This window comes from Crocodylus siamensis, chromosome 4 (assembly GCF_052110815.1).
Source record: "Crocodylus siamensis isolate JL-2025a chromosome 4, ASM5211081v1, whole genome shotgun sequence".
Taxonomy (NCBI): Eukaryota; Metazoa; Chordata; order Crocodylia; family Crocodylidae; genus Crocodylus; species Crocodylus siamensis.
Genome location: NC_143398.1, coordinates 244,623,600 through 244,888,280, shown reverse-complemented (window position 1 = coordinate 244,888,280; position 264,681 = coordinate 244,623,600). Strand labels below are relative to the sequence as shown.

The 264,681-nt window shown below is 50.1% G+C and overlaps 1 protein-coding gene across 11 annotated transcripts; it reads left to right on the top strand.

Annotated features, from left to right (window-relative positions):
- The first annotated feature begins 21,776 nt into the window (after positions 1 to 21,776).
- Positions 21,777 to 150,722, top strand: BIN1 (bridging integrator 1). Of its 11 annotated transcripts, XR_016442127.1 has the most exons (19): positions 21,777 to 21,997; positions 74,801 to 74,881; positions 82,052 to 82,106; positions 82,583 to 82,677; positions 92,229 to 92,324; positions 97,654 to 97,761; positions 100,800 to 100,892; positions 105,706 to 105,791; positions 106,289 to 106,364; positions 107,838 to 107,920; positions 110,838 to 110,882; positions 116,754 to 116,904; positions 121,391 to 121,519; positions 132,562 to 132,663; positions 133,477 to 133,587; positions 136,921 to 137,022; positions 138,547 to 138,597; positions 143,559 to 143,792; positions 143,924 to 150,722. XR_016442127.1 is itself a non-coding variant. In XM_090046074.1 (18 exons), the coding sequence occupies exons 1-18, from the start codon at positions 21,917 to 21,919 to the stop codon at positions 143,664 to 143,666; spliced, it is 1,689 nt and encodes a 562-aa protein (XP_089902200.1). In that variant the 5' UTR covers positions 21,777 to 21,916; the 3' UTR covers positions 143,667 to 150,722. The 11 variants fall into 11 exon arrangements, 10 of the variants coding, with proteins under 10 accessions (XP_089902200.1, XP_089902191.1, XP_089902195.1 ...); XM_090046074.1 differs by lacking the exons at positions 110,838 to 110,882; positions 138,547 to 138,597 and adding exons at positions 125,127 to 125,234; positions 126,458 to 126,481 and having other exon boundaries at positions 143,559 to 150,722; XM_090046065.1 differs by having other exon boundaries at positions 143,559 to 150,722.
- Positions 150,723 to 264,681: the final 113,959 nt, after the last annotated feature.

Here is a 264,681-nt window from a genome sequence, read left to right as displayed (position 1 = left end):
ACATGATACAGCTGGTGTTGACAGCACAGTTCTAGTGTCTCCAACCATTCCCCTCTGCTTGCCTGTAAAATGCCACCTGTTATATATATTCCCCTTCACTTCAGTCTCTGTAACAGAGAGGTAGAGACATCCCAGGCTCTGCTGCCGGTGACACCAAAGCTGCCATCAACAAGCCTGGATTAGGATAATCCACTTTTGTCTGGAGCAATTCAGAGACTTCAGTTCAAATGCTATGTGGCTGACTATTACCTAGGGAAAATGGCCATTGGGAGGCATGTCACTCCTTGCTGCACAAAGGACTTGCAGTGAAGCTAGTGGAGGATGCTTCCCTCGGAGTGGAATGAATATCCTCCCAGCTCCCATATTTTGTCTACATTTGTCCTTCCCAAGCTTTTTAGACCCACCAACTACAGTCAACCCTCAGAATTTCTCATGTGCCACCAGGCCTTATTATCATCAAATGATTCACTGAAAACACTACGGGTTTCTCTACCCCATCTCGGGACAGTGTAACCAGCCTGCCTGCTCTACGCACTGCTCCTTCTCCCACCAAAATGCGACACCGCCACCCTTATGATGGTGTTGGGCTGCTCACTAATAGCTACGCCTAAAATAGAGAGTTTAGCAACCCTCCGAAAGGCAGTGACATGTTTTCAGGGTATAGCATGTGCAAAGTGGGCATGCTCTGCTTCATTTCAGTGCACCCAACGGCTATCAGGAGGATGTGTACACAGGGCCTGGTGTTGTGATCCGTGGACCAGCTGCAGACCACTTTGTATTCCCTCATTGATCACCGGTAGTCCACGGATCACCACGTCAGAAGGCGCTATCCCTTTTTCAGAGGCTACAAATAGGACCATCAGTTAAAATTCAGGCCTAAAATGGAGAACCAGATATCACTAAAAAGCTGACGCTTCCTTGACTGCTGTGAATTTACTTAGGGCTTGTCTACACGGGGAACTTAATATGATGTGTGAAGTGGGGTGTGCTTAGTGAAGTAGAGTGCTAGTTACTTCATGCTTTTAGCCTGCAGGAATGCACTTATTCTAATGAAAGCATCCATGTGAGGACTTTGTGTGCAGAAGCCAGTAAACTTTAAATTCGTAACCTGGATTACGTCTCAGTAACTTCTCCATGTGGACAAAACCTCAAGGAATGGAAAATGCATAGAAGTTGCATGCTCTTCATTCTAGGATCCCAGACATGAATGGATGTGGGGAGAGCACATTTCATCTAGGTTCTGAAACACAATGAACATTTCTTCCAACTATTTGAGAAGCTAATGAGGCATGTGACTGATACTGCATTATTCTTTGGAGGAATGCAGCTGGCGGCTGAGGAATAGCCTCTAGAGAGATAAGGGGTAAAAACATAATCAAAGACTACATTCCCCACACTCAGGAGACCCTTTCTGAGCCAGACTGTTGTTGAGCCAAATTGGAGTCCTCTCTGAAATGAACTGGGAGGAGTGGTGCCCAGTTTGCTGCAAATGGGGGTTACTCTTGTGCATCTCCCAAGTCTTCCAAGAAGGAAGTAAAACTATTACATATAATGATAAAACATTTGGGGGTTGTGGAACAGCACAGCTTCTGAGAGTAAATCTTCCACTGTTTCACCCTTTTCCTTGTTTGAAAGGAGAGAGAAAATACCAGATAATGCTGACTTCTTATCTACTGTGGTTAATGCAGAGGGCCAATGCTTCTCCTGCCACCTTTCTTTTGGAGAGCAAAGGTCGGAGAGAAATGTCAGCAGGAGAAGGCAGGCAATGGGAAAGGAATGTTAAGTTAAAACAAACCAGATAAGGGTATAGCTGACACCCATTTTGCCTGCAATAAATAACCTTGTAAAAGCTGAAGGGAAAGATAGGAGCTGATTTGCCCAATTCTGGTTACTGTCCGGATTTATGGTCTGGGGAGGGTTGTCTTTGACCAGGAGAAACCATAAAAGCTGCAGGAGTCTTTATGAAGACACACGTGGAATCAGAACTTAATTTGGCCTGAATATTTAATGTATGATACAGACTTTGTGATGTACAGTGTACAGACTCTGTGCTGTGTGCTGTTTTGAAGATGTTGGCCTTCTTGACTCAAATTAATTGCCGGTGTAACATCAGTAAGTCAGTGGAGTTAAACCAGAGACAGGTGACTTAGTGGTATGGGAAAAGAAACAGAATTCCTATGTGAACACCCCTAAGCTTTGGCTTGGTTTTGGGCCAGCACCCTGTATCTGCCATTCAGCAGGAGGACAAGTTCCAAATATTACGGTGTAAGCTCATCTCTAATTTTAACACATCAGACCTTGTTTGTGCTTGATGTCTTTTACTTTACGACTGATTTTTAGAGCTGGATAGATAGTTCACTGCAAACAATATTTATCATGAATCTTGACATTTTAAAAACCTAATTATCATATTTGATTAAACAGTCCCTTTATTTTACCATGTCTGTTTAAAAATAAAACAATAAGTATATATCTAAAAACAAAACTGGGATTCTTTGTTTAGTGACAAAATATAGAAATTTCTACACTGCTGTGTGTTAATTTTGTATGGAATTAGTGCTGGAAATATAACCATTCCCAGTGTATGAACGTTAGTAACTACTACCCTTGTCTTTTTGCTTCTTTCTTTGAATAAAAGGATTATATGTTAAGGCTTTCGCCCTCCACAGGGGTAAACATGCTACATTTCCATTATCACAGCTTGGAGCTTTCAATGTGGCAAGTTGTAATCAAAACCTTTGAGTCAGAAAAAGTAAATAATAGGTCACTGGGCATGTCGCTGTGGTTCCTCTGTTAAAAATAAAATGGGCTGAACCAATTTAAATGAGAAATTATGAAAGCAACAGCCTCTTCCCAGAAGGGCAAAACTTTACAGACATCAAAAATGAAAATGCAGCAGCAATTTGTAGAATGGAGGTGATAATGTTATTTCTGGAGTGCAAAATTTAGACCCCTATACAGCACAGCACTTAAGTGCTCTTCCTGGATGAAGTGATATAAAATAGCAGATATAAAATGCAGGTGAATGCACAGAATAAACACACAGAAATGCATGTGCACACATGAACACACACAGGTATGTATGTCTATATATAGATACATATGTATGTATAATATATGTATTAGATGCGTATATAAATAAATACATGCATATACATACATATTTATGCAGTTTATATATAATGAATATATTTATACAATTTATATATTTACGTATTTATTTATGCAGTTTATATCCCGTCCTTCCCAGCAAAAGCTCAGGGAGGCTTACAGCAAGAGAACAGAATAACTTATGAAATAGGGGGGCACCGACAGAAAAGTGAGTGATAAGAGAAAAAATATATTTCCTTACTATCAGTTCTAGACATTTTTAGGTGCTACTTACCATAAGAGCAGACAAAACATGTTCAATGAGAAGTGTGATTTTAAGTCAGTACTGTCCCTTTAAACCCTGGTTTTTTTCCATCTTAAAAACAAATAAAACCTATAAAAGGAACCACATTTTTAATGCCCATTCTGCCTACCTTAAGACAACCTGTTATAGATCACTGGTCCTTCAAAAAATACTGTGCAGTCTACAGTGTTAGTTAAAATCATTGTGGCACCTTTCTTTTTGTGCATGGCACGATTTTGAATCATAACTGTAGGATGTGGTATTTATAAAAATAGGCCATTTTTCCCCATCAATCACAGCAGAGCTAATTCATGTCCTCAATGGAGCAGCACTGGCAAAACTCAGTGAAGTTGGCATGAAGTATTTAAATGTGTTTGAATTTATTCATTTATTATTTTAAACCTGCATTTTATTGTGGTACCTAGAAGCCTCAAGTAGTGTAGGTCCATGGGACCAGTTATCTATTAGCGCAAGCCTCAGTCCTGCAAGCTCTTCTACAAGTACAGGCATACCTCGTTTTATTGTGCTTCACTTTATTGCGCTTCGCAGATATTGCGCTTTTTACAAATTGAAGGTTTGTGGCAACCCTGCGTCAAGCAAGTCTATCGGCGCCATTTTTCCAACAGCATTTGCTCACTTCGTGTCTCTGTGTCACATTTTGGTAATTATCGCAGTATTGCAAACTTCAGCAACCACCACCCTGATCAGTCAGCAGCCATCAACATCAAGGCAAGACCCTCCACCAGCAAAAAGATTACGACTCGCTGAAGGCTCAGATGATGGTTAGCATTTTTTAGCAATAAAGTTGGTTTTTTAGACATACTGCTATTGCACCCTTAATAGACTACAGTATAGTGTAAACATAACTTTTATATGCACTGGGAAACCAAAAAATTTGTGTGACTCGCTTTATTGCAATATTCGCTTTATTGCGGTGGTCTGGAACCGAACCCGCAATATCTCCGAGGTATGCCTGTATTTACCTTTACATTGAAATCAGTGAAACAGCACAGGCACACACATTTGTAAGGTCTGAGTACAAGTGATGACAGTCTCCAAGTAGATCTGAGACTGGAAACTTCTTTCATTGCAGAGCAGGAACCCGAATGATGCACCCATCTTGCTAAGACGGTTTTGTCTAGGTGCATCTAAATGGACAGCACATCATCATGATGTGTCACACAGATTGGCTGTATTAGGGAAATATGTGCTGCTGCCACACCCTGGGGTAAGGGAGTCTGAGTAACTTTTATGCTGATTAAAGTACGCACAAAAATAAACATGGAAATGACTCATGTGGGAGAGAAGTGCTCCCTGCTAAAATCACCTTTTAAAGTGACCACTGGGCCCGAAACGTTTGCTGTCATTTTCCATTATGGCAAGTGTAGCTTTCTGACCATCTTTGTTTTGCACACTCATAACTTTTGCTTTTTTCTTTACATATACTCACCTGCTTTAATCTCATCATGTTATTTATCCTAAAGCCCCACATCAAACACAGGTCCCTTAGAAACCGATTCTGCTTGAGGAAGCACCTAAGCAAGAGAAGCAAATGAATGGATATACGCGGTAACATGCTGATAAATGTGTTTGGTTCCTACATATCTACAGGAACAAGATTACAACTCAGAATACAGACCCAAAGGTATTACTGACCTTATACACTTCATCCTCACACAACAATTTAACTTTCAATAATTAACATGTCCTCCAGATGATGGGAACAGCTATGGGCACCAAAGTGGCCCCACAGTATGCCAACCTTTTTATGAGCCACCTGGAAGAAGACTTCCTCAAGAACTGCAACATCAAACCCTTGTTATACTTAAGATATATCGATGAGATCTTCATCATTTGGACTGAAAACCTACAATCCCTGATTGAGTTCCATCAGAAATTCAACAACCGCCATCCCTCCATCCAACTTTCTCTAGAATACTCCAGCACCAACATCTCCTTTTTAGACATGATGATCAGCATCCAGAATGATAAAATACAGACCACGTTATACAAGAAACCCACAGACCAGCATCCATATCTGCACAGAACCAGCAATCACGCTAAATACACCCAAAAAGCTGTGATATGCAGCCAAGCCCTCAGATGCCACTGAATTTGCACTGAAGAGAACACCCGGGATTGCCACCTCACCAATCTTTAAGGTTTTCACCCAACAAGGGCACTCCTCCGGAGAGATAGGTTGCACGTTTGAAAGAGCCACCCGGATACCACGTGAAGAACTGTTGCAGTACAGAAGAAAACCCCCCACAAATCGCACACTGCTGGTTTTATGGCACATTATAACCTGCCTGACATCCGACTCCCCAGGTATCTCTCCACTTTTCATCCCCCTTCTCTCTCCCCCTCCCACCCCCACCACCTGTGTCTCTCGCCCAGTGACTCCTCAATCTACATTTTCACTGACTACCTGTCTTGCATGCAGACCAGTTCAGCCCTCCGGCTTCTTTACTTTTCACTCCATCCAGGAAGAGCACACACCAACTGCTAAAACTTCCTTAGCCTGATGAAGGGTTTTTGAACCCGAAAGCTTGCTTAATAATTGTTTTCTGACTATTTAAGTTGGTCTAATAAAAGATATCAGATTCATGCAAAGAACCGTCTGCTTTGGTCCCTAGAACATCCGTTATTTTTTTTTACTTGTTGCAAATACCTAAGTATATGAATGCCTCTTATTCTTAAAGATCAACGCAGCAGGGAGAGAAAGAGAGATAAAATGACATATTAATTATAGAGAGGGAGTTAGCTGTCTTAGTCTGAAATCAGGCAGATGTGCACCTTATAGAATAATCAGAGATGTATAGCATGACATTTCTTGAACCTGAGCTCACTTTATCAGATGCTGTGAAGGGACTATCACTACAGCGTATCAGAGAGAGTGATTTGAATACAAAAGACAAGGAAGGCAGCGATGGAGGGGGGAGAAGGGCAGTGCTGGGAGACACAAACAAGTAATAAATCCATAGAGAAAAAACGGTCACAAAAACAAATCCAGGTAAGGGGATAAGGTTCTGTAGTCGCTGTTCAGACCATACTTAACACAGTCCAGTCTATAGATGATTTCTTGTTCCATCATTTCACATTCAAGTTCATTGTTTTTTTCTTTTCTAAAAACAGCTGCTCTGCAGTCAGTGCTGGCATGTCCAGTGTGGTTAAAGTGCTCTGCCAGAGGGCTGTGTGTCAGGTCAGAGTTCGTTCATTCTTACAAGTAGGTATCGCCCCCTTTGTCCAATGTAAATAGCAGAGAAGCACAGTAAGCAGATGATGGCATATATGATGTTGGTAGAGGTGCAGATGTTCTGATCTGTGTTATTTGGCCGAATGATGATCTGGTGTGTATTGATGAGAGGACATAGCTCTGTCTGGGTCTGTAGCGAGGCCTGGTGCCTGGGTGAAAATAGTCATGGCTTGAGAGACAGTATTTGAAGTTTGGGGGGCTGTCTGTAAGGTAGGACAGGTTTGCCTCCTGTGGCTGCCTTTGGACGGTTGTCCTTTCCCAGGAGGGATTGGAGGTCAGTAATAATGTGCCCAAGAAGTTCGAGCTGAAGGTGACAACCAGAATGATTCTGTTTCTGGGGATCAGTATTCTCTGGCAGGTTGGAGTGTGGTCTGAGTCTGGCTTTGTTGATTTGAGTGGCTACAGGTTCGGGATTGTATTGTAACTGTAGGAATCTCTGCTCCAGATCTTGAAGGTGTTCATCCTGGTTGGTGGCATCAGAGGAGATACTACTGTAATGGAGAGCTTGGCTGTAGGTGATGGAGCTAGTGGTGTGATTAAGCTGACAGCTAGTGGTGTGAAGGTAGCTGTGGTGGTCAGTGGATTTCTAATATAATATGGTAGTGATGTGGCCATTGCAAACTTTCCCTTTAGTGTCTAGAAACGAATGTGTTGGGTGGAGTATTCCAGAGTTAGTCTGATGGAGGGATGGGAGTTGTTAAAGTCCCGGTGAAATTTCTCTAGAGATTCCTTCCCATGTGCCCATATGATGATGTCATCGGTGTACCTTACGTATATCTGGGGGGGGGAGGGCAGCTGCAGGGGAAATGGATGTCAAGGTCTGTCATAAATCTATCAGCATATTGGGGGGCCATACTTCTGCCCATGGCAATGGTATTTATTTGTAGGCATAGGGAGTCCCTAAATCTGAATTAGTTGTGTGTGAAGACAAAGCTGGAGAGTGTAATAGAAACAAAACTTAGACAACAAAACTGTAAAAACAAACTTGAAGGTGAAATTGTGGAACAAAAAATCATCCATAGACTGGATTGTGTTAAGTGTGGTCTAAACAGGGACTACAGATTCTTATCCCCTTACTTGGATTAGCTTTTGCGATCCCTTTGTCCCTACGGATTTTTTACCTATTTGCCTTTTTTAGCACTGCTTACATTCCCCGCCTCTGGGCTATGCGTGGCTCCAACCGCCCCTGTACCACACCCCAAGCCTCACGGATGGACCGGATGTTGTTTGGTCGATTTCACTCTCCTGCGCCCCACCAGCACTTCCGGCTTGCCTCGCAACTGTGCTCCCCGGCACTCGTCAATCTCTGTCCCCCTCTCTGGGGCGTCGTGGAGCAACAGGGCCATGTGGAAGGACAAGTGTCACTGGAAGTGATCTTCTTGCCCAGCTATAGTCTAAGTACAGTTAGTCATGGAAGTTTTGCAACCCCCACCTGCCCTTCCGATGCTGAACAATATAGCAGTGAACTTGAGGGCATTCATACAAAGGTTTGAATGACACCTAGCAGCCACAGAGGGAGAAGAGAAAAATAACATAGTGAAATCCTCAATCTTGTTGAATATTGCGGGGGAGGAAGCTTCAGCTTTTTATAACACCCTTACCATTGAAAAAGATCAAAATATGAAATTAAGTGAAATTAAGTTGAAGAGTACACCAAATTTAAAAATCACACTGAGTAAGAATGAGACCCTTCAAAGACACAGATTGTTATGTTCAAACAAACAACAGGACAAAGTATGTTACTAAGCTAAAGAGACTGAGTAAGAACCGTGCTTCTGGGACCTGGACAGAATCTCTGATACGAGGTCGAATTCTTTGTGGAAGGCAATGTTGGCCTCAAACCTTATGCTGCATTTGGAAAGCTCTGTTTTAAATTGTAACAGGAGGATCCATTTTGCCAGGTGCTTCAGATCCCAAATAAACACCTCAAGTACATACCGGGTATGTCTACACATTCCTTAATGCCTTGTAGTTCCTTTATTGTGGTACCTAGGAGGGTGACGCTGGTTTTAGATCTGACAGCTTGTGAGAGTCTCGTTAAGTGTGTACAAGAAGACATGACACGAACGATTCCTGATGATCCTCTTTGCTATCGCAGCCCAAATCAGGACAATCTTCTTAGGAAGAAACCAGCTGTTTCAGAACACAAGCAGCGACTGTGTCCTCCGGCAGTGGTTTTCAACCTTTTTAGACTCGAGACATCCTTTGGAAAATGTCCGCTCTTCTTTTTTCTCATTTATTTTTTGACTATGGAAAAATAATAGAGCAGTTTTTTCTGTTGCAGAGAACCCAGGAAGACCACAACAGGTCCGAATGCTTTTACACTATGGACATGAACAATGTGTACCCCTCCCCTGGAGGCTGTGGGGGCATGGTGACTGCCCGCAAGCAGTGTTGGCAGCACTTCCATCAGGAGGTGCACTGCCAATCTCAGGGGGTGCACATGCACCCGCGTGCACCCCCTACACGTCACCAATGACTATGCATTCCTACCTGAAATCTCTGGCTTTATCTTGTGAATCATGTTTCACACATCTAATAATGCTAACGTGTGTGCTGCGGCACCCTGGTTGCGAATCACTGCCTTATGAGAAGAAATACACCTACCAACACACATGCAGGTACCATCATGCAGAAAGAGGAAATCAGCTTCAGTGATCTGTGGCTAATGAATTCTGCACTATGTGCAAAAGCACAGATGTCAAAATTGCCAGTCTGATCCCAGGACTCAAGCCTATCAAGATTTGGAGGAAAAGTTTCCCACCAAAAACAAATCAGAAACTGGATCTGATGCTTCAGAGATCTGAGAAAAAACTGAATCCTCCTGAAAGACTTACAGAGGCTTGTTACAAGAGCTGTAGAAAAGGAATAGAAAAGTGAGTGGTAAATACTCACTCCAGAGTGACATGTTAATAAGCTCTTCTCTGTAGATGGATGCTAGTTGATTTTTGTAGTTATTATTTAGAAAGAAGATGTAGTGATAGATGCTATAATTTAGAGATTCCTGTGTTTTTTAACACACTGCTCTATGGAAGTGATCTTGGGCTCATGCAAGCTCCTGCTAACGATATTTATAGATGATACCAAGCTGCATAGTACTGCAAAGTTGCAGATGGTTTTGAATACAGGGAAATATTATAAAGGGTCCTAAAAAGACTAGAAACGAGGGCAGGAAATGGCAAAATAAGATGTATCTTGAATGACTTCAGGATCATACATCTAGGGAAAAAATAATTGGAAATCCAGATGTTCAAGGCAAAGCTGCAAAGCACTTTTTCTGAAAGAAGACCTAGGTATGATAGTTGGTTAAAATTGCAACAGAATCTACCATACAGTGTGGCCCTGATTCAACAAAGCACTTATAAATATGCTTAAGTTTAAATATGTGCTTAATTGTCATATCACAATGTGTCATTTAGCTGTAGAAATAGAACACGATTATTTTATGGATTAGGAATAGGGTTATTACTAACATGTTTCAAGTTAAGGAAGTGTTTTAGCTCTTTGCTGACTCAAGATCTAAGTTGTCAAAAAAAAGCTATCGCAGTTATGGTCAATGAATGCAGAGGCATCGCAACTCAGAGCAGAGAAGTGCTGACAGCTTTCCTGTTGACAGCTTCCTGGGACTATAAATAGCATTATGTTGCAGTTACTGAATTAACAGAAATTACACGACAAGTTGGAGCAGAAAAGGGAAACAAAATGTATTAAATGTATATAACGAAAGAATGGGAATAGTCCTTCCGGTAATCACCCTTTAAAGTTTTCACCTGCCATATGTGCTGAATATGTATTGCATTTGCAGCACTCCTGGGATGACTGAGCGACACACACCTCATCCATCTCATTCTGCATTTGGCAAACCTGGACACAAGACATAAGAAGACAAGGATGGCCGTACTGGGTCCAATGCAATGTCGTGTCTCTGATCATGGCAAGTAGTGGACTCCGTACAAGAAGAAAATTAGAGATAGAGTATATGTAGTGTGATTCCCTCCCTGTCCTATTATCCCAGTAACCAGCAGTTAGGTGATACCGGTGCTTGTGGTTTAACAGCTGCCAATGCACCTGTCGTCCATAAATTTGTCCAATCCCTTTTTGAAGTGGGTTATGCTATTGGTGTCCACAACATCCTGTGGCAAGGAGTTCCCTATGCTCATTACATACCGTGTAATGAAAAAAAAGAAGACAAAAAAGTCTTTTATTTTATTTGTTTTAAACCTGCTGCATGGTGTCTTCTCATTCTTGTACACATGAGCCAAGTAGAGGGTATTGAAACTATGAGGCACGTGTTGCCGTCCACAATGGAAGGCAAATGCAAGGCTGCTCTGAAATTCGGATGCTCTGGATTGACAAGCTGCAGCTGGATATTGTTTTGAGAAGGGGTGTACAAGGGTGGATGAACAACAGCTTAGCTGGAGGAGGAGTGAGACGACACAGAAAGTGAAGGAAGCTCTCACACCGACTGAACAAGTACTGGTGTGAAGTGCAGAAAGGGCTTTTTGGTAGGGGGCTGGCTGAAAGTGGAGATTGGAGAAATTGCCCTAAGCTCTTTGATTCCTCCTGTGTTTTGCAAATAAGCAGAATTGCATCGAAGTGTAGGTCTACACTGCAGATTGCTTTCTATGGTAAAAGAGCTGTGATGGAGCCCTGTGCAAGCTAACTTTGTGACTGCTTCTGGAGCCTAGCTAATGTTAAATAAGCTAGGATAAACTAGTCCCAGCTCAGCATGGTAAATTAGCCTATACCGAGCTTTGTGCTACAGGGCATGTGCTACATCTGGCAGAATTTATTTACACAGGGCACATCTACATGAGACCTTTACGATGGAGTTGACTAATTAGCTCCACAGTAAATATGTCACATCTACAAGTGTGTCCTATTAGTTCGAAGGAAACTAATTAACTCTGCAGCAGGGTAGTACTTGTAAATAGAAGTACTATCCTGCTGTGGTGTTTTTTACTCTGCCGCAACACCCGTGTAGATGCTGACGTGACCTGCCGGCAAGCCCCACATTGGAGCACCCACATTGAGCCAGGTTGGAGCAGCAAGCTGGCCCCCCCCCATTCCCTTCCTACCTAGGGCTGTTCCAGCCTGGCACAACATGCTGTGATCACAGACACACATTTAAACAGCATGCCTGGGAGCAATAAACTTCGGTGCAATAAGCACCAGAGTTGATTACTTTGAAGTAATTGCATGTGTAGATGTGCCCAGAGGGAGGTAGGTAGTTGTGTTAGTCAGGCAGAAGGTAGGATAGAGTTGTACCTTACGGACTCTGAATCAGATGTGCATAAGCTTTCACAAACAACCTCTGAGGAAGTGAGCTGTTGCTTATGAACACTTAGGCATCTCTGATTCAGTTAGTCTGTAAGGTGCAACTGTACCCTGCTTTCTGCCTAATGTGTTTTCAGCTAGCTCAGGAATCTCTACACTATGCTGCTGTTTGCAGTGTTGACATACAACGATTCATGCATTATAAAGCTAAAAAGGACTACAGTGCTTATCTAGTCTGACTTCTGGTCTGACTCAGGCCATAGGATTTCCCTATAGTTCCTATTATAACTAGATACCAAAAAGAAGTGCTCCAGTTTAGATCTGATCATTGATGGAGAAGCCATACTGACCCTGGTAAGCTGCTTCATTGTTGTTATTCTTACTGGTAAGGTTTTCCCACTTTTATCTAATCTAAATTGGTCTAACTGACTTCACCATCAATTTCTCTTCTTTCCTGGGAAGATCCGTCAGACACCAAACTTTTGGTTCAATGCTCATGGATAACAAAGACAACTACCATAGCATGTTCAAAATATATACGAATAGTCAGTAATGAAACTTTCTACACCCCCATAACACAGGTTAATTTCATTATTTTACTTAGTTTTTAGGTGAAGAAGATGAGGTGAAGGGTTTTAGCTGTGGTCCCACTACAAGTCCGTAGCCAAGCCAGCCAGAAATAGATTTCAGAAATCAAATGATATTGAAATCAAAGTGAGTTTTGCCATTAATTGTAATGGAGCCAGAAGTTCAATCCTGGACTTTCTTACTCCCTGTCCCATGGTGATGCCCTGAAACCACACTCCTCATTTACTAAAAGAGCTAGCTGGGCATTAGATGGCCAAATGATGCTAAAAGGCTTGATCCTGCTCTTTGTATGTCAGTGCAAATTTTGCCATTGATAGCACAGGAAATAAGGATCAAGCCCATAGAGACTGACTCGCACCCTACTGACAGACATGCTTTCAACCGGAAAGGAGTAGGCATTATGCGCAGCAGTGAACTCCATGCTTCATATTGAGTGTTTGCGAGTCAGGTGCTAAGTGGGGAATATGATAACCAGTTCTTACTAATGCAGGAGAAGAAGACTGCAGTATGGTCCAAGGAGGGCATATTTAGGAGCAATGGTTTGAAAGTAAGAAAAGGGAATTCACATTAAGTCCAAATTTCTCTCATAATCTTGAAGAGATGCCAAAAAGAACAACAAAAATACTTCAAGAACGAGAAAAAACATATGGTTAGAAACATAAGTTGCTCATTTGGTTTAATGTGTCAAAAAGAGGTTCAAGAGTTGGCTTGACTGTGGTGTGTGAGCACCTTCATAGGCAGTAAATACTGGGTAGTGAAGGGCTGTTCAAATTACCAGAGAAAAGCATTCCAAAAATCAGTGGCTGGAAACTATACTCAAAAGTTGGTCTAACATCTCCCCCAGCTATATCTCCCCTGACTAAACCATCCTAGCCAAGTATCTGTCCAATCTGGTCTTGATCCAGGTCCTTAACATCTAGGGCTTTAATACTTTTTAAAGGTTTTCCAGGATTCCCATACCAGACATGTCACTGATTGTTGTTCATCTAGTGCCAAAGGTATGCTAGGTTCTTCTACTGAAATGAGAAAACAAGCACTGTACCCCAAAGAGTTTACAGTCTAAGGACCCAATCTGGTAGACTTTTACTGTTATGTGTAGTGCTGACTACCGTGAGTAGTCCCACTGGACTCCATGTAGTTGGATTTCTGGATAGGGTCTGAGCTAGGCAAAGGATGGAAAGTGGCAAATACAATAGTAAGAAACTAATAACTGAGTGGGAAGTTCAGTTGTGCCTTATTACTTGCTTATTTTTTAAGTTGTACAAGGCACAGACTAGCTTTATATGTCTCCTGGGAGATGCATGTTTTGAGATGACACTTGAAGGTGGAACAGTTCAAGTGATAACATCTCTTACAAGCTGGGTCAGTTTGATTTATAGCAGAACTGATTAACTGATAGAGCTGATTTCATTTACTGCCTTCTTCCTGGGGCTCTTATCATCTTTCTCTTTGTCTAACGCAGAGTATAAATCCTTCAGAGTCAATGTCTGGCCTTTGTAATTTGTGTGGAGTGCCACACACAATTATTGCACTCTGTACATGTTTAATAACAATACAGGCAGTAATAATTAATAGTGAAGCCAAAGATTAGACGCTTTGCTGGAGGCACCTGAACCAACCCCATCTTCCCAAACACCAATGGGATTCATGCTACTTTATATTTAAAACTGAACTCTGATATGTGGATGAAGTATGAGTTGTTTCCTCCGTTAATGGTAGTACCAATTTCCACTGTCACCAGTGCCTAATCAGGCAATGGTCTTTCCTTTTGGATATAATCTTTCTGCTTTTGTACTGCTGCATTAGGAAGTTTAATCCAGTCACTAAGAAGATCCGCTCAGTGATGTGATAATACTGCATGTGGTCTCACTGAAATGTTTTGTGAAAGTCCTTTTTGCTGTCACGACCTTTCCAGTTACCACAGACCAGTGATCTGGTTTCCATAAATGGGAAGCATAATACCACAGACTCAGAGGGTGTCGATGGCCCAGGAAGCCGTCCAGTCTTGTGTTTCTATGAGTAAAGATAGGTCATTAGCTGTGTTAGTTTAAAGTTAAGGAAGAAGACAGGGTATGATGGCACTTCGGACACTGACTTGTTCAGAGAGATACAAGGTTTTGTAGGTGACAGCCTACTTCATTTGCTGCTATGAATGGACTTGCAGAAAAAAATTGCAGCCTGTCTTGCCTTCTGCCTGTGTTTCCATGTTAAGCTGACCAGTTACTTGCATGGGTGAGTCTACATGTGCACTTTAATGTGCATTAAAGCATCATTAAAAACCATGCTATTTAGTTAATGTGCATTAAAATAGGCTAATGAGCATTAAGCATCACTTAAAAACCCTGCTCTTTAGTTAATGCACATTAATACAGGGTATTGTGCATGCTCCTAGTACCTCACAATGGTGGGTGCCTGTACACATGCAGCAAGGCTGCTCCAACACGCTGTAATTATAGTGCGTTGGAGCAGAATTGATTAATCGAGTCTGTTGGAACGTGGTAATTACTGTGCTCCAGCAGACTCCAATGTCACATATATCAGTGTCCCTGTACTGAAAAAAGCTCATTTAATGGGCTTTAGTTAAAGCGCCCCTGCTGCCATTTTTGTGTGGAAACGCTGATACATGTGATGCTCCCGGTGCTTTAATTAGAGTGGCTCTCAGAGCCCCCCTGCACTCCTGAAGCACATGTATAAATGCATGGAGGTACTAGATTTAGTGCACATTAACTAATGCGCATTAATGCACATATAGATGCACTCGGTAGCTGGATAATTTATTCCTTTTTTAGGCATTTCTACTATACAAATGAGCAACCTAAAGAGAAAATGAAAAAGGTCTGTGATACTCAATGCTAAACTCAAGAGATTTTGAGGCTGGAAGGGATCAATACATAATCTGATCTGAAATCCTGCATAATACAAGCCAGGGAGTTTCATCCAGTCACTGTTGTATTGAACCTGATAGCTTGCATTTGACTACATACATTCCAAAAAGTCTTAGCCTGAAGCTACCAGGAGGTGAGGAATCCACCACTTCCCCCAAGGGGTTTGTTCCAATGTTAATTACTTTCACTTAATTATTTGTGCCAATTTTTTTTTATTTTAATCTGCCCAGTGTTAACGTCCAGGTGTTGGGTCCTATCAGGCTTTTCCCTTTAATACTGGCATTTTCTCACTATGTGGTTTTTTTATAAACTGGAATTATGTCAGTTTTAAAAATTTCAGTTTTATTTTGGGTTCGTTTATATTCAGTTTTCTATCGTATTTTGCTTTCTAGTGCTGGGTGTCAAGCAGTAATTTGCAAAGCAGATGCATATTTGATGTATGAGTATTAACAATCAGGATTGCATAACCCTTTGAAAATTAATTAGACTGACAAAGTTCATTGCAAGCTGAGAGAGATGTGCAAAACTGAATCACCAATGGTGTCTACGCATGAGTGTTTGTTGGTTGTTCTAGTTTTTAGTCTACAAAAACCGTAAATCGCTTCCCAAGTGAATTTAAAGTGAGCAGTCAGCCACAGGAGTCTGTAGGTAACACTTGACTTGCTACTGAGTTGCTTTATTGGTGGTTTGCCAGCGTGGTCTTTGGGGTGAACGTTTCATTTCCAGGAGGGACTCTGGGTGACAGACCTGCGCTGTGTTACTCCAGCATGTTTTGGTCTATGGTTACCAACAGACAGCACACGAACTAGATTAACAACCTTTCAGTTCATTTGATAATAAAACCTGTTTGACATTTGCCAACCTGTGGGCCCATTTCTCTTTCTTTTTGCTCTTTAATCTCTTTAATTTCAATGGAGGATCTTGTGTATTATTCCGGATTGAACAATGGCCTTTCATCTTTCTTGGCTCATCCTGTCGACCCGCCTCATGCTCTCTTGCTGTAAATAACAACCCCATCCTCTTTTGCAAACAAGAACATAGCCTTGGGGGTCTTTGGCTGCCCTCTTTCTCCCTCCCACCCTGGTTGTGATGAAATCCCATCACTTCTTTCTCCATATTTCCAAAACTTGGCCCTTCCTCTCCTTCCTGATGGCAACATCACCTGCATGTGTGAAGTCTTCTGCCTCCAGGATTAACCTCCTTTCACTCCAGGCTACAAGATACGTGACTCCTCACCTGCTAAGGTAGATATATGTATGTCCCCATGTCACTTCTGAGTCCTGTCTATCAATTGGACTGTAATCCCTTGGGCCAAGGACTTGGTTTTTATGTGTTACCTAAGAGTGATTGTTAATTGTGTCAGTCTGAAGTCAGGCAGAAGGCAGGGCAGGGTAACACCAAGGCAGGGTTCCTGTACGTGTGCAGGGAGCCTGCTCCGACGCGCTGTAATTCTAGCACATTGGAGCAGACTCAGTTAATTGAGTCTGCGGGAGTGTGGTAATTAATGTGCTACAGCAGCCTCCAGCATCACGTGTACCATCATCCCCGCACTGAAAAATGGTGGCAGGGCACTTTGAACTACAGCTCATTCAACAAACTTTAATTTAAAACGCTGTGCCACCATTTTTCAGGACAGGGACGCTGATATACGTGATGCTTTGGGCACTTTTAATTAGCATGGCTCTCAAATTAGAACCCCCCCCCACACCTCCTGGAGCACCCTTAGAGACTAACTGGTTCAGAGATGCATAAGCTTTCATAGGCAACAGCCTACTTTGTCAGATACAGGTTTCCCTCACTATAGTCCCATCAGCCTGACTTCTGTCCTGGGGAAGATCTTAGAAAAGCTTATTAAAGAGGCCATCCTTAATGGACTGGCAGACGCCAACATCCTGAGGGATAGCCAGCATGGGTTTGTTGTGGGTAGGTCTTGCTTGACCAATCTTATTTCCTTCTACGACCAGGTGACCTATCACCTGGACAAGGGAGAAGAGATTGTTGTCGTATATCTTGACTTCAAAAAAGCCTTTGATCTGGTATCCCATGATCACCTCTTGGCGAAACTGGCCAGTTGTGGCCTTGGGTCCACCATGATCTGCTGGCTGGGAAATTGGCTCTGTGGTCAGACCCACAGGGTTGTGATTGATGGCAGCCACTCGTCATGGTGCTCTGTGACCAGTGGGGTCTCCCAAGGCTCTGTCCTTGGACCCATATTGTTCAACATCTTCATTAATGTGGACATTGGAGTCAGAAGCGGACTGGCCAAATTCACCGATGACACCAAACTTTGGGGCAAAGCATCCACGCCAGAAGATAGGCGGGTGATCCAGGCTGACCTGGACAGGCTCAGCAAATGGGCGGACGAGAACTTGATGGTGTTTAACACCGAAAAATGCAACGTTCTCCACCTTGGGAAGAAAAACTTGCAGCATCCTTATAGGCTCGGCAGTGCTATGCTGGCTAGCACTATGGAAGAAAGAGACTTGGGGGCCATCACTGACCACAAGATGAACATGAGCCTGCAATGCGATGCTGCGGCTACTAAAGCGACCAAAACGCTGGCTTGCATCCGTAGATGCTTCTCAAGCAAATCCTGGGACATCATTCTCCCCTTGTACTCAGCCTTGGTGAGGCTGCAGCTGGAGTACTGCGTCCAGTTTTGGGCTCCACAATTCAAAAAGGATGTGGAGAAGCTTGAGAGAGTCCAGAGAAGAGCCACGCGCATGATCAGAGGTCAGGAAAACAGATCTTACGATGACAGGCTGAGAGCCATGGGGCTCTTTAGCCTGGAAAAGCGCAGGCTCAGGGGTGATCTGATGGCCACCTATAAGTTTATTGGGGTGACCACCAGGATCTGGGGGAACGTTTGTTCACCAGAGCACCCCAAGGGACGATGAGGTCGAACGGTCATAAACTACTGTGAGACCATTTCAGGCTGGACATAAGGAAGAATTTCTTTACTGTCCGAGCCCCCAAGGTCTGGAACAGCCTGCCATCGGAGGTGGTTCAAGCACCTACATTGAACACCTTCAAGAGTAAATTGGATGCTTATCTTGGTGGGATCCTATGACCCCAGCTGACTTCCTGCCCCTGGGGCAGGGGGCTGGACTCGATGATCTTCTGAGGTCCCTTCCAGCCCTAATGTCTATGAAATCTATGCAGGTTCTGTATGTACAAATTTGCTCTTATGCGATGACCCTTTTTATGTTAAATTTTGTTAAATGCAAGGTAAATTCACCCTTATGCGATCGGTGTGGTAGAAGCCTGAAGTCAGTTGCTTTGTGCGGTGTATTGTGGGAGTGATGTGCACCAAAATATAGTCTCCTGTGTTGATCTGTGCTCCTCGCTCGTTGTCTGCAATGTGTTTCTGTAGTTGTTGATTCTCCTGTGGATGTTACCCTGCCTGTACCTCTTACCGGTGATGTGGAGTCTGGCACTGAAGACCCTTCACCACCCTCTCTTCACACCAAACATTCACCAGTACCCTGTACTTGTGTGTACTGTCTGCTGTTGGGGAGTACCAAAATTGTCTTGTAAAAGTGGTAGAAATGGGTCTGGGGGTCAGTACAGTTGAGGTCTTGGAACATATCCCTATTTATTATCTTGTAAAGTTGGTTCCCTTTATGCGAATTTGAGTTATGCGCCGTTTTCCAGGAATGCATGTACCGCATAAGGCGAGGGAATGGACTTGCAGAAAGAAGTGGTCCTAAACAGAAAGCAATTTAAAAACAGTCGATAGGAAGAGGGGGCATTGCTGAGAGAGGCAAAGATGGGTTGAATATGTCAATAGGGATGAACCAGCCAATGAATCCGTTGAGGAGCACAGGGGTTGCACAAGCTAGTCCAGGTAATGGGACAGGAATCCAGCATCTCTGCTGAGATTGTGCTTAATAAGGCAGCTCGTGGGTGATTTCTTGTTCTGCAGTTTTGCTTTCAGGTCAGTTTTTAAAGTTTTGTTCTTTAAGAACAGCTACCCTGAGGTCAGGGGTGGACTGTCCAGGGAGTTTAAAGTGTTGTCCTGGGCTTTTATGTCTTTCTGGAGCTCCTTCTTTCCCATAGGGATCACCCTGTCTTTCAAGTGTAGACAGCAGGTGGGCACTGTAAGCAGATGACAGCATATGTGACCCCGGTAGAGGAACAGGTGGATGTTTTAATCCATGTTGTTTGGTGCAGTGATGATGTGATCTGTCTTGATGAGGGAGCAGAGCTGGCATCTGGGTCTGTGGCATGGCCTGGTGGTGTGGTGAGTACTGGGGGTACCTGAAGAAATGTCATTTGAGGTTATATTCAGGTAGCTAGCATACTTGTAGTCAGGTGGCGCGCTCAGGCTATTGCCTACAAGGCTGACCATTACCCACTCATTTTGCTTGCGCTTCCTCCCACATCTGTCAATATTCACCTGTTTGCTCTTGGTCCTATATTTACATGGCCCAAGTTCTTTGGGGCAAGGACCATATTTCTGTTCTATACACGTACAGCATCTGGCACAATGGGGCTCTGCTTCCTGACAAGGGCTCCCACCACACAAACAAATAACCATTATGGAGAAATAGGGCCGGCAGGGACCTCCAGACGTAATATCTAGTCTGACCCCCCCTGAAGCGGGATCACCCCTATCCAAACCATCCTATACAATCCATAATCCAAACTCTGCATAAGACTCCCGTCAACCCTGGCACAGCACAGACCCAACACCCGAACCCGCCACAGGGAAATCAGGAGAACCGCGGCAGCCAGTGCCCTGCTCCTATGAAACGTTGTCAGTATATGCTCAAGAGATCCCGGTAGGAGCAAAGATGGAACGACAAATGGTATAGTTATAGGGTGTGTCTACACATCCATTTACTGTGTGGTAAGTAGTTTTTAAGCTGGCATCTAAATGTGCAAGAAACTGAGAGTCAAGTTAGTCCCAAGTCAGTCCACACACGCAGCATTACTGTGCAGTAATATATCTACATGCGTGTTACTGTGCAGTAACTACTCGGGTGTAAATTGGCTACCTGCATCAGGCAGGTAGCAAATTTATGCCCAAGTCAGAGTAAGTCACCATAGTTACTGCACAGTACAGGTACGCATGTGTAGACATGCACCTGTATTGCACAGCCATTTTCGTTTACCCAAATTACTGCACAGTAAGTGTGCACGTGTAGACGTGCCCATAGAGAAGTAGGGCAAGAAGGGACCTCCAGAGGTCACATCCAGTCCACCCCCTGCCTGAGGCAGGATGACCCCTATCCAAACCCTCCCCATCAACCATCATCTAAACTCCACCTAAGGGCTGGCGGCTGGAGGCTTTCAGGGGTGGCTGCATGGGCATCTGCCTTGGCTGGTTTTGGAGCAGCACACCATGCAGGGGATTGGACCAGATGTCCCTGAAGAGCTCCGGTTGAATTGATCATTCTGCTTAAAATGGCTGGTGCACAGGTGTCCCGTCTGCCCTCTGCTGGCCAGCCTCCGGACCATTCAACTGTGTATCAAAGGCCCCATACTGCTGTGTACCAGAGAGTCCCTCTCAGCCCCAGCGGGTGGTGGCAACGCTTTCCCAGGGCTTCATTGGTAGCCCTGTCCCCTGCCCCTGCCGGGCAGCGCCGTGCCTCGACTCCTGGCGAACTTTTAGCATCAGGCAGTGCTGGATTTAGGCTTAAGCTACTTAAACTACAGCTCAGGGCCTCACAATATGAGGGGCCTGACCATCACCCCCTCATTTTGCTTGCGCTTCCTCCCACATCTGTCAATATTCACCTGTTTGCTCTTGGTCCTATATTTAGATGGCCCAAGTTCTTTGGGGCAAGGGCCATATTTCTGTTCTACACATGTACAGTATCGGGCACAATGGGGGCGACATAAATAAGAAACCCACCCCGTTTTACAGTGTGTGTGTATATATCTATAGAGACATATATATATCTCTATAGAAAGATATAGGTATCTATAGAGATATATTATATATCTCAAGTTTTATAATGATCAGTTGGTAAATAAAGGAGATACGGGGGAATGACTCTCTAAATACGGACATTTTCATTCAAACATGACAAAAATATACATACGCTTTGGGTTACTTTTTATGGACACAGCTTAGGGCCTCAGCGTCCGGCTCCCCCTCGCCAGGGATAACGGCGACGACAACAATAAGCGGGCAGCGGGGAAACACCCGCCCCTCCCCAGGCCCGCGCGGGGCGCGGGGCAGGCCACGACACGACACGACACGACACGACACGACCGCCCGCTCCCTCAGGCGGCGCCGGCGCCGGCGCGCGCCCCGCTGCCCGCGAGAGGCGGGGCCAGGCCGCGCGGGGGCGCCGCGGAGCGGGGTCGGGGCGGCGCGCGGCCCCTTTAAGGCGCTTCCTCGCCTTTGCTGCACTGTGTCTTTAAAAGGCTGTATCCAGCGCCGGGCCGGGCCGGGCCGGGAGGCGGCGATGGCCATTGTTTGCCTGCGGGTGTTTTTCCCCCTTCCTCCCGCTCCGGTTCCTTGCACCGCACAGTTATAAAAGCAAAAGCGGGGCCGGCGAAGACATGGCCGAGCTGGGCAAGGGGGTCACCGCGGGCAAGATCGCCAGCAACGTGCAGAAGAAGCTGACCCGGGCGCAGGAGAAGGTACCTGGCAGGGGCAGGGGCAGGGGCAGGGGCAGGGGGTCCCCGGGGTCTTCCCCCTCCCCGTGTATGGGGCGGTGGCCCTTGGCCCTGCGGCGGGCCTTGCCTCGGCCCCGGGGTGTCGTGCAGCACAGCCCCTGGCTGCGGGACCCGGAGCCGGAGGATTAGAGGGTGACATCGCGCCCTTGCTCATCTTCTCCCGGGGCTTGGGCCTGCCCGCGTCCCCGCAGGCTGCTGGGGCTCATCTCCTGGCGTCCAGCTGCTGCTAAGGGGGAGGTTTTGAATCGTCTTTTTATTCCCCCCCCCCATAATCCCGCTTGGTGCCAGGGCAACACGCAGCGGGCAGTGTGCGCGCTCCTCTGCTGCCCGCGCTGCGCCGGGATTATCTGACATGTTATGCGGCTTGCATCTCCAGCCTGCCGTCGAGGCAGTGTCATCGCTGTCTCTCCCGCCGCGCGGATCTGCCATGGCTGTTCCTAGGCCCCGGGAGTTATCTTTAGACCGGCTCTAATCTGGGAGACGGCGGGTCAGATTTAGCGGTGCCTGCACTATGTTCAGCCTGCTCTACCGGAGCAAAGTACGTGTGAAACGCTAGCAGGTGGACTGGTTATTTGAGCCCCCAGCGCCCACCGAGTTGCACTCGTCAAGTGAGTCTGGAGCTGGGCCCGTTGGTTTGCCCGCCCGGGTGAGGCTCGTCACGGTGCCGGGAACAGCACTTGGATTCCCTGCTTTCTGCCCCAGACAAATGTCCTCCAGGCCTGGGGAGGTTACTTGATTCTTAACACCTAAATCTGTGGCCTTTTTGCCAAGAGGAACGTCAGCTTGGGCCAACTGGCAGGATGCTTCTCGCATGACTCCTCTCTAAACTCGCCACCGACTGAATTCATTCTGTATTAGCCATCAGATGGCAACCATATTTTTAGCCGGTCTCCGCGTGGGTGATTTCAGCGGATGACCTACAGGTGCAAGACTTGGTGCCAGCTCTTTGCTATGGTTAAAGGGGTGACCAAGAATAGAGATTGGCCTTTTATGTCTTTCCTCCACCTCGGACCCGAATATACAGACAGCGCTATCCTGGGGCGACAGCTCTGCAGATTTGTCCTGAAAGTTTAGCTAGCCCAGGCTCAGATTTTTCTCGCCTCTTAATGGTGATAACTCGGGGTGGGAGGTACCATAGAAAGCTTAACTGAGCCTCTGGTGTAATGGCAGGATAAGGGACGATAAATATATATAGTGTCAAAATGCCTGATTGCTGCCTCGAAGGAAAAAGAAACCAGCATGTTTTTACAAAAAATAGTAACAGAAACTCAACAACGAAAGAACTAAACTCCAAATGCAAGCGCAATGAGAGCGGTAGAGAGGTAACATCTGCTGGGCTGTGCACGAAGTAGACAGGCTTTATAATGTGGTGCATCCTGTAGCTGGCTTGGTCCAACCTCTTCGATGGAGACTGTCTCGTTATGGAAAAGGAGACTGCCTCGTCCTTTTCTCTGGAGGAATGGCTTACAGAAGTGAGCGACCCCATTCAGTTAGAAAACGGGGAAGAAACCTACAGGGGTACTGCTGTAGTTGCAGCATTTCTTTAGCTCTATATATACAGCACAGTAATGTGGGAAAGCCAAGTTAGTGGTTTTTATGCTACAAGCCTGATAAACTGATGGACTCTATTCATTGACTCCTTTCAAATAATATACCTCGCTGAGTGTCCGATGAGAGCGTGCAGTGCCACTTTGTGCCCTGAAATAAGAATTGGGTCATTTTAAAGCCAGAGGGTGAGCAAAAGTTTGCTGAGGCTAACTTGTGTACACAGCCACCCAAACATAAAACAAAAATTAGGGTTGGGCATCTGACCCGTCAAATACAGTTCAGTTATTTGACCGGTCAAATATTGGTTAAAAATTGCAGAAAAAATTGCCAGTAGGTCCAAGTAATACACAGGAAAAGGACAATTTTTCCATTAAGAAATATGTCAACAATAAAAAATCCTATTTCTGTAAAAAAACAAAACCCCCCCGCCCCCAAAATCAATGTAGTTGTTTTTGTAAAATTGCTATAATCTTTGGCCGGTTAAAAAATAGGCGGTCAATTGACTGGCTAATTGACAATATTTAACCAGCCCCTTGTCAACCCTAAAAAATTATCCTAAATGGACGTGGCTTGGGATTTTGCTTTCCTTTCCTTTCAAGGTCTGTTTTCTGCTGCATAAACAAGTTGACGGTGTCTCTGTTAAGCATCCTCTTCAGGTTTTGTATTTACAATAAGGATTCCTCTCTTCAGAATGATTTTTTTTTCCCTCTTTTTTTTTTTTCCCCTCCTTCAGCCTCAGTTCCTAGACTTTATGATCTCAGCAATTTTCTTCATGGTGAATTTGAGCCTTGTATTGAACAAAGAATGGTATCTTGTTCTTGAGGACAGAATTCACACTGGGACACTGTACACATCCCCTTGTGAGATGGCTATTATGTATAGTACGAAAGATGTCCCTTCAGATGGGGGGTTTGTATCTACTTATTGTCAAAGCTGTTGGTTTATTTCTGGAAGATGCTTTCTTAGGTCAGTTGGAAATAGCCAACCATCTTGTTGCACGTGTGATTTAGGAATGGGACGTGAAACCTCCCTCTCACTCAGTGATTCAAATTCATCTGGGAATTATAGTGAATAAAAACCATTTCCATCTGCTTTTTCATTAGTCTGCAAACAGTGAATCTCATGTGTCAGCCTGGTTACTGGTGGACAGGTATCCACATGGCAAAAACGACCATTAAATCACTCCCTTCTTTGCAGTCTTAACTGAGAAACTAGTGATTAACAGGCCTTAGAGCTAGTCGTAGTACAGTGTTTTTGTTGGTAGGACTCCAGTTTTGCTGCAAGACTGGGCTTGTCTACATGTGGCCCTTTTAAGTGGGATTAATCTGAAATTGCCATTTTTAAGGCTCATTGGGGCACGTATTCACGCGTGCATGCCCTTAATGCAACTTAACATTGTGATTTTTAGGCTAATCCCACCTAAATTTGATACCTGCTTAAAGCAAGTACCAAATTTAGGCTGGCATAGCTAAGTCTCATTAGCCCACATGTAGACGCTTAGTGTGCATTAATGTGGCGTGCATCAATGGATGCACACCATGTTAATGCACATTAGTGCGGCTATGCGTGGTCTAATGCGACTTGGCTATGCCAGCCTAACTTTGGTGTGCCTTAATGTGCCCCTAAATCTCTGCCTTAAAGGCGCGTTAAGTTTACATGTGTAGTTACACGTGCCTAGACGCACCTTGTGAGTATGTTCACACTCATACTACTTCTTGTATGTGCACACTTGGCTCTGCCTGCACAGTTATACCACCTCTGCTAGGCGGAGTAAGGCTGGTGCCCTCCAGCAGCTGGCAGAAGGTCCGTATCGGCATGCTTGTGCCTTTTGCCAGCTGCCAGGGCTCCTTCAGCCGGTAGTGTCAGGGTGTACCTTGTACTCTGGTGGCACAACAGCTGAGCAGAGCCACAGACAGCTACCAGAAGCGCTTGACTGCTCACTGGTCTTGGATGCGCAGAGCTTTTGGCAGCCGAGCGAGCTGTATCTGCAGGCTATGAGCTACTTCTCAACTATTGAAGTGGTCCTTTGTAGCTAAGTGTGAGGCATCTTGGGGTTACAGGTGTGGGAGAAGTGTTTATTGCTACTATCCATCTTGAAAATAACTGAAGGATCTTCTATTTTTGAGATTTGAAATACTGTACCTTTCATGGATTTTTCTCAGTTTGCTTTGAAGGAAGCTGTTGTCCCGTGAACGTTATGCAAGTTTAAGAAGCAGCCTAGTGCTTGTGTACTTATGTCATGGAATAAGCACACTACAATCTATTTTTCTTTCTTCTTTTAGCCTATAATAATCTAGTGGCTCAACTAGGGTTTAAATATTTCCGTTCTCTATTCAACGAGGTCACTTTTTATGGCACTTTTTTTTAAAATGCCATTTTATGTTCTGATTTGTGGGATCCTAACTTTGTCCCAGGCATTTGCTGTTTATTGACCATTGGTCTGCCTGAAGCCACAGATTCACTCAAATATTATTTTAAAAAAAAGTTTGAATGGTTTTAATGAATCATGGAGTTGCAGCTCTTCCAGGCCGAGGCTGAATTAAGGGCCACAAAAATGATGACCAGCTGCTTGTTGCTCAGCTGGTCATAACTGGACAGGTCACACAGACAACTGGCTTAGTCCTAACTGCACTGGCTGGTGAGAGCAGGGTATTAGAAATGATATTTGCTGTGGAGAGTAGTTTGGCATTTAAGATGTCTGGAGGTAAGCTGACAGGGTGAGGAGAGAAACAGTGTGGTGCATTTAAGGGATACAAAATGAAGAGGTTTTGCTTCTTCATAGGAGGGGTAATAGGTTATTTTCTTCCTTGCTGTCCCTGCTGTGTGGGTGTGGATGATCTGGGGGACTTGGTGGTCTAACAAAAACATAAGCCCCTTTTTACTCTCTGTTCATATATTACACGAAAAGACCTCTGCATCCAGATCAATCTTTCGTATCTTCACGGGAAAGCATTCTTCTAGAGTTACGACATAACATAGGGTGCACTCATTTGGTTTAAGCTGACACGCCAACGCCCACTCTATCTTTTCTCTCCTGTCTCCAGTCCCAGTCTAAAGAAGATAAAACCTGGAGGCATTCCTCCTAGGTCCAGCTGAGTTTCAGTCATGATTTATACTGTGCAAGGAGGGAGTAGTTTAGGCCACAGGACTGGAGGGCAGGATTCTGCCACTGACTTGCTGTGTTACCTCGGGCACATTACTTCAACTCACCCCCCCCCCCATGTAAACTGGGGGTCATTTCATACATCCATTTCTGTGCAGATTCTGTGATGTCCTAAAAATAAAATGTTCTGGAAGAGCGGAAGAGCAAAGGGTTGTCTCTCAGTTCCTCATGGGCTTTACATACTAAGTACCCCTCAAATGGATTTTCAGTGGACATAAAAGACCTGGGGAAAGGATGGTCAGTGCTGAGGGGGCAGTGCTGAGGGTCTCGGGCAATGTGGGCCCTGTTAGGTGAAGTTAGTGCGAGTCGTCCAGTGTGTAGAAGGAGGAGGGAAGGGCCCGTGCATTAGTCACTGCCCAGGTCTTTCATGAGTCTCGTGTTGGCTCTGCCCAGGGGTTGGAGGTTGGCTTGGGAGGAGAGGAAGAAAACAGAAAACAAGAATTAGAAGAGAATTATGATGCAACTAATCCTGCTCAAGGAGGTCCTGCACCTTCCCTTGGATCTCAAACTCTATTCCTGCCCTTTCTTTAGAGGGGGATGTTGCTGTGTGGGAAGGATTTAGCAGACGGGCAGGCCTTGCATTTTGGTCATACTTGGGCTCTGACTGCTCCCTTCTGGGATGGCCCATGGGTGGGACCCAACAGCTGAGGACTCCCTGGGTAAGACACTTGCCCATTCAGCTCAATGGGACTATTACCCCCGCCTTGAGTGGGGTCACAATTTTGTGCCCTGTTCCACAGCACCAAGCAAGCCCAAGCCAGTTGTCTTCATCTCCAAAGTCCCCTTTGAGCATTGCTGTCTGTGGCCAGCCTCTGAGCCACCCAGGTCTTACCCCACCGAGGACACTGGAGACGAGTCCCCAGGCCCAGATCTGCTTGGTATTTTGGTACCCAACTTCCAGTGGGAACCGGGACCTTGTGGGTGTGGGCCCAAGTCTTTTTAATGTGTGGGACCAGTGGCTTTTTAGTGGAGAGGAAAGGTCTGAAGGATTAGGCCTCCCTATTCTGTTAAACATGGTGGGGCTCATCTTTATTTTGCCAGAGATTCCTCCTGGTTGTTCAGAGCCTTTCATTCCTGCTTTTGCTTGGCATCCTCGTAGGGCCAGGCTGCAAGCCCTCTGCATAATGTCCGGCAGAGGCTCTTTTTGGGGCAGTGATCTCTCTCAGAGCTTCTTTGCCTGTCGTTCTGCGATCCAGTCCTTATGCCTTCAGCAGCCATGATCTGGGACTGCTGAAAACAGATCACTTTGGAGTTAATGCATTTTCCTGTAAGAAATGCAAAGCCTTGGGCCTCTTTCTGGTGCAGCTGGCACTCTTGCTCCATGATGTAATTTGACTGTTCTAGCGAGTCCTCTCTGAAGCTGTGCCTTGGGGGCTGGAGGGGTCAGAGGTTTGCACGGCCTGAGGTAGTACTTGCAAGAGGAGCGTTGATGGAAGAGTGGATCTGGACTTGGATTTACAATCGCCCCATAGTGGGTGGTATTCTCACAAAAGTGCAGTTGAGCATTATTATTATTATTCTTTTTTGTCCCTTCCTCCTTTGAGTCGCCCTAATTGTTTAATAGAGTAAAACCGTGTCATTTAATTTTTTTTCCAGCACCAGAAGGCTGCACAGCCCTTTGCAGACAAATAAGCCCACGATGGGTAGATTTGTACCTTTTAGACTACATTCGAGAGAGAGAGCGTAAGCTTTTGTGAGCCGAAGCTCGCGTCATCAGTTGCGGTGAAAGGGCGTGAGGAGGGACATGATGACTGAAGTGAGCTCAGGCAAGCTTACGCTGCAGATCTCTGATTTAGTCGGCCTAGAAGGTGCAAATTACCCTGTCTTCTGTCTGATTTAAGACTTAAATACCTCTCCGCTCGGATAAGACCAAGTCATTACCCTGAGGTGTTTTACTGTCTGGCTGGGTCAGGATCCCAAGTCAAATGATGCTGGTAACAAATCCCATTCTCTTTTCCCCCCTTATCGTTGCTCCCATCCTACGGCAGATCTCAGGTTTGCTTTGTGTGGACTCGACTTTGTCTTGGAGCTGCCACAGATTTTCGTGGAGGGAAGATGAAGGCTTAATGGGCTGATATGTGAATATGTATTTTCTCTTCCAGACATCTCCCCAGCTCCATCCCAGGGTGTGAGCTTTGCCGTTTCACGTGGGCTGTCTTGATAAAACATACTTGCCATATAAAGCCACAGACCTTGTCTGTGCGCACCTGATCCCACGGCGTCTACAGAGCACCCGTGGGTGTGGGGTACTCCCAAGTTACGCCAGCAAAGCCAGTGACAACCAGACTTTGCTTCTACCAAGTGCGTTGGCAGCTCACTGGTATCCTCAAGTGCGTGTGATTTGTAGCCGTAGAGGAGGTTGCAGCCCCCTTCTTCAGGGAGGTGCGGCTGATGGCCCCCGCGTACGGTGCACCCTGTCGATACCGCTCATGCTGGGAGCTCTGGCCCTGCCACTTTCTCGCAGGAAGTTGATGCAACTGTGAGATGCATTTCGCCAGTGGGCTATGCATTATCTCCCCTAGGACAAACTGGCCTTTTCTACACATGCGATGACAAGAACAAGAATTAAATTGATCGCTGATGGTTTCAGACCCTGCCCACACAAGGTGCTTGAGTCCCTGGACCGTTCAGTGATGTCTGCAGTTGACGGCAGTGCTGCAATGGGCAGTTTACTTTTTGACCTTCTGTCTCGGGGATGGTTTATTTGCCACGTTGGGCTTGCTAAGGAATAATCTGAGCATTTCAAATTGGGAGATGAAGGGGAAATTATAATAGTCTTATGTTATTGGCTGCTGATCTACGAGGAACTGAAATTTGGGTTTGTTTTCTTTTGTTGTTGGGGGTTTTTTTTTTTTAATGGCATTTTTGGGAAGAAGAAGGTGATCCACTTTGCACTGGAAATTCTGGAAGTAGAGTTGCATTTAAATAAAACATTCTGGGCCATAAGCAAAATCCTCTGCAGAAAAATGTGAGTTTCTGGCATTAGAGACTAGATAAATGTAATCCCTGACATGAGATGATGTTTGGACTTCAGGAAGCTCAGGCCAGCACTCTGTATTTTGGCTACCTTTGGAAAATGTTTCAACCTCTTAGACATTCATAAATTGGCTGCTGTTTTGGGAGGAATTCAGTCCCTCTGTTTCTAGCCAGGATCTATAAATAGTTTAGTACACAGTGGCCACATCTACACGAGATGTTTACTGTGGAGCTGACTAATTAACTCTGCTATAAAGCATCGCTGTCTACACGTGTGCCCCTATTAGGGCACAATAAAATAATACACACCGCCGTAGGCTAGTACCGCCCGACACAAGTACTATTCTACGGCAGTGTTTTTTAGCGTACCCCAATTCACGCGTAGTTGGTGACCGGGGCTGGCAAGGGGGCACAAGGGTGCTTCAGTGTGGCAGCTGCCTGCTAGGTTGGCTCCACACTGCAGCACCCGCATGCCCCTGCCAGCCCCTCCGCAGCACGTTGAGCCGGGTGAGAGCAGCCCCAGGCTGACCCCCTAGGCACTCTGCCGCTGGGTCTGCTCCGCCCCGACTCGATATGCTGTGGTCCTGGGCACATGTGCAAACGTGGTGGCTGGGAGCAATAAACTCTGGTGTGAACTGCGTTGGAGTTTATTCAGCCTCATTAATTGCATGTGCAGCTGTGTCCAGTAAATAGGAAGATGACTCTAGGGTCAGCAAGGAGCAAGCCAAACTTTTTGCCTTTTACAATGAGGAGTTTAATATTGAGTTGCATGGTTGCTTACGTGAGCAGATGAGGCGCTTTGGAAGTGTATTCACTTAACCTGCACGTACACTTACTTGATTTGAATGCACTGTTATGGTAAATGTCCACTCACAATCACAGTAAAGCGTGTGTGTACATTTAAAGGCTTCAATCATTGGAAAATCTTGGGAAAGTTTTTAATTGGGAGAAGATCTGGCGGTAACACAAAAAACCCAGGTCAAACAAAAATGCATTTTACGTAGAATCCCTTTTGCCTCTTTTGTATAAACTTCATTGGGAGTTCTTGGAAGATTATGACAGGTTTCCTTTATGTGGAGGAAAAACTTGGAAGCTAGAAGCCAATGCAGTGTTTTTGCCACTGCAATATGCATCATGCAGATAAGGCCTGAGAGCCAGCCAGGGTCACGCTGGAGAAGGGAGAGCTGCAGGCAGGAGGTGTGGGGTGTGTGTGCACACACAAGTGCACATGTGTACTGCAGAAGCCCTGTATAACTCTGCATTAATTAAGGTCTGCGGACTCCTTTTCCAGGAGAGCTTCTGCTCAGGTCTTTGACCTGTGGTTTATCTGCTTAATTGGCTTTCACATAATCTTTCCTGCTTTGGCTTCACTTCTATGCATTTGCATGAACGGCTCCCGAGTTCAGATAGTTTTTGCCTCTCTTTTTAGAAGGACGGAGAAGTCTAGGTGGCAGCTGTTCCATATGGGCTGGAGGGCAGGGCAGAGAGCACTAAGCGTTTTACTCTTTCAGAGTAAAGCATTACTCAGGAGTGACCAATCCAGTAGTAAACGTGTGCCTTGCTCACTTGATCGTGCACTGGTAAGAAATAAAAGCAGACTCCAGTGCTATTTGGAAATGTTTGCCTTTTCAGCAAAGGGAAATGATTACCTGCTCTGAAATGATTCATTAACTAGGTCATTCTTGATCAAGCATTTTTTTTTTTTAGGGTTTTTTTTAGGGTTTTTGTTTTTTTTTTAAAGTAAAAGAGTAACACAGAATTGAAACAACTAACCCAGCATATTTTCAGCAGAGGTGTTACCTTGTGATGAGGCCTGGAGTCCTGCAGGACTGCTGTAGAAAGATGGGGACTGAATCCAAAGGTTTGCACTTGTTCTTTCAGGCTCTCTCTCCTTCCTTCCATTTAATTAGTAATATAGGGCAGGGTTTTATTCAGTTGCTCTGGCAAAGAGCTGCATGAGGATGGGTAGTTTAGGGATCCTTTGCCTGATTTCTTCTGTACCTACTCTTCTGCTGATCTACAGGCTGCTATTCTTCATTTTTTTTCCCTGAGGGGGTGACTTGAGTTTTAATAAGCTCAAGCTCAAGCTCTAGTAGAAAAAGGTCATGTCTACACGTGCAGTTAATATGGTTGAATATACTCTGGCTCAATTTGAGCTGGAGTAAATTAATCCTGATATCACCATCTACACGTGTGTTTAAGCACAGTAATTTACTGTACTGCCGGATACCACTTGTATTTGATGGGATTTTCCAGTAGCCTAGTAAATTAGTCTACTGCAGCCCTAATTGCTGTGCACATGTAGATGGTGACACTTTACTGTGCAGCAAGTTAGTCTACTGCACAGTAAACTATCTTGTGTAGATGTGCTCACAAAGTAGGATGATACTCTGTGGGTGCGTCTATACATGCATTTTAATGCACTTTTGCCTATTTAAATGTGCATTAAAACGTCACTCAAAAACCCATGCTATTTAGCTAACACGCATTTAAAATAGGCTAATGCGCATTAAGCATCACTTAAAATCATGCCCTTTAGCTGATGTGCATTAAGACAGGCTAATGTGCATTTTTCTAGTACCTCACAAGGGAGGGCATTTTTACATGTGCTCCAGGAGGCATGGGGAGCACTTTAATTAGCAAGCCAAGCCAATTAAAAGTGCCCAAGCATCATGTGTATCAGTGTTCCCCACGTTGAAATATGGCAGCAGGGGCTCTGAATTAAAGCTCATCAAATGAGCCTTAGGTCAAAGTACCCTGCTGCCATTTTTCAGCACAGGGGCACTGATGCACGTGATGCTAGAGTCTGCTGGAGCACATTAATTTCCGTGCTCTGCTCCAACGCGCTGGAAATCCAGTATGTTGGAGCCAACTCCCTGCACGTCTATAGGAGCCTGGAGGTACTAGATTTAACTAAAGCACGTTAATGCACGTGTAGATGTGCCTAGTGACTTGGAAATACCTCACTGAGTTGCTCACATCTCTCTGCTGCATGTGTAGATCACTGCCAGCAGGTCACCTATCTGTGTCCTTATATTGCCATATGGCACTGAATAGGGTTGACAGCAATACGGTTCTTTCTGTAAAAATGAACCTTAACATTCAAAGACTATACCCTAAAATCCTCTAGACGCAATTCATTGGCAGAGCTGCGTTCCCCAAAGCAGACTCATGTTCGTGCATGGGGGTGGGGGTCTGTGCAATTCTTCTTTCCTACACCCCATTTCTGCACCATCCACAGGAGTTAGAGGTTACTCCTAGCTTAAGCTGGAGCAAGTGAAAGGAAGGATAACTGGGTCCCGTGCTTCAGACTTAAATTCGAAGTTCTTGACTTGGAACAAAGGATTCAGAAAGTGGTGCAGTGACATTGAAGCCTAAAAGGAAACAAAATTTGAGAGAAGCTTTGATGTGGCTTGGTTAGGACTTCAGGGTCCGGGCTTACATGGCTGGCTTTCACTGCATAACACGGTGGTTGTTGCACTCCAGCTCAAACCTATGCTCTGGGCGCTGTCCTTCTTTCTTCTTGGGTCTCCCCAGACCTGCCCTGCAGCATTGCCGCAACGCTTGTGTTCTCAGCACCTCCTGCTTCACACCTGCCCTGCAGCAAATGGGTCCTGGTCCCACAGCTTCTTCACACCCAAACTCAAGGGCCGCCGTGCAGCTGAACTGGGATTTCCCGTGGCTTCCCAGCTTCCTGGTTTTCTTTGTTCCCCAGCAATGCACGAGAGGAGCTCTCCAGCTCAGACCCGTCTTTGAATTCATGCTTCCTTTTTAATTTTCACTTGATTGGGGTGCTTTAGTTTTGCATTCGTCTGCATCAGAATAAAAATAGTTCTTGCAGATGGGTCAGCATTTATATGGCACCTCACAGGGCAGGAGGAGGAGAAGAGATTGGAAGGGGGATTTGTACAACTGGCTCTATTTATGTTGTCTGTCCCCTTTACTAGTGTTACAGCCAGCTATAGATAGGGTTTAACTAAGCCATGGTAAATGCCCGTCCAGATAACATGGATGTAAGTTGTTGTGAAGTCCCCTTGCCTAGAATGTGACATTGATGCAAAGCCAATTAAGCCATGCCTTTTTGGCTCAATTGGTTACACTGTTACTAAGTAGCTAAAGCCCTGATCCAGAGACAAGTGTCTACAGTTTTTTTTTAATCTCTAATTTAATGATCTGTTCAAGGCTGAGATGAGATGAGCAGAATTCCTCTGCAAATTTACCTAATTTCTTGGAGATCTTTTCAGGTTGTCCAAGTGTGGACTTTTTTTTTCCAAGCATAATACTAGGTGATGAGTCCGTCATTTCCTCTCTCTCCAGGATGCCACTTCTTCATAGATTCAGAGCTGGATTTTTTTTTAAAATTAGGCACATACAATGATATGCTGGTGTGGGCAATTATTTTGGCTGGAGGGCTGCTTAATGAGTTTTGGTGAGCTGTCGAGGGCTGCAAGGGTTGCCTCGCCTCCTGGTTGCTATCTTGGGACCGGAAGTCCTGCGCTAACCTTTTCTACCTGAAGTCCCTCCCTGTGCTCTGGAAAGACAGCTTTGGGGAGGGGGTAGGAGGGAGTTGCCATCTTGGAACTGGGAAGAAAAAAACTTGTACTAAAAAAAGCAAATATTAGTATACCATATTTTAATTTTATTTAAAAAAAAAAAATTTGTCCTGATTTATGTGCGTTTGCATAGTGTATATAGAGGTAATTGCATGATAGCTCAAATAGTCTTATTCTTGTATATTGTGTGTTTGTGGGGGAGGAGGAGCTATCTGTGGTTGGAGAGCGGGTTGGAGTATTTGGGGGTGGTATGTGGGGTGTGAGTGTGGGGGTATATGTGGGAGGGTATGAGTGTTTGTATGGTGGGGTGGGAGGTGTAAGGGGGTGTAGGGGGTATGGTGGGGGTGGGGTGTGTGGGATGTGTGTAATGGAGGGGTCCTCGGAGTGTGCATGTCCCCAGAGCTGCATGTGGTGGCAGCGAGTGGGACCAGCCCCACCTGGCCCCACAGTGCGCTGCTTCCACATGCCCTCCCAAGTCTCCGGCTGCCAGCCTGACCCACCCCCATAGCACACGGCTCCCTGTGCTGCTGGCCCCCTTACTCCCAGTGGGACTCCCCGGCCCGCCTCAATTTCCACTCTCCCAGGGAAACAGGTATGAGGTCGCCAGGCAAAAGCCTTTGCCGGGAAGAAGTTTCTTGTCTCTGGCACCCTCGACCTTGGGGCTGGGGTGGGGGGTGGTTGCAACCAGAGCTGCACCCCCTGCACGGAGGTGCCGACTTTCAGAGGGGCAGACGAGGGCCCGGGCCTGTGATAATTCTTCTGGCTTATGGAGGGGCCCCGTGGATGGAATCACCTGGCCAGCAAAACTTTGGTTTGCATCCTTAAATTTCTTGGTCTTTGTGGATTTTGAGATCAAGCTGTCATCTTCTTTTGAGTCTGATTTTAAACTGCCTCCTTAATGTATAGATGTATAATTCATCACGGGTGTCAAACTCATTTGGCCCCCACATTGGATCTAGACTGTGGGGCTCGTTGGGGGCTAGATCTGGATGTGGCAGTGGGACAAAGTGTCAAGGACCATGGGTGGTTAGCATGACCATTGCTCACCCCCTGCCACTGAAACTCCTTGCCAACAGGGCTCTGTACCCCAGGCTGCAACAGCAGGCTCTGGCCCCTAATGCCCAGCTGCGCAGGGACCCCGGCAGGCGAGGTGGCATGGCTCCACCGGCTGGGGCTGGCCCGTGAGCCATATGGTTGACACGACTGCATTAGATGATCCGAGCTAAAACAACATTGTGAATAACTTGTGTGCTTTGCCAAGGCTTTGGTTTGGGGCATTTTCTGCCTCAGGTGGAAGAACGGGCACCGACTCTTTCTGGTAGCATGGCGACTGCCTCGCTGCGCACGAGCGGCCAGCACTGCAGGATCTAGCAACATGGTCTTAAATGGAAAAAATAGTTCCTGTTTTCCTCTTAAATTGTTTAAATCTTTCAGACAAAATTAAAATCAACGTACGATAGCTTTTTGGCATGCAGAACAAGGATTTAATATGTTTGCCCACAAAGCAAGGATCTAATTTGTTTTCCCAATATATTTACTCAAAACAAGACAAGAGCATATATTTACACAGCAAAATCTGCCACCAGTGCATTCAGCTTGTATTTAGGAGACTTTGATTGATTAGTTAAAAAAAATCTGGGTAGAGATAGCTCTGTGTGTGTGTGTGTGTGAGTGTGTGTGTGTGTGTACGTACATACATATGTGTATATGTATGTATATATAAATAAAATAGAGACCTATATAGATATATGTGGAGAGGAAATGGAAGCATAATAATAATGGTAGAAATTCAAAAGTGAATGGTTTCTATTTTATTCAGTCAAGCAAACGGTGGCATTTTTTGCATGTGGTGTGAACTGAGGTGCAGGCTGTGGTCAGACATTGCTGACATCATTCAGGACAAGCCTAATGCAGACAGACCTGAAGAGACGGTGCACGTGCAAGCATTGTTAGATTAAACCTGAACTAGTGCTTTGGGAGGGAAAGTCTCCCCTTGGCAGTCAGTGGACCTGGGGACCTGCTGTGTTGACGGCCATCGGGGATGACAGCGGACAATGCAGTAGCGGTGAGTGGTGTTCCCGTGTCGCTACTGAAAACTGAGCGACATAGACCAAAGTGTCGGGGGGCGGGGAACAAATCTTTCTACCCTATGTAACTGGGGAGTGGTATTGTGGAATACCAGGTTCTGTTTTGATATTGCAGTTTTAAAAACAAGAAGGATTTGAGGACGAGGAAGCACTAAAGGGCTGAGGAGGCTATTGGGGGACTAGACCTGAATAGGCTGAGTCTTCAGGTTGGCCTCCTTGAGCTGCACCCAAAATCCTGCATTTCCATTTGTAAATTGGGGCCCATGCCCAGTTGCACATGCTGGTAGGAATTTATATGTGGTTTCAGTGGCCAGAAACAATGCTAGGCTTCTTAAGCCACTGTGAAAAAGAGGAGTTCGTATAGCTAGCGTCCCAGTATCACACAGCAAATGTAGTGCTCACCTGTGTGAGCAAAGAATCCAGCAATCTTGTAAGTCTTGCATATGAGGCATGTATGCTGGCTGTGCTGTGTACTTCCTCCATTTTTCATTTTTTGGATTGCTTGAGAAACCGTCAGCGCTCTAAATACTGGCTGAAAGCCCTATAGGCCTGAATTTTAAAACCAACATCTGCTCCCAGGCTGTGGACTGTAACCTCTAGACTGCTGATAACATCACTTATATTCATGGATAGGCTCTTTTGCTGTGCTACCTGTATTATGTCTCCTTCCTTTACTGCCTTGAATATATATTGCTATTGCAGGGCAGTTGCAGCCGTGGTCAGCATATGACTGGTGTGTGGCTTCATCTTTAAAAGTTATGTGTCAGGTGTCTACTTCATTCTGTTGAAAAACCACATCCTTCACTTACCCCACAGTCAGTCAGCCTGCGTATTTGAGCCGGAATAACCAAGGGACTTTCGGTTTCATTGAATCATTAAAATGCCAGTAGCAGAGGCATTTGTAACTCTGTTGTAACTCTTTGGACTTTCTCCAAGTCATTGTAGGACTGTAGGCAACGCTGTCCCAGAAGGTGTGAACCGCTCCGTGAAATCAGGTATTGCAAACTTGGATGCAATGTGTCGAGGATTTTAGTTTTCTCCCTGACCCGCCGTGAGTGCTAAGCTGCTGGCTGCTCAATGCAGCTCTGTTTGGCAGACAAAAAGAAATTATTTCCACATTCTCACCTATGGAGCTCATTGGTAAATTGATTGCCGTAGCTACTAGGAAAAAATACATAGGGGAGAAGACTGAACTCTGGCTGCCGTTTCTTCACTGACCTCAGTCACTTCATGTTTCTATGTCTTGCCATTTTCTGTAAGTGTCAGGAGATGTTTGGGATTCGGTTTCCTTCAAGCCCCAGCTCATGGAGCCACGTGATTGCATGAGAACTCAGCTTTCACTAAGACAAATTGGACAGGTTTCCTGATTTTTATAGTTGCAGAGGAAAGCATGGGGTTGTACCTCCTAAAAGCTGAAAACCCGGAAGGAAAATGAAAAGATCATGAGATTTATTATTGTTGTTGTTATAATTGTTATTATATTATTTATTATTATATTATAAGTGTTACGTTTTTTTAAGTAAAAATATTTTGATTTGAAGCCTATCTCATGATTTTTGAACATCCAGGGTCAGAAATAATGTAAATTCCACTCTAGCTACTGGTGAGGATACTCCTTCAGTCATATAAGGACAGTTAATGCCTGTGTTTTTTTTTTTTTTTTGCTTTATTGAATATATAAATATTAAAATTATTTTTATGGGTCAGATAAATGTATTCATATTTCCTGTTGGCTTTCCTGACATCTGCAGTAAATTGGGAAATAAGAGGTGATGGAATTGGAAGCTGCTTTTTAACAAGTGTAAAAAGCCCTGATGGCTCTAATTTTCAGATTAAATATGGAGGGCAGCAAGCTCTTCCTTAATCCTGTATGTGTAGCTGGTGTGTCCTTGGTTTGAAAGACTGGGATGAAGACAGTGGCACTCTTTGTTTTCCATTAGTGTGTATAAAAGTACCAGTTTAGCAACTGGAGCAAGATGGGATAACTATTGAAAGAATCTCTTCTTGTCAAACTATTCAGGAGCCAAACACAGTAACTGTGTTTTTTCTTTGCTTTGCTGGTTTGTGCCTTATTGCAGGAGAAAGCCAAGTTACTGTGTCTCAAATTCTAATCTCCCTAGCCCCTTTGTGACTACTTGCCAATGAGCCAGACTCTCTGCATGTGCATTTTTTTTAGGATATATGATATTGGTATACAGTCCTACTGCCCATTCACGTTTGGTGGAGACATGTGATACCAGTTTGTCTGGGTCTAGCCCTTTTGGATATGAGGCAAACCTCAGAAAGGACAAAGGTTGACTAAAATGGATAACCAGGGCACTTGGAACATTACCAGGCACCGTTTGGATGCTTTCCTCATCCAGTATCCAGAACTATTCATTTAGTTTGACACCTTGTGTGACTGTACACGTCATGGGGTTTAATCCTCATTACAAAATTAAATAGGTTTATAAAACCTACATTAAAGAGGTTATGAAACTCTAACAAAATTCAATAGGTTTATAAAATTTAAACGTTTATTTTGGAATGTCGTGTCAGTGTTTGCACATGCTGGGCTTTCGAACACGCGAACAGTCATGCTGTTGGAGTACAAGAAAGGGCAAAAAACGTGACGTGTACAAACGCCCCTTCAGTTGAGCAGTATCAGATGAGATTAATAGCAACTACCAGAGAAGAGGAGGATAAAAATGGGAAACTGCGCAAACGTATTTTTGTTAGGCACTAGCAGTCCAAGACCCAAAAGGATCAAGCGTCCTTTCCAGAGACATTACAGCCTGAATTGTGGGAATGGAGAAATACAGAAAGGGGCACAGAACAGAATAAGAACACAAGGGTTGGAAGTAAGGACTAGTACAGCTGACAGTGCTACCATGAAACCATGCTCTTTGTGCTCCATTGTTGTCCTATTTTATCAGGTTGCTTCCATAAATGGGCTCTTCAGCACGCTAAGGCAGCTTTGTAATGGCGTTTTCCAGCTTCATTACCTGCGGGGTCACTCTGCCCTCTAACAGAGCTCCCAGTCAGCCAGAGTTGCTCTGTTCCATCCTGCTTAATGAACATTACTCTGGTGATGTTACTGAGACAATAGAGTAATGGCTGATGACAGATGGTGAGAGCTGTGGGTGGAGAGGCGAGTTTGGTTTGGCAGAGTGCCTCAGCAGAACTTTGCAGTCCCCTTTGGACAAAGCTGAACTAAATGTTAAGTACAACACATGGGATCATCCTTTCCAGAGAAGTTTGCAGAAGTGCAGAGCCAGAGGCTTATTCTACAGTAAAGAAAGGTCATTCAAACCGAGGTGACAGCTGTGATGGCAGGTTGTGTCTTGTAGGAAACTCAAGTGCAATAAAACATTTACAATAAAATAGGATATTGGAACAGAATCATAGAAAATGAGGGTTGGAAGAGACATCGGGGGGTCATGTCTAGTCCAACCCCCTGCCTAAAGCAAGACCAGCCCCAACTACATCATCCCAGCCAAGGCTTTATGTAAAACCTTCCAGGATGGAGACTCCACCACCTCTTTGGATAACCTGTTCCAGTGCTTCACCACCATCCTCGTGAGAGAGGTTTTCCTAATATCCAATCTCAACTTCCCCTGCTGCAGCTTGAGCCCATTGCTCCTTGTCCTGTCAACTGCCCCTGTTGAGAACAGTCCAGCTCCGTCCTCTTAGCAACCCCCCTGCAGGGAGTTGAAGGCTGCTCTTCAATCCCCCTCTTCTCTAGGTTGAGAGTCCTACAGTGAACTCCCAGACCCTTGCTCCCTAACCTCTGGGACGGCTCTGAGGAATCTTCATTTTCCAGTTCCATCCTCTTTCAGGGTTTAATAGTGTCAGGACGACGTGTTCCCCGCCGGCAACCCCTGAACACCTTCTGTGGAAGGGATAACTGTGTCTCTGTGGGCAGATCCAAGGGGGTGCGGCACACCACCCCTCAGACTATGGGAGCTGGGGATGAGGCATGGTTGGAGCTTGTGCACTAGTAGGGGAGACTGGGTAGCCAGGCAGGGAGCAGATGCACAAAGGGAGGGGAGGACCTGCTGGCCTCCTCTGCTGCCTTTAGCTAACAGACACCGGGGGAGCCCCAGAGCCGCTCTGCCCTGCTCCAGCTGCGGGGAGCAGCTGTGTGGCTCCTGGGCTTTGCCTGGAGCAACAGTGGTGGTGACACGGGATCCTCCTTCCTGCATGCCTGCTCCCTGCTGTTTCCCTCTTCCCTCTCCCCTTGCCCATGGGAGCAAGCACTGGAGGGAGGAGCTGCCTCTGTCCCCAGCAGAGCCCAGCACCCATGCAGCTGCTCGCTGCAACCCATGGCTGGAGCGGGGCTCTGGGGCTCCCCCCACGCCTGCAGCAGGGGGTGAGTTCCTCCTTCCGACACCTACCTTCTGATCAGCGGGGAAGCAGGTTCAGGTGGGGGAAACCCATCCGCTGCCGCCACTGTCCTCTGCTGAGCCTGGCTCCCTGTACAGCTGCAGCACCTGGGTATATCCAGTTTATTTGTCTGATTGGCTGCATGGCCGTCTGAATTGGGAGTAACTGTGTACAGCTTGGTGCAGCGGCAGGGGTGTCTCATTCAGGGGATATCAGGGGAAGCATCAAGCTGTGGGAAAGAGCAGTGTTTGGCCATGTTCAGAACTGTTTTCTGAGATATGGCTGGAAGCATCACGGGAGTGTGTTGGTACGTGAGAAGCAGACATAACTGGGGAAAATGGGCCCAGAGCTAGCAAGGGTACAGAAGGAGAGAGCTGAGATCACAATGGGAATCGTGTCTGTGTGGCCCCAGGTGAGCGGGAAGCTGGACATCCCAGGGAGTGTGCAGATGTACGTTCGCACTAACGCTTCTCTGAGGTCCCTGCTGAGACGAGCAACTGAAGCAGGGCAGAAAGGGGAGGCAGTGTGGAACTGGGATGAATGCATGCTAGACATCTGCCAGAAGCAAGGGCTTTTCATGTCTTTCCTGAGCACGCATTTGTGAGCATCCGGTTCTGCCCTTGACATGGCCTGTGCATGCCCAGCTGGGTTGGCAGGGGCGGTGTACATGCATCTGGATATAACGTCAAAGCAGAGAGCAAACATTTTAACCAATCCATTCTCACCCAGTAGTAGCAGCAGCAGCAGCAGTATCCCAGTCTTACAGATGGGGGAAATTTGAGGCATTTTTATCCTGCAATATTTTTCCTTTCAGTTGAGTTCATGTCTCATCAGGGGCTGGTCATTTTCTCCCATATAAAGCCCCTTACTTACTTGTCTGCAAGGCAAACGAGCCAATTACCTATCACATTTGAGTTTCACACTTAGCTTCCTTGGTCACATCATCTCCCTAACCTTCTCTTTGACCAAAAAGGACTGATTTGAGCCCAGAAACAAGAGGCAAAATGTTATCAGTGAGGGTGCCTGATCTGAAATCTAGATGGGATCTCAGTGATCCCCCTCTGGCCTTCTCTCTAAATCTATTTTTTGCAGAAGTCAGTGGGAAATACGGGCACTTGGCTTCCTGTCAGATGTGGGGAGGAGATCATTCGCACCCAAATACCAAATATGCATCCCATTTGGGGGGTTCCTGGTGCACCCTCTCTTTTCTCTAGGTGCTACAGCTTCTGCGGTGTGTCAATCGTGAGGCCAGGCTTGGTGCTGTATGTTAACAGGCAGATCTTTGCCTCTAAGTTTATGTATCTTCCTCCCTTTGTGGTTGACTAGATGCTCGCTATTGTGAACAGGTTGCCCGTTGTGTTTCCCAGCTCTCCATATTTCTGTGGCCTCTTTCACATTGCCTGCGTCTTTAAAATTATCCGGAGAGCGTGTGGCGCTTGATTCCCAGCGCTGGCGGGTTGACGTGGGCGTGGTCATGAGTGCGGGGCACCAGGCACTTGCAATCACAATCTGAGAAAAGGAGGGTTGAAGGGACCTCGGGAGGTCACGTCTAATCCAACCCCCTTCTCCAAGCAGGACTTCTCCCAAACCTTCCTGGTTTCTTCCTTTCTTCTTTTTTTTTTTCTCTAGCAAAAAGAGCATTTTGCAGACTTCTCTGGCATTGAGGCAGCCGCAAGCGTGTGGGAGGGAGAACCAAATGAGAACAGGGTTTGAGTGGGATGTGAGCGATGTGTCGGTTTGGGGCTGGTCTTCCACAAATGTCACCCAGCAAGTATTTATAGTGGCTTTAAAAAAAGAGGGAGAAAGTGTGAAGGTAAGAGGCTTTGGTACCCCCATCTAAATCAATTATTTAACTTTCATAACAACACTAAGCAAACAGAGGTAACTATAATAATCCATTGGATACTATCCATGTCATCCTTAGGCAGACACACTGGCCTAAACAGCCCTTTATTCAACAAGTTCATTGTGTCACCCTGGCAAGAATGACCACTGGCGATAACACGCAATGACTTTGCAGGCTTGAAAATCTGAGGAAGTTGGCTGTAAATTGTATATTTTTTTCCTGGCAGTATGATGTGCTCTCTGGAGGGTGGAAATACTTGTTGAACAGTTTCTCCTACCTTTGCTGACTAGTTCTGCTGTTTCCTTACTCCCTTCCTTTGATTCTTTAAAAAATGCAAAAAAAAGATTTAAAAAAAATAAATTGCAGCCTCTCTGTGTTTGTCTCAACTCCTTACGAACTCGGGGCGTCGGGGCCGTTGCAGCCATCCTGCAGTTGTGTAAACAGGTGGAAGTCAAGCGTGGTCTTGCTTTTCTTAAGGCAGATGTTCGATCACCAGCAGTCCCCCCTCTCTATTTGTCTGTAAAGCCCTCTGGACATTTGTGGTGAATTTAGTTCTCATTAAGAGCCGATAATTCAATGCTCACCGAGTCAATGAATGGGCTCCCATTAACTTCAGTGGGCTTTGGACCAAGTCCTAATTGAGTGATTAACAGAAATAGCCAGAGGAAGGGAGAGTCTGTATGGTGTGGGCCAGCTTTCCTTTATTTCTCTGCCAATTTACCACTGGTGTGACCCCGTTGTACTTGCTCTCTGTCTCATCCTGGGTCTTTCGTACGAGTCCCGATTCGTCCGAAACACTGCACATGTTCTGCAAAAAAATATTCTGAGGCCACCACATAGACTTTCACTTAAGGAGTGGAAGCAAATGGGATGGTACCAGCTGGCGGAGCCGACTTCAGCTAGCAACATAAGCTACTTTTTTTTTTTCCATCATTCAACCCAATTCTGATACTAGAAATCAGGAAGCAGAAGGAGGCCGGAGCAGAGCCAACCCCAGGAGAGAGAACAGGGTTTGCCCCTGACTCTGAAACCTTACCGTGCATGTGCAGGCTAATAACATGATTGCTTGATAATACTGAGGCTTCGCGCGTTCAGAACAAACACTGCACCGACGATCTCGGGAAATACTCACTGCACACCTTGGGAGATGGGTGGAGAGGCGCTGTTAGTGCCCATTTGCAGAAGAGGAGACTGAGGCAGACTTGTCCGAAGTGGCAGAGGCAGGTTTGGACTCCAGGCTTCCCCGAGTCCTCGCCTTGTGGTTATTTCTCTGGTATGAAGGAGAGCTGGTGGAGGAGTGGAAGGGGAGGGGAGGGTGTGCTGTAATGGCAAGCATCAAATCTGGAGTCCCTACAGCCTCTGCCACAGACTCCTTGCATTGCCTTGGGCAAGATACTTAATCACTGCGTCTCACCTTTGACATTTGGAAAACAGGGAATATAAATAAAGGTGAGAAATCTCTTGGACTCTACAACATGTATATGCAACATCTTGCCTGGGGCCTGGCAGCGTGCTACTTACTGTGAAACAAATAGCAAGATGCTGCCGCCATCCTGAACAGGAATGAGCTGAAGCTATCTGTAACCTTTTGCATTGCTAAAGGCACGCTGCGTGCCTGGCCGTTCGCTAAGTGTTTCGTTGCTGCATTTCCTTTCCTTTCCCAATGTGCAGGAGAAGAAGGCATCTGTTTTGTGTACAGCCTGCAAGGCCTTGCGGCACCTGCTCCGCTGTTGTATGCTGCGCTTTATTTCTGACTCGTCTCCTTTGCTTCCTTTGCCCTACCGGGATTTGGAGAAAAGCACACGTGAGAGTGGGAGCAAGCAGCTCCGTGAGCTGTTCCTCTTTTCGAGCTCTGACGTCTCACCTACAGCTCGTACTTGCAAAGAACTTTCTTCCTCGGCTTGGCAGAAATGCAAATCCTCACACCCTACCTCCTTGCTTGTATCCAGAGGCAGTGCTTTTTAATGTTTTTTTTTCCCTTCAGGTCCTTCCTTCCTCCTTTCCACTACAATCTCCAGCTGTCCTGATGTTTGGCAGGAGGAGATGGAGGTCGGGCCTGACCATGCAGGTATCAGCAGGATCTGTGGGGAGCCCACTGCGCTCCCAGGCTGTGCTTGCTGGGGAGGTGGGAGCCGGCCTGGATCCTGTTCTTCAGCTGCCACTTCTCCTCTCTTTCTGGAGAGACTCTCCTTCCTCGTCCCCCTCTTCCAGCTGCCTCTGTCCTGCTTTTCCCACCAGCTCAGCACGTGGGAGGTTGCTCGCTGGCCTCCTGGCTCTGTTCAGTGCTGGCTTTCCCTTTTCTTCCTACCTTTCTGCCCATGCTGGTTTTGCAAACTGCAGCCAAATTCAAAAGGAGTTGTCTTGATGGCTGCTTCCGTGCCAGGGTGCTCTGATTACCGGTAAGGAAATAACATGTTGGTCCCACTCGGCTCCTCTGACCGCAGTGTGTCATTAGACCCGTGGGTGATGTGGCAGGGTTTATGAGCGTGGGGGTGATGAGATGGTGGCCAGAATTTGCAGGTAAGTTGACTGATGTGTTGTCTTTTCTGCCTTGGTGCATAGCAGAAAGGGACCTAGTTGACTTTTTCAGCTTAGTTATCAGCTTGGCATTTCCATTCGGGTGTTTTCTGGCTCTGTGGCTGTGGCCCCGAGGCCAGCACTCTCTAGCTCAGTGTTGGATCTGCGGTTTTGGGGCAGAAAGTGTCCTGATACGATCTTAGAAGGAATTCAGCCCTCTTTCCGGCCTGTCTGACTTCTGTGGAGAATCCCAAATAGTTGCAGCCTGGGTTGGGCCCAGGCAAGTTTCTGCCACATTCCCCAGCTCATCAGAGGAGATCTTCACCCCTGCAGTTGCTTGCGGACAGGCTTACAGCACTGGTGACCTTTGCGGCGGGCGTCTGTTGATAAGAGAGACCAGACCAGGGGTAGGCAACCCCCCGCACGGGTGCCAGCGTGGCACGCCAAGGCATTTTGCTTGGCACATGCACCTTGGGGTGGACGGCAGGGAAGAGGCCAGGGCTGCACTGCCACGACAAGGATTGATCCCCTTGCAGCTCCCCTGCCATCTGCTCCTGGCATGCCAGCATCTTACAAGCTGAGCTGGTGGGTGTTTTTGGCACTCGTTCCAAAAATGCTGCCGACCCCTGGACCAGACTGAGGTTCCCCGAGTTAGCTGTCAGGTGGTAATGTCATGAAGCCAGGAGTGAGGTTTTTTTGGAAAAACTGAGTTCCCCTGTAGAGAACAATTCAGGGTTTTGAAGAGCCTTTGAGAAATATGGATGCGAGGATCACCAGGGCGGCTGCTCCGTGCTTGGGTCTTTTGGCGTTCTGGCCCCATTGCAGGACCTGAGCCCCCGGAGACCTGAGCTCATTTAATGTCGGGTCTGTGCAGTGGGTGGCTGGGAGACCCATTAACAATACCTTGAACTTCTGAATGCCTTTCCCTGTCACAAGGTGCCGGCAACATGTTTTAAAGCAAAAGGCTTCTAGAGCAGAGGACTGTAATCTCATGTCATGTTTTTTAGTGTCTGTATGGACCATCTCCTCCTCTCTGTTATGAAGGAAAGTTTGCTCTGGATAGTAAATACTGAAGTCTGTGGATGGACAGTGCTCTGTTCAGTGTCTTTTTAGGCTTAAAAAACTGTTCTGTGGTTTTTTTTAAAGGTTTTTCTTTTTTTTTTTTTATAGCTTTGGTTTAATTAAATTGAAGAAACTGTGTCTCTTAATGAGACTGCGGGAGAGGTCGATTAAACTAGCAGGATGTGCAGAAATTCTCCAGACGGGAATGTCTGTCTGTCTCCTTAGCAAGCAGTTGTGGGGCTCTGGTATTTGCATTCAGCTGAGGTGCCCAAGACGACAAACGTGGTGTCATCTCCACCAGCTGCTGCTGCTGGAGAATGGTAATGAATTCATCTGTGCTGGAGGAGATGTAAACCCAATCTCCTGACTTCTGACCTCACCGCTCCCTTCGCAAGGGTGTTCTGGCCAAATTCCTACGTGGGTTAACCATCTTCTGCCCGGCTCAGCTTTCCTGCTGCAGTTTCAGTTGATTTAAGGTACTTGCTTCCTTTCCCAGGTGGTCTTTGGCTGCTGAGACTCACTGCATTAAATGGAAAGAGGTGAGGAAAGGTATGGGAGGTGGAGCACTTCGAGTTTGCAGCGCCTGTAAAACATCTAGTATCTCTGCATGCCTATTGCTGCTAAAGGCTGGAGGAAAAAGCAATCAAGGCTCGTCGTAGAGGTGATATTTTGTATTATTAGACCAACTAGATTTTTGCAAAAAATTAAAGACTTTTTTTGCAAAAACCTAGTTGGTCTAATAAAAGATATATCCTCTACCACAAGTCCCAATTGCTGCTGCTGCTAAAAGGATTCATTAGCACCACTACATCGCAACATCTGGGAGCAAGTCCTCAGCTGGCATGGCTCACGGCGCATGAGGGTGGGCACTTCCAAAACTGGCAAAAGCACTGGGCACTCACTCTTAAGGTGGGCACTTGCAAATTCCCAGAATGCACCTGCCCCAGGACAAGTTGAAGGTGTGTTGAATTGCAAGAACAATTCTACCGATTTTATTAAGGGGTTTGCAGGATAGATAGCACAGAGTATTTGAAAAGTCAGGGACTACTGCAGTAGCTTCCTTCCAGCAACCGTGCGCTGGCAGAAATGACCTCTCTTGGTGGAGATCCGGCCAAGATGAAACCCTCTATGCGGTCTAGCCGGTCTGCGGGGGTCCTGGGCTGGAAGGCACCATGTTAATGCAGGTCGTGATCAGAATGACGCACACGTTGCTGTGCTCACCAACGCAGGATGCTCCTCGCGGTGTGTAATTCTGCTTGTTATCCAAACACCGGCGGTAATAAGAGCTTGTGTCTGAGTGGGAGAAAGACAGACAGGATAATCTTCAGTGTCGCCGATTTGGATGCAACCCTTTTACTTCAGTTTGTTGTGCGTGCTGCTCAAAATGTGAGACTCCTATGAGAAAATTCAGATATCTAGGACACCTGCAGGATAGCAGGGCCACAAGATTGGGGCTGTGCTGAATAATGTATTCGCTGAAGAATATAGGATCTGATGTCACAAAACGGCCTGTGAAATTAGGTTACTTTTTGCTGAATAATTCATCTGATTTTATTTTTTCCCCACCTCCCCTTGGAGCAGGGTACGGTGCCCCTTCTATACCAACAGCCCAACGGTGCAAGGCACTCATCTGGGATGCCTGGGTCCTGTTCCCTTCTTTGCCTGTATCAGGCTAGGGATTGAACCAGGGTCTCCTGTCTCATGGGAGCTTTCTGACTACCAGAATAGAGCAGGGATTGGTGTACACATTCATTCATGAGCCGTAGATACTGCGCATTTAGTTTAGTACTCGCTTAATCAAATACTGCCTAAATGCACAGTACCTAAAGTTACTGCGCAGTAGCACTGGTGCACGGTTATTCAGTGCTGCTTACTGCGCATTAGCCTAATAACACTGCGCAGTCGGCTGTTAGCACGGTTTGTGCCGTGACGCGGTACTGCGCAGTGTTATTACACTAATTTGAATAAGGGTGGGGTGAAACCAAGTCCCCTTCGGCGGAGAAGGGAATTGAACTGGTTTCTGCTACGTGGTGGGTGAATCCCTTTACCACCAGATAAGCGAAGTGAAAAGGGAATCGCCCCCACCTCTGTTGTTCTGCAGATGGGGCTAAAGTTGATTCCTTCATTTTTTTGTCCCCGTGCTTGGGTTCAAAAAACCCAAAAAGGAAAAGCAGCAAAAAAAAAGAAGCTTGTTTCAGTTCAGTTGTCACCAACATCTTTTTGACTCTTCTTTCAGATTGTCCCCTGAACTGAAAAAATCAATTATTCACAGAGCTCAGTGTGCTACTTGTTTTGCTTTCTCTGGAAGAAAACATGGCAGACTTGCCGTAGCCCCCCGAGTGAAAGCCATGCACCTGTACGCGGCACCAGACGGTGTGCGTTCGGGGCAGCAAAGTGTTTTTACAAAACCTGGGAGGGAGCGCCATTCACCGGGCGGCGTTTTGAGTATACAAGGATTGAGCTGTGATTCCACCTCCTTTACGAATGTCAGTGAATTTTAGCGTAGAGGAAATATATGTGCCTTGCACACCCAGACACTGAAGCCTTGCAGGAGCCCCCAGAGCAGGGGCGTAGACAGGTCCCCCGTACGGTCCTACCAGTGCGTCTTCTCATAGTCCACCCCAGCCGTGGAGAAGTAACAGTCTCCATCCGTCCTTGGTACCCCGCTGCTGGGGCAGGTCTGCGATGTGGGGTCCTCCACCACTGGCCCTGGATTGAGGTTGTCGCATCTCTTCTTCGTCAAAAGTCATTTAATTGCTTATTGCTGCATTATGTGAATGAGCAATCTAGAGAAGATAGGCTCCACATCTCCTTAGCTGGTGTCTTGAGCACCTGGGTCCTCCTTTCGCGTCGAATGCGCAGCCCCCGTTGCACGGGTGAGAGATGCGTGTCTGCACATCCGCTGCACTCCCTCCCCGCTCCCCATGCTCAGCTTTCCAAATTGGATCCTTGTCACACTAACCTCATTGTGCTGCAAGCCAGCCGGGGACAAAGGCTCTTTGTCAAAGCACACGAACGTCCTTCTCTGCCCAGTGCTTCTGAATGCCTGCCCGGTCCCAGGGCACCCTCTGGGAGTGAGCCTCTCCATCTCCGACATGGCGTTGCTAGCCAGTGGGCATTTCTGAGTCAGCTACATAATGGAAGTGACACTTGGGAGGACGGGTGATTTATTCATTTATTTTTGCTTTCCCCATTGAACCATGGGGTTCACGCCAGAATGATGTGTGGATAACAGACCCCAGATGTGGATGAGCAGACCTCGCACCCACTCCTCCTTATATTTACTACTAGGAATTCTTCCATCTGTACAGCCACATTGCTGACTCAGTTTTATCCACGACTTGGCTCTGGCCAAGCTCCCACTGGAGCCTTTTGTGCCTTGCAGGCTGTACCCAGCTGCTGCTGAATTGCAGCCATTGCTGGGGTGAGCAGCATACTCCTGCTGAGGAGCAGAGGCACAAGCGGAGGGAAGCTGCAGATGTTCGCTGTTCTGGTTCTGCTTTCCAGTGTGGCTGAGGGACTGTTATGTTCCCATTTCTGGTCTGGGGAACTTCTGTCTTGTGGCTGCATTGTTACTTGAAAGGGAGATGTGAAATACTCTGGGGCACCAGAGGGAGGTTGAAGAGATTGCCCAGCCCTGCCTTTCCCTGCCAGTGAGATGTTAAATGGTCACATTTGATCTCTTGCAACAGACTCCACGCTGCCAAACACGTCTTCGGCATAAGTTGCAGGGAGAGCGCGAAACGGGCAGCTGCTGCTCCAGTTGCGTTTCTCCTCCATTGCTTCTAGCTGTTGCCTGTGCCTCTGTCTTGCTTCCTATGCCCAAAGGGCATCTTCTGCACGCCAGAGCCGGCGTGGGGAGCAGTATGCAGGATTGCATGCATGCACCGCCCTCTCTTCTCTGAGCGATTGTGTGATATAGGCAGCAGCAGCAGAGCTTTTCCTGGTCACCATCATGACTCATTTTTATGAAAGCACTGCCAGGCCCGAATTAATATTTATAGGAACTGATGTGACACTATCGGAAAAGTCAGCTACGTGGATTAGCATGCACTTCGCTAACTGTGCAGGACGGTGGGTTTGTCTCTGCCTGACTGCTGCTGTCTTAGTGCAGTCCAAATCCGTATCGCTGAGAGACTAGGTTGGTTGCTCTCACCCTGGAAAGGATCAGCGGGCGAGGGGGCACTTCCCCTTCCTCCTCCCCACCTCCCTTTCCTCTAAGGCAATAAAACCTACTGGGTTTTAAACTCTAATAAAGATTAGAATTAGTCGGAGACTTAATACAGAGCAGATTATTCCACAGCTGCTTAATGTGAGGTTGCTCCACTTTCCTCTGAAGTTAGGAGGCTGGTCACTTGGAGAAGGCTCGCTGCCAGGGTTACCATAGGTCCGGGTTTTCCCAGGCATGTCCTCTTTTTAGATCCTCCCATCTCATTCCGGGTGGTTTTTAAAAAATATGATCAAACGTCCAGGATTTTGGTCAGCTTTGCTTCGGCTGCTCTGGATCTGACTCAGTACAGCATTGCCTTTCATCTTCCTTGCAGCATAACCGGTTTTGGATGCGGAGTAGTAGAAACTGTTTGAAAACTGGGATGCACAGTCTCATTCGGGGAGCGGTCCTTCCCTGGCTGCTGAGAGAGGGACGTGGATCTCTTCCACATCCATTACCTTGTGGTTTTCCTGGGAGATATTTGTTTGAGGAAGCTCCCTGGCTTTCCTCCTGGTTTCTAGTGCTTCTGAGACATGCTAAAATTTTTTTTGGAGGCATTCAGGATGAAACCCCCAAAGGCTTTGTATTTCTCCTTGTCACCTGTAGCAAAGTGCCTACGCATCATCTCCATCCCCCACTTCAAGCCTCAGGCTCATGACCCATGCGTCACTCTCCAGGAATGCTCTTTAAATACCCCGAGGGGGGCTGGCGCACACGAACCGTCCTTTCCTTTCCTCTCCTCGGGTGCCCTGTTCCGATTTCCACCCCGTCTCCCTCAGGAGAGCTCATTTGCCTTGGAGGGCAGTAACCCAACGCCCTGTGGCTTGCAATAGAAATGATGGTTTGAATGTTATCAGATGGTGAGCTGCAGCTCTGAATGGCTCCCAGAGCATATGCAGGATACTGTTACTTTATATTATGCATGGGGTTTGCCCAGCTCAGCCAGATGCCTCCTCCTGCTCCTCCTTTCTACCAGTCCCATCACCCATTTGAGGGTGGTTTGGCCAACTTCTTATCTCCCCAGTGTCGGTGTTTTCTTCCTCCTTTCCAACTGCAAGTCGGGGGCACTGGCACTGAGCGAGAACGGCCGTGGTGTATTTTCCCAGATGAGACCTTAGTCTGAAAGCTGCCATGTGGGTCTTGCTGGACATGGCCAAGACCTTTGCAGGTGTAGGTGATCCAAATGCTGCATGTAAAACTCTTAAGACAATGATGCTTCTTTTGCACTTGTCTCTGAATAAGGCTCTCTAGGACCTATTGGTCCAAATGCATGTGTATTAAGGGCCAGGTGCAGAGTTTGACCCTAGATCCAAGCTTCTGCAAAGTGCTGGTTTGCAGGGCTTTGTCTCTGTTTTTTGGGCTAACTTCATAAAGTGTGAGGAAACACAGGATGGGGAAGAACTGGTTCAACAGGGTTGCTCCCTCTCAGAGGATTTTTTTCCTCTTACTAACTGGTTTAGGGAGGGAAGGAAATATTTTTCCCCTGGTGCATCTTGGGTTTCCTTGCCTAAAGAAAGTTTAAGCCAGAGCTGCCCCTGGAGAGATCATAATGTTTTGGACCATCGCCCCGGCCTGTCCTATTAGTGTGAAGTGTTGAGAGCCTGTGAGACTGCTCTTTTGGGTCCATCTTTCCCTCTTCCTATGAACTTTGTTCAGGCAGGCTTATATTTTAAAACGTACCGTGCATGTCCCCCACATAGCAAGGCAGCATGGAAGAGGATTTTTGACTTTCTAGATCAACTGAAAACCTGAGCTTGCTCTGCAGCAAAAACATCCCCGATAGAGATGGTCTTCTCCATGTTGCTCAGCTCATGCCTCTGCTTTTTCTTCCTCTCTGGTTAAAGCTTGCAGCTGCTCGATGCCTCCGTACTTCTTGTTCCTCTCCTCCTTGCAGGTTCACCACTGATATCACATAATGATGTTTCTCCTTTTTTCGCTCTGGGTTTGTCTTTTGGGATTTTGCTTATTGAACAGCTGAACAAAATCCGCTGACAAACTTTCTTTACCTAGCTAAAACCTAAGCTCTCCTCTCCTGGTTCCTCCCCTTTCTTAACCTCTGGAACATGCTGAGAATGGGAATCACAGAGGTTACCACTGTATATCTTGTACAAATGACCTGGAAAAGGAGGCCTTGAGTCATTGGCCAGGTCCCGAGTGGTAGACTTATTATACTAAGTGCAAGAGCTGAGCAGCCTGCTGATAAAGCTCGTTTTTTTTATGCTGCGTTTAGAGCATAGAGTACTTTATTCTACTCTAATAAGAGTAAAGCAGTAAGCAATTTAAACAAGTCAATTTTAGCAGCAACCATACACGTTTAAAATGCCTAAACCTAATTAAGGCAGGATTCTTTCCACAACCCCCCAAACTGCCTTGGAAACATGCTTCCTTTAAAAGGCTCTTTTTCCAAAGAGTTAATATTTGGTACTTAAGGCATGGGTGGTTAATACTTAAACGAGCTGAGTTAGGTACCACCAGGGAGTCTGTTTTGTAATAGATAACCTGCATACTTAACTGGAATGAAGGGCGCTCTTAAATTAATCCTGAAAGATCCTCCAAAAAAAAAAATCTTGATGACTTTGAAAAAGGCACAGAAGCTTGTCTGTTGCCGCCTTGCCTTTCGGACTCAGTGTAAATCCTTTTAGCTTGTTCTCAGAAACCCCCACGCACTGGAGAGCTGAAGCACACCTGGGTAAACTGGAAACCACTGCGGGGACTGACATGCTCAGCGAGCCCCCAGCAGCTTTGCGTTGTGGCCATAGCTCTTTCATCCGTCCTTTCCCTGTAGTTGTAGCTGTAGCCCAGTGGCTTTTCTCATGCAGTTTAGAAGATGGGCTGGGTGGCCCGGACAACCCCAGTGGTTAGTATGCATCTGATCAAGGACAAAAGATCACACAACATTAAGGCTTGTTAAAATTTCAATCAGTGATTGCATTTTTACCTCCCTGTATTTTCCTTCAGGTTTTGTGAAGCAATGCACATGCCTTAGGGTGTTTTCCTACTTTGATTTCACCTTTTTATCTTTCACCTTTTAGCTTTTTTAATGAGAGGAGAGAGGGCGAGCTTTCTGTGGCTACTCCTGTTGTGTTGCACAAAGGTGGAAGGTACAATTTGTTATCAGCCCAGAATTGATGCCTTCCTATCCTGTGCCCTATGTATAGTAGCCTTTGTGAGGGGAAACTTCTCTTGGAGGAGGAGGAAGGAGGAAAGCATTGTTTAATTCTGGGTTTAGTTTTTCAAGTGTGCAAAGCTGCTCAAGTAATCTCAAAGGACATGTCTACACAAGGTGCTTTAAGATGCATTAGCCTGAATTTAAGGTGCATTAAGCCGTGTCTACACGTGCGCGTGTGTAATGTGTTTTAAAAATAGTGACTTAGGGTTAATTGTGTTTACATTTGATACCTAAAAATGCAGGTATCAAACTTAGGCACAAATAGTTTAAAGCACATTAATGCACATGTAGATGCATTAAAGTGCTTTAACACTGTGTGTGTGGACTGACTTGGGACTGAAGTTAGTCCCAAGTCAGTCCACGCACACAGTGTTAATGTGCTTTAAGGCCTGTCCATGTAAATGCCTGCCTAAACCCACTTAATGGGCACTGAGCTAATGCGCCTTCAGTTTAGGTGCACTTAGATGCACATGTCGACACTCCCAATGGGGAGGAATTTAGTGGGCAGGCTATCCATGAGTCTGCCGACGTTCATGATAGATAAAGTTTTGGCCTCAGCTTGCTAGGTCTGGATGTTGTGTCCACCTCTGGTGGCATCTGGATGCCCCCAACCCTCCTATTTCATAGGGATATCGCTGTATGTTGGGTGTGTAGCTTCTGGTTGTCTAGGGGAAACTCAGCAAGCAAGATGAGCTGTAGATGTGGTTGAGGAAGGAAAGGGTCCTCTGGCTCATGCACTTGTAGCCCTGTATCGGGGCGCGCACGCTAAGGACTCTGGGGTCTGCTTCTGTTGATGACCCTTGTTGGGAGATTCTTTTCTGGATCTGACCCCAAATCCATTTCAGTAGTCTTCCTGCAGTCTGCATGGCATATCTCCTCGCAGTGCTATGTCGGGTGAGAGAGCCTGCTGTGCATTGGCATACTTAAAACCAAGCCTTGCCTTGAACATAAGTGCATGCTTGCTATGTCTGCATAATTCGACCCTTGCTGGTGTGGCTGTGCAGATCGTTGTGGCAAAGCCCTCTCTTACGGCAGCCGTAAGAGCCTACAATGGTGCTCACAAAATCCTGAATGTTTCCTTGCAGATGGAAGATATTTCTGATTTTAGCCACTGGAAGAGTCACGTATGCATCCCTCCAGGAGCACTGTTGCTTTCTCCCTCCTGCTTCGAGTTCCCTGTGGTACTCATTCAGCTGACGCTAGTTGAGAAAAGCTCTCCATTGGCTGGTAGGATGACGAGTGATGGGAGTACGTGGACATAGAGACTACAGCCAAAAAATAACTAGGAGCAAAGAGCCAGCTCTTCTTTGTCCGGAGTTAGCACGCGTCTGATTTTTACCCCTTGACGTTGCTAACACGCGTCACTTTGCAAATGTAAAAAAGCAGCCTTGTGTCTCCTCTATGCAAACTATGCATCCCAGGTTTATCACTGCTGTAACCCAGGTATTACTGTTACCATGTGAAAATACACACGTTCAAAATCTTAGCACATCAACTGCAGGGTGTGCATGTGAAGACGAAAATCCCTATTCGTTGGGGCTTTCTGTCAAAACTGCTTTTGGACCAAAAAGCCAGGCTTTGTGCTCAGTGAGTCTCACAGAAAACATTTGCTTTGTGGCACATTCATCTTTTTGTCTAAACCGACGCTGAAACCACTTCTCGGTTTTGGACAAAAAGTTTCTGCAGAAGACTTTAATGGAAACTGTTTTTTCTTGTGACTGAACTTTGCTGGGGGAGATGTCTGGCCCTCTCTGCATGAACACGGTGCGCTGGGGGATGTGGCAGCTTCCCAGCTCTCGACACAGCGAGGCACCCGGCCTGACGGCTCAATTTGGAAACTTTACCAAATTAGGCTTCCCTCGGATCTGGATTTTCTCTCTCCCTCCTGGGTGCTCCTTCTCTGGGTTTGTTTATAGGGGTCAGGCTATACAGGCCCTGCCATAGCATACGATGGATTTGTGTATTTACTATATTAGGTAATAAGTAGGGGAAGCACCATACTCGGTGAAATCCCTGCTAAAAGCCACATGTTGCAACAGAAACCTTCCCTTTCCCCAGCTGATCACGTGCTTTACCAGATGCCAGAAGTTTGCAGTGCTCAGCAGAGTTCCCCCCCCCGCCCCATGCTACAGCTAGAAGAGCAGCTTTCATTTTTCTTTCATTTCAAATGTCGGGGAAGCGGTGCAGCTGGATGCTCCGAGCTTGCTCAAGGCAACAGTGGGACAAAGACGAAAACCGTGCACACTCTGATACTCAGCGTGAGACTATCAGGGGGCTTTTCCTTGTGGAGATATGAAGGGCCTTCTGTTTTTTACTTGATGGTATGGGTTAACAGGTGTACCGTATGGCACACTGAACAGCATGATGTGGGGGTGGGAGAAAACTGCATGTTCTGAGGTGGACGGACCTGACTCGGTAACGATGTGCAGAGGGATAAAATTACACGATGGGATTTAAGGACAAAGAATTAAGCTTTATTTGTAACACGCACCTTTCCTTTTTTTTCTTCTTTGACCATCCTGCCAGGGTTTGCAGTCCCTCTGCTTCAGCGATCATTATCCCAAATATCACCTTGCTTCTTGACTCGCCTGCGTTTGGCACAGAAGGTCTGGTGGGGCAGTGGGAGCCTCTAGGAGTTCGGAGGGCTGGCAGGGGCCAGGGCACGCTCATAGCCAAGAGGTGTTAGTTGTAGCCGTGTTGGTCTAAGGACATGGGCAGAAAAGGTTTTGGGGTCAGTAAGGCATTTTGGGTACTTCTGGTCCCAAAGTCCCCTCTGGGAGGGTGTCAGCTGCAGAATGGGCCATGGTTGCAGGGTGCGGGTGCCTTGCGCTGGCTGCCAGAGGCAGAAGCCTTGCTTGATGGTTTCCCATTTGACCCATTTCAATCGTTTTTGCCCCAGGACCCATTTGGCTAGTCCTGACCCGGTCCCCCTCACTCCTGACCCACTGCCCCCAGCAACCTCCAAGCAACCTCTCGCAGGCTGCAACTTTGCAAACCTACAAGGGAAAAGCCAGTTTCCTTTGTTTTGTTTTTTTCCTTTAAAGGAGAATCCATTTTTAAAGTTTGTTGATCCATTTTTAAAAAACGTTCGTGACCCTTTCATATACTCTTGCAACCCACTTTTGGGTCGTGACTCACGGGTTGAGAAAAGTTGACCAAGAGCATGTGTTTTAGGAATCCAGCCTAGATTTGAGCATTTCCAGAGGTGGAGAATCCACTGCAAGGCTTGGGAAACTTGTTTCAGTGTTTAGCTATCCTGGCTGTTAAAATGTTACTCGGTCCTATTCTAATTATATCAAATACTGTTGGAGAGGAGGTTAAGGGGTGGCCGGATTGTGGTCTCCTAAATGCTTATGGGGGAGAGGAGTTTGATAATGGAGGGGTATTGAGTGTGGCAGAGAAAGGGGTAACAAAATCCAAATAGATAGGGCTCGTCTATATGGGGGAAACATGATTCGAGTTGCTATGGAGGCAGCAGACCCGCCACCCTGTTTTCACCTATCCAGTGGTTCTCAAAAACCCACGTGGATCTTGTGATCCATTAGGTCTGTTCCTCTACTGTTTGTGTAGTGCAAATCCAGGGGAAAAAATATGTTAATGGGCTGGGCAGGGCCATCCCATGCCCTGGCTCTTGTGATGGTTGTATGAACTCCATAGGGGGACCGTGGATAGCTGGGCTCAAGGTAACCTGGCTGGGGCTTGTGGTGTCTCACAGCGACTTGAAGATCAGAAGACAAGCACAAGTCTCCTTTTCTTCCAGCTGTGCCAGGCTGCCCCTCTGAGCAGGAATATATTGGGCCCTAAACCTGCAAGCACCCCTTCATCTCCTCCTCCCCGGCTCTGTCTGAATGCACCATTGAGAGTTACCCCTTCCCTCTGGTTCCCACGTCTAACAAAGGGGCGGGCCCTGGAAAGTAGCTGGGTGTCTTGGCTCGGTAAAGTAGAGCGAAGCATAAACCCTCTCTTTTTTTTTTTTAATACTTAACAGAAATGGCTGGGCCAGATTCTGCTGTCATTTACACCTTTGTCAAACTGAGGTTCATTCTGTGCAGTGACCCTGTGTCATGGCTCAGAGACCAGCCCTGTGCGTCTTACAAAGGATCTGTTTTATTCTTGATGTCCTTGGGGCTTTTTGCAAGACGGAGGGGTCCTGGTTCAGTATTCCTGTTCTTCCAGTCGGTACATCCTTGGAGGTTTTGAAGACCCGGCTAGACAAAGCCTTGTCTGGGATGATGCAATTGGGGCTGGTCCTGCTTAGAGAAGGGGGATGGACTAGATGTGACCTCCTGAGGTCCCTTCCACATGCATTTTCTGTGATTTTTGTGACAAGAATGCTCTGGCTCTGTGCATACTAGTTCTTTGTGATTCATCTGTAACCAAGATGAAATGGCCAAGCTCATGCTTTTATTCAACAGTCTCGTTCTTAGGCTGAGTACAGACGGTCAAAAAGCCCGAGGCTGAATCGATTCAATCTTTGCAGGTTAGTCTCAGCTTCAGAGATTGAACCGATAAGCAAGTGAACAGACATTCACTCTCGATGCCAGAAATGCAGCCACCTGCCTGCAATGGTCCAGGGCAGAAGCTGGAGGGAGCTAGAGCATGCCTCCCTAGTCGGCTGGAGCAGACAGCATGGGCCAAGTTAGCCTGCGCACTCTGCAAGGGGCAGGTGGTTGCAGGGGAGGTGCAAAGCATCCTGGGATGCTGGGGGACTGTGAGTTAACGTGAATCTGGAGGGTAACCGGGACAGAAGTTCACTAAACCCATTTAACCTAAATCAGTTAAATCTGATACTATCTCCATCCAGGTTTAACTTAAACCGGTTTCGGCCATTTTGAAAATGTTTATGTGCACTGAACTTCTGTTGTGTTACAGATTTGAGCCGGTTTCCGATCACTTATACCGGTTTGTATGTAACTTCTGTCCCTATTCTTAAGGGTGCCGGTGTTGCTGTGCTGGGCCCACCCCAAGGAAACACGGCGGTTTCCCGTCATTTTCCTGTGTCGTGTCCCGGTACCATTGGTCTGCTTCTTATTTTAAGCAGCTCCGCACTGGGCTGTAACATGAGGCGCTGGTGCTTGGGAGCAGAGGTGAGGAGGGGGAGGCTGCAGGTTGCTGACAGCAGCCTCTGGTTATTAATGGCTGCAGGTCTGAGAATAGACTCCACATTTGCTTTCAAGGAGACAGCTGACAATGGTGTTTGATACAGCGATACTTCTCGGCCTGACATTTGACTGACGGTAACACACATCCACCGTCCTTTCTGCAGCAGCTTAAACCCTGTGCCATTTACGAGCTGAGCTACCTTCTCCAGCCTAATTTTAGATGGGGATTGTGCATGCATTTAACCAGAGCTGTAAAGACTGGAGGAAACTTGCAAACGGAGATGGTGTTTAGCATGTGAAAGAGGACGAGAATCTGCAGGAGGATTTTGTCCCTCTCATTTTTGGGAAATCTTGTTAACCTTCGGGGTTGTGCTTACTTTCTGGCTCTGTGCATCTTGCTCCTATGAAAATGGCAGTATCTGTCTATCTATCTATCTATCTATCTGTAAAGGACAGAGGCACACTCGTTTGTCTGTCTATCTGTATCTATAGATAGATCTATATTTAGATAGATATAATTCTGTAAAATGCCCTGCCCTGGGCTCATTTCTGACAGTTTTGCAGCTCTGTGAATTGCTGGCCGTGGGTTTTGCACCAGGATAAGGGGAGAAGCTCTTTGGAAAAAAAGCAGGTGGTCTTTGCTGATGCATTTAACTTTCTTTCCTGATCCCCGTATACTTCCAAATGATTCTCCAGCTGGATGACAGCCTGGGGGAGTTCGTTCTCGTCCTGGCAGTGCCTGGATGAGTAGGGCCAGCCCCGTGATCCAACCCTGACCTGGAGGATCAGTCTCTGGCCCGTTTGGCCCATTTAATCCTGGTTGCCTCTGCTGGGTGCCACCAGCAGTACTTGTTTGTCTGTGCGATGTGGGTATGGGTTCACCTGGTGCTAGATAGAAACCAGCTAACTCATTGCATGCATGTTAGGCCACCAGGCAGATACCGGTCGGGAATGCCTTTCAGTCCCAAACAAACTAGGGCCAATTTCAGATCAGTGACCTCGAAGCGCAGGGCTTAGCATCCCATACCACGAGGTGTCTCGGCCCCGCGCTCCCCACCGAGCGGTCGTTCAGTCTGCGTCTCAGCAGCAAACGTGTCTGTGTGCCGACCCTCCCAGGACTGCCTGGGAACGGGTCCTATAACCGAAATAGAAATTCGCCTCGTCCAGTCCTACCGTACGGACGAGTGTGCCCCTAAGGGGCGGACACTGTATAGTCTCCTCTGGATGCTTTGAAGATTTACGTGTCTCCTCCTGACCCCATGATGAGCGTGTACTCTGAAGGGTGCCCAAACTTAATCCTGGAGAAACATTGTGAACATATTGGTCATCTGTTTCTAGAGATCTGACCTGTGACTTTAAATGGGATGAGAGGGGCAGCATATCACCAGGGTTTGCAGCGGCGAGTGGTATCTGGAGCTGCTATTTGTGTCGGCGAGATGCGCCCCGTCCAGAGCGGTTCTGGCCGTGGGGAGCATGTGGAGGGGAAAGCTCCCTTTTGGTGTCCCACGTGGAGGGACAAAGAGCCCTGGCAAACTCCCTTTGGGGTTGCACCTTCTAGAGTAGCAGCCAATTTGTTTGCAAGCGTGGGAGAACATTTTAGTATCTTGATTTTTAGTATCGTTTAACCGTTTCCAGGCTGCAGCAGGTGGAGAAGAGCAAGCTTGAAAGTGTTGCCCTTTTATTTTTATCCACCCCAGTTCAAACAGGCAAGGTCTTTCTTATCGAAGCAGAACAAGAGGCATTTTGTATCATCCATCAAGTGAAGTAGCGTCTTTTGATGGATGCGAGAGTCGGGAATTTCAGCGCTGTTTACTGCAACCTCCCAACCCTTTCCTAAGCCCACCAGCCCCGGGGGCCACATTTACAGGGGTGGTCTTTAGCATCATTTACTTGTAGTGCCCAGGGGCATCCTTCATAATCCGGCTCCCGTTGCATGAACTTCTGCAGCTGTGCGAACAGATAACAAACATGGGGCCCGTGCCCAAAGAGCGCTTTGCCGACGCAGCGCGGCTACGGTCCTCCTCGAAATGGGCTGATGAACCTGCCCCAGAAACGGTAGTCCTGTGACCCAGATTTGGGGCTTTCTGGGGAGTTGTGGGGGGGTGGAAACGAGGAGGTGAGCTACGAGGAGGCTGCTGATCTGACGGGCATGTCTCTTCCTGCTCCCGCCGGCTGATAACAGGATGGCAGCAGAAGCTGCAGCCACTTCGGAGAGGGGTCTAGGCAAGGGCTTTTTAATCCGAGGGGAAACTTTTCTCCAAGCCCTCCTCAGATTAGACAGATTTCTTGCGTCACCTTAAAGCATCTGTGAGCCTCTGGCTCTTTTATTGCTGCCTGCTATGCCACTGGTTTAAATCATCACCTCTGTATTGTTTGCTGCTCTGCTTTAGCCCTGATGAACGTGCACAGTGCCACCGCCAGCAGCGACCGCTCGTGTCCGCTTGCATGCAGCGCGTCCAGCATCTGTTGCCACTCGTCCAGCCCCGAACCGAGCAAAGAGCCGTCCTCTCCAAGCCCGGTAACCGAACCCTTTGAGTACTGTCAAAAATAAAACCTGCTGAGCTTGAATTGGATCCGGTTATCCGAGACCTGGAAACATCATGAAGGACAGGAGCGAGTGAGTGGGCAATTGGCTGCGTTGACCACCCACTCCAAGCTTTTACATTTCATATGAAGATAAAACATCTTGGTGTCTGAAGGCACAAGGTGGAAGGGATGGGAAAAGGGACTTGCCTTTTCTTTTAAAGTGCTGGGACTCTGCCTTGCTCCCAGATCCCAAAGGAAAAGGGGAAGACTGCGGACGCCTCCGTGTGCGTGTTTCTCATGCCTTTGTATGGAGGGGCTGCTTTGGTACCGCAGGGTCTCTGCGAGTTTCCCCGAGGTTTTAGCAAACATCAGCACTCTGGTGCCAGCTTGCCCCAGTGAAAAACTAGTACTATTTTGGTGTCTGATCTTGTGGTAGCCTCTCATTTTAGGGGGAGGTGATGCTTTGCTTGCTGAACTTACAGCAGGTGCTTTCGGTTGGATCTCGAAAGCAAAGTTCATTATTGATACGGAAGCAAATCAGGGTCCACTAAGGACTTCGCAGCAGTTTTCTAGCAAACCGTCATCCCCTGGAGCCCTGTGGCAATGGTGGGGATAAATTCAGAGCCCCCTCTTCCAAAAAAACGCAAGGCCCTGAGACTTGAGCTCGGGGGGGAAATCTTCATTAGCGTTTAGCATCATAAGCTGCATTTTATGCAATCTTTCCGTGAGGCACAGGGGTTAACCTGCGAGTGCCTTGGTTTCTCCACCTGTTAAATGGGCTGCCCAAAATTGTACAGCACGTCCGTGTCAGAGCTGGCATGAGGACCCCACTGTGCCCGTGATGATCAGATAGCCGTCATTCGCCGCTGCATCGCTACGTGTTGTATGTTGTGTAATGCAAACCTCCGCACAACGCAACAACTGGCTCCACTCGGCTCTTGGGGGAGAGCCTCTTAAAGTTACTGTTCCCCGTGTGAACCGGGAGTGTGTTGGTCCATGTTGCATCCGCCCTCAGTAGCGTGGGGATATGGTCTTGGGAGATGGTCCTACTTGTGTGTGAAGTGACGCGAGCACAAGTATTTACGAAGGTGGTACCCCGCATAACTCCATCTTGCAGACGAGAGGCACCTGGGATCTGGTCTTTCTGCATATTCAAAGCTTGTGGAAGGCTTCCCATGTGGGTCTGAGATTTGGAAAGATTTGAAGCCCTGCCTTTGAAAAGTTTCCTTGATGCCGATGGTATTGAGATGATGCTGTTATGATAGTCTGGGAGATGCCCGAGAAGCAAGAAATCTTGTAGGCGGTGTCTTTTATCGGACCAACTCCACGGTTGGTATAGACATCGGCAAGCTTTCTGCCTCCTGGAAGAAGGGTGCTGTAGTGCCACAAAGCTTTCCGGTGTCGATGCCAGCCATAGAGTTGGTCCAATACAGGATATCGCCCACAAGGACTCTTGCCTCTTAACTCGCAGTGTTACCTCTCGGTGGAGTCCTTCAAGAACGTGCCCCAGGTCTTGCTGAAGTAAGAAACAGAGGACAAACCCTTAGGAAGATTTGCCGTCCGTGCGTACGTGTGTGATGAGGGAGGAATTCCCATCTTCTTGCAGGCGGGCAGGGCAGCGAAGTAGGTGGGATTCCTGCTTTCTGGACCTCCCTGCAGGGAACCGGCTTCCTGCATTGCAGGGAAACCCCCGCTATTGAAACGGGCAGTGTGCATGGATGGGCCCCCCGTCTTGCATGCTTGGCCCGTAACGCAGGGCATCCTCGGGCACGAGCAGCGAGGCCCGCGGTTTGGAGCAGGGCGATCCGAGTCCTAGCCCATGAATCTCCAACCAGCTGTGACAGCCAGGGAGCCCTGGATTTGTGACGCTACTACTTTACACGTCCAAATACCTGCCGGCTGTGGCTCTCCCAGCCCTGGAGCTTGCCCGTTCACGGGAGCAGAGCTTCTCGAGCTCTCTGCCAGCCTTTGAGACTGCCTTGGAGGATGAGCCAATTTGTGTTCGAATTGTGTTTTAAAAAATGCAGGGACAAATTAGAGAAGATACCCTTCCTAATTAGAGTGGAAGAACCCTTTCTAACCCTTGAAAGACTGGCTATGTAAAACCATTGCCAAGAGCAACAAATACATTTAACCCATGAATCTCATAGTGCAAATATTGCATCGTCAGAATCTTTTTCTATGGGCTGCTCTGTGCTTCTTCCTCCCTCCCTCCCAAACATACCTTTGTAGGTGATGCACAAGAGGATGTTAATAGAGGGTCACCTGGAAAGAAAGTCCTTAATGTTCCCAGTTTCGAAACACTCTGTGTAAGGGTCTCATGCACTTTTTTTTTCCCCAAGGCACTTAATAAAGCTGCAGCTCCTCCCGTTGCTTGGAGTTATGCTTTTGCTCTGCTGCATGTTCCCTTTCTAAGCTGTTTTTCCTCAACTATACCAAATCCTTTTCATTTCTGGTAAAGAAAGATTTAAGTTAGGGCTCAGTGTGGAAGAGATTTGAAATGGAAACATTTATTCAGTGCCTCTTGGGAGATGCTTCTCTTGACCTTTTGCCTTGGCTCAAACTTGAATTTATCTTTGAAAACTTTTGGCCCATTTTTGTCTTGTTCTAAGGCACCATCTGGAATACAAGAAATGTGGTGTTTGTAGAACTTGCCCAGTCCCCAAAGAGAAGGCAATTTTCCTGGCTTTTTGGCAGGCGCTCCAGCTGATGTTGCACACAATCGACTGGGCCCCTGGGCTCCGCTCCCGCAAAGACCTCATCTCCATCTCTTTCCAAAAGAGTCAGCGAGGCTGGGATTGGTGGAGTCGTGCCACAGAGCACTTCCCATGCTTTCCGTTTCAGAGCTGTCTCGTGGTTCTCTCATCTCCAGGAAATTGTTTCCAATGTCATCCGACCGGTCAAGATGTAGGTGGTGCATCCCGGTTTCTTGGTAGCTCCTTGGAGCCTCGGTGGAGATATTTATAGCCATCAGCTTTGCAAACCAGGTCTGTGCTTTAGGGATCCCTCGACCTCCCCAGGCTGCAATCTGCAGTATCAAAACTGGGAGGGGGTCTTGGCTCCAAAGTCCTGTTCAGAGCCTTGCCTAGGATGTCCTCAGGTCCTTGGGGAATGGGGAGGGACAGGACAGTGACTTACTTCTCCCTTTCGGTGTTTTATTTCTTCAAACATTACTGTTGTCGGATAGAAGGCACTGCTGAAGTTGTAAGGAAAAGGAAGATAGAAAGGAGCTCCGGTGAAAAAGAAGTGCCGTGTATGTGTAGGGCTGTGGTTTTCAAGCTTCCTAAAATCGTGGCCATTCGTATTGCTTCTGCTACTGTGGACCCTGTACCTTATGCTAAAGATGGATGCAGAGCCAGGCAACTAGGCCCCACAATGGTGGCGCGCGGTCTCCCCGGGCCGCTCCGTCATTACCCCCGGTCTCTTTGCAGACCCCCTCTTGCAAAATCCCCCGGCCCCATGAAACCCACAGTGATGGGGAAGGGCAGGGGTTGGAGGTCTGTTTGGAGGTTTATAAGAGTCTCTCCCATCCCTGGGGAGGTGGTGGATGGATAAAATATATAATGGCAATTTATTTATTTATTTTTAAATGGCTTTTCTGTACTCCGTGGTGATGGGCATTTACGGTTTTGTGGGTCGTCACGACATTTCTGCACAACCCCATCGTGGTTTGAGCACCATATTATTCAACCGCCGTCTCCAACGTATGGTGATTAAACCCTCTTGTAGAGAACAGGAATCGTACTTCTACAGGGAGAAAAGTGTTGCCGGCATGCACATCGCATCTATCCCAGCATCTTCTTTCAAGCAACCATCCAATAATACAAATCTCCACACACTCCCTCTTCCAAGAGGCCAGTGTAGTGCTGAAATGTGTAAGGCCGTGTAGGTGGGATGTCCCAGCACCATCCTGTGCTCTCCTTTTTCCTTCCCCTTCTACAGTCTCCCTTCATTTACTTGCACAGCAATCACTATAATTAGACCCAGCGCGAGCAGCCCTGGTAACTGAGGCTTCCCAAAGGGAGGGATGTTGGTGCAGGGAAATGTCAGTGCCCAGTTTAGAAAAGCAATCTGATACGAGGTTGGGATGTGAAAGCGCTGTGCTTTTGGCCCCCCTGTCTGTGTGCAGAGATCATAGGAGCAGCAATTGCAGGGAAAACAGCAGTGAAGGGGCTTTGTTCTCCCTGGTCCATCACTGGGTGGGACTGGAGGCGAGAGTGGGAGCCAGTTGGACCAGTGGGCTTCATTGCAGGTGCTGAGGCCAGAGCCCCTCTTCCCGAGAAATTGAATGCCAGATTTATGGTGGGAGGGAAGTTGCGTATATGGGCATGAGCAGGCCCGGTAAGGGGAATATTCGTTTCATTAGATACAAAAGAGGCCTTGAATTCTAATGGCAGAAGTATAATTGTTATCTTGGTGCAAGGGGTGGACTAGATCAGTGGGGGCCAGTCATTTGGACGGGCTTGCCACAAATTAGCCTGATGCCCTCCCTGAGTGCCACGTTGATCCCCTTCTGCTGCCTGTTTTGCTGCTCTGCTTTCTGCTCCCTTGCCTGATCTTTTCCTCTGCTTTTTGCTTCATGCCGTATCAGCTGCCGTGCTGCCTGTCCCCTCCCCGAGCTGCTGGATGCCAGGCACAGAAGCTGCCTGTGCCACTTGTCGCATGCCACAGGCTGGCGCCCCTGGACTAAATTACCTCTTGAGGTCCCTTCCAGTCCTACATTTCTACGATTTTATGAATGGTGGAATTACCTGCCACGTCCTGTCCCGGGTAGCTGCAGGCTGGTTGGCCTTGGCATCTGTCCACGGAAATATAATGCAAAAGCTAATACAGGATTCAACTGATAAAGAACAGAGATATCATTAGTATTAGTCGATCTGGCTTTATGGAAAATGGATCTTGCCAATCAAACTTAATTTCATTTTTTAGACTTTTTTTTCAGCATTGGGGACTGCATCCTGGTGAGCAGTGACTGTAAAGGATTTAGAGGTCCTGGGTGGCTCAAGATGGAGAGGTGTCAAGAGGCAAATCCTTGGATGTGTAAACAGGAATGTAGGAAGAGGGAGGTTTTCTTTAATGATGTCTTTGACATTGGAGAAGCCTGATATTGGGATGCTGTGTCCCATGCTGGTGTCACGAATTTTAAAAAGAAGGCTGGAAAGCTGGAGATGGTACAGAAAAGACTTTTTCTCAGGCCTGAAGAAAATACTTTACAGTGAGTGTAGTTAAATAAGTGTTTCTGAGTCGTCCTGGGGATGTGGTGATACCCAGCGATGGGATCTCTACAGTCACTCGTCTCTGTGAAACCTTAAATGCCTTCACAGAAGAAGGGACAGAGGATCTGCTAACACTTTGGTGTCTTGATATCTACCCCTGGATTGCTTCTGCAGAGCTTTGCAGATGTCAGGTCTCTTGAAAAGAGAGAGAGATGCAAAATGCCAAGCCCCAGAGACAACCGTTGACTACCTTCTTGGAAAAGCTTAGTATCTGGAAGTCCGTGAGCTGGGAATGTTGTACCCAACTCGGTGTAAGGTGCAAAACTGTGACGCACACGGTCTTCCCAGAGGCCCTTGTTCTTCATTGCATCTCGTTTCAAAGGGCACCAAGCAGTTGTGGGGACGGGGCGTTCTCCAAGGATCAAGGAGGTGCGGTGCTGGGAGCGCATCCAGTGCGAAGGAAGAGCTTTGTTTCCTGCAGAGCGGCCTCGGCTTCATTTGCAGAATGCAAAACTGCATTTGCTAAGCAAGTGAGCGGGACCATTTTCATATGAACCCGAGACTGAACACGGAGCACTTGCTCTTCCTTGTTGGTGAATGGAAGCAACTTGCATAATGCCCTGGAGCTCTGTTTGGATTGCATGCTCTCCTGGGCAGGAACAGGATCTCCCTATATATCTCAATATCAAAAATAAACTCCAGAGGGCTGAGCGCTAGGCAGGTGACCTGACCACGTGCAGTGCCAAACAATAGCTCAGAGTTGGCATACTGTTTTTTTGCATGGGCAGAAGGGCAGGAGCGTTGATTGATCAAGGAACATCTTGGCTGCAGTAGAGGTGGCAGCGTGTCCAAGTCCCAAAGGCAGGGAGAGATGAGATGTCACTTGTACAGGGGTTGGGACCAGCTCATCTCAAAGTGCGCCCTTTATTGTTTGGGATGGCAGCCTTTCTGCTTAATGGGTCAGAGTTTGGCTCCGGGATCTCCAAGCAGTAGGAAAAAAAGAACAAAGCTCAGGTAGCGCCTGAAGGAAAATTACCAGGAAAAAGCTATCGGGTCCTGACCACGTTCCCATGCTGGTGGGTGTTGGTAGGGAAAAGCACCTCCTTGTAATCCTGGAGATCTCAGTTGAGTAGGGTGTGCACATGAAGGGAGTCATCCATGTAAGGCAAGATCTCTAGTCTCCTTTCAAAATGAGCTAAGCCCATCAACAGCTGATCTAGAGATTTGGCATTTTGCCCTTCCCTTTTTCAAGCCACCTAAAATCTCTGAAGCTCAGTGGGAGTATATTATTATTATTAGTAGTAGTAGTAGTAGTAGTAGTATTGGTATTATTAGTAGTATTGGTGGTGATGATGATCGTCCTTTATCCTGCAGGAAAGGTGCAGTCCCAAATTGGGGGCTTCTGCTTGTTTTATAGGCCCAGACAACCAGGAAAGTGGAAATTGTTGTTCAAGTGCATGTCCTTTCCTATCCCATCTAATGCCTATTTGCACATGCAGATCTGAGCAGACCCACGGTTTTTGTGCTGGCTCTCAGATATATCGCCCCGTTATCTGCCACTCTCACGGTGGCTTCCCATCCTACCGTGAAAGTATTTTCTAGAGAGCACTGCAGAGAAAGGCAATGTGGAGCGAAACCTAGGAGGGACTGAAATGCAGGGACGTCCATACATCATGCAGCTGGAAGTTGCAGGTGCATCTCTGGCAGCGGGAAGGACGGCTTTGCGGCGAGCTGCCCCGGGAACGCGTCCCCTGCCCGTGCGGCAGCAGTGAGGGGCACAACCCTGTGTCGCCCCCCCCCACTACTGCTATACGGACAGGGGATGCATCCAGGGCAGCGCTCCTTGCAGGCGTGCAGAAAGCTCGTTGCAAAACTGCAAAAAACCCGCGGGATTTCTCTGTTTAAAATGAGAAAGCTGCGTTTTCCTCCACAAAAGGGTAGAATCGGGTTTTCTCCATAAACAGAAAACCCGGATCCCTGCTCGTGAGAGTGCTACAAGGATGAAACCCTTGACTTGTCCCAGTAGTCTGTACAATTTTGGAGCTGTAGAAAATTGGATCTGACTTAGCGACTGGATCCAGTGAAACTCCTAGATGCAGCTGGAAGTTGAACGTTTTTTTTGTTATGGTGTTGGATAACCTGGTGATACCATCCGTTGGGCAGTTTCAGTGCCCAGAGAAGCCAGAATGGGCTCCCAGAAGAGTGACAATTGCAAATATCTGCATTTAAGGGACCTGGGAGTGGCCTGGCACGTCGGGGCAGATGCCTCCCATCGGAGGCCAAGGGGCATGAATGGTCCCAGCCTGTGTAACGACATCGGAAGATCTCTCAACCTGTAATGTATTTGTCATTATAACCCTCCCCCCCACCCCCACCCCCACGGAGGTACAGAGAGATTAAGCGATTTGCCTTTGGCCCCAAAGGAAGTGGAGCCGAGCATTTCACCCTGAGTGTGTGATTCACTGGAGCGTCCTTCCTCCCATCGCGCTTGCCCGGGGCTTTGCTCTGGACTCGAATGGACCTTGGCTACAAATAGGAAGCTGTAGGAAATGCTTTGTCTCTGCCAAGCTCGACATTGCCTTTCCTCCTCCCGATGAAAGACTCTCTCTGATTGCATAGCCCTGGGAATAAATTCTGGGCTTAAAATGCAGCGTTGGAGGCACTGAAATCCGCCCCCCTCCCTGACATCCATGTGCCTTTGTTCCATTGTTTCACTGAAAGACTTCACTGTGTTGGGCTCAGATGCAGAAAATCGAGCTGTTCTCTAAACAGATGATCAGGGGAACGAGGGGGCGATTTTTCCGAGGTGCAGAGGGCAACATTTGATGCCCCTGTCCTTGTGGAAGTCCAACGAGGGTTTAGGTGTGTGTGTTTCTTGCCCCAAGCCCACGTTCAAAACGCGGACGGGAGTTTGCACCAATCTAGATGTGGTGCAAGTCGGATATCAGATGTGGGATTTAAGCTGTTTTTTGAGAACTGTACTAGCGGTGTCCTGATCTGGTACAAATGCACCCTGTATTGTGGGTGTTATCTTCTTGGGAAAGATCGCAGGCCTGCAGCAGGGTTTTTAATCTTTTCCAGGTCACTGACAAAGGGAGATGTGCAAAGGACTTGCCAGTGCATTCATCTCAGGGTCTTAATACTTTACTTTTAACACATCAGCACCAGAAATAGAGATCCTCTAAGCCAAATGATGTCTTATGTAGTTGCCACTGGGGCTTTGGGCAAAAAAAAAATCATGTAGGTATCCTTCTGGGCGTCGTTTTGGTATGCAAGGCTTGTATTGTGGTGCTGATGGCACAGTGGGGAGCGTGTGAGTGCTCAGTGGCTCCCAGAACTCAAGAGTTTGTCGGCTGGAAAGCAAAATTTGTTTCCCTTACCTAAGAAAAGATGACTTGGACCCATGAAAAGGAGATAAAGAGGCATTTTACTGCAAATAATCCCGCCGGGGAGTCTGACACACTCATTCATGTAATTAAAGAAACCTTTGCTCTTCTCTCCTCTTGCATCTGAGGGGCTGAACGTGCTTCTGAAACATCAGTCGAGCCCCGTGAAGGGGAAGGCAGTCTGTTGCTCCCGTTCCACAGCAGAGAAAACTAAGGCACGGAGAGTGACTTTGGGTTTTGTTTTTAAATCTGAGAATGGTCAAGTTGGACATGACCGTCTCGGCCTTTTCTGAAATCCTTCTGCTGTTGGTGGGAGTTGAAGATTGGACTGGTCTGGGGTTTTTTTGGGTGCGTGGCTGTCTGGCCTCCCTTCTGGGTCTGTTGGGATCCTAACTCTTAGGGTTTCTGCAGTAGCAAAATGGCTCCTTTAATAGCTATAAAGGGCCTGAAATTTCCATTCTAACTTGATCGGGCTTTGCGGTGAGCCAAGGTATTAATGCTGGCCTTCAGGGGAGGGTGGGGAGCTGGCACTGGTGGCTGACCAGGAATAGCCTGCCCTATGACAGCACCCGTGTCCCCTGGGGAGGGGAGTCGTGCTATGAACTCACGGGTTATTAATGGCCGGCTTGGACACATGTTGCTGGCTTCCTACACCCATAGCTATGTGCTTGCTGTGGCCACAGTCATTCTGAATTTGGGCTGGGCAATGTGCAGGGAGCTGATTAATTGGGAGTGTTCATGTGGGAAGGTCAAACAAACTACCCCACCCTGGGGGGGTTTCCTCTCCACGCTCGGGGCACTCCCTTCTGCTCGTGGCCGACGTCTCCCCTCGTTTTGTTGGCATCTGTGCAATATTTCTTCCCTGAATATGGGGGGCTCTAGAGAACAGTTCATGGTGTCCTTCCTTTTTGTGGTCCCCCTTGCAGGGTTGGCTTCTTGCAATTAAGCTTCAACACCCTTTTTTGACCCCATTTCCTTCTCTAGGTTTTCCTGAGTAGATTCCTCTCCTCTGCCTGTCATGCCTTGCAGAGGAGGTGACCCTTGATCGCTGCTGGGCAGCACCAAACACTTCCTGCCCTCGACCTGGCACCAAGGCGCTGGTGAGGAAGAGCCTGGGAAATGAGCCGGAGCGATCAAGAGCGCAGGATTTCTAGCAGCACCTGAAAAGGGGCCTCTGGGAAGAGGGGGCAGGAACTTGCTGCTGTCTGGGGAAACCAGAGGGACTTGGTATTCGATTAGCGGCTTCTGCATGAGAAGCGTTGCATGTTGGAAATGCCCGGTGTGCGGGTGCAAGGTCACTCCGTCGCTGCTCCTTATGTCTCCCCGAGACGAGTATGTGGAGTGTTTTGCATGTGGGAACATCTGTTTTAAACCTTTGAAACTTTGCAGCGGCCTCTGCTCCTCTTGCAGTCCCACAAGCACCATGGCTCTGTTCACCGTAACCCACCTGGGGCCTCGGTATCAGCGACCCTTCTCTTAATTTTTTTTTTTTCTTTTTTCCCTCCCTCTTTCCAGGGATTTGGATTCCCTGTCGGCAGGTACAGAATGAAATAGTACAGTGTGGGGTAACCTTGCTGGCAGGTGTGCCACAAATGGTGTCCTTCCTGCCTGCCTCTTTGATCCCCTTCCCCTGCCTGATCTACTACTCTGCTTTCTGCTCCCTGCCCTGCCTGATTATCTGCTCTGCTTTCAGAGCTCTATCTCCGCAAGATTGGGCCTCTTGCTGACAGGTTGAAGCGGTTCCCTTTGGTCCATACACCATCCCTTTTCTTGCTGTTGCTCCCCCAGCTTTTGCTAGCCTCTTGGCTTGGGCAGTTGAGAGTTTCTGGTTCACGTTCCTCTGTGATGCGACAGCTTTGGATAACAACCAGAGATGGATTTGTCCATCTCTCTGGTTGAAATATGTAGAAAGGGAGAGGTCCAGACTGCCCTACCCTCATTCTTTAGAGCAAAATGCTCTTGGCAGAGCACCCTGGAGAGCCATGCTGTCTGCTGCCCTGCGACTGAGTTAGATCCTTAGAGAAAATCCTTTTTTGCAGGCACATTTTTCAGGACTGCTGTAATGGGAAGATTAGCCCATGGACCTGATATTGTGTCCTACAGCATCAGGATAGTCTGATGCAGAGATGGGGACTAGACTCCTGGGTTTGGTTGTTAGATCTGGGGAGGGTGGGAAGGGAGCCATACCCTTGGCCCTCTATCCTCAGCACCACAGTTTGCCTCCAGTAGCCCATTTTAAGCTCACTGCACGTCCTCCTGCACATCCAGTCTGCAGAACATGCCGGGGCTTCTTGTTCTTGTGCAGGGGTGGGCAAAATACGGCCCAGGGGCCAGATCCGGCCCTCCAGGCCATTCTGTCTGGCCTGCGGGGCCCCTAAAAATTTAGAAAAGTAATATTTATTTGCTCCTAGCTGCCTGTCAAAGATGACAGGACGCAGGGGCAGTAGGGCCCAGAGGAAACTGGTGGCAGGACCCAGCAGCAAGGCCTGCCCAGCTCTGCCTCACCAACCAGAAACCCCTGCCTAGCAGAGGCTTCTGGCCTGGGACCATGAGGCTGTTCCTGCTTCCCGGTACCAGGAAACGTGGCCCTCAACAGCTTGCCAAAACTCAATAAGTGGCCCTGGCCCAAAATAATTGCCCGCCCTGGTCTAGTGACTCCCGTGGCTCCAGCCATATGAGCTCGTGCTTCTACCTTTTTGGCGGTCCTTGGCTGAATCCATGGTCATTAAGCAAGATGTTGTTGAGTCGTGTGTGGGGGGTTTTTTTGGGGTATTTTTTTTTCTCCCTCTTGCTTTTGCATGAACACCCCTGAGATTCCCACGTGGGAAGGTTTATGAGCAGCTGGAGAGCAAAATGCCACGACTCTGACCTAGATAATCTTGGCACAGCTTGAAGAGGGGAGAAGGCGGACCAGGTGCTAAATGACTAAGCAGATTTGTCGCGCGCTTCTCCCGTCCGAGTTACCGTACCTGCCTGCTGCCTGTGACCTTGGGGAGATGAAGGTTACAGGCCATTGCAACGGGCTGTGTCAGCAGAGGGCTAATTTAATCCACCTGGCTGTTAAGGAGATGGGCCAGCCAGAGAGCGCGCAAAGGATTGCTGCACTAGACGTTGTGCTAAAAACAAAGATGCCTCCTGGGATTTGTCTGCCCCGCTCATGCAGCACCGAAGTCGTCTTAGCCCTGCTGCAGGAAACAGCAGCTGCACCCCCGCCCCACCTTCTCAGTATTATCCTTCGGGGAATTATTCCAGTTCCCTGCTCCATCCATGTCAGCTTACCCACAACAGGTTGGGTCTTTCCCTGCTCACCTGTTTTTGAGGCTGTGTGGACTCCGGTGTTGTTCCCTGTATGGACTGGGAAACCTCGGCCTGTCCTGGAGTCGGGGAGAGGCAGAGGCAGTCTGTGCTTCTACCTCTTAGCACTCAAGCTGGGCTGGCATGCCAGCGGTAGGATGCAGCAAGGTGTGCAGCCCAGGCAGCTGGATAGATCCAAGACTGCTGCTTTTTTGCTCGGTCCTGGAAGCAGCTTTCCTGGAGGCTGAGGAGTACCAGCCCTGGCCCAAGGGATCCAGAAGTCAAGCATATGGATGGATGAAGGGCCACGCGATACTGCTGGTGGTCTGGTCGATCCTTCCCCAGCAAAGGTGCATAGCTTAATAGCACTCTTTGGGCCGGGAGGTTTTCCTCCCTGCCTTGCTCATCCTGAGCAGTTTTTACTACAGGTGGGAGAGATTGGTGGGTTGATCCTGAAGCAGACGGTGCCGTTTGGCAATGTGCGTGTTGTGGCCGTGGCCAGCCACTGCCTCCTGCCGTGGAGTCGTATGCGCAGGGAACGAGCGTCCTTGGAGGGCCACGTGTGTCGATCTTTTTGCAGACACCATATTTTTGCTTAACAAAGAGATACTGTTTAATGGACTGGGGCTGGCTGAATTCATGCCCCCTTTACCCCTGCCAAGGACCTTTGACCTGCCCTGCGACTGGTGCTGAACCAGTTCTGGTCTTCCCCGCAGCTGAAATCTGTGCGTGTGGCACACTCTTTATCGGGGTCTCCCTTCCTTTCCTGCCGGATGTGGCTTGTTCAGAGCCCCAAGGCAACCCTTGCCTGTGCAGAGAGCCTGTTAAAAGGAAACCCTTGATAAGACAAGTGTCCAGATAAGGGCTCACTCAGCCCGGGCAGAGCTGCATTGCTCGTGTCTGGAAAAAGCAGGCGGTTGCTGGTGTCGGTAATGATTGTGGGTGGGTGTTCGTAGAGTGGTGAAGGCCTGGCAGGCCGCCTCGTACCTCTGGCCCCACATTAAGGTGTGGATAGGAGCCTCCTTGCCGGTGATGATCAGCCAAGTTGATGGAGGCTGGACATGCCCCTTGCTGGGATCATCTGATCTCGGCAGCATCCCTGCCCAGAGCAGGGGGGTTGAACTTGATCTTTCAAGGTCCCTTCCAGACCTTCAGTTCTGATTTCTAAAATGTCTATGATTAATTGCTTGCAAGCTTAGTTTTCCCTTCGTGTCCTTCCTTTTCCTTGTATAGGATTCAGATTTGCCTTCCCTTTTGGGGGATAAGCACAGTCCTGGGAAGAGGAAAAAAAGAGTCTCCCTGGGCTGGACTGGATTGTGTGCACCGTGCCGCCTTGCACAGTCATTTGGACTTGTGCAAAGTGAGTGCAAAAGCCTGTTTGCTCACGTGACACACTCAGTAACTTTGCAACCTGGGGGTTAGCATTCTCAGTCCTCCCGCTTTCGCCAGCTCTGCCTTAATAAAGAGGAAGCCTGTTTCTATTGACTCATTCTCCCTCCTTCCTGAAACGGGAAGGTGAATCCCAGGCCGCTCGCTCTCTGCTACAGCTTTCCCAGCTGAGTGAGTTCATCCTGACTCAGTTTTTTGTCTCGTGTCCAACCACGAAATGCTGAGCAATAAAAGCAAGAGAAATGATTTTCTCTTCTCTGTTCCTGTCTGGTTGCAACGGTTGGCACCTGCCTCTTAACCCTCTTGTTGTGGTCATGTGAGCGCCGTGTTTAAGCCCTGTCTTGTTCCTTTCCCGCAGGTCCTCCAGAAGCTCGGGAAAGCAGACGAAACAAAAGATGAGCAATTCGAACAGTGCGTGCAGAACTTCAACAAACAGCTGGTAAGCACAATTGTGCACGGGGCCCTTGCGTTGCAGGGGGCTGTTGGAAGCACACAGGCAATTAAGGCCCACACACCTGGATCCAGAGTCCTATACAAGTCACCCACCCACCCCGATCCACTTGCTGCTCGTATACATCACATCGCCATCGCACTTCTCTCTTTCGGTTTCCTAGCTGATAACCACATATGAACCAGGTCAGCCCCAAAATTTAGGTTTCATAAAATCGACTGCGATGAGAAATATTCCTATCGGAAAACTTTTCTTAGTACGTTTCAATTAAAAACCGGTTTGCTGTACGAGTCTGTGTCCTGCTGGAAACCAGGTTACAGCAGGAGCGTTACTACAGTGCAAGTGGAAGAGACTTGGACACCAAAAGGAAAACTGAGCAGTGGGTAGTTTCACTTACCAAAGCTGGGTGACGTGCAACCAAAAATAGCATAAAAGGGGAAAATGGAAATATGCTGGCAAGGCTGATCAAGCCCAGTGCATGGCTTCCTTTCTCTTCCTTGTATAGTATTTGTGTGCCAAGTACAAATAACTGTGTGTGTGTGTGTGTGTGTGTGTCTGTAGTTCATTGTTGTGTTTCAAAAAAGTAAAGTTATTTGTGCCACACAGTAGAAAAAACTTTGATATTTAAGCTGCTTACAGAGGCATCCCCTCCCAAACCAGGTGCATCCTTGACCTAGAACTTTTCTTTTGTATTTTAGACTGGAGGGATGTTGGAGGACTTCTAGCCCAAAGCGAGTGGCTTATGGGGAAGGGCTGATCGAGTTGAGTGCGACGCCCAAGCCTCCTCCCACAGTAATTGAGGGGGCCGGTGAACTGCAGCGAGGGTCATAGGGGCCTGGGCCTGACAGCAGTGGGTGTACCTGGAGGAGGGGAAAGCTTGCATGAAGGCCTCCTGCTAGGCTGGAGGATGGTGTCCCAGGCCAGTGGTGAAGGGCTGTCAATTCACACCTTCAAGTCCAGGCTGGGATGGGACAAGTCTGCAGCTGGGGTTTTCGCAAACATCAGAAAGGCTTTAATTTATCCTGGGGACAGAAGGGCCAGACAGTAGTTCTAGCATCTCTTTGCTTTTTCTGACCAAGCCCTGCTGCCGCCCCCCATCAGCCGCTCTGTCTGGCCCCCTTTCTTGGGTCCACAGGGCTTTCTTCTACCACTCCACCTCCGTCCCTGGATCCCTGGGAGGAGGGGGCCCATCTCCATATACAGCTGCCCTTGCTGCCAGCACATGCGTGTATTCCCCACTCTGGAAACCCGTTCTGCGTCTCACCTTGTCAGCATAGGGGCTACCTTTCTGCAGCCAGTCTCCCAGGCCCAGATCCATTGAAATGAGCAAGAGAAAAATCTAATAGGATGTGCAAGGCAACTGGTCCCTGAACGTATCCGGGGCCGACTATTGCTGCCTTGTACCCGGCGCGCAGCGAGATGCAGAGTTGCGATCCCATCACATCCATGAATGTCACAGGCCTTTCCAGCTGAAATGCATCCCTTTTTTACTGCTGGTTACTCAAGTCTGGCGAGGTGTTAGGACTTGGCTTACAAAATCAAGATTTGATCCCTGGAGACCCCTGTCCTTTCCTGGGCAGTGGCCATAGCTGATACTCTGGAAGGAAGTACAAAATCCACTTTCACTGACTGAGGCAAAGGGGCAAAGTGTATGGGGTAGAGCTGTTTCTCTCTGAGTCCCTCCTGCTCGCACAACATCCTGAGGTGTGACTTATCCCTGCTTTTGTTTTCTATAGCTAGACCAGCCATAAGCGGTCATGGAGTTATTCAGCCTTCCTAGAAGAAGTGCCAAGACCACCTCAGACCTGTAAATAGGGTTGCAGTGGGACTTTTCAATCTCCCGAAGCAGGGTGCATCAAAGACGAGCAGAGAAGCATTTACCTTTCAGCATCAGTCTCACCGCAGATGAGAGCATCTCGGCTCTCCACTCGTGGGGGCAGGACCACATGAATTGTGCCATTTAGTTGAATGTTTGGATACCAGGGACTGCCACTGACTTACTATACAGCCTCTGGAGAGTTGCTCTTTCATCTCTTTGCCCCTTCGTTTCCCCAACTGTAAAGCCAAGCGGGGCGATGGCTGTTTCACGGGGAGTGCTGTAGTAATAATTGTGCTCAATTTGCCAGCATTTTGGAAAATGTCTGGGGCTGAGTAATTCATATTCTGCTGGCTCAGCCAGGGTTGGAAACGGACTCTTCCTCTTGTGCATATTGTGAGATTTCTGTGGCCTTTCCTTGCAAATAAGCTTATTGCACATCGCAACTCAGGCCTCTGATGTCTTGCAGAAGATCGGTGTCCAGGCTGGCACTCCCTGAGGCTGGAATTGGCTTGGGTGTGTCCAGAATAGTCTTGAAGCAGGTGGCAGGAGAGGGGACCGCCAAAGATAACTTGACGGCACTTGTGTCTCTTGATTGCACGTGGTGCCCACGAGAGGGGTCACATCAGTTGCCGTGCTATGCACAGGCTATTTGTGGATATAGGATAAGTGTAAAACGAGCTCTCTCCTTCACTGGAGGCATCCTGTGGTTTCCCCAGATGGCAGCTGGGTGGGCACGGGGAAGGGTACCGTGCTTTGTATACCTCCTGTGTCCATTCAGAGCGGTACAAGAATATCTCCCTGCGGTCTGTGAATGGTAACAGCCCCTCTCCTTCAACAGATGGGTTCTGCTACGTGACACATGAGCTGAACACAGCTCTGCTTCTGTGGGGCTACAGATGTCCTCACAGACCGGGCCTGCGAGGGCCTGACAGGCAGCATGGCTGGTCAGTTTTACCTTCTCCTTGCGATGGGCTAAAATTGGCCTTGACCCACTGAACGAGTCCCTTGGAGCCTTCCATCCTCTCCTAGATGTTGCATCAGTGCTGGGCTCGAGCTAACTCTTGCCGTTCGTGCACAGTCAGTTAGATGGGTACTCTGGCTGGGAATCTCCTGCAAAAGGCCTCAAAAGTTCTGAGAAGTGACTTTTAGGACCAAATTTTCAGTGGACCTCCATAGTGACATCCTCCAGAACTGGGGGACATATTGTTTTATACGCACAAAGCTGAGACTCTTGCTGGTTTTGCAGGCCCAACTAAGGGAACGCGCCGGAGACGAGGCTGTCACAGTTGCAGAACTAGCTGCACCTCTTTTTCTCTGGTTGGTCTGAGTTCACCCCCTCTAATGTCAGGTCTTGCACCTTTTCCCTCTGCAATTTTTCTGCTCTTAGATCAGCCCAAGTTTCCTGTGGATCAATGGCTCTTACTTTACAGGTCCAGCTTGGTTCACCACCTGCAGCTCTTCCTTTAGAGTCTTTGCATGGGTTCATTAATGTGCTTTTCTTAATGTGCATTAAATTGAGTACCTCCACTATGAAGTACTAGAAAAAGGTGCAGTAGCTTATTTTAATGTGCATTAGCAAAACTGCATGGTTGTTTTGTGATGCTTTAATATGCATTAAAATAGGCTAATGCTCGTTAAAGTGCACGCGTAGATGTGTCCGGTGGGTAGGGAAGAGTAGCATGACCAGCCAGGTTTCTTAAATCAAACTGTGCTTATCATTTGGAGTAGGAAACGGACAATTAGCGAACAAGGTTTTCGAAGGAGCAGACACGCTGCATGCCTATCTATTACTGCTAGGCCAGTGATTTTCAACTGGGGTGCTGCAAAATCCCTTTCCGGGGGTTGCCCAGCCCCCTTGAGAGCTGTCAGTGCACTGTCCTGTCCGGACAGATGTGAAGGGGAGACATTATTGCTACCTGCAGAAAGCAGGTAACGTATATAGCCAAGAAAGGCAGTCACCAAACGTCTTTGGCAAACTGCTAGTGCTAATAATAAACACCGGCACCTTTTCCATATGTGCGAGTGAGCTGCTTTTTAAATACAAGAAACCACTTCTGTGTGGAACCAGCGATGGATATGGGACAAATGAAGGAAATACCAGCGGTGAGGCTGGATTGGAGCCTCCGATTCCCAAAGTCTTGAAAGTTCAGGGAAGTTTGGGGAGCGTGGAGCACTCTGGGGAAACTACAGCATGCGGTGTAGTGATATTGAGTCTGCTAGCGCAGCTAGGTACTTTCAGAGGGTGTGGATAAGAGTAACCATGCGTTGCAAGTGTAGGTCTGTCTGTCTGCTAAGAGGGATGGCAGGAGCTGTGGAAGGGCCTGCAGGCCACTCCTACCTGTATCCTGCGTTGCTCGGTTGGTCACATGCATTAGACAGTATAGGAGAGGGCCTTACTAGGAAGCGTGGGGCATTGATGGATGAAAGACGGTGGGGATATTTTCCCATTGCCATTTGTTAATACTTTGGCATGCGGTGGTGTGTCTTCATGTGCACATGTAACAGATATAATCATATGCACTAGTAGTTGCGCAGTTTTCCTGAATCCTTTCCCATGACGCACTTGCTAAGTATTTCCCTCTGGTTGTAAATTTATTGTGAGCAACTTCTCAGAGCTTCCCCATATTCATGCTTGACTTCGGGGATGTTGGAACTGGGTGATGAAACCTGCACCCGATAGGATTTGTGTCCTACCTGTTGTGGTCGTGGTAGGCCTTGCTCAGACATGGCTGTATTTTCAAGTGCAGCCTCTCGTTTTGGGAACCCCTGTTTTATAGCTCTGCAGCTTGAGATGTTATGACGCCTGAGCACGGTGACTGGGGCAGAATTATCCCCAAGGACGTTCTGCTGGTTCTTGGGGCCTGAAATTGGACCGCCAAAATTTGGAGGTGCCCAAATTTGAGATGACTTTTGAAAAGGCAGTCGCTGGGGATCCCGTGCCCACAGCCAAAGTCTGGGATCCACTGAACAGGGGCTTGGGAAAGATTTTTTTTTGCTTTTTCAGTGCAGTCTCTCATGGCACAAGTCTCTCTTGAATCTGGCAGTGCCGAGACGAATACGGCAGTCTAACTTTATCTAAAGAGCCTGTTTTGTAGGGGAGCGGGGCGCCTCTGAAATCCCTCATCACGGGGTCACGGGGCTGGAAGGGATGTCAGGAGGTCACGTACTCCCACGTAAGGCAGAAAGGTGCCCGTCTAAAACACCCTAGGTTTGTCTGCCCTTTCTCCGGTGGCAGATTTGACGGCCTCTTTCCTTGTTTATGGACCTCCTCCAGCTCCAGTCCAGCAAAAGGATGAAAGCAAAGACCTTAAGCCAAGCTGCGTATGTTTTTAAGTTCTCCCTTTTAAGTTCTCTCTTTTGCAATAGCAGTGGCCGCTCGTCCCCTTCTGCTGGTTTCACTTCCTTGCTGTCCTGCTCCCGGCTCAGTCAGACGGTCAGTCCTTCCCCTCCTCTTGCACAGCAAGTTGGGAGAAGGAGGATGACGTGCAGACTTGCCCCAGTCTGTCCCTTTGGGAGGCCTGGCGAGCACAGGCAGATGCAGTGTCCGCAGCTGAAGAAGTCCTTAGCACAGATGTGCTCAGTTTGGCCACATCAACATCTGGAAGTGAGACATCTATACCAGATGCAAGCTCAGCTCGCTGCATGCTGCAGCTTGATGCGAGAGAAGGGCCGGAGCTGTCTTTACAGGGGGCAAGTCCAGGCCAAGAAGTAAGCACCTGAACAATGGAGGAGATGGATGGAAAAGAGTTGCTTTGACGTTAGAAGCAGCTGTCAGAGGTGCCCTATGAGCTCCATGAGCACAGAGTGGGAGTCAGGCTATGTTAACTTGGGGCCTCCATGTGGGAAGTGTAAACTGGGAGGAAGAAAGGAAATTAAATGCAACAAAGTGCATGATGACAGTGCAAGGAATAGCAGCCTCCCTCCAGCACTGCCCTTTGAAGTGTCACAGCTGCACCCCGGGGTAGGAAAGATCAAAAGCAGGCATTTGATACAGGGATCCCAAGGGCCTTCTCTCTCTTTTCCTCTTGCAACAAAGGTCTCTGTCTCTCTCCACCACCTCGTCCTTCCTTCTGTATTGATTTCTGATGTTGTCTTGATAAATGCTCCCATCCCTGCAAAGAAAACATCCTCGGCTCCCCATCTCACATCGCCGCACTGCCTCTGCTACGCTGGACCTGCCTCTCTGCTGCCTAGTGTTCGTGCTGACATTTGCACCAGATGGTATAAAGTGCCACCGGTCTGATTTGATTGTATTTTTAGGCCTCCACAGTATAAATGCAGATGACACATTGGTAGGAAGAGAATAAGTGAGCACGTAACTGTCAGGAAAAAATCATGTCGCTCTGCATGATTATTGATCTTTTCCTAAGTAGTCAAGCTGCGTGTGTGTGTGTGTGCGTGCGTGCGCGTGTCTGCATGCCTGTGTTCATGTCTGTGTTCACATGTTTAAATTTGGTCTAAATTTCAGCCTAAAAGGTTCTGAGACCTCGGTCTTATCTCAGTTCCCATACTGCATCCAGGCTGTGATACCCCCAAAATCAAGCCAGAAAGCTGGTTGTTTCTTAGCTTCTGAACACATTAAAACACGGGTTTAACAAGGGAATACAATTTTAAAGAAAAGCGATCAATTTTTCCCATTGTTTTGCTTCCCGGTCGCTTCGCTGCTTTGGGAAAGTGAATTTGGGACTGCTCAGCGTCCTCAACGCTGCCGTGTTTAGGGTGTCCATCATCAGCACGTCAAAACTTGAGCTGTTCCCAACAAACCCTAAAACAAGGGATGTGCTTTGGGAATGGACAGCCGTGCCCTTTAACTGCTTCGAAGGGGAGGAGCAGCTGCCGCTTGCTCGGGAGCGTGCGCCAGCTGTTGCGATGCAGCTGTTAGTCGGCCTGATCCCGTAGTGACACAAGTGAGCTCAACTTCTCTTTGAGCCTGGGTGAGGCAGAGGGAAGGTTGCCGTGGCTCTGCTGCACGGCATCGCTCCCGAGCCGCGCGGACGTAACAGCAGTATCGTAACAGCTTATCAGAAACCTGACGTCAGTATATCAGCTCTATATGCTAGGTCCCCTGCAACCTACGTTTTGGACTTCCTGTAATAACCTGACAGCATTTCTTCCTCTTTGGGGATTGGGGCCCATTGCACTCGCGTGTCTTGCCGTAGCTTGAATGGACCATTTCTTGGTCCTAAACTGGTTCCTCTGCCATCGTGCTGTATGGGGCAGCTTGGCGGGGGGGTTGTGTTCCCCTCCCCTCCTCCTCAGCCCCCCAGCGCAGGCGAGTCCTGCACGAATCCTTCCTTTGCGCCACGCAGTAACCAGCTCTCTTGTCTTTGCCGTCACAGTCAGAAGGCAGCAGGCTGCAGAAAGACCTTCGAACTTACCTGACTTCCGTCAAAGGTAACGTCTGTGCAAATGGAAATGTTTCTCTTTCCCCGTTTGGTGCCCAAAGTAGAGCTCTCCCAGCTCCGTCTCTGCCTGCCTTGTGCTCCCCGCTTTCCTAAATGGGTTTTCTGGTGCAGGGGGCTTGGTTTCTCCTGTCTTGCTCCCTTGAGTGGCAAGGGGTGTCTGTAATGAGACCGGCTTGATGAGAAAACAGCCAGTTGGCAGGGTGTCTTGCATGCTGCTGGGTGAGGGTGAGTGGCAGACTTGTGGGGGTGGGTGACTGCAGCATGGGCATCCTCTCCCTTTTGTTTCTTACCTGAGATAGCTGTCATCCAGGCTGTACTAGCAAGGGTCGTTCTTGTGAGTATTTTGCCTGAGGCAGGGAGCAGGGTAGCATTACTTATCCCATGCCGACGAGTACGGGTTGCTGAGGAGGGAGGGCCTCCCACTCTGTCCCCTTCTGTGTCTAATGGCCTTCTCCTCTTTCGTAGCAATGCACGAGGCCTCCAAGAAGCTGACAGAGTGTCTGCAGGAAGTGTACGAGCCCGAGTGGCCCGGCAGAGATGACACGAACAAAATAGCAGAGGTGAGACGCGGTATGAGGCAGTCCTTGGGAGTTAGAGGATGGGCAGGGTTGAGGTCTGTACCAGCTCTGGTCCCCTTGGGAGTCTCATAGTGATCCGTCCTTATGGGGAGAAGAAGAGGTGGCTTCGCCATGGGCTCAGCTTTCTCTTGCACCTTCTGATGCCCAGGTCTAACCCTGCCTGCCCTGCTTATGAAATGGGCTTGTATCTCTTTCCTCCCCTTAGTACTTTGACTCTTTCCTTTGAGTTTTTTTTAGGATTATGTTAGTATCAAGTATTGCTCATAACTTTAATATTGCACACTGTCACTGGAGATCAACTTCCTATGCTCCCCTCCCACAGCCGACCTCCTTTGTCTCCATTTCAGATGTTTTACAGCTAGATTGCTTTATTGAAGGGAGTGGGGAACTGCTTTTGGCTGGTAACTAGCTAGCTGCTAATGATCAGCTAATGACCCATGCAAATGCTAATGACCCATACAGATGATAAATGCCTTCTCTTTCCTACCCTTGATGCATACTGGGACTTGCAGCCATGTCCCTCAGTTTTCTTCCACTGTTCATAAAATAGGCCTTTGGTTACCATGCTAGGGGTGTTTCTTAAGGTCCAGGGTTCAGCTCAGAGCTTTCCTTGTTCTGCTTCCAGATGGATGCAAGTCTATGGGATAGTACTGGTCTTTCATCGTGGACTTGCATACTGCTTAAATGTTTGGAGCTGCTGGGTCCTACCACTAATAAATGGTGCATTGAAGCCTCGTTCTTCCCTGAAATGATGGTCTCTCGTTTTGGCAGGTTGCAAGGTCTAAAGCACCACATGAAACATGTGCTGCCTTGGATACATTGGATATTTCCTACCAGCAGATGGTAGGGGATGTGATGTTGGTGTTACAGATTGTGGGAGAAGCTGCCTGTTTCTCTCTCTTTATTTATTTATTTTTTAATGGAAACATTTTCCTGTCCCAGGTCAAATTAGCTAAATCAGGTCCAAATCCATTTAAATCATCCAAGAACTTCATGTGGCCCAACTACCAGCAAGCATCCTTCATCCCAGCTTGGGGCTTTAGATACTTCCAAATCCTGTGGCAGGCATCCTACATGCAGGCCCAAGCCTGGAGACTTGGGGTTCAGATGCCCCCGAGTTTCACTCGACCTCCTCCAGTGGTTGCAGGAGCAAGCTAGGGAGGAGTCTCTGATTTCCATAAAGTTGGCGTGTAGCCGAGATACTCCTGCTGGAAGCTGGCCAGTGGGAAGCTAACTGTGAGGCTCCTGTAGGGAGTCCTGTCCGCAAGCAAACAAGGGTGCAACCCTCCATTAAACAGTGCCATTTTAATTGCATTACCTGTCAGGGTACTTCCCCTGCCACCGTTGTGGTCATGGTATTTCTCTTGCACCCACTATGCATGAAACTGGTCCAAAAGGCTCATAAAGCTGTCACTTATAGATCCTGCTGGCAGAACCACACCAGCTCGCTGAAAGATAGAAGATGATAGATGGGGTATGTGGCATACCCATACCTTCTGCCCTCTGTCACGTGCCCATGGTGCAATGCCAGCCCCCCGGCAGAAGGGAGTCATGCAGAAGTTCTGCAAAGCCGCCTGGAGCCAAATGGTTGTATGCATGTAGACCTACTGTTTACAGGGTCACAGCATGGGTCCCTTTAGTCCCGTGCCCTGTGTTTCAGGGAGGCAGAGAGGCGTTGCTGAGGGGGAGGGTTAACAGGACACAAGCAGAGTTTTCCACTCCTGCTTCTCTCCCGTTGCAGCTTCCATCATTTGGAGGTTTAGGAAGTTTTGGTGCAGAGGCTTCATACTCGTCTACCATGATCAATACCTGCTGCGAGACTTTTCCTTCATAAACTTTATTAAAGAGTTATTCTCCCAACCCCCTTGTTTTCAGAGTACCCCCCACAGCCCTGAGTTTCTCCCTCCTGGCCTGCTGCTTGTCCCAAGGACGAGACCAGGTCTTTTATCTTATCAGCTCCGCTGCCCTTGCGCAGCTGCAATGGGGGAATCTCTGCCAGCTCCAGGTGGCTTTCTTTCGGGTTGTGAAAGAAATGTCGGGTCTCTCTTCCGTAGAGTGCATTATCCTGCAATTTCACTTGCTGAGAAATCACTTTTCACCCAAGGCAATCAGTAAGGCAACGAACTCAGTGCACAAGCTAAGTCTATTCCATCTCAGAGGAAAGGCAGCAAGAGGACACAGCAGCCCCCATGACTTTCCAGGGACCTAGCAGACCTTCTGAGGCTAAAAAGAAAGGCCTACGAAGGATGGAGGACGGGATTCACCTCCAAGGAGGATTATTCTGCGCTGGTCCAGTCCTGCAGGGAGCAAACCAGGAAAGCCAAGACTGCAACTGAACTCCAACTAGCTTCCAGCATCAAGGACAATAAACAGTCCTTTTTCAGATATGTGGGGAGCCGGAGGAAAAGCAAGGGCAACATTGGACCCCGGCTGAACCAGATGGGGCAACTGACAACTGACTCCCAGGAAAAAGCTGACCTATTAAATGGGTACTTTGCACCTGTCTTTCATCAGTCCCATGGGACGCCCATGCCTGCTACGGGACAGGGAGATCTGGGTGAGGGGGATCCCCTACCCTCCATAAATGCTGACCTTTGAAGGCACACCTTGAGAAGCTGGATACCTTCACGTCAGCCGGCCCTGACAACCTGCACCCCAGGGCACTCAAGGAGCTGGCGAGTGTCATAGCCCAGCCCCTGGCACGGGTCTTTGAGAGCTCCTGGCTCTCTGGTGTAGTGCCCGAAGACTGGAAGAAGGCCAATGTGGTGCCGACCTTCAAGAAAGGGAGGAGAGTGGATCTGGCTAACTATAGGCCCATCAGCCCGATGTCTATCCCAGGGAAGATCTTAGAAAAGTTTATTAAAGAGGCCATCCTTAATGGACTGGCCGAGACCAACATCCTAAGGGACAGCCAGCACGGGTTTGTTGCGGGTAGGTCTTGCTTGACCAATCTCATTTCCTTTTACGACCAGGTGACCCATCACCTGGATGAGGGAGAAGAGATTGATGTTATATATCTTGACTTCAAAAAAGCCTTCGATCTGGTATCCCATGATCACGTCTTGGCCAAACTGGCCAGTTGTGGCCTTGGCTCCACCACGATCCGCTGGCTGGGAAACTGGCTCCGTGGTCAGACCCAGAGGGTTGTAATCGATGGCAGTCACTCATCGTGGTGCCCTGTGACCAGTGGGGTCCCTCAAGGCTCTGTCCTGGGACCCATCCTGTTCAACATCTTCATTAACGATGTGGACATTGGAGTCAGGAGTGGACTGGCCAAGTTTGCCGATGACACCAAACTTCGGGGCAAAGTATCCACGCCAGAAGATAGGCGGGTGATCCAGGCTGACCTGGACAGGCTCAGCAAATGGGCGGACGAGAACCTGATGGTGTTTAACACCGAAAAATGCAAGGTTCTCCACCTTGGGAGGAAAAACCTGCAGCACCCTTATAGGCTCGGCAGTGCTACGTTGGATAGCACTACAGAAGAGAGAGACTTGGGGGTCATCATTGACCACAAGATGAACATGAGCCTCCAATGCGATGCTGCGGCTAGTAAAGCGACCAAAACGCTGGCGTGCATCCATAGGTGCTTCTCGAGCAAATCCCGGGACGTCATTCTCCCCTTGTACTCGGCCTTGGTGAGGCCGCAGCTGGAGTACTGCGTCCAGTTTTGGGCTCCACAATTCAAAAAGGATGTGGAGAAGCTTGAGAGAGTCCAGAGGAGAGCCACGCGCATGATCAGAGGTCAGGAAAACAGAGCCGACGATGACAGGCTGAGAGCCGTGGGGCTCTTTAGCCTGGAAAAGCGCAGGCTCGGGGTGATCTGATGGCCACCTATAAGTTTATCAGGGGTGACCACCAGGATCTGGGGGAACGTCTGTTCACCAGAGCGTCCCAAGGGATGACGAGGTCGAACGGTCACAAACTCCTGCGAGACCGTTTCAGGCTGGACATAAGGAAGAATTTCTTTACTGTCCGAGCCCCCAAGGTCTGGAGCAGTCTGCCGGTGGAGGTGGTTCAAGCACCTACATTGAACACCTTCAAGAGCAAATTGGATGCTTATCTTGTGGGATCCTATGACCCCAGCTGACTTCCTGCCCTTTGGGCAGGGGGCTGCACTTGATGATCTTCTGAGGTCCCTTCCAGCCCAAATGTCTATGAAATCTGTGAAATCTATGAACAAAAAGATTTATTATGTCGGAGAAAATCATCCGGATAAACTGACCTCCTAGAAGTTTGATAACAGCATAAAAAGGCAAGTAAAGGCTCTTACCCTCTCAGCTGGCTACCACCCAGCCCCCCACGAGTACTGCTGCTATTTCCAGTAATCGGCTTTCGGGCTTTCTGCCAACCCTGGATGCGGGGGACTTGGACTCCCCAAAGGCAGGGATCCAAAGCCCCAGGCCACATTAGACACCTCTTATAATACCTATGGCTCAGCACCCCCCATCGGTCCTGTCCCGGTTCCTCACAAATCTCCACACTGCCCCAGAAGCTTCTCCCCCAGGGCACCTGGCATTTTGAGGGTAATGGGCCATTTCTCATAGATACCTTTGCTGTAGAGGAGTTGATTTCCCCATTACGAAAGGAGACAATAACTCCTTTTGCCACGGTCTGGGAGTGGAAATTCTCGTTGCACTAGTGACACGATGGCAAGAGATATTTAGCAGAGATATTCTGTCCACTCCCTTAAGTATGCATCCCTCAGCTCTTTGCGTAAACCGTATCCAAAATTGCAAATGTGAATACAGATGACGTAACATGATCTGCGCAGTATTAACAGTGATGTAAATGGACACAGCATAACGTGAGTGTTTCAATGAGACCACACATGCTGCATCAGTGAAATGAATACAAGAAAATATTCATGAGCCCCAGATCCTGGTGGGGTTTCTAACACCCTTAATGTAAAATGTCAACCTAAATTACAGGGTGGGGAAGTGTAGGTTTTCTGTGAAGTGCTTTTGTAGCTGAACTGAAGTCTTGGTCTTGGAATAACAGAGCTCAGCTGAGGCTGAAGAGAAAGCCTTGCAAGGCATGTTAATCTGGAGCGATTGTTGAGTCTCTGACGGTTTGGGAAGGGGCAGAGAGGAAGCAAGTTTTTCTCTAGGTGGGAATTGGTCTGAAATGATCTTAGTAGCACTGGCAATGATATCTGCAAAATCATGGAAGACAGACAAAATCCCAGAGGACAAGAGAGAGGCTAGCAGAGCCCCCTTCTTTGAAAAGGGGGGAAAACAAGGACCTAGGGAAGTAGACTCCAATACTTTGGAAGTTATTACAGCAAATTATAATACTGTTTGTCGGCACCTAAAAGGAGGGCAAGGTGATTGCTAGCGGCCAGCGTGGATATGTTAAGAACAGATCATGGCAAACGAACATGTTCAAAGTAGACAAGGTATCTAGTTTGGTGATGCAGAAAATGCTCTGGACCTAATATACCTGGACTTTAATGGAGCTTTTGACCTAGGTTCCTATGGCTTTCTTGAGAAATGTAACATAAATAAAATTACTATTATATGGCTAACTAATAAATGGGTATGTGTCAAGCTGGCAGGTCTCAAGTAGGTTGCTACATGGGTTAAGGCTGTCTGTTCTGTTCAACTTCTTTTTATTTATCATGTGTATGAGGGAATAGAGAGCTTCCTGGTTGCGTTTGCAAATGGCACAGAGCCAGGTGGGGTTACAAAGGTGTTTTGAGGACAGAAGTAGATTTACAAGAACCTGGGTAAATTAGAGATTGAGAGAGGAAATTATGAACGAAATTAAATTCAACAAAGACCAGTGAAAGGTGCTGCATCTAGGGAGGAAGTATCCAAAGAACAAATGCAAAATGGTAGATAATTGGCTACGTTGTAGCATTGTTGCGAGGTAGCTGAGGACTATGGTAAATCTTAGGGGCGGAAATGACACACAAACTGGTATAAGTGATAGGAAACTGGTTCAAATTTGTAACAGAAGTTCAGTGCACTGGTTTAAGATAAACCTGGATGGATGTAGTATCAGACCTAACTGATTTGGGCCTAACTCTATTTAGGCTCTCTATTCCCACATTAAATTAAATCAGTTTATTGAACTTTTGTCCCAGTTCCCTTCCAGATTCAGGTTAATTTTTAGTCCCCCATCATCCCAGGATACTTTGTGGATCCCTGGAATACTGCCCCGCCCACTTCCAGGGTGGGTGGGCTAACCTTGGCCCAAGCTATATAATCCAGCCAAGCAGGGAGGTGTGCTCTATGGCCCCCCCTGCCTTCTGGCCTGGACCAGTGCAGGCAGGTAGCTGCATTTCCAGAATCAAAAGTGAATGTCTGTTCACTTGCTAATCCGTTCAGTCTGTGCAGCATAGACTAACCTGCGAAGATTGACTCGATTAGCCTCGGGCTTTTTGACTGTCCGTACATAGCCAGCGTGAGGCAGCAATGTGATGAGGTTGCAAAGGCGAAAAAAAGCCAGTGCAATTTTGGGTTGTATTAACAGGAGGGCTGTATGCAAGGCATGGGGTGACAGCACCACTCCACTCAGCGCTGGTTAGGCTTCTGCTGGGGCAGTGTGTGCAGTTTTGGGCTCTTCACTTCAAGAAGGATACAGGGAAACTGGATTGGATCCAGAGGCGAGTGATGACAAAGGTTTTGGAATGCAAGCCATTCAAGGAAAGGCCGAGGGAAATGGGCATGCTTAGCTTGGAGAAAATATTTGAAAAGCTGCCATAAAGAAGAGAGAGAACAACTTTTTCCCTCTTGCAAGAGAGGATGAGATAGGAAGCAATGGCTTTAACTTGTAGTAAAGTGGATTTAGATTAAATCTTCTTAATTCTAAGATAAATTGGACAATAGAACAAGGTGCCCAAGGGAGTTGTGATTTTTTTTTTTTTATTGGAGCTGGTCATAGCAGTCCATGATTCTTGGTAGTGTCTCAGTTGTTCGGCAGCTGCCACTGCTTATTCCTCACTGGCAGTTCTACTCCTCTGCTCATGATATCATAATTGGTTTTTGGTATTCAAGGCTTTGTTCTGCTGCCCATCACATTCAGATCTGAGCTTCAGGGAGAACTGTCATGCTACAAAGGCAAATCTGAGCAAAGTGAAGAAGCAACAGCTGGAGACTCTTAAATTAGTCTTTGAGGTGCCACCCTGCTCTGCCCCCTTCTTGTGGCAGTTCAGGTGGGAGCCAGTGGCTATCAAAACTGATGTTCCTTGGCCTTGGAGGCTCCTGGGCTTGGGCAACCTTGATTTATATCAGTGGCTTCTCATGTTTATCTAACCAACTCCCCATGGCTTAATCCTAACTTCAGCAAGAGTGCTTTGTGCCTGATTGGATGTGTGCACACTACTCAGCTGCATTTGTATAAGCAGACTTTTTTGTGGAGTATCCAGAGAGGGTGGGAGTTCAATGCATCTTAGCCCACAGGCAGACACCCAAGGGAAGAGCCACAGAAAGGTATATTGTTTGCATATATTTGGGTGTGTGGCTTAAATGCAGAAGTACCCAAGTGGGCTGGATATGCTGGTGATCCGGGAATGAAGATCTTTAACAATAGGCAGACAAGGTTCTTTGGGTGAATCTGATATCTTTTCTTAGACCAACTTAAATAGTTGGAAAACAATTATTTAAGCAAACTTTTGGGTTCAAAAACCCATCGTCAGGCTAAGGAAGTTTTTGCAGTTGGTGTGTGCTCTTCCTGGATGGAATGAAAAGTTAAGAAGTAAAGTTTTTCTTTCTAACTGTTGCAACAAAGATGTGCAACAATGTTTTGCAATTAGGGCTCTCAATTAATCATTTACGTGCAATTAACATATTAAAAAAATAATGAAAGAACCAATTTCACATGTTAATTGTGCATGTGGCCTTGGAGCCTGCACTTGGGCTCTGCTCTGCTGCTGTCACTGCTGCCTCTGGGCCACTCAGTGGGGCAGCAGTGGCAGTGCAGAGGACCCCAGGGCAGGCTGGATGTGGGCTCCAGGCGGCTGCAGCAGGAAGGTGGGGTGAAGGGAGAGCATGCGCACAGACACACATGAGCAGCCACAGCCTGCACGCAGCCATGAACACAGCCTGGTGGTGCGTAGAGCAGTGCCCAGCAGATGTGTTTGAGGAGAAGGAGAAGGGACCGGGGGTGGGGGCAGATCAAAGCCCCCTTGGGGAGGGATGGAGTGGGGCTCGGGTGAATGGGGCCTTGGGGCCAGGTGTGGGATGGAGCCATGGGTGGCTTGTCTGGGGGTGTGGCTTCCTGACACTGCATGCACCCCTGGGGGAGGCATGGGGAGCATGTGCGTGGGGCAGGGGCGAATTGCCCACCGTGGGCTGTTGCTCTGTGTCCTGCTGCCTTTGCCGCAGGAGCCACTGCCCACCCAGCGGTGGGAGGCACAACATGGCATTGTGCAACTCCCGGGCAAAGGCAGTAGGACGCAGAGTCCCAGCCCACACTGGGCAGTCTGCTTTTGCCCAGCACACAAATCCGGGGGGGGCACGTGCCCCCCATGCCTGCCCCAATGGCGCGCACAGTGGCAGGGAGCCGTGCCCCCTGCCCATGTCCCTGGATGAGCTGTCCATGGTTCCACGACACACCTGGGCCCTGGGGTCACATTCAACCAGCCCTGCCCCATACCCTCTCTCACCATGGGGGCCTCAATCTAACCCCTGCCCCTTCCCCTCCACAGACTGCTGGGCACTGTTTGCATGCCTGCCCCTCACTCCCAAGCCACAGCCCCCCCCAGCCCTGCTGCTGCCCCTTACTCCAGATGCACAGTAGCCCGCATCCTGCCAGGGCATGCAGGGCCCTCCCCCACACACTTACCTCCCAACCATACAAAATACCTGCATAATTTTGAGTTTTTAGCTGTGGAATTAAATCGCGATGAATTGTGACTAATTTTTTTAATCACACAACTAATTGCGCTCACATTTTTTAATAGCTTGATAGCCCTATTTGCAGTGTAACATACCAACAGGACTGGTGAGTGCTGGTGCCAAGAAAGAAAGATCTTCCTTTGGTCCTGTTCTTCAGGCTGTCCCTTGGGAAGGGATCATCAGCTTTGGCTTGGGGTAAAGCAGCCTGATTTTCATTTCCATCCCACTTGCGTGGGCTGTGCTCTCAGCATCTTGATCATTGAAGTTGGTGGGAATTTTGGAAGCAAGTTCACTGAGAGCATGAGCGAGTGTATACTGCAGTCTCAGCTTATGCTCCAGCTGTAAGCACTGTCATTTAGGACCCTTTGGTGCTACTGGTAAAGTTCCCTCCTAGGAAAGGAGAGAAAATGTTGTGGGGAAGGCACACAACCAGGCACCCAGTTGGGAGCGTGGCCTAGTAGATGGAGGGAAGTAGCAGAATCAGGACTCCTGGGTTCCCTTTCTGTGTTTCATACACGAACGTGGGCAGGTCAGTTTAATCTCTGCATGCCTCCTTTCCTCCAGAAGGGAAGAGGTAAGTGTCTCATTGGGGCTCTGGGGGTCTTAACAAATTTATTGGAAAGTGCTTGGTGGCTGTGGAAATATATAACGTTGTCATTACTGATTGGGATGCTCCTTTTTGTCTTGCAGAACAATGATCTCCTCTGGACAGATTTCCATCAGAAGCTTGTGGATCAGGCGCTCTTAACCATGGACACTTACCTTGGCCAATTCCCGGACATCAAAGTAGGGAGCTCCCCTCACTCCTCTTCCACTGTTCGGTAGAGTTGCGGGGACCCTGCGGGTTGCAAATGTAGCTCTGCAAGAGCCTTCATCTTAACATGCCATCATCTCTTATCATGGGTGTGGGGAAAAGGAAGTGGTACAGGATTGCCTTTCGGGGAATTAATTCTGGCCTTAGCTGGCTGAACAGTGGAGATGGTTCAACTGCAATCTCCTCTTCTCTTTTGCTTGGAGGATAGTTGCATTAGCAGCTGGGGGGCTAGTATCCATGGCAGTGCATTAAAGAAGGAAAAGGGGGGAGCCTGCTGTGCTGGAGAGACCCATGCCCATGGTGATGATACCCTGAGTGTTGGCATCACGACTGGGTTAACAGGCCCAGCAGTGGGATGGGCTGTGATGACCCAGGCTGTTAGGATAGTTGGCTAGACACAGCATGATAAATATTTACTGGTTTCTTCAGCCCCCAACTCCCGTCCTTTGGAGGGTGTGGAAAGCAACGGGCTGGGATAGCTGGTGTTAGCTTAGCACTTTATAATCCACATGCTTTCAGCAGTTCCTTGTTAGCAGAGCATATCTGTGGCAGAAGACCTGTTGTGTGTCTGTGTCCTAAGAAGAGAGGGCTTCCAGGTCTACCTGCCGCGTAAGGGAAATGAAACCAAGTCGGACAAGCCATTGTTCTTGCCCTTCTGCTACCTCCACTCCTTTTGTCCCAGAGATGCATTGACTTAATTGAAAGGCTTTTTGGTGGTGCACCAGGGTGTGGGGAGGTTAGCCTGATTTTTTTGCTTTGTGCAGCATAAGAAGTATCTGGATCTGTGCGCCTGTGCGTGCAATTCCTTTCCCAAGCCAGCACCATGCCATCATCAGTTCACTGATGACCACCAGTAGTCTTGATTCTCTTGTATAAGCAAAAACAGCATGGGGCACGCACGGCCCAGCCGCATGCAGCCTGCTGAGCCGATGGGCTCTAGTGGAAAACACGACCCGTGACAGTGACTGCAAGCAGGAAGTCGGCGTCAAAGAGGCACTCTCCAAACACTCCTTGTCTTGCACGTCCACCCAGCACAGCCTCCAGGATTGCGCCGAACGGTGGAATGACCCTCTTGTGAAAATGTGGCTGGGACGGGCCAAACTTCCTGAAAGGCTGCAGCTCTGAGTTGCTTTTTACGATGCTGAATTTCATAGGGCCTGCAATTGTTCAGAGAGCAGAGCCCACGGGAAGATGAAAAACCAGAATATTCAGTAAAGTACAGCCCGTCATCCCAATGATCACGCTTCATCTTAGGCATTTTTTAATGCATTTTGGCTAATGTTCATGATTGGAGGAAGAGGGCTTCTGGGTGATGGCTCAGGATCAGTGTCAACCCTTCGATTGTCTGACTTTTTAGCCCTGTTGATATCTTCCCTGGAAGTGCAGAGCAGCCAGCAAACTGGCTAGTGCTGCTGGCCAACGTGCTTCAAAGGATAAGGCTGGTATGGCAGGGAGATTACTGAACCAGTCCCCAGCAAGCCGCTTCATGCCGGGGGGAGGAACTGATGGGGGGACGTCTCTATTCCCAGCACAGGATCTTAGCATATCCTGTGAGTTTCCCTCCTCCTAGTCCCGTGATCTCCAGCACCCGTTCATGTTTGGGAAGGCCGCACAGGAAATGTCTTTGCCATGTGGAAGCACTTGTACAATGTCTCTATTTGGGAGGCATTGACTTGGCTCCTTCCCAGTGAAAACAACACTTCCCCTCCCTTGCTCCCTTGTTGTTTTACCTTAAATCATTGTATTTGGCATTGTTGTTTCTGGAGGAAAGTACCGTTTCGGAGGTACTTACAGAACAAGCCTTGGTCATGGAAAGCCCCATGGGGCTCGGCTTCCTGGAGCTTCTTATCCCCCATGTGCTCTTACAGCCTGCCCCACACCGCACCATAGAGGTTGAACAAATGGAAAGTCAAGTCCTCCTCCAAGCTGCCTCCGCCTGGGGCTGCGATAGCAGCAGTCCCCTATTCAATGCTCCTGTGTGTTGTGACTAGCAGCGTGGATGCTCTCGCATTGCTCTCGTTAGACTTCAGTGTCTGCGGAGATGCAGAAGGGCAGCGTGCACCTTCTTAAAGTTACTGTTTCAGGCTTTCTGCAGGCTTATTATTAGAGCTTTTTGAATCCCGTAACTCTAATGGGACAGCATTAAGGTGTGAGGTTGGAAACGTCAAAGGAAAATGATGGCATTTAGGAACCTAAATCCCACCATGTTACATGGGATCAGGCACCTAACTCCCTTCTGCATCTTTCAACGTCCAGATGTAGCTGCAAGTGTTGCATTATTGATGTCCTCCCCAGTCCCCGAGTAGTGTTGCAACAGAGAGAAACAAAACCAATTGCAGGCTTCGTTAAGGTCCTTTTCTCATCAAAACGATGCCCACGTCTTGCTCCTTTCCTACAACTCGCCTCGTGCTGGGACCCATGACATCATGTTTATTCTAGCCAGCAGACCACTTCTTTGAAAATGTAAACCTTACGGCAGTTCTGCCTTTACGTCCTGTTCAGTTGGGATATGCCGCTGTCCTCTTCCACAGCCCTAAGAAGTGACTTCCATCAAGTTTGTTTTGCTTGAGGGCTAGAAACCATTATAAAAGATATTGCAAATCCCACATCCATGTGACTGAATGGTTCCCCTTTGCACAGGTATTTAGAGGTGCCTCAAAGGTGACTTGCAAAAGGGAACAAAAAGTGAGTGATATGACATAACAAAAGCCAAAGAAATGGGAAGTGCTTTGTAACAAGGAAAGAACCATTTAGCTGGATACCTGCCAAACAGTTGGGAAGAAAGTTCTTTTTAAAATATTGAACAGCCAGTTGGACATGTCTACACGTTCATTAATGCACTTTATGTAATGCACTTTAAATCTAGTACTTCCATTGTGAGGTACTAGAAAAATGCACGTTAGCCTATTTAAATGTGCGTTAGCTAAAGATCACGGTTTTTGTGATGCTTTAATGCGCATTAAAATAGGTTAATGCGCATTAAAGCACACATGTAGACATGCCCAGATACCTTCTCTTAAGTGCAGAGGATCTGCTTTCTGGACATCTGAGACTCCCAGACACAGGAAAACCAAAGCTTGATATTCCCATTCTTTTTAAAGCTTAAAAGGAAGCCAATTACAAAACTTCAAAAACCTTCCAATACTCTTCCACCCATCGTAAAAAACAAACAAACAAACCCAAAACCACCACAAGAGAGGACAGAAAAAATCCCCACTTCTTTCCTCCTCTAGCAGGTCACTGGTTCTGGTTTCCTTTAATAGAAATGTTGCTTAATCATCATTTGAGTTTTCCAACTGGGGTTTTTTGTCTGATTTCCTGACGACACAGACCTCTGAAGGATGCAGCGGGTGAAAGGGGAATGAGCCACTTCTGGGTACCGCTGCATTCAGGGAAGCTTTGATCAAAGCAGCCTCTGGATCTGTCAGTGCTGAGGTTCTTTTTAAGCAATTTAAAAGTTGACTCAAAAATGCCAGGCTGCCTTTGTGCGACCAGGAACCTCTGTGTGTCTCCTTGTGTGATTTTGCTGACCCATCAGGTGCTCATCAGGAGCTGGGCCTGTCCTGCAAGAGGGCCAAATGTTGAACAGATGTCCGGCAGCTGCACTCAGAGTTGTATCAGACATTTAATTGAAAGAAGAAAAGAGGGTGGTGAAATGGAAGGACAGAGTACAGCTGTCTGGCAGACGGGGATTGTGGAGAGCAGCCTGTCTGCAGCCGATACCCACTGGAGGACGAGCCGGGGAGGAGACTGCATCTCTCCCCAAGCGCAGGGCAGAGCCGCCACTTGCAAAGCTAAGCCCAAACGTTGTTCCTCTTCTCGCACTTTCGCTTTCCTTGACGCAAGGGGATAAAAGCCCCCTAAATGCTTAGTTTCTTGGCATCTTGGCTCGCTTTCTCCAGCCCTCTACCCCCGCCATGCTGTGTTAGCCCACAGAAAGTCCTCTCACCAGCAGATCATCCTGACCTGGGATCAAATCCCTGCTCCTCCACAGACTTCCTTGGGTCCGCTCGGACACGTCAGGAAGGGCTGGATGTAGGTGGCTTCGGCAGAGCAGAGCCCAACCCTCGGTGGCCGTCTCAGTCATTTTCCAGCCCCGCGTGGAGGCAGTTCAGGGCAGACGACGTGCTCCTGTTGGGAGAGTTAAATGCCTAAGGAGGTTATTTCTAGAAGCTGCCATCTGAATAGGGAGCTGCTGGACATGCTGGGGAGGCGAGAGGGGCTCACGGGGCTGACCCGATTCATGGGCCGGAGACCAATGCTTCCCCTTGCTTGGCATCCTCAGCTGCAAACCCTCCCCAGGAGTTAGGACAGCTGCTTAGGAAGTTGGTTCCCTACCTGCTGAAAGCATCCTGCTCGAGTTTTGTCCCCCCACTTAGTCTTATGGGCGATGGGCAGCACCTGTGGTTTTGAAAAGATCAGTGCCTATAGGGTGGATGTGGGTGCCATCTGCTTGGGAGAATCCCTTTCACACTCGCTTCTCCTTGCTCCCTTCCCCATGTGTAAAACATGGACGAGCGCTGCTCCAGGGAAGCTGTGGGGGCAAATGCATTGAAGACATGGGGGTGCTAAGATGGGGCGGTAAGGGTCACCTTGCAGGTACCTAAGGTCGAAAGAGTTCTGCAATAAACCCGCACGGCTCTGCAAGGGTTCGGGCCTCGGTGCCAACAAACCTGATTCCAGGATCAGACCATATGCGTATGCACTTTGGGGCAGGCACCGTGTCCCAGCCATGCCTGGGTGCTCCAGCAGTGACAGCGGAGGTGAAGGACGATATGCCAGTGTTTCCACAGTGTATGTAACTGCTGGCATCGACCTCCCAAAGGGAGTGAGGCTGAATCCTGGAAGCCAGGGGTGTTGCGCTCAGCCTGCCCACGGGGCCAAATGGGGCGTGCAGGGCCAGTCTGCAGGCTGAATCAGGCCCACAGACCGGATCCGTGTTTTGGATGCAGGTGCCCTGGAGCGCTTCACAGACCCGCGCTCCAAGCGCTGGAGTAGCCGCTACCTGCAATTCAATCCTGGAGCAGTGTAGCGGCCGCTGCATGCAGCTCGCTGGGCTATCCGGCGTGCCCTGCACACTGCCTTTGAAACCCACTGGCCCCGCTGGGGCTGGATAATAGGGCTCCACGAGCCGGATCTGGCCATATCTTTGACAGCCGTGCTGTAAACAGCTGGAAAACGCTGTACGTAATTCTGCCCAAACCTTAGACTGGCGGGGTAGACTGCTGCGGCGTGGGCAGGGCAGGGGTGTAAATGCGGAGGGCTTCAGCTGATGTGCTCTGGTCTTCCTCTCTCCCTCAGTCTCGCATCGCCAAGCGCGGAAGGAAGCTTGTGGATTACGACAGTGCCAGACACCATTTTGAAGCCCTACAAACCGCAAAGAAGAAGGATGAAACCAAAATCGCCAAGGTAAAGCCCAGTTCCTCGGGGACGAGGCTCGGGCATCTTGTCATTTCTTGCAGTCTGCGATAACTTTGGGAGGATGTTTTTCAATGCATTTTGCAAAATGTCCCCGGATGCCGTTTTTGTTTAAAGAAATGGTGGGCAAGGACAGAGCCACCAGGCAGGGTCCTGCCCATCGGCTCCTCCTTCCTCTCCTTTGGAGAAGGCTCTGAAGTGTTTAGTGGGCGTCTTCTCTGCAGGGTGCAAAGTGAAGCTGTCCAGGACACACGGCTGGGTGATGGTGACCGCAGAAGGCCAAATGGGAAAAGGAAGGGAGGGTTTTCTGGGGACTGCCCAGACCTCGGAGGAGGAAAGCTGGATTCCAGCTCCTGCTCTGACATGGGATACTGGTGTGCCTCAGTCATCCCAGCTTTAAAACAGGGATGAGACTTGCAGCTTGGGTGCTGCGCGTTGGAGTCCGTGACGATTTGCCTAGTGCTGTGGGATGCCCTGGTTAAGAAACTCACGGCAGTGCAAGCGGGAGTACTATAGCAGAACTCAGATGGGTTTTGTAGCCCAGTGAAGACGAGGGTTTGCAAACCAGCTGGGGTGTCGCATACAGCCAGACACGGGAAACGGCTGTGTGGGACCGCTGAGGACCTCCGCCACATTCAGCACCCCGCTGTCAATGCAGTGGGCTGCGAACCATCTGGACCCAAATGATCTGAATTTTTTGGATTTGCCCTTGATCAGAGTGGGCACAGCGCAGTTACGGTTCGTTCGGAGCCTGTGTACTTTTTGCTGCTGGCCACACTTCCTCTGGTGAATGGTGCTGCTCTTTCCGACTGGGGGGTGATGCAGCCAGCTCCGGAAAATAAAACCAGGTTTATCCTCCATCCCCACGCCTCCCTTTCACCTCTCTGAGACTAGTGTTTTAGACACGTCATTAGCATGTGTTAGCTCGGGTGTTTGGCCAGCCCAGTGTGTTTGAGGCAGCATAGATTTGGATGTGCTAAGGTTTTTGAGTTGAATGCTAGGTTGCCCCTTGCAATTGGCTTAAGTGTTGTAAAGGCAGCTGGAGAAACCCCGATTCCACAGGTCTCAAAGGGGAATTTGGCCACGAGCCTTGTCTACACTAGACTTCTTGGACATTTAACTGATGCATTTTGCAGCCTCGTCCAGGTGAGGACCTAGGGGAGGGACGGGCTATATGAGGGCTATTTGGTTCTATGTCGGGGTGGACAAAATGCGGTCCGGGGGCCGGTTGTGGCCCGCCAGGCCATTCTGGGCCCACAGGGCCCCTAAAAAATTTAGAAAATTAATATTTATCTGCCCGTGGCTGCTTGTCTTGCCACCCTTGATGGCTTGCCAAAACTCAGTAAGCGGCCCTCCGCCCGAAATAATTGCCCATCCCTGTTCTATGTGGACTTAGTGGGAACGGAAAGAGGGTGTGAGAGTGATATGGAGGACTGGATTGACAGTTGTTGGAGGCTTCTGGTTCACACCTAAATGTTTTTCCCACATACCTGGCCCATGTGATTGCTCAGACAAACCTTGGAGCAGTAAGAAATAATCTGCGGGCACGTCTACATGCGCATTAATGAGCCCTAATTACAGCGCATTAAACTTAATACCTGTTATAACAGATACTAAGTTAATGCACTGTAATCGGCGCTACTGTGTATTGGTGCAAATGAACGCTTTTTTTGTGACGCTTAACGCTTATTGGACTAATCTACTGGACGTTAGCTCATTAGCACATTTTTTGCCAGCTGTGCTAGTGTGCACTAGAATGAGCCCAATGGGCATTAAGCATCCCGTATAGCGCACCCGGCGTGTCTGGGGACTGCCAGGCTGATTTCCATCCAGGCTGCAGTTTTGTGCTTAGGTGATTGGTTGGCAGCTCTTTGTTTTAAACAGTTGGTCTTCAGTCTTCTGGGGTTTTTTTGTCATGCAGTGAGGATAACTTGACAGCAACAGGGTGAAAGCAGCTGAACTGTGGATGCTCCCGAATCCTTGCATCATGCAGAAAGCCAGTGACCCTTATCCCACACGCAAGGAGTTTTTAGTCGAGTGGCTCCAAGGACTGAACGTTCCTCCACGCCTCCTAATGAGAGAGAGCCTGGAGCGTGCACATTAATATCTCAATATTCATGTTAATATTGCTTGTTAATATGCAAGCTGATAAGGAATATGATATAAAGACTGAAGTTAGTAGCCAGGAGAGCAGGTTCTGTTCCAGGCTCTAGTGTTGGGTGACCTTTGACAGATCCCTGCGAAAGGACCGCAGTGCCTTTCCAATGATCACCATGCTGTGCCTCAGTTACCCTATCTGGAAAATGGGGATGAGGCTACTTGCCTGCCCTTGCAAAGTGCTCTGTGATCTCTGGGTGGAAGGAACCATAGAAACTCAAAGGGCTGTTATTAAATGGAGAAGGTGTATTGCCATTTAATGTCTTCTGAACATCCCAGGGAAGGAAGGGCCCTGGCGGGTCATGCAGTCCTACCCCCATGCACGGAGGCAGATGCCATTTTAGGACGGCATAAATCCTTCTGCCGGCGGGCGGCTCCTTTTCCCCTTTGCACAACCCGGGTGCAGCTGCCTCTTCCCCTTTAGGAAACCTGCCAGTTACTGCTGAACTGACAACACACCATTAAAAGAAAGTGCCATGGCCTGTCCGTCGTTGCATGCGGATAATAACGGTGTTTAATTAATCCTGGCCTCTCTTTAAGCAGCTTCACAGCAAGCCCTCAGACCAGGGTATTTGTGCGCTGAAGTCACTAACACTTCGTGCCTGTTGCTCTTTGCAGCTGGACGGCTGGTAAATGGTATCCCAGCCCCCGCACCCTCTCTCACCCGGTCGGATCATTAATTACCGCTAAACTTGGCATGCCCGGAGGGGTTTATAACTGATTGCCCCCTTGAGGTTTTGTTCCTCGCTGGCCTTGGTGACGTCGGGCTGACCCAGATCATAATGCTCTCCCTGTTGTGATTTTTATTTTCTAACCAAGATGTCTGTCTCTCTCGTTTCTTTGTTTTTCTCTTTCCCACTCCCTCCCCCCAGCCTGTTTCGCTGCTTGAGAAAGCTGCGCCTCAGTGGTGCCAAGGGAAACTACAGGCTCATCTCGTTGCTCAAACTAATCTGCTCCGAAATCAGGTGATTGCCACCCTACCTGGCGCTAACCCTGCACGTGCTCCTCTCGGCTCTAATCCCGTACCGTGCAGCTGATCGGCAGGCAGCGTTCACTCTAGCTCCCCTTCAAAGCTTGTTTCGATCATCCAGGAGCCGATCTCCTCCAGCTGGTCGAACACCACGGACATGTGAAGTTGCCTCCGAGGCTGGGCCGGTGTTTTTAACAGGCTGTAAAGTTATTCTGTAAAGTAAAGCAATGGGGAAAAGAGTATGTGGGGTAAGATCAGGGCAGATCATCTCGCGTCTTCTCACTGTCTTATTCAGAAACCTTAGGAGGATGGGTCGTGGCTGTCGGCTGTTCAACAAAGCCATGCATGGGTATCCCCATGAAAGTGGCTTATATGTTTGTGCAACTTAGATGCAAAACTTTTCCAGGGGGAAATCCAAATGTCCAGATTTTTTTTGCTGGGAAAATCTCCAGCGATTTCAGAGACCCCATTTGGGCTGGATGAGTGAGGGGCCGGTGCTGCAGAATTTGCGTCCGGCACAAGCTTTCCGAGAGGGCTCGGAGCAAAGTGCTCTCAGGTGTCTCGTTATGGACCTAGAGATGGGTTTGTGGTTGTAGCCACGCGGGTCTAAGGACATAGGCGGATGTGATTTCCACACCCCCTCATGGCCACCCTGATTGTAAATGGGCACGTTTGTTAACTGAACTGGGGGGTCGCACCACCCCCTTGTGCACAAGTGGCGGCAGAAACTGGTGTGCCTGTCTGTGCCAGGCGACTCCGATGGGACCACGGGACTTGGGGTTGGGGAACCTTTGACTTTTTTTGTAATTAGACTTCAAGTAGAAATCTAGGGGATTGCCCAAGCGTACCTGGATTTGGAGAAATGCGTTTTCATGATGCAATCTCCCTTGGCGCTTGCTTTCTTGGCAGGTCTTTGGTGAAGAACAGCAGGCACTGACAGGCAGGGTTAGGGGTAGGGCTAGGTAGGAAGGAAAACAAATAGTGGTGATGGGAAGAGGCAGGGAGTCATTACCTGGACTGGAAGGAACTCAGCTAGCTACGTATTGGTTCTAGGAGGTCTTATCTGCTCACCTGCAAAAGCTCACACGTCCTCAAATGCCTGGTCAATGAATCATAGTTTACCAGCAACCGCTCTTACCTTTAAAGGACCTGGGGTTTCCACAGCCCTATTTTGACTTGACAGGGGCCAATACAACACTGGATGGCGTCATAAACTGTGCATCTGCTGATGCTGTTTGCAGTCTCGAATGCTGAACTGCAAGGGAGGAAAGGCATACAGTTCCTATGGAGAAGGCCTGCAGGGGTTGCTTGATTTTTTTTTTTTTTTTTTTTTCCTTTTTTTCCTTCTTTTCTTTTCTTTTTTTTTCTCGTTAAGGGCTGTTTTTTACCTTAGAAATATTTGTAATATTCTGCTGGGGTTTTTTTTTCATTTGTTATTTACTTATTTTATTTTTTGGCTGGAAGCCTTTTTCTTGGGGACTAGAGAACTGGAGAGGGGACATTTCTTAGCCCCAGGTCAAAACTCGTTAGAGATTTTCTTTAAGAGTCGGAATTAGATAGCAGTTTCATCAGTCCCAGCTGATGGAAAATATCATGATCGGTTTAAACATCTCATGCAAAGTTACAGATCCATTTTATTTGTCCTGAGCATGTATGGTATTCTGCGTTTTCTTCACTAACAGAGGTGCTAGAAATTTACTTTGACTTACCCCCCCCCCCCCCCCCCCCCCCAAAACCACAAAACCCCACAAAATGAATTTTCATGTTCAGCTGGCTTAAAAAAAAAAAAAGGCAAGGTCATATATGTGATAAAAATCAGATTCATGATAAGATCAGGGGGCCTAGCAATGCAGAAATTGGCTAAAAAAATAAATCAGAACCTTTATCAAATGCTCTGCTTTCAGCTTCTCGTTAAATCATAGTCTCATTAGTCTTCCAAGGTCTCCCAGTGAAAGAAGGGATAAAAACGATCAGCTCTCTTTCAAGCAAAAAAAAAAAAAAGCCCTGAAACAAGCAGCCTTTCAGACCTCTTCTAGCGAGCCGAGCGGGAGCTCTGCGGAGCCTGGGAGAGGTCCGCTTGCGGGGGTGTGATCAAGCTGCCCGGTCACTGTTTTGGTGATGGTGTTTTTTTGCAACAAAGAGGAAAACAGCTGAGAACGGCAAATTCCTGCCCCTTCTGAGCAGGCTGGCTCCTGTCTGAGCAGCTGCATCCCTCCCTAGCAGAGCTCAGGGTTTCTGCCCCTGAGTCCCAGAAGCCAGTGGCCCCCAGGCCCCGAGCACCGCAGCCGCCTGGCTTCCTGGAGGGTCGGGAGAGCTTGGTGGTTAGCAGGCTATATGCTCTCTCTTCTTTTTTCTCCCTGTCTGGCCGTGTGTTGTCCCTTGGACCTGGAGGCTAACGTATGCAGGTGTCCGGTGTCTTGGACTTCACTTGAGCAGCTCACTTTTTGGGGGTTAGCAGAAAATGACGGGAGTTTCGTCCTTGGAGGGTCTCAGCTTCTCATCTGTAATAACACTTGTCTTAAGAATCATTGCTATTAAGACAGATTTCACATATACAGCAACGGGGGCCATGTGAGTCTCTAAAAGAAGCCGATTTTTTTTTTTTCTTTGTTTTCCCCACCGGCTGCATTTGAACCCTGCGTGGGCTGCTCCGGCTCCTCTTCTCAGTGTGCCTGATGACTGAGCCCGGGGCATTTGGGGTTCAGGGCAGCTGTGTTGGAGGCCCCCAGCCCTGCCTAGGAGGAAGCTTGCTGCATCCAACCAAAATAAGACCCCCTCGCACAGAAGCCCCGTAATAATGCGCTGCTGAAAGAAGTGAATTCAGCTCCGTTGCTGGGCACATCGAAGGGATTTGGGATAAACACCACATTGCTGCGGCAGCGCGGAGCTGCGTGCGCCCCACGACCCCTCGCTCCCCGTTGCATTTCTAGAGTGAACGCTGCCTCTGATTTCTTTGCTCTTTGTTTCAGGATGTCACAGTATGTGTGGGGCTGGCTACAGCCCCTTGCTGGGTTTCGTGAATGGAGGAAGGCGGGGGGTATTTGGTTTTCCTCTGAATTCAGCTGGTTTACTGAAAAATAACAGCAGTTCTTGCTACATTAGTCCCTATGTAGTCTGACCCCTGGATTTAATCCTGATTCAGTCCTAGCTTAGAAGTAAAATGAGACCCGTTTAAACATGAATGTCTTTCTCTCTTTCTACTCCTTCTTTCTCTCTGTCTGCCTCTCTTTCTTTCTTGGCAAGTGGATTAGAAAAAGTCATTCATGGACAGATTTTCAGGTCAGCTGGGCCCACGTACCCTCATACCCTCTGGCCTTGAGTGTACGTAGCCGTGTGTCTGCCTAAGCAGGGCTTTGCTCGGTGGGGCTGGTCAGTGGCGTGGACTCGGCAGGGCTGCCCGGCTGCTGCACGCGTGGCCTTCAGGAAGGACTCGGTTAATGGAAGTGAAATGACCACACCTTCGACTCTCCTATGAAACAAACTTTCATTATTACCCAGGAGAACTTTTACAATCTTTTCTCCTATGTGTGAAGAAGGGTGCTTGTGCCCAAAAGCTTGCAATTAAAGAATTTTTTTTTTTTTTTTTGGCAAAAATCCAGGTCTAATAAAAGGTATCGCCTCCACCACGGGCTCCAGTATGCTTGTCTCCCACCTGCCCCTGCTCCATGTCGCTTTTGGAGACCCGCTGTTTAACACAGCCCAGACAGGAGGGCCTTGCAGGTGCCTCTGGAGTGACCAGAGCGCTCCTGCTCTGACCCTCATCCCTGCGGGCGCCATTTCCAGCTTGTAGATAGCGGGTAACTTCTGAAGGATGGGTGAGCTAAAGGGAGAGACGCCTTGTCTGGTTCCTGATGGCCAGGAGGAGACCAAACCCAGCCTGGGTGCCCCCACAGCCCTGCCCCACCCCAGCCTTGCAGTCCTCTGACTCCTGTTCATCTGAGTTTTGCACAGGCCTGTCTCTGAGCGCCCAACAGCGCTAAGCAGGATTTCCTTAATGAACCTAGTGCAGAGTAGATAGGATCTCCCCTCTCCTTGTCCCTGGGAAGGGGCAGGAAGCCAGCATCCATCTCTGAAGGTTCACGCGATGGCTCAAACCTGGAGCTGTCCGGCCCCAGGGGAGCTGCATGGGCACGCGGCCCGGTGACACGCCTGCTCCGGTTGTGAACGGACGCCGGTCCTCGTGCTGGTCTTCCTTTTACGGCGTGCGGCTGAACCGTTCACGCTGGGAAGTCACTGTGCCTCGTGCACCGTGGCAAGGAAGAGGGTGGGACTGTTTTCCTTGCAATGTTTTTCTTTCTTTTTGTTTTAAATACGGGGCTTTGAAAAGAAGAGGCACCACACTGGAGTGGAAGGAAACACGTCGGTGCCGATTTGCAGCGTGTCGTAGGAGCTGCAGGGCACCCTCAATCTCTGCAGCGTGCTAAGCTTGCACTGGTGTCAAGCCCTTGTTTAGAAATAAAATGAGATTAATCATGGCAGCAGGGTAGGCCCCTTCCCTGTCTGCTGCCACTTAAAATGTCAGCAGACCCCGTTCGGTAGGTGCGACCACCCTGTTGCAAGGGATTGTCCTGGTTTTAAATGCAGTCCTCTGGACAGCAGCAGATGTGACAGAAGGGCTGTGCACCTGCTGACCTTGAACCCCGCAGCTCGCAGGTCTCCTGTCGGGCTGGTTTGGGTTTGCCAGTGTCCCTTGATAGTCTGGTGCTCTTACCTGGCCTCTTAAGAAAGCCAGGGAGCAGCAAATGCCCTGGACTTGCTGGGGTCTTGGCTGTGCTGATATTAACTCTTTCCCTGTCTCCGTACTTAAGGCTGAAGAAGAGCTGGTAAAAGCTCAGAAGGTGTTTGAGGAGATGAACGTCGATCTGCAGGAAGAGCTGCCTTCGCTATGGAATAGGTGGGTGCGGCAGATATTTCGATGGGCATGGTTCGCACGGCCGTCTCTGGACAGAGGTCGCTCGCGGACCGGCTGCTGCTTTTGCATGCGATGGGGAGGAAGGAAGTGCCCCGGGGGGGAAGCAGGCTTCGCTTACCAGGGCACCTCCTTGCAGCGAGGAAGGCTGCATCGGTCCATGAGCAGCGCCTCTGCTGCGGGGCAGCTGTAGGCAGCTTCTCCATGAGAAGCTTTGTACCAGGCCTGCATCTTCGTCTCTGGTTCGTCTCCAGATCTCCTTATCCGGCCTCCTACTTTTATTCCTTAACGAGTGTGTCCTGCACAGCAGCTGTCCCAGCCTCCTGAGCCATCTGCGGGCTTCCCGAACCCTCTGTACCTGCTGTTGCAACCGTGCGGAAACGCGATGGCGCTGCGAAGCGTGGGTGGGTGCCAGCGGGAGCCAGATATCCACCGAGCCGTGCATGGCCATTTAACTCCTGCTATTTGTCTTCCTTTGGCAGTCGTGTTGGTTTCTATGTCAACACATTCCAGAGTATAGCGGGCCTGGAGGAAAACTTCCACAAAGAAATGAGCAAGGTAAGTTTTGCCGGCTGCGTCCATCGCTCCTCACGCGCTGCCGGGTGGCAAATGCCCCCGGTTCTGTACAGGAGGCTGGGACTGAAGGAGTGAGTCGTAACGTGGATGATTAAACAGTCACGAGGTCACTTCAGGGTTTTGGCTGGTGGCACCAATGGTCGTGCATCCCTTTAATGTAGGGGATCCCCTACACCAATGAAGCCTACCTGAGTCGAACTTTGGGTGGGAGGGTTTAAGCGACTAACATGAATCTAAGTCTCATAGTGGCAGATTTTTGATAGAGTAATCTTGCAAGGGGCAGGAGACTCTGCACTTGCACAGGAGACATTTGTGGTAGTCACCGGGAAGGCCCGTGGGGCTGAGTCTCTCCTCTAGAGATGGTTTTTTTTTAAATTTCCATTTATCTTTAAATAACTTGCAAATCCTCCAGATCCTTGAATTATCCACCTGGTTTATACGCTCACCATATACAACCCGCTAATCTTTTATGAGGGGGCCTGGGGCTGAAGTGACAGCAGACATCTATTTTTTTTCCCCCAGCTGTAGTCCTGGCAACAATACAGCAGCTAAGCAACAAGCAGTGTTACGCTCATTAAATCCCCAGCATTAACTACTTGCAGTCGGGAGATCATGGACAGGGTCAAAACATCAGCGTTGAGTCCCGCTAACCCTTATGAGGACCCTTCCCAAACCAGCCTTCTGCAGTAATGACCTGTACTCGCACACTTTGGCGGGCAGTGGGTCTGTTTTTGATGGATGCTCCAGCATTTTACAAGGGAAAAACATGCAGACCTCCACATTTGGAGTGAATCCCCTTATGTCATATGTTTCATATTTCTCTTTCCTAGCTTTTTTTTGGGTCTTTGTTATGATTGAAGATAGCTGTACGAAACCAGGACCTTTTGTTTGAAAAGCATCTGCTTCCGATTAGTGCTATAACGTCATGTCAATGGCTGCAGTAGCGGGCGCCATGCCAGTGACACGGAGTCGTAGCCCGTAGTGCCGGTGCTGGGTTTGGCTCATCCTTTTGTTTGCGGCACAGCCTTTTCACAATAGCAACCGCTGGGGCAGACGCAGAGGAGCGTCGTGGTGTTAGTTGGAAATGAGCAACCAAACTCCTCCTCAGGATCACTGAACTGGTGTCTCCGGGTTTCTGGGACTGCAAGCGAGGGAGGAGGGACACGGGGAGTAGAAAAGCCCTCAGCAGGGTTATCTGCAAAGATGCTCGGTGTTGCCTTGTGGTGTCATTGGTGTTACATTTTTTGGACTCTTTCAAAAGATGGACAGATGATTTTTTTGCTTACATTATATTCTTGTTAGAACAGTAGAGCCGAAGGGGAGTTGGCATGAATGGGAGCCCAGGTTCGCCAGCCTAATGCATGTGCCTGTGTCCTGAAGCTGGGCCGGCACTGCTGCTAGCCTCACCCAAGCTCTGCCTCTTTGTTAGCATTTCTCTCTCTCTCATTTCTGCAGTTGAACCAAAACCTCCATGATGTCCTGTTGAGTCTAGACAAGCAGTGCTCCAGCAATGCCTTCCCTATCAAAGCTCAGCCAAGGTTAGTGGTCCTTGGAGTGGGGCCTTTCCTCTGCAGGGAACAAAGGGACAGGGAGGTGGGAATGTATCCGTCATGGGTAACAACAGTGATATTTTTTTTTTCTCCTCCCTCTTTCATACTTTCATACCTAGCATGCAAACGTATTTAATGGTTCTGCCATTTATCCCACCAGCCTGAGGTGCAGCGTGGACTGTCGTTTTGGATTGGGTCACTCAATGGGACAAGCCCACCTCTAGGTCACGGGTCTCACCCTTATGAAAGTGCATTGAAGAGTGAAGCTTCCCTGAACCCAAGATACAAGAGCCCCTCATCCCGTCTCCCCCCAGTCTGCATCCCCAGGTTACCAGACCCAAATCTCCAGTTTGCAGGCTCTTGTGCACTACACGTGCAAATGCTACGGGAGTGGCTGGAGTCTGACCATTGCTCCCTAAGCTTGTCAGAATCCAGTTATATCCCCAGAGCCTTGCAGAGGGCTAGTGTCCACATCAGCTCTCTTTCTCAGCAGTCAACCTTTTGCTGGTTAACTGCAAATCTGCACGGCCTCTGGCTCTTCCAGTCAGAAGGGAGGGAGAGCTTGGGCTCTGGATGAGGCTGTGCCTGGCCCCCATCCATATGCATGAGTGATGAAGCAAGGCAGGATGCTGGCTCCCAGCTGCTGCCGGTCCCACATGCTGGGTGAGCAGTAACGCAGCGCACATCCAAATCTGTACACTGATGGATCACAGGGGGAATTTAAGGCGAGGTAAGAGAGAACTTCAGTCTGGGGCACTGGCTTAGGAAAGCAGTTGAAAGGTTAGATCATTTGTGGGTGGACTCTTTTTATTCCCCCTCCCAATATAACCCTTTGTGGTAAGCATATGTGCAGACCCGTATGTGCACGCGCATGCATGCATGTGTGCATACATATGCACACACACTTCTAGAGGATTTACCAAAGTCACCCACTTTACAGCGGATCCTGTTAGGTAAAAGTTATCCTCCGCTTCTGGATGTGCGGGCACAAGTTTCCATCAAACCTCAGGCCAGGAGAGGTTTCCAGTGGAAACCACGATTCTCTCCTTTCACTTCCTAGCCAACAACTTTCCCTATAACATTTGGAGCCCAAGCACTGCGCTAGTGAATGAGAAGCTGAAGCTGGTTTTTCTGGCTTCTGCCAAATGATGATCTAACACAATCAGGCCCCAACCAGGCATTTCCTAACGCAGGGTAGATAGGACCTTTGCTATGCTTTCTGGCATCTCTGCCCCTCTAAAAAGAGCACCTATTCCCTGATCCACAGCAGCGATAGCGAGAGGTGCTTCGAGGCAGGAGCTGGCTCAGAAAGGCAGAATCCGCGATTGCCCGCAATGCAAAAGAGCCCAATGACCTTGCAAAACCTCAGTTGCCTCGTGGCTTTTTGGAGGGGTTCCTGGCACACTGGTTTTTCTAGCTGGTTACAGCAATCAGGTGAATTCCCTTTACCTACGGGCACCGGGGTGAAATCCTGGTCCCACTGCCGTCAAGGGGACTTCAGCGAGGCCGTGGTTTCATTCCAGGGGCGTGTCCCCCTTCTCCTGGCAGCCGTCGCCATCCTGCCAAGACCCCTGGAAATGGGGTCATGCAGCACAGTCATGAATGCAAGAGCTCTGGTGCCTTCAGCAATGTGGTTTATTGAAGGGAGCCAGCCCCTCCAAACTCTCCTCAGGTGAAACTGTCCCGAAGATTCAATCCGTGGGGGACGGGGAGGAGGAGGAAGAAGCAGGAAGGATGAAAGCTGCGGCCAGTTCCCTCCTGCAAAGCTTTGGTCCAGCTGTTCACCATAACAACAACTCAGCGGAGGTTTTATTTATCGTTGTTACTGCTTGCCATTTCTGGCCAGCTGTGAGGCCCAGCTCCTTCGTAAAAAGTACTTCCAAGATGATCAAATCCTCATTGTCCCAAACTCAGCTCACATCAGCTTCCTCCGTAGGGCATGAGGCCTCCAAACTCTCCCAGCTGCAGCTTGGAGCGCTTGGCCTGGCGGGGTGACCACCTCTCCACCTATAGAAAGCAGAAAACGCCATGTGCGTAGGAGCTCGCTGCCTTGCTTCGTCGCCTGTCTCCATGGAGGGTCTTGGCCAGGCCTGCGAGAGACCCGTTCCACACAGGCGCTCTGGAAGAGGCTGGTTTGCATCAGACATTTGACATGATGAGAGGTGTTTCCATCTCTCTTCCCCATCTTGCCTGAATGTGTGAAGTGGGAGATGCCTCTTGCTCCCGGGGGGCAGGGGTTTACTGTGCTCTGGCAGGAAACACCCCTTGCCTTTCACACTGCAGATTAGAGCAGATGCTTCCTCTCATTCATGAAGGCTGGGGGGGTGGGGCAGGTGGATACAATGAAAGGAAATGGGTCTGGAGGGAAGAAAACAGCCACCCCACTGCATCCCTGCACTGTCCTTTTGGAAGGACCACAGAGACCGGTCATCTATGGGGAGCAGCTCACTCCTGCCTATAGCACCATGTGGTTGATGGCGTGAACGAAGTGGGGAGCTGGTCTTCTGGGCGGTGGAGGTGGGCACACTTTTCTCAGTGGAGGTATATAGTGGAGAGAGCGGGGCTCTAATCCCAGTCGACCACCACCTTGCTGTACAACCACGACTTTGGTTCAGGTGTCAAATGAGGGGGTGTTTTTTTTTTGCAGTCTGCAAATTGCTGTGCCCTGGTGTATTGCAGTGTTCAAGGTAAAGCTCATGCCACGTACCTCACCAAAAGCACCTTGCCCAGACAGCACGATCCTGTCATCTGTGCTGTAGCGCACAGAGCAGACCCCTTTGTGAACGGAGGGGCTAGAGAAAGGCTGAGTTTTCCATCACCGATTACAACGAGATGCGGAATTAGCTTTACTTTTCCTCTCCGGGCCATCCAGTAATGGAAATCATTTGTGTGCCATCCTTAACAGAAAGAAAGCTAAGCTGTTCTCGAGGCTGAGGAAAAAGATGAGCAGGTACCAGTGCGGAGAGCAGCGTTTTGAGACGTGTCTGGTTAGAATGACAAGCCTGTGTCCTAACCGCCTGGTGTGGTAGCGCGGTGCCTGGAGTGGTTCCTCGCATGATGCCGTGTGCTTCTTGTCCCTCGGACCTGGTTGCGCCATTGATTCGGTGTGCTTCTCCTCCCTTGCAGCTGGTTGCGCCATCCATCGTGTGCCCGGAGATGCTTGTGAATTAACCACTTGCGTTTCTTGTTTGGACCCTTGCTCCCTTCCCTGACCAAGCAGGTGCATTCAAAACCTTGGGCTCTGTGTGCGTTCAGGTGCAACTGAGGTTAGGAACAGACATTGCATTTGTCCCAGGACAAGTTGTGCCTGTGTTTGTTCTGGTGCAGAAATGTCCCGGGATTGGCATGTGCATGCGTCACCCTTCCGGTCGGGATTTAGTGGGTGGCTGAATGCAGTGCCACTTTTTCTGCCGTTGATTCAGTGACGCAGCCCGAGGACAACCGTTCAGGTGAACTTCGCAGTGTCCCGAGACAAACTGCTAGCACTTATCCTGTGACTCTTTCTAGGGTTTGTCCCGTCGCAACGGGCATGGATGTCCAAGCAATTGCACTTTGCCCCGGATAAAATGGCTTCTCCTGGGACAAGTGCAACGTCTGTTTGTACCCTAAATGTGCGATGCCATCTGGACTATTAACAGGGCCTTGGCTTCCTCAAGATGAATCTCAGGTTGAGAACAGCACGCTCCTATTTGCTATCACCGGGGAAGTGAGTTGGCAAGGGCTCTGCTGCTGGCGGGTCCTGGATCCCACTGCTTTGCCCTGCCTCTGTGCAAAGCGGATGAAAAAAGCCACCACTTGGCCCAGATGTGGGGGAGGAGACTCCAGCTTCTCGCTGTTGCCGGTGTCCGTACGGAGGCTGGCCTGACCTCCAGGAGCCGCAGCCAGCCGCTCCGATGCACGTCGTACCTGCCGCAGGATACTCCCGAAAAATGCACGGGAGCAGAGCAGGGCTGAGTGTACAGGGGCACTGGAGCAGATGGAGGAGCATTTCCTGGGAATCTCTGCTTTCTCCCAAGGCCGCTTGGAAAAACCTCATATTAATGCCATCTGCCTTGTGAGAGGGAGTGCTATGTAGTGGTTAGCGGTGGGAGTGGAAGCCAGACCCCCTAGACTCTGTTCCCAGCTCTTGTCAAGGACCTGCTCTGTGCCTTTAGACTGGTTTGTCATCTTCTCTGCCCCTATCCTACCCTCCTGTAAAATGGGAGTGACAGCAGTAATTCTCGTGGGGAGGCCCAGGGAATCGATTCCTCTTCATGGCAGCCTCAAAGCAGCAAATGTCATTGTCCTATTAAGTCTTTTATATGGGAGTTGAAGGATGGAGATTCATGCAGGTATATGTGTTTCTACTTCTGGCCCGTAACCCTCAGACTTCACTGACCAGAAACTCCTATAGCTTTTATATCGGCTTTATCCCCATTTCTCTACAACTGTGCCTACAGTGGGCATAGCCTTTCCCTTCAGGTGGTAACATTGCAGCAGCCCTGCCAAGGTCAGCAAGGAGACCTGTAACATCTCCGCCGGTGGAGTTCAAGCTACCATGTCACCTTGCTCTGTTCTGAGCCCGTCTGGATGTTACAGCCTTTAAAGTGCCAGAGTCTTGACTACACCAGGGCAGAGTTAGTGTGATGCTGGAAATGCGTGAGCCCCGGCCCCAAAGGGGACGGTGCATCGGGACTGGACTATTCTGCCCTTGATCCGGTCCTCACCGTTAATAATTACGTTATCGTTTTGGTTGAGTGTCTGGATGGGTTTGTGCAGCCTCCCATAAAATTCTCCTGAGCTCAATGTAATTTAGTGCTGAAGAATGAATTACTTGTGGCTGAAAGGCCCCATTTGAGCCTGCCCTCCCCCCCCCGAGCTGAGAGGTTGGAGTCTTATTTAATGTAGGACTTTGCAGGATAGAGACTGGGCTGCCTTAGCTTGTGGGAAACAAATGGGGGACAGCAGGGTGACAACCTGGCACAGGTGCTAGCAGACCCTCCCCACTACACTATTAATCTAACTGCATGAGATCAAGCCCCTAGTTCAGAAAAATGAAGGCAAGTTGCCCCCAAGCTTGCCCCCATTCCCGCTGTCGCATCGGAGGAGAGCAGGAGGAAAGCATGGTGCAGGTGCCCCTGTAAAGCATGACAGAGGAGCCCTTTAGGTGAGCAGGGAAAATCCCCTTTCTCTTCTCAGCTTCCAAACGGGGCACCTACCTACTTCCTCCATCTGCAGCGGAGCACGCAATTCAGAGGCCTGTTTTGTTCAGGGAGGGTCTTGGAAATGCTTCCTGGACCGTGCGCGCTACCTCGGGCAACCTGTGCACCGCAGAGTCCCTCGAGCGGGTTGACTCGGTGGCTGTCGGACAGGATTTAATGTGCATTGCATCTAATGCAGTAAACGCTGGACTAAAGATGCCATCCTGGGTGTTGGACAAGGCCCAGGCTCAGTCAAAATTAGCGCTGGCATTTTCCTACTGGAGCAGCCAAGGCAGACGTGAAAGCTGAAGCTGGCTGTGAATAGCAGTGACCTTGGTAGGAGGCCTGGCAGGGGCTGTGGAAGGAACTGGGGGGGATGTCAAGGAGCGGGAGGTGGGATGTATCACCTCCGGGCCTGGCTGCAAACTGCAGTCCGAGGCAGCTCGGCGGTCCCTGGAGGGACAGGTGTTTGCACCGCAACTGGTGGCCGTGTCACCAAATTGGTGATTCGTGTCACCTGAATGTCTCTGTTCCCTCTTGGCGCCGGTTTGGGAGCTGGCGCACAGCCGCCGGGCAGTGCAGGCTCTCACTCGCGGTGGGAGCTGGGTAGGGCGAGAAGAGCTGTCTTCAGGCAAACGGCCCCCCTTGCACCCACAGGAGTGCTTGTCATGCCGGGGAGCTGACACGGGACTTCCTTGCTCTGCTCCTTCCTAGCACAGCCTAGGAGAAGAGTTTGTCCCAAGACATGGGCCAGGTAGACCCATGGGAGAACGTGTGCACCGGGGGCCACATTTGTCTCTAGGGATTGTGCGTGTAATAGGAGGAGCAAGGTAGAAGAAGGGGTGCGGTGCTGTATCTCTGACCTGTGTTTGCACTGTGTTTCCCTTCCTTTCTGAGCATGGAGCATTACTCATTTATACCCCCTCAGGGTCTGGCTTGTAATTTAACCCTCTGCCCACTTCGCTCTCCAGCATGGAAATATCCAGTGTAGCTGCCTGATCGGGCTTTATGGATATTTCTGGGTTTCCGCATTTGCCCTTGGAAGTCTCCTTAGCATTGCTACCCCGTCCAAAGGGCTGGATCAGTGATTTGAACCTTTTTGTCATTTGCGGACCCCTCAAAAATTTCAAATGGAGGTGCAGACCCCTTTTGAATTGCAAGGGGGAGTATATTCACAGACTTTTAATTGATCATCGCCCTCTTTCACGGACCCCTTAGATGTAGCATGTGGACCACCGGTCTAGGTGAAGCCCTGAGCATTTGGGCCCATTAGAACTGAACTAAGGAAACGTTTCTCCTGCAGCGACGAGGTGTTGCTTAATTAGACCCCTGGGAGCATCATTGTATCCCCAGGAGTAGGGAATAGCGGTGCCCATTGGATCCCAAATTTCCCCCCGCAGTTCAGTCCTCCTTTTTACGTCCTTCTGGGCCACTGGCCTCTACTGACCATATTGTAGACCTAGGCAGAAATTTGTGCCTGAGGGCGGCAGGCCAGGTTTCATACCTGGGTTTCTGAGGCAGTTAGATTATGCCCTCGGTCGCTGGGTCGTCCTGAGCGGTGGTGCTCTGGCCCCATCACTGGGAAGGAGGTGGGGGACTGGGATGGGAGGGGAGGGTCTGGAGGGGAAGAGAGCCAGGCTTATTCCCTTCTTCGTGCCCCCAGGAATGAAGTTCAAAGCCGAGGGGCGGGGGGTGATGCCGTCCTACTTGCTGCTGACCAGGCAGGGTACTAACTGGCTTGCTGCACACCAGTTGCATGGCTGCTCCCATCTAGAGCCTCTTCCTTCCCACGCTGCCTCGGTTAGCCCCCGGCGTCTCCTCGGGGTGTCCCAGGTCCTTTGCAGACCAGCTCCACAGCAGTCGCTCGCGAGGCAGCCGAGGAAGGCCCAGTCCGGTGAGCAAACCGAGTCTGACCGAAGAGCCAGGGTGCTCTTGACCACCCCAGTGTCTTCCGGTCACCCCCCACCGATTTTTTTCCCCCCCCCACCCGCCAAATTCATGCAACCTCCAGGTTGAGAGCTGCTGCTGGGACGTTTCTTGCATCTTGTTGTCGTGCTGCTGTCCCGGCGCTGTTGGAAACTTCTGATGTGTTCAATTCAAATGCCTGCGACCCCTGCTTCAGCCTGGCCCTGAGACCTCCTCTGCTGGCAGGAGAGCCAAAACGCTAGCGTGGGGATGTGCAGCACCAGAGTTTTGCAGAGTACATAGACATTCGGGCTGGAAGGGACCTCGGGAGATCATCGAGTCCAGCCCCCTGCTCCAGGGGCAGGAAGTCAGCTGGGGTCATAGGATCTCAGCAAGATAAGGATCCAATTTGCTCCTGAAGGTGTTCAGCGTAGGTGCTTGAACCACCTCCGACGGCAGGCTGTTCGGACCCCTTTCAAGCGTGTACAAATACCGGGCAGGTTGCATGTGTATGAAGAGGAAGAAACTCCTCCGGAGGAGCAAGTCCTGGGTATCATCAGGACCAGCTGATCCAGATTGTGCATCATGCTGAGGGGGATGTTGCTTTATGGCCCATGCAGGGGTCTTCAGGGTATAGTGTTTTATACCGCAGCAAAGCGGTCATTTCCCTGCAGTCCTGCCCAAGGACAGGGTCTTCATTGTGCCAGATATGAGCTTCATATGAACCGTTGCCTCTCGTATAAGAAGGTCTGGTAACGTTGCCTATTAGTTAGGCTGGCTAGAACTTCTCATTATAAGCCCTTTTAATCAGTTGCTTATCATTTTCGACCGCTTTGGCCAAAATTAAAAAAAAAAGAAAAAGATTCAGCTCAAATAGAAACAAACCATTTCCAAGTACAAGGCAAGAAAGCGTGCATCATTTTGCCCCTGCGTGCATCATTTTGCCCCTGTTGAAAGTCATCACCCGCTCTAGGAGGAGCTCTAACGAGCCTTAGTCTAGAGACGCGGAGGGCTTAAATTGGCAGGGGATTGCCTGTTTGTGCCTTTTAACATGCTCTATAAAATCTGCCCGTGTCTGGCCAAGTTACAAGCCTTTTTTGGGGCCTGGGGGGAGTCCAGGTTGCACATCATCATGCTCAGTGGAGCCAAGAGGGAAAAGGGGAATTGAGAGCCAGTGGGTGAAGCAAGGGGAATATCTAACCCCTGCTAACATATGCATCCCCAGCCTTTCTATCGCCAGTCCACTTGGAAGATACCCTGTCAGTGCTATCAGCTACTGCACCGCTCGGGGTTAAAGCCCTGTGCAGTGGCTCTGTAGGCCCCCTGCCAGCTGATGGTCTGTGAGGGATCGGTGCCAGGGAAATCCTGGGCTTTTCAGTTAGTTTTGTGTGTGCAGTTTCCTAGATGTTCTTTTAACATGGCTAAAAAATATTAGTTTGCAACGTCGCAGTGACTGGCGGAGTTTGGGCTGCCTGCACGGTGGCATAGAGATAGGCCTGCCTCAAATGCACCCGCGAGCTTACAAACCAGCCTGGGTGCACTAGGACAAGGCACTGGGCTGTGAGTGATTCAGCAAGCGTCTAAGCCTCAGCTGATTTTTGGCTTCGCATTTCTGATCCCATGTCTGGGCAGTGAATAGAGAGGGCGTTGAAACTGGCTTGTCCGGGTAAATCTGTCTGACCGGCCGCGTCCTTTCTGCCCCCGGCTCAGACTCTCCTGTCCTTTCTTTCCTCCAGCGACAGTGCCCCTGCAAAAGCAAACAAAAGCCCTTCGCCTCCACCGGACGGGTCCCCGATCACCAGCCCTGAGACCAAGACTGTCAACCACGAGCCGGAGCCGTCCTCCTTGGAGACACCTGGGGCAGGCATCCCAAAGTCGCCATCTCAGGTAGTATCCTCGGGGGCTAAACTTGGCCCGGCAGTGTGATTCTGCTGCCGCGGGCTTGGTGGTCACACAAGGCCACCCCTTTCCTAGTCGAATCGCGTGTCGCTGAGAACACGCCAGGCGGCCTGCTTTCCATCCGGTGCGATGGGCCAGACCCCTGCAGGGGCAGGCACCCCGCTCCTGTTATTTTCTCCATTGTAAGGACAATGCTAAGTGTTCCCTAAAAATGCCTTTTCACTTGAGTAACACGCATACCTCGTACAGAAGCATGTACTTCCAGTTTTCTAACTGGGGCTGTAGGGCCTGTCTGAAAGGGTGAGTTGTAAGACACGACGTGACATTTGTCACAGCTCATAATGAAGCGGGAGAACTCCTCGTCAGAGGATGCCACTGAAGTCGATTGGGCCAAAGAGGGAGCCAGCACTGACATGGATGCAGAAACCGTTCACATTGACATGAGCTGGGATTTTAGAAATAACAACGGCGAACCCTTGCGCTTCCATGAATACAACATCTCTATAAACCCCTGGCCTGTTACGGGGGAAACTCGTCCTGTCCACTGAAACATCCGAGACTGACCGGTCTTGGAGACAAAATCCGGGGCGAGATGAACCATGGGCCTGATCTTATGCAAGTAGAAATGCTGCTAAGGGCTTATGTTAAGGTCCCTGCACTGTAATGAACTGCAGCACAATGCTCACGTACCTAGCTGATTTACGTGGATGCTTTTTTATTCATTAGCCCTTTCTTCATGTGTGAATCGCCAAGTGGCAGTCCAGTACCTATCAGCATCACTGATGGGAGACTTTTTGAGGTGGGGAGCACGCAGAGTTCATTCATGTCTGGAGCAAGTCCTGGGATTTTGTTGGTGGTTGCACTGGGGATGAGCATCCCAAACCGAATGAAAGCTGCATGGGCGAGAAAACATCCGGTCACTTCTAACCCGAGGTGGATACAGACTGGGCCTTTCCCCGCCTTTAAGTGAAGCAGCGTGCCCTGGCCACAGTTTGGCTCTGTACCTCGTTCTGCCTTGCACAACATTTTTGTCCTTGGTAGGAAGTGGGGATGGCAGGGAGGAGCTGTGCACTTGCTTGTGAAAGAGTCTGTCTGAGAGATGAACGTGCTTGGTAGCACTCTTCATTGCTCAGACCCTGCTGTTGCTAGTGTTGGATTTAGTTTCTTTTACTTGCAGTGACCTATTCCCTCTTGCCCCCACCGTCCATCTATGCGTAACTGCCAGCCAGAGATTTAGCCACAGTCCCTGGACCGCGTGTGACCTCAGCGGTATCCACCTTGAAGGAGATGTGAAATCTGAAGGCCCTGGGCTCTCTCACTTTGGGGAAAGCATAGCTGGAGATAGGGTAGGATGAGAGAGATTTTCAAGCAAAACCAGTGCCTTTGGCTGTGGCGAATGCCTTGGCTGTGGGTAGCGAATGGTTGCAGCCCTGAAGCATCAATATGATATGTATAAATGGGGAGAGTTGCATTGAGCATGTGCTTCTGGATGCCAGCATCCAGACGGTGCTTGTCCTGGGACAGGACTGTGGTTGCTCCTCTATGGCCATTGCTGCGGAGCATCTACCCGTGAGACTCGCAGGACCTGCCCGGCTGCCGTGGGTCACTCGGGCAGCACTGACTTTAGGTCGTGGCTGAACTTCAGAGTGGGGCTGGGGGGAGAGAGGCACTGAGCATGCGTCCAGGCTTTACAGCTCATGCTCATTGTGGAGTAACCACCTCCATGCTCTCTGCTCGCCCCGCAAGCCCACACTCTACCTGGCCTTCTCTGACTGGGGATCTTCACGCATAGAAATCCTATAAAATGAGGGTCAAAGGGACCTCAGGAGGCCACATCTAGTCCAGCCCCCTGATCCAAGCAGCCCCAACTACATCACCCCAGGCAGGGCTTCGTCCAGCTGGGATCTCGCTGCCCTTCCTCCAGCCGTTCGCCTCAAAAATTCAGTGTCTGCAATCTGCAAGGTTTGCTTAGCTGCTGTGCAGACCCGTCCTGCTGAGACAGACGTTTTCCACTCCTCCTTCCCTTTCCCTTGACTAGCACGTATTATCCATCCTCTCACCACGCCGTGGGCGTTTGCTCGCTCGCTCGCTCGCAGGCTGGCGTGGGCGGATCAGACCCCGCTAAGCAAGCAGACTATTGAGGCAGTCCTGGCCGTGACTTCTGCCAGCAGGAGCCAAGACCCAGCCTGACGTGCAATGTGCAGCTAATGCTGCCACCTGCGGGCAGTTATTTTCCATTGCACGCCCAGTCGGAGTCGGTTAACTTGACCGTCTCAGCTAGTGCATCAAGCCTGAGAAGTGGGGCTGGATCTGGGAAGATGGATGCTAATGAAAGGTTTTGCCAGCACCCAGCAGGTGGGATGACACACAAGTGGGCTCTGTCTTCTCCCGTCCCCAGATCTAACCGGGGGTAAGACAACATCAAATACTAGAAATGCTGTGCTTAGCTCCTCGCTCCATCCCGCAGGCCGATGCTAACAGTAAGACTCCTGTGGGAATATTTTGTGGAAAAAGAGTGGAGTAAAAATGGAGACTCATCCCACTGAGGTCTCAGCTAGTTGCTGTTCCCATGCACCAGCTGTTTTGCTCCCGATTTTTGTTCTTTCTTTTGAAAAGTTGCCTCCTCCCATTTTGGGACTGCAGCGTGCTTCCACCCTGGATAATTAGTCCATGGTGATGGCAGATCTTCATAAACAGTGGATCCTGTGAGCCTTCGGGGCCAGAATTGTGCTCTCAGTTACACCACGGTCTGCCCGGGATGACACCGCTGCAGTCAACGGAGCCACGGTGGCAGTTTTGTTGCAATGACCGAGTGCGCTGCAGGATCTGCAGGAACGGGTTGGTGTAATTTTAGGCAGCCAAATCCCTTCTCAGGCCGTGTGCATTTTGAGCAAGGTTTTTATCTGCCCCCCGTACTCCCAGAGTAGCAGAAACTGGTGATGCAGTTTTGGCTGGAGCCAGAAGCTGGGCTGGGGGGTATTTCATTTCCTTCTGTGCACAGGCAGAGTCCTAAGCGCTTTCTTTCCATTTATTGTTGGGACACAGCGGTAGGGTTACACGCAGGTAAAGTGCAGTATGGATGAGCACGACTCACTGGGACAGCTGCTGCCAATTTCTGCCAACCACACAAGTGCCTAGGAGGACACCTGCTCCGTAGAGAGGGGCAGGCTTCAAAAGGGTCTGCTTTGGTTTTGGATTCACAGCCCCCGGTGTCTGCACCGACTGGCTTCACTCTGCTGAGATTTCACCCTCCCGGGAGGCTTCAGCAATCAGCATCTGGTTGGGGACAATGCCAGAGAGGCTTTCTGGGCACGTCTGCTTCTAGAGCCGCCTGAAAACTGGAAGTGAAAGTGCCACTTCTGTTATTACGTGCAGCCTCGGCAAGGGTCTCCAGCCAGCTGCGCCTCGGGAGACGCATCTGAAATCTGGCTGGAGTCTCGGCCGTGGCTGGCTGGATTAGCGGTTTAGAAAGCGGTTTGCTAGCTCAGCAGAGCGCATGCCTACGCAGCATGGAGAAGCGATGCAGTCTAGGGGAGCGAGCACAGGCCTGAGAGCCAGGAATCACCGTGTGCTGACCCTGGGCCTGATGCTGATACGGCCTCCGTCAGTCCACCTTGGGACCCCTAGTCTGAGGGGAATAACGATGATCCATTTTCCTGGGTGAGAGGGATGCCTGCAACCCAGGGAAACGCGGCGCTGGGTTGCATGTCCCTAGTGAGCGTTCCCACAGCACCTAGCAATGAATCCAGGTCTCGTGGTGAAGCGAGGCGTTACCATGCGGGAGCCTCGCAGTTGAAACTCTCAGCCTCGTTTCCTGGGCATATGCGAGGGGAACCCTGATTCCAGTGGTGTCCTTAGTCTTGGACGCTGGTGAAACGGAGAGCAGAATCAGGCCCGCAGTTATCGCTTCCCAGGTGGTTTGGTGGTTCTGGACCCAGGACTGAGCCCTGGCCATGTTCCTCGCCCAAGGGGCCCCCTCTGATCTCACTTGTGCTGGAGTAAATCCACTGATGCCCATAGACTGGAGCAGTGTCCTCGAGATCCGAATCCGGCCCGCTGGCTGTTCAGGATCCACTCTGGTGTCTAACCCTGCCCCCAGGGGCCTACATCAGGCAGGTAGGTATTGAGCCAGGTGGCAAATGCACTGGGTTTCTCTACCAGACCGTGCCAATTAACCGACGTGTGCCTCCCGGCGGTGTTTCTGGAAGGTTGCACATGTTCACTGCGTATGCATGCCCAGTTGATGCATATTAATTGTGTTACGCTTCTCCTCCGCAGCGGGAGACGGCCCACGGCTGAAGTGTAACTAATGATGCCAAACCTTCTTGGAGGCCTGTGATTTGTTTTCCCTCCCTCCCCTCGACCCTTCCCCGTGTCCCTTCCCCCATGGTTTTATTTTGCTAACCTGGTTCCTGTCTCTGGTTTTTCTGGGTGTCGCCATCTGTGCTGTCGCCGTGTGCTCGCTTGCATGCAGTTGAGGAAAGGTCCTCCCGTGCCACCACCTCCAAAACTCACCCCGTCCAAGGACATCAAGCACGAGAACATCATCAGTCTGTTTGATGACAATTTTGTCCCCGAGATAAGCGTGACCACCCCCTCGCAGGTCAGCCGCTACGCCCTGCCTTATCTCCGTCTGTCCGCCTCTCACCTCCTCGCTGTCCCCTTCCCCGTTAGAGGTGTCACGGCAAGAAACCTGGTCAGGAGGGCAGGGCAGGGCACGGAGGGATGCAGCCCTGAGATTGCAGCAGTGGTTTTTTGGTGTTAGCTAATTCCAGAGTCCTCCTAATTCAGTGTCACCAGACCATGATAAAAAAAGCCATTGGATATCCACAAATTAAGGTTATTCCAAGCCAAGGCTTGCGTCTAACCAGCTGATCTCCAGAGGCTGAAATCAGCAGGATCTGCATCAAGCAAACAGGCCAAAGAGTGGGTGGGCCAAGTTCCCCAGACACTCCTGTACAGGGTTGCCTCCAGTCTGGATGCCTTCAAGCCCTGTTTCTCCTGCCATCCGGCAGCGCGTCACTGATGTCAGTTCAGCGGATTTGCTGTTTGGAGCGGCGAGGACTCGGTATTCTCAAATTCTTCGTCCATCAGGCTCCTCCGGCTGGCTGCTTTTGCCAGCAAGCAGCTCTGTTTAACAGGGTTAGTTCTCCTCAAATGCCTCTGGAGTCCTGAAAGTCAGACACAGCCGCGAAGGGACAACGTCCCTCTTCCCTCTCATGTTAATAGCTTGCTGCTGGAGCTAGGAACAGGGTACAGAGAGAACGATTTAATGTCCAGCCTGTCTGGGTAACCCCTAGGCAGGAAGGAGCCTGACCAGTTTTCTGGCTGCATCGTAAGACTCATTTTTCTTTTGTTTAATTGTTTTGAATGATCCCTTTGAACAAGTGACACCTCTAACAAGGCTCGGTGCGACTCACTTCCCCTTTCTTCCATCTGTAACTCAGACCAGTGACCTGTGGCTTCCTACCTCCCACCCGGCTGTGGAGAAATGGTCAGAAGAAAAGAAAGTTGTCCTTCCCATTTCATGCAGATGGCAAGGATTGGGGCAGGTTTATCGAAGGGAGAGCTCACTTAGATTGCAAAGATGCATGCGGCAAAGAAAAAAGCAGGGGTGGTCTTAGATTAGAAGTAGTCTGCAGAGGAGAATTGCTTTTTATTTTTGGTTCTAGTAATTGGGTGTAAATATGAGCCTAACGGTGGGTATTTATGCCCAAAAGCTTGCAAAGAAGAATTTTTCCAACTCTTTGAGTTGGTCTACTAAAAGATATCAGATTTACCCACAGAACCGTGTCTGCCAACTCTGAAGCCATGTTTCTAGGCTCATAGCTAACCCCAGAGCAGTCCAAATCCAAAGGGACATGGGAAAATTTTTCCTTTGGTGCCAGGATTCAAGCTTCACCACCCGGGCTGAGCAGCAGCGAGGAGGGCTGGGTAGTTAGCAGAGCCTTGGAAGTGCATGCCGCTCTCCACACAGACAAGGTCTTTGCTACAAGGAGATTAAAGAAATGCAGCTGTGACACGTGGGCTCATGGAGACAGTGCATGGAAGTGCGAGGACCTTGTTTATCGGGAGATCCCCAAATTGCTGAGACGCTTCCAGGAGAAAGCGGGGATTGCAGAACCGTAGGAAATGAGGGGCAGGAGGGAAGGGAAGAGAGCCGCTGCAAGGCAGATCTTTGCAGAGCAGGGAAAAGGGAGCACTTAGCCAAGGACTTTGGAGGACGCCGGCAGCATCTCAGAGCAGTCGATGGTACCGAGTGGTCCTCCGGCTCCAGTTGGATTCACCTCTGGACAGCCAGACACCTGCTCTGTGTGTGTGTGTACGCAACCAAAGCAAGCCACAGGTCACTGGGCAATGTCTGTCCCCCCGTGTAGGTTGTAGCATGTGTTTCTAAGTGACCTCCATGTCTGCTCCATCATTGGTCTCGTGTTTCTGTGTGAATGCCTACATGTCACCGGAGACTCCAGTCTGCATCTGCTCAGTGCACATGGCCCTGGATGGATCTACTGCGCCATCCCCCGGACGTGATCTCTGAGGGATAATCTGGCTTCTCCACTGGAGCACCTGGTGGCTGTTGCTGTTTGGTGCCTTCTCCAAGGCCACATTAGTTTGATACTGGAGTCTGAGTTAAGCTAATGATCTGGGGGAGAGAGGCACAGGGTGCAGATCTGCTGCAGGTATACGTGCACATAACTCTTGAACAGCAGGTAAGATGCCGGAGGTATAGCTGGCGCTTTCTATCTTGGTGCACTAAGGGAAGGTGTAAGGTCTGGGATCTGGAAGCTCGTTAAAGACTTTACTGGAGAAACATTATGGGAATACAATGGGTTTTAGACTCTGAGGCCTTGGGTTCATGCTCGTCACTTGGGCTTCAAGGGCCAAAAGTCTGCAGCTCCTTTCCCTGTTTCAGCTGACTAAGCTCATTCCTGTGGGTGTTAAACAACACAAGAGAAGGTAAAAAATGGGCCGAAATTACACCGAGGTGGAACGTGATGGGAACATGGATCTTGTGTGCGGCCCTCTTTCCATAGGTCTGCGGATCGCTGCGTTGGTTTTGCTGCACTGCTAAATGTCGTGGCCTTCTTCACCCGTGAATTCACATCCTAACGTGATGTGAAGCTTGTCTCTAGATAACCTGGTGTGTGTTAGGAAGTCCCAGGAGCAGTTTCAGTATTGGGTCTTGGTGGAACTGGGGAAGGAAAACAGAGCACAAACCATGGGTATTCCTGAAAGGGGTTTGAAGCGAGAGGTCCAGCGAGGCTGAGGAAATCTGCTTGATAGCACAGGCCTTGGGGGACTCTGGGCAGGATTGTTCCTTTAAAGGAGGAGCTAGACAGAAAGGGAGAGGCGCACAATGGTGAAATGTCACGGGTCGGTACGGAAAGTTAATGATTAATTCCCTGTAGGCAACTGTGGTGCTGGGTCTGCTGCATTCAAGGCTGGGGGTGAACATGCTGATAATGCCTCTAGCTAGCCAGTTAACCAGACATAAAGGGACTTACTTTGCTCGTGCATCTGTGCACGTCCTGGAAAATTAGCTGTTCTGTGTTTCCGACTGCCCATGCGGAGAGCGCTGGAGCCTGCGCTAACCGGACCGGGATTCGGGTGCGTTGATTAACGCCGGTTACAGGCGAACGGTCACATATGGCACGTCTGACCATAGGCGGTGTGTGGGATTCAGCAAAGAGGGAAGGCAGGTTAGCTGCTGCGGGGGTTAGTGCTGAGACTGCCGTCAGGCATGCGTTCCCATGCACGGCTCGAGGCCCTGAGGATGGCCGGTCTAGACTCTGGGAGTGAAACGATTGCCGTTGCTCAGTCCTGAAGGTGATGGCTTCTGTTGAGGAGGCTGGGACTGATAACCTTGAGTGCAGTGTATCTGGTTCTGGTGCAAGAGAGCCCCAAAGGATAGTTGGGAAGAGAAGAGGACCTCTTCCAAGCTGGCACTTTTGCCCTAATAGGCCCTGCTATCTTGAGTTGGCCATGCCAGCTGTTAAGACATGTAGAGTGTGTTAGGGTGGAGTTTTTTTATGTGAAAGGGTCAGGTTTGTTTGCACGAGTGCCTTGCCCACACTTGTAGGTGGTAAGGAGGTTGGAGGGAGCAGGCAATACGCCATGTGCAACCCAAGTCTTGGTTATCAGCTGCCACACAGTCTGTCTCCAGCGCTTGTCTAATGCTCACACTGCTTTTCTTCCTTACTGCTGCCAAGTTTGATGCCCCTGGGCCCTTCCAGGAGGGAGCCAGCCTGTTGGATCTGGATTTTGATCCCCTTAAACCAGATGCCGGTGTGGGGAAGGCACCCACTCCCGTCTCCCAGGTTTGTTCATGTCACCGTTCCCTCTTTCTTGCCTGAATGAACTGTTGACAACTGGGGGCAGCCTGTGCCCACCTTGTATAGTCTTGCGTTGGCTGAACTTTCAGAGGCACGCAGCAGGCACGAGTACCTGCCCGCCGGCACATTTGTGTGCTTCGCTGGGCACTTGTGCATCTGAGTCGGGTAATTGTGCCCCTGGCTTTGCACTTACAGCAATCTGATCTGCACCCTCATACACGGATGTTCGGGGGCGCACCCAGCGGACCCTCTTCTCGAGGCCTGAAAGCTCAGCCAGCGTGTGCATCCTTAGCACTTTCCACCTGCCCTCTGGAGATTTCCCTGGTTGTGTGGATGGGAATTGCACCCTCGCTGCTACGTGCTTTCCATAAGTGACTGTCAGTTCAGCGAGCAGCAGGGAGTTCTAGCAATTTGCCATCGTCTTGGACAGGAAGGACTTTGGAAGGGAAATGGCATCCTTTGCCAACCTCCACTTGGGGCTAAAGAGAAACTTCCTCCAACAGTGTAAGTCACTGTCCTGGAGGTGTTACGCTTTCCTGAGGACGGCTGGTCCTGGCCTCTCGTAGAAACAGGAGGCTGGCCTGGGCGGACCGTCACGGGGGAGCAGCCTGGAGCTTCCTACCTTCTGCATGAACATGCGACTCCCAGTTAAGAAATGGGGTCGAGGCTTATTGTGCAGAGAGGAAGGATTGGGAAATATGGCTGTTCCTAAAGACACAAGATTAGCATGTGTCCTGCCCTCCGTGTAATGCAAATTTGGCACCAGCCCTGGTTTATACTCTTGCTAAATTGAGTGTTTGAAGCCATTCTTGGGCTCAGACAGTGCCCTCTGCCTAGGCCTTCTGCTTCCAATATGAAGGAAAGGGAAGTTTTCCCTAATCTCGGCCTGCTCTCTTGGACAGCAGCTGCCGGTATAATCCACAACTGGGATATTTCCAATATTCTTGTGATGTTATCACATTAATTAGGCCAGTTGTCCACACAGCTTTTGGGTTGGCAGAGCTCCTTGGCATAAAGGTCCTGGTCCAGCTAACCACTCTTCTGTATGAGACTGAGTTTCATGTCTCAAACAATTAAGGAAAACAGAAAGATGCAGAGGTAAGTGCCGTTGAATGTGTATGTCTGCCTCGTGCTGAACGACATTTGTACTGCTGCAATAATTGAGTCTCAACCTGTTTTTTGTTCTTGTTGCTCTTTGACATGCTTAGTCTATCCCCTGGGATTTATGGGAGGTAAGACTCATCCCCCGTTCTCCTCTCAGTGAACTCCTGCCATCTCCCCTGGCATGTGCGGGTGCCACCTTCTTGCGCGCTGCCCCCCCCATCACTCCCACCGCACGATGTCTCGAACCCGCTTCTGCCTTCTGTGTCGTGGATCGGCCTCGACGGCGGCCATGCACTCAGGCCTCGCGCCTGGCGTTCCCAGAAGAGCACCCCGTCGCCTGTGCCGCGAACTTTCCCATCATCTCCATGGTGTTTGGCATCGCTGTCTGTGTCCCTAATCCTGCCATTGCTGTATAGCCACGTCTGCGCTTCTCCATACCCCCGCTGGCCTCTTATTCCCTTCCTGCCGTCTCTTGCCTAACGCGATGCACCTGCCTCTCAGCTGCCCTCAGTTTACCCCCCTCCCCGTGTAAATTGGAGGTCATTAGCCAGGCTTGCTGCTTGTAGCAGCAAGTCTGCACTCAGAGAGATGGGTGGTAAATTCACCCTCCCGGGGGCAGCCCCGTCGCACAAGCTTCTGCGCTCCAGGCGGGCAGTGCAAATGCCCCTGCACACTGCCCCGGGGGGTAGTGCAGGCTCATTAGAGTGACTGCTAATTAGCTAGCCCCCAAGTGAAGGAGCCTGTCCCCTGCTGTGGCTGGGTTTAGGAGACCGTCCAGTTGGAGCAGCGTGGTGTGCTTGAAGGCCCTGCCCCTGGGGACGCTGAGTTTTTATCATCGAGATGTGGCCCTGAACCTCAAAACATCCCTGTGAGCCCCTGATTGGTGTCAGACCTTGGTTTATACCAGGTGAAAAGCTGGCCCAAGGTTTTGGTGTGGCTCGCGATCTGTGCACGCCTGGGGCATGTTGAGAAGGCGGCTCCCCCTGCTTTCTGTTAGCTGGTCGCGTTCATCCATGTCATTCCCCATGTTGTGCTCTATCTCTTTTTTCCTCTTCTTTAAAAAAAAAAAAAAAAAAAGTCATGCCTTTACAGGGTAATGGTTCCTGCCTTAAAAGCAGAGCCCCTTGGGTTACTTCGGTCCATCTCCACAATTGCTCCTTTGAGAAGCATTCGGTCACGTGGCCCAACCTCAGTTTTCGTGAATCAGCCGAATTGTTCCTTCCCCAAAACAGTCCAGGGCTGGTTTGTTTGCTGAAGTCGTGGTTTCTTTGCTATTTTTGGGTATTGCTCTTGTATCGTGGGAAGGACTGATGCATGTTCTTCCTCTTCCATGTCCTTGCAGCCGGTGCAACAACAGCGGGGCTTCAGAAGGTGGAAACCCCTTTCCCCATCTGCGTGTCGAGGAGGCTGCTGCGGAAGGAAATGTGTGTTCTTGCTACACACTTGAAAATCCACCGAGCAATGCCTTTGCTTATTTATGAGATGTCTGTGTTGCCCTCCCCCAAAGGGCTCAGGACTAAGCTGGTGGTAGACAGTTTTGTCAACCCATCCCTTGATCCTGACCCACCCTGCTGTTGGAGGCTCCCGGAGAAAGGGCAGTTTGGAGCCAGCTGTAGCATTTGGCATCACACAGGAATCACCAGGGGAAGCATCTCTCTGTCATTTTTGTTTTGCTCCTAACTTGGAAAACGATGGCAGTCAGACGTCCCCTCAGAGCCTGTGCTTCCCACCCGCGTGGGACTTCATCGTGCACATCCAAGGTGCAATCTGGTACCCTTGCACCTGGGATATGTAAAGCTGCTGACTTACTAAAACAAGGCAGAAAAGCAAGGCTTTCTGATCCAGGAAAAACAAGTGTTTTCCCCCAGCTCCCTACGGATGTGGAGTAGTGCCCAGACACTGGGATGTGGATGTGGCGTGATGTCCAGAAACTGGGATGTGCATGTGGAGTAGTGTCCAGACACCGGGATGCTGTGCAGTAGCTAAAATAGAGTAAGTGGATGACACCAACATGCTTTTTGCTGAAATCCGGGAGAGTCACTGGATTGTACCTCTCACTTATTAAAATGCAGTTTCTGTAAATGAGCTGCCTTGCTCAACGCAGCTTCTTTCCATTTACCCAAATACAAGCACACGTGGCCAAACGCATGTCGGTTGGCATCGAGCCCAGTTCCAAGCTCATTCAGTCCAAATAATAAGCAACCTGGGAGTGCATCTGATTAAACAGGAGAGACCTGTGTAGTATTGAACGCGGTGCTCCCCAGGGCTGCTGTGGGAATCGGCAGCGGGATGGTGGTAGCGCGAGATATTCAGAATATCCATGGGCCCCGTAAGCCCTGGATATGGTGAGTTTGAGAGATGAGGAGGGAAGTGAAAGGGTGTAAAGTGCATGTTAAATGGCAGCAGGGGGGGTAAGCAATGATTGTCGACCTGGGGTATTCATCTCCGTGTTACTGCTACTGTTGTTAGCAGACTTCTTGCAGGAGCCTGTTAGTTTAAACCTGGCCACCAGCCGGGCTTGCAGTTGCATTGCTGTTTCGTTGTAGAAAGCTGTCTGCATTGGAGCTTGGCTTATAAATGAATTCAGAGTGCATCAGGAGAGGGACAGGGCCAGCTTGGTGGCTTGGGTCTGCTTCAGTATGGAGGCTGCTTGTGACCTGAGGGGGGGGGGCCTTGTCCTGCCATACCTGGATGAGGGAGTCTGTGGGTGCATCTCAACCCTGGTCCAGCTCTGTCCCCTTCCCTTGTTGGTGGAGACTTCTGCCACGTGCTTTACTTGGTGTATACTTTGAATTCACTACCCATCTAGGTAGGACTGAGGATGGGCTTAGGGGTGGTAACAATATGGGAGGTCTTGCAAGGAAGCAAAACATAACCATGCCTTGCTTCCACCTAGCAGAGTAGTGAACAAAGTGGGATGCTGCGGGAGAAGCTACCTGGCGTGGGCATACGGTCGTTAGCCCTGGAGACCCGAGTTCAAATCCTGCCCCATCTATTCTGTTTTCATTTGTGTTGGAAGTGGTATAGGCTTGCCCTCAGTGTGCAGCGCTGGTAGTTTCTGCTGAAGAAAGGTGTGTGGCTGTGACGATGGACAGTGCTTGCATTTGCTGAGCTGTGACGTCCCGGGACTGGGACAGGGGAGCATGTTGCGGCAGGAGGGTGCTGCGGGCTAGAAGCAAGGCGCATTGATCAGGACAAGGAAAGGGACCACCTTGCAGTTAGTCACTGGTTTTCATGAGCGCCGGATGTCGTCCCTGCAGACTAAATCATTTGTTTCAAAGCCGTGAGGAGGTTCCTTGCAACAGATGCATCCTGCCTATCTGCAGACCCCAAGGAGACAGCCCGTGCGTTCCTCACATCTGCTTTTGAATGTAGCTGCTTCTCATATTCACCATGACATGAACATAAAAATACCCCAAACCCAAATTGCTCCTCTGCGCAGTCAGATGTCCTCTCTCTCCGCCCCAGGCTCACCATCGTTGCCCTAAACTGCCTGAAAGTAATGTTTGTAAACCAACCCACCATTTGGTGTGCTTGATTTTTTTTTTTTTTTTTTTTTCCTCCGAGTAATGGCACTGGTTACCACGACATATTCATGCGTTTGCAGAAGAATTGCAGATGTCCTCCCAGAATATCTGTACCTCTGTGTGCGTCTCATTTTTCTACTCTTTCCCCCTCCCCATTTACCCCACACCTCTCATTTTTATCTTCTCACATTCCCATCCGCTGCCATCTTCCTCCTTCCCTGTCCCTCGTTCCCAATTCCACCCACCAGCCTGAAAAGACTTCGTCTAGCAGCATGCAGTCTGTGGATCAGTGCGATAGCGCCTTTGCTGTGGACTGGCCCAGCCAGCCCACTGAGACCGAGCCTGCCCAAGTAAGTGTAATTCAAGTCCCAGTCTATCCCAAACACAATGTTCACCGGAATAGATGGCATCTGATGCCCGCAGGCTGGCTCTTATGGCCATAGACACCTGGGTTCTCTTTTATTGATTTTTTTTATTTAGTTATTTTTGCATGATGATAACAGTCCTGGCCCAGGCCCCCATTGCACAAGGTGCTGCACATGCACTGGGTAACAAAGCGGTTCCTGCCCCAGAGAGCTGCCAGTCTCTGTGGACTTGGCATGCGACTGAACAGATTCGAACGGTTGCACCCGATGCCTGACTCGGTTCACGGAGAGCGGGTTCCCGTTAAGCTTTTTCGTAGCTGACTGGGCACATCTCCGGAGCTAACGTGTGGAGACACAGAGGTATTGGCCCCTCTCTCTGGGAGGTCTAGTACTAGGGTCAGATGGGAGGTGGTGCAGAGTGGTTAGCAAATCAGCTTGCCGTTTTGGAGAGTGTTTGGGGCAGCATTGTCTGGTTGAGGAGAGCCGCTAAGAAAGCCTGAGTTCTCCGTCTGGCGGAGAGCGAGTGACTCGCTGTCTAACCTTTGACCAAGCCCTCGCCTGCCGGCTTGGTGACTGCTCCTGCAGAATGGGCACAATGTGCCAGGCAGCAGAGGGGCCGGTGGCTTCTGTGCTCTGCCAAAGTGACAGGATGGGGGGGAGGGGAGACCAGACTGGTCCTTAAATGCCTGGGCAATTTATGTCAGTATTAAAGACCAGTGTCCCGAATCCCACACTGCTGTGCTGGGATCGAGTCAGGCCTCCTATGCGCAGCGAAGTCGGAGCTGGAAGCCCGACGGGTCTTGAACCGCCTTTCTTTCAATGCTAAATGGCATTCAGAGAGAGCCTTGTGGCTGTTGGCTGGAGCAGCCTTTCCTGAATGGCAGTGCCTGGGAATGGCAATGCCCAGTGCAAAACCAGCCCCTGCCAGGGCCCTGATCCCATGGTGACCCTTCAGGACTTTGCCCTGTTTCCTGAAGCCCCCGCAAGGGTCTGTCTACAGGGAGCACAGGCAGGATCGGGGCCTGAGAGACTCGACACCGCTCGGCCTTCTGGACAGCGATGCAAGTTTCTCCGCCGCGTTATGAAAATGCCTGTGTTTTTTAGTAGGGGTTATATTAGTCAGTATAGAGACTATACAGATGCAGCGTGCCAGTCGGTGAACCCAGGAGTGTACATTCATATACACGTCCTCTGTGTATACAGATATGTGGGATGTCGTGTGCGGGTGGTGCAGATGTATGTACACATATCTTACCTTGCCTGCTGCATAGCCGTGTGCTGTCCGTAACGACTATCTGCCGACGGTGTTTTCCTCGTGCCTGTCCTGTTTGCATGCTCCTGGGCCGTGGCACTCAAGATCCTTCTTCATCCACGGCAATTTCGTGTATTAAGAGGCCTCGCCTTGATGTAGACCCGAGCCGCGCGCTGGGAAGCACGGCTGAGCGGGTCTCCGTTCTCACGGTTTCTCTCTCTCTCTAGCAGCACGGAGGGCCAGACAGTGGCCCGATGGCTGTGGTTTTTAAGGGGCAGGGGGTGTGGGAGTGGAGAGTGGAGAAACGCTGTCTGGGAGGTTTCTAGGTCAGCAGGACCCGGGTGTAGTTGAGGTGGCTTGCAAGGAGCATGCTCGTCAGGTTTCAAAGTGGCATTTTTTGAGTGCACGAGCCAGTCATGGCAATCCTCGGGAACCGCTGTCAGTAGGCGATACCCTTCGGAGAAAACTCCTTCTTTCAGAAGTTACAACCCAAGCAAACCTTCTTTCTTGGCCCAGCTGCAAACTGAATAGGCTCTTGTTGAATCAGGGGCTTCCCTGGTAGTTTTTCCATTCCTCTTCCCTATCTGGAAGGTTAAACAGGAGTCTCATTCCTCCTGGGCCAGCCAGGAGCTGGTGTAAATCAGCCTAGATCTGAGGAAGGCCCGATAGCTGTGTCCGTCCATACCAGCTAGCTGAGCCCCTAGCCCAGCGCTCCCTTGGGCCCTGAGCTTTTATAACATCTTAGCAGTCTGTGGCTCCTGTACAATCAACCAAATTTTGCCGAAGGCTTGTTTGCTCCCACGGACTTCCCCAGGGCGTCCGCCTGGGAGCAGAGGGAAGGCGAGCGGGGATTTATCTCAGCGCAACCTGGACTAGGGAGCTCCAGGAAAAGGAGGAGCAGCAGTCGAGGTGCCTGACCATGATTTCTGTCTGAGAGGGTAGCTGGTATCGGGGGCAGCTTTTCTCCCATCTCTGGACATGCCCATGCGCATGCAAAGGTGTGTGCACGCGCTCCTGCCCCTGTGCTCTCTAACTCTCCGCCCGGGGCGGCTCTTGTGTTGCAGCCTGCAGATGCCGCTTCCGGCGGATCCGAAGCAGCTGGGACAGCAGGAGCGGCAGCGGGAGCCGAAGCACCTAAAACTGAAGCTGACTCAGGATCTGGCTCTGTAAGAACCCAGGGGAGGCAGGGTCCCCTCCCCCAGGGCCCCTCTCCTGGGCAAAGTGATCAGGCCTGGCCCCTCTGCACGCAGACGGTGTCTGTGGCGGTCCCCATCCCCGAAGGAGTTATGCAGGGTTGCCCTGTGCGTGCTTTGCACACTCAAGCCAAGACTCTGATGATCCTCAGGGAGTCCTAGAGAAGAGGGCTGGAAGGGACCTCCAGACCCCCCGTCTTGGTGAGAAGATCCAGACAAGAAAACATCCTGCTCCTTTGACCCGCTCCCTCATGCCTGGGGGAGTCACGCTCAGCTTTAATTTAGGGTCGAATGCTTCCCCCCCACCAGACTCCTGCTCTGGCACTGATTTCCTTTATGGCCTCGAGAAAGCCTCTTAACTTCTGCTGCCTCAACTTGGGCACTGCACGACTTGCCCGGGGCCACTGCGGTGGTTGCTAGGAAGGTGAGGAGTATTGCTCCCCCCAGGAAATACATCACCTGGCTGAATGCATCAGCCACGTCGCCTGGAAGAAGTCAGGACCGTCTCCCTTCCTCAGATTAAAGACAGTCGCTGCCCCCAAAATAACCACTCATTGCAAACCCTGGTCTCTCCTTGGTTTCTGCCCGTTTCTCTGCTTTCCTGTTTATTCCGGGGCAGTGAGTTATGGCTGTCAGCTGCCTTTGACTTGCAGCCTGGGAGACCCCGCTGCCCATCTGTGGCACGCCGCCAGGGGCCGGCTGAATCGACAGTGGGTGCCCAGGGCAGGGATAAATGCTTGTAAACGTGTGTCTGTTCCTTTCTCAGTGTGGCTTTGCTCCCTGCAGGGCTCTCTGCCTGCTGTAGTTGTGGAAACTTTCCCAGCCACTGTCAACGGGACCGTGGAAAGCAGCGGTGCCTCCGAAAGGGCCGACATGCCACCGGGCTTCCTTTTCAAGGTGAGCACCTGTCTGTGGGAGTGGCGGGGTGGCCAGGAGGGTGAGGCAGAGGCTGCTTTGGCGAGGCCACGATGCTGAGCACGTGCCCCGGTGCGAATCGCAGGAGGCGTTCGTGCTGTGGCACGGCCGCGTTGCAGCTTGCAGGTGGAGGCTGAGGGGAAGGAGAAGGCACCCGTGCTGTAGGCAGCCCTAGGAACTGGATTGCAGCTAGTCCGGGAACCTGCCTTGAGGAACGGTCCCCACTGACATGAGCCCCTGGAAGGGTAAAAAGAGAGTACAGTGAAATACAGCACCTGCTCTCTGTTGTCTCTGCTCCGATATCTCCTGTACTTTCTGTAGTAGCTCCTGTCAGCCTGACGGGGCCTGGACGGCCGCAGGAGAATGAGCTTAACGGCATCCTGGGCTGCATCAGTAGGAGCGACGGCAGCAGATGGGGGGCAGTGATCCTTCCCCTCTAGTCATCGCTGGGAAGTCCTGTGTCCACTTCTGGGTCCTTCACTACAGAAAGGATGGGGACAAATTGGAGAGAGTCCAGTGGAGGGGAACAAAAATGGTGAGGGATCTGGGGGACAGGACTGGTGAGGAGAGGCCGAGGGACCTGGGCTGATTGAGTCTGCAGAAGAGAAGACAGAGGGGGATTGAAGAGCAGCCTTCACCTCCCTGCAGGGGGGCTGCAAAGAGGCTGGAGCTGGGCTGGTCTCAGTGGGGGAGATGACAGAAGGAGCAATGGGCTCAAGCTGCAGCAAGGGAAGCTGAGGTTGGATTTAAGGAAGAATTTTCTCACCAGGAGGGTGGTGAAGCACTGGAGCAGGTTGCCCAGAGAGGTGGTGGCATCTCCATCCTGGGAGGTTTTGAAAACCTGGGTAGACAGAGCCTTGTCTGGGATGATGTAGCTGGGGCTGGTCCTGCTTGCAGCAGGGGGTTGGACTAGGTGTGACCTCTGCAGGTCCCTTCAACCTGAATTTTCTGTGAGTCTGAGCTGGGTTCTCTTCTTCCTCCTGCATTAGCAATGGTCATGGTTGGCTACGGTCTCTGCCAGCTTCACATGCTGGATAGGACACAAGACCCAGAACCTGTCTTTGCTCTTAGCAAAGCTAAACTCTTCAGGGCAACATGCAGATGATTTTGGCAAGTGACAGTGAACGAGGAAGCAGTGGGAACACTAAGAAGGATGGGAAGCCATGGGACCTAGAGATTAGAAACCAGGGCAGGAAAAAGCAAAAGCCCTCTGGGGAGAAATAATGCAAACTGTGGAGAACAGCAGTGGTGAACCCAGCTAGGAAGAGGGAGGAAGGAGGTGGGTGCTGTGGGAGAGACTGTGGTTGGGAGAGGACAGTAGATTTGATGTGTGGAAACCAGGAGCCAGACCATGAAGATCCTTCTGAACAGATGTAGCATGTTGAAGATCAAGGCTGCCTTTGGAACTGAGCATTGCCCCTTGCATGTCCTGTTTGTTAGATAAAATGGGTGGAGAGCAGTGCCAGGGGGAAGTTTGAGAGCGAGGAGCTCTCTAGAGAAACTGGACCTTTTCAGCCTCTGCAAGAGAAGGTTGAGAGGCGACCTGGTGGCTGCCTATAAGTTCATCAGGGGGGCACAGAAGGGAATTGGTGAGTATTTATTCACCAAGGCCCCCCCGGGGGTTACAAGAAATAATGGCCACAAGCTAGAAGAGAGCAGATTTAGATTGGATATTAGGAGGAACTTCTTCACAGTTCGAGTGGCCAAGGTCTGGAACGGGCTCCCAAGGGAGGTGGTGCTCTCCCCTACCCTGGGGGTCTTCAAGCGAAGGTTAGATGTGTATCTAGCTGGGGTAATGTAGGCCCAGCACTCTTTCCTGCTTATGCAGGGGGTCGGACTCGATGATCTATTGAGGTCCCTTCCGACCCTAGCATCTATGAATCTATGGAGTGTGCTGGGACCCTGGGCTTGATCCCTTCACACAGGTGCACCCCCTCCATCTTGTTTATGCTCTTCCTCCTGGCCTTATATACCTCCATTTCTTGGCTGTGCAGGAGGCCAGCTTCAAAAGGAGGGCAGGTACAGAGCTGTGTACCTGCCTGGTGAATATGCAGCCTCCTGCATGTGCTCCATGCCTGCGTGGACACTTGGATATCCACACTGCATGTGAAGCAGGATCGCAAGCTGTGTGCAAGTGTTGCAGCCAGCTGTTGGGGTGTGCAGAGTGAAGTGGGATTGCGCCCTAACTCCTGAAAACAAAGCCCCGTCTTCAGGCGTGAGTGTGCTGATTGGTGCTCTGCAGGGTCTGCATTGCCTGATCCCCAGGGACTCCTTGGTGATGGGCCTATGCATGGCTTGGAGACCATAGAGGAAGGGACCTTAGGAGGCTGTCTAGTCCAACCCCCAGCTCAGGCTGGGGTCACCCCTACATAAGCCATCCCAGAATGCAGCAACCTGGCTGTCTGACTCAGGTGGCAGCTATTGCTCTTGGTCACTGAGCAGAAGAGTATGCAGGTGTATGCAAAAGAGAAAGTTTTGCCTTGAAAGTTGATTCAGCAGGTGCCCACCAGACAGGGCTGCTGGCTCGGTGCACCATGCTTGGTGAAGCCCCGCACCCCTGTGCTCAGTGAGGTGCTCCACCTGACCCTGGCAGCATTTCCTGGACTGGGTGAATCTCATTTCCCCCTGATTTAGTGAATGTCTTGGAGGGAATGTGCTGAGAAACACAGTGCAGCCCATTGGAAAGCCAGGACTTGGGAGAATAAGGTAGTCTTTGGCTTGCAAAACGCAGAGCTGGATTTTGCTCTCCTCGGAGGGCAGATCTGGGGGCTGGAGATGGTGCCATAACAGGACCCTGCTCGGAGGAGAGGAGCTTGGTGCAGATGGCACGCGCCTCCGAGTTGGAAGGTCTTTGGCACGGGGGTTTGGTTCAGACATAGCTTGGGGTAAAGTGTCAGTGCCCTGAGCTAGCATGGGAACAGCGGGGCACTGTGTGTGCCCTAGACGGGCGCCAGCAAGCTCCACAAACCCTCAGCCTCTGTGTGATTTGGGAGCAAGAGCAGCTGCTCAGAGGCTTGGATGCGGTTGACCCAGTTCACACTCGCGCCTCACCTGGAGAACTCAGCTGGACACCCGAGTCCAGAGACCACAGCCTGCTAGCTGCTGAGCTGCTGGGTTGAGGCACCTCCTTCCGGGGGAAGCAGAACAGATCTCCGCGAGGGATAGACAGGAGAGGGGGCCCAGCCCCTTGGATGCAGGCAGCCAGAATGACCTGAAACCACGGGGTTTACGGGGTTCAGTGGGATTTTGTCGGGTCTCGGAGACCCAGGCAGATGCTGACACCTTCTGCTCACCAGAACCGCCGTCTCTCCGCAGGTCCAGGCCATGCACGACTACACGGCCACGGACAGCGACGAGCTGCAGTTGAAGGCAGGCGACGTCGTGCTCGTGATTCCCTTTGAGAACCCCGAGGAGCAGGTGAGGGGCGCGCGGGGCAGGGCGGGCACCCGCTGCTTCTGCTTCCCCTCTGCGAGCCGTGCTGTTCTCGAGCTGTTTCGTGATGGTGGGAGGGGGCCCGGCATGCACGCACAGGGCGGAGGGGTGAGCCTGGCTAATGGCATACGAAGTGGGGTGCAGGGTGGGGACCTCAATGATAAGATCCCTTTCTTCCTCCCTCCAACGGCCTTTGCGTATCCAGGGTTTCCTCCTCCTGGCAGAGCCGCAGGAACCGATTGGTACAGGTCCTTGCATAGCCAGCAAGGAGGCACAACTGATTGCGAGATCGACCCTCCTCTCCGCTTAATTTTTAATCCCATCCACTGTCCCTAGCTTTTGATGCAGCAGGGCACAGGCTGTAGCTCTGGATCCGTTGGCAAATCCTTCTTCTGTATGTGGACCCCCAGCTGAACCGGCTGTTTATTATGAACATCCTGTCCTGCCGGACGGCAGCCTATTCGGTGATGCTCTGATGCAGCTGGCCAGCAGGCGGCAATGTCCTCCCAGGCTAAGCTGAGATGCTCTCTGTCACGCACAACCTCAGATGAGAGGTTCCTGACTTTCCGCTGTGTCCCTCAGCTGTTTATTTTAAAAGCTTTGGCTGAAACTTCCTCAGCTTGCCGAGGCTCAGGACTCGCTGCTAATGCAACCAGCCGGCCTGCGTTTTCTAGGCGAGTCCTTGAATTGCAAGGTTTTGTCCCAGATTTAGAGAATTGCTGCCAAGTGGATGAAACCTTCCCTCCCCCTCCCCTGCGTGCTCCCGCCAGATTGTCTGGTGCGGCGTCTGCTTGCGAGACAGCACAGATGTGCCCCGGCGGCGCAGCGTGAGCGCAGGCTTGCAGACTCCCCGGCTGCATGATCCGCCTGCTTGCCCCACTGCATGCAGCTGGCTGCACTGTGCTACTGCTGGTTCCCGGGGTCTCTGGTGGGTCTCGGCATGTGGAGTGTCTGGATTTGGGCTCCCAAGAGGTTGGTGGCTTTGGACAGTGCAGAAGGGAAGCAGTTTCGACAAGACTCCTCCCTCCTGGCCTGCATGATGCTCTAAAGGTCCTTAGGTTTGATTCACCTCTCTCTGGGCAAGACTGAATTCACCCAGGGATAAATCTGGTCCCTCGGATACTGTTTCCTGGGAGGCCGCGTGGTTCGGTAGTCAGGACCCATCAGCTCTGCCACTGACTCGCTGGGTCTCCTTAAGCAAGTCACTTCTCCATCCGTAAAAGGGAGAGCTAGTGCTGATGCATCTCTGTGTAAAGCACTCAGACCTGCTGCTAGTTGCTTGCTGCAATTCGAGATGGTCATGGGAGGGACTGGGTGAGTATGTGGGTGGAACAGGCCACATTGCCCTCTGGATGGGACTGACCTGGTTGAGCATGTGTGATCATTTAGTAGCTTCCCAAATAAAGCCCTGGCTCCATGGAAAGCCACGGGAGAGCTTCCCCTAGCATAAGCGGTAGGAGGTGGTGTGTCCAGAGCAGAGGTTCTCAATGATCTATGTGTGCACTTTAGCTGGATGCAGCTGTCAGAGCTAAGAAGTCACGACTGGTCCGGCTGCACAAGGTGATGCTCTGAGTGTTTCTAACCTGGCCGTGCAGCAGCATCGAGCCCTCTAACTCTACTGTCCACGTGGATTGTGCCCCCTGCTCCAGCTTCCCCCTTGTCTCTGCCTGGCAGCCCCCTGGGCGTGGAACCGTGGCCTTTAAACTGTGCATCTCTGACGTGGGCCATGCATGCGAGAAAGGAGGCTTGGACTAACAGGCAGCCTGTCTAACTTGGGGTCCTGACTGGTCGCAGGGGCTTGACCAGCAGCTCAGATGTCAGAGCAGGAGTGCAACAGACTTACCCGTCCCTTGGACGTGGCGGTGCGTAGGACTAGGGTCAGCCCACATCATCAGCTGCTTGGGGTGGATGGGAGACCTGCATGTTGCACTTCTTTGTAACACATGCAGGCTGCAGAAGGCTGATCCCTAGCATCTGGCTCCCTGCAAGCCGGACACTGTGGTAGAAACCCCTGGGCTTCTTGCCTTTCATCCAGCCCTTCGTCTTGCTGTGCTGTGGCATACTGATGGCCATGGATTTTATGGCACCCTCTTTGCCTTTGCTTGGCTGCTCCGTTTGAGTTGCGTACACGTGTGAGTATTGTGTGCTGTCTCCCGTTATGGCTTCAAAATGCACAAGTCTGAGGCGTCTTTGGAGCAGGGATGCCAAGCCACAGGAGGCCCCCAAGGCTGCCCGGGGCCCTTGCATGTTGGTAACTGAAGGAAAGCCTAATGGCAGCACCAAACTATGCAGAAAGTAGCACAGTCCACGCAGCTGCCTGCCCAAGATGACTCCCTTTGGCACGAGATGTTGTGGAGGCTGATCACTTAACCAAAGAGGGCTGGACAGATGCACTGAGGATGGGTCCCTCCGTTGGTATTAAACACGGTAGCGAGAGCTGCAACTCCTCTGTTAGGCCTGTGAATACGGGAAGCTGTAGAGGGCGAGAGAAGTTGGGATAAGCGTGGTATAAACACCCCTCCCTTAGCATCCTCCCTCTGCCAGACGCAGAGCGAGGATGCGCGAGGTGCAGGACGCCCGGCTGGACGGGCCTGTGGCACGACCCAGTCTGGCATCTCCTCTGCCTGCTTATGAGCAGCAGTGTAGGCTCCTCACCTCACCTCGCCGCCTCCCTGTGCCTCAGGCACTCCCAAAGCCCCCCGGCAATCCTGCGGAGAGAAAATCACAGGAGAGGACGTTTGCGAGGGGCCCGAGTCTCCTCCGCTGGTGATGCATGGGCACGACTCCTTAGGGTTCAGCCTGAACTCCTAACCCGTCCCTGTGCGTCGTGCCGGCCTAGCGTGTCACCCCGCATCTCTCATAGTTTCATAGTTTCATAGTTTCATAGTAGCTAGAGTCGGAAGGGACCTAGGTAGATCATCTAGTCCGACCCCCTGCCTTAGCAGGAAAGAGCACCGGGGTCAGATGACCCCGGCAAGGTGCTCATCTAACTTCCTTTTAAAAATCCCCAGGCTCGGAGCCTGCACCACTTCCCCTGGAAGCTGGTTCCAGGCCCTAGCCACCCTGACTGTGAAGTAGCGCCTCCTAATATCTAATCTAAACTTACCCTCCGCCAGTTTGTGACCGTTATTCCTGGTCACTCCTGGCAGAGCACGGGGGAACAGGGACTCCCCCAATACCTGCTGATCCCCCCTGACCAGTTTGTAGCAGGCCACAAGGTCCCCCCTTAGCCTTCTCTTGTGGAGGCTAAACAGGTTCAGGTCCCGTAGCCTATCCTCATAAGGCCTGCCCTGCTGACCCCTGATCATACGAGTGGCCCTCCTCTGAACTCTTTCCATATTGTCCACGTCCCTCTTGAAGTGTGGCGCCCAGAACTGGACGCAGTACTCCAGCTGCGGCCTGACCAGTGCCGCATAGAGGGGGAGGATCACCTCCCTGGACCTGCTCGAGATGCATCTGTGGATGCATGATAGGGTACGATTGGCCTTCTTGACTGCCTCCCCACACTGCCGGCCCATGTTCATCGTGGAGTCAATGACGACTCCAAGATCCTTTTCCGTCTCCGTGCTGGCAAGAGGAGAGTTCCCCAACCTGTAAGTGTGGTGCCGGTTCTTCCTCCCCATGTGCAACACCTTGCACTTATCAGTGTTAAACCCCATCCTATTCTCATCCGCCCACCGTTGCAACCTGTCAAGGTCAGCTTGTAGCCTATTGCACCCTTCTAGTGCACCCACATCCCCCCACATCTTAGTGTCATCAGCAAACTTGAACAGGGTGCTTTCTACCCCCTCATCCAAGTCACTGATGAAGATGTTGAACAGTGCAGGCCCGAGGACCGAGCCCTGCGGAACCCCACTGCCCACATCCTTCCAGGTCGAGAAGAACCCATCCACTACCACCCTCTGGGTGCGGCCCTCCAACCAGTTGGCGACCCATTTGACCGTGTGGGCATCGACACCACAGTCTCTCAGCTTTTTGATGAGGACAGGGTGAGAGACAGTGTCGAAAGCCTTCCGGAAGTCCAAAAAGACTACATCCACAGCAACCCCTGCGTCTAATGATTTGGTGACCTGATCGTAAAAGGCCACCAGGTTGGTCTGACAAGACCTGCCACTGATAAACCCATGTTGGTTGCCCCTGAGCATGCATTCCCCCGCAAGGCCCTCCTGGATGTGTGCCAGGATAATTTTTTCAAAGAGCTTACCCGGGATTGAGGTCAGACTAACTGGCCTGTAATTTCCCGGGTCCTCTTTTTTTCCCTTTTTGAAGATAGGGACCACATTGGCCCTCTTCCAGTCCTCCGGCACCTCGCCAGAGCACCACGAGTGCTCATAGAGCCGTGCCAGGGGTCCCGCAATGACCTCAGCCAGTTCCTGTAGAACCCTAGGGTGAAGATCGTCCGGACCAGCGGACTTGAACACGTCCAGCTTCTCCAGAAGTACCCTAACTAACTCCTCGCTAACCCTTGGCCCAGGCGTGTCTCTCTCGGGGCCCGAGGGGGGCCCAGCAGGGAGGTGGCTGAACTGGTCCCTACTTAGGAAGACAGAGGCAAAGAAATCGTTAAATATGTTAGCTTTGTCATCTGGCGTGATGACTAAGTTGCCCATCGTGTCCTGCAGGGGCCCCACATTACCCGGGACCCTCTTTTTACCCCCTATGTATTTGAAGAAGGACTTCTTATTGTCCTTAATCCGGGAAGCTAGTCCTATCTCCAACTCTGCCTTGGCCCTCCTGACTGCCCCCCTACATCCTCGGGCGACTATAACATAGTCCTTCTTGGCGATGACCCCATCTCTCCATTGGGTATATGCCTCCCTTTTAGCAAGGAGACATTCCCGGATGCTCTTAGTGAGCCATGGGGGTTTATGTGCCCTCCTGCTCCCTTTGACCCTTGTTGGGATTACCTCCCTTTGGGCATGGAGGATCGTCTCCTTAAGGAGCAACCACTCACCTTCGACATCTGATTCCCTTCCCCTCTGGGTCCTCAGCGCTTCCCCAACTATCCTCCTTAGCTTGTTGAAGTCAGCCCTCCTAAAGTCTAGGGCTGTTGCCTTGCTGCAGCCCTTTGCCACCTTACGCTGGATGGTGAATTCCAGCAAGCGATGATCACTGTCTCCCAGGTGGCCCATCACCCGCAGCCCCCTCACCAGGTCATCACCCGTGGCCAGCACTAGGTCCAACAAGGCGTCTCCCCTGGTGGGGCTGTGCACCTCCTGGGTTAGATGGAGGTCCTGCAGTCTGGCTAAGAACCGACGTGAGCGATCAGACTTGGCTGACTGCTCCTCCCAGCAGATGTCTGGGAAGTTTAGGTCCCCCATGATGACCACATCCTTAGCCCTCACTGCCTCTGTAAGCTGACCTAAGAATTCCAGGTCGAGCTCTTCTCCCTGGTTGGGAGGTCTATAGTAGACTCCCACCGTTAAGTCTCTCTCCCCTGGACTGCCTTTTACTCTAACCCAGAGCACCTCAGAGTGCCCCCCCTCTACCCCCATGCTAATTAACGAGGAAGTATATTCCTCCTTGATGTAGAGTGCTACTCCTCCACCTTTCCTTCCTATCCTGTCCTTCCTGTATAGCCTATAGCCCTTGACACTCACCGCCCAGTCATGCGATGAGTCCCACCACGTTTCTGTGATCCCTACTATGTCAGGGCTGGTGACAGCTAGGAGGAGGGCGAGTTCCTCCTGCTTCTTCCCCATACTTCGAGCATTCGTGTAGAGGCATTTGAGGCCTTCAGCGGTTGTGCCCACTGACCCCCTAGTCTCAGCAATGCCCCGTCCCCTATCGCTTACCTGTTTCTCCGTTTTGACCATTGGTCTGGGCTCGCTGGCTGTTGCTGGGCCTGGTATGTCATCGTCTCCTCCGCCCTCATCTTCCCCCTCCCCCGACGAGCCTAGTTTAAAGCCCGCCGAAGGAGGTTCACCAACCTGGAAGAGAACACACGCTTACCTTTAGGTAAGCCCAGTGACTCCTGGCTGACCTAGAGCAGGGGTTGGCAGTGTGCTCGGGCAGATGCCCAAAACACCCCCCGCCTTGACTTGTAAGATGTTGGCGTGCCGGGGGCAGACGGTGGTGGGGCTGCGAGGGGCCCGATCCTGGTGGCAACGCAGCCCCGGCCCCTTCCCCATCATCTGCCCCAAGGTGCACGTGACAAGCAGAATGCCCTCGTGTGCCACACTTGGCACCTGTGCGGGGGTTGCCCACCCCCGACCTCGAGGCTCCCGAGGAGCGCATCAGCTGTGGTTGTGATCTCGGCCCTGTTTGACATGGAGCAGACATGGACGCGGGCTCTGGGCTTGTGGGAAGCATCATCAGTTTGCCTCGAGTCCTGTCCCTGTGACGTGCCCCCCCCAGGCTTGGCAGGAGGTTTACCGTGGACTCTGGAGGGCACCGGCTGGGGAGGAAGGACCAGGAGCTCCTTTTGCTTCCCCGCCGGAGTCCGGCAAGGCTCCGTCCGTGCGTCGAGCTGTGCGCGCTCCCAGCCTGCCCCCATACCTGATGCCTTTTTCTTTCTCTGCCAGGATGAAGGATGGCTGATGGGGGTGAAAGAAGCTGATTGGCTCCAGCATAAGGAACTTGACCAATGCCGGGGGGTTTTCCCGGAGAACTTCACGGAGCGCGTGCAGTGAGAGCCCGGGTACCAGCTGGTTCTTCTGCAGGAAGAAAGCAAGTTTTCTGGGAGATGGTTTAGGAGAGGAAAAAAAAAAAGAGAGAATTTTAAAGGAACATAAACCTAAGAAGTGTCAACTTAATGGGTGGGTTCATCTCAAAGGGCAAGGTTTTAGAAGTAAAATTGAATTCAAAGTGTTATTCAAATATATACTTATTAATAATAATAATAATAATAAGGCAAGACAAATACCCCTTTCCCCCTTTGATTTAACAGCATTTGAATTCAGAGGGCCGATTCAGAAGCGACGCAGTGTGGCTCCAGTATGTACTGTGTTGGCTGGATTTGGGGGATGTCAGCTGGGTGCCTGGAAACGGCGACTCTCCGTCTGCTGCCCGGAGACGGGAAGCGCTGATGACTCCCGGGTGGGTGGGTTCAGCTGGCTTGTGCTTGTGGCTCTTGGCATGGCATCCCTGACGATTCAGACTCCCCGTATGTTAGGACCTTTGGTAGGCCAAACATCCCATTATGCTGTTGAAAAGACATATTTAGTGTACAGTGTTCACCAATATGATGTGTGTGCGTGTGTGTGTGCGTGTGTGTGTTTTATTTGCTTCCTTTGAAAACGTAACACGAACTGTGATTTTATACATTTAAAGAACAAACCACCAATGTTACCTGGGAGGCAGTGCTCGATCCCAAACTCCCCAAGGCGCGGGAGGTGGAGTATCGCAGCGATAGTTGCCTTCCTGTGAAATGTTACTCCAGGCAGATCCTGGAAATTGAGACATTAAAAAAGCTGAAACTCTGGATTGGTTGGCACAAGTTGTGAAATGGAAAAGGAACCCCCCCCCCCCCCCAAGTAGATCCATATCTATACGGAGAGAAAGAGTGGTGGTCTCGAAGGCTTGTGGTTTAGCAAGTGCACTTCTAAGGGCAGGGGTGGGAACAGGAAAGTTTACAAAAGCATAGCTGAGAAATGCCGCTGAGAAAACCAGTCTGCTCTCTGTGTTTCTGATTGTGGGATGCTTATTTTTTGCTTTGAAGACGCCTGTTAGACCTGCCTCCTCCATTGCTGTGCTGGGGAATAAGTCAAAGACAGAGAAAAGCAAGCTATTTTAATTTTTATTTAAGAGCTGCATGACTTTATCCTATCCCTGTGAGTTAGAAAAGGAGGGGATAACAACATGCCATGTTCTAGTACTGACAGTAATCTTCCCCGCCATTTTTAGCTCCTGTTTAGTTTTCTGGACTTGGTTTTCTTTTAAGCAACCAGGCTGCAAGGTGTTTACAAGGGGCGTATTATGCTTGTCAAAATCAACAGGTTAGCTCCTCCAGGACCCGCACATCCCACAACGGTACTTTCAGTTTATACTTGAACACGGATGCCGCTGGGCAAGCAGATCAGATCTTTTGTTAGGTCATTCCTTTCTGCCCCAACTCCTTTTTTGTTTTTCCTTTAAAGGGACCCTTAGGGGTGAGGCTACCTCTTGCTCTCCTGGGACAAGATCACTGTATGAAATGACCCTTCTATTTAATACCCGCTGGCAGTATCTGAGCACGTCCAGGATGCTGGCCCAGTGACACTACTGAACCCCCCCTTTTCCGATGCGCTCGGATTTGCTTGTAGGATAACAGGAAAACCGTCCTTCTATTATAGGTCAAAAGTGGACTTGTCTTCTCTTCAAGGGTCAGATTTTGATCTCAGTTACACTTCTGTGCATCAAGGAATGCTGGCATCATACCTCTTTAAAGTATTGTAGCTAAGTCCAGTGGGCCGACTTCTGAATCCTGCATCGGTGTAAGCGAGATCAGACTTGGATCCTTGGCCCCGGCTCCTTTCCATATTGTCTTTGTTTGCTCATTTGTGTTTTGGGGGGGAAACACTTGCTGCAATGGATAGTCCTTTCTTCTTTCCCCTCTGCCACACGCCCATATAAAAACCACAGCATTTTAGAGCACATGCTCACAACACTGCAGCCCTGGGCACAGCGGGTGATGGTGCCGTGAGCCACTGCTATAGCATATTCTCCTATTTTTTTAAATCAAGGTTGTCTTGATCATCCCACTGTCCTTTCAAAGCTCTATTTTTATGCATTTATACAAACCCTTCAAAGAATAATGTTAGAAAAAAGTTATAAATTTATATAGAAATATATATATAAAAAATATAAAAATATAACATAGTGGGTTTATCTAGTTTAACATCAAACTCTTGACTTAAATGTGTTTATTTTTATGCAAAACCAGGGAATTATTCTATCTTCCTTTTTTTTTTTAAAATATGACAAGATTATAAGACCCAGAGCTCCAGTTTGTTTCTCAAGTATTTGTTTTCCTGGTGAGGAGCACCATAAGAAGCTGTGCCAACTTCTAACTTATTGTGGATTTCTTTTTTGTCTTCTGTTTTAAAAGCCAGCATGTCACAAGAAAAACCCTTTCTTAGGACTTCTCATTGTACAGAGCTTGCAAAGCATCTATCCAGTACTGTATTGTCCCTCGCAGAAGTGGCACTGAGCATCTGCATGACGGGGATGCAGCTTTCAGGTGTATTTAAACGCGCCCAAGCACTGCGAGAGGGTAAAGGGGAAGTGTTGCTCCAGAATAAAATTGCTCGGAGTGGAACGCACGTTCCAGCCGCACGGCGTGCATCCCAGATAAGTCCGGGTCCTGCATTACTCAGTGGGACTGTAGGGTAGCTGAGGAGTGCAGGATTGGACCCAGCTTTTCCAAGGAGCTGCAGCTTAGTAAGAGGCTGTTTGATATCGCATGTAGTGTAGTGCAGAAAACTGGCCTGGCTTCCACGAGCCCAGTTTAAGCCCTGGTGTAGCTCACCAGAGAGCTCCATTGATTTCACTGCTGTCACACCTGCTTTGCCCCATGGCTGTATTTGAACCTCCCCAGTGAGATGAGCCCCCAGTCTGTGCTGCTTTAGTACGACGTGAGCAGCAAACGCCCAAGCAGAGCTGGACGCATTGATGCTTGCTCAGTTCGCTGGCTGAACTGAAAGATAAGGAATAGTCGGCTTACCCAGCAACATGGTTCGGAGTCGAGCCGTTCAACTCCAGACAAAACACTGCGGCGGGTTCTTGGGGGGAGTGTTTTCACTTTTGTGAGTCGTTTTCCGCACATTTGGTTTTGAAGCTTGTTTTGAAAAAGCTAAAACGTTGCTTTAAAAAAAAAAAAGGAACATTTTGCAAAAAGTCACAATGCTTCAGTGTTATTCAGCATGGCCAGTAGTCTTGATCCTCCCCCAAACTGCGTTCTGCGAATAACCAATTCATCTGAAAAAGGTCACCCAGTTAGTCCCAGCCCCGCTAGCTGCCACAGTAGGCACATTTCTGGTTTGAGGGCTCCAGGTAAGCTACATTTTCGCTGGCTGAGAAGTTGCTGTTGGAGAGTTTCACTGGGTGAATATAAGAGTGTTTCTCATCCCTCATTGCCAAATGGGGTGGTAGGTAGAATAAGGAAGGGCCTCCTGCTTTTCTACCTTTATCCTAGATCTGTGCTCCCCTGGAATTGCCTCGCAGTGTCCCAGAAGGCAAAGATCACACGTTTCTGTGATAATGAAGGAAGCAAACATTGTTCTCCTTCCTTCTGCTTCCAGCTTCCTTGATAATAGCAGCAGTATGAATTTATTATGTGGAGGTTGAGGTTACAGGCCAGGATGTCACTTGGAGGATGTGTGGCTCCCACCTTGTCAGGTTCACCCTGGGGTGGCTTCTTTCACCTGCCTGCTAACAATGGTGGGTGCATTTCTTGGCTAGGAGGACCACTGAGCGATTCCAAGCACTCCATGCTAGTTATCCCTTGTATCCAAAGGGCGTTTGTACATGCCACTTTTTCTGCCCTTTCTTGCGCTGCAGCAGCATGACTGTTTGCATGACCAGGTTTTCTGGACGATTTCAAAGTCTTTATAGTGTGTTAAAGTAAACTTCTTGGGTGTAGTTTAGTTTGGCTAGCTGCAACTTAAAATGTTGCATCCATTGCGTGCAAACAAAGGCACTCAAAGACATGTAATGAGCCTTTTTGCCCACCAGATGGTGGTGCAACTTTTTTGTAGTTCACCCCTTAGAATTGCTTCTGCTTCTTTTTTTTCTTTTCTTTTCTTTTGCCTTTTGCCAGCTCCTTGCCTCTAGCTGTGTGGCAGGGCACGGGGTGGGGGGCCCTAGACTGGGGGGGGCAGTGCTGGACCATCCCGCTCTTCTGTGGTGCCGGGCACGGACCGGACTCAAATCGTTTGAAAACCTAGTACATGCAAACACTGATGTGATGCTCCAAAATAAAAAAGTTTTAAATTTTATAAACCTATTTAATTTAATGAGGATTAAACCCTGTGGTGTGTACAGGTGCCCAAAGGCAGCAACTGGAAAGAAATGCCTGAAAATCACTCAGGCTGCCTTTTCACTTGAGAGCAGGACTTTCATCTGGCTCCTAGGCAGTGATCGTCGTTGCTGCCTCACTTCTCTCAGGGCTGGATGTGCTGCCCTTTGAAGTCAGGGATTTTCAGTGGGCTTTGGATCAAGTCCCGAGGGCTACGGCTCGATGTGGATTCTGTCTGTCATGCTCGTTTAGTTTCATGGCTTCTGCTTAAAATTGGAAGTTTTGAGGAGAAAGCGAGGGAGTGAGAGAGAGGCCTTGGGCGCACAGGGAAAGAGGTAGAGCATCCCCCGGCCATTTCTGTGTGGTGTGCTGGCTGCATCCTGGTGTCTGGGGGGACAAAGTGTCTCTTCCTTCAGGATTGAGGGCGAATCCTCTGAGCGATGACAACGGCTGGGGGCTGCAGGGCAGAGTGTTGGAGCTTCTCCTCTCCCTGCCTGAGCATTTCCTCTCTTTTTTTTTATACCTTTTTTTCCTATTGTCAGAGCTCGCTTCTCTTGTCACTAGCACAGGTATCTTTTCCCTCTAGCAAGATGCCTGAGCCTCTTCTATAGGGGGCCAAATGTCCTCGACTCTCCTTGACATCACTGAGGTGCCTTGGCCCCTTGCAGGAAGGGCTTGGGCTCATCCAGACTCAGGGCCCGTGTGCTACCATTTCCAATCCCGGTCCCAGTGCAGGGTGAGGGCTGTGGATCAGCTCTTCCCCCAGAGCAAACATTGCCAAATCCCTCCCTTTCCTAGAGGACCCGACTCACACTGATCTCATCTGAGCAGACTGGTGGCACCTTTCATCTTCTGTGTCATGACAGCCTAATCCTGAAAGGTGCAGAGCACCCACAGTCCTCCTCAGGGCAGCAGCAGGTGCTCAGCACCTCCTTGGAGCCGTCCCATTTTGGTCCCAGATCAGCGCAGTGAAGCTGCCCATTCTGAAGTGCCATATGACTCGTGACACGCATGCCCCCGGATATGGACGGTGCTGACCCGGGGCCTGTGGACCGCATCCAGCATCGGTTCCAGCCCAGCCATGCATTCCTGTCACGCAACTGGAGTGACACCTGGGTGCAGTTTGACCCATGGGCTATAAAGTTCCCCTCCTCTTCTGTGCTAAATGGCTCCTCTCCAGTGGTGCGGGAACAGAGGAGGGGAAAAGAAGCAGGGAAAGCCCTGCAGAGCCCACAGCCAGAAGCAAAGTCGAGCCCCCAGTCAGTGTAAGGGCACCTCGCTGTTGCATGTGCAGGGGAGTCTGCAGGGGCGGAGCGGCCCAGATGGCCCCGTCAGTCTTCTCCCCATGGGGTTGGCCAACATGGATGTAGCTGTCTTTGTGCAATCCGCTGCCATAAGCGTGCTGCGCCCATGCTGCTCGCTGGCAGCTCCCACGGCCATGCCTTTCACCAGCAGGGGTTGGCCCCTGGGTGTATTGCCCCCTTTGGCCCCGCCCGGCTGTCCCCACTGCCGCGCTCCCCAACTTCCCTTGGTGCACGAGGCGTCCGCAGGATGTGCGCGCTCCGGGAAGGCAGCTCCGGCCCCTGAATCTCCACTGCCACTTACAGGGGACCGAGTGCCTGTCCGGCGGGGAAAGGACACCCCTCTCTTCCCCGTCCCAGGGAGTCACTCGGAAGCAGACGGGTGGCAGTGCTGGGTCAGACTCTTCATGTTTTCCAGTCACTCCTGTGCTGCCACCGCTGCTGTTGCAGGGGGCACGTGCCCATCAGTGGCTGGGCGTCCATCTGGGGTGGCTTAGGACCCACAAAGCCTGTCTCAGTGCAGGGGCCTGGACTAGATGACCCCCAAAGCCCCTTCCCACCCTGTAGGTCTGTGTAGCTCCTGTCACTTAGCAAGCAGCGTGCACTGCAGTTCGTTCACAACTGCTGTCATAAAAGCCAACCTAGGTATTGCTTATTAGGGCTGGCAGAGGCCTCTTCTTTTCATAGAGGCTCTGTGTAGCATGGCTGGAAAACACTTCCCCCCATAGGTCCTCTTCGAGCCTAGGTCCCAAGCAGCAAATGCCCATGCCAGGGGGTCTTCCCTGTAGCATGGAGGCAGATGCTTGGCAATGGGGCACCTAGTGCAGAAAGCAAATGGAAAAGTGGCCTGCAGAACGGGCCCGTCACGTGTCCCGTTCAGAGCGTCGTGTCCGTAACGTGCTGCTCGCTGGCAGGGACGCCCCAGCGGTTGTGACTGAAATGACTGCTCGTTGTTAGAGGGTCACTGCAGACCTCCTAGCTGCAAATCTAACTGGAGATGCCGTGGCTTTTTAAGACTGTCCCGCATTGGCTGTATGTGGATATATCCTCTGGCTACACAAGCTGTCACCGGTTCCTAGAGCATCTACCGCTGACGCTGTCTTCTAGTCTGTGCTTCACGACTTGAGGTTTGCCAGATTCAACCCTTGGTTTCTTATTTCTCCTCTTTAACTGAATCCCTGGCCACGACTTTGATGATGTATTGGCTATCTCTTTTCCTTCTGTTAATTCAGTCTCTCAGTTTAATTGCAACAGCCCGAGAAATGTTTGGTTTTTGGGTGTTTCTTTTCTTTTTTTTTTTTCTAATTTTAATTTTTGTTTTGTTATACAAAACAGAAGCAATTCCCACTGTATTCAGAGCTGTGACTCCCGGTTCCAGTGACATGTACTAGATGGATTTGTCCCATTTGTTTCTTGGCAATGTTCAGAAATATAATTTGTGTCATCCTGCATCCTGTGTCATTACTTTCTCTTTCTGGGGAAGGGCCAGCCTGCCTGCCTTCCTCCTCAGAGAGGCCAAGCATGGGCTGGGTTTGCATGGGTAGCAATTAATATTGGAGGTTTACACATACATGGGGGTGAGAGGTGCTGGGCCAGTTCTTGGCCTTGATGCATATGGCCAGATCCTGGTTCACTGCGAAGACACCTATGTGGCCTTTGCATTATTTTTAGGTTGCCCAAAGACCTTCTGCAATTTCCTACGTGACAGTCTGAATCTCATGTACCCAGCTAAACACCTTACCAGCAACTGGAAACTGCAGCTAGCAGCAGTTCACCATGTGTCTTGTCCTGTTGTCTAGCAGTTAGGTGGTCTCAGGACAGCAAAGACCCAGATCCAAGGCTACCCCCACCCCAAGGGCCTTGAATCCTGATCTCCATCATCACAAGGCAGCTGCTGAGAGGATCTGCTTGGTGGGATACGGCCCCTGGAGAGCCAAGTGGAGAAGCATCCTGGGGGTGGGCAGGGATGTTGCCCTGGGGGTGGGGTAGCAGGGGCCCTTGTTTCCGGTGTTTCCAATGTACATTTTGCTGGGCAGACCTGGGGGCAGGGAGCAAGCGTCTTCCCCATGCGCTCTCCCTACTTGCAGCTCCCTGTCCCTGATGCCAGAGCAGCTGCACGCGCTGGAAAGCCTCCATGTGGGCGTCCTCGCTGCAGCCGGCAGGAGAAGGGACGGATCCAGATCTCTACCTGGAGGCAGCGGGCCAGCATCTGAGTGAGGAAAAGCTTGAGGTCTCTGATTTCCCTTCAGAAAAAGGAGCGCACGTGAGTGCAGTCCCAACGCTGACAAGTCCCAGGGTAAAGCACATCAGCAGCGTTGGAGACCAGCTGCCAGATCCCAGGTTCCCTCCTTCCTCCTTTTCTGGCCCCCTGGCTTCCCCCTTACCCACCTGCTTGAAGCTGGGCAGCTGGCAGGTCCTCACAGCCATGGCTGCCCCAGAGCTAGGAGGTTGGGCTGCTTTGCTAGGACATAGGAGGCTGAAAGGAGCCCACAGCTCCCATGTCCTGGGCTCGTGGAGGAGAAGGAGCTTTGCGCCGCCCCTGTCGAAGTCCAGCTCTGCCAAGATACCTGGGCCTCGAGATCAGAGGGAAACAGGAGTCGGAGCCGCCATGCACCTTAGGGGCCTCCAGAGATGGTTTGAGGTAACTAGGAATTACACAGCTGCCCTTTCATTACCTGCACAGTGGGCCTGGGAGGCGTGTGCCCTGCAAGGCCAAGGGCATTCTCGTCCAGGGCTGCGTACCTGCTCCTTCAGCGTGCAGGAAAAGCCTGTGTCTACACAGCGATGCAGGATGCGCCGCCAGATCCAGTCGCCGCATCTAGACCTGGCCAGCAGCAGCACGTCCGTGCCATGGGTGAAGCAGGCTTTAGCCCACAATGGCTTTGTCAGTCACTCAAGGGTTGGGCACGTCTGTCCTGCTCTGTGACTCGGTTTCCCCAGCAGTAAGATGGGGCAAATAGCACTGATTGCCTTCAGAGTGGCGTGATACACTTACAGCCCCTGGGCTTGGGGCCCGTGGGTTGGAAGGTACCGTAGCCATCCAGGGTGGGACCCGGAGGGATCCCTGCTAGCCAGGCCCTGGGGCAGAGATGGGTCCTTAACCCCACGTAAGCTTGTCTGCGTTGGGAAGCTGGAGCACAGAGAACTGGAATGGGGAACAGCCATGTTTAAAGCTGAATCGCCTGCCGTGCCCTGCTGCCTGCATGCAGGTGCCAGTTAGTGCTGTGATTAACGGGGTGATGGATTGTGCTCTAATGAGGGCATGCACGCCTGGGAGCCAAGGGCAGAGCAGGCCAGCATGTGGTTGCAGGGTGCCTTTGCTCTCAGCCAGTGCCAAGGATAAGTGCATTGGCCTTTCCCCTCCCCAGCCTGGACTCAAACCTGCCTGACGCATGTCCCATGGCGGGTGGTGAGAGAAACCGGGCTGTGTCCTGAGTGTACCTCTGTCAGCCCAGTCCTGCTGCAGGGAGCACCTCAAAGATGCTCTCAAAGCACCTCCACCTTAGCATGGCGCAGGCAGTGCTCGCAGTCCCTGTGAGCTTGGCTTGGGAACTGCAGGTCAGAACGGAGAGGCCTTCAGTGTCTCTGTGTACAGGACAGTCACCCAGGAAGGGCAAGGGAGAAGCCTTTATATGTCATTTGCTTGCTCAGTTGCCTAGTGCATCCTCCATGATGCAAGCTGGCCACAGAGACCAACCTTGCACCCCTACCCCCGTACACCATCCCTCTTGGCTCATGCTTGTAAGATGGTCCAGCATCCAGATTCGCAGTCCCCAAGTGCCGGGTCTCAGACGGCAGCCTCAGTGCTGCTTTTGCAAGCCTGCCCATATATAAAGGGGGCTCTGGGGGGGTGTTGTGGAGGGGGTTGTTCTGCAGCTATGGGGCTGCAAGCTGCAGATCGCAGAAGCGAAGGACGGCAGACGGGAGAAGGGGCTGGGGGAGCCTGACTACACAACAGGGTTCAGGGCCATGTGTATGCCCGGCATCTTGGAGCCTGCTACATTTAGACACCGTCAGTGCCAGTGTGAGAGAAAGCAGGGCTTCGGTGCCAGTGTTATGCTCGTTGGCGGTCCCCTCCCTCCTTCATCCTCCCTTCCTTTCCCCCTGTCACTGCCCCATACGCCTCCCCTTCCTCGATGCAATGAGGTCTGACCTCCCACAGCCCAAGGATAAGGTGCAATCAGACCAGGGGAGGGAAAATCAATGGGTGCTAAACCCCCACGTTCATCCATACATCACTTAGTCACACAGCTTGGCACGCACACGCACACACACACTCACAGAGCATGGTTCACCATCTGCTAAGCATTTACCGTGACTCTCACACTTGTTGGTATCTCTATGAAAGTGCGCGCTCCTGGTGAGCAGGGACTGCTTTCTCGTTTCCATATAGCCATAAAGAAAAACATCTCTCTCTTTTTCTCTCTCAGATGAAAGCTGCTCGCTCTAAAATGAGAGAAAAATCAAACAGTGATTTTTAAAATACTCTCATCATTTTTTTTTTCATCTGATCATGTGACTTTTTTTTTGCTTTTCTTTGCCTGATGCCCAGGCTATGATTTTTGAATGCTTGGGATCGGAAATCATGGTGCGCGCACGTTCCCCCCTGCTTTTGGAATGATAATGCCGTCTCCTGAGACATAAAACAGAAGTGCCAGGTCACCCTGAGTGCTCAGCACCCCCCAACTGCGACTGCCGGCTCGGCAAGAGCAGCCCCTTAACTGTCGTGTTTGCTTAAGCAACAAATCTTGGGACTGACTCCTTAAAGGCAGTCACTGGGCAGGCCCCAGATAGGGCTGCAGCTCTGTTCATTGAAGCTGCCTCGATGTTCCTATCTGTGAAATGGGGAGCCTGATAATGACTTCACATGGGACTCATGAGGCTTAATGAATGCTTGAAAAGTGCTTCACTGGGGGGCATGTCTACGTGACGTTCAGCAGTGACCTCTTAGAGGTTGTCCTCACCCAGGCTATGCCATACGGGCTGCCCTTTCTCCGTGCACGTGGTAATGAGCAGCTTGTGCAGTCCACCCTGCACTTCTTGCTCCTCAAGTGCAGCACTGTCCCAGGTTGCCTTGCACCTTTCTAGGACTTGGTTTACAGACAACTGGTCTCTCCCACCAGGCTTGTCTCCACTTATGAGCAGTCGAGCGAGGAATAGCAGTGCAGAAGGGCTAGACGTTGGGAACAGGGAACTGTGGGACTGTGAGGGTAGGCTCCAGACGCGTTGTAGAAAGGGGCTGGCTAGGAAGTGACCCGCAGTGGGTTTGAATTCATCCTAGTTAAGTTGAGCAAAGAGTCCAGAGCTAGGCTGGACTGCTGCCAGGGTGAAGGTCAGGGGACAGCATGTCTGAGTTTAGAGATGACCCTAGGTTTATAGCCCAGACATATCCTCTAAGTTGGCATTACAGCATCTGCATCTTTTACTGCGTTTGGCCCAAAGCAACCTGCCTGAAGAGCCGGTGCTGAAGCACGAACCCAAGTTTCCCAGCTCCGAGCCAGCACACCAACCACTGGCCCTTTGGGACGCTGCCGAGTTGACGGGCTGGATGCTGTATCTCAATAACTGTCTGCTGATATTTAATGCAGGGCAAGGGGAAATAGCCACGTCTGAATGACCAATAAATATCCACCTCTTTCAATGTGCTCCCTGAACTGAGTTTGTGCATCAGGCCTTCCACAAAGTTATAAACTGGGGATGCTGCAGAAGGCAGGCTGAGAGCTTCGTCTCCTGACGTATGCCTGAAGCCAAACGCACGGTGGTTTCCCCACAGTGCAACACCCCGTTTTCTTCTGTTACAGCCCGAGTAAAACCACCGACCTGGGAGTGATCACCGTCCCACGCACCATGCTGTCTAGTTCACAGAGTCATACATAACGACACAGCTGGCAAGTGCCTGTGATTAATTGCCTCATCACACACAGGCGGCTAATGGCCAGCCTGCTCTCCTCGGCCCATCAGTGCTAGTTACCGACTACATTTTACTTGTCGCTCTGTTAGGAAGTGGGCGTCTGTCAGCACTTTGTGCTTTGGTGCCGGAGAGTCCCTCTGGCAAGGACCTGGCTGGCCAGAAGCGGGCAGCCAGACGTCCAGAGGTGCCTGGTGGGAATTTCAAGGGTGCCCAAAGGCCTGGTTTACTTTGGTCTCAAAGGGGTTGAACGGGACTGAGGCTCTTGGCTTGCGGAGTGGGACCAAATGAGCCGGAGCGTAGGAACGTAGCCAGCTCGGAAAGCTTAGGCAGCTTGAACTACACGTGGCTTGGCAAACCTTCCCCGAAGCAATCCAATTCAATCCTGTCTATGGGCCGTTGTGATCCAGTTTGGTGTTGCCGAGGTGTGTAAGACCTGGGAAGTACCAATCTATTAGACATGCCTAACTCTCATCGACAACATTGAACTTGGCTCAGAAATGTTGGTGGTGATGGCTACATTTTGCCCCAACAGACGTTACATTTGTTGCATGTTGCGTGCCAGTACCATGCGACAAATTGTAACGTGCCGAGCGTTAAGACAAGTTTCTCCCTGGATAAAAATGGTGGATCAGTCACAAAGAAGCTGCTTGTTGAAAGAGGAATTTCTCTGTGGCATGGAAGGATCCCATGATCATTTGAACTTGTGGCCAGTTCGCACGTTGTAATTTGTCATACAATACTCACATATACTGCACAACAAATGTGACATCTGCCAGGGGTGGTCACAGCAAAATCGCTCAACCAGGGAGCAGGAGACTCCAGCGCCCCTGCCCTGAGGGGTCGTGCCTGCCATACCCACTCCTGTCGGGGTCTGCCCTGACCCACCAGGCTATGCAAGTCTCAGTGAGGGCATCTTCCCCCACTCCTGCTGAAGCTGGGCCACTGGGCAGCCAGCAGTCCTGGGCCAGAAAAAGCACAAGCAAAGAGAGGACCGGGTTCTGTAGCCTAGTGGTTACAGGGCTGCCATACAGAGGGCAGTCCTGGGGCCAGGACCCTGTATGCATTTCACACCAGAAGCAGGGTTGCTGCAGACGGTTTTTCCCAGCGTAAATGCTGCACAGAGAGATGCATGTTCTCAAGCCCCGATGCCGTGGGTTTAACGGGTGGGTGGGCGGGCGGGTGATGCCTGGGTCCAGCCTATGGCGGATCCTGGCAGACCGTCTTATTCCCTCTGTAGTATAACGTGGCTTTCAGATATGTCTGCAACACTGCCCTAAGGCCCAGCAGGCTGGGTACAGAAGACAGGGAAGGAATCCCATCCCTCGCTCCTCCTGCATGCAGGGATACCTATTGGTGTGGCTTGTGCCTTAGTTTGAAATGCCCCAGAAAAGGTTGAACATCCTAATTGCCTCTCTGGTGGCTTTTGAAGACAGGGTAATGGATTAGATGAGGGGCAGAACGGTAGTTTAGCTGCCCCACATGTTCAGCAGCTCCTATGTGTCTCTGTTTTGGCTGGCAGGCTCACTTGAAAGGGTTGTGTAGGTCTCCATGAGATCTTCTCGTGTCTCCTAGAACCTCGCAGGAGCAGACAGGGTGTTGCTGCTGCCTGCATGGTATGGAGATTGCTTTTTACAGACCCGTAAATTACTCCAATTCGGTGACTCTTTTATGAAACACTTTGCTCTGCACAGTGAAGAAAAACAGAAGTGAAGCTGGTAATTAAATGTTTATTGTTAAGTACTTTATATATGATATACTTTAGACCATTCCATCCATTAAACAAACCGCTTAACTCCCCTACACTGCCTTATTGTCTATTATTAGTTTAATCAGCATTCACATCCTGTAGCGCTACATTTCCATCTAATTATCCTTACTTACTTGCCTCATATTTCTCTTTAATTAAGCCCAACATCAGGGCAGAATTTACTGGGATTCAAAGTCAGGAGACGACTTGATCCTTTACACACATGCCTGGGAGGAAGAGGTCATCTCCAACCATCTTCTTTGACATCTGCCAGGGGTTTTTTTTAACCAGATCCACATACAGTTGAGACAATTCATGGCTTTGAGACAGCCCTACTTTCCTCAGGGTATCCATCACTGGTCCCTCTGAAGCCATGACTAACTTACTACTATTCTGCAAGAGAGAGGATCCTGCATGGGGAGAGGGCTCAAGTACCAGGGCTGGGGTGCAAGGCAGTAACACCTGTGGGGTGGGTTATGTGCATTTCCCATGCCCTGACACCATGGCGCTTTGTCCTACTTCTTGCCCTACGTAGCCTATTCTTAATTCCTAATTAGCATGAGATATAGCCAGCAACAGAAGCAATGAGTGCTGCATTATTAGACTTGCACACAGGACAAGGATTGTGTGCTGATGGGCACCTCGTTTTCAGGGGGATCTGACATATGTCTAGACAGATGCACTTCTGAACTCAGTCCTCACCACTGTCATGACCCATTGATGCTGTGATGACCAGCGGCCAGCCCCTCTCTCCTACCTAATTTATTCTGTGCCCACTGCTGTGGTAACAGAGCCTGCTGCATCCCAACCACGTCGTTGCAGCTGAAATGACAGGAATAAATAGGGTGCATTAAGAGGCTGAAACCATCTCCTGTGCCAGTGGCAAGACACAGCAGGTGTTGGGTTAAGTGAAAGCTGTTTGAGCAGAGTTGGGGGATTTTTTTTTAAGGGTAGTTTTTAAGTGGGGGAGGAGGGGAAGCAAACAATATGCAATTTTTTACAGAATTATTTTGGTTGGAAAACTTCAGAGAAAATCAGAAATTCAAAACACATCCTTTGGCATTTTTATAGGACCATTTTTATTTGCCGTTCAAGACAAGTTTCAAATAGAAAATTGCTAACATTTAATAATAAAAATAAGTTAAATGGGAATAAATAACCTACAAATGAAATCTAAAAGCCTTCATACATCCCCAAAGAATTTCTTTTTCTTTTTTTTTTGTTCATTTGTTTTATTAAGAAAATTGAAACGTTTTCATTTGCAGATTCACTTGAAATAACTGCTCTGTGTTCAGTTTGGCTAGAAAGGGAAAAATTAATTCAGCTCTATGTTTGGGGAAAGGCTGCTAGTCTTCTGAGCTGAAAAGTGATTTGTTCTCCTTGGTGTACTATAATATGTGATATAAAATATTATACCTATATGCTATAATACAGCTGATAAGTGATGTGCTTTCTTTCATATAGATACATCTATATGAAAGGAGCCTGTGTCAGAAGCCTAGCAGCCTTTACCCAAATATAAAGCTGATTTAATTAATATAGAGGATATATCTATATCAAGGAAACTCAATCACTTATCAGCTGTACTATATTATATATTATATATTCTATATTATATATAATACACTGTGTGTGTACTTGTATTATATATATATATAAAATCACAGACAATGGGAGGTCACATGTAGTCCAACCCCCGGCTCCAAGCAGGACCAGCCCCAACTACATCATCCCAGCCAGGGCTTTGTCTACCTGGGTCTTAAACACCCCCAAGGATGGAGATTGCATCCCCTCTGTTCCAGTGCTTTACTATCCTCGTTGTGAAAAAGTTTTCACACAAGCTGTCCTGTGAAATACGAATTTTCGTTTCCACTGAGGAGCAGTTTTACAATTTTTGTATTCTCCTATGCCTGAGGAAGGGTGATTGGGCCCAAAACCTTACATGTAAAGACAGGGTTTTTTTAACAAATATCTAGTTGGTTTGATACAAGATATCACCTCTGCCATGAGTTCTGATTCCCTTGGCCATACCCTATTCACTCTCCCTCTCGGTGGCCACGCTGTGCCCCACGTGACGCAGAAGACGGGGTGAGTTGGGCCCATGGGCTGATGCAGTAAATCACAGCTCTTATCTACCATTTCATTTGGCCTAGGTGGCAGCCAGCTCACTGTCATGAGGCCTATGCCCTACTATGCCCTTGAGAAGGCATCAGGCTGTCCCCTGCCGACCCTCGGAGCAGCTCCTTCTGCGAGTGCCAAGTCCAGTACAACCAACACATTGAATCCTTTTATTAACTTTAAATAGGGAGGGTTGCCTCAGCCAGGAGAATAAAACCAATTTATGAGGCAATTAGATCTGTGACAACATTTCACTCTCCCCAGAGCAGCCATCTGAGGAGCATCTTATTCCATCTGTGCAGCCTCTTCCATCCCTGCCTTTACAGTGCACGTCGCCTGTCATAAATAATAATAATGGAAAAGCAAATGGGCTTGCACTGCTGTTCGTGGCCAGCTGGAAAGGCCGGCGTGGCTGGGGCTGAGCTAGGCTGGTTTCCTCCTTGCCTGTCTTTCAGCCCCTCGATTTGTGTCTCTGAATCAGATGCTGTTCTGAGGACCGGCTTCTCCTTGACTCTTATTTCATAGACAGTTTGTAGGATCTGGCAGGTCACTTGCAAACAGACACACCTGAGTTGCTTGTAGCTGCAGTAGGAATGGATTCAAAGACGTGTGCCTGCTAACTTACCATATAGCATTGCAAATATGTAGCTCTTCTAGTCCCTTTGTCCCAACCAGTAATGTCTGGAGACCTGGGAAGAGCCTAGTAGAATTGGGGATAGCCCTTCGGTTCAATGGAGAGAGTCATCCTCTTTGTTAACTCGATCCTTGCCTGTGCGCAGATGCAGAAGGACCCTTACACAAAAGGCCTTTGGAGATGAAGTGGCAGATATGTAAATTAATGCAGATGAGAGCTGGCTAAAGAGGAAAAGTCCCATCCTGCAGGATTTTAGGCAGTACTAAACTTTGGTTTTATCTAGAAATGGGACAAAAACTCAATTGGGGGCAAAAAGTGTGTTTTTGCTAAATGAAATATTTTTAAATGACCTTGTTAGAACTTTTGTTTCACCTCCAGTGTTTCACTTCGATTGCAGAAGTGATCTGATTTGTATGATATGCTATTAGTGAACAATGTAACATCCAAACAAAATGATAGTGTCGAAACAAAATATTTGGATCATTTCCTGCCAAGACATTCAATAAAATCAATATGTTCCCTCAAGGTGTTTGGATTCAACCGAACCTGCATTTTCTAATGGCAATCTTGTGTTGGAAATTTTAGCTAGCAATGATTTATATACAGAGAGAGAGTCTCCTGGTAGCTGGGGTTGCTTGTAGGTCTTGAGGCCATGGCTTCTGCCACTTACATTTTGAAGCAGGTTTTCTCTTCAGCAGCTGGAGTTATAGTGGGTTATGGTAAAGAATTCCCCCAGGAATAAAATGCAGTTTGTCTATTATTATAAGATGTGACCATATTCAACAAGTCAAAAAGAAAGAAACAACCAAACACAGAGCTTTTGGGCATGTATATGGATGTTTGGAAGAGGGAAGGTTAACTTCCATGAGTCCTACTATGTCTGACCCTGTAGAGACTTGGGAGTCTTGTATTTAAAACCTGCATCTGTTCCCATTTCTCCGTGGGTCTGGCTGGGCAGGTGCTGAATCTCAGGACGTGTTTCCCTCCCTCTAGACTCCAGGACCTCTTACATCTACTGGGCTCCATTACAATAACATTAGGGATAAGTACAGACAGTCAAAATGCCCGAGGCTGAATTGATTCAATCTTCATGGGTTAGTATAAACTGTACAGATTGAAATGATGAACAGACATTCACTTTTGATTCTGGAAACGCAGACACATGCCTGCAGTGGCCCAGGCCAGAAGCTGGGGGGCACTAGACTATGCCTCCCTGCTGGGCTGGAGCAGACAGCTTGGGCCAAGGCTGGTCCACCCACTCTGGGAGGCAGGGGGTTGCAGGGAGGTGTAAAGCATCCTGGGGTGCTGGGGGACTCTGAGTTAACTTGAATCTGGAGGGGATCTGGGACAGAAGTTCAATAAACTGATTTAAGCTAAATCACTTAAGTCTGATGCTACATCCATCCAAGTTTACTTCAAACTGGTTTCAGCCATTTTGAAAGTGTTTTATGTGCACTGAACTTCTTTTTGTTACAGGTCTGAACCCATTTCTGATCACTGATATCGGTTTATGTGTAATTTCTGTCCCTAGCATAGAGGTCAGGTAGAGATTGATGAAAGTCAATGAGATTCAGAGTTAGCCATCGCCATACTCCTTGTTCCCTTGCGTTCCTAGAGGTAGCAGTGTACTCAGCATGGAAGACCATGACTTCCCTCGGTTTCCCCTGAATGAAATGTCCCAAGTAACCCATGGAGAAAGGTTAAATCCAGAATAGATGCTTGGGCTTCAATTGTCATTCCATCTCTGCCATCGCTGCGAAGCAGGCCTGATCCAAAGCCAATGGGAATCTTTCCAGTGGACTTCACCAGGGCTTTGATGGAGCCCAAATCATCCTAGTTTGTGTAAAGAGGTAGGATAAACAGAACTGGATGCACCAGTCAGCAGCTCCAACAGGCCATAAAAAGCCAGTAGATTATTTTAACCCCTGCCATTATCTTTCTATGCAGTCTGTGGAAGTGTTTTCTGGGCTATGCAAAGTCACCGTTTGAAGAGGACAGTTCAGTCATTCTAATAAATTTGAGACAGAGACTGTATATTAAAGATAATGGACTAGAACCATGTGCTAAATCCTCTTCATGCTGCTCCCATGCTAGACCTTCCCTTAGCATGGGTCAGCCGTGACACATCTGGATTGAGCCCATTGAATTGGGAAAGGGCCGTCCATGCTGTCTCTAGGGCAGGGCTCGTACTACACTGGTGGTGAAGTATCATTCAGTTGTTATGTCCCAGGAGGTGAGGCAGAGAGAGGAGAATAATATTGTCTTTGAGCACAGAGTGAGCAGCTTTTGCTTCTCCCTGGCACTCCCTCTTGCTTTCTGTGTGACCTTGGGAAATACCAGAAGTCTCCAAAGCCGCCACTCACAGTGGCTGCCCAGCCAGAGACATGGACTCGGGGTGTTCAGATGTACCGAACGGCCCCATACCACGATGAGTTTGGTGGAAAGTATCTGAATCCTAGTCCCTATGTAGATACCCACATCGCTTGCTTGTCTCTGGTGTGGTATACGATGGCAGACCTGACCCCATGTCTAGTACCATGGAGAACGGTACTGGCATACGATCTTTCTGGAAGAAGCCAGGCAGATGGCTTTCCACTTGATGGGCACACTGAGGTTTAACTCATGCAAAACATCAACAACAAAATAAATCTGCGAAACATTTACCAGCCACATCTTGCATTATCTCCTCCCCCAGCTCCACGATCATATTGTTGCTCCATGACCCTAGGACCTCTTATGCCGCACTGGGGTGGCCACGGACCCAGGGAAGAACGGTGCACCCTTCTGCATCTTCCATCCAAGCTCTGTTTGCTCCCACCTGAAACTGGAAGGAGCCACAACGTCTAGCTGGCAAATCCCAGAGATCCAGAGCACGGCACACAAATCAGCATTGTGCTGTACAGCTCATCGAAGGCTTTTGCAGCCACTTTCCATTTACTTTCCCTTGCCAGCACATGCTCCTGGGACTCCCCTCCAGTGCAGGATTTACAGCTACTCAAAAAAGCTGTAGCTCTGCTGAGTCTATCCACTTCCTCCAAGGGTTTTTTTAATTCCACCCCCACGCAAACCTTCATCCTCCTAAAAGCCATTATTGAGTTAAAGGCCTGGTTAACATCTACTTTTTGAGTAATTCTGCCTTTAAATTTTTGATGACTCAATGAGTTTAACAGAGGCTTTTTAAAAGGTTTTAATTCTAAGCTTTTGGGCTTTTACACAGCTGGTTAAATCTGTAATGACATCCCTTCTTGAACTTTCTGCCTCTTCAGTGATGTTGAGCTCCTGCTAAGCCTCATCTTGGGCCCATCAAGAAACAGTATGTTAAGGGGAATGATTGTTTTTTCCCATTTAATGCATGGCATTAGCATTAATGGGCTTGATCATATCCCTCAAGATGGGCACAGAATCCCTTAAGGCCTTAGCTGGAATGGCTACACTGCTCTCCATGGAGGCTGTAGTGTTTGAATGGCAGATGAGCTGTGGAAAACGCCACTCGTGCCTCTGTGCTTGCTAGTGCTTATACATGGAAGAGCCTCTGCCAACCCACCTACCAAGGCTGGTCCCATATCCCCCCTGAAAATCCACTTGTCAGTGAGGAAAGGAGCTAATATATACAACAAACCTCCTCTCTGACTGCCTACGCAGTGCCCAGCTGTGATGAAAGAGGAGTCCCAAACAACACATTTAGTCTTGGATATGCCCAAATTTCGGAGGATCTGGATTTAGGAATCTGGTTTCAACGGGAGGGGAAGACCAAGTGTATGGGGAAAGGTTGAGGTAGCTCAGTGTGTTTAGCATGCAGAAAAAGCAATGACAAGGCAGGAGTTTTCAGATATTTGAAAGGCTTCCCCAAAGAAGTGGGAGAACAGGTTTTCTCCTGTATTGCAGAGGCCAGGATGCAAAGGCATGGCTTCCAGTGGCAGCAGAGTAGATTTAGTTTCCATACCAGGGAAAACTTCCTTATGGTTAGAGCAGTGACACAGTGGACTCGACTGCCCCGGGAAGCTGTGGAGTCTACTTCACAGGTTTTCAGGAGCAGACCGGATAAGCATTGGTGAGGGATCATTGAGGAACACCCTTCTTGCATTTGTGAAGCCAGTGGACCAAATAACCCCTGCGGTCTTTTCCAACTCTGTGAGTCTACATCTCCAGTTTTGACCCTGAGCAGCGTAGCTTGGGCCCATGTGTGGTATATGCCACATAGGAAGGGACTTTTGGATGCATCTACAGACCTGCATAGACTGGCCATGCTGTGCCCTTTGGGAATCCCTTGGTGGGCTCAATCCAGTTCAGGATGGTCTAGCAGTTGGTGACTGTCCCTCCCACAAGCTGGGTCTGGTTGTCCTTGTTGCTTGTTGTATGTATTGACCAAATAGGTCAAGGGCTAAATGGGGCATTAGGAAGATCATGCAGTGGGTGTCAACGCTACCAGGGCCCAGTCCTAGGGATAAGTAACGAGAACGGTCTTCACAGCAATCAGTAGCAGTCACTTTGCTTCACATTAACAAAAGATGAAGAAGACATGCAGTTCCCCTGGCTTCAAGTGTGGGATAATTGTTTGGCAGGCTGAAGAAAGCCATTTAAACACTAGCACACACATTACCATGTATGGGAACAGTCTTCTGTGCACCGTGTTGTTACATGCCTTAGCTTTCATCGCTGCTTAGTTTTCTTCTGGCCAAATATACATGCATTCATGAACCAAAGCTGTCCCACTTTGCTACTCACTCGTACAAATGTTAGCTCTGCTATCTCGGAAGCAGCTGTCATCTGGATAATTGCACAGAAACCACTTTGTTTTCTTGCTGATTGTGGAGTGCCTGCAGACACCATAGTGGGGAAGCTGCTGTCAGCTGGACAGGACAGATTTTCAAACCTATTTAGGCGCCTGGAGATTCAGGTGGAGGGATTTTCAGAATTGAAGCAGATTAGATGCATAATTCCCATGCATTAGATGCATAATTCCCATGGGAAGCAATGAGAGTTGATGCCCAACTTGCGTAGATAGTTTGGAAAATCAAATTAGGCAGCCTACATCTTCATGAGTTTGGATACATCTGAAAATCTTGCCCTGTCTTGCCAAAGACCGCATCCCTTCTTTATAACAGGCTTCCACCTTAGACTTATGTCCCCAAAACCGGTGAAGACCCATGCACCTTTTGGGTTTCAGGGATCCAAGCAGTGTAGAACAAGGCACCCTGAGACACACTGGGTAGGTCTACCTCGGGCCTTCGCAGCTGCTCCTGAGATGTCCATCTCCACCCTTCTTGAGAAGCTACCGGGGGCTTTATCTTCACATTTGTGGCCATAGCAGGTACAAATAGAAGTAGGTGAATGAGCTGTACCCTCCCTGAGGATGCTGGGGATACACTGCAGGCCATTCCTTTAGCTGCTTTGTATCTCTCCCTACCTTACCTCCCTGCTGGCATAATGGAAGTGATAATTCTCTGTTCGTTTATCTTGCCTATTTGGCCTGCATCCTCTCCATCAGTCTATACAGTGCCCAGGACAAGCGAATGAAGAAAGAGGGACTGAGAACCACCCCTGGAAATTTCTATTCTCCTTTAACTACTGGAGGGCAACAGGTGTGGTACCGGGGGCCAGGGCCAACCATGTGACTCTCGGGGCTGGAGGCTTGGAGCAAAGGCATCAGCGGGGACTGAATGGAGAACAATGACACCAGGTCTCATCTTTCTGTGATCCTGCCTTGCTCTGTTCCAGCCATTTGCTCCGTGTTTCAGAGAAACAGTGGACTGTACTATAAAGTCCAGCTGGTGATGCTGACAGCCCCAGTTACCCCTCCCCCCAATTCCCACAGCCTGTTTGCTATGGCTTACAGCTGTTAGGCTGATAGATTTATACAGTTTTACAGGGGTATAAATTAGCGGCTTAGCTGTGCAATACTGTTCCCTCCCCGTGACAAAACAAATGTCAGCAGTATAAAAGTGGGGAGCATATCAGTCCAAAGTAGCCATTTGCTACACCCCGTGATCAGGGAAACCCGTACAATCAGTTATTGCCAGGCAATAAAAGCCCTGGAACTGGCCAGGCCCTTGTAAAGGGACAGCTTCATGGCACAGGCCTTGGCATTGAAAAGTCTGCATGCTTTAGTCCCGGAATTCATCCCGACGTTAAAGAAACAGTGTCCTGGGTTAACCCTCGTGATGCATACAGGCGCCCCGGTTGCTACGTCTCCACACCGTGAAGACAGAAGATGCTACAGAGCGGGGATGGTGCGCCGTTCCTCGCCCTGTGATGTTCACTGAGGACCTAAAGGCTCTGTTTGGCCAGAAACATAGCAAGAGACTCTCCTTGCCCTAGAGTTTATGTTCTAAACCCGAGATTCTCAAACCGGGGGGATGCGGCACCCCTGGAGCCCTTGAGACCCTTTCAAGGGTGCTGCAGGTTGCCATGCAAAGACAGCACTGTTAGGTGTGCACTCATGATTCACAATATATGTCCAGACATTTCAAATAGGAATCCATAGGGTTAAAAATATTCTGTCCTGTTGTGGGCTTTTTTTGCAACAGGAGACTTTCTCTTTTCCCCACCCCCCATGTTGTTAAAAAATGAGTAGAAATTAAGAACTGGCCTTTTTCTGAGGGGGGTGCGGTTGAGACTAACCCAGTTGAAAGCACTGATCTGGAATAGGTTACCCAGAGAGGTGGTTGAGTCTCCATCCTTGGAGGTTTCTAGACAAAACCTGGCTGGGCTGATCTAGCTGGGCTGGTCCTGGGGGTTGGACTAGATGTGACCTCCTAAGGTCCCTTCAACCCTCATTTTCTGTGACTGTATGATCTTGACGGGTAGGAAAGGAGAGAAAGGTGCAGCAAGGTGAGGGGACTTGTTCAAGGTCACACAGCAGGGCAGTGCTGATAACTTAGCCAGGGAGGTGTATCTGTTTATGAAGGGCACTGGACACATGGCACTTTTACCCCACTGGAATCTGCACCCATCTTGTACCCTGATGTAAGCTATACCGAGGTCCCTAGTGGAGAGAAGACAGACTATTACCAGCTCTGCTGCTACCTGGGAGTGAGGCAGTTTGCACTGAGCAAGGGACTATCCTGGGCTGGCAGTAGGCAGACAACACCCGTGACAAGTTAAATAAGTCTCTGCTGGTTCCCAGAAAGAGAAGATGGACTCCCAACAACAAAGGAATTGAATAGCCATCTTGACACTTCAGGGTGGGGGTGACTATTGGCTTCTCAGGGGCAACCTATCTGGGTAGGACTACAACATGGGTGAGCAACCCATGTTAGGAGCAGACCACATCCCCTCCCTCAAGGCATGGAGGGGCCCTCTCTGCTTTTCCACTCCACACATGCAGCCGGTTGCCTTTGCAGCAGGTTTCTCCTGTCTCTGTATCTGAAGCTAAAGCAATGCAGCCTTCTCATGGCTACGCTATTACATCTGAGGTAAAAGCCATTTGTGACCTAGTAGGAAGAAAGAGCCAGACCAGGCCAGCTGAAAAAGCTGGGGCCTATGACAAAATTCCCGGCTGTCTCCGCTATGGGTGGCCCAGCTTCCCCCCCTGAAACGCAGCCTGTTCAGTGCTCTTTCTTCACTTAGTTTTAAATTTGTAGGGTGTATCTACATGTTCATTAATGTGCCATAGTTACTGCATATTTAGCTTAGTACCTTTAATAAGAGGCACTAACTATATGTGCAGTAATTTAAGGTACTAATTATATGTGCAGTAATTAGAGTTACTGCGCAGTAGTGCTGGCGCACGCTTTTTTAGTGACACTTACTGTGCATTAGCCAAATAACCCGGTTAATGACTGCAACGCCACTGCACAGTGTTATTAGGCTAATGCACAGCATAGATGTGCCCACAGAGCAGTTCAAAGCCGGTGGGCAGGTGAAGAGCCTCGCTGACCCCTCCGGGGGGAAGCAGCAAGGATGCATCTCTAGGCTGATCCCTTTCTTCCCCCGGACATAGTTTCATAGTTTCATAGTAGCTAGAGTCGGAAGGGACCTAGGTAGATCATCTAGTCCGACCCCCTGCCTTAGCAGGAAAGAGCACCGGGGTCAGATGACCCCGGCAAGGTGCTCATCTAACTTCCTTTTAAAAATCCCCAGGCTAGGAGCCTGCACCACTTCCCCTGGAAGCCGGTTCCAGGCCCTAGCCGCCCTGACTGTGAAGTAGCGCCTCCTAATATCTAATCTAAACTTACCCTCCGCCAGTTTGTGACCGTTATTCCTGGTCACTCCTGGCAGCGCACGGGGGAACAGGGACTCCCCCAATACCTGCTGATCCCCCCTGACCAGTTTGTAGCAGGCCACAAGGTCCCCCCTTAACCTTCTCTTGTGGAGGCTAAACAGGTTCAGGTCCCGTAGCCTCTCCTCATAAGGCCTGCCCTGCTGACCCCTGATCATACGAGTGGCCTCCTCTGGACTCTTTCCATATCGTCCACTTCCCTCTTGAAGTGTGGCGCCCAGAACTGGACGCAGGACTCCAGCTGCGGCCTGACCAGCGCCGCATAGAGGGGGAGGATCACCTCCCTGGACCTGCTCGAGATGCATCTGTGGATGCATGACAGGGTACGGTTGGCCTTCTTGACTGCCTCCCCACACTGCCGGCCCATGTTCATCGTGGAGTCAATGACGACTCCAAGATCCTTTTCCGTCTCCGTGCTGGCAAGAGGGGAGTTCCCCAACCTGTAAGTGTGGTGCCGGTTCTTCCTCCCCATGTGCAACACCTTGCACTTATCAGTGTTAAACCCCATCCTATTCTCATCCGCCCACCGTTGCATTCTCACCCGCCCACCGTTGCAATTCTCATCCTTGCCTTGCTGGTCTCCGCTGGGGAGTGCCTCACGAGGGCAGTGTTGCCACACAGGTTGTGCAGTTCCCAGGCCGATTTGCTTTCTCCTTGAGCTGCACGGAGCCCGGGCTCACAGCCACAGCAGCAGGGGGTTCATGTGAGAGAGGGGCTGGGACGAAGCTGCAGGGAGGATGCAGCATGCTGTGTCTCGCCCTGGCGGGGGCTTCATTAAAGGTGCTCTGAAACAGCCCAGATTCGGCAGCGTACTTTTCGCATCCACTGGCACAGGGGTTTGTCAGTCTGATTATGAGCATCAGCTTTGAATTGCACCTGACAGCCCGAATCCATTACACTGACAGGGAGAGCGTGGCCCTTGTGACCCGGTAATTCTGGGTGGCTCCTGGTGCTCTTAACTCCTGGACTGCCCGCCTGTGAACACCTTTAGGTAGCGTAAAGCAATCTTTATGCAGCTTAAAGTTACGCCACTCCAGGGCAGGATTAGCTCTGATCCGCACGACTCAGCTCCTGTTCCCCTGAGGTGTGGTCACTTCCTGCACACGAGCCACTCAAGTTGAAGGTGTGCGCATAGGCTTTTCTCTCTGTCTCAGGCCTATTTGCTGACCTGCACTCGGGGTATCATTAGGTTGGTATGGAGGTGAAGAGGCTCCTTCATGTCCCTGGGACACCCCCTCCCCCAACATGGGTCGTGTCTCAGAACATGAAACTACTTAGCATCCTCCAAGGAAATGGAGGTCTGGAGCTAATGCCTCTATCAAGTTCATGGCTGATACTAAGCTGGGGAGAATAGTAGATACGCTGGAGGGTAGAGCTAGGATTCAGAGTGACCTCAAGAAATTGGAGGATTGGCTCAAAAGAAATCTCATGGGGTTCAATAAGAAGAAGTGAAAAATCCTGCAATTAGGAAGGAGGAAACCCATGCACAGTACAGGCTGGGGGTGGACCGGCTGGGCAGCAGTTCTGCAGGAAAGGGCCTGGGGGTGACAGTGGACAATAAATCGGACTTAAGCCAGCAGTGTGTCCTTGTTGCCATGAAGGCTAATGGCATCCTGGGCTGCATTGGTAGGAGCCTTGCCAGGAAGTCAAGGGAAGGGACTCTTCCCCTCAATTTGGCACTGGGAAGGCCACATCTGGAGTCCTGTGTCCAGTTTTGGGCCCTCCCCACTGCAGAAAGGATGTGGACAAGTTGGAGAGAGATCAGTGGAGGCCACTGACAATGGTCTGGGGCCTGGGGGACATGACTGGTGAGGAGAGGCTGAGGAAAATGGGTTTATTCAGTCTGCAGAAGGGAAGACTGAGGGGGGATTTGATAGTATCCTTCACCTCCCTGCAGGGGGGCTGCAAAGAGGATGGAGCTGGACTGTTCTCAGTGGGGGCAGATGACAGGACAAGGAGCAATGGGCTCAAGCTGCAGCAAGGGAAGTTGAGGTTGGATATTAGGAAAAACTCTCTCACCAGGAGAGTGGTGAAGCACTGGAATGGGTTACCCAGAGAGGTGGTGGAATCTCCACCCTTGGAGGTGTTGAAGACCTGGCTAGACAAAGCCTTGGTTGGGATGATGTAGTTGGGGCTGGTCCTGCTTGGAGCCGGGGGTTGGACTCGTGACCCCCCGAGGTCCCTCCCACCCTCATTGTCTAGGATTCTTTCACTGGCTGCATGCAGGGGGATATGGTGCCCATGTCTGACCCTGCAGGCCCATGGGAGAAAGAGCTCAGTGTGGCTCCTGCACTCAGGGGTGCAGACAGGATGCTGCACAAAATCATGAGGGGACATGGCCTGTTGGGGTGGGGGGATGGCCTGTGGAAAGGGGCTTGCCTTGTGTATGCTGCCGGAGGGGAATGGGTAGGTCTTGAGCAAATGGTTGCTCAGGCCTCCTCGCCACCCCATCTACATGCTCCCAGCTCTGCCCAGTAATTCATCTTCCCTGGGATGGATCTTAACCCGCCAAATGCCTGAGCACCTCCAAAGAGCTACCATTTACGATGCAAAATCAAGCCGTTGAAGAAGCGTTTCCTCCTGTCCCTGGTGTGACATACAGGACCCTGGGATGGGCACGATTGGAGCCTGGATCAGTGACAAGTTTCAGACTTAATCTCTCTTCCTCCTGTCAAGATAGAAATCGATGCTTTCCTTCACCGGAGGGAAGTGCTTTCCCCCTGTTTCCCAGGGGAGCTGGAGCTCATCTTGAAAAGGCTTGGGGCAGTGGGCTGGGAAAGGATAGGGTTTAACCCTTGCATTGCTGCAGACTTCCAGTGCACCTCCAACCAGCCAGCTTCCCTCTCTGGCGTGGGGGAAGGGGTACCTCATTTGTAAAAATGCATTAATAAAAGGCAAGGTTCTTTGGGTAGACGTGATATCTTTTATTAAACCAACTGAGTACTTGGAAAAACGTTCTTTGCAAGCTTTCAGGTGCAATCACCCTACACCTTTAATAAAACAGAGCACGCATGAACTCCTGAGCGTGAGGCAAAGCAGGTGTTTCCCAGGGTCTCTGGACTTGCTTGCTTGAAAACAGGGCCTGCAAAATTTAAGCCAGAAGCAATAAGAAAAAGAAGAGCCAAAGCCAAAGGCAGGCAGAGTTGGAGAATGGGGCTCGAATATTTGTAACCCAGGCAAGGTTTAAACCCCCTCCCTTGTCTGGGTCCTAGGACTGTGGTTGATGCTATCGAGTGCTTCTTCCTGGTGCAGTTCTGCACTGCACCCTCACAGCTTCGGTTTGCTTAAGTGCCTATTGAAATTTGGGATTAAAAGGAAATGGAAAGGATTCATTTTAATAGCTGTGGCTGAGAACATCTTCGCAGCATCAAAAGTCAAATCAGCCTCTCCTCCCTGCCTGAGCCCTTGCCTTCATGTTCCTCTTGCTTCATCCAATTTCCTTCCCTTCTCTCTCTGCAGATCCGCTCCCCCTCCCATTGAAAACATCCCTCCTATTGCATGAAAGATAAGATGTTCTTCGGTCCATCTTTGTTAAGCTCTGAGAAGGCAGAAACCCAAGAGGGTGAGGGCACCGAGTCGCTGATCAGGATGTCTGCAGGATGCGGGCGGCACAGCAAGGGCAGAGAGGAATACAATATGGAGCTCTTCACCGCACGGTGAAATAAAGTCTCCTGTGGGAAAAATCTTACACTAATGCCTATTAGCTTAATTGCCCTGCGGTTAAAGCGCAAGGCTGAGAGGCAGGTTCTGTACACGGTCCTGGCACAGACTGCATGTCACCAAAGGGGGGAGACCCCCGTCTGTCCTTAATTGCCCTCGCCTGCAGTTTTCTCAGCTATAAAAATAAAGCAGCGATCTGCGCCCTCCCCGGCCCAGCAGGAAGTATCCTGAGGCTAAAATGGGGGTCAAGGGCCTGGGTCAAAAGGACTGGATTAGTGCAGAGCCCTCTTAACAGCGTCTCCGTCTTGCCTTTCTTATTCATGCCACTGGACACAAATGCAGGTAGAAAACTGGATTTGTGACCTGGGCAGCGTGAATTTAGGGAGTCAGTTAGCCATAATAGTCTGAAGGATGGCTAGATTTGCACCTTCTTGACTAACTAAAGTAGATATAGATATAGATATAGATATATAATGCAAGTTTTGTGAGCTGAAGCTCACTTTATTTCACTTCACTTCACTTGGTAAGTTCAGTATTACTTGTGCCAACTTATACGAGTTACATGTGAAGGAGGGGAATTATTCCTGTTTGTGAACATCATGTATTTTAGTTTGTGTCCCATACATACATAACAAGCACTGATCTGTATGCTACAGCCAGTTCCTCCATTTGCCAGTGAAAACTCATTTGTGTGCCACTGGGATGTGCCTGTAATACCCATGTCCTTCAGGCTCCCGCTAAGCATGGTACCAAAGCCCAAGTTTCAGTGCAAGCATAGGGGTAATGCTGCCTTGTGTTTAGCAAAGCACGTGGGAGGTAAGTGCTTGGATGAATCAGGAGGACGTTTCCCAAAGAAAATCATTGTTATCTGCAAGGGAAAGGGGTGGAAGGTTGTGGGGGTGAGAGCCCTGATAGGCAGTGAAAGGAGATCCCGGGAGCACTGGGTGTGGGATGGGAGCCATCAGGCAGGGATCACCCCCACCCTGGCTATACATGGCAGGTGTGACGGAGAAACCTCCTTCTAGCCTAGGAGTACTGAAGACATTGGGCAAAATAGCAGCTGCTTGGGAAAGGGCAAATTTTGGGTTCCCTTCTCTGCATTGTGTGAGAGCATCCACTGGTGCTGCCACAATGACCTGGATGATGGCTTAAAAAGGCAACAACAAGAAATTATTGCTAAGGCAATCGTGGTCCCTATGCTGCTGGACTCCAGCCTGGCTCTATCCTCAATCTGTGTCTGGAAGTTGTTCCTACCGGTCTGCGTGGGAGTATAAAAGTAACGTGGACACGGGGCACTACGTGACGTGTGGACAGTGCCTGGACACACTGGGAACAGCACACGTAGGGGCAGCAGGGGACGTTATTGTGGACTGATGATTTACCTCGCTGGTGAGTGTGTGCGCATTTGTCCTCCACGATCCATGGGGGATGAGCTGCTATAGCTCCCTGCGATAGGGTCCTGCTATGACAGCTCATGCCTTTTGCCCTAGAAGCCCCAGCTTTAACCACTGGTGGATCAACCAATGATCTAAACCCACAGGCGGATTAATGCCTGGGCTAGGTGGGCAATAAGGGGCAACAAACAGAATGAGCAGGGGCAGGGCACCCGCATGTCACTCCCGCCTCCCCATCGTATCTCCCCTGCCCTCTCCCCCCGTTTTTTTGGATCTGGAAATATAATAACCCCGGGAGGCATGGGGTGGGGGGCGGACGTGCCCCCCAGACTTGTGCACAGGACAGGCAGGTTGCTGTTTGCTCGAGTCTGCCTGCTTGCTGCCTAAAAGTGTGACTGGATGGCAGTGAAAATATAAATAGGTAGACATAGGAAAGCAACAGGTAAAGCAGGGAAGGGAGGGGGGAAAAGGCCAAAGGGAAACGCTGCCGTGATAATAATACAAGGTAAAAATGAGACTCTCAATGCAAAGGGAAATAGATGGAAATCAGGAAAATATGAGGGAGGAAGGGGGGGGGTGGAGAAAAGGTGTGGGAAGGAAGAAGGTAAGCGGTTAGGCCAGGCAGGTCCCTGGTGAATCAGGTGTCCGGCAGCTGGTTACGTGCCATCAATCCAATGTCTATACTGAGTCCGTGAGTTTTGTATCCAGTAGATTCTCAGCTTTTCTCATTCCTGTTTTTCTGATCTCCAGCTATTCCCATTTTCACAGACAGCCTTTTTCAACCTTGTCTTCTCTCACTATAATGTCTCCCTTTGAACCTTTCCCTGTTTTCTCCCCTTACCCCTCTCTGCTTTCGTTTTTGTCTGTATAAACGCTACCTATTTGCAATCTCGCTGACATCCCGCTACACTCTCAGCCGCTCTCTTTCTTTGTCGGCTCAGAAGAGCAGAGTCTCCCAATGCCTGAAGAAGCGCGACTGCACCCGAAAAGTTTGCCAAGAAATGTTTTCCAATTACTCCATTCATCTAAGGAAGCCCACACCAGCCTGGGTCCTGCCCAGCTTTTGGAGAAAGTTGTTACAAATGCTCAGGAGCGAACCACTGCGCAAAAAGTGCGTATCAATGGGAGAGGCTCCAACATCTGCAAAAGGAGTCAGCAACCTATATGTCAGCACAACGCCTGACCAAATTTGCAGTGTGCCAGGATTGCAGCCTGTGGTTTGATGCATGCAGCACCCAATGCAACCAAAGTAACACGAGCTGGAGTCTGCCCTACTTGGCCTTGCAAAGCCTTTGCTACATCTGCTGGGGTCACGTTTGCTTCTGGTCCAGGATCCAACTTGAAAGCAACTGGCAAGCCAGCAATCATAGTTTCATAGCTGGTCGGGTCAGAAGGGACCTGAGCAGATCATCAAGTCTGACTCCTGCCATGGCAGGAAAGAGTACGGGGGTCAAATGACCCCAGCAAGTTGTTTGTCCAGCCTTGTCTTAAAGCCCCCCAGGGCAGGAGCCAGCACCACTTCGCTTGGAAATTGGTTCCAGCTCCTAGCCGCCCTGACCGTGAAGTCACGCCTCCTGATGTCTAATCGAATTTACCCCCTGCCAGCTTGTGACCGTTATTCCTGGTCACTCCTGGCTGTGCTCGGGGGACCAGGGACCCCCGCAATGCCTGCTGGTCCCCCCTGACTAGTTTGTAACAGGCCACAAGATCCCCCTCAGCCTTCTCTTGTGGAGGCTGAACAGGTTCAGGTCCCGCAGCCTCTCCTCGTAGGGCCTGCCCTGCTGTCCCCTGACCATGTGAGCGGCCCTCCTCTGGACCCTTTCCATGCTGTCCACATCCCTCCTGAAGTGTGGCGCCCAGAACTGGACGCAGGACTCCAGCTGCGGCCTGACCAGTGCCGCATGGAGGGGGAGGATCACCTCCCTGGCCCTGCTCGAGATGCACCTGTGGATGCAGGACAAGGTGCGGTTAGACCTGCCAGCCGTGACCTCGCGTTGTCGGCCCATGTTCATCTTGGAGTCAATGATGACTCCAAGATCCCTTTCTGCCTCCATGCTCTCAAGAAGGGAGTTTCCCGTCTTATAAGTGTGCTGCTGGTTACTACTGCCCACGTGCAGCACCCTGCACTTGTCAGTACTGAAACGCATCCTGTTTTTGCTAGCCCACCCCTGCAGCCTATCCAGGTCTTGCTGCAGTCTGTCCCTCCCTACTAGCGTGCTCACCTCACCCCAAATTTTGGTATCATCAGCGAATTTAAACAGGTTGCATTTCACCCCATCGTCCAAATCGCTGATAAAGAAATTGAACCTTGCACTTCTTGGTGTTGAATCCCATCCTGTTCTCATCTGCCCACCCCTGTAACCTGTCTAGGTCCAATTGTAGCCTATTCCTCCCTTCCAGCGTGCCCACGTCCCCCCACATCTTAGTGTCATCAGCAGATTTGAACAGGTGCTTTTTACCCCCTCGTCCAAGTCACTGATGAAGATGTTGAACAGTGCGGGCCCGAGAACTGAGCCCTGGGGGACCCCACTGCCCACGTCCCTCCAGGTCGAACGTGACCCGTCCACCACCGCTCTCTGGGCGCGGCCCTCCCGCCAGCTGGCGACACGTCTGACTGTGCGGGTGTCGACACCGCAGCCCCCAGTTTTTTAATGAGAACGGGGTGAAACAGTGTCGAAGGCCTTCCGAAAGTCCAGGAAGACGATGTCCACTGCTCCCCCTGCGTCTAAGGATTTGGTGACCTGGTCGTAGGAGGCCGCCAGGTTGGTCTGACAGGACCTGCCTCTAATGAACCCGTGTTGGTTGCCCCTCAGCATAATCTCCCCCCCGGCCCCTCGTGGACATGCGCCAGGATAATTCTCTCAAAAAGCTTGCCCAAGATCGAGGTAAGACTGACTGGCCTATAGTTCCCGGGTCCTCCTTCCTCCCTTTTTTGAAGATGGGAACCATGTTGGCCTCGTCCAGTCCTCTGGCCCCACACCAGAGCACCACGGGTGCTCGTACAGCCGTGCCGGGGGTCCCGCAATGACTGCATCTAATTCCCTCAGCACTCGGGGGTGGAGATCGTCTGGACCCGCTGACTTGAACATGTCCAGTCCCTCCAGACGTTCCCTAACTAGGTCCTCCCTGACCTGGGCCTGGGTGCGCCTCCCCTGGGGTGTGGGGGGGGCTGGTGGGGGGCTGATCTGGTCCCTGCTCAGGAAAATGGAGGCAAAGAAATTGTTAATTACGTTAGCTTTGTTGTCTGGTGTGACGACCAGATTTCCTAGTGTGTCTTGCAGGGGCCCCATGTTACCCGGTACCTTCTTTTTACCCCCTGTGTATTTAAAACAGGACTTCTTGTTGTCCTTGATCCGGAAAGCTCGTCCCAGTCCCATCTCCGCTTGGCCTTCCTGACCCCCCCGCAGCCCCGAGCAGCCGCAGGGTAGTCCTCCCTGGGGATGGCGCCTCCCCGCCATCGGGGGTGCGCCTCCCTTTCAGCTAGGAGACATTCCCAGATGCTTTTGGTGAGCCACAGGGGCTTTTGTGCCCTCTCGCCCCCTTTGATCCGTGGTGGGATTACCTCCCTTTGGGCGTGGAGGATCGTCTCCTTAGGGAGTGACCACTCTCCTTGGACACCCGGCTCCCCTCCCCTCCGGGACCTCAGTGCCTCCCCGACTATCCTCCGTAGCTCATTGAAGTCCGCCCTCCTGAAGTCTAGGGCTGCCGCCTTGCTGCCGGCCTTTGCCACCTTGCGCTGGGTGGTGAATCCCAGCGGGCGATGATCGCTGTCACCCAGGGGGTCGAGCCCCCGCAGCCCCCGCACCAGGTCATCACCTGTGGCCAGCACCAGGTCCAACAAGGCATCTCCCCCTCCTGGGTAGATGGAGGTCCTGCGTTCTGGGTAGGGACCTACGTGAGCGGTCAGACCTGGCTGACTGCCCTTCCCAGCAGATGTCCGGAAAGTTCAGGTCACCCATGATGACCACGCCCTTGGACCTAATGACCTCCGTGAGCTCACTTAAGAATTCCTGGTCTAGCTCTTCCCCGTGGTCGGGTGGCCTGTAGTAGACCCCCACCGTTAAGTCTCTTTTCCCTCGACTGCCTTGTATCCTAACCCAGAGCACTTCAGAGTGGCTCTCCTCTGCAGACCCCAATTACAAACCCTGCCAGAGGTGCTTGCAGCATTCAAGAGCTACTGTGAACCCAGGACCAACCCTGTCTTTGAAAGCCCTCGGGCCTGGCAACTTGGATACCAGGCGGCTGCAGGCAGAGATGATTTTGTTACAGAGCTCAGAAGCAGAGCACCGCACTGGGTATTTGCGCTTGCTGAGGATGTTATGCTGAGGGACAAAACTCTCTTCAGCATAACTTCCTGCAAACTCACAGAAAGGCTTCTGGAAAATCCATCTCTCACCCTAGCACAGGCTGTGGATATCTGCAGAGCAAAGGCTCTCACAAGGGCTCAGGCCTGAGTTGCGTCTGCCGAAGCAAGCTTGCATCCAGTGCAGCAAAAACCACGCTGCCGGACCCCGTTGCAGAAGCAAAGCAAGCCAGCGGTGAAGTTTGCTCCGCATGTGGGCAAGGAAGCTAACGAAGGCAGAGCCTACAAAAGGTGGGAAGCGCACACAAGCCTCTGTCCTGCCCCGCTTTTGTTACAAATGCTCGGGAGTGAAGGGGGGAAGGATGTGCTAAACCGAACCAGAGCGGCTTCTTTCCAGGGAAGCCCTCGTGTGAGTCGACAGCATATTTCAGACGGGTTTGCAGTGCTAATACATTCTCCTGTCTTTTTATTGCATGTGACAGATGACACACCTATTCAGTGGTGGCTTTTTCTCATGCACACATGGGGGAGATGCATTCTCCCCCGACGTGTGCAAATGTGTCCATGTGGCAGGGGCCATCGAGCAAGCGGCCTGTCCTGAAGGTCACGAATGCGGGGACTTGTACTTGGAGCGGGTGTCGCTCTGTGCTCTGTCCATTTTGAAGGCCAGCATTTCCCAGCCGTTCCCACTGAAGCAGTCCGGAGGTTTCTTTGCGGAGAAGCCTTGAGATTTTCAGCACGCCTCACGGATGCCTTTCTCGAAGCTCGTGCTCTTCCTCGAGGGATCGGCGGTGTCAGGAGCATCAGGCACGAGTCTCTCGGAGGCACTGCTGGAGGGGATGATTCATAGCAGGGTTTTTACTGCACTTGAGAGTGAACCTCTGCTTTGGTTGCCATCACTGCATGGCCGGCCGGATGGAGACGGTGGGGCAGATCGAACGAGGATGGATCCAGCACCCTTAGGGCTGGTCTTCTCCTCGCCGCCTTCTCGTGTCCTGCCTGAGAGGGCTGATGACGGGGAGTCGGCAGATCGTTTGAATCTGAGCGCGTCTGCTGCGGCCGTTATGGCGGTTGGCGGTTGGCAGTTGGCGGTTGGCGGTTGGCAGCATGGCGGGGCTGAGGTGGATTGTGCAGTGCACTATGATATAGTCCAGCAGGAGCCAGGGTTTTGAGCAGTGCTGGCGCAATGGCTTCCACTGGTCGCTTCGTGGTTCATTCAGATGGATACAGCAGAGCGCGCTCGAAGCAACGGCACTGAGCGACAGTGTTAGGTGCGATATCCACCGCAAGTCGTCGTCAGCAGCCTGGTGCAGGTCTTCAATACAAATTATTACAAGGATAAATCGTTCACTCCTCCATGGTATGTGCTACAGGTTGGATCTCACCGCACTCCCAGTTGGCGTCTTGAATCAACTTTCATTTACAAAGCAGCTAGTTGTCCTCCTCGTTTAACGTAGTCCAGCTCTGCCTTAGTAAAGCGAAGCCAGGAGGTTTAGGTGTGGGGTCTATGATACGAAATGTGTTAATGAGGTCAATTGTCTTGCATCGCCGGGTCCATTCTCCTGGATATCAAAGCTTTTGTGATTCGGTTCTTTCCCCACACTCCACATTGGCCCTCTTCGACGTGAGCCTTGGCCAGTGAGGGTCATCAAGTTCCTCAAACACTGGTAGTGAATTGAATATGGGCAGTTTTTTGTCGACTCTTGCTTCAGCCTCCTGATGTTGCAGATGAGGAGGAGGGGTATGAGATGGAAGAGCCAGCCAGGGAACAGGAGTGCATCTGCACGTACCTGGCATACGTTTGAATGGTTCATTCAGTTGCGTCGCGATGATTCGATCCTATTGCGCACGTTGGTTCAGGAAAAGAAATCCATGCAGCTCTGGGCACAAGTGATGTCCTTCAGTCCAGGTGGGCGCTGTTGGCGCTGTGCGCCGGGGTGCGGACAGGCCAGGTTGCAAACCTCAGCACTGGACTGGGACGGACCCAGGCAGGGGACATGACGAGGGCTGTTGAAGGTGCCTTGCACGCACAGGAGAGCAGAGTTCATCTGAAATAGGCCTGCTCGGTCCTAATTGCAGCTGCCCAATCACACACCTGTCCCAGTTCCAAGTCCAACGTAACCATCGCACGGTGGTGGTCTCTGTCCAAGCAGGTCCATGACAGGGGCAGGTCTGTGACGAGGGGCTTGTGCTAATGGCTAGCATCTACTCTCCACTGTGCCAACACGGGTGACCCTAGCAGAAGTAGAGAACCGCAGACAGCATCGCTTTCGGAGTCTGCGACAGCAGACAAGCCTCTCTCCATCACGTCACAGTTGCGATCCTTGCGAGGATGCCTTGGGAAGGCAGGCCTCTGTCTATAAGGGAGAAAAATAAAGCAGAACAAAAAGCCTGCCTGAGTGAATTCCCCTGTGCTTTCCACACCAGGACAATGAAGGCCCTTCTGCAAGGCACTGGGGTGGGCCAGCTCTGTGCAGCTTTCTTCACGGCCATTGGGAGTAGCCAGCGTCCTGCAGGGCCAGTCCTGCGGGAGAAGGGCAGGGTCAGGCACGCTCAGCACGCGGCCCCTCTGCTCCTCCCCGGGAACAACCGCGGGGTAAAGGAGCAGGACGTGGCTCTCACACATGGCTCTGTGGGGCTTTCTGTCCCAGCAAGCCTGGCCTGGGCCAGAACCGTTCAGCTGGCAACAGGGTCCTTGGGCCCAGAAGTGGGCAATAAGGGGCCAACCCAGGAGACAGCCAGTCCATACAGGGCACTAGGGCCCTGGCAGTGAGGCAGGACGGGCCATCCTGAGTGGCCTGGAGGCAGGGGGCACCTGGTCATCATGTGGGATGGCAGAGGGGCAGCCCCTCAGGCCTGGGGCTGGCTGGAGTGCGGGGGGCACGCACCTTCTGGCTGCCCCCGACACTCTCCTCGTCCCCTCTGCCGCCGTGTCAGCCCCGGGGGTGGGAGGCAGGGACACCGGTCACCTCGCATGCACCCCATGCCTCCAGGCTCCGGCCACGGCCGCCACCCCATGCCCAGGCCTCCCCGCTCTGCATCACTGCCCCCGCAGCGGGGACCGGCCCTGGGCTCCCTGCCAGACCCATCTCCCTTCCCCCCCGTGCTGCCTGCGCCTCAGGCTGGTTCCTGGCTGCGGACTGGATATACACAGCACAGAGAGCACAGGCCTGTAGCGCCTCTGCCCCAGCCTGCCCCACCTAGACACCCAGGGCGCTGGCAGGAGTGGCGGGCAAGGCACTTCTGGAGGACACACTACTCATTGCCCCTTCGCTCACCTCTTCCCTCCCTGAGCTCCTGGCCCCCAACCTGTCCTTCTCCCAACCTGCGAGACCCTTCCCCGGACCTGGCTCCAGCCCTCCCGGAGCCCCCCTCACCGATCCCATGCGCACAGCCTAACCCTAGGAAAAGCACCCTGTCTGCCGGCTGGAGGGCCATTTATGGGTCTGGACTGACTCATGGATCTGGCTTATTTGGCTTGGATCAGGAATCCTTTTTTACAACACAAAACAAACTAGGGAAAGCATCATACCTTTCACTCTGTCCTGTTTTTTTGGACCCTGAAAGGCATTGGTCTTGACTGCCATCCGTGGCAGGGGATCGCGGCCCACGTCCACCAGGCAGAGGACTCTTGTCTGGCTGGAGGTGTCCTCATGTCTGGGGCCCTCTGCCTGGGTGCTGGCCTGCATCGTGGGGGCAAGAATGGCCTGAGTCCCCACCTCAATCCCCTGGGAGGGGCATTTCCTCCTGATTGCACAAGAAGCAACTGGTCAGAGATGGATCATGGACAGCGGTGAGCCTGTTTGTGTTTGTTTGCCCATGTGGGCCAGGCAGAGGGCCCTGGCTTGGGTGCTGGTGTGCACAAGGTGGGGGCCCTCTGTCTGGGTGCTGGCCTCTGCTGTCGGGGGCAGGATCGTCTGGGTCCCAGCATGTTTCTGGACCCTGCCCCCTTGTTCTGGAGGGTGCTCATGCTCCTGATTGCACAGAAAGGAACGGGTCAGAAATGCATCCTGGACTAAATTATCCCCTCCAGCGCTAGGGAAGGAAAAGCTGCTCAACCTGCAAGAAGCACCACTTGCAACACCCCAGAGCCTGCCCCAAAGCCCACAAGCTGCCCAGGAGGGCCCCACACCTCGCTCTCCCCTCCCAGTCCCCACCTTTCTCCCTCCAGAGTGGGCAGCACTGCTCCATCATCCCCTCCATGGGAGGCTGTTGCAAATGAAAAAGCAAAATGGCAGAGGGGACAAAACACAGCCCCCTGGCCCAGAGCTGGCACCTGGCAGAGTATGGGGGGAGGCTGAAAGCAGGGGACAGCCACTGCAGCACAGACATGTCAGCCCACCGGTCCCACAGGGTGACATCCACGTGGCTCACATGGTGCCCAGCGCTGCACACACAAGCCCTCCACCCACAGAGCCAGGGCAGCACCCGGGCCCTCGAGTGCAGGGCCTGGCACAGCAGGGCACCGCCTTGCCCTGGACACATGCAGGTGCACACACACTCGCCCTCTCCCTGGGCAGGGCATGCAGAGCGGCTCACCTCTGTGGGGCTGTCCCCCATGGCCTGGCCCTGCTCCCTCTGGGCCTTGAGGACCGGCGCCAGGGTGCGATTCTCCCGCGTGAGGCCCTTCACTCCAGCCTGCACCAGAATCACCCCAGCCCGTGAGAGCGTGGCCATGGCTGCACCAAGGGTATCGGGCCTCTGCTCCCAGCAGCGGTACCTCCCCTGGCACCCGCCAGGCTCCACCTTTCCCCAAGGAGAGACGCACACGCATGCAGGGATGGGCCCTGGGCTTCAGCCCTGAGCCCTGTGCTGCACCCCGGGAACAGCCAGCTCCCTCCCAGCCCCACGCCTTTGGGGACAGGAGGACCGCCGCGTCCTGCTCCTGCTTTGCGAGGCGGGCCCGCAGCACCGTCAGCTTCAGCAAGGAGACAGTGCGGGTTAGAGAGGTCTCACGGCACAGCCCGTCTGTCTGGGACGGAGCCACCTCTTCCCTCACGGCTCCCTCTGTCCTTGCCTTGGCCCTCCATCCCCAGCCCAGGCTTGTCCCTCTGGTCCACCCCTCCATGCAGCCGTCAGCCAGCCCACTTGGTCTCCTCACAGCCCCCACCCCGGCAGGGACCCGCTCACCGGCTGGTGGCGGTACGCGCCGCGGGGTTTCACCTTCTGGGGAAAGACAGAGCGTCTGGGGCGATGGGCTCCCTTGGGCGGCGAATTCCCATCTCCCAAGTATGCAGGGTTGGCGGCTCCCCCGAGCCCTGGGGCCAGGCAGGGCTCCTAGAGCTGTGGTTCCCAGGGGTGGCCGTTGCCACCTGTCTCCCGGCTCGGGGTCCCAGGTCCCCTCAGACACTCGGATTTGGGAAGGACTGTCCCTGCGATCGGGGGATGAACCCATGACCCTCCCTTATTGTTGGAGGGCCCATGGAGTCGGCAGGAGAAGGAGACTGTGTCCCAGGGTCCCGTGTGCTGCATGGGGCTGGAAGGGGCAAGGGGCACCTGGTGAGAGACCCCCACCTCCAGATCTGTCCGTCCCACTCCCCGGGCAGGGAAAGACTCAAAGCAGTGGGGGGGACACAGCCACATCTGGGCCCTCATGCTGCTGCCTGCACTTGCCCTAGCACTGCTCCCGGCCCTGCGCGGAGACAAGGGGCCACGCGGCAGCTGCCAGGGCGCAGGGCGACCAGCCCCTCCAGGATGCAACGTGGGGGGCTCCTGCCAGGAGTCCTGCAAGGGCAGGGCCTTCCTCCGTGGGGGTGGGAGCCCCTCCGGGGAGTAGGTCTGGGAGAGACCCCAGGGACGTGGCAGGTCGCCTGAGACACAAATGCCCCTGGCAGACTGTGGGTCCCGGGGGCGGGGGGAAGAGGAGCAGTAAGGCTGGGGAAGGGTCTGCTGGCTGGGTCAGCTCGGTGCCCTGGGAATGGAGGTGAGGAGGGGGAGCGGGGTGCCCGCAGGCAGAGACCTTGCCTCCTGCCCATGCAACGGCCCAAGCCCCTCCACAGCTCACACCAGACCCAAACTCACAGGGAGCAGGGTCCCCCCTCTCCTGGACTTCGCCAACGGAGGGTAGAGCTGGGGGACGGTTTTGGGTTGGCGCCCAGGCTGGCATCTGGTGCTGAGGGGACACGAGGGCTGAGCATCAGGCTGGGTGGGACTCAGCACCACTTTTTGGATGGGCACCTTGAAAGGGAGCAGAGGGGAGCAGGGCCATTGCCAGGGGGAAGGCTCCCCAGGCCGGGGCATGGGCAGGGGCCTCAGGGGCAGGACCTGGCCAGAGGGGGAGCTGCAGGGGCTCCCCCGGGGGGCGTGTGCCCTTGTCTCTCCCGGGGTGCTGGAGCGCAGGCGCACGGGGGGCAGCTTCTCCTGAGCTGAAGGAGGGAAAGAGCAGCCTCACTGCCAGGAGCAGGGACGAGGCGTGGGGCTGAGGGCTGGGCCTGAGCCCCTGCTCACAACTTCCCGCATCTCCCAGCCGTCCCTGTGCCATGCCCACGCCGCGGCCCCACTGCTGCCCCCGCGGCTCCAACCAGCGCTGGCGTCCGACGCCCGGACACTGAACACGATAACGGCTACCTACCTACCTAGCGATCTAAAGGCCTAATAAACTAAGTAAAGAACAAACAATCTAACTAACTACTGAATTAATGAAGTAACTTACTAACTAGTGAACTATCTAACCAACTAACAACTACCTAATGAACTAACAAACTAACTACCTAACAAACTAAGAAACTAACTACCTAATGAACTAACAAACTATCTAAAGAACTACCAAACTAATGAAACAACAAACTACCTAATGAAGCTACTGCTACACTAACGAACTAAGTCTACACAACACAGGAACTCAGGGCACGAGGGACGAGGAGGGGCGAGTGGGGTGGGCGAAGGGCGGGAGAGCAGTGGGCGGAGCCGGTACCTGACAGTGGGGCTGGGGATTGTGATGTCACTGGGCACAACAGCACTGTTGCCATGGCAGCCGGGGATCTCCCTCCCACAGGGGCAAGGGGCTGGGGCGGTGGGCGCCTCTGACCCGGCCTGCGGGTGCTCCTAGCCCAGGACGACCTTTGACCCCGAACTCTTTGGGCGCGTTGTCCGTGTGGACGGAGCAGTGGCAGCCCTGGCAAGAGCAACAGCCCTGGTCCAGGGGGGCCTGGTTGAACAGTCACTCTGGGGCAGGACCCTCAGCCCTGTGGGGTCAGGGCACACTGGGCAGTGACTGGGGCTGGGAACACAGAGCCCGGCTTGGCCTGAGCCCTTTTCTGTGCTGGGCGGGATGACAGGATCCCGGGAAGAAAAGGCCAGCCGGAGCAAGGGTCAGCATGCACCTACCTCCAATGCGGCCTCCCCTGCCCGGTGCGGCACGTAGACAGTGCCCTGTGTCACACATAGCAGTGACACACATAGAGCTATGTATACATGCACCCCCCACCACACCCCTCCAGTGACACTTGTGCGTGCACACACAGAGCAGCGACACCCAGGTGCACACAGACACATGCGCCCTGCCACATCTGCAAATCCAGAGTTACAAAGGCCTCCGAAGCCTCCAGCCCTGCTTCTGTCAGCAAGAGAAAGCTCCCATTCCTGAGATCCTTACAGGAGCCCCCCACATGAGCCCCGGGGGGGTTTCCTCTTCCCCTGCTCAGATGCAGCTCAGCAGTCACTGGGAGTGGGCTTTCCTGATGATCCTCTTGCCCCCACACCCACCCCGCCCCCAGGAAGGGGATGGGATGGACACGTGCAGCTCAGGGGGACACTCACTGGGCCCTGTCACCCCAGATGGGGAAGGGGGAGGAGGGATGGGCACGCTCATCATTTTGGCACAACCGAATGGCCAACAGGACACTTGGGGGTCCTCACATGACTGCAAGTGCCGGGGATGAGCCCAGCTATAGCGTTTGCTCTATGCCATTGCGCCGCAGGCATGGGCACTCACTCTGACCTCCATGCCTTTGGGGTCCTGTTCTTGAGTCGCCGTTCAGCAGAGACTGGTGGGCTGGGAAACAGCTTGATCTTATTAGCAACAGGATTCAGCAACTCACGTGCTCCTATCTTGCACTACCTACCACCACAAACTGCCCCCGCGCGGCATCAGGGGAAAGCCTGGGTCATCCCACAGCTGGCCCCTTCAAGGGACCTTCCATACACCACATCCCCAGGCTTTACTCGGGGAGCTCCCTCTGAACTACTCGGATGTTCAGCAGGCGCTACTTTAACTCTGAACGGTTCAGGATTGTGGAGCTGGAGGTTGCTAGTGCTTGGCTCACTGGTGGGGACTAGCCTTTACCGCTCTCCCATTATGGTCCTTGTACTTCACAAGCAATGTCAGCGCATGTCCACTCTTAGTGCACGGGGTCATCAGGTTCCTCTGTGGGTGCCAGTGGAGTCTCCAAACCTTCAAAACCCTCTAGGTATAGTTTGAGAAGGTCTGCCTTAGTTGCTCCATTGGTCTAATAAAAGACATCACATCTACTTAAAGAACAATAAAAGATACCACCTCTCCCCAAAGGAGAACCAGCCCCAAGTAGATCATCCTGCCTTCCTATGTCCTTAGACCAACACGGCTACAACCAGCAATCCAGGATTTAGGGGACAGGCCAGCTGGTTTGGGGCCTCTTCTTCCTCCTGGGCTCCCTGAACACCGATTTGGAAAAGCCTGCTTCCCATGGGGATGGGTTACCCCCCCCCGCTCTTCAGTGATGAAGCAAACTGAAGCAATGTGAATGGAAAGCCTCAGAGACAGGGAGAGAAAGTCTCTCTCAGGGCTTGAGACCAGTGTTGTTTCCCTATTCTTTCCCCTTTTGTTTTCTGGGTTTTGAGTGGGATGATGCCATGTGCATCCCTGCAACAAATGGGCCATGGCTGGAGCTTGGCAGTTTTGATGGCGTGCTCTGGCCAGGGCTGAGAGCTGGGCATGTTTTAGTTGCTTTTGCAACTACTTTTGGGTGTGAATGCCAGCTATGTGCTTTGCTGGCTGCTTTGGCCTTGAGTGGGATGATGCCATGAGAGTATCGTTCTGTAACGCAGACTGCCCGGGAGACAGGGTCCTGGCAGTCCCTGTGTCGGGGGCTGCAGTGTTGCAGCGTGGTGAGATAGCTGAGGCTGCCTGTCCAGGCTGCAGCCAGGTGGGTCTGGCGCGCTTTTGTTGTATGGTCAGGCCCTGGTGCAGGGCAGGCCTGAGTCCCGTTTTTCTTGTTTTTCAGCGGTTGTGTCTCAGCACAGCTGTATTGCTGAGCCCCACTGTACGTGTGTTTGCTGTATGTCCGGCCAGGCACGTTTTGGGCCTGGCACATGTTGCTTTTGTGGCTCCATGTCCTGCCCAATGCAGCGTGGTTGGTGCTGGGTGCAGTTCAGGCTCTTTTGCTGTCTGGCTTTGCTCTGAGGTCTCTTGCTGTTCCCTGCCCCAGCAGAGCTGGGATTAGGACTAAAAACGTTGGGATGCTATATGCCGATGAAAACTGCAGTTCACCCCTCAAATCCACCATGCAGAAGTGAGGATCAGTGTTACAGTTTTGCAGGGAGCTTGTGTGAAAAGGGTTGCTGGTTTTACTGGACACCTTAACAATCTTTTTAGCATTTCCCAAGTAGACTGGGTTGGGGCTCTATCTATCTGTTTAGCTTTCCCAATATTGAACCCGGCCCTTGTTGCTGCTGACAGGTGCTCAGCAGAAGGGTCACACAAATGCAGTCACCCTGGTAAAACCACCACCATAAGCCATCTTTTATTAGACCAACTAAAATAGTTGGAAAAATTCTTTTGGAAGAGCACCAAACACCTGCACGTGCTCCCTTTGCCTCAACAAGGGCGTTTGTACCTGAAAGCTTGCAAAAAAAGAATTTTTTCAACTATTTGAGGTGGTCTAACAAAAGATGGCTTATATTGGTGGCTTTGCCTGGCTGACTGCATTTGCTAGGTACTGAGCTTATAAGGACTATGAAGCATGCCTCCTGGCCAACTTGGCTGCTTTTTGAGGATGGCTTATCCCAGAAGCCAATATGCAATATGCCAGTTAGTGAAAATGCAAATTGTTGCCGAAAATGGGTGAGAGACAGGTAGGGGTGGAGGGAAGGGCATGTTGACTTGTGACTGGAGTCACTGGGCAGAGGCACTATGCTTTATTAGACCAACTGAATAGTTGCAAAAAAGTTGTTATTTGCAAGCTTTTGGACAGACACGATTTTTCTCAGGAAAAAAAAATGTCAATGTGACCACTAAACTAAGATGTCATTCCTTTTATGTTGTTATATGTTTGTGGTGATCCCATGCATCTGAGTCATTTTGCTAAGGCACTTATTTGATTCAGTTTTGTGTGTGGCAAAATGAAGTAGTTAATTTTGACATTGCACATTGTGCTTTATTTATTAATGCACCATGCAAACATGTCTATTTATTAAAGCTTTTTGATACTTTTATGTTTAGAATGGGGTGCAGGGGGCCTCCGATTTTCTGTTTGCCCAGGGCCTCAATGTGTCTCAATTCACCACTGTCTAAGACAGCATCTGCCCATCAGTGCCGAGGAGGCCACTTCTGCCACACGCCAATTAGCAGCTTAAGGACATTTGTTGCAAGCGTGTAAGGGGTCTGAGCAGCTCAAATCCTCACTTATGTGATCTGGGGAGCATTAAACATTACGTGCTATGATAGGAGCTAAAGACCTTGGAAGTCCAAAGTAAGACCCTGGGGCTGGATTATATGCCCTCTTATTTGGCATAGGAAGGGCCTAGTAACACGGGTCCCAATGACAGAGAGAAGAGAGTTAAAAAACCTTAGACCTCTTCTTGCATTTAAGGTCCAAGCAACCATTGCTATGTACATCACAATGAAACACGCACATATATCGGTCGTGCATAGGTGTATTCACACACACCACATCCTATTTACCTACCTACATATCTGTAGCATTTTGCCTTTCCATCACAGATGTGCATATGGTATTCCCCTTTCTGAAGAAGTGTGTGTGGAGTGAAGAAGTGGAGAGCTTTGTTTCAGAAATAAATGCACTCCGTGAGTTCAAAATGAAAATGCTGCAGAAGTGAGTCTGTTGGTGCTGGGAGTTATGGGACTTTGTATCAGAGCAAAAGGCCATAGCAAGAGAAAAATGATAGGAGGGAAATCATAGAGCCAGTACAATGGAGACTGGGAAAGCTTAAACATTGCCAATTTGCCAGGCAGCTTTATGAAGGAAGGAAATGAAAGTTTCCCTCAGAGAAAGGATAAAAGGGCAGATTATAATATACTTTAGTTTGTAGCTTTTGCTGAAAAAGAGCCGAGGGCATTGTTTCCTTCTTTAATATTTTGTGTTAAACATAAAAGAGATGAAGGCAGAGAAGCTGCTGAGCACTGAGTTAATCCTAAAAGCAGATATTTTCGACAGGGGACCAGGGGGACTTTATTAGTTATCAGACTTTTTAGGCCACAATAGACATGTGAATATTTTTTTTCTGCTGCTGCTTCCTCCCGCCCCCCCCTTGCTTGTCAAGTCCATTCTTTTGAGCACAACTTTGTAATGTCCTCCTTTAGACAAGTCTACCTTTGCTTAGCAGGCGTTTGCAAGCGCTGAGCTGCGAGTCCCTGAATGGAGCCGGGGGTGATTAACTGCATCCTCTGTCCTGACCTGGGGAGCTCCAGCCTGGGGAAGGGCTGGAAAGCGATCTTAATTTTTATAGTTTGTAGTTTCTAGGGTTGGAAGGGACCTGAGTAGATCATCGAGTCCGACCCCCTGCCATGGCAGGAAAGAGTACTGGGGTCACACGACCCCAGCAAGGTGTTCATCCAGCCTCCTCTTAAACACCCCCAGGGTAGGAGCCGGCACCACTTCTCTTGGAAGCTGGTTCCAGACCCTAGCCGCCCTGACCGTGAAGTCGTGCCTCCTGATGTCTAACCTAAACCTCCCCTCTGCCAGCTTGTGACCGCTATTCCTGGTCACTCCTGGCGGTGCTTGGGGGAACAGGGACTCCCCCAGTGCCTGCTGATCCCCCCTGACTAGTTTGTAACAGGCCACTCGATCCCCCTCAGCCACCTCTTGTGGAGGCTGAACAGGTTCAGGTCCCACTGCCTCTCCTCGTAGGGCCTGCCCTGCTGCCCCCGACCCTCCTCTGCTCTCCGTGTTGTCCACATCCCTCCTGAAGTGCAGCACCCAGAACTGGACGCAGTACTCCAGCTGCGGCCTGACCAGTGCCGCACAGAGGGGGAGGATCACCTCCTTGGACCTGCTCGAGATGCATCTGTGGATGCAGGACAAGGTACGGTTGGCCTTCCTGACTGCCTCCCCACACTGCCGGCCCATGTTCATCTTGGCATCAGTGATGACCCCAGATCCTTTTCTGCCTCTGCCCTGACGAGAAGGGAGATCCCCAGCCTGTAGGTATGGTGCCGGTTGTTCCTCCCCAGGTGCAGCACCTTGCACTTGTCAGTGTTGAATCCCATCCTGTTCTCGTCCACCCACCCCTGTAACCTGTCTAGGTCCAATTGCAGGCTATTCCTTCCTTCTAGCACGCCCACATCCCCCCACATCTTAGTGTCATCAGCAGATTTGAGCAGGGGCTTTTTACCCCCTCGTCCAAGTGGCTGATGAAGATGTTGAACAGTGCCGGCCCGAGGACTGAGCCCTGGGGGACCTCACTTTTGAGGGTGCTGGAGCAAGGATGCTACAGCTTTGTGGGTCAGTTTGCTGTTAGGCTGATGACTTCTTTAGGTAGGAGAAAAAAACACAAGAGAGCTTGACTATGACACTTGCTTCATTCAGAACTTCGCTCTGTGTTTGGTCCTGGTATCTACTCACCTAGGAATACAGTATAGTTCAAATCCAGGCCTAGTTCAAATAGATTCAAATCCAGCCTTCTCCCAGATAGGCTAGGATATATCTAACTATCAGTCACTGGGTAGCCTTGGTAGGTCAGGGAGCCATGCAAGTGCCATCCCAGTGGTGTTGTTGTCAGCCACCGCAGATCAACCAAGGGTAGATGAAGCATGGAAATGAAAACCCAGCCATACAAAGGACATAATTCCCCAACGTCGGGGTGAGGATATGAATTTTTCATGAATTGCTTATTAACGATGACTGGTAGCTCAGCAAAGATGAGCAAGGATGGTCCTGCTCTCCCCTACCATACAGGGAGTTGGCAGCTCTTCTCAGCACTGGATTTCTCTTCCCCTCTTCACACCAGACTCACAGCCTATATGATATACTTCTCTGTGCCCTCCCTCCTTTACCCACAGATTGAAGTTCTTTGCAACCTTTAAGGGCTGTTGTTGCAGCTGTGTTGGTCTAAGGACATATGCAGACAAAACTCTTTGGGTAGAGGTGATATCTTTTCTTAGACCAACTAAATAGTTGCAAAAAATTGTTCTTTGCAAACTTGTGGGCCCACACGCCCTTCATTGGGCAAAGGAGAAAATGAAGCTGTTATGACTTCTCCAAGGTGGAAAAGAGGCCAGGTTGTAAAAAAGCTGCTCTGTGAAAATGCAAATGCAGAATAATTTGGGAGACAACAGCTGGTGACAAGCAGGGTGGTTACCAAGGGTTATCAGAAGTCAGGCATGTTGTAGAGGGCCATAAATCCAACGTTAATATTTAGTCCAGGCTTAGAAAATATGTGTTGCTGTCGAGTTTGGCTTCTTTCTTCTTCATGTTGTGACGTTTGAATTTCAAATGGCAAAATATGATATCTTCCCTGTTTCAGGGTTGTTGGTTGTAGCCATGTTGGTCTAAGGGCACAGGCAGAAAAGACTCTTCATCACCCTTGCAACCTTTAAACAATGTGTTGTGACAGCACCACTATCTTTAACCCTTTTGTCAATGGGGAAATGATTAGGGGAGACAAGCTGGGGTCTGGTTATTCCCCTTTCATAGGGGTATCAGGTGCACTGCTGCCATGCTTGGATTCAGAAGGAATATTGCCACTACCACAATGGTTTACTTCCCTGCACAAGCCTGAGTGCCTTGCAATTACTGAGCAGACTTCACTTTGCTTGCCTGGCAAGAGCTAATGAGGTAAGAGCCAGAGGCGACATAACTTAGTATACACACACACACACACACACACACACACACACACACACTTGTATCAGCTCATGAGTGTGTATACATGCAAGTATACCAAAATATTAAGGGCAGTGCTGAGGCTGAACATTGCTCAACACTTCTTATTATAAAACTGTATTTTCAATGGCTTTATTATTCAGGCAGACATCGCAGACAGTTTTGGATGTCTGCTTCAGGCTGTATCATTGTCATACAATATAAGCTACAGCAATGCAGCCATTACTCAGTCTGGAAAAAAGATATCATCTTGCCCATGTTATAAAATATCCTTCCAGCCAGTTGACTGAGAAGCTGTAGTGTCCCCGGACTTGAAATTTGGCAAGGTGGAGCCAGGACCGCAAGGGCTGAGAAGAGTTTTGTGGACACTCTGATGCTGTTGACTGGAAGACAAGAAGACTGTATGTGCTGTGCTCTCAATGCCCCACTCCACCCCATGCCCATCCTACCAGGCAGTGTGGAGGAACAGGAAGAAAAGCCGGAGGGTTGAGGTATACAGTGGACGTGGGAGAAAGGAGAGAGGAGAGCTGCAGGGCTGGAGGGGCAGAAAGGATCAAGTGGAGGAAGAGGCAGAAGCCAACGAGGTGGGAGAATAGGTGCGTTTGGAGTGGAAAGCCTGGAAGCTGATAGTAGTAGGGGGTACACCTGTGGGAAGGGGATGGGGAGGGCGGAGGAAGTAGCAACAAGGGTGCAGCAGAGATAAGAAGGAGAGCCACTGGCAGGGCCAGGAAAGATGATTAATTTAGTAGCATGTATTCCAGACCCCCGGGTTTGAACCTGTTACTCTCGTGTCTCCATTGCTGGTTTGTTATTGAAGAAACTGGTGTGACACATGCTGGCCAAGTCAATCTCCCTGCTAAAAACAGGTCCCATACAGAAACTCATTAACTCATGGGGGAGAGGACTGTGGCTTTGGAGATGAAGATGGATGAGAGAGCGGGTGGGAGATACATTAAGATGATCCTACAAGTTGCCATTTTTGTTTTCTGTATTTCTAAGCTTTCTCTTTTAAAGTCATTCTAGAATTACATTGCAATGTGGATGATAATACCACCTTGAAGGGGTGATGGCAGGATGGATCCAGTAATACTTGGAAAAGACTTGTCACCCTTTGATAAAGGCACTGTTAAAAACAGAAAAAGCTTTCCAAGAAATGAATAATTATGCATTTAGCACAGTGCCTAGAGAGTGTTTGCCAAGGAGCACATCTATTAAAGACAGGAATATTGAATAAATACCCATAAAGAGAGAAGTGTCCATCTTGTGCATCGAATGAGGCAGAAATGGCTCAATACCTAGCTGGCAGCCACTATAAAGTGGAGTGCCCCAGGGGCTGGTCCTGGGGCCAGTTTTGTTCAATACTTTCACCAACGACCTGCATCAGTGAGGACACAGTGCACTCGCAGCAAGTGTGCAGATGACACCAACCTGGGGGGAGTTGTAGATACGCTGGAGGGTCGGGCGAGGATTGAGAGCCATTTAGACAAATTGGAAGATTGGGCCAAAAGAAATCTCATGAGGTTCAACAAGGACAAGTGCAAAGTCCTGCACTTAGGAGGAGCAATCCCCTGCACTGGTGCAGGTGGGGGTGATGGGCTGGGCAGCAGCTCTGCAGAAAAGGCCCTGGGGGGACAGGGGACAAGAAGCTGAACAGGAGCCAGCAGTGCACCCTTGGTGGCAAAAAGGTGACCGGCATCCTGGGCTGCATCGGTAGGGGCGTTGCAGCAGGTGGAGGGCAGTGATTCTCCCCCTCTGTTCAGCACTGGGGAGGCCACAGCTGGAGTCCTGTGTCCAGTTTTGGCCCTCCCTGCTCTACAGAAAGGATGTGGACAAGCTGGAGAGTCCGGTGGAGGGCAATGAAAATAGTGAGGGAGCTGGGGCACACGACTTGTGAGAAGAGGCTGAGGGACCTGGGCTGATTTAGCTTGGAGGGGAGAAGACTGTTACCTCTCAGCTCGACGTTGTTGGGGAACCCTGGCACAGGACGCAGCCTGTCTGACCCCCTTCCCTGCCACTGCCTGAACAAGAACTGAGTAGAGGAAGGACTTACAAAAGACAATGAAGATGCACCTAAATCCCTCCAGACAAGGGTGATAGGAGTGAAGCAACTCCCCTGGTCCCATTTGCATCCAAGATGGAACTGGATGACAACTCTTTTACATGGGAGATGGGACAGGAAAGCACCTTCATTAGCATTCAGGATGGAGAACTGAGAGTCCAAGGCAAGGACCGCACTGAACTATGGGACCAGAGAGGCGGGGAGCACTGCATGATGAGGCCCAAACTCCAGTGCTAATCAACCCACGTCTACACACACCCAGGTCAGCAGTTATCGGGCCAGTTCTAGTAATGACTCCCCTATTGGTACCAAAACACTGAATCTGCCTGTCTGCATTGTGAGCTCCCCCAGAGTAATGCCACCCGTAGCCAGGAGTGAGCCGTTCCTGTTACCCAGCACATGAGCCATCCTTTCCCCACAAACACCCCTCGTGTTCTCCCTTGAGCCATTGGTAGTTCTCTACAAGCACCCCGACCCAAGCTCAAGTTCCTGTCCTGGGGTTTGCATCCAAAAACTGCACCGGGTCCACTCCTTTTCTGCCTGGATCCCTCCACTGATCGTGCTCACAGCTCTGCCTGCCTGCCAGCTCCAACAAACGCCTGGGGACCTCGACTGGTTCAAGCTTCGCTGGGTGGTGAGACCCCAGCTCTCTCTCTAACTCCAGGAACCTGCCTTTTGCTTTCCGACTCCAGGCACAGCTTTCTGAACCTGACTTTTGCTAATCAAACTTGAGCTAGACTCCCCAAAATACCTCCTTGAAACTATGTAAGATTGTAACTGTTTTATTTGTTACTCTTGTATGGCTAGCGCTACTGGCATCATCGTAACTTCATATACCTGGCAATAAATAACTTTTGTGGTCGAGCTGGTTGCTATACGCTCTCTCTGAACCTCACTTACTCTTTCTTCCCCTTGACCTCCCCATTTACTCTGCAGCAATGCTTCTTTTACCTTAGCCAAAGATCCCTGTAATGCCCAATACCACAGCGGGGTCTGCTCATCAAGGGAGTTACTACTAGGACCATTGTGACAAGAAATTGGGATGTGCTGAGTTTTGAGGCACATGAGGGTATCAGCTGAAAGTGTTGATTTGACCCAGCCTGCTCAGACAGTGTACTCTGTTAGTGTGTGAGTATGTGTGTCTAACCACATTTATGATTATCCTGCTGAAATAAGGGATGAACTGAGTTCAAGGCACATGAGGGTGTCAGCCTGTCAATGCTGAATAACCTGGCCTGGCTCAGGCGTGTCCTGTTGATCAGTGTGTGCATGTGTGTATATGAGTTTGACTGATTTGGTGGCTGGAGGAACCCAGCCCCGTTGAACCTGAGTCCTGCAAGATAGCTCCATTGTGGGTGAGGACTTGCAGAAGGGAGAGATACAGCTGTGTATAGAAATACAAGCAACACAAGCAGCACATTGACAGAATTACAGAGACCCTCAGAAACGTACCCCTAATAAATGAACACAGCCCAATGCTGGGCACATCTGGTAACAACTGAGATGGGATTTGATAGCAGCCTTCAACTTCCTGCAGGGGGGCTGCAAAGAGGACGGAGCCGGACTGGTCTCAGTGGGGGCAGATGACAGGACAAGGAGCAATGGGCTCAAGCTGCAGCAAGGGAAGTTGAGGTTGGATATTAGGAAACATTTTCTCACTAGGAGGGTGGTGAAGCACTGGAGCAGGTTACCCAGGGAGGTGGTGCACTCTCCATCCTTGGAGGTGTTTAAGACCCGGGTAGACAAAACCTTGGCTGGGATGATGTAGTTGGGGCTTGACCTGCTTTGAGCTGGGGGTTGGACTGGATGTGATCTCCTGATGTCCCTTCACACCCTCATTTTCTATGATTTGCATGATTTTAATTTTTTGGAAAAAATAGTGTGATCATGTAACCAGTCTGTCTCTTTATACATAGACATTGGGAAAGAGCTGAATACAGATAACCTCCACTGGGGCATTTCTTCACTTCCAAATCCTTGATTTTGCAACCTGAATGTAACTTTTTGGATATAATGACCATCGTTACATCTATAAGTTATCCTATATTATATTCCTATATGTAGCACATGGCCAGAACAACAGGAGCCATCCTGCCCACAAAGAACAACCCTCCCCCCAACCTAATACACAACCAAAAGCACGCACTTTCCCATATACAACCCAAGTGTGTGTGTGTCTTACATTAGCTACTTGTTTATTTATTTTTTTTTGCATTTCTCTCAGCTTGAAAAATAGCAACTTCTTGTCCAGTGGGCCCAACTTTTTGGGCTGGAGTAGCACAAAGGAAGCCCTGCTGATCCATTGCTCTACTCTCTCATCTCTGCTGGATCCTCACGGTCAGATCTGCCAAACAATGCACTTGTGACATGCACACCATTGGTTGGCTCCCCCTGGTTTAAGTCTGTTCCATTTTTATTTCCAATCTCTTTCTTGCTCTCCTCCTATAGTATTTCTAACACCCGTCTGATGGTTCCATGTGCTACTTCTGTGCCAAACTAGGCTATATATTTGAAAAATACTGTGCAAATAACCTGAAAGCTTGCAAAGACGAATTTTCCCAACTATTTGAGTTGGTCTAATAAAAGGTATTGGATTTACCCAACGAACCTTGTCTTGCAAATAACTGTGCACTTCGTTAAAAAAAAAGACAAAACAAAACTGTGATACAGTGTAGGTCTAAGGGTAGACCCTACAGATGTCAATGGGAATATTCCTTGAATAGGGTCCATAGAGGCCCAGAGGCAAGGAAAATGTCACTGCTTTTCATTTCCAAGAAGCATAGATTCAAAGTTAGAAAAGCCAGGCTCTTGTGTGTCACTGCCTAGCTCCACTGTGTGGAAACTATTAGTATTAAACATTGATCCTGCTGAAGTCATGAGAGTGGGCTTTAAGGGGAGCAGAATTTGACCATTCAGCTTTGCTCTAGCTAGAAGTTGTCTCCTAGAAATTAATTTTAAGGGCTCTGTGTTCTTGGCAAATTTTTGCCTGCAGGTCTGTACTGTTGATAAAATTCCCTTCTATGGAGAAGGTCAGGAAAAGAATTGGGTACCACTTACATCCTCTGAATTGGTCATAAGTAATGCATCTAGATTAAGGGTCTACAGAGACTATAACCACCCTTGTTTGAGTCTCCAGCTCAAATGACTGGCCCGCATTTGCAACTGTGTTGACTTGGGAGTGGCCTTTAATGAGAGTGAAAGCAAGGCTCCAAACTCACCTCTCTGGAGTTATAGGAGATGTCTGACCCACTCTGCCCTGACATCCCTGGCATCAGATGGCATACTCCACCTGTGACATGTTGTAGGGTGTTCTTGATGTTTCTGGTTCAGTGCCTTTGTGTGAAGTTTAGGTACACCTTGGGGTAAAATGGTTAGCTGTGAACGCAGGGGACTGGACTCAGTGGCTCAAGTGTCCTACAGCCACTGTTGTGTGGCATGTTGTAGATCTGGTAAGAGCACCAGCAGATAGGACAGGCAGGAGTGAGCAGTGCAATGGATCAGCCTAAGAGGGGAAAGCAGAGCAATGGATCTGGCAGTATGAACAATAGCAGATAGGGCAGAGAGGGGAGAGCAGAGCAATGGATTGGGCAAGGAGGAGGGATTGAAGTGGCACTCAGGGAGGGGCAGGGCTTACCTTGTGACACACCTGCCAAAAAGGTTGGTCCCTATTGGTACAGATGAAGTGAATGACATGCTGGGTAAATTGCAACCAAAATATCTGTGCTACCCACCGCTGATTCCTGCACTGCCCAGATTGCTGGAAAAACCACAGTGAAAATGCTGCCACCAGACAATCAGATCTGGAAGAGAAGGAGAAAATTCCTATGATTTATGGAAGGAGTTGCACGTTGGCTGGGATCCTATGACAATGGTCTAATAAACATGGGCTCATAGAAAAATAGGGCTGGAAGGGATTCTGTCATGAATGCTACCTTTTTTGAAAGCAGAGAACGAGTCCCAGGAAATGGGGATGGGAAAGAACATGACTTATTTGCATCTTGACCTTATTGTTGCAAGAGCTGAATGAAAACCTGAGGCTAGAGCCTCCCCAGTCAGTTCTTGCAGAAAGTCTGAGCCTGGGCCAGCTTTTATGGCTTGTGGCCTCCTTTGCACACAGTAGAAAAAATTCTCTGCATCTTCTTCCAGCTCCAAAGTCATTTCTTTGACCTGTGCTGTTATTTCCTACCTAATCTATCCTGCAAGGAAAATGGTGACATTAAGATTAAGAGAGGGTCAATGGGATCTCTCTCTTAAGGGACAAGGAGTTTAAAAATCTGAAAGAAAAGAATCTTTTCATCAGCAAAAAAAAAAAAAAGGATGAATAAAGAGTGGTGGTTTTATCTGTTGAAATTCAAGCTGGGAAGAAAAAGATCTATCACATTAACTTTTTCTCTATTAACCCACATCCCTCTGTATAATTTGCTATATCATATATTATAGATAAAGACACAACAAGCTAGGCAAAATAATCAAAGGATGTTGTTTCATTAACACATCCAGCACTCCAATTAATGTTATTTCCATATCTGAGTTAATGTTCACCTGAATGAACATTTTCATACCTGAGTTAATGTTTCTAGCTAGAGTTTAAAACAGTCTGCAGGGCTGTGAAATAGAAGCTATGTTTCTAGGAGCAGAATTGCAGTAGAAAGCATGGCTTGGTTAGTGGAAGACAATTAAAGACCATTGAAAAGCAAGAGGGTCATTAACACCTGTGAAGTGAAGAGTTTAGAACAGGGGCAGGCAATTATTTCAGGCAGAGGGCCGCTTAACAAGTTTGGGGAGCTGTTGGAGAGGCTGCATAGGTAGCCCCGCCCCTTGACAGTTGTTCCACCCACTAGTTGCCCTAGGTCACCCTAACCCCTGACCTTTGCCCCAGAAGTCCCTCCCCTTGCCCCCCAGAAATCTTTTTGGGAGGGGAGTTGCCATCTTAGAACCAGAAAAAAACAAATCATACACAAGAAATCAAACACCTCCTATAACATATTTTAATTTAGTAGAAAAAATATTTGTCATGATTTGTGTTTGTGCTCTATATCGAGAAGGGATTTCATAATAACTCAAAAATAGGCTAATTCACATTGTGTGGGGGGCTGCAGGGTGTGTGTGTGTGGTGGGGTGGAGCATAGGGTATGTTGGGCTGTGTGTATATGTCGGTGGGAACGGTGGGGGCAAAGTGTGGGAGTGTGAGCTTTCTGGGGTGCAGGGACCCCCCAAGCTCCCCCACATGGCACGTAGCCCCTGCTGCCGGCAGCAGCAACAGGCAGGGGGCTTGGGGAGCTTGTGCCTGGTGCAGGCACTGGTGCCCAGCAGGGCACGTTCTGGGCAGTGCTGCACGTGGGGGTGAGGATCGAAGCCTGCCTGGCTGCCTCTATCACGGGGGCTCCCCGTTGTGCACCTGCAGCTCCTGCACTCCCAGAGGGGAAGCCCCTGCTGGACTCCACAGGGAGAAGGGGACAGGGCTCCCTCCACTCCGGGTAGAGTCTGGGGACCTGAGGAGCATGGGGGGAGGCAGTGGGCTCCATCATGGGACTTCCCCTGCTGCGAGTGCGGGACCTGCAGGTGTGCCATGGTAGGCCTTGCTACTGCTGCTGGTGGCTCCTGCCAGCAGTTTCTGCTGGGGTCCTACTGCCCCTGACTCCTATCATCTTTGACAGGCAGCCAGGGACAGATAAATATTCATTAAAAAAATTGTTTTAGGAGCCCTGCAGGCCGGATTGAATGTTCTGGTGGGCTGGATCAAGCTTGTGGGCCATATTTTGCCCACCCCTGGTTTAGAAGAATTGGGTAGATCAGCGGTGCTCAACCTTTTGGCTCCATGGGCAGATGAATAGCATGGGGCCTGTCTGTAAACTAGATTAAGTCCTATGGCCAAGCTTCACCCCCCCCCCGCCCTCTGTGTGCTGGGATTGGATCCTGGGGGTCCAGCACCCCTTCTCCCTCCTCTACATGCTGGAACTGGGTCTTGCAGGGTCTGGCAATGCTCCTTCCCAGCCTGTGCATGCCAGTATTGGGCACTGGGGCCTGACACCACCCTTCCCATGTCCTGTGTGGGATGTTGGATTCAGAGTGTAGGGCCTGGGACTCCCCCTGGGTCTGGAGATTTGGCATGAGGGCAGTGGCGCCACCATGCTTCTTCCACCAAATTTCTAGACCCACGGGGAGCCCCACAGGCCAGATGATGGGGTGCTGCAGGCTGGATCTGCCCTGTGGGGCAGAGGTCAGGCCCCCTTGAAGAAGATTATAATTTGCATAAAGTCAATTGATTCCCCTAGTGCTGCCTGACTCAAAATGCTGCTGTCACTGCCAGGCAGTTGGTTTCAAATGTTTGGGTGTACCAGGAATGAAAGAGGAGAGCTTCTGTGTCACCGCACCCCTCCTGGGTCTGCCCCTGCGTGCTCTACTCTCCCAGGTTTGACGTCTTCCACCACTTGGGAAGTCTCATACAAACCAATAGACATCACTTTTTAAAAGTTTTTAGCCTCCTTTGCCTACTGCATGATTTTTGAATGATTACTTAATGTGTCTCCATGGGGCTGAAAACCACAGGCCAGGGCTCAGCACACTTCAGGCACAGAGGCACATACAGGGTTGTTCAGCAGTAAAAAAGAGGAGCCTGGGCAATTTGAGAGGGCTTTTTTGTCACATTGTTTTCTTTTGTAATCGGCCAATAAAACTGGATTTTGGTATCTTGCTAACATGCTGGAAAAGGAAACCCCCTCTCCTAACACCGAATGCTTTCCAAGGTAATGCAGCGCAAATACCCTTCAGTTTTCAATTGCCCCTCTGTGAACTGGAAGCAGTGGTTGCTTTGTTGAAAGTGCTTGGCATGTAAAAACAGCTTGATATGGCGCGGGGGAAGGGGAATAACCCCCCCTTCCCCCCAAACCACAACCCTGGGTACTTCACTTTCCTTCTGATCCGTCCAGAGCTTTTCAAGTGAGTGGGAACACGCAGACAAATGCGTTCTGAAGAAAATCTCATTTCAACCCTAAATGGTGCTTCTGAATTTCCAATTCATGCTGTTGCCATTTTTACAGGAATTGATGGCTGCCATTGTTATCAAAGCTGACAGGCCTCTTGTAGGTGGCACAATCGGCTCGAGCTGCTTGAGCCTTTCATTATTCCCGAATGGCAGATTCTCATGATATCTTTCTTTCATAGGCATTGCTCATTTTTATTTCTCATTTGACATGGCTCCTCCACTCTTCTACTGCTGGGGAGCCAAGATAAAACAACCCCTTTAAAGTTAAAGGAACAACAGCTCTGAGACAGGCTGAATGCAGCTGCCTGTTTGCCTCTCTCCCCCGCTCTGTGCTTTGAAAATCAAAGTTGCATTCTGGTCTCAGAAATTAAGAGTTGGGTCATTCCCAATGCTATTTAATGCACAACGGTTTATTTCTCCCTGCCCTCAACTACATTTTCCGATTGAACGACTTAAAATCTGGACATCTCCATTACCGAAATTAAAGCGTGCTCTAAAATGTACAATTGAGTACTTTGGAGCTGGACCGTTTTGTTCTCGTGCTGGAAAACAAAAAAAAAGACAGCATTGGCTTGGAGTAGGTGTTTGTCAGACAATAGCCCCCCTTTCCCATCAGAGAGCTGGAGGGATCTAAGGGACGTTATGAGCACTGTGACCACGCTAATCATCGCACTGAAGAGAAAACAAGTGGAAGTGGAAGGAGAGTGGGATGAAGGGGAAGTGGCAGAAGTCCAGCAGTGCTGTGAATTAAAGGAGAACTGCACAGACTAAATCAAATACCTGGGAGTGATTCAGCATATAAGCCCAGGGCCAGAGCCCGTCTGGCCTTGCAAGCTGCAGGGAGAGGAGCTCCTAAGCAGGACAGCTGCAGAAAGGGACTAATTGGCACCCAATTAGTCCCGGCAAGATATGCAGATACAAAGCTAAGAAGGGGCTTCCAGTCAGTGAGGAAGTTATTGGCCCAGCACGGGGAGAGTTTTTTTGTTACCCAGCCTGTGGGTTTGCATTTATGTTCTGATTAAGTACCAGGGATCAGACAGTGGCTGGATGGGAGGGCAGGAGGCTACGCAGAGGTGCCTGGGGGGCAGTTCAGACTTTTAGCCCGATGGGGCAGGTTTCAGCTGGCAGGGCCAGGAACTGAGCCCCAACAGAGGGGAAGGGGCAGGCTCCAGCTGAGAGGGCCAAGGGCCCAAGTAGAGTGAGATGGGCCAAGGGCCAGACAAGGCTGCAACTCAGAAGTTGGGCCAGAGGAAGTGGGCCTAGGCCGGAAGCCTACAGCAAAGAGTAACAAGTGGACTCAATCTAAACGGGCTGAAGCAAACTGGTGCATGAATCTAGAATAACATCTGGAAGGCATGGGCATGCCTGTAGGGATGGATGGAGGCCACAAATAGCTCATAAGGTGCCTGGTGCCTGGGAGCACTAGGGAGGCTAGGAGGGTCACAACTGAGTGTCCCAGGGGCAAGGCGGAGCTGGACCAGGCTCATTTGGGGACCCTGGGGGCAACCTCCCTTTTATATTGAGAATAATTACAACAAGGAGTGGCAGGTGAGGAAGAAGGGGTGGGGGCATCCTTAGGAGCTGGACTGGAGGGCAGGAGTCAAGGGGCTACCAGGGGGCATCACGGCTGCCTTGAAGGCCGAGATCTGTCACACTCTCCCTTTACTTTGTGCTGCATGATGAAAAGCAATGAGTTTTTTAAGCTTTTACAAGCACCAGGTGAGCCACAGGGCACAGCAGTTATAGGATCCTGCTACAGCTCCAGAGGCAAAAATGTGATCCCTGCTCTAGATTTGTGCTAGAGGCTGTTCCCCTGTCAACCCACCTGTGAATGGGAACCTGCCGAGGAGTCAAAGGAGGCCGGATGGGTTTGTGTTACTGGCTATATGGCCTTGATCCCCCTATCCTGATGGACCAGCATGGGCAGACCTTGGGCCATCCAGTGGAATAAGATCAGTAGAGGAATAGGAGCAGTATAGGAATAAGATCACTTTATAGTCATGAATGGAAGAAGCCTCCAAATACCTCCATCTTGTAGGGGACCTCTGTATTAATGAGGCCCAGGTGAGGCTAAACGGCGATCTTCACCTCCGTGCAGAGGACCAATATCTCAGCTTATACAGCGTTTCAGTTGTGTGTGATAAAGCACTAGCCAAGCTCTGGGTCTTTCAACTGGGCAGTAGAACAACACGGACAGTTTGAAGGCACAACTCAGTCTCTTGCCTCCAATAGAAAGATGGTTGGTAGGATGCGGCTAGGCCCTCTTGAAAGCAAAAGACAAATAGCTAGTGGAAGGGACCAGTGGAAGGAAGCACAGGGAGAAGTGACATGGGCAAAGCGATGCTCTTTGCAGCAGCAGCATGTTGCACGGATGTGACTGGGGAAGGCTGCCTTTGGCCAGGCTGGAGAAAGGGAAGTTGCAATGACTAAAACATAAGAAAACTTGGTTGGGAATTTTAGCTGTGTGGAAAGACAGAAAAGGTCACATCCTGAAGATTTCATGCAAAAGAAATCTGCAGGACTTAGGCCTGTAATCGGAGCATCACTTTTGACTGGTACTGCATGTCTGCCATTATGTCCGAGTGGCAAGCAGGACAGTAGCCTGGTCCACAGTGATGGAGAAAGGAGGAGGGGGGAACACTTGGTGGGAGAAGTTATGAGCATCGTTTGTGCCATGCTGGGCTTGAGGTGACGGCAAGAAGCCACGAAGAATAGCCATGAAGACAGACTGCGTGGGCAGCGGGTGAGAGGTCTGGGGCAGTCACCAGCATAGAGCGGGAGGTGGCGGCGCGGGTGCTTACAGATGAGGTTGCCTTTGTGATGAGACGCAGAGGGAAAAGAGAACGGGTGTAAAGACAGAGCTCTGTGGGATGAGGATGATTTCAGTACTTATATGGTCCCATCTCACTAATACCCGAGCACCTCACGATCCAATGCATTTATCCTTTTGACGTCTCAGTACTGCCACCGAGGGGACTTGGTCACATGTATGTCCCATAGGTTCCCCCAGTTCCCGCAGGACACTTTCCCCTCAAGGTTTCCTTTTGTTTGTAGACGAAGGAATAGGACCTGCATCTGTCTGTCCATCCATCTCAACCCAGCTCCCCCTGCGGCACTAGAGGAGCATCCAATACAACTGCAGTGGTGCCTGCTGAATCCTTAAACCTCAAAGAGCTTTGCCAACGTCCGCCTCTAATTTTCAGCCATGTACGCAGCCCCTGTAGCCCTCCCTCTCTACCCCTGAGGCAGTCACGCTGATAAAAGGGAGGGTTTCCAGTTCATGTGCAGAATGGAGATGTTAACTGGGCTCAGTTGTTTTGCTTGGGTCTCAGTGGCCGGGGCTATTTCAGCGTCCTTCGCGTAGCGTTTGACAAACAGAGAAGGTGGCTTTGGAAGAGGCATCCTTTAGTGGGACCACGGTGTCTGCAGATGATAAACGTTAGCCTTTTGTAGCTCCCGCCTTCAAAGCGATGATAAAAGAACCAGATCAGCGCATCTCCTAGTCATTTGCATTTTGTGTTATTTTCGCACAATTATGCGTTTGAAGAGAGAATGCTTTTTTCTTCTTCCAAAGCTCCCTTAATTACTTTCAGTTCAGGTTGACTTACCATCTTATGCTAGGTAATGAAAGTCAGATGGGGAATAGCGAAACTTAGTCTAGAGTCAATCAGCCTGTTAAGTTGAAATGCCGAATACAAAATGCACTTGTGCTTCATTCACCCCTGCTAGGGAAAGAGAGATGCAGATGATTCCCACTGAACACCCAAGGAAGGAATGAAAGAGGATCATTAAAGCAAATATTAACACTGGGGAAAGGAAAGGGAATGAAACACAGGGAGTCTTTCTGTCTCTGAAGTGCTGGTACTCGACCAATGCTAAGGAGCTAGTTCCTGCGAGCTGCAGAAATGTTTCTTCCCCTTCTACCCCCAGTCTAAACAAAAAAATTAATGCCAGCCAAGGCTATTCATAACTTAACACAATGCAGCTTCAGTTTGCATGTCATCCTGTACAGGAAACCCTGCGTCTTCCACTGCTCGTTGCTTCCCTGAGCCAGAGACTCTCGAGTTGGGATTTGGGAGGGATAGCTCTGGGGATCAACACCAGAAAGGGGCCTTCTGCCAGAGTCCCCGATAGAAGTTATATTTGAGAGACGCTGTTTTACTGACTTTACAGAGGTTGGGAACTGGGAGTTGGTCTCCGAGTCGGACTAGCTTGCTTGAGAGACCCAAAGGACTGCCGAGGTTGCCTGCTGCTCCACAATAAAGTTCATCCTTAGTCCTTCTCATTCATCGTATGCCTCAGTTACTGAACCCAGCGATCACTACACCCATCAGAGCGGGGTGTGGGGCTGCTTGGGGGGCAGCATGATTGACAGGAGCAAACGTGTGCAGTTTCACCTTCTGGTTCTTGGAGTCTGCCCACCTCAATACAGGTCCCAGTGGACATGAGCAGGTCTCTTCAGACCATTTGGGATAGTCTGTGCTGACCCGCATCTTGCTTGACTCGCTCCATGCCTGCTATTTTCCATCCTCTCTGCTTCAATCCTTCCTCCTCCTCCTCAAATGCTCTCATAACTTCTATAATCTCTTCCCTCCAGTTCTCTCTCCCTCTTCAGCCAATGCCTTCCAATGCATCCTCCCCCAAGCACTGGAAGCAGAATGGGGACAAAAAGCCGTGGCGGCATTATCGCATAGTTTGCAGCCTTTCCCATTGCAGATATCCCCTGTGTGTTCCCTCCCATCCCTTCCCTGACCCCATGTCTGTTTAGACTGCAGGGTTGACAGGGCAGGAACAGCTTCTTATGCAATGCTTGCACAGCACCTAACGCAAGTAGGGGATGCATAATGATTCACAGTTGGGAAGGGATGTGAGCCCTTGTGCACCGGGATTTCAGGCGGGCTATGACAAGTAGCTCTTCCTCTCTCTGAGCAAAGTCCTCTCTGCTGGGGTTTTTGCAAGTTTCTTTGAAACACCTGGCATTGGCCAGGGTTGGAGGCAGCTAGGTGGATTGTGGCACCGATCCCATCTGGCATTGCCTGCAACTGGTCTTGGCCATGGGCCCTCAGCATCACGGTGGCACTGATTCCCAAGGACAATGGGCAACTCTCAGCAGCTCACCCTGCCCAGGCAGCATGGCCAGGTGTATGGAGCATGCAGTGGGGACTCAGGAGACAGGGAATCCAGTTCCAGCTCTGCCCCTAACCTAATGGGAGGCGTAGGACAAGTCACCGCCCCTCTCCCTGACTCTGTTTCCCCATCTGTAAAAGGGGGACAATGCAATGATATCGACCAAGGGCTTTGATGTCCTCTGATGATAGTTCATAAAAGCTAGGTAATTATTTTTGCAGACAATGTGTCCTTTTCCTTTCACCACCATCAGCACAACCAGAGCCCTGAACAGGCTCTCTTTCCTTTTGGTGCTCTATTTAGCACCTAGCTTTAGGGCTACAAACACCAGCTTGCAACTTCAAGGGCCTGGAGAGGTTCTGAGGCCTCCGAAATCCTGGGGAAGTGAAGCTGCTCCAAGGGTCAGGTGCCAGATATTTACATTTTAGAAAGACAAAAGATCATTTCCTTCTCCCTTTGCCTTTTGCTGTTACTGTTGGCCTGTGCCGGTGTCCATTAAAAGCACTGGTGCAGTTTCAAACATGCAACAGATTCTAATTGCCGATACTTTCCCAGCTTGTAGGTGTCAGTTTGTTTTCAACATCCTGCTATTAATTGGAAGGAATTTTAATGAAAGTGTGGCTCGGGGGGGAAGAAATTAGAATTAAATCTACACTTTGGCTCTAATATATATATATTTCTATTCTATGCAGCATGCCATGAGCTTTTTTGCTTCTTCAATGGAATAATTTTTGGATCAAACCATTTCTCTTCTTTCTATATACATATATAAAGGGTTTGATCCAAGAATTATTCCATCGTCAAACCATTTCTTTTCATTATATATATATATATGTGTATTTATGTATGTACACACACATACACATATATATAATACATTATATATATAGACACACACACATATATGTATACATATATACTTCCTTTCCTAGCAGTATCTGCCACCCCTGTGGACCTGTGTGTGTGTGTGTGTGTGTGTGTGTGTATGTGTGCATATATATATATATATATATATGTATGCATGTATAGGTATATGTATGTATATGCATGTATATGTATACACACACATATATACACATATGTGTATGCATGTGTGTGTATACACACACACACACACACACACACACACACGCACACACGCATGCATCCACAGGGGTGGCAGATCCTGCTGGGAAAGGAAAGGACCGGGATGACATCATGGCCCACCTCACCGCCATCACTATAACAGCAGTATGCAAATGGGGAGGGGGACGTGGCACAGAGAGGGTTCTGCTGTCACAAGGGTCCTGCCCTCGTCTCCCCCGGCCTGAGCAGCCCCTGCCCAGTCCAGACTCTGCATCCCTGGGAGCTGGACTTCTCTCTCGACCTCCTGAGTCACTGAGACTTGGCAGCTGGTGACAGATGCGCAGGCGAAGGGAATTCCCCAAATCCCTCTATCCTGACTCCTCTTCTCCTTCTCCATTACCATCCCCTGTCGCGCCTGCATACCCTCGCCGTGCTGCCCAGTGGCCCCACTACCCAGCACCCACTGCCCCTCCAACCACTCCCGAATTCCCCCTTTGGCCACCCCTGCCGACGGCCCCAGGTCCCTCGCCCGCACCGCACACCCTGCCAGCACTCACGCAGCACACACCGCCCTCCCCCACGACTCCTCCTGGCGGGCTCCCGCACATCGCCCTTTACCCATCTACTTCCAAACCTGCAACAGGCACCAGAAAACCCTCTTGGCCTTCCTGCCAGTTTCCATCTCTGGTGCCCTGCAATGTCCACAGCCCCCTCCCATCCCTTTTCACTCCCCCGGACAGCCCCTCGGGGTCCGTTTTCTCTACCTCATCTCCAACTCCACCCTTCCTCCCCCACCTTCCACCCATGGATGCCCAGTTCTGCCCACAGCCTCCTCCACAAAGGCCGAGGCAGCATCTTCCCCCTTGCACCAACCTTCCTCACTCCCGACATGGCCGGCGCCTCCGCAGGTCCTAACCCTGCTCTCGACACCCCGCTGACCCTAACCCACCCTCAGCACCCTGTGACATGGGGCCTCTATCCCCTGTTATTTGAGAAGAGGAGTGAAGGAAAGGCTGTGAACATCAGCGGCAGGGTGCGGAGTGGCTACAAGGGGTGAGCAGAGGCCACCGGTGCGTCCTGCTGAGAGGCCGTGGACTGGATCCTTGTCCCGAGGGTGGTATCCCTGCACAACCAGCCAAGCACCAAGCAGAGGATGCTGCATTGCATGGACCTGAGTGTAGCTGGGAGCTGGTGTCTGAGTCCTTGGACTGCACTGACGACAGCTGAGGTCGGGCCAGGGCCCCAGGGAGCTGAGGATGCACGGATAAGAAGAGTCCCAGAGGTCTGTGCAGAGCGGGGAGCATGTCCTGGAGGGATCGTGCTGAAGGCGGAGGCACGGCCAGGATAACCGTGCTGAGGGTGAACCAGCCCAGAGGACTGTGTTGAGAGGACCGTGCTGAAGAGGAAAAGCACTGGAAGCTCCTCCAGGCTCTCAAGGTAGTTTCCCACGTTCATCAGGAGGAAACAAGAGATGCAACGGAGTCTGGAGAGTGTTGCAGGTGGATCTGACAGCCAGGGAACATGGGACTCAGGGGCTGAAGCCTCGAACCTGATGCACGCTCTCTGTGCCACAAGAAGAGACTGCCGTTGCATTGGACTCCCCAGGGAAGCCAGAATATCTTGTGGCCCTAGAGAGGCTTTGCTCTTGGGATGTGTGGACTGCATTGGGCAGTTGGAAGGGGGTGAGTGGAAGCCACGAGGGGCGTCCTGCTGAGAGGCCGTGGACTGGATCCTTGTCCCGAGGGTGGTATCCCTGCACAACCAGCCAAGTGCCAAGCAGAGGACGCTGCACTGCATGGACCTGAGTGTAGCTGGGAGCCGGTGTCTGAGTCCTTGGACTGCACTGACGACAGCTGAGGTCGGGCCAGGGGCCTGCCGAGCTGATTATGCACACACAAGTAGAGGCTCAGGCACGGCCAGAATAACTGTGTCGAGGGTGAACCAGCCCAGAGGACTGTGCTGAGGGGTCACCAACCCCATAGGACCATGCTGAGGGGGAAACGCATTTCAAAGGCTGCTCCAGCTTCTCAAGGCAGCCTCTCAGCTTGCCCCAAAGGCAAAGTAGCTTGCAGCACGGGACAGACTTTACTATCCATGCACGACTCTTTGGATGTGGCGGATTGAACGAGGTCTCTGTAATAAAATGTTCATTGAAGAGTTGACTGAAAGTCTTTCTTAACCACTGAAGCCAGGTCCTTTCCCCCTGGCAATGAGCATAATTCCCTGCATTCACTTTCTTTCCAGGGACAGGAATCTGAAGCAGGTTGGGACAGGATTATTGTGCCTGCCAAAAAGTGGCATGGAAAGGGGACACATCTCTTAGGGTTTGGTGGGGGAAGGGTCTATTTACAGAACTAAAAAAAAAAATCTAAGTGAGGTTTTTTTCCTTTTTAGAAAGAAATTGGAAACCTGTTTTCCCCCAAGAAAGGCCATCTCATTTAATGTCCCTTTTAAAGTCCTTTCTTGGCCAATCCTAATGATCATGAAGGGGAATGACAGTGAGGGGAGCTGACAGGAAGGTGGCCGCTCACCGAGTTAAATCTCATTTTGAACAAGAACATCACCATTCATCTGAGCATCTCTGGCCCCATCAGGCCCATCCTGGTCCTCCTTGGCTGATGCCAGGTGCCTGCTGGGGGTGGGGGGATACTTTGAAAGCGGGGAGCACATGGGACCCAGACGATGCCCCAGGGGATCAGGTCTCCTGCCTGCTGGGTGCACAGATGTGGCGGGTTGCAGCGTCTGCAGGGCTTGGGACCCACTGACTGCCCCAAGGTGTCCTGTCCAGCTCGCCGTCCCCTCGCCTGGTGTGTCTCGCAGCAGTGTCTTGTTTTGCATCCCACCATGGAGCAAAGGGTTTAGACAAGCTCTATCTGTTGGCCCTGGATGCACCTCAAAAACGACAAGCTACATTTGTCTCAGGAACGTTCCTGGTTTGAGCAGGGGGCTGGACAAGATTTCTGGAGGTCTCTCCCAACCCTGTTTTTCATCGGGTATCAGACTTGGTGCCTCTGAAAGCAGGGATCTGGACTGGATGAGTCGGGAGACCCAGGGCGGCATTAGCTAGGGGAGCTATAGGTGGTCCTGCCTTGTGCATGGTGACTGGTCCCTAGAGCCAAGGCAGCCCGAGCAAGGTGCTGGGGGAGTGAGTTGTTAAGGGACTAAAGGGGCCACGAGTCCCCCGAGGCCAAGGAGGCAGATCTGCAAAAGAAGTGAGCAGCACCTGCAGCAGATCCCAGTCAGGATCCAGCAGTCATGAGGGGAAGACGGGGTGGCAGATCCTGCTGGGAAAGAAAAGGACTGGGATGACATCATGGCCCACCTCACCGCCATCACTATGACTGCCGTATGCAAATGGGGAGGGGGACGTGGCACAGAGGGAGTTGTGCTGTCACAAGGGTCCTGCCCTCGTCTCCCCCGGCCTGAGCAGCCCCTGCCCAGTCCAGATGCTGCATCCCTGGAGTGTGACGATGAGTGCTGTGAAAAATACCCCGTCTTGATAAAAGCGAGCGTTGCGAGCATCTCCGATTACCTTGAAAAGACTGTCCATCCTGAGACAATACATCCTAAGATGGTGCAGCAACCTTATGAAGAACCTGTGTTTTCTGTCCTCAGCTTTCACCATTATAAATACCAACTGCATCATTGGGCTTCAGTGCCTGCAATGCCCGTGACCCTTTGCCATAGTATAAGTGTTGTTTAGTTTGGGCCTGCTGCTTATACCTGTACAAATCAGTGACTTATACCTGTGCAAGTCCCGTGATTTGTGACTGCCAGTCTGCGTAACCTAGTTCTCAATTTTCTGTTAAATAAAGTCTCAGCAGGTGACAGGCCACGTGCTGGAGGACCTGATCTGTAATTCAGAATCACTAAATATGAATCGCCACCTGAATCACTGGCTTTCTTTAATAAACTCTTTATTATCTTAACGCCCTTTTCCACAAGCCCATTAGACTGTGGGTATCTCGGGCTTGATGTAACATGCCAAAAACCATTGTCCCAAGCAAATTTTTTACGTTTCTACCCTGAAAACTGGGGGCCATTGTCAGATATAACCCTATGTGGAATTGCATGTCTGGAAAAGATTGCTTTAAGATGCAATATAATCTTCTGTGAAGTCATTTTGTCCAATAAAATAAAATTCAGGATAGTGAGAATAATAATTTAAAACCAACAGATAATCTTTGCCATCTAGTGCAAACAAATCAATTCCCACTTTGCAGCATGCCTCTTGAATGTCATTGTCTATCCCCATCGGTTCTGCCTTACTCTTAGGCTGCCATTTCCAGCACGTGTCACATTTATGTACAGCATTTTCTATGCGACTGTTCACGAGCGGCCAATATAATGCCTGCCTCACCCTCCTTTTGCATTTTTCAATGCCCAGATGACCCTCATGTATTCTTTTCATCATATCTGCTTGTGATGCTTTAGGCACTTGCATCCTGTGACCCTGGAACAAAACACCATCAATCACTGAGAGCTCTGCTCTAAACTGAAAATATGGATTTGGTGTATCCAGTAGTGATGGCTTTGATAACCTCCTGCAGTGTGCCATCCTTTGCTGTAGCCAGTTCAGCATCATCAACAGTCTTGTCAACTGCTCTAGACAAAGTATTGGCAATCACTGTTCTTTGCCTGGTTTATAGTCTAGTCTCAAATCATGTAATTGTAACTGAAAAAAGAAAAGCCTGTGTAGTCTGGGAGGTATATAGTCTAGCCTCTTGCTTGCAGCGGTGACCAGAGGTTTGTGGTCAGGTGCTGCCACATCTGGGCTTCCATATATAAAAAACATGACCTTTTTTGCACCCCTGCACCAGAGCTAAAGCCTCCTTCTCTATCTGTGTATATAGGGATTCTGTTTCTGCAAGGGCTCTGGATGCATATGCCGCTGGGCTCCAGTGATCACCATACTTTAGCAAATAGGTTGGCTGTGTCATGCCAAACCTGGCAAGAGCATGGCAATGATGGAGGAGCTATGCTGAAGAGCTGAGCCCTTTTTTTTTTTATCTCCTTGTGAACTAGGCCCTTGTGGCTCTGTCTGGGGGTGATCTGTCCGCAGACAGGCAGGAAAAGGAAGCTGTAGGGATGTGGGGAAGGGAACAGCAGTTTTGCTGGCTCTGGGGGGTGTCAGGGCCCCCCTAGCTCTGGACAATGCCCTAATTCGGGATCTAGATAGAGACTTCTGTTTCCAGATATAAGGAGACTTGAGGACTTAGCCAGCTGCTCCATCCCGGATCTGATAGGCAAGGGGAAAGCAAAAAACCTGCCTGTCTCCTAACACAATGAGAGCGATGGGCTATCTCGCTGCCTGGGCAGGTGTAAAAGGGACTCTCTGCGTGTCTGGATAGCTTCAAATCCCCCGTTCCCATAGTGTGACCTTTCCCGTTCAGATGTGGGCTTCTGCGCTGAGGCTAATGAGGGACTAAGTATGAAGCCAGTCTTTGATCTTTTTTCCGATATAGATGAAACCCGAACGCATTCAGCATCTCCAGGTCACTGGCCTTTATGGCCCCTGAGGAGACACCTCAAAGGCTGGCAGAAATGATTTTTGGTCTCCATGGAGGGAAGGCATTTGAGGAGTCCTGAATGGGCCCAGTGGCTCCTTTCTTTTTTCAGAGCTCAGAGTTTAATGTTCTTTTTAATGAGGATTAGGCACTTCTATTTGCATAAGTGCCCCGATGGGCCTTTAAAAGTTGCTTGCAGGAGGCATTGAAGACTAGAGGGTCAGGACCATTCCTGCCCTATCTGAAGTCCTGGCTCAATGGCCCTAATGGAGTTTTTCCTCCCTTATTACTAGGAGGTGACTAGATATATGTATATAATGCTCCTCAGAAAGCAGAAGGCACTGCCGTGAAGTTTAATGAACTAAGATCTAAAGTAGAGCGCAGAGCCTTGTGCTGTGCAGCCCGACATCAGAGAGACCCGCAGACACGTGTATTTAAAGACATGTGTATTTAAAAGAGTACTGTCAAATGAGTGCCCCTCAAGAAGAGCTCACAAGAAGGTGCATTTCATATTCACTGTGTCACTTCTGGGTCCTAGTCTATAAGGCTGGGGTTGGAAGAAGCAGCATTACCGGTCCTGCTTTGAGAGATGGCACAGTGATTTCAGATATCTGAAGGGCTGCCATAAAGAAAAGGGAGAACGCCTTCGCTTTGGTGCAGAGAGGAGGATGCAGGCTTGAAGTTGTAGCAAAGTAGGTTTGGATTGGATATCTGGAAAAGCTTCATTAAGAGGAAGAGGCTGCCCAGGGCAGTCGCGGACTCTCCATGGTGGGAGGTATTCACAAAGAGGGATCGGAGGGGACCTAGGAGTGACTATGTCTGTGCTCTACTGTGGCTGCTTCCCAAGCTTTTTGGCTTTACAGGCGGCCACATGGGGCCAGGAAGGAGTGTTTCCCCCCTTCTGTTGCTACATGTGTCCTGGATTGTTTTTTCTGCCTTCCTGAAAGCATTGGGTATCGGCTGCAGCCAAGGCTGGCGATTTTGACCTGGGTGTGCCAATGCTCCTGCTGGAAGTAAACCTGGAGGTTTTTTGGATAGAGGGTCTTGCCCTTTTGCTCAGGGTCAGGGTGATCGCCACATTTGGGGCCAGGAAGGAATTTTACCCCATGGTCAGATGGAGCAGTATGGACTGCTGGGCAGCTTTGCCTTGCTCTGTAGTGGCGGGGCATGACCTTCTTCCTGGACCTCTGAAGTGTATTTTAACGACCCTTGTAGTAGCAGACCTTTGGACACTACAGTCCCGCTGCTTTATCTGGGGCAGGTTAGGGTTAGGGTGCTGTGCCTTGTAGCTGTGCATGCGCAGCTTTAGTAATAGTTTAGATAAGGATTTGTATGGGATGGTTTAGACAAGGGATGATTCTGCCTTGGATAGAGGGGCTGGACTTGATGGTCTCCAGAGGTGCCTTCCAGCCCTACTTTTCAATGACTGAATGCAAGAGGTGAAGCCTGGGAGTCCTGTTGATGGCTGTTTCAGCTTTTCTAATGGATTTCAGACAGATCTGTGCAAAGCCTCCAGAGCTGATCATAGTTTCCTAATTGCTAGGGGCTGAAAGGGGCCTGACAGATCATTGGGTCCAGGCTCCCCTGCACTTGGGCAGGAAAGACCCTTGGGGTCAGACAATCCCAGCAAGATGGGTGTCAGGATGCTTTTTGAAGATCAACCAGGTAGGAGATCTCCCAGCAGATCCACCCCCCTGCTCAAATTTCTGCCCGTCTCCTCCACACACCAACATCTTTGGTTAAGGAAAACAACATTAACAGTATGGTTTCATAGTTTCATAGTCGGTCGGGGCGGAAGGGACCTGAGCAGATCATCGAGTCCGACCCCCTGCCATGGCAGGAACAAGTACAGGGGTCAAACAACCCCAGCAAGATGATTTTCAAGCCTCGTCTTAAAGACCCCCAGGGTAGGAGCCAGCACCACTTTGCTTGGAAATTGGTTCCAGATCCTAGCCGCCCTGACCGTGAAGTTGCCTCCTGATGTCTAATCTGAATTTACCTTTGTGGGTGCAGAGATTCCACCTCAGTAAAACAGCCGGGTATTTGTATCCCACCGCTGTTTCCAACACTTGAGGCAGGCCACTAGGGGGTGCTCCTGCATTGAGCCGCCCACCTCCCTGAGCCCACCCACCTTCCAGGCTCTGAATGCCTCCCTAGGGGCTCCTTATGTTCGGCCGACCCCTCTCCTGGAGCACACTCGCTAGTCTGGGGGAAAGGTGCTGCCACCACCCCGAGACAGGACTGTCTCGGCCCTGTGTCCTCAGGGAAACACAGGCCTAAGAGTCCTACAGGTACTCGACCCAGTACAGGCACTTGGGGCACTTCCCCAAGTCAAGGGGCAAAAAGTAAAGTCTCCCTTAGTCCGCAGACCTAAAGGGTCTCTTAGGCATAATTTAGACCCACCCCTCAATAGTCTCCCACACCAGTCAAAAAAGGAGAACTTTATTGATTACAGGGGTAGGGTAAACTAGGGTACAGGATTGAGCAATATCTTAGAAATCCTGAAGAGCAAACAGTGTGGCTGAGGTAGCCTTTTGATTACGCATCTGTGTTACTGCCAGCTAGATATCTAATCCGATTGAGTAGCTTACTCACAAGCATCTTCCAAAGGCCGGTGAAGTTTCCCTTTGGGGGCAGGCAGTTCCTTGCTCATGAGTTTTGGGGTGAGAGAGAGCTAGGCTCAGATGGTACGGCTTCTCTGTGTCCCCCACATGGCTGCTGCTTCACCTCATGGCCGAAGAGAGAGACCGCCTCCTCGCCCCCCCTAACTTATATAGCCCCTGTGACCTCATTCACCTGGTCCAGTAGAGGTCAGCCCCGGTTGGCTGTCAGCCAACCAATTTGAAATACATCACATGTCACCGGGCAGATTCCAGGTCCCCAGGTAGAAACCCCCCACCCAGGTAATTGATGCAAGTCCCGTAGGCAGAGGGAGCAGGTTTCCCCTCCCTCAGGACTGCAGCCAGCTCAGGTTACCTAAAGGGACAGGCTGAGGGTGCGGTCCCCTGTGTGCAGGGCCCACCCTCATCCAATGGTTGCAGCCCAGAGATTTTAGTCACAGTATCACAGGGCAGAGATTTTTGGGGAGAAACCAAGGTGGCTTTCTGCCACAACCCTCTGCCAGTTTGTGACTGTTATTCCTGGTCACTCCTGGCAGTGCTCGGGGGAACAGGGACTCCACCAGTGCCTGCTGGTCCCCGCTGACTAGTTTGTAACAGGCCACTAGATCCCCCTCAGCCGTCTCTTGTGGGGGCTGAACAGGTTCAGGTCCCATTGCCTCTCCTCGTAGGGCCTGCCCTGCTGCCCCCGACCATGCGAGTGGCCTCCTCTGGACCCTCTCCAGGCTGTCCACATCCCTCCTGAAGTGCGGCGCCCAGAACTGGATGCAGTACTCCAGCTGCGGCCTGACCAGTGCCGCACAGAGGGGGAGGATCACCTCCCTGGACCTGCTCGAGATGCATCTGTGGATGCAGGACAAGGTGCGGTTGGCCTTCCTGACCACGTCCCCACACTGCCGGCCCATGTTCATCTTGGAGTCAGTGGTGACTCCCAGACCCTTTTCTGCCTCTGTCCTGACAAGAAGGGAGTTCCCCAGCCTGTAGGTATGGTGCCGGTTCTTCCTCCCCAGGTGCAGCACCTTGCACTTGTCGGTGTTGAATCCCATCCTGTTCTCATCTGCCCACCCCTGTAAATTGTCCAGGTATGACTGCAGCCTATTCCACCCTTCTAGTGTGCCCACGTCCCCCCACATCTTAGTGTCATCAGCAAATTTGAACAGGGTGCTTTTTACCCCCTCGTCCAAGTCACTGATGAAGATGTTGAACAGTGCAGGCCCAAGGACCAAAACCTGGGGGGCCCCACTGCCCACATCCCTCCAGGCTGAAAATGACCCGTCCACCACCACCCTCTGGGTGTGGCCCTCCAGCCAGCTGGTGACACATCTGACTGTGGGTGTCGACACCACAGTCACTTAATTTTTTAATGAGAACAGGGTGAGAGACAGTGTTGAAGGCTTTTCTGAAGTCTAGAAGGACTATGTCCACTGCTACCCCTGCATCTAAAGATTTGGTGACCTGGTTGTAAAAGGCCTCCAGGTTGGTCTGACAGGACCTGCCGCTAATGAACCCGTGTGGGTTGCCCCTAAGCATAATCTTCCCCACTGGCCCCTCGCAGATGTACTTCTCGATAATTTTCTCAAAGAGCTTCCCCAGGACCAAGGTAAGACTGACTGGCCTATAGTTTCCCAGGTCCTTCTTCCTCCCTTTTTTGAAGATGGGAACCACATTGGCCTTCTTCCACTCCTCTGGCACCACACCAGAGCACCACGAGTGCTTGTACAGCCGTGCCAGGGGTCCTGCAATGACCGCAGCCAATACCCTCGGCACTCGGGGGTGGAGATCCTCCAGACCAGCTGATTTGGATGCGTCCCATCCCACCAGGAGGTCCCTGACTAAGTCCATTCTGACCCTGGGCCTGGCTCCACCTCCCCTGGGACCATCAGGGATCATGATGGGGAGGATGATCTGGTCCCTGCTCAGAAAAATGGAAGCAAAGAAGTTGTTAAATAGGTTAGCTTTGTCATCTAGTGTGACCACCAGACATCCTAGCGTGTCCTGCAGAGGCCCCACATTACTCAGTACCTTCTTTTTACTCCCTATGTATTTAAAAAAGGATTTCTTATTGTCCTTGATCCGGATTGTTAGTTCCAGTTCCATCTTTACCTTGGCCTTCCTAACAGCCCCCCTACAAACGTGAGCCATGGCTGTATAGTCCTCTCTGGTATGGTGAGACCTGCCTCTTGCAGGTGAATTAATGCTTATGAAGGATGCCTGGGTTGCAGCCCCTGTGACCTTCGGGCTGTATCAGTCATGTGCCAGGCTTCGTGGAGGGCAGTGAGCATTCCTGGCCTGCCTGAGTCCACTGATATGCTCCAGAGCTTGCAGCTTGCCTGGGAGGCTGCTCTGTTAACTCTTGCTGCTGACTTCATCCCTGGAGGAGTCTTTAGGCTCTTAGACTGGGCTGGAAAAATACACTCGAAGATCAAGGCCAGTCACAGCAGGCCAGCACCCCAAGTCATGCCCTGCCCTGTCTGCATGGACCTCGCTGGGTACCTCCCTCCTGGTGAACTATGAGCCCTCACTTGCTGCCCCTATGAGGGGAACTATGCCTTGCTCTTGAAGGGTATCCTTAAGGATGAAGAGGACGGGACAATTCAGTGCAAACAGCCAGCAGCGGGATGGGGATACACAGCTGTGAGAGCTTCCCCGTGCTGCAGGGCTGGTGTCCTCCTGCTCCATGCAGAGTGGTTGCAAGGTCCCCAGGCCAGGCCTGGAGACACGTGTCGTTCTCGGCTCTGCCGCATGAGCCCTGACCAACAGGTCTCGTTGCTGTTCTTGTCTCGGCTGCTCCTGGTAAGAAACTCGCCTGCTAGGGCCAACTAAGAAGGGCAGGCTGAAGCGTGCCTAATGCACTTGTAGAGATACCAGAGTCTGAAAACAGATTTCCATGAGTGCATTTGACCATACCAACAAGCTCACAGTAACCAGACTGCTGGCCCACTCGGCCTTTTTCTCCCCTAACGGCTGGTACCTACGTAAGAGGTGTATTAATCTACTACAGCCTCCAAATTAATAAGGCTGTCACAGTTTTGCTTTTTAGAACCAGAGGCCCAAGGGGCAGGAGCAACTCCCTCCAAGCCTCATCATGACAACTTCTGCATCCTCCTGCATGAACGAGGATGGATTTGCAGACGGCAATAGGCCACAAGGAAATGGCTCGCTGAACGCTGGGGAGGGTATTTTGCACCAGCCGTTATTTGTTACAGGCCAGTTACGCATCTTGGTTTCAGGCTTCCCCGTAACGAAGCCACCTGTATAAACCTTTTCCGATGCAACTCCCCGCAGCGTTGACCTTTCGGCAATCTGGGCTTTCACTGGCTTCGGGAGGGCTGATTTTGCAGCTAGAGTCTCCGCTGTTCATCTGCTTAGCCTCAGCAACACTTTAATCAGGCTGCAATTATGAAGGGTTAATTAGCATGGCTGTAATTAGCCAGAACTCTGGCTCTCCAGCACGGCGTGGCTGACTCGAGGTGTCCCACGCCAGCTGATGAAGAATAAAACAGCGTGTCACTTAGGAGGTTGGGAGATGCCAGGAAGATAAATTACCCACCTGTCCAGTGACCACCCAAACCAGTGTAAATTAATAGACACCTCGCTGGATCTGACACTCGAGGGCTCTGCCGTCTGCATGGTCAAATCCATCCCTGCCATAGATTCACCGGCTTGTGGAGAATTCGGGTTGGGCAGAGATGCTGATTTTGCCTTGGGAGAGACTTGACAAGCCCCTCTGAAATACAAGAGGGTGACACTTGATGTGAAAAATGAGGTTATCACAGCTGCCTCTCCCACCCAACCCAGAGAGTTTGGTTTTGGGAATCAGCTTAGGGGCCACAAAGGGCATTCAGCTGACAGAAGGCTGAAGCCCTCTCTTGGCCAAAAAAACCACTTGGCAGTTTGTGTGAGTCTTTCACAGGGGTTGATAGCTAATTATCTATGTCCCCACAGCACAGTGCAAGACAACACACCTCCAACAAAACTTTATTGCGATTGTCCACCCTGGCAAGCCATACTTAGGAAGTCTGGGACATCCTGCACATCTGGGACACGGTGTGCTCCCTACCCCAAATCAGAAGGGGTGCGGGCAGGGGTGCAGACACACTCGATGCCACTCTGCCTCCCCACCGAGCTGTGCCCCATGCCCCTGCATTTCCAGGACACTTATTTTAATTTTCATCAACCAGCTGGGACTGGCTGTCAAAATCCAATGGTCCCAAGCAAACAGGGAAGCACGGTCCCCCAGGTATAATTTTGTCGCCAGGCTCCTTTGTCCATTCGAGTTCCTCTTGAAGGCTTCCCGGCTCGGACGCAGACTGCCAAGCGCACTTCACGGGAGCTGCCAAACCAGCCAGCAGATGAAAACAACCTGCCTCGGGATAGCTCTGAACCAGGGACAAGAAAATGAGAACCTGTCTTCATGCCACACTCCTGAAATAATTGCTTCTGCTGGGGAAGAAAACATGAAAAGAAGAGCGCACAATTGCACTCCGCATGGGCATATTCGACCAGAGAGCCAGTGCATTACAGTGAAGAAACTTCCTCGCTCAAGCAAACTTTTCCCCTGAACGCGGATACTTTGTGAGTTGTTGGCGGCAGAGGTTAGCATGGCCAAAACCTTCTCTGCAGAGACCTTGAAGCAAACTTTGGCTGGTGGAAGAGGGGGGGTGGAAATGAAGCACATCTAGCATGGGAACAGAAGGAATATTTCTGTTTTTTAGAAAGGAAGAGTGCTGCCGTTCCTGCCCCAGCGCAGAGCTTCTGAGACAGATCTGAAAGTAGCCCTGACAAGCGGACTGCTTTGCTCCGGCTGGTTTAAAGGAAGAGAAGAGCACGAGAGGGTTACAAGGAAGCAGACCTCTAAGAGGAGAGCTCTGCCTCCAGCTCCAGTGGAGACAGATTTGAAAGTAGCCGGCTCGAGTCAAGAGACATGGTGCTCTCGAGTGAGCGGGAGGAGGCAATGCAGGGGTTAAACTTCCATTTCCAAAACCCCACGTAATTCACTCTTTGAAAGAAGGATATCGCCCGCTGGAGTGGGTTTTTTCCCATTCGTGGTCAAAACAAGAGTAATAATGTTACTATCAAATCTTGCAGATGGCAGAGGAAACAATTTTAAAGAGTCACCCTGCACCTGTAAAAACCTTTCCTTGGCATTGTTTGAACAGCTTCCCTTTGATCACATTTTCCCCTCTGCTGCTTTAGGGTCTTCTGTACTTTTCTCCCCCATTTTTACAATTCCCATCTTTTCCAGCACAGCAGTGGCTCTGTGCCCAAGACCCTGCTGTTCTGCTGCAAAGCAAACCCCCGGACAAGAACAAAAGCAATGCGTAGTCCTTGGGGGCATGGAAGGTTTTTCCTCTGGAGAACTGAAAATAAATGGGGATCAGATTAAAAGCAAACAACCGTCGGTTCCTACAAGCACAAGGCCGAGATTGGATCCCAGGAAGCGACCGGGGAATGAAGTGGAACAGATTGCTGATACTAGACATTAGCACTCAGAGCCTGCCAGGACATAGCCAGAGGAAATAGCTTGATTTATAGTCTGCTAAGCTGATCCTTTGATGTGCTGATTGACCCTGGGAGAGAGAGGGGTGAGTGTATAAGTGTGAACTCACCCACCACTGAAATGCAGCCTCTTCTGGAGGTGAGCAATAACGACCACTCTGCGCCAGTAGACCTATGCAAGAGTTTAGGCCAGGAAGAACAAGAAACAAAGGATTCCGTTTAGACTCCAGGCAGTCAGGCTACAACCCTAAATCCCTGGGGTAGCCCAAAGCTCTCTGCAGCCATTAAAAAGAGGCCAGTGCTGATAATATTAAGGCACTATGGTAGACAGACTAAAACAGATGTCGACACCCACACGGTCAGATGTGTCGCCAACTGGCGGGAGGGCCGCACCCAGAGAGCGGTGGTGGATGGGTCGGTGTTGACCTGGAGGGACGTGGGCAGTGGGGTCCCCCAGGGCTCGGTCCTCGGGCCCGCTCTGTTCAACATCTTCATCAGCGATTTGGATGAGGGGGTAAAAAGCACCTGTTCAAATCTGCTGATGAAACTAAGATGTGGGGGGACGTGGGCACACTGGAAGGATGCAACAGGCTACAATCGGACCTAGACAGGTTACAGGGGTGGGCGGACGAGAATAGGATGGGATTCAACACAGACAAGTGCAAGGTGCTGTACCTGGGGAGGAAGAACCAGCACCATACCTACAGGCTGGGGAACTCCCCTCTTGTCAGCACGGAGGCGGAAAGGGATCTGGGAGTCATCATTGATGGCAAGATGAACATGGGCCGGCGGCGTGGGGACGCGGTCAGGAAGGCCGACCGCACCTTGTCCTGCATCCACAGATGCATCTCGAGCAGGTCCAAGGAGGTGATCCTCCCCCTCTACGCGGCACTGGTCAGGCCGCAGCTGGAGTACTGCATCCAGCTCTGGGCGCCGCACTTCAGGAGGGATGTGGACAGCATGGAGAGGGCCCAGAGGAGGCCACTCTCATGGTCGGGGGGCAGCAGGGCAGGCCCTACGAGGAGAGGCAATGGGACCTGAACCTGTCCAGCCTCCACAAGAGATGGCTGAGGGGGATCTAGTGGCCTGTTACAAACTAGTCAGGGAGGACCAGCAGGCACTGGGGGAGTCCCTGTTCCCCCAGGCACTGCCAGGAGTGACCAGGAATAACGGTCACAAGCTGGCAGAGGGTAGGTTTAGGTTAGATATCAGGAGGCGCGACTTCACGGTCAGGGCGGCTAGGGTCTGGAACCAGCTTCCAAGAGAAGTGGTGCAGGCTCCTACCCTGGGGGTGTTTAAGAGGAGGCTGGAAGAACATCTTGCTGGGGTCGTTTGACCCCAGTACTCTTTCCTGCCATGGCAGGGGGTTGGACTAGATGATCTGCTCAGGTCCCTTCCGACCCTAGAAACTATGAAACTATGAAGATCAGATCTTCTGTGGGTGTAAAGCAACCTACAATGGAGATATGCTGATTTACGCCCCAATCTGGCCAGTCTTCGAGGTCTCTGTGAGACATTTCCAACATGCTAATGCCTCTTCCCTGCCCTTGTCTTCCAGTGGCCAAGCTGTGGCTGACGACTACACAGCAGGGCTGGGCGGTGGCGTTAGACAAACTGGCTCGGCCCGCTTCTGTTGCAATCTCACCGAGCCGGCCGTGACATTCCCCTCATGGATAACTCAGTCCAGTGGAGGGCTTGAGGTTAAATAAAAGCTTAGAGAGCTAACTGATTGGGATGATGTGTAAAGAGCTCCCAGCCAGTGTTATTTATCTTTGGTCATGGGTGTTTGACGCTAGCAGGCACCTTTTCAATACAAGGGGCAGTATGCCTCCAAAAACAGAGGAACGTTAGGGATGCTATTTAAGGGAAGGCTGATCACAGGAAGTCAGAACAGGCCCACTGGAATAAAAACCTGGCCAGATCTCGATGGCGCTCCATTGACAGCAATCAAGCTGTACCCGCTTATACCAAAGCCATGGGTGCATGGATCTGTTAGCTCTACCAGTGTCCAAGTAGACCTTTCTTGTTTGTAGGTCAATGAGCCTGTTCATAGCTTGAATGCTTTGCTGGATTGTATAATAATGGCTTGAGATCTCGCGGTGACTAGAGGGAACGCTACAAAGACGCATCGAAGATGTATGTCAAGAAAACGGATGCCAACGTCAAGAGTTGGGAGGAGCTGGCTGCCAACCAACTCCAATGGGACCACAATCTTGACCAAACAATGGCTTGTTTTGAAGTAAATTGTCTTGCCCTTGGAGCAGAGAAGAGAGAGCGGAGGAAGGAATAGCAGAGGAAGCTCAGCCTGCGGCCTACTTTCCCCCGCGGAAAGAGCTGCAACTTCTGTGGACGGATCTGTGGCTCAAGGATTGGAGTCACCTCAAGACCCATCAATGAGATGGGTAGTAGAGATCATCCTTGAATCGAGGGATTGCCACAGCCACTGCTGTTGCTGCTTTCCTGGGTTGGAGTTATTTAGCACCTTGTAGGATTGAGCCCTAAACAGTGTGATAATCTTGTAACTCTCCACATCTTGCAAAGTCCTTATGGACTTCACGTCAGTGTATCTACCTACCTAGAGAGTCTGTTGAATCTCCATCCTTGGAAGTTTTTAAGAGCAAGTTAAACAAACACCTGTCTAGGGTGGTTGAGATAGATGATTGTGTCCTGAGCAGATGAAATGACCCCCTGAGGTCCCTTCCAGCCTTTTTTAATTGTGATTCTATGATACATCTGTTTTAGGCACTTCAGTGGCCACTTTACTGTACTAGCCAAGCCTCTCACTATCCTTTAGTAGTATTCATGCTCTCAGTGTCTCTGTGGAATATGGGCGAATTCAGATTTTTGACTAAGACCTGTGTATATAGGTCTCAAAATGCAGTGGGTTGAAGTGTATCCAAGTTGTCGCTGTATGGGTCCAGCGGCAAAAGGAATCAGAAGTCATGGCAGAGGTGATATCTTTTATTAGGCCAACTAGATATTTGCAAAACAAATGCTTTATTTGCAAGCTTTTGGGCACAGGCACCCTTCTTCAGGCATAGGAGAGAGCAAAGATTGTAAAACTTCTCCTTGGTAGAAATGAACATTCGTATTTCACAGCACAGCTGAAGGTGTCATAAAATGGCCTGCTTGGGACAGGTTATTTTGTGCAGATTAGGCTCAGAGAAAAGTTGGGACAGTCTTTTTACCTCGAAGTTGTCCGGTGGCAAGCAGGCGGTCGAATCGTATTTCCGTCCGGTTCTGATGTTTCGCATTTCACAGAAGAGTAGAAACTCGGAGTGAAGGGTGTCTTCAAAGGTGGGGTGAAGAGTGTCTTCAGAGAGGTCCATTAGAGTCTGCAGGCGAACTGGGTGCACGAAAGGAGCACGCCGCTCGCTGAACGTATAAATATTTCCCGTACGCTATAGCTCACCATCAAAATCCAGAGCCAGTGCCTCACGCCTCAGCGCGCGCGGCTTTAGAGGATTGCAAATGAGTGCAAAGCTTCCCCGACGTTTCACTTCATAGGTGACTGACTCTCCACTGCACCAAAAGCAAAAACATAATTAAGCTTTAAACTCTTTAAATGCCAAGCACCGCTGGGTAAAAACGCCGTAATTGTTTGTGTTTTCTCTACGTCTAGTTAGTTTCTCTTGCCTCAAGTGCCAGCTCGGGAAATACAAATTTTTCAAGCACTAATTTGCCTTACTGGATTTAGGGTTTCCAAATGTTAATGGACTATGGATGCTGCGTTAGCTCATTACCAGCCTGCTGTGTCAAGCCCTCTCCTGGATGCTGACTGGTGAGACGGGGGCTGCTGTGGAGTTGGCACCTATAGACGCTGAAGTATCTGCCAGAATCTCATTGCTTTCTCCTGCAGCCCCTTTCCTTGTACCATATTTCATGGTTGACCCCATTTTTCTGATTCAAAAAGTTAGGATTTTCATAGATTCAGTGATAAGTCGACCTAACTTTTTGGATCAGAAATATTGGGTCAGCTTATACTGGCCCCCGCACGTTCTCACTGAGGACCGGGCATCCGGGGGCTGGACATGTGCCGCAGCATCACTTGCATGGGACTGGGATGCACTTGGTGTTCAGCTGGCGCAGCCCAGCTGTGTATCCATGGCCCGTAGGCTGTGCTTCAGCGACAGGGACACCAGCTCGTGATAAGCGGAGAAGATTGGGTACGGGTCTGGTCGGGGCAGTGCTGGGGTAGGGGTCTAAAGTATTGATACAGTGTGTAAGTTGAGGTGGAAATTTAAAGGTCAATATTTTGGCTTCAGTCCTCAACTTATACGCTGTGGAATATGGTACATCTATTTTCAGACACGCAGAGCACATGGCGTGATGGGGCTTCTGGCGTGTTGTCCCTTTAAAACAGAGGGGAAACATCCTTTCCCCGGCTGCCAGAGGCAGTCACTGTCTTGAGTTTAGAGACAGCCCGCCCCAGACATTGCGCTTGCTCCCGGCGACTATACCGTTGTGCTCTTTTGTTGCTGCTGTTCTCTTAAAAGAAAATAAAGGGACCTGTCAGTGACAGGCTCGTGCCTGGTCCGTTAGGAAAACACAAGACGGTAGGTATATTTGCAAAGCTGTTTCTAAGCAGTGCTGGCGAGACTGCGTTTGAACAGCCTGGACTGTTGCGTCACGTTGCACATTGTCTCGGATCAGTCATATTCACATCTAGCCTCCTATGCCTCAGTTGTGCAAACACGTATGCATGATCTTTAATTACGTGAACCATCTCATTGAAGTCACCTGGGTTTATCTTTAAAATAACGTAAGTCTTTCATGGTATCTGCCTGACTGAGACCAGCCTGCATGTTCTTTGCACTTGCATGGATTCATCCATTTCCTCCTTCTGGTCTTAACCTGGCCTAGGGTATGCAATGAGGGTGTAGGAAAGGGGTTACAAACAACCAGCTCCATTTTCTTGAACTCTGGAGAGTTTTCAGCTGATCAATGGGTAAAGATCAGTGTCAGCTCTTTCATCTGAACGGGTTCACTTGGTTATAACTATAAAGGCAATGATAGGTGTGTCTACACAAGACACGGACTGTGCAGTAGCTCACGACTGCTATGCACCAGTGTCACGTGGCACGAAGCGTGGCGGGGCTGTACTGTGCAGCAGCAACGAGCTGCTGCGTAGTCAGCGTCACCTCAAAGCCGTTCGGCGATGTTACTGCACAGTAACTCCGGTTACTGTACAGTCATTTAGTACTTATTTATATAGTAACAATTGCACAGCCAGCATCTCGTGTAGGCGCAGCCAGTATCTTTATTTTTAAGGCCATTAAATAGAATTGAGATTCCTGCCCAGGGTATGGATTCTGCAAACCTCTGAAATTTTTACACTTTTAATTTTGCAGAACCAAGTTGGCCCGAACTGTTTTCCACTAAAACGACCCATCATTTCCCAATTGACATGTAAGCCATGTATTCCTCTCCCCCAAATGCAACAGTGAATGGTTCCAATTTTCCAGCAACTGGTGTGTTGAGTGTATAGGACTTTAAGAAGAGCCTGAGCAGCAGCCTCGACTTTTCATTTCTCCATGAAGGAATGTTTTCAGCTCGGTGGTAAACCTAGAAACCCTGACTTCTGGGAGAGAGTGGGAGAGCGTGTTTTGCAAGTTCATAATGAAATCACTTCCCCCTAGATCTCGGCCATTAAAGCGCAGTGCGGGCTGTCTGCGTCTTCGCTTGCGGCTACTGTATCGATGCTGTAGAAATTTGCTGCGAGATGGGGTAATGTTCTGAAAATGACTCGATTAGCGAACATCTGGTAGAGGAGCGGCGCCCTTTGCGAACCGCTGCCAACTGAATTTCCAAGGAGGTTACAACAATTAAAACAGCATCAGATGCATTTTCTGAACCTCCACGGACATCTGCTTTGCTCCAAGCACAGGAGAAAATTCTGTCCTGCACCAATATTCTCAGTAAAAACACTCCACATCAAGTAGTTGGTCACCTGGTTGATTAAATTAAAAGAGCAATCATTACATTAAACACCTTCTTCTTTGCCACGGCTTCTATTGTCATAAGCCCTGCATTGAAGACAACCAGCAGGCCAGGATTTTTAAAACTGGAATCAAATCAGAAAGCTTTCCACATTTTTTATGTTTCCTTGTGTGCATTTTTTAGCCAGTCGTCGTTTCTGTGTGTTGCATAGCGCTCCTAGGCGAAGGCAGCTGCTGGTAGGCAGAAGAGACATAGCTGGAATTCAAGCAGCGTTGAAGTCTTTTGGGTTTGTACCTCTGGCAGCTAGTATTTTCTTCAGATCAATTCCTTGTTGTCTGGACAAACTGTGAGGCCTGGAACGCATCCCAGAAGGTCTTTTAGTCACATCATCACTGACAACACCAATTTGTATATGGGAACACCCAGAGGTAGCAGGTCCTGTCTAGGCCAGCAATTTGCAATCAGGGTACCCTGGCACCCTGAGGTGCCTTGAGATCTTTTGAAGCATTAGGCTTGGAAACATGATTCGCAAGATAAACACAGAGTTGTCAAATAGGAATCCGTAGTGGTAAACACACGGTCACCTGCTGTGGCCTTTCTGCAACTATCGTGTTCGGCGCTGGTCAGGAAAGGAGGTCAGCGTAGCACGGGGCAGAGTCTGTGGCATGCTTCAGGGACTCAAAGAAATAACCCAGCCCTGGGAAAGGCTCCTACCTCTTCTGAGAGGCACAAAATGTTCCACTTTAGCACGGCCTGTATTTCATGCGTTACTCCACCAAAGGGAATAGAGCTGCCCTATTTATTCGGCAGGCGGCTGAGAGGATTCTTCCAAACAAATCCAACCACGTCTTATCCTTTGGAAGCGTTAGTTAAAAGATGCGGGGCGTTCTCCTCTTCCCACCGTAGCTAGAGGCTCATTCAGGGCCACCGTAGGAACAGATTGATATTAGAGACCAGCAAGAGGGGAAGCCAATTGAAAAAACAACCTGCAGAAATGAGGTCAAGTGAGCTGGAGGGAGTGATCTTGGCTTCCAGCATGCAGGAGCCTGCAGGTTTCCTTTCCAGGCTGATCCCAATAAGGCACATACCTGCAAATCAGCGTGCAGGAGGTTCAGGGTCTCTCCCGGCATGTTCCTGCAGCATCTGCCCACCAAGGACCATGGGCTTAGCTCTTTTACAGACCGAGAAGATGCCTCCCTCTATGTCAGCACTCATTATCACCTCCTCAAGGGCCACTGCCTGCATTTCCCTGTGCCAGGGAAAGAGGCAGAGGTGTGGGAGGAAAGGCATAAGTTCATGGTCCAGCTTCACCCTGGGTTGAAAAATGCCAGATACACATCTTGCTGCAAAATGGAGTAAGGATGAGAAAGAAAGAGATTATGAATAAATTAGCATAGGCTAATATCATAATCGAATCATAGAAAATTCAGGTTGGCAGGGACCTCCAGAGGTGACATCTAGTCCAGCCCCCTGCTCAAGCAGGACCAGCCCAACTACATCATCCCAGCTGAGGCTTTGTCTAGCCGGGTCTTAAATACCTCCATGGATGGAGACTCCACCACCTCTCTGGGTAACCTCCTCCAGTGCTTCACCACCCTCCTCGCAAGAGTTTTTTTCTAATATCCAACCTCAACTTCCCTTGCTGAAGCTTGAACCCATTGCTCATCTGCCCCCACTGAGACCAGTCCAGCTCCATCCTCTTTGCAGCCCCCCTGCAGGGATTTGAAGGCTGCTATTCAATCCCACCTTGGTCTTCTCTTCTCCAGACTAGATAAGCCCAGTTCCCTCAGCCTCTCCTCACCAGTCATGCCCCGCAGCCCCCAAACCATTTTTGTTGCCCTCCAATGGACTCCAGCGTGTCCCCATCCTTTCTGTAGTGAGGGGCCCAAAACTGGACACGGGACTCCAGATGTGGCCTCACCAATGCCAAATAGAGGGGAATAATTACTCATATAACCAAATAATCAATGACTCAGATAATCACCATCAGCAATCCCTACTAGTTGAAATCTTCAAGCTGGGGAGGGACACTCATCTAATAGGAAAACAGCCGTACAATCTCATCTCTCGGGTTGACTTTTTCTTCTTTCCTCTCCTTTCATTGTACATTTTCTCTAACCTATTCCTCTCCAGCCCATTTACCTTTCTCCTGAGATTGCATTTTCCCATCTCTCTCCTGATCCAACATTTCTTGGCTCCTCTTCTCTTTTCTGACTTCCTGCCATCCAGTCTTCAGTCCTTCCTGCCTTTTTAAGGAAGCCAATGTTTTTCCTCCTTGGAGAGGGTCTGATCCACTCCCTGCTCCTGATTCTCCAGTCTATTTTATTGTCTTTGGCTTCTATTGTCCCCCCTTTGTCTCCCCCACATCCTATCTCCATCCTCCCCCATGCAATTCCTCCCTATGCTGGACTCGTTTCTCCCCTGTATTTCACTGGAGCGGGAACTCAGCAGGCCCTCAGAAGACCCAGCCTCATTCATCTGCCGACCCCCCTGCCAGCTTGTGGTTAGGAGGATCCTGCAGCCACCTATGATGGAGATATCATAGCCAGGACAGCCAGGAAAGCAGAGGTCAGGACTTTCTTGCTCTTCAGACTCTGTCCCCTTAGCTATGGGAGAGGCTCAATTAGGCAGCTAGCATCCTTCTGCCCAGACAATACCATTGCAAGTATTTGGGCCGATCTTCTGCTCAGCAAAATGTGTCCTCACGTGATAGCACCCTTTCCTTTTGCATGCTGGCTGCAGAGCTGCTGGCTTCAGTGCGCTCCATGGGGCGGCATCAGCTACGAGGTTGACCTGCTGCCTGCCGCTAACCCCAGCACAATTTATTTTGGTAAAAGGGCAGAGAGAACAGTATTGACCCGCTGTGTTCCTCAGGTCCTGCGGGCGTTTCTTAGGAGGATGCAGTTGAATTTGACATCTGCTAGTGTCTAGTTTGGGTCCAATTATCCCGTGGAGCTTCTGAGGCCGCGTCAAACATCTGCTCTCGGCCAGGCGGTCTTTAGTGCCTGGGTAAGTAGGAGTCTAGGAGTATATTGCCAGTGTTAATATTACCTTTGCTGCAGCAGTATTGCGCTACTGGTGTGGCCGTGACGGCCCGGAGAACATGTAGAAAATGTTCCCTGCACAACACCTTCAGGAGATGGGCCTGGGAACATAAAACTTCATTTCCTGGATGCTAAAACCCATGGAGTTAACATAGACAATGGATGCTCATCACAATTTACCTGCTTTCTCTACTAATGTTTCTCATCTCTTTTGCATCGTCTTTTTCTTTTACATAATTAGGTTTATCTATTCCAACAGTTTGTACTTGACCTATAAGTACTTCTGATGACTTCTCTATGCTTCACAGATTTATCGCCCTTCCCTGTTTTTGAGCGACCATCTTCTGTTGCATAATGAGGTAAAATAAAAGTGATTTTTTTTAAATATGGTTTTTAGCTTGGGGCATGCCTGCTTCTTTCCCAGATCTAAGGAAGGGCATTTTGTGCCTGAAAACTTGTTTAACATCCTGGCTGTACAGTCCCAACTAAGTGACACCTCTCACTTCTATCACCTGATTGCCTTTTTAAATCATGAGGCCTCTCATGGAGGGTCTGTACAATGTTGGGGGGGGGTTGTTACAGCATGTGCAAGCTGTTGCCATTGCCTTTTCATTGCTAGATGAAAAGGAGATACCCCCGTGTCCATTTTCTCTGATCGGAGATCTCTCTTTTTGGTATGCTGTCATTCTTAGCAACGGGACAACAGAGTCAGGCCTGTATTTGCCAGAATAGGGTATCATCAGCCCCCCATCCAGCACTGTCATGTGGATGCACCTAAACCTTGGTAACCCTTATGCTCTTTGTAACATCTTTGGCTAGATGTACACCTTGCTGGCTAGTTGTACACCTCGCCGGGGTCGTTTGACCCCAGCACTCTTTCCTGCCCATGGCGGGGGGTCGGACTAGATGATCTGCTCAGGTCCCTTCCGACCCTAGAAACTATGAAACTATGAAATAGTCACATAGCATCAGGGAATCTCAAGGCTCAGCACGTTCCATATTTAACCAATACATCAACCCTGCGGATCAGGTTTCTACTCCGTGAGTTCCTCAGATCTGCCTGTCTGGGAGTCAAACCTGGGTGTCTCAAGGGTGTTTGGACATTTCTTTCTTTTTGCTTGTAGTTGTGGGTTGTTCCATTAGTGGCACAAGTCGGTGTCCCAGAGGGGCCGTTCCCTTTAGTACCTCAAGTTGCAATTCACTATTGAAATCCCCCAGGGTGAACTGACAGCCCCAAAGCTTCCCTTCCACCGCTGGTGATTTTCCATTTGCATTAGAGACTAGTAGTGGGCACAGCCCTTCACTGGCAATAGGATGCCTATTTCACTCCCCCCCAGCTTCCATGTGCCCCGAGCGTGCAAGTGTGCAGCAGAGCAAAGCCAACAGATGAGCGAAGTCCTGCACATACCACGGGCTTGTTTTTCAAGCGGAGCTGCCCGTGTGGGCATGTAACCTCTGCTTGACGAGTCAGTGCATCCTTCTGCTGTGAGGGCCCAGGCAACCGTCTCCTTTAACCCCACTCTAAATATGGGAAGGAATCGAAGCTGTGCACAAATGCGGTGTTTAGCAGGTCCCTTGCACATCCCCTTGGTACAGCCCGGTGGGGTGAAGCGCCGAGTCCCAGGTATTTATAGACTAATAGACATACTGTGAGGTTCCTCATGCAACTATCTCAAAACACCTCAGTTCTCACCTTCCTGGGTCTGGCTCATCTTCATTATCCGATCACCTCGCAGCCTGCCAATACACCTGCTTCCCTGGCTGCTCCGGCCCCTGCTCTTGCCAGCAGGAGATGGTTACTGGCAAGGAGATTTTGTGATGACGAACAGGGATTACTCAGAGCCCCTGCCTTGTGCTTGGGGAGGAGGCCCTGAACTAACATGCTGTTCTTTGGTAGTAAGACGTAGGTCCACTCCCACCGCTGTTCCCACAATGAGACATCCTCTGCAATCCCATTTGCACACATGATCCCTGCAAAGATTACAGTCCATAAGCTGTACAGAAAGGATAGAGCAGGGGAGAGAGGGGCAAGGGTTGCGCTCTACGTCAAGGAGCGTTATACATCGACCCTTGGAAGCGGAGGAGGAGAAAGTAGCAGGATTGTGGGTTAGGATACATGGAGGTCAAGGGGAAAGGGATTCAGTGGTAGGGGTCTGCTACAGACCCCCACACCAAGGGGAAGGACTAGATTTGGAAGTCCTGTGGCAGCTCTCGGAGACCATAAAGTCTAGGGAGGTGGTAGTCATGCGGGACCTGAACTACCCGGACATCTGCTGGGAGACGCCGACAGCAAATTCCCACCGTTCACGCAGGTTGCTATCCTGTGTGCAGGACCTCCACCTGACGCAGGAGGTACATGGTCCCCCCACGGGGAGTGCCGTACTGCACCTGGTACTGGCAACGGGGGATGACATGGTAGGGGACCTACAGATCAGTGGTCACCTGGGGGACAGTGACCGCCAAATAACAGAATTCGCCATACGGCGTCGAGTGGGAAAGGTAACTAGTAGGGTGGAAGTGCTAGACTTCAGGAAGGCCGACTTCAGCGAGCTCAGGCGTGTAGTCAATGGCGCACTGCCAGGTAGGAGATCTGGCGAGATGGGAGCCCAGGAAGGGGGGCTGTGCCTAAGGACGTGACTCTTCGTGCACAGAGGAAGACGATCCTGATGCGAGGGGAAATGGGGAAAGGGGCCAAGAGGCTTCCTTGGCTGACCAGAGAAATCCAGAGCAGCCTAAGGGCAAAAAGGGGGGCATATAAGCAGTGGAAACAGGGAGAGATTACTAAAGAGGAGTATGCCGCCTCAGCTTGCAGTTGGAGGGAGGCAGTTAGAAAGGCCAAAGCTGCCATAGAGCTGAGGATGGCATCCCAAGTTAAGGATAACACAAAATTGTTTTTCAGATATATAGGGAGTAAAAGGAAGGCCTAGGGTGGAATAGGACTACTACTGAATGGGCAAAAGCAACTGGGGACAGGCAGGGGGGACAAGGCTGAACTCCTCAATGAGGTCTTTGCCTCAGTCTTCCTAAACGAGGGGCAAGACGAGTCCCACAGTGGGTTCGTAGAGAGACAAGAGCAGGGCACCAGACTACCAAGCGTTGACCCTGAGATGGTGCAGCGTCACTTGGAAGGACTGGATGCGTTGAAGTCGGCAGCCCGGACGAGCTCCACCCGAGGGTGCTGAAGGCGCTGGCTGGTGTCACTGCACAGCCACTGGCAAGAATATTTGAGCACTCGTGGCACACGGGCCAGGTCCTGGAGGACTGGAAAAGGGCCGGTGTGGTCCCTGTTTTCAAGAAGGGGAGGAAGGAGGATCCAGGCAACTACAGGCCAGTCTCACCTCCATCCTTGGCAAAGTCTTTGAAAAGATTATTAAGGCTCATATATGTGAGAGCCCAGCAGGAAAAATTATGCTAAGAGGAAACCAGCATGGGTTTGTAGCAGGTAGATCATGCCTGACTAATCTAGTTTCTTTTTATGACCAGGTTATAAAACACCTGGACACAGGAGTAGGGGTTGATATCGTTTACATAGACGTGAGGAAGGCCTTATATGGTATCCCACCCCGTACTGGTGAACAAGTTAAGAGGCTGTGACTTGGATGATTACACAGTCCGGGGGGTGGCAAATTGGCTGGAGGGTTGTACCCAGAGAGTGGTGGTGGATGGGTCGGTGTCAACCTGGAAGGACGTGGGCAGTGGGGTCCCGCAGGGCTCGGCCCTTGGACCGGTACTCTTCAATGTGTTCGTTGGGGACTTGGACGAGGGAGTGAAGTGTACCGTGTCCAAGTTTGCGGATGATACAGAACTGTGGGGAGAAGCGGACACACCGGAGGGCAGGGAACAACTGCAGGCAGACCTGCACAGTCAGACAAATGGGCAGAAAACAATAGGACGCGATTTAACAAGGAGAAATGCAAAGTGCTGCACCTAGGGAGGAAAAATGTCCAGCACACCTGCTGCCTAGGAAATGACCTGCTTGGCAGCATGGAAGTGGAAAGGGATCTCCGAGTCCTAGCGGACTCCAAGATGAACATGAGTCTTCAGCGTGACGAAGTCATCAGCAAAGCCAACGGCACTTTATCGTGCATCGGCAGATGCCTGACAAACAGAGCCACGGAGGTGATACTTCCCCTCTATCGGGCGCTGATCAGGCTGCAGCTGGAGAATTGCGTCCAGTTGTGGGCACCGCACTTCAAGAGGGATGTGGATAACCTGGAGAGGGTCCAGAGACGGGCCACTCGGATGGTTAAGGGCTTGCAGGCCAAGCCCTGCGAGGAGAGACGAGGGCACCCGGACCTCTTCAGCCTCCACAAGTGAAGGTTGAAAAGCGACCTTGTGGCTGCCTATAAATTCACCATGGGAGCGCAGAAGGGAATCGGTGAGGCTCTGCTCACCAAAGTGCCCCTGGGGGTCACAAGAAATAATGGCCATAAGCTAGCAGAGAGCAGATTCAGACTGGACATTAGGAGGAACTTCTTCACAGTTAGTGGCCAAGGTCTGGACTGGGCTCCCAAGGGAGGTGGTGCTCTCCCCTACCCCGGGGGGCTTCAAGAGGAGGTTGGATGGGGATCTGGCTGGGTCATCTGATCACTCTTTCCTGCCTATGCAGGGGGTCAGACTCGATGATCTAGTGAGGTCCCTTCCGACCCCAACATCTATGAATCTATGTCTACTGTAAACAGGTCAGGGGGCAAATCCAGTGTCACCCGTGTCTCTGGATAAAGCCTTGAATGCTCCACCCCGTACCACCTTCTTCCCCTTAGTAAGAACAAGAACAATCATAAAATCATGGAGAAGTAGGGCTGGAAGGGACCTCCATAGGTCATCTAGTCCAACCCGCTGTCTGAGGCAGGATCAGCCCTATCTAACCCATCCTGTACAAATCCATCGTCGAACCTCTTAGCAAATCTACACAGTCAACCCTGACACAACACAATCTTATGGTTGCATTTCAAGGTCTCAGTTAACGTGGTCTTCCCTTGAGTTAAGGTGACAGATGACAGAACAAGAAGCAACAGTCTCCAGTTGCAGCAAGGGAAGTTTGGTTAGATATTAGGAAGAATTTTCTCATGAGGAGGGTAGTGAAACACTGGAAGAGGCTCCCCGGAGAGGTGGTGCAGTCTCCATCCTCAGAGGTGTTTAAGACCTGGCTCGACAAAGCCCTGGCTGGGATGATGTAGCTGGGGCTGGTCCTGCTTTGAGCCGGGGGTTGGACTAGATGTGATCTCCTGCAGTCCCTTCCCGCCCTCATTTTCTGTGATTCCATATATAAACAGTAAGGCAGCCTGTATCCTCCCCAGCTTATCCTCCCAGGCCTCCCTCCCACAGTGTGATACCCCTGTGTCCATGGCACTGACTTTGCAGGAGTCCATCCACATGTGTGTCACTGCAGGGACTTAAGATGCGACGCAACAGAACTACATGGACTTTGCCTTTCGTAGTGCGGGGATCCTGTAACTTCACCCTGGTTTTGTCGTGCTGAGCCCCCTTCCAGGAGACAGTGGTTTCATGAAAAATACAACTAAGGCATGATCCTTATTATTTCCACCAGCAGCCGCTGTGACTGACAGCTGAGGAATGGGTAAAGGATCCAATAGCATTAGGAAAGGATCAGAGAGAATGACAGAGGAACCCACTGCAGTGATGATGACTGAGAGTCAAGGCAGCACAGGGCTTTTCCAATCATTTTGGCTGGTTCATTTGCAAAGAGTGTTTGAAAAATCAATGCAAATCAACTGCAAACACAGAAAACAATAAATTAATCAATAAAGCCCTGGGCAAAGCGCATGGTGCTCTCCTCAATTACTCTAATGAAAGTAGGATTGCCTGTTATGACTGCCAGTATGGAGTAGCTGTCTACAGTCGCACAGCGATTCAGATGCTGGGTAATTAAGTGAAGTGAGCTGCATGGAATAAGTCTCCCCTTCTCTTTAATACATCTTATTCAAGTCTCTTTGGGAAACCCACTCCTCCCATAAAGGCTTTATAAGGTGAAGCCGAATACATGCAGTTTTCTATTCAGCCCTGCAGAAATATTTTGTAAAAACCAAAACATATTGGAAGGAAACTCTGGGGGCATCATTGAGTCCAGCCCCTGCCATCACATGTCCCTACTATATACAGTTCCCTTTATAAATTCATATGTCTTCATCTTTACTAATTGTCTGTCCCATTTAGCACTTGGTTTTGTAAGTATTAAATGACAGGGCAGTAACAGCTGCACAATGGGTGTCTCGTGCAGACGTGCCCAGGATGTCAGACTCATCGATGGGATTGTCCTTTCTGGCTGGAAACACGCTGAATTTAGGCTTCTGGCACTCAACAGACATAGGTCTCCATCCAGCTCCTGGTGTAGGAAAATGGGCAAGGTGGGCAGTTCGATCTGGAGGATACCTAGCAATAGTTACCGCTTTGGGCAAAGGTAGGATTTAACCCCAGTTTAAACCCTGTGTCATTCTGACGGTGGTGGGATTGTACGGCAGCACAAGTAATGTTGCTCCTGTTTGATTTGGCTCTCAACTAAAACGCCAGTCGAGCAAAAGCATTTCACCTGAGTCATATCCTATTCATTTCAACGGGACTGTTCATTGTTCACGTGCTTAAATTCAAGAACGTGCTCATGTATTTGTCTGGATCAGGGCTGTCGTGTAGCGCCGACTCCGCAGAGGATAACGAGAAATGGTTATATACCCCAAGAGAGCCTGCGCATCATACAGCAGTTGCCTTGCCAAAGTCGGTATTTGGCAGGAAATGCTACATAGTTAACATTATCTTAAGCAGGTATTTTGGCTAATCGAGACCGTTACTTGTCACTTTCTCTTTTGCTAGAAAAAACGAGTGTCAGGATGGCAGAGGTGACGCTTATTCAAGAAATAGATCATTCCCATTTCAATTAAAAACGTCTTCCCCCAGGTATCTTATTTAAAAAAATATTCTCTAAGAGAGCCCAAGTCATGGCAAGATAATGAGCCTCATGCATTCAAATTAGGGCTTGATTACTAATTAAGTCACTCCTACTAGAATGATTTATTGATCCCTATTCAGTATTAGATGCCCCAAGTTTTCCTCCTTAGACAGCAGGTGAAATAACCCTCATCAATATTCAAGACGTGGAGGGTCTTAAGTCCCTCTTCTAGGTCTTCTGGGCAGTTTAAATGGGGCATCTTGCTTTTGGGAACCGATCTTTTGAACTTAGAGGAAGGACTGTCCTTGACTTCAGTGGTCACCGGACTCATCTCAAGTTTCGGACGGGTGCATAGATATGTTACACCAGCAACCGATGGGAGAGCTGGGTGTAGACAGAATAAAAATCTGCATGAGCCTCTGTGCAAAGCTTGACCCAAACTGAGGTTTCAGAAAGCTTTGGGTGGCCTTTTAAAGCAACTGGTGTTGCTCCTGAGCCTTTTCCCTTCCTGCCCCAGCTGGGTGAGACCAAGAAAAGCCAGGAGAGAGTGTCCCTGTACCTCAGTTCGGGAGATATTTCATTGCATTTCATTACTGGTTCTTGAGCTCTTCCTATCTCCAGGCTCAATACGGCCCTCGTTGTGTAACCGATAGATCAGGAGGTGTGGAGAGACCCGTGGAGTGTGTTTTAGCAGTGCCCACAGCCAGGTATCACACAAGAAGGGGACTTGGCCAGGATCTGGGTTGAGGAGGAGCCTCTTTCATTCACAGGAAGGGACTGGGGTCCCTCTCTGTGCCTGCGCTGGAGAGGACACGCGCAGTCCTGGTTGCAGAGTCCAGCTCTGAGAGCGGTAGGGGCTAGGCCTTGGGGCGTAGCTTCCACACAGCTGTGTCTGAGCAGCCCTGTTGATGTCAAATGAAATCAGTCCTGGCTGCAATGTTCAGACCGTGCGTGACCATCTGAAGCCTCTTTGCAGGGTCTTGACATACGCCGTCGTCCTGGTGGCCGGAGCCACCAGCCAGCAAGAAGCCCTCCCCTAGCCCCACAGCGAGCCCATGTTTCCAGCACAGCCCAGGTTTCCCCACAAGTCATTGCACTTGCTGCCTACCATCGCTGGTTTATTAATAAACCTGCGCTCACTGGTTTATTTTCTTTCTTGGCTGAATCCAAGACGTGGAGGATGTCTCCAAGGTCACCTGGGTCTGATTCTGTACAATGGGATATCAGCTTTTGGGGGGAGGTGGGCACCTTTGCCAAGCTCATGACATCAGTGATCAACCCCAGTCCAGGTCTGGGCCCTAAGGAGACCCCGTTCCAGGATGTATTTGTTACAGTCCTTTATATAAGGCTAAATACCTGCCCCCTTGTAGCTCACTCAAGAACTATATTCAAAATCTGTTATAAAATAAGAAGAAATCGCTATCGCACCCTGCCAGAAAACCAAACCAAACCAAACCAAACCAAACCAATCCCATTGGGCAGTGAGCACAGGGACAAATCTTACCCGCTATTATTGATGCCGATACGTGGGCATCATACTGCCCATTTCACTGGAGTGAACACAGGCTCACAGAGGAGAGCAGAATTGGGGCTATAAGGAGGGTTAATATAACAAACTCAGTTTTCTTTCCTTCTCAGCCCCTCTTCAGGACGAGGGATAGGCTTTGCTGTATCCCCAGGTGTTCAGCGGATATAGGCCCCGATGGGTCTCAGCCGGGAGATGCATCGACAGTTGAAGGCTGTCATTGGAGAATGGCCCAGACCAGCAAAAGGACACCTAGACTTTCCCAGGCTAGAAAAGAAACTTTATAAATTTCTCTCCCTGGTGATAAAAAAAAAAATAAAAATCCAACAAGCTAACCAACCCCGGCAACCCTCCTCCTCTCCCTTTACTTCAGTCATTTACAGTCTCCTTACCACAGTGAGCAAAAGAGCTTCTAAGAATAATACAAAGATTTTCTTCTTCCCCGGAGAGGTTTCTAGTTCAGGACGCCGATTCCCCCGATAACTGACCGCGGCCTCTTTTTTTATTCATGACAGCAGTTCTACATACAGATCCATTTGGCTGATAGCGAGCAGATCACTCAGGAGACCCAATTCTGCGAGAGCGGCTAATTGGTACACAAGGTTATGAAAACATTTACAATGGCAACTCTGCAGGGAGAGCCTTTTAAGCTGTGAGAAACGTCTCCCGCTCAGCATCTCCATCAACGCACGGCTCTTCCTTCTGGGAGCCAGCTCTGCAAATATTTCTGTCCTCGGTGGCAAATATTCTGCCCCATAAAGAGCCATCTCCGTCCTCACCTATATTTTTAGGTTCGTCACGACTGGGGTGCGGGACGGGGAGGGAAGGTTATTTGTTTTTTTTTAAAGGGATCTCATCAAATTTGGTAAGCCTCAGTGTTGACCTGTCCCTTACATATTTTTTTTTGGTGCAAGGTCAAAGGTTGGTGCCAGCTTAGTGGCTTATTAGGGTGGGGTGGTGACAGCAGGCCAAGAGCGTGCAATCGTGTGATGGGACTAGTGTCATGTCCTGCTACCTCCCACGCCCCAGCCTGAGTACAAAGTGCCCATTTACAGCTGGACCAGTTGATGGCGAGAGTCTAGAGTCATGCCTCTGGATCCAATGCAAGATGTCTTCGCTGCTCTGCCTTTTTATAATGGAGCCAAGTCCACCAGGCACACTGCCGCAGGGCGTTGTCAAGGCTGATAGCTGAACTAAGGTTCAAAACGGGACAAAATCACGGCGGATGGGTTTACCAGTGGGTATCAAACATGAGAGTTAGGGCTACAACCTCAACAGGAAGACTTCCTGAGTCTCCTAATGCTGGAAGCTGCAGGGGGAAGAGGGATTGGGGGGGGGGGGTGGTGGGATCATTTTGGGTAAGTCCTGCTTAAATAGTCTTTCTCTTAGCATCTTCTCTCTGCTGATGTGAGAGACCAGCTGGACCTTTGGGATAACCCTCTTTCTGCTTTTCTCCCTTGCCCCTTCATCTGAAAATGGCTGTACTTATGGATGGGACCATCCTCTTGATTTGTGAACCCCGAAGTAGAAGTGGGGCTCTGGCCTGGCAAAGGGCTGGGAGCACTAGGGTTGGAGTCCGGATCTCCCCTGCAGCCTCCGAATATTGACCCCATCTATAAAAGAAAGGGAAACAACCAGCAGCAGCCTACACGGGACGCTGGTGCAACAGTCCTTGGGCATTGGACGTCATAATCAGCATTTATTGCTGCCTCCTTTTGATGATGCAGGTCTCCTAATCCTTAATACTGGACTTGTCACCAATGAGACCAGGCATATGACTGCTGTCGCAGCCCTTTCTGCCAGGGGAAATGAACTTGCTTCACAACCAGTTACTCCAGAGCAGTGATTTGCAACCCGGCTGCCACAGCATGCTTTTAAGGGGGATGCAGGATGTGTGCAGACTCCTGGAAATGGCCCTGCGTGACCTGTCCCTGTCTTGCACAGCCCAGCCTGAACTGGGGAGCTCTGGCAGCTCCTGGTGCCCATGGAGGGGTCTGGGGACTGTGAGCTGGTGGAAAGCAGCTGCACTGATTGCATGGAAGCAGGAGCTGCAAAGTGAGTAGGGGGCTGGCACAGAGACCTGGGGTTGCAGAGCTGAGCTGGGGCTGGTGCTAGGGGCTGCATCCTAGCTGGGGCACTGGGCAGCTCCCATAGTCTGTTCTCTGCCTCTCTTGCTCAGCTCAAGCAGACTCCCACTGCCCCCTCCCCACTTCCCAAGTAGTCTTCAGTGGCCAGCCCCTGCATCCACCCTGAAGAAAAGGGGGCTCCACTTGGGAGCTTGGAGCAGGTGTCTTCCTGAACGGTGTGAGAGTCGGTCACTGCCAGACTTAGGGTAACACAGCTGCTCCATTGGTAAGGAAAGGAAAAGTGCAGTTTCTTCCAAGTGGTCCTTACCCTGTGGTCAGACCATTGCACCCTTGAAACTATGGGGCTGTGACCCTGAAGTATTTTTATTTTCTGACTTATGGAATCACACAATCATAGAAATGAGGGTTGAAGGGACCCCAGGAGGTGACATCTAGTCCAGCCCCCTGCTCCAAGCAGGACCAGCCCCAACTACATCATCCCAGCCAGGGCTTTGTCTTCCTAGGACTTAAAAACCTCCAAGGATGGAGAGTCCACCACCTCTCTGGATAATCTGTTCAGTGCTCCACCACCCTCCTAGTGAGAAAGGTTTTCCTAATATCCAACCTCAACTTCCCTTGCTGCAGCTTGAGCCCATTGCTCCTTGTCCTGTCACCTGCCCGCACTGAGAATAGTCTACCTCCAAGTCCTAGACTCCTTTTATCTTTATAACTTCTCAGCTCCAGCCTTGCCTTAAAAGCAGCATTTACACTCTATGTTCTACATCAAAGGGAAAAATCTAAAAAGATTTTTTTTTTAAAGAGAGTGTTTTTGGGGGGGTTCTGGCTAGAGGATCTCCTTTCCTCTGTATTATTTGGGAACGGAGGGGACAGGTGGGGGCGGGATGGTTTGAAAAATACATGTGCTCAGCTTTCCAAGCCATGGGATTATGTCCATCTGGCTGTGCTTGTAAAACAGACAATTTTTTAAACAACATAGCTTGATTTTTTGTGTGTGTGTGTGTAAAACATTTCTAATAAAAATCAATTATGAAAAACTCACAAATTCACCGGGAGGAAATCATGTGAAGGAAAAGTGATTTTGGATCTGGTGTTTTCTCTCGGGTTTCATGACAACTCAAACTCAGTGGAGCAGAAAAAAGCTGAGCTAATGGGTAAATAAATATCAGAGATTTTTCTCCTTCACTTCCACACATAATACTATTCAGCAGGCACACATATTCCAGCTAATGGCAGGGAGAAAACAACCCCCCCCACTAAATGCACCCAAGGCAAACTGCAGTCCAGGTACAGGGAAACTTCAGGGTTCATTCAATTGTTGTTAAGTTAAAATTGCAAATAAAGACGGAGTTTGCTTGTCAGGGGGCGCATCTACTGAAATTACTGTGAAGTACAGGAGTGTGTCTACATGTGTACCTCCCTAGTGCACAGTAAATATGGTGACATATGCCAAGTTGAGCATACATTTGATATCTGCATCATGTAGGTATCAAACTCACACCCAATTAGTTACTGTGCAATAATGCACATGTAGATAGATGCCTTACTACACAGTACCATTGAGCTCCTGTACATGCCACATTTTTTGCCCTTTCTTGAGCTGCATCTGCGTGACTGTCTGCATGAGCAGGTTTGCCGGATGTTTTAAAAGTCTTTCTGGTGCATTAAACTAAAATTCCTTGGACATAGTTTAGTTTGGCTCACTGGGAATTAAAGCATTGTGTCCATGGAGTCATTGGGTGCAAACACAAAGGTACTCAAAGGCATGTAATGAGCCTCTTTGTCCACCAGATGGTGCTGTGATTTTTTTGTAGTTCACCCCTTTGAATCGCTTTCACTTTCGAAATGCTTCCCCCCAACTTTTCTTTTTCTTGTGTGGTTTACTGGCTCCCTGCTTCCACAGCTGCATGGCAGGGCATGGGCATGGGGTGGGTGGGGGGCCCTGGGCCAGGGGAGCAGTGCTGAACCATCCCACTCTCCTGTGGTGCCAGCCTGGGACCCAGCTTAATTCATTTGAAAACCTAGTGCGTGTAAACGCAGATGCATCACTCCAAAATAAGTAAGTTTAAATTTTATAAACCTATTTAATTTAATGACGATGAAAACCCATGGTGTACACAGGTGCCCGCTGTGTGTGTGGACTGACTTGGGGCTAACTTCAGCCTCAAGTCAGACCACACACAGCTTTAATGAGCTTTAATGCTTGCACGTGTAGATGCCATCCTATTCCCGCTTCCTGTGCAGTAAATTATTATGCAGTAAATTTAAGCTGGTGTAAATGCTACATGACTCTGGTCATGTAGACATGACCAGGGTCTACAAGGGCACTTTTCTGTGTGGCCATAGGGGAGAGGACTAGGAGCACTGGCATTAAGCTGCAGCAGAGGAAACTGAGGTTGGATATGAGGAAGAAATTTTTGACTATGAGGTTGGTCAAGCAGTGGAACAGGCTGTCTAGAAAAACTGTATTATCTCGATCCTTGGAAGTTTTCAAGAGCAGGTTGGGTAGGCTGAGATGGTTTAGTCAGGGGGCTGGGCTCGATGTGATCTTGTGAAGTTCCTTCCAGCCTTACTTTCCTATAATCCTATGATTCAGATAGCTAATAAAATCCACCACCATCCAAAGAATAGGCTTGTATGAATAAAACGCAGAAGCAGGCACCAGTTTGGCAGCTGCATTTAATCAAGTGTTATTTGCAGTTGTAGATCACTGCAGCTGAGCCTTGTAGCATTTCAGGCATGTACCACTCTGCCTGTTCCTAAAACACTGGGTCCCTGAAAGCCAGGAATGGCTCTGCCTTCAAGGCCTAGCAGGTAGCTATAAGGAGGGGTGGGGGTAAAGAAGTGGTCCAGCTGAGCTGGTAAAATTGACACAGGGCTGGGTGGGCACCTACGCACGACAGGGACCACTTCCAGTTCTCAGATCCACCTGACCTGACCAAAGGTGTAGTGGGAGTAATACAGTAGATGCACCATGATGCCTTCCACGAGTCCTCTGACTGCCCAACAACAGCTCAGCCAGTGTTGCCCCTAAAATCCACAGCTGCTGCCTTATAGCAGGGTTACGTTTCCTTTGCACTTCTGCAGGCAGGAGTGAGGATGTAGCCCCTTGATAGTCATTGCCACCAGAGTGCAAACTCAAAGAAGGTGCAAAGAATCCCACCAAAGGGCTTTGTCTTATTTCCATGGAAGTTGAAGGGAGATGTGCCATTGGCTTTAGTGGGAGGAGGCCTGGGTGTTAATACTTTCCCAGGTGAGATTTTTTTAGATTTCCAGCCCTTGAAACTTGTTACAGCGCAACTGTTAGCATCCATAGGTAGACAATGGTTTAGGCTTCAGTGCATGACTCACCTGATTTGCTGAGCGTCCAACAATGAGAAGGATGCTATACAAAGGTGCAGAGAAAGAGCCTGCAGACAGCTGGGAACTAACATTGTACGTTAGATGGAGAATCCTGTGGATTTCTCGCCTGTGCCAGAGGATCCAATTCAAAGCACCACTGATCTCTTGACTGCTGACTCTCTTCAGGGTGGAGATTGTCCAGTGAAGGGCAGCAGGTGGACGAGTCTTAATGAGATGTATATGGAGAGAGTTTGGTCATTTGAAGGACAGCAGAAAGTGCAAGTAACGAATGAAGTGTGGAATGGGAGGAGGATTCAAGGAGAGCATGGTGATTGAAGACTGTAGCCTGGCATACAGTATGTGATATTGTGGCCGGGCTCAGGGAACAAGTGGCTGTAGTGCTATGATTACCTCTCTAATGGTGTTCAGATCTTACCCAATGGTAACTAAGTCTGAGATTTTGGTCTGGGGTCAAGCCCCAGTGGTATCTCCGAAGTTTGTTGCAAATTTGGGGGAAGGAAGGAATTTTATCTCATGGTCAGATTGATACGGACTGTGGGGGTTTTTGTCTTTCTCTGTAGTGTTGGTGTCCCTCTACCTGGGACCTCTTGAGCAGATGTTGATGACCTTTATTAGAAGCAGGACATTGGCTGCTATGATTCCCTGCTTTACCTGTGGCAGGTTAGGCTGCTATGTCTGTGCTGCGTTAGGGTTGATGGTAGTTGAATGGAGAGTTTAGATAATGGATTGTACAGGATGGTTTGGATAGGGATGATCCTGCCTCAGGTAGGGGCTGGATCAGATGGCTAAGTACAGGCAGCCAAAAAGCCTGAGGCTGAATCGATTCAGTCTTCACAGGTTAGTCTAAACTGCAGAGATTGAACGGATCAGCAAATGAACAGACATTCACTTTTGATTCAGCCACATGCCTGCAGTGGCTCAAGCCAAAACCCGGGGGTGGGGAGGGGGGGCATGTGCTAGAGCATGCCTGCTAGCCACTGCCAAAAGGAAGAAAGCTGGAGGGTCTGCCTGCAGGGGGAGGTGCCTGCCAGGCTGAGGAGGGTGTGGGTGGGGAAAAAGGCAGTGGCATTGAATTCATAAAAGCTTGAACAAGAATAGGTCTCTCTCTGAAGCGAGTTAAACACAGCTTGGCTGTGTGTTCACTTCTTCTTCCTGCTACCCCTGATCTCTGGGATTTGCAGTCCACAATAATAGCAACAGGACTCTGCAAAGTTGTTCATCACTTCCTCTTCCTGCTTCTAGTTGCCTCTGGGATTTGTAGTCCACAGTCACAGCCAGCATTAAGTTAAGCAGAGCAGGGCAGCTCCATACTCAGGGGAAGGTGAATTTAACCCCAAGCCCTGGCCCCAGACCCCAGATCCCATTTGGGGTTTCCTCAGGGGGCCAGTAAGCCAGCCAGTGAGGCCAGTGAGTCAGCCCTCATTGATCTGGCTAGGGAGTAGAGGGGCAGGGCCAGCTCTCCTCTCTGGAGCAGACAGCACAGCCCAGCCCAGGGCTGCAAAGCATACTGGGATGTTTCATAGTTTCATAGTTAGTAGTAGGATCAGAAGGGACCTGAGCAGATCATCAAGTCTGACCCCCTGCCATGGCAGGAAAGAGTGCTGGGGTCAAACGACCCCAGCAAGATGATTGTCTAGCCTTGTCTTAAAATCCCCAGGGTAGGGGCTAGCACCACTTCGCTTGGAAATTGGTTCCAAATCCTAGCCGCCCTGACTGTGAAGTAGCGCCTCCTGATGTCTAATCTGAATTTACCCTCTGTTGGCTTGTGACCGTTATTTGTAGTCACTCCTGGTCGTGCTCGGGGGTACAAGGACTCCCCCAGTGCCTGCTGGTTCCCCCTGACTAGTTTGTAACAGGCCACAAGATGCCCCTCGGCCTTCTCTTGTGGAGGCTGAACAGGTTCAGGTCCCATCGCCTCTCCTCGTAGGGCCTGCCCTGCTGCCCCCTGACCATGCGAGTGGCCTCCTCTGGACCCTCTCCATGTTGTCCACATCCCTCCTGAAGTGCGGCACCCAGAACTGGGCGCAGTACTCCAGCTGCGGCCTGACCAGTGCCGCATAGAGCAGGGGGATCGCCTCCCTGGATCTGCTCGAGATGGACTGTGGATGCGTGGCAAGGTGCGGCTGCCCTTCCTGACCGCGTCCCCACACTGCCGGCCCATGTTCATCTTGGCATCAATGATGACTCCAAGATCCTTTTCTGCCTCTGCACTGACGAGAAGGGAGCTCCCCAGCCTGTAGGTATGGTGCCGGTTGTTCCTCCCCAGGTGCAGCACCTTGCACTTGTCGGCGTTGAATCCCATCCTGTTCTCGTCCGCCAACCCCTGTAACCTGTCTAGGTCTGATTGCAGCCTATTCCTCCCACCTAGCATGCCCACATCCCCCCACATCTTAGTGTCATCAGCAAATTTGAACAAGGTGCTTTTTACCCCATTTTCCAAGTTACTGATGAAGATGTTGAACAGTGCGGGCCCGAGGACCGAGCCCTGGGGGACCCCAGTGCCCACATCCCTCCAGGTCGAAAATGACCCGTCCACCACCACTCTCTGGGTGTGGCCCTCCAGCCAGTTGGCGACCCATTTGACTGTGGGGATGTCGACACCACAGCCCCCAGTTTCTTAATGAGAACGGGGTGAGAGACAGTTCTGAAGACCTTCCAAAAGTTCAGGAAGACTATGTCCACTGCTGCCCCTGCGTCTAAGGATTTGGTGACCTGGTCGTAGAAGGCCACCAGGTTGGTCTGACAGGACCTGCCGCTAATGAACCCGTGTTGGTTGCCCCTAAGCATAATCTCTCCCCCGGCCCCTCGTGGACATGCGCCAGGATAACTCTCTCAAAAAGCTTGCCCAGTATCGAGGTAAGACTAACTGGCCTATAGTCCCCGGGTCCTCCTGCCTCCCTTTTTTGAAGATGGGAACCACGATGGCCTCTCCCAGTCCTCTGGCCCCACACCAGAGCCCCATGAGTGCTTGTACAGCCGTGCCAGGGGCCCTGAAATGACTGTAGCCAATTCCCTCAGCACTCGGGGGTGGAGATCTTCCGGACCAGCTGATTTAAATACATCCAGTCCCCCCAGAAGTGCCCTGACTAGATCCTTCCTGACCCTTGTCCTAGGTGCACCTCCCCTGGGGCCTGAGGAGGACCCGGTGGGGGGGCGTGCTCAGGAAAATGGAGGCAAAGAAGTTGTTAAATAGGTTAGCTTTGTCATCTGGTATAATGACCAGATTTCCTAGCATGTTTTGCAGGGGCCCCATGTTACCTGATACTTTCTGTTGGACAACTCTGATTTAACTTTCTGTTGGATGACTTTTGTTGGACGACTGTGATTTAACTTGAACTAGGAAGGGGTCTGGAACAGAAATTTCATAAACTGGTTTGACCTCAATCGGTTATGTCTGATACTACATTCAACCAGGTTTATCTTAAACCACTTTCAGCCATTTTGAAACTGGTTTACTTACACTGAACTTCTGTTCTGTTACAGGTTTAAGCCAGCTTCTGATCACTTAGACTGGTTTAGGTATAACTTTTGTCCCTAGGACACGGGACCTCCAGTCTGACTTCTCTATGACTCCGTCAAACATAGGGGGAGGTAAACTTAAGGTTTTGACACGTGACATGTTTCCACCAGGAAAATGAGTCTTTACACCTGTGTTAAAAAAAAAAAGGAGGAGGCACATGGCAAATTTGGATCTACACTGGCGTCATTGACTTCAACTGAGCGTAGAATGATGTTGGAAAAAAGTTGGGGAAAGTTATAAAAGCTTAGGTGTCACGTCCGCAGCTCATCCAGGGTGAGTCCCTTGCCTAAGGCAAGCCAGCTATTTCTTGCTCATTTGCCACCTAATGGCAAAGTATAGTCATAGGCAGTAGCATAATGAAGTGGAGTGACCTGGGCACCAGCCCCAGGCACAGCAGGCATCACACCGTGCCTCTGATAAGAGGAGCAAAGGTCAGCAACCTGACCCAGCGTGTGAAGGGACTGGACCCAGCCTGTGGCAACTCTGGGGATCAGCAGCACGCTCCAGCCTGAGCTGTGAGGGAGGGTCCTCTTGCCAGGTGCATTTGGTTTATTTTAGCTGGAGGGGTCCCAGTGCATGGCTTTTTCTATGTATCCCCTTTGTGGCATCTGCTGATCATTGGGGCGACTGCAAGCGTGGAGCCTGGGGCAGGCGCTTGGTTGTAAGCAGTGTCCTGTGCCGTCTCCTGGCCCACTGTATGCAGCTACCCCAGAAACCTTTGCCTCCTCTGGATCCCAGTGTAATTTACAGCAGTGTACAAAGCCAATATAAATTGCAGAGGTATAAATGCATGCTGTTTCCAGGCCCTCAAAGGATCTGAGACAGTCAGCCATTATTTTGATGAGGCCGTCATAAACGGCGCTGCTGTACTTAGGGATAAATTTCCTGCCAGCGTCAGGATACAGCAGATATCAAATTAGCACGGCTCTTCTAGCTCATGTGCAGGATGTGCTGCTGCTTTAGAAACCTCATTAGTTTTATTCGCTGAAATTACGTTCCTTCCCAGAATCAGTACTCATAACGTTCTGGCACTAATTAGATCGTCTGGGTAGGACAACCCCGTGCCGTTGCGGAAAGAGTCCATCTCCACGGTGACGCGTGAGCTGCAGCATTTAACTCCCGTTATTATTAATTAGAGCTGCCGGCTTAATTCTCCATGCGACACGTGGAGCAGGTGTGCGCCATCTCAACTGCTGGCTTGACTACTGAGCGTTATCTGGCATGTTGCACCCCCTTCCTGTTGTTTCTGTGCCCCCAAATCTAGCTGCCAGTACCCGCCTTTTTACAGTCCCCTCTTCTTACAAGCAAAGCAGACTATAAATATACTATTTATGTTTCTACTACAAGGTTTAAAAGGCCCAAACCGATAAGATTTTAAAACTGTCAGTCTAAACAGGTAGAAGAAAGATGCAGAATCAATCACAACACAATCTGGTTTTAAGCATTTAAACCTTCTGAGCTCTTCGCTAAGTAAATATGGCTTAGATGAAACTAGTGTAAGGTGGATACGTAACCGGTTAAGTCATTGTGCTCAAGGAACAGTCATCAGTGGTTTGATGTCTAACTGGGAGATGAGTGCTTGGACCTAGGACAGACATCCAGGGAACTCCACTCAGTATCTTCTTCGGTGACCTGGCTGATAGGATCGAGTGAGCGGTTAGCAAGTTTGCAGGTGACGCCAAGCCGGATGGAGCTGCAGGCACGTGGGAGGATAGGGCCAGGATTCAGAATGATTTTGATAAACAAGAAAAATTGTCCAAGATTATCTGACTGAAATCCAATCAGGGCAAATGCAAACATTTACATTTCACTGGGAAACGTCAAAATAAAAGGCTGAGCTTTGAACCGACATTCAAAAAGTGGTGAAAACTAAAGGTTCGGTTCAAATGGGCGATATCAGCATTTTCAGTGCAATAGTCCTGCGCTGAAATTTTTCCGAAATTTTAGGTTTGCAAAACTTGCTGATAGTTTGACTTCTCCCCCTGCTTTTGGGTGAAAACAAAAACACTGACAAATCATGATTTCCTGCGGGACTGCAATTTCATTTTCCAGACCTCTGTATCCAGCCCTACACTCCAGATATCCAGTCCCTCTGGCTGCCAGATGCTCTGTCCCTTTTAACTTGCCTGATCTAATTGCAGCAGCCAGGACTGGGGCTGAAACCTCCAAGTGAGCCAGCAGCCTGCGGAGCAAATCTCTACAGCCTGAATCAAACAGCCACGCTCTCAGGCTGGGAGTTGTACCTGTACCCGCGTCCTCCGTGACTTGATCCCGAAGAAGGACACGAGCGATGGCCGCAGGCTAGAGCAAAGGCAGCACTGAACGCACAGTGCACTGGATTTATTAAAAGGTGACTCTTTGCTGGCTAATTTTGTTTTTAAAAGGGAATAATACGTTGTCCTTGCCTTTCCTGTTTTCTGCCTCTCCAGGTGGCAGCACGAAGAACAAGGTGCGTGATTTCCCAGAGGCCCTTTCAGATTACTAGGTTGAACACTCCTATACAACTGGCAGTGTCACTAAAATCTAATCAGGTGCTTGTGTGCAACAGACCCCAAAGCAATTGCAATCAAGCTGCTTGCCACAACTGATTACACCCAACCCCCCCGCCACTAAATGTTTTGCAGCCCTTAATAAAGTATGCCAGCCTTACCTGCAATTGCACCAGGCAGTTTTTTTTTCCATATTAAGAATTACCTGGAACATAAAAAGTGGGGAGAGAAAATGGCATAGGTGAGTAAGGGAAATGCATGCTTGAAATACCCCTGGTTTCCTCTCAGATAGGCAAGCTGGAAGACAGAGTTAAGTCTTGAGCGCCGGCCTCAGCTTATGGGAAACTCTGATCTGGCCAAGAAGCAAGGGGCTAAATATCAATCTGAACGGCATTTCTGGGCTGCACAGTTTCAGGAAGCCTGCACATGTCAGCAGGAGTAGACTGAGTTTCAAGTCTATGGGGCAGAAGAGGCATCTGGTGATGCTCCCTGGTAGGGATAATTTCAATGCTGCCATTTATTTTTATTAGGCAATATATTTAATAGTCAATTGTGCTCGGCCCCCTATACACACAGGAATAGAAAGACACTCCCCAGAGCAATTTGCCATTCAAATCACACCAACAACTGCAACATCTTTATCCTTCCCCCCCTAATTCTTTTCCCTGGGGAACCTACGTAGCAAGATCGCCCTTTGGTTTTGATCCATTTCAAGAGCATCGGTTGCCCGAATCCAGAGGAATTAATTCTGCACTGCTGGTTATCGTGCAGCAGGCTTGGTTTCAACATGCAGCTCTTTCCACACTATGTTGCTGCATCTGCAAGGGATATCCAGTGCGGACACAACGGAGCAGAGCACTGACAAGGGAAATGGTCTGCGTAGCCTGGGGGTGGTTTCCCTCACTCACCAAATCCCAACTCTGCAGGTTACTGGGGCAGAAGAGCGTGATTTTCAGTCTCTCACACTTCCACTCTTTCTAGACCACATGTAGGTCCTTGTTTTCAGACCCAATATTTCAAGGCAACTAAAAGCGGTTATATTTTCCAAGGGTGAAGTCTTACATTACAAGTTTCTGAAAATCAGCTGCTTGTGAGGTCGCAGGTTGGATCCTCAAAATCACTAGACCTCGTGAAGTTCTTGGCCTAAGGAATTCGCGGCTGTACAGTCCCGGATCCAGGAACATTTGTATGCACGACTCTCATTGCCATCAAGGGTCATTTTGCCTGAAGGAGGAGACTGCAGCTCCCTTTTACAGTTCCCTTTTCACCATGAGTCAACAAACGGTTCAACTACTTTTATGCCCTGTGCCCCAAGCCAGACATCTGAACCCTGCGGCCATTTACCTTGTGTTTCTAGCCTGTTTCTGTCTCTGGTTTGCATTTTACTTGTCCAGAGCTATAGTGGGCTCAGTTACCAGTGGGATGAAAGGCATAAAATACACTTAATATGTGTTTGGGTTCATTGATTTAAGAAAAACCTCTGATTTTGTTTTTGTTTCTTTTTTTTTTGGTCATTGTAAGTCTTAGTAGCAACAGGTTTGTTCATTAACTTTTGACTTCTTGAGGCACTGTTTGGGTCACAAGAGTCAATGCTTGTGTGGACGCAGTCCGGGCAAGATCTGTTCACACCACACAATTTGTCGCCACTAATGGCACAGACGCTCAGCCAGTACCGAGTGCATTGGCAGAGCTGTGCGCAGAGGAAATCTGTACAAAGTGTGATGGGAGGCTCCTGGCCCTGCTGGGAGCTAGATAAACCCGTCGGCAGCAAGAGCGAGGCAGACGGACTCTGGCAGTGGACGGGAGAGGAGCTCTTGCTGGAAAGCTGGATCCCAGAGACAGTGATGGTGAGCGGTCTTAGGGAAGGGCGAGGGCTGGGAAAAGGGAGGCTGCCAGGGGACTCTGCAAGAGAGCATGGACTGGTTAGGATCCGGACAAGCCATCAGGAGTAATTAGTGGGTGAACTGGGACACTGCAAAAAGACAGGGCATAGTGAGTGCTGCGGGGAGCCCTGTGATAAAGGAGGGGACACCCACAAAGTGACGGCCCCCTGCCCAGATTGAGGGCCTATACCCTGAACAGTAACATCAAGGCATGGAAGGCAAATACGCAAGGCATCCAGGAAGGTGGGTGGGCCTGCAGATAGGACCTGTCCCCTGAAGGGCACAAGGGTCAACCCACATCTCGCCACAAATGTCTGTTGCCGTAGGCCCAACTTAGGCTACTGCTTTAGCAACACAATATTGCAATGTTTTTAAGAACATCTGGCTGGCAATGAGTTGCCTTGCCGTGACTGGTGATAAGACCAGTGTTTACAGCATTTGCTGTTTTATTTAAAACCTCAGCTCCTGAAATCCTGGGCTTACATGAGACTCTCAGCTTCTGTTATGTACGCCATATTTTCTTGCATATGATATACACCTTTCTCCGCAAAATCAGTCCCCTTGGAGTGCATGTATTAAGTGAGGGAGCTGATTTTCTGCCCTGGATAGTAGCACCCTGCTTTGATTCCTGCTCCACAGTGAAGGAGCATTACTATTCAGGCAGCTGAGGGAGTCAGTGACTTAATGGCCCACTGTTCTTCACTCCACAGGCGTTAACAATCATGTCTTCTTTTTAATGGTTTTGATGTTCCACTAATCAAGGTAACCTTTGTTACTGCAATTTTGCTGTCTGCTAGCTGCTCCTGTTTGCTTAAGCAGGAAAAGGAGGCTGAGCCAGCTGAGGATCAGGCCCTGTCCCTGCTCTATGCAGCCATAACTCAGAATAAAACAATTCCTTCATTCTACGTTTCAAAAGCAAGGTACGTATTATATTCCCCGGCATGTTGTATGTGAGAAAATACCATGTATGTGCAGTTTCCTGCCTTTGTTGTTGAAGGTGGAATTTAAAGACATGACTTTTGAAGGCTGGATCACCTAAAGCAAATAAAAATAACTGAACATTTGCATAAGAACTGCAATACTAGATCAGGCCAAGGGTCCATATGAAACAGGTAGAGCGAGTGACTTATCCCCCGTCAGGCTCAGTTTCATAGTTTCATAGTAGCTAGAGTCGGAAGGGACCTAGGAAGATCATCTAGTCCGACTCCCTGCCTTGGCAGGAAAGAGCACCGGGGTCAGATGACCCCGGCAAGGTGCTCATCTAACTTCCTTTTAAAAATCCCCAGGCTAGGAGCCTGCACCACTTCCCCTGGAAGCCAGTTCCAGGCCCTAACCGCCCTGACTGTGAGGTAGCGCCTCCTAATATCTAATCTAAACTTACCCTCCGCCAGCTTGTGACCGTTATTCCTGGTCACTCCTGGCAGCGCACGGGGGAACAGGGACTCCCCCAATACCTGCTGATCCCCCCTGACCAGTTTGTAGCAGGCCACAAGGTCCCCCCTTAACCTTCTCTTGTGGAGGCTAAACAGGTTCAGGTCCCGTAGCCTCTCCTCATAAGGCCTGCCCTGCTGACCCCTGATCATACGAGTGGCCTCCTCTGGACTCTCTCCATATCGTCCACGTCCCTCTTGAAGTGTGGCGCCCAGAACTGGACGCAGTACTCCAGCTGCGGCCTGACCAGTGCCGCATAGAGGGGGAGGATCACCTCCCTGGCCCTGCTCGAGATGCATCTGTGGATGCATGACAGGGTACGGTTGGCCTTCTTGACTGCCTCCCCACACTGCCGGCCCATGTTCATCGTGGAGTCAATGACGACTCCAAGATCCTTTTCCGTCTCCGTGCTGGCAAGAGGGGAGTTCCCCAACCTGTAAGTGTGGTGCCGGTTCTTCCTCCCCATGTGCAACACCTTGCACTTATCAGTGTTAAACCCCATCCTATTCTCATCCGCCCACCGTTGCAACCTGTCAAGGTCAGCTTGTAGCCTATTGCACCCTTCTAGTGCACCCACATCCCCCCACATCTTAGTATCATCAGCAAACTTGAACAGGGTGCTTCCTACCCCCTCATCCAAGTCACTGATGAAGATGTTGAACAGTGCGGGCCCGAGGACCGAGCCCTGCGGAACCCCACTGCCCACGTCCTTCCAGGTCGAGAAGAACCCATCCACTACCACCCTCTGGGTGCGGCCCTCCAACCAGTTGGCGACCCATTTGACCGTGTGGGCATCGACACCACAGTCTCCCAGCTTTTTGATGAGGACAGGGTGAGAGACAGTGTCGAAAGCCTTCCGGAAGTCCAGAAAGACTACATCCACAGCAACCCCTGCGTCTAATGATTTGGTGACCTGATCGTAAAAGCCCGCCAGGTTGGTCTGACAAGACCTGCCACTGATGAACCCATGTTGGTTGCCCCTGAGCATGCATTCCCCCGCAAGGCCCTCCTGGATGTGTGCCAGGAGAATTTTTTCAAAGAGCTTACCCGGGATTGAGGTAAGACTAACTGGCCTGTAATTTCCCGGGTCCTCTTTTTTTCCCTTTTTGAAGATAGGGACCACATTGGCCCTCTTCCAGTCCTCCGGCACCTCGCCAGAGCACCACGAGTGCTCACAGAGCCGCGCCAGGGGTCCCGCAATGACCTCGGCCAGTTCCTGTAGAACCCTAGGGTGAAGATCGTCCGGACCAGCAGACTTGAACACGTCCAGCCTCTCCAGAAGTACCCTAACTAACTCCTCGCTAACCCCTGGCCCAGGCGTGTCTCTCCCGGGGCCCGAGGGGGGCCCAGCAGGGAGGTGGCTGAACTGGTCCCTACTTAGGAAGAGAGAGGCAAAGAAATTGTTAAATATGTTAGCTTTGTCATCTGGCGTGACGACTAAGTTGCCCATCGTGTCCTGCAGGGGCCCCACATTACCCGGGACCCTCTTTTTACCCCCTATGTATTTGTAGTTTATGGATATCTCAAGCTTGAAGCTACACCCCTGAGTGTTGTATTTACAGTCCCTGATGGCCTTGTCCCCCAACAATTTCTTTCATCTCTTTTTGAGCCAAGGGTTGGCCAAGCTGGCAGGGGTGTGGAACTCATCAGAGCAATGGGCTTTGACACCAATGACCATCTCTATTGAGACATTTGTTCTGGACCCTGGGCCATCCAGGAGCGTGGGCTTCTACAGTGTCCTGTGGGAGCAAGCATTCTTTTATCTAAAAAATCTCTCTCATTAGCTTTGGGGCCTCAATTATAATTTTTAAACACATAGGACGTATAATGCTGTTTGCACACGGGTCACTCAAAATCATGTTTTAGATGGGAGGAGACAGCCAGAGCCAGATCATTACATGTGCTCTCCTTACAACTACACGGTTCTAAAAATCAGTCAAGTGTTGATGCAATGCTAATGCCACATTTTGTCCTCAAACTTGCATTTCCCTGATGGCTATTTTTGTTAATATTTATTTGTGGTATCATATCGATTAGCAGCCCTTGCTCACTCCACTATTTTGGGTGCTGTACAAACACAACAGGAAAAGTCCCTGCCCTGGAAAATTTATCAGCTGAATGTAAAATGAGAGAAAATGGATGGATATAGACAGATGTGAGCAAACAGGGAAACCACAAGGCAATATAGGTCAGGAGGATAGGCAGAAATCGCGGCATAGAAGCAACTCATTCTCAAAGGTTTTGTAGGCATCTCAGCAAAAGAGAATTAGAAGGAAGAGCTGGAAGGAGAATCAAGAGGTGGAAGGAGAAGCAAGAGGTTGCTTTGCAGATGTTATGTGTGGCTCTTTCCATGTTTTAGAGGCAGTATGGGAGAAAGCACAAAAGCCTGCTTTCACAGACCTTGTGCATCCTACCAAAGGTGAGGAGTGTCACCTAAGTGTGTCACAAAGGTGAGGTGTGTCACCTAAGTGTGTCTCAAAGGTGAGGTGTGTCACCTAAGTTCTCCTCTTGCACCTGTCTTCTTTGCAATGCTTCACCCAAGGCTTTCCATCCTACCTCTTCAGCCTCCAGGCCTTGAATCTTCCAGGGCAACAGATAAATGGGGTCTTACCCTGCAAAGCAACTGACATCCATGAAGGCGCATGCTCTGTCCCACTGACTTTCATTTAAAATCCTCATCTCATATCCAAGGTCCTGGCCCTATAGACCCACCTGTCCTGGAGCCATTCCTAGATTCCTAGATGCTCGGGTCAGAAGGGACCTCAACAAATCATCGAGTCCGACCCCCAGGCTGGGCACAAAAGAGCGACCCCAGCCAGACGCCTATCCAGCTGTCTCTTAAAGACCCCCAAGGTAGGGGAGAGCACCACCTCCCTTGGCAGCCCATTCCAGATTTTGGCCACCCTTACCATGAAGGACTTTTTCCTGATATCTAGCCTAAATCTGCTCTCTGCCAGTTTGTGACCATTGTTCCTTGTTACCCCAAGAGGTGCCCCGGTGAACAGAGGATCTCGGATCCCTTGCTGTGTCCCTCTAATGAATTTTAGGCAGCCACAAGATCCCCTCTCGGCCTTCTCTAGCGGAGGCTGAAGAGGTCCCGGTCCCTCAATCTCTCCTCGTAGCACCTTGCCTGCAGGCCCCTAACCATACGAGTGGCCTCCTCTGGACCCTCTCCAGTCTATCCACATCCTTCTCAATGTACAGCACCCAAAACTGGCTGCGGTCCTCCAACTGCGGTCTGAGCAATGCCGCGTAGAGGGGAAGGATCACCTCCTTGGACCTGTTCGTCAGGCATCTGCTGATGCAGGATAAAGTGCAGTTAGCTTTGCTGATGGTTTTGTCACGCTGGCGACTCGCGTCCACAATAACTCCGAGATCCCTTCCCGCTCCGTGCTGCTGAGAGGGTCACTTCCCGCCCAGTCGGTGTGCTGGATATTTTTGCGCCCTAGGTGCAGCACTCTGCATTTGTCCTTGTTGTACTGCATCCTGTTGTGTACTGCCCACTTTTCCAACCTGCCCAGGTCTGCCTGCAATTGTGCCCTACCCTCCGAAGTATGCATTTCACCCCACAATTTAGTATCATCCGCAAACTTCAGTACTGGAGAGGCCACAACTGCAGTGCTGTGTCCAGCTGTGCGCCCCCCCCACCGCAGAAAGGATCTGAACACCTTGGAGAGAGTCCAGTGATGGGCAACAAAAATGATTCAGGGACTGGGGCACATGAATTATGAGAAGAGGCTGAGGGAACTGGACTTATTTACTCTGCAGAAGAGAAGGATTGAAGGGGTATTGAATAGCAGCCTTCATCTCCCTGCGGGGGGGCTGCAAAGAGGATGGAGCTGGACTGGTCTCAGTGGGGGCAGATGACAGGACAAGGGGCAATGGTCTCAAGCTGCAGCAAGGGAAGCTGAGGTCAAATATTAGGAAAAACTTTCTCACTAGGAGGGTGGTGAAGCACTGGAACAGGTGACCCAGTGGAGTCTCCATCCTTGGGGGTGTTTAAGACCCAGGTAGACAAAGCCCTGGCTGGGATGATGTAGTTGGGGCTGGTCTTGCTTTAAGCAGGGGGTTGGACTAGATGTGACCTCCTGAGGTTCCTTCAACCCTCATTTTCTATGACTTGATGGTCAAACCGATTATTCTATTGGTTCTCTCTAGCCTTAAAGCCAATATAAGTGAATCCAAGTCAATGAACAGTTTTCATGCACAGGAGCTGCACAATTCTGTTTCCTCCACGACAATATGTTCTTTGCTTACAATTGCACCTCACTGGGCAGGGATTATGACACCGAGCTAAACAATTTGACTCTGGATTGTGTTTTTAAATTACTGTCCAGTCTTTGCATGTAGGATAACTTCCCTGCAGAGGAAATCTAAATTCAAGTGTTTATAAACATTAATGCAAATATTTCTGGTCATGTTAAGTCTGATGTCTGGGTTCTGGCCAGGTTGTACACCTGATGTTCAAAGACTTGCATGCTCATCTCAGTCTTATTCTGAATATAATTTTTACACCTGCCCTTTTTAGATGAGTGCTTTATAATCCTGGTATGCAGAGGGATTTGCAAGTTCACAAACATATATATTATAACATGAAATACACCTTCTCATATAGTTGGTCCTTCAAAAAGAAAAAGTATACGAACAAGTTTGCACGTAACTCGTGTTCCAGCTTTGTCGCCCTTGTTTACCGTGAACCTGTACCACATCTGGAGCTCACGCGTGTATCTTGCAGCTGAACAACATACCATGAGACAACAGCTCTTTGCCCTTTATCTTGCATGGGGACATTTCATGAATCTCCTGATGCCAAATTAAGGAGTTGCTATTTCAAACTGCTTTGCAGAATAAGGTCCTGTGTATTTGTTGCCCTGGTCAACTTCTTTATGTCTGGGTCTACAGAGAGGTACCTTACAGCTGTTTCTAAATGCAAGTCAAGTAAGGATGAAATATGTGCATAGCTCCTGCCTTCCTAGCAAGTCAGGTTCCCTCCCGCCTCCTCTCCTATTCTTTCCACTTTGTGCCTGGGCCACAAAGTGCTGAAATCAACCCTTACCACTTTAATTAGTGTCATCCTGTCCTTTATGCTGCCAGGATGTAATACAGGGCACTTCTATTGTAAGTCAGCAGTCTGGGGCAGCTCTTTGTCAGGCCCAAGACGATGCTTGTACAAGGCCCAGACAGGATACCTTCTTCATACTCTTCTATTTTTGACTTGGCCTTTTTTTCTTTTTTTACTTTCCCCTTTTCCTCTTAATGCCAGACCCTAAAAATACCCTGACTTGACAAGCTTGCTTTTTTGAAAAAATTTAAACAGTGCTAATTATACATTCAAGAACTGCAATATAGACCAGCCCTTCTGCGTCGATTGTACTGTATCAGCCACGTCTTTCCCTACTGAATTTAATGAAGTGACTTTCAGTAAAGGAGGGGAAGACCGGGAGTTGAACATCCACTGAGATACTTGCTTTAGTAACAAGGGAGTCTAAACCCCACGAAAAATAACCATCATCATCAATGGAATCAGATGGAAGGTGGGTAAAATGAATTCCTGGGATTTGGGGTTGACAATATTGCAGTGGCTTTTGGTACAAGTTGGGGACTGTGAATGTACAGTCTAACACAATGGAGTCTGGCTCTATGGCTGGGGCTCCTCTGATGGGCCAACTGATGGGCGTAAAACCTGCTTCCCACTGAAAGATAGAGGAAATGGTGCTCCATGGAGGAGAAAGGAGCTGCTTTTCTGATGTCTTATGAAACCAAAGCAGTTAGGGAAGCTACCTGGTGCCGGCAGGGACCACCTTCCCTTCTGGCACTGAAAATGTTGGTGGAATAGCAGCTGTCCTCCCTGTGAGGCATTAGCATCCATCGCTGTCTTCTTCCCATCCTTGCACAGTATCCAGAATATCTGTGGGGTTTTGTTCTTTGAGTCCTGTTGACCACAGGATTTATGCAAACGGCCTTCTGAAATTGCACTTTGAATGCAACCAGACATGGGTCCCGGCTGCCGTTCTTACAGCTGAGGTCAGGCTCTGAAATGCTGGGTCTTAGGGTCGCAGGTCCGGGGTGTCCCCAGGTTGGTTGACCAACCTCTGCCACTCAGGCCTTGCTGCCTGCGCTCTCAGTATCCTGGAGGCCTAATTCTTTCTCACCCGGCATGACTCTGATGGGAAGGATTACTGAGGAGTATGCCCTCAGTTCAGTCAAAAGGGGCAACCTTGAGGGACAGTCCCTCTGCTGACGTTACAGAGCCCTCCCTGCTCAGACCCATACAGTATTTGGCATTAGAGGACCCCACCGCATCTCTGGACCAGCCAACAGCCCACGGCCCGTAAGGCCTCCCTGGTCCAAAACAACCTATAAACAAATGATGTGCTCTCCCCAAGTGCCTTCACATCTCCCCATCCCTCTGCTCCATGCCCTGTAGTATAAGCCTCTTCAGCCACGAGTCCACCTTGCACAGATCCAAAACAGAATCAAGCACAAATCCCCCTGGGGTACCTTTTTCCAGACCTCCCTCCTCTCCTGGAGGTCTACTTGGTCCTGCTGCAATTAGCCTCGCTCCAGCTTTCCTGGGCCTACTCACTGTTCATAATCTCCAGTTCATTCACTATGGCTTGATTATTTTTTTGTTAGAAAAGTATCAAAACTTAAACACTTTCTTCAGCATTTCCAGAAAGGACAACTCCAAAACAACAAAAATTACTATTTGCATTGTTGAGAACAAAATAAGAAACTCAGACACTCTGTAAAAAAACAGAATCCAACAAATCATACTCTTCCCCTCCTGCATTTCGTCCCCTTGCCCCATAATATATTTAAACTTTCCCTTGGAAAGGTATATAACATAATACTTTGAGGAGGCCACCTCTTTACAGCTCACAGTATAACGTCTTTCATTTTAGACATCCCTCTTGGCCTACTAAAAAAAAACCCATCTCCCTCACTGTATGGTCTCCGTAATGTTTCCCAATCTCAGCTTTTTTGGATTTTAGCTGGAAGTTCATGACTGTCAGCATCTGACTGACTGCTCTTCCCTGGAGCTGGGCTTATATAGCCCCAGGCTCCACCCCTTCTGGCCTCCAAGCAGTCTGCCTTAAAGATGCAGTACCTTTTTCCTACTCTTATACAAGCATTTTATCTCACTCGATATTAATGGGGTTAGATGTCTCCTATTACATCTGGACATAAAGAGCCCTCCACCTTTCAAGTTCTGCTGTCATGAGAAGTCTCTGTTGAATGGGATGATGAACGGAGGATGTGGATAGTGGAGTCCCGCAAGGTTCAGTCCTTGGACCTGTACTCTTCAATGACTTCATCAGTGACTGTGGGGCGGGGGGTGGGGGTGACGTGTACTCTGTCCAAGTTTGCGGATGATACTAAATTGTGGGGTGAAATGCATACTTCGGAGGGTAGGGCACAATTGCAGGCAGACCTGGGCAAGTTGGAAAAGTGGGCAGTACACAACAGGATGCAGTACAACAAGGACAAATGCAGAGTGCTGCACCTAGGGCGCAAAAATATCCAGCACACCAACTGGGCGGGAAGTGACCCTCTCAGCAGCACGGAGCGGGAAGGGATCTCGGAGTTATTGTGGACGCGAGTCGCCAGCGTGACAAAATCATCACCAAGCTAACTGCACTTTATCCTGCATCAGCAGATGCCTGACGAACAGGTCCAAGGAGGTGATCCTTCCCCTCTACGCGGCATTGCTCAGACCGCAGTTGGAGGACCGCAGCCAGTTTTGGGTGCTGTACATCGAGAAGGATGTGGATAGACATGAGAGGGTCCAGAGGAGGCCACTTGTATGGTTAGGGGCCTGCAGGCAAGGCGCTATGAGGAGAGATTGAGGGACCGGGACCTCTTCAGCCTCCGCAAGAGAAGGCCGAGAGGGGATCTTGTGGCTGCCTAAAATTCATTAGGGGGACACAGCAAGGGATCCACGATCCTCTTGGGGCACCTTTTGGGGTAACAAGGAACAATGGTCACAAACTGGCAGAGAGTAGATTTAGGCTAGATAACAGGAAAAAGTCCTTCATGGTAAGAGTGGCCAAAATTTGGAATGGGCTGCCAAGGGAGGTGGTGCTCTCCCCTACCTTGGGGGTCTTTAAGAGACAGCTGGATAGGCGTCTGGCTGGGGTCGCTCTTTTGTGCCCAGCCTGGGGGTCGGACTCGATGATTTGTTGAGGTCCCTTCTGACCCGAGCATCTAGGAATCTAGGAATGGCTCCAGGACAGGTGGGTCTATAGGGCCAGGACCTTGGATATGAGATGAGGATTTTAAATGAAAGTCAGTGGGACAGAGCATGCGCCTTCATGGATGTCAGTTGCTTTGCAGGGTAAGACCCCATTTATCTGTTGCCCTGGAAGATTCAAGGCCTGGAGGCTGAAGAGGTAGGATGGAAAGCCTTGGGTGAAGCATTGCAAAGAAGACAGGTGCAAGAGGAGAACTTAGGTGACACACCTCACCTTTGAGACACACTTAGGTGACACACCTCACCTTTGAGACACACTTAGGTGACACACCTCACCTTTGGTAGGATGGACACAGGTCTGTGAGGGCAGGCTTTCGTGCTTTCTCCCATACTGCCCCTAAAACATGGAAGAAGGGGAGGAATCACTGCCCTCAATCTGCTGGCAGCGCTTCTACCAATGCAGTCCAGGTTGCCAGTAGCCTTCTTGGCAACACGGGCACACTGCTGGCTCATGTCCGGCTTCTTGTCCCCTGTCACCTCCAGGTCCTTTTCTGCAGGGATTTAATTCCTGTACTACTCAGCTGATTTAATTCCTGTACTGTCATTAAAGGATCTGATATGCAGAGTCCTCTCCAAATCACCGGCATCACTGACAGCATTTGCCTTTCATCTCTTAGTCCATTCGATCAATAGGATCTTCAGGTCCACAGAGACGGGACGTGCACGGATGCAATTCCACTGAAGTCCTTGGCCGAAGCCAGTTGAAGAGCAGGCCGATGCTGCACATTTTGTGATCCTGCCAAACCAAGCTGTGAACTTCATTTGACTTCTAGTGGCACTTCAAGTGCACGCAGACACCTGGTTCAAAATGACTGTAACGGTGCTCCCACTTGACTGCGATGCTTATAAGCGAACTCATGTCAATTTATGCCCAGAATCCATCAAGTGTCACTGGATTTGTTTATGACAGCGGCTGCTAATAAATATCCCCTTTGCACATCTGATGCTATAAATCTCCAACTATCACACTGACGCTGGCAAAAGTTAAAACGCACTTCTGTGATGCACACCGGCAAACCTAAAGTGAACTGGACAGAAACAGCTAAGCTACAATAATGGTGTATTTAACTCACTTGCACACTTGTGTTCAAAATATCCTCTGCCGTTGCCTTTGGCTAAGAACCACCGTGCAATATATAAAAAGCCATTTTCAAATGGTATTTACGATGCATGGTAGAAAATGGTCTCAGAGGCCCCGTCATGGCCGAGAGCGGTATTGTGGTAGGTGTTGTATAAACATGCAACAGACACACGCTTCCAACAAGGGCTTTCAATGTAAATGTGAATCAGAAGACAACAGGGGGATACAGAGAGATGGGGAGGAGGAGAAGGGAAATCATGGGTTGACGTGCCAACGGTGACCAAAACAGAACGGCTAACTTCTTGTCGAGTAGTTTTGCATGCATCACAGCAAAGGGGAGAGCTAAGGAGGGACTTGAGGAAGGGGAATGAAGTAGCTTTCATATTTCCACCTTGGAATTTAGCACCCAGGTGAAAACAGTCTGCCTCTGAAGTTTGCATGTTAAAGGACAGCCAGGCACACGTCTCTGCAAAATTTGCTTTCTCCATGGCCAACTTTTGCTGGAATCTGGTCTGTTCTGGCAGGAAACCCCCTCTTTCTGCAGGGTCTTAGACATGCCAGTGGAAATCACAGTTCTGTGTTGTCTATTATCAAAGATGCAGTGGGGCTTTGGATGGAAATGCCGGTCCATCATTAAACGGCAGATTCTAGGAAGCGATGGGAAACCTGCAGTGAAGCCGCAGCCCTTCAAATCGAAAGGTCCCACGTCCTGTTATACAGGGAGTTTGTGATGGACTCTGCATGGCACAGAAGCTCCTTCTGGGCACCCCACGGCTTTGCGAGCCGTTTGCTACAGAAGTTGGCATGTCCTAACCAGGCTAGGAGGCATGGGGCCTTTACATTTTCACAAGGGCAGTGACTTCTTTTGGTGGCGAGTGCCCCAGGGCCAGGCTAGAAGGAAGATTTCACTTATCAGCTGGGCTACAGACCCATGCCAACTGCTAGATTTGGCAATACTTCTAGTTAGCAGATTCCCCATCAGCTGTAATTAAATAAAAGGGGTTAGAAATTAAGAAAAAAAGAAAGATTGTTTCTTCTTTCTGTGCCCCTCCCCCCACTGCAAAAAAAAGAAGTAATTTCTACCTTGATTGATTTGAATAATTAAAACTCCCCAGCGTTGAATCATGCCCGCTACATTAATTTTTATGCCAGTCAGGGAAAATTAATTGGCTTAATCACATGACATGTTCACTGTTACAGGATTTGCAAAGCTTTTACTGTGCTTGGTTTGAGGCTGTTCCATTCAGCTGGACTCTTTTGATAGTGCAGTGCCTGTGAATGCCATTAAAAGAGTTTTTTTTTATTAACCAGTTTTTACATTGCACTCAATGGCCCCGTCACGTAACTAAATGACCCGCTTAACAAGCATGATAAAATCCTCATTAGGGCCTATTATAGGATTTAGTGGAATCTTCCTGCATCACTACAGCCCAAACCTAATCTAATTAACTGTGTCACTTAATTTCTCCCCTCCTCCTCTTGCTGTTTATTGGGCTTTTTGTGGAAAACAGATTCCAAGGAACACAATTAACGTGATTTATCCTGGAAAATCCCCAAACATTAGCAAGCTACAAATGTAATTGGAAAAGGCCTCACAGAGTTCACGAATCGTAGGAAATGACTCCAGAACTACAGCATTGCACATCACAGTGTTTCTTCTTGTTATGCCACCCCAAGAAGAGCAAGGAGGTAATTGTAACCAAATGCACTCCAAATAGTAATTAAGGGTCAAGCTTTGTATTCAAATGACATTTATATTAAATTGAGGAGAAAAAAGTGCACCTTCAGGGTAAAGAGTGATTTTGCAATTTTGGATAGCTCGTACTCAGTGCTGCTGGACATAGCGGAATAAAGCCAGAGAAGCCACATGCAATATTTCCGCGCCAGATACGAACCACACACCTTAAAGCAGAGGTTGGCAATGATGGTATCTCTCTTTACTTTGCTCTTCTTGCCAAGCGTCAGGGAACATGCATAAAATGCAACCCGAGCTGTAATCAAGTCAGCTACCAGCAGGGACCAGAGATCGGAAATGACAGTAGGGAGATCAGATTATCACACTGGCATCATTTGTGCTCTCATTTAGCGTCAGTCGTCACCTGCCTCTTTATCGAGCGAGTGATGCAGCAGCCGGGTCGGGCTGTTACTTCTACGCGGTGTGTTGGAGAACTAGCTCGCTCTGTTAGGAGTTAATTTCTGTGGTTTTCAAGGATGGCTGAAGAGCACCTCGTGCTCCTTAATAATTCACTTTTGGGTCTCGTACTACCAGTTCTCCCGGCAGTTTGGGAAATAATTCCATGCCCCAACAAATTCAGATGAAGCCTCTGGGTTGCAGATCCCAACGTCAGGAGCCATTTGAAAGCATGGGCCTATGTCACGAAGGTCAGGTTCCCACCCATGGTCCAACTGGGAAATGTTCAATGCACTTGTGCTGAATCCATTGCTTGGAGCACACGTGAGCTCTCCAGGCTTGGACCAAGCTCAGTAATTGTAGGCTGGGTGCAGCATCCCTGAAGACGGTGGTAGGTGCAACCAGCACGCTGTGTTTAAGATCGCCATCTCCACTGCAAATGTCAGCCGAAAACGCAGGTGCATGTCGGGCCAACTCAAGAACCTGACCTATGTGGGATAGAGGCCTGGCTGGGTATTCGTTTTAGTAGAGATGAGAGACAGAAGCAGGGGAATCACTACAGGAACAACGAAGAGTGCAGAAAACCAGACCGAAGCTGAACATGCGGCGAGAGCAGGGTCATGAGAAAAGCCTTGAGAAAATCAGCTTCTGCAGTTTGATCCCTCCCGAATGCAGGGAGAGAGGACTGCGTGAATAAACAGGATGGCCTCAAAGAGGCCTATCTCCATTGAAAGTCTCAGATCCTAACAGCACCAACGCACAGGGACCCAGAATTTGTCTATTCAGGCCACACAGTGTCATGATCACAAATAAATCACTAAAACAGGAGGAGGTAGGATGCAGACTTATTTCATGCCTGGTGTTCTACATGGAC

Bases quoted from the DNA above. Each gene is read 5' to 3' on its own strand.
- BIN1 (XM_090046074.1), top strand. From the start codon at position 21,917: ATGGCCGAGCTGGGCAAGGGGGTCACCGCGGGCAAGATCGCCAGCAAC. The intron at 107,921-116,753 runs GTTAGTGGTCCT...TCTTTCCTCCAG, and splicing joins CCTATCAAAGCTCAGCCAAG to CGACAGTGCCCCTGCAAAAG. The intron at 126,482-132,561 runs GTAAGACTCATC...CTTGTGTTGCAG, and splicing joins TCCCCTGGGATTTATGGGAG to CCTGCAGATGCCGCTTCCGG.